Below are 288,358 nucleotides of genomic sequence, written 5' to 3' on the forward strand. Positions count from 1 at the left end.
TATTCAAAGATATATGTTTTATTTCAGTGTAATCTCATTTTACAACCAGGTTGTTGTTTGTTCAAGTCACATAATCATTGAAAGGGGAAACTTATTGTTTGCAACATTTTCCACAGTACAGTTTAGTGACCATTCGATGTTTAAGAATCTTTTATTTCGGGACATATGAACACCATAATTATGACTATTTCAAAGAAAGCTGGAAATTGAATTTGAACCCGTCACAAACAGATGCAAAGGCAAGTCAATTGTTCACCTGAAAAACACGGAAACATTGGTCAAAATAGTCAAAATAGGGAATTACACCGAATTTGTCTACCAAAGCACCGATGTGGTTTTCAAATCTGCTTTATTGGCATTTCCTTTGTCGTATTGCAGAGAAGTCCACAGATCCTTAAAAAAAGTACATATAGTCTTTTTCGAATTATCTCCAATCCTAAAAAAGCTTAGTCTGTCTCTGTTCAGCTCTGTGCCGGTGTATAAAGACACATGATAACAAAAGCAGTCAGCTACCAACTACACTTAATGAAATCAACCCGTGAACATTACGTGTTAGAATTTGTCTTCAACACCCATGCTTGTCGTAAAAGGCCACAAACGAGATCGGGTGGTCAGGCTCGCTGATTCAGTTGATGCTTGTCATTGTATCTTAACTGCGTAGGTCGATGGTCTTGGTGTCAATGACTTCATTGTCGATTATTTACAGACCGCCGCCATATACCTGGAATAGTGCATAGTTCTGCGTTAAACAACAAACAACCAAACAAACTAAATGCGATAAAACATCCGCGATTATCTCCATTAATGTTGTGAAGGACTTTTAAACAATCATTCTTAATACCTAATCCTTCCAGTTATTACTAAATATTCATACATCGATCATTAGCTGTAAAAGACATATTGCAACAGGTATACTAGTGACCTTGGTATGAAGATATATTTTATGAAAATAACACAATTCATCAATTCAGTGCAGACGCAAAGCTTCAAGGTCTTTTATTTGTTTGTTGTAAATAATCGAGTCTGGACCAGACAATCCAGTGATTGATATCATGAGCATCGATCCATGCCTGACCACCCGATCCCGTTAGTCGCCTCTTACGACAACTTTTACGGCAAGCATTGGTAGTTGAGGACATATTATACCCCGAATCTTCACGGGTCCAAGGTCCTATAAGACAATCAGAGACAAAAATGTTCTACCAGACGCTTAACCACGACCTGTTCTGCACAACATCTACGTCCTTCCCGACACACAAACACCACCTCTTCTAAGCACCAAAAAAACAACCATGATCTCGTCTCAACGGCCAGAAAGTTCCACCTGACATTCAACAACAACCTCGTCCACACAACACCTCTCTACAAGACACTAAACCACAACGGTAGTACCTCTTCCGATACGCCGATACAATGTTATTTAATGTCATCACGTTCACAACCACAATCTGACATATCTGTGACTTCCGAAGAGATGAATGTAAAGTGTGTAAACATATCTAGTTCCGTAAATGTAACATATCATGAGGCTTAACCTTTAAGTCAATAAATCACAAAAATATCCGTCATTGGACAGAGTCACTGGCATACTATACAGAAAATACCCATTGCCCTAACCATTTATTGTGTAGTTTGCCAACTTATTGCTGAACCACGCACAAGAGGCCAATGCCTTAAGGGATATTAGTCCTGTTCAATCACGTATTCCCTCTCTGCACCCATGAAAAATAGAAAATAAAACATTTTTTCTCGGGAAAATGGCATTGGTCCAATGCAAGCGGAAAGTTCTCTGAAATATAACGATGCAATTTGGTATTCAAAAGGAAATTGTATTGCAGATAAAAACCATAAGCAAGAATAAATAAGTTGATTTATGTGGGAACATTTACGTCGAACGATAAGAAAACAAAGTTTACATGATACGATCAGTATTTATGATACTGTTTTACGACCATGGCTGTATGATTCAGTGAATTCTACTTTGTTTCCATTACATTTGGATATCAAGTATGTTTCTTAATGCTCAATGTTATACTTCATTAACTTTTACTCAACGTTGTCTATTTCTCTATTACACACTGTCGACTCAAGGGCGACACAATCATTCTTGAAATAGCTACCAGGGCAAATGTAACAATAGAAACAAATGTCTTGTTTTTATGGTGTCATATATATTCCTACGGAATAACGTTTTCCCTGACGTAACTAAAAGCGACAAAACCCTTCCCATATTCATAGGAAATCTCTGCCAAAAGCAGAGTTCGCTGTACGATTTCGACTATATCATAAGCAAATGTTAATGAATTTCTATCAAACAGTGATGACACCAGGTGTTCGCGAAAAGATGAGTGTATCCTGCCCAATCAGTGGCACCCATCACAAACACATGCACAGGCAAGTCAATTGTTCACCTGAAAAAACAACAACAAAAAAAGGTGTATGACACCCTATGCAAGTTTGGTAGAGCATTCTCGATTGTTCCTCAAACGTTGTGAAAAGTTGACACCAAGGGCTAGAGATGCAGGAATATTGCTCGACCCTAAGGGAAAGTTGACTTTTGGAAAGTTGAGGTCATACTGACTTGTGGAGAGCATTTGTTACGCTGAATCTTTATGCACAGATCTCAATATGAAACAGTTGCGGCGGTCTCACTTGTCTCCGTTTTTTTCTAGTTCAGGTGGGTACATCAGTCGAAGTGAAAGTGTAAGGGAACTGTCTATTTGATGGTTACTAGTATTGAACGATATCAGATAATCTATATATTACTCATCGCGATATGGCTGCAATATTGCCGATGCGATGTAAAATCATAACTCACTCACTCACTCACTCACTCACTCACTATATATTAAGTTAAACTTCTTGGCCAATTTACCTTGTTATGACTTTGTCAGGTCGAGCAGAAACAAAGAAGCAAATCAGCAAGAAGGGGGTGAATAATTGGTGCCCATGGGGATGCCTACTTATTTTTGTCTCACTCCACATTTTCCATAGATGTTATCAATGAAGACGTCCAGCATTTCACATACTCTCAGTAAACTTAAAATGGCGTTTGCTCTCATTCTTAACAAATTGACCTGAACAATATTTTGTAACAAAAGCCCTATGGATCAAGGAAGTTGTCATTCGTTAAGTTTGTCACGAGGGACAGCGGTGTACAAAGTTGAAAAATCAAATGTTTTGACAGAATTGAAACTGGTTATTTTCTGAGATTGAGAATCCACATGATATAAATTCTACTTGCCTCAAATACTTCTGTGAATGTAAAGAAAGTCATTCCTTGGTTGTATTACAGATTGTGGTTAATCGTTGAGACAGGGATTTGGTGGTACATTTGCTAGACCCAGCAATATACATGTATCTCTCTTTGTACGGATTTTTATGGAGCTGTGACTAGACATGTCTTCAGGTTTCTGAGTCAAGCCAAAAGCTGATGGTACAGATGCATTGTTTTGGCATATTTCCTCCTCAGTTAACACACTGGCCTTTCATGTAGGGCAGCCAGCTGGGTTTATACCAATTCTGTTCATCTTTGTGAGTTTGTGCATTCTACCAATGACAACATCACACTCTGAATAAATCCACTTTGAAGGACACTCAACAGGTTCATCTTCCATTTTGGCCCATTTATTGGCATATGGTTCGACAGCAACCATAATGATTTTAAAGCTGTAATCCAAATTGGTAGAAGGCTGCTCGCGATAATTTGGTCCATATTTGAATAACTGACCAAGGTTGTTATTGTCAACAATAGAGAATTCACCTGTGATTATATCACCTTCTGGTTGATAGTAGTATGATATGTCTTGATAGCCACAAGTAGTGGAATTTACATCCCGGGCTGCCAAGTCCACGTTCCGCAACAATTTTCTATAACTGAACAACCTGGATAAAATGGTGTTCGTATAGATAAAGGAAATTGTTGGTAGTTCCTGAAATTTGAAATAATATGGCACATTTTGGGAAACTGATTGTTGTCTGAGAATGCTACTTAAACTTAAGGCATCAAATCCTCAAATTTCAAATTCAAAAAGATGCGGTCTTTGTCTGATTAAGTAGTGTCTGTTTCTGGTTTGACCAAACATTTCAAAGCAATACCAAGCACTATACACTCTGGTCGATACTGTGGTCTCTTACTGTATGTAGACCAACCCATCAGCAAAAGTCGTTTTATTTCCTTCAATGACACAGAAAATAGTTTTGTTCTTTGAGCAGTCCCAGTGGTCCCTAAGAAGAGGCAACAGATCTTCCAAATGCATGATATCATGTGGCCTTCGTCCTTTCTGTAATCTTGCATGGCCAATTTGTTCTTTCCTCATGCAATATACATCGCTGACAGTTAATATAAACGCTGCTTTCACTTCCGAGGACCACAAGTTGTTCAAAACTTTGATTACATCATGATTCAGATGTAAACCTTCGGTTACAGGCGAGAAAAACTGATGTAATACAGGAGACTCCATGATGGCAGTTAAGAAATTGAGACATTAATTGTCTGGACAGGAAAACATGCTAACATTGTTCTGAAATGCGATAATACGCCGGGATTAAAAACGGTTCATTTAGTCAACGGAGACATTAAGATTAAGATTTTAGGAAATCCTAGTGTCCGTATATGTGATTAAGTTTTACACAAGGGTCCACGTTGAGAAAGAGAACTGATGTCCGCGAAAGGAAAGATTATTAGTTAAGATAGCCTCTCATAAGCATTAATGAGTAGGGCATGAATATATCAGTGACATTTAGAAAGCTAGTCCTATGATTAATTGCTTCAGGAGTTAAAAATACAGCTTGACCCGTTATTTTGCCTGTACTCGATTACAACTCCAATATATGGGATAGTTGTAAACAGAAAAACTTCATATTGATCCCTTGAGAACAATTTGTGGAGCCACACGTGGTGTGAGCCATACTTAATTATATAAAGAAACTGGTCCTCAGACAAATAAGTGAAATCAAGAAAATATGTTTCTAGTAGAAAATATTGGTCCAGAATATCTTATAATCTCGCTCCGCGTCAGATAGATATAGATAAGCATTGCAGGTTAAAAAATGGACTTCACTTTGCAGTAAGTGATTAGTCCTTTCTTCCTGCTACTACCTGCTTGTATATAAGATAGCTACGCGATAAATCGCAAAGAACAAAGAAACACGAAGCGTGGATTATTTCACGATAAATCATTGTTCTGTCGTGACGTCATTTCTGGAGATTCGAATATGTGCTCGTAACTTGATGACGTCTTAAATTGGACGACGTTTGTTTAGATGAAAGTGTCTAGTAAGTTGTTCCCCATAGGTGTAGCATGGCTACGTAAATAAACACAGTGGCCGAAAGCGCATCCAAAAGTGGGAGAGATATGACAATAGGTAGGTGGTATTAGGAGAGGTACAGATAATCGACTTTAGGATTGTGAGAACATGCGGGAAATACCAAACTGAACCTACCTGTTCGTAAAATGGACTTGTTTATTCAGGGAGTATCATTATTAAAATTTGGTAATTATTCATAAACCTTGTACATTTTATCAACATCCCTAAATGTTGATATCCCATACAAGAAATTAACGACTCGTGGTCGTTGTTTTATTTAAGAATTGACCTTCACGTTGTGTAAGTTCATTGGATTATGAACCTTCATAGAGTGAGGGCCAAACTGTATGAACGTCGGAGCTTGCAAACTGTATGAACGTCGGAGCTTGCGACGACGTTCATACAGTTTGGCCCTCACTCTATGAAGGTTCATAATCCAATGAACTTACACAAAGTGAAAGTCAATTCTTATAATTTTTTATCACAATTTCTTACCTCAAAGGATGTAGGCCAAGATCTAAACACAATTTTATTTAGTACGTGTGACTTCATGTTTACACTGACAGCCAAACAACAACCAGCTATATCGCGGAATAAAATAGTTCCCCAAAAAGAGAGGTGACATGATCGAATGGATGCAGAACTTGCTCTTCAGAAACATCTTACGCAACACATGTGTTCATATAATATCCCCATTAGATGAGAAAAGTCTGTGATGAACTACCTCAGTAAGTCAGTCACAATGACAGCGCGTCGTAATACATTTACATCAAGTACAAGACGTCAAAATGGCCGACACGATAAACGTGACGGGAGGATTTCCGAAGTTGTTAATGAACCTGTGGCGGTTACATGTGTTAGTCATCATTGATCAACTGACCGATTATTAAAAGGTGATTAAAGATGCGTCAAACAGACACCAAGGTATATTCGTAGATTGCTGGAGACGGTCACTGTCAGCCTAGACACAGATCGAGTCGATACTGACGATAGTTTGGATGTGCATTTTTTCGTTTGTTCATTAGGATAGGCCGTAGCGAGGAAATTCGTGAACAATCATGCAGTCAAGCTCTCTTACGTTTCTCAATGTATACTGAATTGCTAAGACCAAGATTAAAGGTTCTAGATGATCAGAAATAATGCTTATGTATGTTTTCGTGCTAGGGAATTCCGAGGGGTTTCCCCAGGAATGTGGAAGTAGTCCGTCAGTGTTTACGTCATTGTAAGAACACGGTCTCGTGAAAAACGTATGAACGTCAAATTGTGTCGTTCATACACTTATGAACGTCAATTTCGCGGTCATCTGACCGACCTCTCGTCCAATGCAAAAGCCGTATATCGTGTAAACGTCAAATTAAAAAATTATTGTACGTTAAAACAACTCCCACTCATATATTTCTTAAATACAGAATTAAATACTGCGATAGTAAAAGCGGTAAGCTCGTCTCTGATATATTATGGCGACTTGTAAATAATCAAGTCTTGACCAGGAAAACCAGTGATTGAGACTCGCATGCCGTCGGGGTATGATGACACGCTATCAACCAAGTCACCACCAGATAAATTTAGTCGCCTCTTACTAAAAGCATTGGTAACAGGAACATCCAGGTGCGGTAATCCAGAATATCATTTGTCAAAATTTGAAAATCACGGAAACAGTTCCTTTCAACAGAGTTCACAGATTGGGACCAAAACGATGTGGTGAGCCTCGCCCTGTAGTCGCCTAATTCATGGACTATAAACCTAGAGAACTGATAAGGGGTGAGTCACGAAATTTGAAAAAAATCCTAAAGATATTGTAGACAAACGGCTAACACTATGACCTTTATACGAAGCAAAGCTAATAGGGACGCAAAGCTAAAGGGACTGCGGGTCTCATCCAGTGGAGACAAACTGTTTGAGAATGATCAGCGGATTCATCCAAATGATGTAGACAACAGACAATTAAACAACTCTGTACTATCAACGTCAGGCGGTAAGCTGCCAGATATCACCACCAACATGCATCAGCTCCGAATAACGCTCAGCGGACACCGTCCTCAGCTCACAACCCCAGTAAGAGACAACGCCCAGAATATTCTCCCCATGAAACAGTCCCACGAGACGACAGAATGGACAGTCAATTCGATCCGAAATAGGGACAACGAAGAGGACACGTCAAACATCTGACCTAAATACCTGACGTCGACGTAAAGTAGGTGCTCCCCATAATGAACGGGGAAGTATGAAGTCGGGAATGCTTACGGGAAATCAAAAGGAAAGTAACAGTAAAATTACGACTGGAAACCACTCTCTGAATGTTTTATCCTTAAACGTATGTAGCCTAAAGAGTAAACTTCTAATTCCAGAATTTATTTCTTCCGTTAACACATCAACAAATCAAGTGGCATTTAAACAGCTGCTAAAGATGATTTACTTTGTAATAAAGTGATTTTTCATAAGAACATTGATTTATATATCGTGGGTGAATCTGCAAGTCAGAGGCGTCCAGAATCCTGTACCTATCGGAGCCGTGTACATCCCCCTGAGGGTTTACCATACTTCGTACTTCATTCGATACATTTGAAACTGTTCAAAGTGATGTTGTTGAACATCAAATATTTTTTAAATGTGAAGTTTACACGAAGTTTATACTGTTTGGCCCTTACTCTATGAAAGTTCATACTCAAATGAACAAAGTTAATGTTCTCTGACATTTACTGTCCGATTGTATTGACCTTGCATAACCTAGGTTTTGTTGATGTAGATGGATTTATTAAAAATGGTTAAAAATGAAACAATAAGGAAATGGAATAATTCCAAATCAACCTTTTATGGAAAACAGTCATGATGTAGAAATAGCGGAAATTGATAATATCATGCAGTCACGATCGAGTAGAATTGATGAGGTTGTAAATAGGAATTGGTGAAGTTTTACATAATTCATCGAAACTTTCGTTCGGAACTCTTAAGCCTAAAAGAAAGCCTGTTTCTAAACAGATAAAGAATTGGCTCGGCTTTGCATGCAAAGTTCAACTTTTATACATAATAATACAATGCAGAACAAGTTAGTAAATGCAAGTATAACATACAAAACAACTGTTTTGAAATATGTTAGACTTCATAACTTTAAAACAGAAATTAACTATCGGAATTACAACAAACAGACGCCAAATCCTATTGGAAATTATTCAATCAAAAGGCACAGAAACAGAAACTATAAATTGCCCCTCAATTGCCAAGTTTTATGAGTTTTTTCGTAATCTCAATTCTTCAGATTAGGAATTTTAGATTACTGAACATTTACTCAATTAATAGAACGATAACAGCATTAACCATATCAATGACCTTATCACGGATGAAGATATAATAACGGCATGTACAAAGTTGATAAATAATAAAACATATGGACGATATTATTTATGGACGATAGTATTTATGAACAGGTCAGGTACTTTCTTCTAAAATATTTAACCTTGTACGTGAACTTGTTCAACTTTGTATTTGACAAAGGTATATTTCCAAAGCCATGGCTTAGTGGAACTATCAAACCTAAATATAAAAACGGTGACCAATGGTTACTCCAAAATTATAGACCAATACCCCTTATCAGTGGTCTTTGTAAATTGCTCAAATCCATATTAAACACAAGACTAACTAAATTCATTGAAGAAACTGAACTTTTATCTGAAACGCAGACTAGATTGAACAACTCAACAACAGATCATATTTTTACACCCTGTAAATATTATTAAACTGCTTAAAAGCACTCAAAAAGAAACCATAAGTGTGTTTGACAGTATATGGAGAGTGGGGTTTTGGAATCAATTAGCTACAATGCATAATGCAAAGTAATTATGAATATGCATAAAGGTTTAAAATCTTGCATAGTAAATAATAATGAATTATCAGAATTCTTTCCCTGTTGTACCGGCTTAAGGCAAGGCGAAAACGTATCGCCCTTGCTATTCTCGTCGTTCCTTAATGATGTGCAAGATGTGCACTGGCGTTATATTTTCTAATTTGGATTGTGTTTTAAATGAGGATGTACGTTTTATAATACTTCTGTATGCAGACGATACTATCCTGATGTCAGTCAATGGTAAAAACCTTCAGTATACCTTGCATATATTTGCAGAGCATTGTAAACAAAACAGATTAGTTAAAACTCGAATAAAAGTTCTTATATTAAACGGCCGAACGAAAGATTACAAGCACGTTTTTAAGCCATGTGATGTTGTTTTACAAAACGTCAATATATACAAATATCTTGGTATACTATTCTCAGAAACATATTCTTTTTTGAAAGCCAAAAATGAACTGGCACAATCTGCAACATTAGAAATCATGAATGGATTAACTTTGTAAAACACAATCTGGATAATTTGAGTTTCAGTAATATATGTCAATCCCAAAATGATTTTACAACCTTTCGCCAATATATCTTATTTTCATAAGATTAATAAATTCATCAATATCTGCAAGTATGGAGAAAACAAATAGACAATACCGCAACATGTTAATTAAATCTGATTTATGTTTTGAACCATATCTTAAAATTTTGGATGATAAATTAGGATATCAATATGTCATTTTCGAACTTCGAATCATCGACTTCCGATTGAAAAAGGCCATTAAAAATAGATTATGTCCATATTGTGATAAGAGACATCGGTGATGTGCTCGTTTTTTCAAAGAACAGAGAAATGTTACTTTGTATCACACTATATTATCGCAACTATTCCGATATTCCGAATTTTGTCCTGTTATTTTCCACACCAAAAATAGGATTGTTAAAAAAATGAATGAACTTTTGTGAAGTTATTATGCCAAGAAATTGATAATAATATTTTTTATATCTTTTATCAACTATTATTTATTATGTTGCAACACTGCCTGTCCTCTGAATGCCACTGCATGTTGTACTTGTACTATACATGTATATGTTCTTCTGATGCCGTGGACCACGACCTGAAAGTAATAAAGATCAGTTCAGTTCAGTATCAGACCTATTCTAATTTTGAATCGCCATTGGGATCGAAGAAGTGCCTCAGTGTGTAAGCTTCATATCGGCACGGAGACATTCTTTCTCGAGAGACGTGAAAGAAAGCACCAAGACTTATCATCAAGAATATTAAATTATTTTGGTCATCTGAACAGTGGGCCTATTATCGCTGCATTGTCACAGCGTGTGCCAGGATGTTGGAAAACGAAATAACCTTACTTTGTCACAATGTAGTCGATTAACAAGGAGTCGTGCTCGAGGACGGAAATATAAGATGCGCTGATGATGGTAATTTTCGTGTAATTGGGCTAGACACGTGAATGTATGACACAATGGTGGTATTATATACATTAAATCGATTCTCCTATATATAAGGCTGAATCGCAACACGTTTCCGATCAGCGACCTGATCTCGCGATGGAGTATCCATTTCATTGATGACAGGGACTGTGTGAAACACCCCTAAATTTGGTTGGAATAGATTTTAACTTAGATTCAAGTTCACTGTGGTATATTTCTTCTTGGTGTACTACAAAACAATCTTTGGTATTAGCGGTTTAATATTTTGGTTTTAACGTTGCAATATTTAGTCTAAATCTTGCAAAGTATCAATATAACAAATATTTCACTTACGTCTTTTTTTCAACACTGTGTAGATTGTTTCAGTATCGTTAGAGGGTAACGTAATGTCCAATTAACAGGGTGTTTGCTTGCGACAAAGACACCTGGGCTTCGACCCTGAAACAGGCAAACCTTTTGAAATTGAACAGCGACGTCCTTGCCAACGTCCACTGATACATGTGCACTCTAACAAGACAAAGGTCACGCAAAACATGAAGACTCAAGCAAACATGTATTTTCATAAATCATTGTCAAAATATCAGTTTTGGAATCCTGCAGTTAAAAATTATGCACTTCCTTATGAGATTATATTAGTGTAACCAGCTTGTTCGGTAACCTTTCGTAGAGAAGGATGTAACGTTAATGACACCTTTGAGGGAGATGTTGGGGATGCTGTGACATCAGTACAACTTTATTCCGAACTGCATTCCACAACACTATAATGCATCATCAATGTTTGTTTGTTTGTTTGTTGTTTAACGCCACACTCGGCAATATACCAGCTGTATGACGGCGGTCTGTAAATAATCAAGTCTGGGCCAGACAATCCAGTGATTGACATCATGAGCATCGATCTACGCAATTTGGATACGATGACACGCATCAACCAAGTCGGCGAGCTTGACCACCCGATCCCGTTAGTCGCCTCTTACGGCATCATCAATGAGTGAAAGTGGCCTTAATCATTTTGTATTGCAATTTTGAATATAAATTTTCCTTCATATATGAAGTTAATTTCGGAGGGGATATTTAATGCCGTCATTGGGAAGTATTTAAATGTCCAAGTGCTGAAATCATATACGCAATAACCAGCTTAAAAGAAACTATTTGGGGGCCGTGGTCTATAAATCTACGGGCCCAGCGCTGCTTGACAAATGTTTTTATTTGTTGATATACAGACTTGGTTGCATAGTCTGTCTACTATATAATCTATCCTGTGATGCTTAGCAACTAGTTACTTCAGGAAACAGCCAGCCGCAACTCAAACATCAATCAAGAGCAAATCAGAATGTGTGGCTATTTCTGTCAATCCTACAAAATAGTCAACATTGCATACATTATTGAGTGTGTTAAAAGGACGTTTCATCATGACATTGTGAATAGTCAAAATAATAATTAATGTCTATAACTTGTTTTTTTATTACTAAGATATTTTTATGACTAACAACAATTTGGCCCTATTCCACACAATAAATACGTGTCAGGGATTAATACTCTCTGTAGACATTTGAAGGCATATTCTATGATGTAACGTATTCTTGGCATAAGTTGTGGACATGGTAATCAAACGGATGAGCAGACAGAAAAAAAACCTCATGGTATTAAAAAGCTCGTGTCGGAAGCGTGCAGGCTGGGCGCCGACCTGATCGTTGAAATTGCGCAGCTCGACAAACACCAGGAAGTCGTTTTAACCCTAGCAGTGGATTTTTTTCATTTTGGTGACGATTTGGCCTGTCATTTTTTTATCACCTTTTTTACGCTAGTTCCGTTTTTTAAAATTTTATTTTGGTCAAGCATTTGTGATTAAGCTTGCCCCGAAGTATTAAAATCTACAAAGTTCAGTAGACTTGTTCTTTAAGCCGCTTTGCTTTTAACACTGCTCAAGCAATCTCACAGCAGGGCTTAAAATATAGCTCATGTGATGAAATCAAACAGGATTCTCGGCGTGTGTAGGTTCAGTTGAAAACCACCTGGTATCCGCTCGTACTAACCACAGGCTTTAGATGTGTGATTGGTTAAATCCTACATCACACAACAGTAATCGTCTCGAAAGATCTTTTCTAAACGAATCATAAATAATGGTATGTTGTAATCACAAACGTTGGTGAATATTAGCCATTATTATCTTGATAACGCTTTGTCTTTCGGGACGACATCGCCCGAGCTCACTCGACGAGGCATACTGCGTATGGGTCTCCCAAAGGCGATTTAGGGACCCAACGTGGTCGAAGGCCTATGACGTTGATTGCACACTTCTCCCTACCATGCCTCAGACGTGTTCAATTGGGGAAAGGTTTGGGCACATTGCTTGTCATGGCATTCTATGGATGTTGTGCTGCTGGAGATGAGCACTGACGATTCGTGAATGCTGAGCATGGGCGTTGTCCTTAAAACGTCGGACCCGTGAAGATTCCGGGGGTAAAATAGGTCTTCAGCAACCCATGCTTGTCGTAAAAGGTGACTAACGGGATCGGGTGGTCAGGCTCACTGACTTGGTTGATGCATGTCATTGATCCCAATTGCGTGAATTGGGATTCGGTCAGTCATGCCACCCGGGAGTCATTTGACACGTGACGAGCTTCGACGTGATCAGATTAACCCAGTTTAGACGTTGTTTACACCTTTGGCGGCTGTTGGGAATATGACGATTTGTAAGGGGCGCCACAACACGTGTTCTTCGAACATGGAGATGAGCGGCACGTAGACGATTTCTAGTCTTGTACTCCAGTAGCATGATCCCTGATTCGTTGTTTGATCGCGAGTTCGTAGAGCCTGGTTTCGGATCAATCGATCCAGTACTCGTGTCGTTGACCTGAAACGCCCTGAAAGCTGTCGATCGTCATCATTTTGGTTTGTTGGTACCTGTTCGCTAGTCTGCAAATCACAGACCGTTAAACATGGAACGCTTTGGCCATTGAACCCAGGTTCCAGCAGGCAAATAACCTGTAGACGCTCCGCACGTTGCAGATGCCGCATCACTAGTTCATACACAAACAATGAATGAAATCAAGTACATCACAACTGTATGATAAGCAGAATCAATACGATTAGCAGAAATAATGGTCCACAGAGATTTATCGACCTTCCATGAAAGTGTTAAAATCAGGAATGACTGAGGCATGTGCAAACTATATAACGTGTTTTGTTGTTACGTTTTACAGACATAAACTTTCTCATTTCGCGAACACCTGGTGTCATCACTGATTTGCAGTGGTCCATTCATATAATTTTCACAGCTATTTTTCCTTTTCGCAAAATGGTATCTGATTCGGTGGAAAATTTATACTGGTATTTCTCTTGCAATTTACATATATTTTATAGGATGTTTGTTGTCAACACTCCATATTTATATCTCATGATCCCCTATGTTTTTAAGAGTATATCAGCGACAAAACCCTTTCAATAATCATAAGACTGTGTTTATGAATCACTGTCGCAGAGTTATTTTACCAGATGTTCGCGTAAAGGTTAGCGTATCTTTCCCCATCGGCGGCACCCGTCACAAACACATGTAAAGGCAAGGAAATTGTTCACCTGAACAAAGACGGAAACGAAGGTAATTGCATCGGACATTATTATGGTCACTGATGCGTCACATTGGAAATGTCACCTAACAGGCTTTAGTTAGGCCTTGAATTCTGTTACCCTGATCAAACATCTTTTAAGCAAGAGTTGTATGACGCAATTCTAGACGCTGGGGTAGAATAGTTGGTACAGCATTCGCGCGTCTTGTTCATCTTTGTTTGTTGTTTAGCGCCGCACTCAGCAATATTCCAGCTATATGACGGCGGTCTGTAAATAATCGAAATCTGGACCAGGCAATCCAGCGATTGACATCATGAGCATCGATCCACACCATCCGATCCCGTTTATCGCCTCTTACCAAAAATGTTATCGCCTTTTATGGCAAGCATGGGTTGCTGAAGATCTATTCTACCCCGGACCTTCACGGGTCTCTTGTTCATGATTTCTGTCCATTGGTACCACGCGTGAAGCACTTCCCTGCTGTTTCCGCCGCGATATGCCTGTAATATACACGTGAATGCACTGGCAAAAAAGGTGAAGCACTGCCTACTATAGATTTTTAAATTAACGTCTAAATATTTTTAGTGTTATTATAAAACACATGTTGTGATCACAAAGCGACATACTCACATTGGTATACAGAAATCGATGTTTTGACTTACTCCAGTGCAGTAGTTATTTCACTACCCTTTGCATTGCTTTATGAATGAACTTCTGTAGTCATATGGTATGACCAAGTAAATGCGACCACCTGGAGGAACGTATCGTGTTATCTTGGACATTTTGATCAGATCAATGTCATGTGTATATATTTCCAAAGACACAATCCATGCTTGTCGCAAAAGGGGACTATGCTTGTCGTAAGAGGCGACTAACGCTTATTCGCTTATTTACAGACCGCTGTTTTACAACTCCAGTATTGCTGAGTGTGCCTTTAAACGACAAACAAACAAACAAACAAACAAATAAAGGATAAAGACAAGGACATTCTGAATACATGAAAATAACGGAGGGGTGATGCTGACTTTCTCCCTGGTATAAATTACATTCGTAAGTGACTCGATTCTTCAGCGATTCTTATTCATTGTTGATATAGTATTGGTGTATTTAGAAGACCAGCATTTGCATGATATGGACCAGATATTGTATCACTGGGCGGTTTAAATGTGCCACGACAACGCAAGGTGTCAAGGTGACGTTCGATGTCAGACTCAAGCAACACTATTGACAAGCACGTACAACACTACAAATGGCAAACCGTTGTCCACTCTCAATAGGATTTTCAGAAACGCTTCCATCACTATCAATTAGTGTTAACGTTCATTCAAAGACACCACTCATAATCATATGCTCGTAAGGAATAAACGCTATTAACATAAGGCGGACATTAAATCGATGTAACAAACAAAGGCAATCCGGCAGAACTCTTCAGCTGTCTTTTGTGAAGTGTAAGTGGGAATACGAAGGAGAGGCAAAAATAATATTGTTCCTTTCTAAAGTTTGAAGATTCTCTTCTTTATCGGTGATGTACTTCAAAAGACTGGATATGTTTACACTCCATCAGTGCGAAGAATCTTTGAACGCTCCAATCATTTATGTGTGATGTTTAGTAAAAAATGTATAGGCAGCTACGGCCTAAGGCATGATTTGGCTTATATACTGAACCGCAAAAGAAACTTCACCCCAAGTAAAATTGCATGAAAAGTTGTCATTTAGATAATAATCTGGTTACTTTTTGTCAACGTTTCTAAAATTTAACATTACCTTGTCCGGAAAAATGAAATTTGATGAAAAAGCAACAAAGTAGATGACAATAAAACCAATCGCCCAAACGCATCCCGGCAACGGCCATGGTAACCCGATGCACGTGAGTTCCGTGCAAGTTCAAATGCACATCCCTTCCCCCATTTCTTGCCCTATAAAAATCAACCCAGATCGGATAAATTCATTCGTTATTGAATTGCTACCACATGCCAACACTGACAAGAAATCAGCGTCACTAAGCCCTTGAACGATTTCAAGCTGGACAAACCATCCGGCAACTAGCCAATGCATTTCAAGTCCACGTAAGGACCATATACAGGCTCCAGCAACGGTACCAGACCACCAACACTACAGATAACCGACCAATTATTGGAAGACCAAGGGTCACCACCCGACGTCAGGATCATGAGATCGTGCGACAGCATCTTCAAGATCACTTTGTTAGTGCTGCGGAAACTGCTCGACAGACCTTGGGGACACACCAGCGACCCATTAGTGCGGGCACCGTGCGTCGACGATTGACGAGCAGACACCTCCACTGTCACAGGCCACACCGAGGACCCATTCTGAGACCACGTCATCGCCGGAACAGTCTTCAGTGGGCAACACAGCACCAGCATTGTCGCCACCAGCAGTGGAGAAGAGTCTTCTCAGACGAGAGCCGTTACTGTATCTCAATCAACAGAGAGAGAGAGAGAGAGAGAGAAAGAGAAAGAGAGAGAGAGAGAGTCTGGCGACGCCGTGGGAGTCGTTATTCGGATGTTTGTGTTGTTGAGAGAGACTCGTGGGGTGGTCCGAGCATCATGGTGTGGGATGAAATTGGTCTTGCACAGATCTAGAGGGTCGGCCCTGTGGTCATCCAGAACATCGGTCCAGGGTGAGGCAAGTATAAAGAATGTTCACAGTGTTTGGACAAATAAGGTTTCTCATACATCTATCCATGGTGACGTTTCTTTTGAGGTTCAGTATGTTTTGTTGTAAACTATGATATTTATGGATTTGAAAAAAAAATGCATTATACAGATGAATTATTACACGAATCTGCAACCAAAGCAATTTTCTATGTTGTAAATCAAAGTAAATATCATTACTGTACTATAGAATGTTCAATTGAAACTCTTCGAATCCACAGAAAAGCCAATTTTGTTACACGGTTGATCAGTTTGGGGTTTTAACAAAATATTGGCTTTAGAAAATGTACAGTCACGTTTTCTAAAAGTTTTATTGTCTGTGAAAAAAGGTACGCCTTTGAAAATGTTATAGGGAGAGTCGAGTTCATCCCCTTTATTTATTGACGTCACAAACTTATTTTATGTTAATGGTCTAAACTATTGGTACAAAGTAAATGTGATAAGTTGGCTTAAATGCTGTTGTCAGATTATGAATCTGAACATTACAAATCATGAATGGATTAACTTTGTAAAACACAATCTGTTCTCAAGCAAACTAAAACACACGCCAAGTTTTATTCTCCAAGTTGGTACGAAGTGTGATGCCGGTACTCGCAGTGATATTGGTCGAATTGGGTTAAAGAGCATTGGTAATTACTACACTCATTTGATTTCTATTCCGATAGTATCACTTTTTTCTGTGTTCATAGTAACTCCTGCATTTTGATTAGCTGAATTATGTCACGCCCACCAAAGCGGACTACCTTTATCACTGCAGAGTGTCGGGGAATTCCCTTTCAGCATATCTGTATCATGATGAAGTTATCAGGCCTGGTAACATGTTAGTGATAGTTTATAAAACAGGAACGCCAAATGCAACAAGTCCTACATCACCTACTGCCTTCGTGCAACATCGGTCCAAGCTGAGTTGTCTTGGTTTCGATATTCGTCACATTATGTTCATGAGTGGACAGAAACGAAAGTTCTGTGCGTAGCTTCAGTTGCAATACGACTTCCGAGAAACATAGAATTAGCTAGACTTTAACAGCCAGTGTCACTCCACAAACCCTGCATCACACCACCATACAGTTAAATACAATTACGGTCGTCTTCCACTCACTGCACAAAAACCGGCATGGCATAGTCTCAGTTCCACAAATTTCATGTGTTCGGATTTCGTTTATAACTCGCCTTTTGCCAATTGTGTCTTCCAGTTCTCAGGAAAGATCGTTACAGTTGTTGTCTTTAACACACAATGCCATTTAGAAAGTCAAATATAACAAATGTTATATTTTGGATAATACTTTCTAAGTAAAGTACAGATTCTCGTACTTTTTTGGGTTGAATACCGTCCTGGATTCGAACCCACACCGTCAGAGTGAGGCACCTTATCACCAGCCCATAAAACCAGCGATTTAAGCCACTCAGCCATCGAGGCTTCCACAAAAAATGAAGGTCCGACAACTGGTGGTATCACGAACGTTGCGTATCCCTCTGACAAGTGTATATTGGCACGTCTCCCATGACCGAAAGCTCTGAACACACAATGTCATTTAGAAAGTGGTCAAATGGAACAAATGTTAAATTTGGGATAAGACTTTCTAAGTAAAGTACAGATTCTCGTACTTTTTGTAGGTTGACTCCCGTCCGGGATTCTCATACCGCCAAAATAAGGCACCTAATCGCCAGCACACAAAGTCAGCAATCTAACCCTCTCAGCCACTCAACCCCCTAAAAGTACGAGAATTCTTCTTCTCGCCTTTTGCATCGATTGACAATTCCTATAAACTTTGATGTTACTCTCCGTTGATTGTCAACTCACTTTCTGGGCGTGTCATTTTATGCGCATAAATTAAACAACTGATTCAAGTCACGCCACGGTATGTATTCGCCTGGAATCTCGACATATTTTTTTCTACTTCGATGTATAGAATTTTTTCATGAAACATTTATAATTGTCGAATTTCAATTTTAAGGGTTTGACAGTGTATTTTTACACTTCATTAAAGCATGAATCGAAAATCTGATGTGCATACTATTGTAGGTTTGCACATTGGTTTTAGATTGATACCTCAATGAACCAAAAATATTTAAACCATACACAGTCAATGCTTGATTATCTTGGGAGTGTATTTTTTTATTGAAAATATTCACAGACGGCTTTTCTGTTTTTGACCTCGGATCCGACGATAGATACATGTAGTTGGTGGCCTTATTTTGGTATGTGTGTGTGTGTACACACAGAATATGAACGGTCCACCTTGGGGCGTCTAAGTTTAGCTCTATATTTTTGTTTTCTATAAATGTGCATTACATGCTACCTGGGTTGTTGTTTTACATCGATATCAGTTTTTCAAATGATCAGAGGTGAAAATATGAGACAGAAAGTTTGTTTATTTGTTTTAGAACGTACTCAGCAATTATCGTGACCACACGATCCGTTTAGTTACCTCTTACAACAACCATGGGCAACTTGTTTAACGACGCACTCAGCAATTACCGTGACCAAACGATCCTTTTAGTTACCTCTTACAACAACCATGGGCAACTTGTTTAACGACGAACTCAGCAATTACCGTGACCAAACGATCCGTTTAGTTACCTCTTACAACAACCATGGGCAACTTGTTTAACGACGCCCTCAGCAATTACCGTGACCAAACGATCCGTTTAGTTACCTCTTACAACAACCATGGGCAACTTGTTTAACGACGCCCTCAGCAATTACCGTGACCAAACGATCCTTTTAGTTACCTCTTACAACAACCATGGACAACTTGTTTAACGACGCTCTCAGCAATTACCGTGACCAAACGATCCTTTTAGTTACCTCTTACAACAACCATGGGCAACTTGTTTAACGACGCTCTCAGCAATTACCGTGCCCACACGATCCTTTTAGTTACCTCTTACAACAACCATGGGCAACTTGTTTAACGACGCTCTCAGCAATTACCGTGCCCACACGATCCTTTTAGTGCATGGGCTACTTGGGGACATATGTTCAATTCTTTATTTCGTACAGATGTAGGCCATATAGCGGAGATGCCAATGGTTACATTCTTTTCTCTAGGACATAGTGATTATCGAGTTTATCGATGACAAAGCAACTGTTCAGCACTTTCAAAGGAAAACAAGGCTCAAACAAAAGTCTTCTCGGGGATGATCTGTTCCGTGTTTCAATCAATACTTTCATTCTGCCGCTAAGCACAGTTAAGAGAAAGACTCGTTGGCAAGAATTTAAGCAAAACACATGCTCAGGTAAATGCAAAACATCAAAGACATTGATGCTATTATATATATGATGGTTAAGTGTTTATAAGCAAATAGTGATGATTTCCAAGTTTGATAGCCGATGTAACCCCCTATTTTGACTTGTACAATATAATCTATGTGTTTTTTACCTTTACATGTGGTTGCCATCGGTGTCGGGATACGCTCATCATTTCGCTAACACCTGGTATCATCACTATTTTGAGAGTTATTCATAAACACGTAGACTCTGATTTTAGTGGATATTTCATATAGTTATGTTTTTTCTACAACTCCACGCTCAATATATATAAACTCATAGTATTCAATATATTCATTGCAATATGTCAAAGCCTATTTGAACTTAATATCATTGCTTTTTACAAACTAACCCCGCACACCTAGATTCCATCGAGGTGATTAACGTTGAAGACCTGCATCACTTGCGGTGCTCCTACACCACTGTCTCAGTGGATACGTGTTTGTTTCTGCCACGGCTCTAAGCTAGAAAAACACACATTGGTTCATAGGTATCGTTTATACATGGATATCGCTACTACGGAGATGGGAGCAGGTATGTTCTTTACATATTGAACCCATGATGAGAATCGAACCCAACTGTTCAGCCATCGCTGTACCTAGAAAACTTCCCCATCGCCAAAACCTAAGGCGACCAAGGTCTCTTGAGGATAGGTCATTCTGGATAGTGCTCTCGCAAATGACACCACGCTCATTTCATATTAATTCTCCATCCTCTCTGGTGTCGAGAAGGTGATAAAGCCAGAAGTTAATGAGTAAACACAAGGTACCTGTTGAGTACAAATAGGTCTGAGGTACAGAGTTCAAGGGACGCTGCTCTGGCAAGTATTTCAGCTTGATCACTGCTTGTCAGCTGAATGTGTAATGGTCGCCCGATCAGACGCGGTTTGTAGACGTTTACCAAAGACAATAACTATAGCGCTGAAACATGAAGGGTAATATCTAAGCGATATCAGATTTAGAACCTACGACCTTCGGAATCTGACTGAGATCATTTCGATACACATCGTGTAAACACTTTTCCTCACTTTTCATTCCGAAAGGAATAATGGCAGGCATCTGATCAAATCGAAAAAAACATCAATATCTTTTTACAAACAGATCAATATGTTTTGGAACACAGATGTTTGACTTTAATAAAAAGTTTCCTTCATATCTTCTGCCTATCTGTCTACCGAGGAAGGTTCAAACAGCCACTAATACCCAGTCAAGTTCTGAAGTACGGCTGCATATTCAGCTCATCACCAGCTATGTGAAAAAGGTGGATTTGATTTATTTGAAAAACAGTTCCCCTTTGATGTCAGGCACCATTTAATTTATTTTAAGTTCTCAAATACACACGACAGTTTTCCTTCCATGACCGTATTGACAGATGTCAAATGCCTCTTGTTCTGAGGCTGTTTGATCAAGGTTGCTCGTACAGCATCCAGATATTCGGAGCTTTGAAATAGTTTTGTCGTAGGCATTCAAATGTAGCAAGCTTTGATATACATTAACATATAAGTAAACTCATGCTGTACATAGTTTCATTGAAAGTGTATTGGCGTCAAGGTTGTACTGTCAGTTCTTTATTCGAGCCAATTATGATCCTTGGCCTGTCAACAGCTTGCCCACTTTATCAAATTTACGGTACAGGAATTCTCGTAACACCCTCATTCGTTTTAGACTTGGCCTGAATGATCTAAAAATTAACACAGGGAGATTTTCATCTATTGAGAAATCGATACGATTATGCCCATTTTGTGACATTGTTGTCGAAGATGAATACCATTTCATGTTTATTTGCCCTATATACGAAAATCTAAGAAACAAGTACTTACCGCAGTGGTTTTTATCTCATTTTAATGCTAAAAGATTGTCTTCATTACTGTCTTGCAAGGATTTTCTAACACAACATCAACTGGCTTTGTACATACATAATGCTTTTTTGTTACGAAGTGAATTGTTACCTTGACTTTGTATTTTATAAAATATGTTATGTAACTCCGTTGTATATGGGGCTGTGGCCTTTCATACAATAAACAATTGAATTGAATTGAATTGATACACAGTAACATATAAGTAAACTCATGCTGTACATACTTTCATTGAAAGTGTATTGGCGTCAAGGTTGAGAATTCACGGTGTCATTTCTACAATTAGCGAGGTTCTTTTAAGATGGCATTTCAATCTTGTTGGCATAAAAGGCTTTGTTTATTACATACGAGTGACCATTGTTAGTGATCAAATCGAAGAACTCAACTCTGCACGTCATATTATGGCGCCTTAAAACCACTATGCTACCCGTACCAGAGATCGCTAATGCCGTTGGCAGTTACGTTACACAAGTAGGTTGCAAAGCTAATGCGTCAGCGCAATGTTTATAGCTCTTCGGGACCGAGCCGTGAAGTTCCTTGGTGGAATAGGTCTTCAGCAACCCATTCTTGATTTTTGATTTTGCCTTAAAAAAGAAATTGTTCACTGGAGATGCTGATTGTCCTGAAAAGAATGTGTTGTTAAAAAACTAAAATCGGTCTGCTCTTGGTTTCAAAGAAAATTTCGTACGTCTTGAAGTAAAATAAACATAAGATTGTTTCGACTGTGTGTAACCATATGCTGACTGCCATAATTGACTGATAGAGAACAATTGTATGGTAACTGATATTCTATTGGCCCAACGTTAATCCGTTACGACCTTGACCACTGATTTTCTTAGCTAGGCCACTGCTAACTCATGGTGGGTCGGACTTTTAGTGTCCACGGAGTACAAGCTGGGATAGGGTTCCCTGTTTGATAGCGTCACGAATGCTGACAAACGAAATTCCGGTTTGCTTGCTTTCTGAGGCTTAAACAGGAACTTCGGCTCGGATGCACTTTCCTCCATGTCACCTTGACGGAGACTACACTACATAATGCAGTGTTTCTAAACACCATTTTCTGAACGATCGGTGTTTAAAAGTACCGCGAAATGTCGCTGGGAAACGAATGCTTTCACAAATGGCCAAACCATTAACCTCAATGATATAAATAGTTGAGATCATGCCAAACGAACTCTAACCAACAATTGATCAAACTATGCCAAAGTAACGGCAAAGAATCCATGGCTTACTGCGAGTCAGTTGAACGGTTAACACTGATCATCATGCATTTTGTTTAAAAAGAATCGAAAATTATCAATCAGAGGACGCTTTCATCATATAACACCTTGTGACTGACCAATCAGAATCGAATATATTCCAGGTCGTTGTTGAATCGATTGCCCGCCCCATGAAGAAAGAAAGACGTATGTCATGAATAACTGTTTGCCTGATGAGAAACCCCAGCTAGGCAGAAAACATACATTTGTCAATGTTAGCAATCCTTATGACAGCGATTTGTTAAAATAAAGAAAAGCAAAAGGTTCTGAGTTAGTTATATTACTGTCAAATATTCAATAAATAATAAATAATTCAATAAAATGATAAATATAGATTCAAACACACTGTATGAAAGAAGTATGATGGATTAGAGAGTAATTGTTTCTTTGTTAATTAACTCATCAATATTCGGGTTATATGACAGCGGCTCTCAATTGGTCGGGTGTGTCCAGGGACAGTTTTTACCAAAGAAGTAAGTCTAACAAAACCTAAGCAACGGGAAAATGTTTTCACCTTTTCTGACTTATTTTTACTTTAGAGTTTACTTAAGTCGCATTCATAAAGCTGAAGTTTGGGCAATTTCTGACATTTCAACTACAGACGTCAGAATTTAGAATATTATAATGACAAGTACATTCGGAGGTTCATATTAGATATATAATATTTGTTTCTGATTATATTGCCCTCGGCGTTCCGCCTCAAACTATACGCAAACTCGCTCTTCATGCCACGATAAAACGATGATAATCTTGCGCTTTCTTGCTGCCGGAAAGTTTCAGTTATGCGAAGAAGCTGCCCATGGAAGGAGTCAATTCAATGTTTCCCGTGGCGTCCATGTCACTGAACAAATTCTGGCATCGAACAGTGTAGTTCAGCGAGTGATTCCTTGTCTGTGGAACACGATGTGCGACGGAATGCGACGGCGTTTCTGAAGTCAACTTAGGAGCGATAGACTGCACTTATGTCCAAACACAAGCCTCGATAGTCGATTGGAATGAATTTGTCAGTAGACATCACTATCATAGAATTAGTACTCCTGCTGCATTCGAGTGTGGGCATCCTTATTATGTTACCTTTCAATCAGTCTTGATTTCAAACAAAGAACGTACAGTGATCTATCAAAAAATAATGCTCGTCCAACACTTGGATCCTCTTTAGGAACCGAGCATTTGGTATAGTATTTTTAAAATTTAAACCTATGAGATTGAATTTAATTTAAGAAAGACACTTTGCAACAATGTAATTATTGTGGCAGGCAATGTCTTCCTTTTTCAAAGATCTGAAGCCAAACTATTATTTTCAAGAATTATCGGGGACAATTTATATTTTTTGATAAAATCCCAGTGATAAAATCAAATGGTCGGTCCTAAACAGATACTCATGGGGACATTGGAAAAAGTTCGACTTATACGGGTTTTAAGACAAACAACAAGGTAAATTTCTGAAGAACAGACACGATAGTGCATGTAACGTTTCGATGTCGATAACCATATTGTACCAAATAATAAAATACATGTATCATGTAATATTGTACGTGTATCATAGATATCACTGTCTGGATCCGCGTTGTTGCTCAAATAATAGATTCACTAACGTAATCTTAATTCGTTTCACTTATATCTTAATTTACACATGTCAACGGCAGGAACGTGATAACACTTGTTGCGCAGTGGAAGACGACGTGTCTACCTTCCGTCTTTCTAACGCCACTCGAAATTATACAATTAATGGGGAACTAAACATGATTCTCTTATGATGACATATGGGGAACTAAACGTGATTCTCTTATTATGACATATTTGGGAAACAAAATGTGATTCTCTTATTGAATATATGATGGCTTTGCTATATGATACTGCGATGTTGTTGTGCTGAATGTAAAAGTAAGAATAATGTAACTGTAGTTATGGAAGATAATCCAGTAATTAAACACTTACAGAACAGTACTTACCTTTAATGTCAATTATACAGTGCATGCTATTTCTCATGACACTATCAATACATTGCTATTTGTATATGTATCATGTTTGGGAGAGGCTTACAGATAAGCCAAATTTGCTTGCTTGCCAATCCCCCCACTTTATGGAAATAAATATGTTTATATCAGAATATAGAAAATAAATCAACTGTGGTAGGTACATGACCACGAATGTAGATAGACAACTAACTATAGTAGCAAGTACACACTTTACATTTGTAAGGACCTAGAATATACCTTAGTTCGTTATTTAAGGATTGAAGTTGCATTTGTTGACGTTCATCAGCTGATGAAGACAGTGCTTCGCGCATCATGGAATTTGCTCACGTGAGGCACGTTCTTCATCAGCTGATGAACGTCAACAAATGCAACTTCACTCCTCATATTGACAGATACATAAACATAACAAAACAATCCATTAAATATCAAACTTTAATTATTGAAAGAAAACTATATCAACGCGGAGAGAGGACACGGGTGGCCCAGTCGTCTAAGGCGCCGCGATTCGCAGTGCAGAGTTGCGTCCCTTGGGTACGCCAGAAACCTTGATTGTGGGTTCGAATCCCGGTTCGCCCCGATTATGTTTCTAGGTTTGTCAGCACCATACCCGTGCTCGTGGGTTTCGCCGAAGTGGTAAACGTCTGAGACCTGCATCACTTCGGGCTTTCCTCCCACATTAAGCTGACACGCCGTGATATAACTGGAATACTTTTAAAAGCGGCGTTAAACCCAACTCACTCACTCACTCAACGCGGAGAGAAGTGACGTCGTGACGTCATCCGTCCCAAACATTCCATTTGGAGTGACATCCCTTGGTTTTACAAACGGCAGAAAATGGCGGCTACCGCAATGTCATTCACTTGAAATACATCGGGAAATGAACGACATTCAGCTTAGTAGTGTTCACCTTGGCGAGGTCACCCGTTACTGTCAATATACATGTAAGCATATGTGTAAAATATATACACAAAATAGACTGGACCAAGAAACAGTAACTGTTCGTTATAAGCGTGTTCGTTATGAACGTAGTTTACTGTATGTTTCTTATTACCTCTCCTCAACAACCACTCAAGTGACTTGCTTGAGCTTGTATATTTAATGTAAGGTGTGCTAGCTAATTAGGCTTTATTGGATATTGGCATGTTGTTAGAAGGTATCAAGCTTTGATGTTATTGCGTCAGTCGCAGTGAAGCCACTTAATTTGAGTGAAGTAATTTGAATGTTGACATTTTGGCCAGACCAGTTTGGGTGTATGGACGTTGTTTTAAACTGTTCGAGTCATCAGGGGAATTGTATGCTAATTTCGATACATGGGACTCCCAAATGAGTTCGAGACAAACGGGAATCCAGTTTGACAGATCCGAATATCATGATGAAAAATATAAAAGGAAGTTTAGGTACCGGAAAGTAAGTTCGAGACAACCGAAAATTCGACACATCCAAATTCGAGTTTCGGTAAATAGACTAGGTCAACAATTCCTGACCTCAATGCCTTTACACATTTGTATATAATGATTGCATGTTATAAAATAAAATTTATATCTGTTAAATTACTGCTTGTCAATGAATGCTTTAAAAATGTCATTGCCTACTCAAATAGATTATTTGAGACAAATCATGATCACATACACGAAATAAAAAAAACTATATGTTGGGAGCCAACCGTTCTTTAGATGTTCACGCTTTTAAATTCAAGTACTTCTTTAGTTCAAGCAAAATTGTCTCTCTCAACAGTGCCCATGCATGCCAGCCTTGACTGAAAGGGGTTGATGGAGTGGCCTGGTGGACATAAAACGTAGATGAGGACGATGTCCATCTGTCATCACAACACTAACACTTCAATGTGTAAACTATGAAAACATTAATTTTCAAGAATTATACTTATTTTATTTATTGTTTTTCTGTTCATACGGTTTAAAAGGTATTTCTCAAAACTAGAGAAGCTTAAGTTATTATGTCATTGAATAACTATAAGAAGCTTCAGGTTTGTTACATAACATTATTACTTAATATTATATCTACCAATTATTAAATAAACTTAAGATTTACTTTACTCAATACACATGATCAGATAACATGTTTGTTTGTTCTGATATGAGAATACCTATGAGCCAGTGATTATCATGTTCCCTTTGTTCATGTAATAATAAATTAGTAATTTAACACAAAAAAACAACCGAAGAAACAAAATATAAGTGATTTATGAAGTGATATTTGGTGTATAAGCATTAAATATACAAAAAGGAGACGGGACATTTGTGCTTGTCAGTTTGTAAGCATATATATGTGGTACTATAATTTATAAGATGGAACAACAGGCAAGAAATATAATGTTATCATTCAATTGTTAGCCTTTCTCTGGGACCCCATTTTTAAACCTGGGATCCCTACAGGTAATTGTGATCCCATAGGCCCTCCAAAATTACCCAGGTAGATCCCCGATCCTTGGAGTACTAGTTTAAGTAAAGGTAATCCAAATTAAGTTATTTAACTATGACAACAATTTGAACGCTTGACAGTCACACTAAACACAGGCAATCATTATTAAGTCTCGTAACATGTGCCCTTTGAATTGACGTTTTCTCGCAATATTCTAGCAATATGACGGCGACTTCTAAACAATCGAGTCTGGACGTGACAATTTCAGGGATCGATATTATGAGCTACGTCCCCCGCCGTCGGGGAACGGTGACACGCGGTCTTCCCAGGAAATCCATGCCAAGTTATCCAATGATGACGATAATTGGCAGAAACACAAAACAACGTCGTCTATGATGCCGTAAGTCGTTGTGCAGAGATGTGTCCCTTGGGTAAGCCTGAACCTTTTGATCTTTGGTTCGATTCTGGTTCGGCCCGATTGCATTTCAAGGTTCATCAGCACCACTCCCGTGTTCGTGGGTTTCACTTGAGACCTGTTTCGAGTTTCCTTCCACATCAAGCTGACACGTCGTGGTATAATTAGTTCACAGCGGCGTTAAATCCAACTCACTCACTCACTCCGCGATATATGTACTCTAGCCATGAATGAAACCTCCGAAAGTAATGTCCCTTGAAAGCCTAATGTAAATGTGTGATAATGGTGCCAGTGATTCATGATGTCTGTGTCTTGGGGTTTTACCAATGCTTAACCGTCTTCAAGGTGATTACTGACAATATATAATCTATCCCTGGTGCCATCATCTGCAGCCAAGGAACGAGAATAATGCTCGCTTTAATTAAAGATATGCACTGAACCGTGCTAAGTGCATTACACGCATCGGGTCATCTTAAATAGTCAATATAATTCCCTGAATATCCAGCTGTTCAATGCTTAGACAACTGATAATTAAGTAAATGTAGCCATAGCATAGTTTTCATACTTTCTGAAGACGCAAGAATTTACACTTGTGTTAAACCTGACAAAACTGGACTTACATCGGGATCTGTGGTCTGAAGACGCTTTTGACAATAGTTCAGTTATTCCATAGGTTTTGTACCAGGGAATAAAAAGTCATAGTGACTTTTGACGGTTACAGCAGACTAAATATATAATTGTACCCATCTGGGTTTTCTCACCCTTCGAATCCCATCGTGCAAGCTAGTGAACACAACTCGAGCTATGCATCTTGGGCTATTAAGGTTCTCTGCCCGAAACGAACGAAACTGTTTGAAAGAAAATATTATGTATTATGAATTTCAGGCTCCCAAAGAAAATGTTGCTTTCTTGTCAGTGAGGGACAATGGATAGCCTAATGGTTGAGCGTTCGCTCGTAACGCCCATTTCCAGAGATCGATTTCAGACACGAGTTCCACATGTAAAACCGATTTCTTGTCCCAGCTTTACGCAATATTACTAAAAGCAGCGCCTGGCATATGCGCTCTTACATGGGTTTAATGTTCAACTCTGAACCATGCGATTCTATAGTAATTCTATCAGGTTTTCTCTGCTTAGAAGAACTAGCCGTCAAAATACCGAGCTGAGTTCAGTTCAAGAATTTGATTTACTGCAAGGTCATTAAGTTGCATATATGTGAAATCACATATTTATGTAACGTTGATGTTCAGTTGAGTCGCCGCCATTCCTTAGTCAGGGGCGGTCAGGTAGCCCAGTTGTTAAAGCGTTCGCTCGTCACGCCCAAGACCCGCGTTCGATTCCCGACATGGGTACAATGTGTGAAGCCCATTTCTGGTATCCCCTGCCGTGATGTTGCTGGAATATTGCGTAAAACCAGACTCACTCACCAGTCAACCGATCAGTTTACATTCGGAGTTTTGCTATTTCCATTAACTGGAATATAATAGAAAAGGCATTTACGTGAGCACCTGTGATATGTGTGATTACATACTGAATCTCATCAAAGGGTCATCTGACACTAGACACTATTCCATTGAAGCGGAAAAAAATGCCAATCCTTTTCGAGGGATTTTGATACTTTAATGGACGAATGTTTGTTATTTCATGTCCAAAATAGGAATTTATGATTAAAGTTATTACCCTATTTCATGTTGAACCATCAGTTAGAAAAAGATGGTTTTAAATTTAAAAGTACGTTTATGCCTGAGATCTTCATAGATAAACAGTTTATCGATGTGCTAACGTTTCGACCTGATTCATCCTAACCTCATCCTCTACGAAATCCTTACGAAATCACAACCAAGACGTTTTGAAACCAAACTCAACCAATTTCCCAATAACTGAGAATACCCTTACTGTTATTGTATTGCGAAAAAAATAGTTTTTACAGTAAATGGCGACACCGCTGATCCTCAAGTCAAGCCTCACTCAAAAGCTAATTTCTACCAAACATTAACTGATCGGCAAAGCGATATCTTCCCTTAGTGATATCGCTTGATCTCACACAAACCTTATCATTTGTGGGATCAAGTATTAGCTAATAACAATTTGTTCGTGTATTTTTAGCTGATTGTACAGGCTGTAAGCGTGACGTTATGTGCCGGCCACGACAGAAAAACGTGATTTCAGCCTATCGAACATTAATTATTGTATGTTAAATAACACATCCCTTATGTTATAAGGTTGAATGATGAAAGTTCAAATTAAGAAGGTTTTGTACGTGCCATTGGACCACGTGGGAATTCAGGGTTAGAATTAGTCCCCAGTAACCTTTGCTCGTCAATTTGAACCGCCAAACGAAGCAATTTTTGACTTTTGTTTGTGTTTTTAAGAGGGTGGGAGAATTATTATTATATACAGATAAAATAAATAAATGCAGCAAAGAGAGTTTGGGTGAACCTGGCACAGTCAAGCTGGTTAGGCTCATCATCAGCTCAGGGCCCTTGCCCCCTCTACACGCTGCTGAGACCGCGAATGGAGCTTCTCCCAGAACTTTTCCGAGAATGTGAAGACTCCCCACCACTGCAGCTTTCTGCAGATTGTCAGAATGGCTATATTCCTGGCAGCAAAGTCCGGTACTCTCCCAATGTCAGTCAACAGATACGGAGGTACCGTAAAAGAACGGTCATAATTGGTCCGCGATCGAACACCTGGTGTCATCACTGATTAACAATGACCTATTGATATAACGTTCATCACTATTTTGCCTTTTGTGTATATCGGCAGATAATCAAGACCGATTATTCTCTGGTGTTGACGATTTGAATTTTGAATTTCCTCTGATATGGCCCTCACTCAGTACCACAGTTCAAAAGTGAAATGCATAGTTTTTAAAATTTACATACATCATGCACTGTAGATGCAGAATTAGGTATCCGACCAAATCATCCATAATGTTAAGACGTTGTTAAGATGATGAAACGTTGGGTTTTTACATGTTGTATATTATGATGGCCCATGATTGCTTAATTCAATGTGTTTTCTCAATGGTTCGGAATGTGGGTGGCTGAGAAAACAAACACAAAAAGTAAGGACATCATGTACAATCATAAATAAAATATATATTTACAGTACATGGCAAGTATTAACGTCTGTTTCATAACAATGAAGGCAGCATGTTCACAAGTACCTCTTATAAACTTCTCAACTCTTTAACTGAAACTGTTATCGTCATTGCAACAGTTGCTGATAATGACATGCAATTTATTTTCAAATGATTCATTCATACTTTTATCGTCCCATTATTTTCAATTGCTTCCTGTTCGAAACATGCGTTGAGTCTGTAATAAGAACATTTATTATATTTTCTCTTTTCAACTATTTCAATAGGTAACACATATGCTTTAACCGTGAAACTTAAAACCAAAAGGTATCATTTTAAAAAATCGCTTTATGGTAATGACGTAATGACCTTTCTTTGATCATGGCGTTTTCAAAGTATGATTGGCAGGTCCATATTTGTAACATTCTATAATTAACTATGCTGGAAATAACAACTTTCAAACAAAGAGGCTCTGTGAACTCCTTTTCACAGAACATTTCAAATTATGATCAAATTACGTTGTCCTCAGAATGACCCCAGAATAACAGGTTAGCTTAACAAAATGACAACGAAAGTTGAACTTCGCGTTTAACAACTCCCAAGCATCCTGTTCGTTGGAACCCATCACAGGTGAAAAATTAAAGTTTATTTATTCTAGCCATCATTCCTGACACAAACATACCACAATTACTACAGTACACAATCAATGAAAGGCAAGCGTTACTTTACTTAGGGCTCTGTCTCAACGAAGCAGCAATATCGTGTCCAGTAAACTGCAATCAAGTGTAAGCACTCCCGGCCTGTTGGCTTCTTGAAGGAGCTATGAAAGCTTAAGTAAATGGATATGGTTAATTACCCAATCTGCGGGGACTTCACATCTAGCTTATTATCTCTGGCCAACACTCGTGTTATTAGTTCCGTGTGGTTTCGGCTGAAGGTGGCGTTCTTGTTGCGGTTGGTGATAACTTACGATACGTTTCATTAGGAGAGTGAAAAGAAGTAGGATGACTGACGAAAATATTTTTTATTGCAACATTATTGCAATAGTTAATACACCAGTGCGATACCATTGCGTGACCCACTGTGTTTTTGAAATATGAAGTGTGTTATTTCTCCATACTATTGGGATACATTCCCTGAACGCATTTGACACTGTACAAGTGTTTCAGAAATGACGCCAGAAGCTCAATATATCTTATCACTGACTTAGTACAGCATGTCTCTCGCCAACTAGTTTCAAACCAACTCCCCAAAATGCATATTCTGTCTTCAGCATGAATCTTCTTTCAAACTCACGGTCTCGTTCTAGCGGGCTATTTATTCTGTCGAATCTGAAGACTGTTGTTGTAAATGTTTGGCTGGAAAATATCTTTTCCTGAGAACTAAGACAAGGGGAGGGAATGTCTTATGCGACAAGACGTTCTAGTAGTAATTGTGTCCTGTACTGATGCTGTCTTCCTTGTTTAAACATTAAGGAACATGGTAATACGATGTATGCTGAATGGAAGAAATGAAACACACAGGAGATCTACTTTTTTAACGACGCGCTATTCCAGCTATAGGATGGGGCATCTGAGAACTGATTATACACTAGATAAACAGGCGATTGATATCACGAGCAACGTCACACATAGACGTGGTACGCTGACACTCTTTTTAACCAAGTCACCCGATCAGCTTAGTCGCCTCGAAGGACCAGCAGAGGCTGGAGGTGACAAGGAATTCACACTTTGAAAACATCCAACAGAAAACAGCAGTATGTCTCTACCAAGTTTCCCTAGCTCGTTACAAAGTTATCGTAAAGCATCGACTCGATGCATATAATCGTACATGTGTCCTGTAGAGAAACACAAACCAAATTAATATTTTCATACAATACTAGTTGCTTCTTGTTTCTCATGAGACATCTTGGTGCTCGAAGAGACCTGTCAGTCTCTGATGCCCAGCTATTATTATTATCTGGGACTGGAAAATAAGTCTTCTGTCCGAAGAACATTTTTAAGACAGGAATTTCCAGACTCTGTATTGTGCTACCATCACACCACAGTAGTTCTATCCCGTTCTAAAAAATACAAGAACGGGCTGTGATCACGTGAGAAGGCGTAGTTTGGCGTAAAATACGATGCTAATTCGTTCATAAACAGTCCTCAATACGTCTACCTCGTTCTTATCTCGTTCACAGCCAGTCTGCAGTCCGTTTGTTTCCAGTTCATAATTGTTATCTGTTCGTTGATAGACCCTCCTCGGAGTTAGATCACCTAGGTGAGATACGTGAAGAGCTTCACACAATGTTTGGCACTAGTGACCTATAGATGTCCAAACGTGGGAAGGCTGCTGATCTTATACCTGCCTGTCACTGAAAAACAGTTTGTTTGTTTGTTTGTTTGTTTGTTGTTTAACGCCGCACTCAGCAATATTCCAGCTATATGACGGCGGTCTGTAAATAAGCGAGTCTGGACCAGACAATCCAGTGATTTACATCATCAGCATCGACCCACGCAATTAGGATACGATGACATGCATCAACCAAGTCAGCAAGATTGACCACCCGATCCATTTAGTCGCCTTTTACGACAAGCATGGGTTGCTGAAGACCTAGTCTACCCCGGATATTCACAGGTCACTATTGGTAACAACACCATCGATTATACCCATCCTTATAAACACCTTGCCTTTAGTTTCACGTAAACTTGGACCTAAATTTCACAGCTAATGATACAGCTGAGTCTGCTAGCCGAGCACTGGGTGTCATTATTTGTAAATTTAAATCCGCCGGCGGTTTGGCTTATGATGTTTACAATACACTTTATGGACATTTAGTTCAGCCAATTCTATCGTGTTGGTTGGCAATTTGGAGAACAAGGCGGTTTAACTGTAATAATTCTGTTCAGATTCGTGCCTGTCGATGTTTTCTTGCCGTAGGCAGTAAGATCCCAAATCTTGCTGTTGGTGGTGACATTGGCTGGAATCTTCCATTAACAGAACAAAGAATTGCAATTTTACGATTTTTGCGCCGGTTGCAAATTTTAGAAAATCTTGGTTTAATTGTGTTGTTTTTAATAACTTCCTGGCAACTGCCCATTGCATTTATTTTCAACATTTCATTAGCTGAATGTTATCACGCTAAAAAGTTGTTTAATATCATTAGATTATCAAGATTGGGTGTACCATGCAGCTGTGGAATGACAAGGGGTAAACAAATGGTAACGAACTCTGCACATATCGCCTGTTCAAGGATATACGTTAACAGTTGAACAATATGTCAGTGTTCCTCTATATAGATAACACCGCAGTGTTCTGAAGAGACCTCGATCAGGCACTCTGCCCTTCCAAATCGTGTTGGGAATGTTTGCACGTCAGTCCCCTTAGAAATAGAATGTTTAATTAATGTCATAGTCATAGCATTGAGAATAGAATTCCATCTTTGACTTGTATTTTTTATTAAGACTTATGGTACGATCTTTGTAACGATGCAACAGGTTGTTTCAATGTTGTTTTCTTTGGGAAGTGTCCATCATTCACATAAGTTTCTATATGTTTGAAGAGTTCATATATCGTCACTGTGTTCACAATAGGTCATGGATCACCGACACTCTTGAAAATGCTATTGCACACACACACAAACGCTAACACACAAACACACACACACACACACGCTAACAGACACACACACTAACACACACTAACACACACACATGTATCTATTATCTAACACTGTGGAGCACTTTTTTTTAACAAACTGTGATGATGAGTCCTGCATAGTCGGCCAACATATAATAGCTTAACCTATCCATAGACCGAGCATCTATGACGGTACTGCTCTTTGGGATCTGATGTGGAAGTTCTGAATAGTTTCAGCAAAGTATCGTTGGAGTTTGTTTTTGGAATTCATATCCTAGGGCTTCAGGTTAGCCTATCGTACACAACAATTACAACCGGGGACCCACCGGTCAAAAGCTTTTGAAACGTCACTCAAAACACAACACAAATTTTCAGTATATTTATTTTTAGCATATTCCAAACAAATATATTATCAATTTCCTTACGAAATCCAACATGGTCTGGCGATAACATGTTATTCATATTCAAATAGCTAGTTAATCTGGTGTTTCAAATGCCAGTATATAGCTTACCAAGACAAATCAGTATTGTAACAGGTTGATAAATAGCAGTGTCTAGCCGATCACCCTTTCACTTGTACATAGGCTTAATGATACCAGTTAACCATGCATTAGGAATAATACGTGTAGTAAACACGAGATTAAATAGCAACGTGTGTGGGGCCCCCAGTAACTCAAATGCGTCAGTTAAAGAGCTATTATCTATCAAATCTAACCCACAGGCTCGTTTCAGAGATATAATTCCCTCTTATATCTCTTCCGATGTAGCTTTATTCAGTACGGGGACACGGGTGGCCCAATCGTCTCAGGCGCCGCGTTGCGTTCCTTGAGCACGCTAGAAACCTATGATTGTGGGTTCGAATCCCGGTTCGCCCCGAATATGTTTCTAGCTAAACTTTGCCGTGCTCGTGGGTTTCACCGAAGTGGTAAACGTCTGAGACCTGCGTCACTTCGGGCTTTCCTCCGTGATATGCCGTGATATAACTGGAATAATGTTAAAAACGGAGTTTAAACCAACTCACTCTTTTTATTCAGTACAGTTGTGTCATAGTTGTCTCGTTCGGTGACGTCTAATAACTCATCATCTACATTGTAGAATTAATGTCTTTGAAAAGTTCACAAAATCTGTCTACATCAGGGATAGAACCAACATCAGTGCTGTCGTCTTTCCCGCTTAATATTTTCTAGAACTCTTTTTGGCATGCCTTTACTTTCCTCCTCATTTTGGTGTCAATTTCGTTTATGTGTTATTAATTTGTCTTGTAATTTGCGACTTGGCGATAATGCAATCTGTTCCTTTCAGTTCCATAATTTCTGAAGAGTTTTCTAGCTTTAGAATAGGTTTCTGGCCTTATTCCAGGTTTATGTACCTTATTACTGTTACATTTCTGTTTTTATGTATGATTAGGGCGCGTACAAGGTTTCTTGTGCTGCACCGACGAGAACGTGGCAGTTACTGGGTCATCATGACCGGCGAGTGCTGATTCAGAGAATTTAGTAATAACGTCAATTTCATCTGTATGGATGTTTCTACAAAATACCCCTGGTTTGTCTGGATCATACTTCTTTGGTTTTGTATATGAATTTGATTATTGTTTTAATTATCTTGGGTATTTAAATCCTCATTTCTATTATCACTTCCTGCACTTGCTAATGTTGGTTGGTCGGTTGGTCTGTTGTCTAACGTCGCACCCAGCAATATTCCAGCTATATGACGGCGGTCTGTAAATAATCGAGTCTGGACCAGACAATCCAGTGATAAATATCATGAGCATCGATCCGCGCATTTGGGATCGATGACATGCATCAATCAAGTCGGCGAGCCTGACCACCCGATCCCGTTAGTCGCCTTTAACGACAAGCATAGTCGCCTTTTACGGCAAGCATGGGTTTCTGGAGACCTATTCTACCCCGGATATTCACGGGTCTGCTAATGTAAAGAGGTTTGGGCAATGAACGTCAGAATATAACGGCGAATACTCACCTATCTCAAAGCCACTAAACAAAGATACACATGAAGAAGATGCAAGTCTGTAGTCAACAACACTCTTACCTGTATGCGTAACAGCTCCGGTAGACTGGTCTTTACCGAGATGGTCGTTATATATAAACAAATTGTTAATACAAAAGTAAATGTCAATAAACATTTTACCATTAATATTAACAGAATAATACTCACTTGTAGGGGATGTTTAAGTCATCAAACAATGATTCAGGCATAAACATATGTCAGATCATCTACAACCAATTCTAATTCTTGGAGCATATGTTTATCAAATATAGTATAATAGCTTAGGTTTCTTGTTCTACCATTAAAATAATCCAGTAATGCGACATATTCAAAAGCAGACAACATTGACAGTTTCAATGTTCTAATTGATAAAACATATCGTCTGAACAGAATTTCGACCCTTCTGGGTACAAATACATCACTCCTAAATACACATCACCGTCAATTCCAAACGTTGATCTTGATAATTGTACCATGTACAGAAATCATGTTTCTCTTCTACTTGAGTGATGTTTTAGAACAATGATCCTTTATCTCAAGGTCAATCCCTCCCGATCCTCTTCCTACACATGCTCTCTGTTGCAGATACAGCTGATAGCCTTCAATTTGTAAAGCATCCAATACATCAGTTTTCGTTCATTGAAAGCCTATCATATCAAGAGAGTGAAGTCTCTTTTTCAAATTCGGGAAATTGAAGACTTTTTCTGAGACCACATACAGACTTGCGAGAAGAACATCAAGTCCATTATCAATACAAGTAATACTGGTAGTACCGGAAATTGCTTCTAAATTGGGGACGAAAGGACGTGGGAGGATATTGAGCAGGTCAGGATTTACACATTTGTGTTTTGGATTGTCATCATAGACTCTGTAATGACGTGGACTTGTCGTCCAAATTTCGATCACTTTTTACATAATTCACATGATCATTAGTATTTACAGTATTGTGGGTATTGATAATACAATCCTCATGACTGATATAAAAAGAATGTGAGAGATTTACATTAACCTCTCTAGAATAACAAGTGGTCAGTAAGTCAGTTAGTGACGGACCCCTAAAGATCCAGGGTAGACTAGGCCTTCAGCGACAAATGCTTGCTGTAAAAGGCGACTAACGGGATTGGATGGCTCGCAGACTTGGTTGATGCATGTCATCCTTTCCAAATTGCGTGGATCGATGCTCATGATATCAATCACTAGATTGTCTAGTCCAGACTCGATTATTTACAGACCGCGGTCATATAGCTGGAATATTATTGCGTGCGGTGTTAAACAAACAAATAAACAAACAAAGAAACAAAGTAAGTGACACCAATGAAACAAGTTGAATAAGTGAGACAAACGTTACGTGGCTTGATTGATAAGGTCTCACATTATTATGTAATAGTGAAAACCTTTTGTTGACATTTGTATCGCAGCGTTACACTTGCTAACATTCCCGTATCTCACATACTGAGATCATATGTAATTCTTTTTTACATTTCTCAAAAGTCCCATTTTAAATGCTTCATTTCTAAATAAGTTCGGATTCGTACTTCTCAACACAAATATTTGTACAAGTATCACTTGTTCCCAACTTGTATTTTCATGTTTTTTTATGATGTGTGTGCTAAAATCGACAACAGATTCGATAGCCTGACATCCTCGAGGGCCCACATACAATAAAAGCGACAAAAACGTTTCATAAAAGTCCATTAGACATGTGTTTATGAATCACTATCAAATAGTGATGACACCAGGTGTTCGCGAAAAGGTGAGCATATCCTGTCCCGCTGGTAGCACCCGTCACAAACACGTGCAAAGGCAAGTCAATTGTCCTCCTAAAATACCCATTGTAAGGTTATTATTTTTGTTAAGGTACACGTCAAATAAAACCTTTGTATGAGTCATTTTGTGACAATAATGCGTCAAATTTGGACGTGTCTGCCTTTTCAATGCTTTGCTGAGGCCTTAAAAGTTGCAACCTTGATCAACAAAATGTGAGTCGAATGATACTCTTTGAAATGTTCCATCGTACCTCAAAAGTTGTGAAGAGTCGACACTAATAGCCCGCAACTGCTGGAATATTGCACAACATAAAGGGAAAATTGACTATTGGAAAGTTGAAGTTTCCCTCTTGTCATACAGTCTTTTGCGTAATCCGCGGATTGGGCGGTCCATTGAATTACGCAAGTACAAAGCTGTACACTGGGTCGCCAATCACTATCCACTCACTAATGTCTTACCCTAACAAAAGTATGAATAAGTAGATCCCAAGGGGCTACCATGCCTTGCTAGCTACACCGATTCGATCGATTGGAAGGAATGTACTCAGGCGTTTTTTGACCGATCGGATCAACGTTATTTTGGGTATTCGAACGGTCAGGATGTAATTGTCCTGATAACACTGCTTAGGCTTTGTCCAGTAAAACGTAAAATTACTGTATGTGGTGTGTTATTAAACAAATGCAGATCACAGATACAGAGGGTGTGTGTTCTAAAGCCATTTCAAGCGAATGATGTTGGTCATCCCAATAGGTGTTTGGACGATGGATCTTAGAGGTAAAGTGGGTGAGTGAGTGAGTTGAGTTTAACGCCGCTTTTAGCAATATTCCAGAAATATCACGGCGGAGGACACCAGAAATGGGCTTCACACATTGTACCCATGTCGGGAATCGAACCCGGGTCTTCGGGTGACGAGCGAACGCTTTAACCACTAGGCTACCCGACCACCCCTGGTGTGTTATTAAACAAATGCAGGTAACAGATACAGAGGGTGTGTGTTCTGAAGCTATTTCAAGAGAATGGTGTTGGTCATCCCAATAGGTGTTTGGGTGGTGGATCTTAGAGGTTAAGCGTTGAATAGGTACTCTATAGGATGCGACGGAATAGCGAATTCAGGACCGTATACTGCCCAGGAAGTTGAGCATGGAAATTAAATTAGATGTAGTTTTTTTCATCATTACATCAGCTGCTGGTTTAAGATTAGATACCAAGGCAGTTGAATGAGACCATGATAACTCTAGTCAACGTTTGTTTGTTGTTTAACGCCGCACTCAGCAATATTCCAGCTATATGACGACGGTCTGTAAATAATCGAGTCTGGACCAGACAATCCAGTGATAGATATCATGAGTACATGCATTAACAAAGTCAGCGATCCTGACCACCCGATCCTGTTAGTCGCCATTTACGACAAGCATAGTCGCCTCTTCGACAAGAGTGGTCTGCTTAGTAGTAGTAGTAGTAGTAGTAGTGGTGGTGGTGGTGGTATTCTTGAAAAAATATTTTGATTTGGTGTCACCATTTTGTGATATGATGACGTTTTCAATAAAATTACTATTTTTAATCACTTGTATTGGGGCCGATTGGCTGTCTTGGCACAATTATTTAAACAGCAGTCGGTAATATGTTAGCTACAACACAGCTACCTGTGAGGCCGCATACCATTTATCAAATGTTTGATTTCTAATTGAAAATATCTTAAGTTAGCGATATTGTATACAAAACTGCACTTAGTGAGCACTTAGAATACTTCTACATGGTTTTATTTTCAAAATATAATTTGATTTATAAAAATACAAACATAGGTATAAAACAAAACTGCTGATAGGTATCTTAGACATTCAATTAATTTGCTTTTTTCTTCACAAATTTAAATTTAAAAACATGGCAGGAGTCACGTATTTTCATTTCATCATTGAACCGACTTATTTTTACAGAACACTACCCAGCCACAGAATACGTTTCACAAACAGTTGCAGGAATGGGTGGTGGTTAAATAGACATAATCAATTTAACAACAGTTCTTTCAATTTCATTTGCATAAAAAAATTGGTGTACTTCATTTTGCCCTTAATTTAGAAACTTTCACAACAACATTGGTGGTTTAATTTTGTGTTCAGTGACAAATAACCCATACATCTTGTTAATTGATGTTTTTGGAAATTATCGTTAGTCTTTAATTTCGTAGTTCTATGTTGCCTACAATTACGGAATGCAAACTGAGTGATACCATTCCCTCGCCCAACCCAGGAAAAATACTGTAACCAGTATATTATTACTACATTTATTCTAACTTGAGCAGACACAGGCGCAGATAGAAGATTCATATTATTCTACCAAATACGTCTTAAGGCATCAGGGCACGGTTTATGATTACTTTTATTTAATACGCTGTAATTTTACGCCAATGAAACTCGTTTCATGTTTGTCAATTTGCAGAGTGAATAAATGTGATATTTTCCCACCGAGACACTTTCTGTTTTAGTGCCGTATAGAGAACTGGTCAAGAGTGATAAAAACATATAACCAGCCACACTGTCGGCCTAGCCGTCTTAATGTTCTTTACACGTCTAGAGTCTAGAATATGCCAAACGTAATTACAGGATCAGTGGATCTATATGAAGATAGCCTATATTGAAGAATATATCTGAAAGGAACCGACCATTTGATTTCTGGGGATGATTCTTTTAATAATAATTTGTTTCAGAAACTGCTGGGAAAAATACGTTTGCTTTCGATAAAATATAAGCGTCAAAACCCTTTTTTATATTAACAAGAAATATCTCAGGCTGCTCAAAGCAGAGTCCATTGTACGATTCCTACTATATCAAGAGCACGTGGTAATGAATCACAATCACAGTGATGATACAGACGTTTGGGAAAAGGTGAGCGTAAAACTATCCTGCCCTGCCTGAGGCATCCGTCACAAACACATGCAAAGGCATGTTCACCCGACGTTGGTCGCGGAAGGTCGATGGGCCTGATTACCGGGGGCAGGGCTTCGATCCTACTCCCACAGTGAAACACATGTTAGATATGGTGTCTCCTTTGGCAACTGACTTTTTAAAAACTATGTCTCTGATCACCTAGCTGCAAATGGGTACCTGATGGGAACGGAGTTTCTTAAAAGGCAGCATGGATTGTATACACCCCAGGTACAAGAGACTACAGTTTGAGTGCACATTTATCCTTTGACGGGGGGTAATAATTGTATAGACACATGAACACGCTGAGTAGTGCAAATTAAATGTGAACGTTATTTTATTATTGACAGATTAAAATATAAACTGCAGCAAAGAGAGTTTGGGTGATCCTGGCACAGTCAGGCTGGTTAGGCTCATCATCAGCTCAGGGCCCTTGTCCCCTCTGCGCGCAGACCTGATAGCGAATGGTACTTCTTCAAGGAAGGACTACCCAGTCGAACCCAACGACAGCTTTTCGGAGAATGTGAAGATCCCCAAAACTGCAGCCTTCTGCATTACCCAGATTATCAGCAGGGTTGTATTCCTGGTTGGAAACCCGGGGACTCTCCCAATGTCAGTCAGCAGTTTAGCAGGTACAATGTACCAAACCAAGGGCACCGAGAACAATTGGGAGTGACAACTTGGTACTTGGGATGCAGGCATGACATTTCGAAAGCGAAGTCTGCATATTTGCCATGTTTTTCCTGAATCTTGTGAATCACATGAGTGTCAAAAGGGACAGAAAATTCAAATATTTAAATGATATCATTTGATTTATAAAAAAGGACAAGATCGGGTTTGTTGCCTGGATATGTCTGAGGTTGTATACGGGTAAATTCCAAATAATTATATATTTATCATTTTCCTTGATGGTCTCTACATATTCCGGGTCGTACCATGGATGGCCCTTTGTGTCAAAACCACATGCATTGCGAAGACGGTAATAAAACTCCATCATGTCGCTTAGGATACTGTGTTTGTTCCAAAGCTGGGCATCCGCGGACAATGTGTTGCACAGTCTCATTAAATTCATTACATTTTGATGCAAAATCTCTCATTGACGGTTTCGAGTGGGAAGTGACTGGTCCTGAGCAGAGAAAACAGAAATCCTTCTGTTTCACTTTTCAGGCCAGCCGACTTTATCCAAGCGAAGGACACTGCAGGGTTGCTGATCTTCTCAACACAGATAGCCTCTCCCTGAAAAACTGAGTATAAATTAGAATAAATGTGTGCAAAAGTGCACAATACAATTCCATCATGAAGAGCCCAAACGTTAATCAAATCACGCTCTCTCATTATGATTGGTTAATATAAGGGATTGAGGGAAGAGCGAGGGTGGTGGGATTTATTATCTGACATGATTTTTCATGTGAGGGTGTCAATACCCTGAATTTCTTGTTTCGTCCAATCAACAACACCAAAAAAATGTGAAAGGACGGGTACAACATAAGTATTTGTGGCTTTTACTTTATTGCGAGCTTTCAGCTCTGAACCCCAAATTTTCTTAAGTCTACGTTTGTTCTCTGCTCGAGTCTTTACTTGATATTGGCATTCTGGAGTTTGTCCCTAATCTGCATCCCCAAGTACGTGTAGGCCTGACCTTCCACAAGATGGTCAATAACTCCTCCTCCAAGTAAACTAACTGATCCTCCCTCTTCTACCTTGCCACGTTTCAAATGAATAATGTTGCATTTGTCGAGTCCAAAGGACATGACGATATCATTAGAAAAGGGCTCGACAAGCAGAATCTGTTTTTTTTTTTAGTGTAGATCCTCAATTAGTAATAAGTTCAAGGTCATCCATGTAAAGGAGGTGAGTAAGGGGTGTTGGGGATCTGTGCTGAGGAGGTCCAGGATGATAACCTTCCTCTTTGCTAAGGAAATATTATTATTATTATTATTATTATTATTATTTCAAGAAGAAACATGTATCATCAAGCATAACTTTGTGTGTACGGAACAACGTGTCCGAGAGGACATAAATGCTGCAAATGGTTCGGTAGAGTTTGCCTGTTCAGGATCCGATGACCATCTCTTCGAATTCGCCCTGTTTATGTTCCTTGGTTCCGTATCTCATGGCAACAAACATGGAATTACAACGTACGTGAGAAATATTACGCTGTTCTGTGTCTATTTCCATCCATTAGTCACAATTGGATTTCTTTTTACAGGTTATTTTTCTCGACCAAATGATCAGAAACGATAAATCTATACCCCAACGTATGGAACTATGTAAATATTGATAAATTTTATTTGGTCTGTCGACGACGTCCCGTAAAAAATGTCACCACCGAGTGAATGAAGATCGTTTTACGACGCTTTCAGCAATATGACAGCATATATCATATGAGTGGACATAACGATCGGGTTTCACACATTATATCCACGAGGAGACCCGAACTGTTGTTTTTGCGTAATGGGCGAATGCTTTAACCACCAGGCTACCTGACCGCCCCTCCGCACATAGTCAAGCCCGAAGTACAGGGGCAGATGCTAACCTCCACTCCCAGCTTATTTTCTGCTTATTGTACGTTTACTAGGACCCGTGAAGATCCGGGAAAGAATTGATCTTCAGTAACCAATGCGTGTCGTAAGACGCTACTAAAGGGATAAGGTGGTCACTGGTCAGGCTCGCTGACTTGGTTGTTGAATGCAATTGTGGAGGTTGTTGCTCATAATGTCCATCACTGGTTTGTCTGGTCCAGAGTCGATTACAAACAGACCGCCGTCATAACGCTGGGATATTGCTGAGTGTGGCGTTAAACAACCTAGTTCTTGACGTTGACTAGAGTTATCATCGACTCATTTACCTGCCTTAAAATGTATTCCTTAAATCAGTATTCACTATCAGCAACAGATGATATAATAATGCAAACGTGTCCATTGTGGCGCACTTTCGCCAGTATGTTCAGCTCTTTTGTCACGCGTTGTCTAACCCCACACATGTTTATATTTATACGTATCTTGAAGACCTCCGCCCATATGTGTCATGTGTTCTTCACTTTAAGAAATTAAACGTTATCTTTAACCGCAACACACAAAGAACGACGAATGACTTACTGACATACAAGGGTAAGTTCTTTTTAGCTTCAGCAACTAAATTGACGGGCAAATAAAAGCGACACAACCCTTCCCATAGCCATCAGAAATCGAGTCGATTGTGCGATTCCGACTATATCATGAGCATGTGTTTGTGAATCACTATCACTATCAAATAGTGATGATATATCAGCTGTTCGGGAAAACGCGTGATAATATGGCACACGTCAAAATGAGGAATTGCATTGAACATATTTCTTTGTCACTTATGCGTCAAATTTGGAAATGTCCTCCACATGTCTACCATAAAACTTTTTGAAAGCTTCACTGAGGCCTTGAATGTTGTAACTTGATCAAACAACATCTGAGCAAGAATCGACGCTCTTTGAAATTTTGATGGAAAAAGTATGCTCGATTGTACCTCAAAAGTTGTGAAATGTAGACAGTGAGAGCCGGAGCTGCAGGAAGACTGCTCGACAAGAAGGGAAACAAGGTAGCAGTGTACACTTTAAAATTTGATTCAAACAATTCCCAACGATATCAGAGCGTTACTAGGCTGTCCATTTGTGAAATATTCATTGAAATGATGTATAATTTATAATATCGTATTTGATACCCGTATCAAATACATCCCCATCGGATAACCATTTCTTCTTTGTTTCATTTTTAACCACCATCAAACATGGGTGGATACTGGAACTTTCTTGTGCCCAGCACGTTATTACTAATCCCAGTTTTGAATAAAACAAATCCTACAATTCAGTTGGTTCGTCTATAAGTCATGGTGGCTGGTATGACCTCATTTATTAGTCATGTCACATCTCTTCTGACCCAATGAGCTTATGGCGTTACCTTCATTATGCATCGGGGCGGTCGGGTAGCCTAGTGGTTAAAGCGTTTGCTCGTCACGCCGAAGACTTGGGTTCGATTCCCGACATGGGTACAATGTGTGAAGCCCATTTCTGGTGTTCCCCGTCGTGATATTGCTGGAATGTTGCTAAAAGCGGCGTAAAGCAATACTCACTCATTATGCAGTGAAGTAGTGACGTCACATGAGTTCACCATATACCGCCTACCGACTAATCCCTCAGCATATAAAGTATATACTTGCAATTGAAAATGACCAAAGAATTACAGTCGCCGAAACACTGAAAAAATTAGGGTCCAAAACACAACTTTGATACCCTAGTCATATACATCACCATCTAATAACTATTTCTTGTTCCTTTCATTCTTAGCCACCATCAGACATGGGTGTATACGTCTTACTTTTGCCCGGCATTTCAGTTCGTATACCTTGAAGGCTAATTTTACAATCAGGTTATTGATGGTAAAAAGAATTTTGGTTTACATTTTGATTTCGAACAACATTTACCTACGGGTCATGACTTTCGACTGACCGTGTTCTGTCACGTGATAATCACGTAAACTAGTGAAACTAATGAATCCAGTCCCGCTAAGATCTCCGAGTAGTGACTGCTTTGTTTCTACTTTAAATATTTGCACACAGGTTTCGTTTTTCCATTCTCGTCCCTTGGGCGGGCCAGAAACCTATGATTGTGGGTTCGAATCACGGTTCGCCCCGATTATGTTTCTAGGTTTGTCAGCACCATACCCGTGCTCGTGGGTTTCACCGAAGTGGTAAACGTCTGAGACCTGCATCACTTCGGGCTTTCCTCCCACATTAAGCTGACACACCGTGATATAACTGGAATACTGTTAAAAGCGGCGTTAAACCCAACTCACTCACTCGTTTTTCCATTCTAATTTACTGCGATGCACGAATCTTCTGAACACTGTCAGACTCTCCCCACAATCCTTTGGCAAAAAAACACACGAATAGTTGTTCATTATCCTTTAGACACTTAAATCTTCTAGCCAGTGTTTCTGCTTAAGGTAAAAACATGGAGATTGTTTATGACCGCGTGTGCCTTGATGGACCATCTTCTCCATGATTCAGTCCAGGAAAGGAATATCCATAAAAAAATATCGACTGTATGTCTTGCCTGATGATATATTTTGCAGCAGCATATTTTTAAACAGTTTTCATCTTGAAATGAGCTATTCAACACCTGTATAATCACTTTCAACACCGTCCGTGCCAACACAACATCGCCATCCCGTCCATCTCATCGTTCGTTTTGACATCGTGCATTCATTTTAATCTGTTTTGGCAGATAATCGAGACTGGTTATTCTCTGGCTATGACGTTTCATATGAAAAGTACATGGAAATTGTCACGGACAAGCGTTAGCATGTTCATGCACAGCGCCTGGTCTGTGTATAGTGTCATGTTAGTATGTTGTGGCATGCACATGGACAGAGTCATGTACTCATAGAATGCCATGTACATGGATTGTGGCATGTACATTTTTAGCGTCACGTCCGTAAATACTGTCATGTACATGGACAGTGTCATGTGCACATAATGAACTGCTACCTTGGCCTAGTGGATGGAGTTTCTGCGCGGAGAGCGGAAGGTCGGTGGTTCGATTTCAAGCCACGTCATACCAAAAGCCGTTAAAAGATGTTCTCGGCATATAACTGAAATACTATTCGTATCTCACTCACATACTTTATGTCCGTTCAACAAAGCACTGTGACTGTCATAAGCTCATGTTAAAGTGCCAAGTACATTTATAATTAGCATAAGTACATCATTCTGCATTTTAGTGTGTATATGCAGGTTGCACAAATTGTGCAATGAAGCCTGTCACCGAGATTCTGCTGCCACTGCCCAGTGCAGGTCAAATGCGTGCAAGTCTTGGAACTGTTTGTGAACACATGATCACATTTTCAGACTAAATAAAACTTCATCGACATTTTCAACACTTTACATCATATAATTCATCTGTAATTACAACAAAACACGCTACACGATATTATAAAACCAATGCTTTTGAGTCCCTTGTAATCCGGGCTATTTCATGAAACTATGGCCATTTCACACAGAGACCATTATCAGAATATTAAAGAAACAAGCTAATCATAATTAATCGGATCTCCTTACCCGGATATTACATTCATCTGCCCACAAAACACTTAAATGGGAAAATTTAAAAGAACACACATGTAAACAAAAAGGATGATTTAAATTTCTTAATATTTAATTTGCCATTATATGATCATGTTCCCGTTTACTCAAATATCTTCAGTCTCTACACAGGGCGCAAGTTCTCACAAATCACTACGTGTTGCAATAACACCAGGCAGACAATGATCTCGCATAACGCTTTCGTCAATCTTTGATCCTTGCCTCTGACTCTGACAGAGTTAATATATAGCTATGATTGAGACGCTCTGCGCTCCACGGTCAGGCAATTCACCAGTCTAAGAAACATGCTTCATTTGACTTTATGTATTATATTTGAACCGCATGGAGATGCTTACAGACTATTTATTTTATGATTTCCCAGTGGATCAGATATACGGTTGCACTACATGTGTGATTTACTGCCTCTTGAAACTGTTTGATTAACTTGGACTGATCTTCTAATGAAATTGGTAGAAATCCATCACTTAATGACATATGTTTGTGCCACCCGCTGTTACGAAGGGAAAACTTGTAAGAGATATTGGAGATTGTAGGCTTTTGAAAACAAGAAAGTCGACCTTAGGGAGAAATATCGTCATGACAACCTCGAATGTTATATGTGGACCCAGGTCAGTTATATCACGGCGTGTCATCACTTAATGTTTGAAGTAAGCCCAAAGTGTTGCAGGTCCTAGACATTTATCACTTTGGTGAAACCCGTGAGTGCGGGTTTGGTGCTGACATACATAGAAATATAATCGGGGCGAACCGGGTTTCAAACCCACGATGACAGCTTTCTGGCACGCCAAAGGGACGCACCTATACACAGCAGATATGACTTCACACTTTATTCCTTAACCTTGTATCGATAAACAGTTTCGTACTGTTAGATTTGTTTATTTGTTTTCAGCAATATTTTGGCTGGTTGTAAGAGCCGAATAAATAGAGGATCGTGTGGTAAGGCTCTGTGATTCGGATTATAGGTGTCATCGTTCACCCGATGGCGTAGATTTTTCTTTCCCTGGTGTATCTGGTCAAGGCTCGATGTATACATAATATGCTAAAATAGCCCTCAAATATAGCTCTGTATCACCAAATATGCACTTAGACATGTTCACTTTCCTGAAAACCATAGATCTGCGGAAAGTATATACCTGTACATACCTACAAGAACCGACATACTCCCGAACTACATGTACGTATACGACATGTTGGCCACAACTCGACTCTGGGGCCTTGGCAGCAAAAACGGGTTCCCAAAGGGCAGATGACCCTTCTTGGCCTCATGTGGAGGGCGTTCAACCAGGTCCGAGGAGGAGTGTTTTAAACTTTTGAAAAAACAGAAAGAGTAGACTGATATTACCTGAAATAACTTTGTTTGTTTCCGAAATTGAGAAGAGTAGGTTCGAACTACAAACTCAATTTCAACATGCCGGACTGGTGGCGAACCAATCTACGTTCAAAGCTGCAACGATGTCAAAGTCAGATTGAATGTTTTCAGTTTGTTTGTTTGTTGTTTAGCGTCGCACTCAGCAATATTCCAGCTATATGACGGCAATTGGGATCGATGACATGCATCAGCCAAGTCAGCGAGCCTGACCACCCGATCCCGTTAGTCGCCTCTTACGACAAGCATAGTCGCCTTTTACGGCAAGCATGGGTTGCTGAAGATCTATTCTACCCGGATCTTTCAGTTTGTAAAAATACAATTTAGTCGTATCAATATTGGTCTTTAAAAAAGGGTAAATAACAACTTATAGTCCCACGATGGAATCTTCGGGAATTGCTTTCGACTATTTAACGATCTTCATAGGTGAATAAATAGAGTACACTTACACCCTTCCCTACCAACGTAGCAACAAACTAATAACGTCACAAACAGAAAATATTTAAGCTTAACAACCTGAAAGGTAAAACTGTTTCGTGGTCATTAAATGAATGAAGACAAACAAAGGTTGTCTGACTATAGCAGTTAACTATGTTTTGGACTTAATCCAATTGATGAAACCCTGTTATCAGCTTACGTGGGACAATCAGAAAACATCGGTGTCTACATTGGCAGCTTTATGTTCCAGATGTTAGGATGAAGCTATTCCGTATAAGATCGACAGATGTTGAGCGAAGCTGCTTTTAAACACAAAGATCTTTTCTTTGATAAGGAAACCCTGGCTGTCATTAACGGCGGTCTTATCATTGTCTTGTCTTTTAGTCGATAACATCCACAAAGGAAATCGCGCACATCTACAAGACTGCGGCTGTTTCCGCTTCATGTTTTTTTATTGTCACAATCCTTGAATAATTCATGGACAAATAATCATGCGCGCAACCTGTTTATTCGGCTGTACGTGTTTATGCACAAGCTAGGAGATTTGAGAATAGAGCGATATTAATACCAGGTTCACACAGATTATAATAAAACGTATTATATTTCAATGATTCAGCAAACATTACATAGTGTAACAGCCTGTGGGGAGAGCAGGTCAGGATAGGTCGCCAGTACCTCATACCTGAGCCAGCTACAATGAGGATCGGGTGGCCCGGAGTGCGAAACTTGAATAATTAACGCATTAAAGAATTAAGAAAAAAAGAAAACTTGTAGATTTAAAATCAAAGAAAACACAAAAGCCAAATATATGTGCGTACAATTTCACGGTTAGGTTTTATTTAAATATAGTTCTTCTATTCGCAGTCAATTTTATTAGATCCCCGCGTGCCCCTGCCGACCATTGAGGATTGGGCGGTTCTAATAAATATGTGACTTGGCTGATCTGGGGTCATTGTTGGGAATCTTAAATCTTTGGAGTCCGATGTTTTGAAATGACTGCTGCAAAGAAATGAAATGGTCTTCAAATGTCCCTCAGAACAGCCCTATCGGTTTATTATTTCAGGTCAAGATTTAAATTTTTTTGTTTAACAAAAAGCCATTTAACTTAAGTGTACATAGGTATGTGTGGGCATTCTTTGTTGCGTGGAAATTACCACATTTAAAAGATTTCTCCTTCTTCTTATTCTTCTTCTTCTTCTTCTTCTTGTGGGACGTTGATACTGCTATTCGATTCGAGACTGTTTACAGGCCGGCATGAAATGGAAATGGCTGGAATATTGTGTGGTGTGTGTGTATCGATGTGTTTGTTTCAAGGAATCTGAAGGACAGTTGGGTAGTCTAGTGGTGAAAGCGTTCGCTCTTCACGCCGAAGACCCGGGTTCGGTTCCTCAGATGGGTACAATGTGTTAAGCTCATTTATTGTGTTCTCCCGCCGTGATGTTGCTGGAATCCTCCCATGTGAAGCTGACAAGCCGTGATATGACTGTAATATTGTTCAAAGCGGCGTTAAACCAAACTCACTCACTCACATATATAAAGATGTATCTTGTAAATTTATCTTTAATAAGTATGTCACTAGGACATCATTCATCTTTGGTTGATCAAATATAACACAGTAAATAATAAAGATCACGAAAACAGGTTATGAAGAAGACATTGATGATTTATAACAAACACATGTACCAAAGGCGACAAGCTCGAATAGTCACAGAACGCCTCCGTGGTCTAGTGGTAGAGCGTCCGTCCGGGTTCGATCCCCGGCCGCGTCATACCAAAAGAAAAAATGGTACTTGTTGTCTGGCGCTCGGCGTTAAGGGGCTATAACAAATGACCGGTCGGCTCGGAGTCAGTACACTGTGTCTGAGTGGGGTATTCATGTTAAACTGTGGCATGGTATCTCAGTGAGCTAGCACTATAAATCGGCATCAGTCCGGACTAGTACAAGCAGCCACACACACACGTGCATGCACGTCGCGATATAATCGCAATAATTGAACCCCATATCACCTCTCCGGATAGTCACATACTCCACCGTAGTCGTCAAAATATTTTCCTATGCTAACAATAACTCTGCGCACTGTAGTACAATGAATTTTTCAAAGAAAAAAAAACACACTTCTAATATCATCCCTATTTGGTGTCACGCCTCAGAGGACTTTGGGCCGATCACAATAATACTTATTTTCGCCACTTTTTTAAAACCATATCTTCAAATATTACGTGCTGTTTGATTATTTTCGGTTTGGATGAACGTCGTTGTGGAGATTCTATAGAAAACCTAAAACAGCGAATCGCAATACACTTTCTGTCACATTAGTTTCTGAAGACAATACAGAACGCCATCAAAGATATAGCCCTTCGGGCGTTGTCATTTAACGCAGGACAGTGATGCATTGATGTCTTTATGGGAAGAGTGGACCCACAAAGGGAGACAATGCGTTGAAAAGGTTGCTCAATAATTACTCTAAATGATTTGATGCTTAAAACAGCCATGCTAATCTTATGTTGAATGTCATTATCTTCTTCTCTTCTTCTCTTTGTGCTTTCGTATACTTGCGTGTTCGTTTATCTACCAGTACGTCATTGTTTGACGTACGTATTGTACGCTATGCTTTTTTCGAGATCGCCGCAATGACATGATTTACATGCCGCTACGACACAATTGAAACGACATTTTACTTAAGTATGTTCCTACTCGAAACTCGGTCTCCTAGATAGGAATATATCACGGGCATTATAGGAAGAACAAATTGAATAATGTATTTGAATATTGCATTTAGAAGCACACAGCAATGACGGCATTAGGTGTTCAACGGATACCGGGATTTAACACCTACCCATTTTAGTCCATGTGTTTATAACGGAGAGTAAAACGTGTTTAGCTTATGAGCTTAAATTGAATTAAAAATTAGACGGCACCCCTGACCGGACATGTGTGGTAGCACGTTAATGGATGTTGAGTTTGAAGCAGTCCAACACTGTGAGTGCTGTTCGGGGCTACCACTTTCACAAGGCGTACTCGTCACTCTATCCAGTCAATATACTGAAGATTCCTCCTTAGACGGGGGAAGACAACCAAACCCATGGGTCCCGTTCCTCAAAGCGATCATATCGGCAAAAGACAGTGTTACGACTGTCATAGCGCTAAGATCGCTTTGAAGAACGAGACCCTGAACCACAAGTTCACATTCATTTATGTCAACTACTAGAACAAGCTGGAGGCATAATAGTGCCATTGTGATAGACAAGGTGTTGTGTTGACTTTGGTCATTCTGGGGCTGCTTTGCCTTTGGAATAATTGAATTTTTTACTAGTTGTTTATTTAAACTAAAAATATCAAATTCTGTGTCATGTGTGTTTAGCATCTCTGAGTTTTCACGTCATTGCTTCAAAACAAACACTTTCTTATTAGGAACAAGGAGCAAATATCTTTCCACAAGACATTTGTAGGAATTTTTGTTTCCAAATTAAGGTATAATCCAGATTTGTTACTCAATAGTGATGTCTGTTTGTTACAGTGCAGTTTTTTTCTATCAGAAACGATGAGCAATGTTTTTCAACAACACATTTTTTAGGAATAACCATTATGTGTGTTTCTGAATTAAGCAGAATCAGTGCTAGGTATAGTCCAGATTTGCCCATTTGTCATGTTTATTTATCACAGTGACAGTGCGCAGTTTTTTGTTACAGTGACAGTGCGCAGTTTTTTGTCACAGTGAAAGTGCGCAGTTTTTTGTTACAGTGACAGTGCGCAGTTTTTTTTATCAGAAATTATTAGCAATGTTTTTCCAACAACACATATTTTAGGAATAACCGTTATGTGTATTTCTGAATTAAGCGGAATCAGTGCTAGGTATACTCCGGATTTGCTAATCAATAGTACCTGTTTCTGTTTGTTACAATGACAGTAAAATTACACATCGGGAACGTCAATCCTTCATATGGGCCCCGTTGGAAGTCAATAAGTCAAATGGATTGAACGCCGCTTTGAACATTATTACAGTTATTTAACGGCGTTTGGGAGGCCTATGTGAAACAGGTCTGAGAATTGACTGCTTTTGTGACTAAACATCGCTGACGAGGGATCACAATCAGAGTACATTTTAGATTTTAAGCCATATCTCATAACGAGATACACTGAACCATATTGAAATTCATTACACGTGTCATTTCGTCGTAAAAGTTCAATAATTCATTTTCTGTACTTATTCAAAGTATTCCGATAATCAAATGTGTGTCACTGGCAGAGCTAGAAACATAATCTTGTTTCCTGAGAGACGCATTTCAGCACAGTGAATTCCGGCGCTTTAAGTTGATTTGGCCTCCTGTGCCCCAAACAACAAAATAACTTTAACCAAACCTAATGTGCGAGAAATTGTTGTAGCATTCAAACACCTTTAGGAAATATCGTTTTGATTCCCGAGGAAGGTATAACGATGTGATGAAACAGGAGATCAAGCATAAACGAGCCACGTTGAGCAGAAACAATATGGGGGCGGTCTGTGGTTCAAGAAATTCCTCGATGAACATGTGACTATTTTCTTATTCTAAACGTCCAAACTGTTGCATGAAGCTAGAACAACCTTGAAGGTGACGAGGTTGTGATTTAGCTAATAGTTGTAACGAGGTGGGCTTGGACGATTTGAGGATGTGACAGCTCCACACAAATAGAAATGTTCCAACGCCAATAAGTCACGTCAGAAGCACACAGCAGCGAATTGGTAAAGCCGTGTCTGATAATCAACTCTGGCATCTCAGTGTTGTGCCCCTGATTCCTTGTCCTCGAGCAAAGCAGTGCAGATAATACACCGTATTATTTTCAGGAAACTAGTCATCTGGGAATACGTGTGATTTGACACTTTTTGCTGAGAAAGATATTTCAGAGGGGTTGGATCCTGCCCCATTCTCAATTATGCAGTGTATTAAATATCAATTCTGTTATGAGGAATATCCTTGACCATTTCGCCACCATAGCTTCGCTTTGGAGTGAGTTCAACTCAACCATGTGTCGTTTCAGAAACTTACGAGTCATTGGATTGGAAATGTTTTTTTTGCGACAATGTATTCGAATCGGGACTAAAACGGGGCGAGTGGGTATTAAAAATAATAGAAAGGAGATGTGTATACCAGATAACCCAGGATGATCCTCTCCGTGGCGTTTTATTTACATATGGAAACAGATCAAAAGGATATTCTGTGTGAAGTAGAAATAGCATACATTAAAGTTAATTTAAAGCGTGATTGTCTCAGTAGTAGTAGCGTTGGTAGTAGTGTTGGTGGTGGTGTGGTGGCGGTGAGGTTAGCAGTAGCAGTCACTGAATCGTCTGGTCTAAACTCGATTATGCGCAGTTCAGTGCGGCGTAGTAGTAGTAGTAGTGGTAGTAGTAGTAGTAGTAGTAGTAGTAGTAGTAGTAGTTGCAGTGATAGACGTTTTGGTAATTGACAACCATGTTAGCGATAGTTTCAATAGTGGAAGCTCCAACAGACGAAAAGTATTTGTAGTAGCAGCGTCTGTTACAGTGTTGATAGTTTGTTGGCTTAATGATGGGGCTTGAAAATACTGTCAGGGCTTGTCTGTAAAGATATTTTGGTAATCTTGAGCCACGTCCTCCCAACGTGTTCATCATTAGTCATCACACACAGTCAAAACATAGTCCAAACCTTTCCGAGACTATTATCCACTATGAACCAATATGGTGCTTTAGCGTGTAAAGAAATGTACATCTTACTGACACCAAACATACCGAATGCACGTTTCTTCACAACGTATGCGTGTCACCACCAACGCGAAGCACCATCCACAGCCTAAAAACTCTTCTGGTTTGCTTGTAGAGATGTCATCAGCCCCTCAGTAATGGTTGGAATCAATGGCGCATTGAGAAGCCCGTGAATGAAACTGACATTGAGAGGCTGCAGCTCTCACCATCCTAATACTGCTGCATGGAAGTAAGCATTGATTCGCCATCTCCAGTGTTTCTTGCATATCTCTCATACATTCCATATGAATAACATTGACTAGTTTTCATTTGAGCGTTTGTGTTTTGGCATCTGTGTTCAATAAAGATTAATCCTGTGTGGCTAGTTCTCGGTATCTTTGAGGGGTTCTCAATATCCCATCAATATGAAAATCGATTTTTTTTTCATTCTTGTCTCTTTTTTCGATTTTGGACATAATTCTATATGTTCAGGTGTGTGCTTGTAACAGGAAAAGGGGGAGAGGAAAATACGTGTTTGCAGATGGAAATACTGACATCTTTGGTCACTAAGTTTAAAACTTGAAATTAAAGAGAAGATGGCGTTTTTTGGAGGTCCAGTGGTTCAATAGTTCACAGATAGATTGTAGAACATACATGTAATACTACGCCAAAAAAGTAGGGGATCGTGGAAATTATCAAGCAATATCTTCTGATATGTATTGCATTGGCATATGGAAATGATATAAGCATATCAACCGGGGAGTGGCGCATTAGATAGTTGAAGAGGTCGGGGTCAAATTCTAAATTACATTTTGCCGCTAACGTCACTGTTATCGGATAAAACCACTTCTTTTGGCCAGACATGCACAAGTTCATCGGGGCATGCATCTAATGTCTGTCAATGACGTCCAAGGCATGTTCAGTGGGGGGAAGGTCAGGACGCAGTGCTGGCCATGGCATGCTATCCATGGACAATATGGAGCGCAGTTCGCAGTCATTGTGATACCACCCCATACCATTATGGATGGACTCAGGCCCAGAACGATCACGCTGTTAGACGTTAACGTCAATAAAATGTTCATTAGAACATCTCTAAACTCGCTCCCTTTGGTCTTGGAAGTCGAGAGTGAACCTCGTTTGGTCAGAAAACATGACATTAACACCCAACATCGATTATCCCTGTGCTGACGTTCCCCACACCACTGACGCCTCTGATTCAAATGACGTTGGTTGTTCGTGGACGTCGTGGACGCAAATGCCACCAGTGCAGACGATTTCGCACCGTCTGGACATGTACTCTTACACCAGTTGCCTGTTGCAACCGGTCCCTTATCAGAGTTGCAGTTTGCAACCAATAGTCGTTTTGACTTATCTGTCTTTAGGCTAAAGTTATTGTCCATGGGCGTCCAGAGCGGCGTCTATCATTGACGTTATGTGTTTGTTGGTGTCGGGCCAACAATCTGCTGATACAGCTTGAGAAACATGCAGCGTTCGGGCAACAATATTCTGACGTGTGTCCACCTGCAACATGCCTATTGCACAGTTTACGTTCAGCAACGTTGGAAACATCGCACGATCAATGCTGTTGCTTCCTTGGCGATTAAATGTGTTCAATAAAGTGTCTTTCAGCGTTTGGTTCCAAGAAAACAATATGCCTCTGCTCACAAATGCTTACCAGGAATCAGTTCTAATTCGCAATTCCCACGGGGCATTGAACTTTTGAAGTATCCGTTAATTGTGACTTGCACAGCAACAATACATTCCAAACATACGTCTCAAGCATCCTTAATTTGTCGACTAAACTGAGCATCGGTAGTCACAAATGTATTGCGTCCCTTATTGCGTATCATCGTACCCTGATTCTTAGATCATTGTTCATGCCTTTGGTCATTGGTTTGTCTGGTCCAGAATGTAGTATTTACATACCGCCGTGAAATAACTGGAATATTGCTCATCGCGGGGTAAAGACCTCAACTAAGCCTACGAGCATCCAAATATGCATTTAATACGTCAGGGTATTAGTGTTCACAGAAGGGTGTCTTGTGGCAATCAATATATGAAACTTAACGAGACATTAGGTATGTTTGCTCTTCGTTTGTTAGGTGTATGTTTATGAGGTATTTTTGGTATGTGTTTGGTGCACGTTTGTTATTGCATGTTTGTTTGTTTCGTATAAATGTTGTTAGTGAGGGTTGGTTTGGTGTGTTTAGTGCACATTTGTTTGGTGTAAGTTTACGAGACATATGACACGATTTGGGTTAATCGTGTTTATTGTTATTCCGAATATGACGAACTTAAAGTGATCTAAACAATTGTACTGTTATTCGAAATTCGATATAAATGCTGAAAGCAACTTTTTGATATTTAGATTTGTCTGTGTCCGAACATATAAGTCCGCTTGGTGCATACTTGGTGAACGTTTGTTTGGTGTATGTCTAGTGTTGGTTTGGGACGGTAAGTGTATCTTTGAGTGTGTTTGGTTATGTTTGGTGTACTTTTTGTTTGATGTATGTTCGTGTACCTTTGTTTGGTTTACGTTTCCTTGGTGCATGTTTGATGTACGGTTGTTTGGTGCATGTTTGATGTACGGTTGTTTGGTGCATGTTTGATGTACGGTTGTTTGGTGCATGTTTGATGTATGGTTGTTTGGTGCATGATTAATGTACGGTTGTTTGGTGCATGTTTGATGTACGGTTGTTTGGTGCATGTTTGATGTACGGTTGTTTGGTGTATGTTTAGTGTACGTTTTCTGTACATTTGTTTGCTGGGTGTTTGGTGTTAGTACCTTTTCTTAATGTTAGGTGCACTTGTGTTTGTCAGTGGATTGTTACCTTGTAATAAAAGCGACAAAATCGTTTCCGAAATTATAAGCGTAAGTGAATTTGAAATATTATGCAATATCTATCTGTCACCCACTTGAGATCTCTTGTGAGAGGTAAAACAATACCTCCGAAGAAATTTTACTTTCCTGATCCCCCAATGGTTGATTGGAACAAGTGTTAGTTTGGCATTTAAATGTTAAAAACCCACAAGTGATTCTATTTTAAAATAGTTTTTATTCACAAACATAATTATCTTTCACTCTATTACGTCAATGCCATGACATTTAAAATAACGATTTCTGATTAGTTGGGATATGCTTGAGTGCACGGCCAATACCTGGACGGGCATCACAGTACGACATGGCATAGTAACGCTACAACATGTTAAGGTTCTGATTTGTCGTCCCGCTGTAGTAAATAGGCTTCAAAGGTTTCAGTCGAATTTCTTTCAAAGTGACGAGACTTTACTAATTTCAAGATGGTCTCAAAGTCAATGTGGTCGTCAAATAAAGATATAATTGTGTTCTTGTCTTCTGGTATGTTTAACGCTGGACTCAGCAATATTCCGGCTATATGACGGAGGTCTGTAAATAATCGAGTCTGGGAAACGATGACATTCATCAACCAAGTCGCCAAGCCTGATCACCCGATCCCATTAGTCACCTCTTACGACAAGTAAGGGTTTCTGAAGATCAATTCTAAACCGGATCTTCACGGGTCGTTTTGTTCTTAATGATTGAGACTGCTATTGGATAATACATATTATCTCACTCTGCTGTCGTTTGAATAGAAGAAGTTAACCTCCCCAGCTATCAGTGTTTTGCTGCTTTAATAGGCTTGTGTTGATATTATTATATCCAAAGATACGACGCCGAAATTGTTTGGTACAGTCTTGAGTAATTAACGGAATTTCAGTTATGTCACTACCTGACAAGTTGAGGTTTGAGCATAGCACAAAGTACAACATGTTGTGGCTGTTCGTCGCCAACATATAAGTGAGGGATATGTGTATGCTATTGATAGACCAAGAGAAAGAATTTAATTCGAATACGTTTACACTGGAAGTGATCCATGGAGATGGGTGGATGGGAAAGTTTTTGTCGTTTTTTAAGCATAATATTATGTTGACGTATAAAAATACCATATAACTTAATCGTAAAAATAACGCTTATTTGACTAATTTGTGGCCAACACACTTAAACTGAATCCTGGATTTTGTGCTTGCATTTTTCTATTTAAAGTGCAAACAACACTCTGTCCGCTAACCTCAATCCCAACCCCAACCCCAACCCCAACACCAACCCCAACCCCAACCCCAACTCCAACCCCCGTCCCTTGTGTTATGCTCGTGTGCATACATGTGTCAACACGTTCAGTTCATGTATGAACACGAAAACGATTGATTCATAATTTGTTGGTTACAGAGTGCAAATCTGTTTCATCACTGTTTAGCAAGGTTATAACATTATATTACACTGTTCAATTTCATTCCCGTCCATACCTTGGGCAGAAATAATCGTTCAAATCCAACTTAAGAGTTTGTTTTGCAAGCATGTGGTGTTTTCTACGGTTAAATGTCATTTGGCTTTTTGTCGTAATTACATTTGAAGCTATTATGTAAACAAATCGATAGTTCCAATCACGGACTCAACTGGCAAGCAAGTTGTTTTAAACTAGATGGTTGCGTAATGGCACGTTCGGAAATATGTTCGTAATAGATTCTTGTGTCAAAAACATTCGTTAGGTTTGAGACTGGGCGTGTACTCATTGGATTACATTTTCACGACACAAATTAATAGACTTAAGAAGATTTGTAATATACTGCTTCTTGTATATATAACTATGTATACTGCCAAATCAATTTACCGCATTAGGGTATGAAGTAGTCTCACATTTTCTTCAAATAACAAACAAAGAAATGTACAATTTATGATTACACATAGAAATGATTTTTTCATGTGTAGTTTTAGTGTTGTTATTAATCGCAATAAAGTTTGAGAAGTTTAAACTAGTTTGTCAAAACGAAGATCAAGAAATTGTAGTGATGTTGATCGGAAGGTCATACCTACAAACGTTAAAAGATGGTATTTGTTGTTACCCTGCCCGGTGCACGGAATTAGGGGTTAAAACGAGTGCTGGTCGGCTCAGAGTTAGGTTATTGTGTCTGAGAGGGGTATTCAAATACCATCGGCATGTTATCTCAGTCGGCTAGCAGTATTCAATCGGCATTAGTCCGTACAAGCAGCCACACACACACACACACACACACACACACACACACACACACACACACACACACACACACACACACGTGCATGCACGTTGCTATATAAGTGCATTAATCTTGGATGCGACGTTTAACCCCATTTCACATCTCCGGATAGTCACATACTCCACCGTAGTCACCTACACTACAGTACCTGTAAATACTGATCAAAGTGGCGTTATACCCATCTCACTCACTTACACGTGCGAGCGATTGCAAAGTATTACTCATTTAGGACCCCCATAAATAGTAAAACAGCCTTGATCCATGCAATGTAAAGATCAACCTACGCTGAAGCTTAACGCACTGGCATCAGCAGCTGTGAAGACACTCCAGAGTAGAAGTACAAACTACAAAGAAATCTGGTTTACTTTTCAAATATTTTCCACAAACATAATCGTAACATTCGCCTCGGGCTCGGCGGTTCTCATTTAGCAACCAACAGTTACTCCTTAACCGAATGAACAATATTTTATAGGTTCCAATCAGTTTGACGGAATTTTGATCGAACGTTCAGCAAATAAAACCATACAGCCACTCCAAAACACTTTTATTGTTTCTAAATGAGTAAAAAGTACACGCCTTCTTTATTAGGTGTTTGTTTTATCCAATAGGTTTGTTTGTTGTTTAATGCCGCACTTAGCAAAATTCCAGGTAAATGACGGCGGACTTATCCATCAAGTAAACTTTAATCGGACCATTTTATCAATGTTGGACGCTGTTCAGCTTTCTCATAACCTGGCATATTTCTTCATGCGTGCCAAATGGGACCTTATTAGCTATGCCTTTCAATAAGATATAAGTGGAATATTGAATACGAAAGAGTAGGAAGAGAGGCGTGTGAGAAAAGATGACAAGGGACGGATAGAAAGGGAGATGTCAGATTATGAGAAAGTGATAAAGACGAAATACCCGTAATGATATTCAGAGTAGTTAGAGTCAGGAAAGAATAAACGAGCGCACAGGTGATTGAATACAAGCGACAAAACCCTTTCCATGTTTATTAGAAATCTCTACCAAATGCAGATTCGATTGTACGATTCCGACTATATCATAAGCATGTGTTTATGAATGAACTATCAAATAGTGATGAGACCAGGTGTTCGTGAAAATGGTGAGCGTATCCATCACAAACACATGCAAAGGAAAGTAAACTTTTTTCAACTGAAAAAACACGAAAACATATGGTACATGTCAAAATTTGGAAATTGCATCAGACATCATTCTTGTCACTTATGCGTCATATTTGTAAAGTCTTCCACATGTCTACCAGAACACTTTTTAGAAGCATTACTGGGGCCCTGAACGTAACATTGATCAAACAGCTTCTGAGCAAGATTCGTTCTTTGAAAGTGTATGTTCGATTGTACCTCAAAAGTGTTAAAATGTAGACATCAAGGTCTTGAACTGCAGGAATATTGCTCAACAAAAAGGGAAAGTTAACTATTGGAAAGTTGAAGTCATCCCTCGCGTCATACAGTCTTGTGAAGTATGTGATGTCACTCTCAATCTTTTTACATAGATCTAAATATAAAACAGATGATGCTTTCTCATTGGTCTCCTTTTGTCTATACTGAGCAACAAAAGTTCCTGTGACATTGAATAAGATTTAATGCAAAGTTATGTTTTTTACCAAATCTGAAACAATTACAGTGTGCAATAGATAAATAAACTCCTGTAAGTGTTCAAATGTTTTGATTGGCCATACTGACTTCAGAAAATGCGCGATTTCATAAAAAAACATGAACATACCAAAGTGTCAATTTACAAATCAATAGCGTGTGTCAACCTCTGGTTGCGATGCAAGTAACACAACTTCGTCTCATGGAATGGACCAGACGCCGCACATCGTGCGGTGGGATATCTGTCCATATCTACCTTTCCTTTCCTTCCCCTCTACCACTATCAAACGGGTCCTCTGTCTTGCTATAATCCCACATCATACCATAACGCTGCCGCCCCCGAACCGGTCTTCTTGCATGTTTCACAATGATTGACGTAACGTTCACCTCGACGTCGGTACACTTGGATCCATCCATAGATGTGGCTGAGGTGAAAACGAGACTCGTCAGTGAAGAGAACTTGTCCCCACTGCATGGCCGTCCAGCGTAAACGCTGCCTGCACCACTGTAGACGTGATTGACGGTGATTTCCTGTAAAAATGGGACGTCTGGCGAGTCTTCTGGCGACAATCCCTGCACACCTGAGGCGGTTTGTGAAGATATTCGTCGAAGGCCAGGGATGCCTCTTGCAGTCACTGTTGCTGGCTGGAATCGATTTCGTAGGTGTGTTGTTCGAATTCAGTTGTCTTCTCGATTACTGGTTACGCGTGGCCTGCCACTCCAAGGATGGTCTCTGACTGCATTCATCTGTTGCCAACGTTGCCATAAACACCAAAAGGTGTTTCTGTGGACGTTAAATTCTCTTGCAACATCACGTTGACTCGATCCTGCTTCAAGCATACCAATCATGGCTCGCAGACGCTCATTTTCGGACAGGCGTGGCATTTCGTAATGTTGAATAATTGCATAATTTTGTTGTTTTTCTGAGTGGTTGTTGTCAGCACAATGCTAAACAATGCATAATCCCGTTAACGCCATTCGTTGGTAGTGCCATGCATGGGGCTTGCATAAAAGTCAACTTTTGCATGGAATGCATGCTTTTCTGTAGCAGTTGCGTTTTTGTGACTTGATTCCATATATGTACTACAATATCAAAAAACAAACTTTACTTGTTTGAAAAATACACTAAAATATTGGTGTCACAGGAACTTTTGTTGTTGAGTATATGTCCGGTGGGTAAGTCAGTGGAAGGGAATTGGTTGTTTGATGGTTATTAAACGATATCAGATCATCGACATACCTGAAGCTCAAGTTAAACTTCTTGGCCAAATTACCGTGTTTTGACTTTGCAAATCTGAACAGAAATTCGGGTTCATATGCAATGAGAAACAGATCAGCAAGAAAGGGAGCACACTTAGTGCCCATGGGGACACCTACATCTTGCCAAAATGGCTTACCCCCAAATTTTACAAAGACATTATCAATGATGTAGTCCAGCATTTCACATATTACTTTCTCAGTAAACTTCAGATGGCATTTGCTTTCATTTTTGACAAATTAACCTGTACCTCTGAAAAGAGATATGTAATTATAAGTATGGTCACTACGTGCACAAACAAAAGCCCTATGGATCAAGGAATGAAGTTTTTCCTGATTCTTTTGAAAGATTGTAAAAACTCAAGCAAATATGTTGAGTTTTTGAGATTCCACGTAGTATTCTGTGAATACAAAGCAAGTCCTTCATTGATTGTATTAAGGATTTTGGTTAACCGTTGAGAAAGGGATTTGGTGGTACATTTGCTGGACCCAGCAACATATCTCTCTTTGTACAGTTTTGTACGGAGCTTTGGATAAAAGAGGAATGGACATGTCTTCAGGTTTTAGAGCCAAGCCAAAAGATGATAGTACTGATGCATGATTTCCTCCAAAGTTATACAAAGTTCTTTGATCAATCAGTTAATGTATTGACGCTCTGGCTTTGTTATTTGAGGCCTTGTCAGTGGGAACAACCACAAACTTTTCATGTAGGTCAGCCAGACTTCGGGTGACAGCTGGCTGGGAAAGAATGTGTTGATTCTGTCTGTTTCCTCTTTTTCTGTTTGTGCATTCTACCAATGACAACATCACGTACTGAAATAACCCACTTTGAAAGACATTCAACAGGTTCCTCTTCTCTATTGGGCCCATTTATTGGCATATGCTTCGACAGCAACCATAATGATTTTGAAGCTGTAATCCAAATTGGTATTAGGATGCTCACGATATTTTGGTCCATATTTGCATAACTGACGAATGTGTTATTGTCAACAATAGATAAGTCATCTGTGATAATATGACCTACTGGTTTGTAGCAGAGTCATGGTAGCCACAAGTAGTGGAATTTTCATCACGAGCTGCCAAGTCCACGTTCTGCAACACTTTCCTAATATTAAACAACCTAGATGAAATGTTATTCGTATATGAAAATGAAATCGCTGGTGATTCCTGAAATTTGAAATATTGTGTCACATTTGGGAAACTGATTGTTGTCTGAGAATGTTACTTAAATTTAAGGTATCACATCCCCTGTTTGCAAATTTCAAATTCTAGAACATGCGGTCTTAATTTGATTTAGTGGAGTCTGTTGCTAGTTTGGCAAATGCGCCTGAATGAAGGAATGCAAAGTACTACCTTATTCTCGTCGCCACTTTAAATAAGTGACTGTAAATAACTATGTAAGACATGGTAGTATGTAGGAGGAAGATACGTGGGTGTATGAATGATCTTTATTGCCTCCATTTATTTCGGAGAGTGATATACATTTGGAATCACGTTGACACAACATATTTACAAGAACATTATGCAGAGAAATTAACAATACTGAATATTTACATGTCTTGATCCTGGTATGAGATATACTGTCTTCAGATAAATCATTGAACGCAGGTTCCAGGAGCTTATGTCTCGTGATAGAGAAGATATGAATTCAGCCCAGTTGTCAAGGCTCATATTTTCTACAATAGAGGATATACCACCTACTATTCTCACAAGTTTTACTTCGTCATCTGCACAGTCCTTAATACACATGTAGTTTTCGAGTTTTAAAGTGTCAAATAGATGCTCATAGAGGGTGTTCCTTGCATCAGCTAAAGCTGTACAACACATCAGTTGGTTCTTTAGTATGTCATCGCACTCGTCATCACACATTCAGTACTGTCCAGGTGTTATTGGTGGTGTTCCCAGCTTCACAAGTTTATACATATGTCTAGTTGGCATATTGTACAAAATACATATATTCCACAGTCCATGTGGTACAAGCTTACTGTGAATTTTACTAAATATGTTTAATACAGGGTGATCTCGCAGACATGTGAGTCAATGAGCAGTTTTATGTTCTTTTATTTTAGTCTGTACGGTTTTGTTCCACACATCCTTGGATGGAAACTGGTTAGTTTTCATAAAGTGAACTATTGTTGTCTATGATTCACACTTCTTTATGTGTTACAGACTTACTTTTGTCACTGACTGTTATATATTTAGCATACTTGAAACAGAACACCTTTTTCAGGGCATATCTGTGGTTGCTTCAGCACAACCTCCCACGGAACATCAGCTTCATTTTGTCAATCACAAATGGGCTGAGATACGTGGAGACAGATACACGGGGGTATGTTGGAGGAAGATACATTGGTGTCTGCAGGAGGAAGATACATTGGTGTATGTATGTGGAAGATACATGGGTGTATGCAGGAGGAAGATACATTGGTGTCTGAAGTAGGAAGATACATTGGTGTATGCAGGTGGAAGATACATAGGTGTATGCAGGAGGAAGATACATTGGTGTCTGCAGGAGGAAGATACATTCGTGTACGCAGGAGGAAGATACATTGGTGTATGAAGGAGACAGATACATGGGTGTGTACAGGAGGAAGATACTTTGGTGTCTGAAGGAGGAGGCTAAGTCGGTGTGTATAAGAGGAAGATACATTGGTGTATATAGGAGGAAGATACATTGGTGTATATAGGAGGGAGATCAATTGGTGTGTGTAGGAGGAAGATACGTGGGTGTATGCAGGAGGAAAATACATTGGTGTATGCAGGAGGAAGATGCACTGGTGTGTGCAGGAGGAAAGTACATTGGTGTATGCAGGAGGAAGATGCATTGGTGTATATAGGAGGAGGCTAAGTCGGTGTGTATAAGAGAAAGATACATTGGTGTATGTAGGAGGAAGATACATTGGTGTATATAGGAGGAAAGTGCATGGGTGTATGTAGGAGGATACCTGGGTGTATGTAGGAGGAGGTTACATTGGTGTATGCAGGAGGAAGATACATTGGTGTATATAGGAGGAAGATACATTGGTGTATATAGGAGGAAGATACATTGGTGTATATAGGAGGAAGATACATTGAAGTATTTAAGAGGAAGATACATTGGTGTATGCAGGAGGAAGATACATTGGTGTATGCAGGAGGAAGATACATTGGTGTATGCAGGAGGAAGATACATTGGTGTCTGCAGGAGGAAGATACATTGGTGTATGTATGTGGAAGATACATGGGTGTATGCAGGAGGAAGATACATTGGTGTCTGCAGGAGGAAGATACATTGGTGTATGTATGTGGAAGATACATGGGTGTATGCAGGAGGAAGATACATTGGTGTCTGAAGTAGGAAGATACATTGGTGTATGCAGGAGGAAGATACATTGGTGTATGTAGGAGGAAGATACATTGGTGTATGTAGGAGGAAGATACATTGGAGTGTATAGATGAACATACATTGGTGTATGAAGGAGGAAGATACATTGGTGTATGAAGGAGGAAGATACATTGGTGTATGCAGGAGGAAGATACATTGGTGTATGCAGGGGGAAGATACATTGGTGTATGCAGGAGGAAGATACATTGGTGTATGTAGGAGGAAGATACACTGGTGTACGCAGGAGGAAGATATATTGGTGTATGCAGGAGGAAGATACATGGGTGTATATAGGAGGAAGATATATTGGTGTATGCAGGAGGAAGATACATTGGTGTATGCAGGAGGAAGATCCAGTTAAGATCCGGCTTAGAATTTATTTAGAAACCTATGCTGGTCGCAAGACGCGGTGAACGGAAACGGTGTACAGGATCACCGACTTGGTTGATGCATGTCATCGTAGCCAAACTGCGTATAGATAGATCAATGCTCACTATGTCAAAACTGGATCGTCTGGTTCAGACTGGATAATTAACAGACCGTAGTCTACCGCCGCCATGTAGCTGGAATATGTTGAGTGCCGTGTTAAACATGTGGGTATATTGAGAAACAACGTGATTGTTTATCTATTTGATTCACATTTTTGCTGCAACTGCCAACTGGCTAGAAACCAGTCTCCCTTTAAGACGCCCCTTACGACCAGCATAAGTTATTCTATTCCAGAACTCACAGGTAGCACTATTTACCATGAAACGTTGATGCATGGAGAAGACACCAAATGTCGAGTTATTTCAAGAAAAGAGCAGGCAGGCATTAAGAAACAGGAAGCACGTATTTCGTTTCCATATTGAACAGCAGTGCTACTGTCTGCTCTCCGACCACAAATCGATCATAGACATATCCACAGTGCTTTTTGATACAACTAAATGCACAAAAACTCTCATTTGGGACGTATCTCCGGACAAGGAATCTGACAGATCAAACAAAAAAGTCACTTACCAGATGTTCTTCTAACGATCCCTTACATTTTTATTTAAATTTTCAAAAGCTGTTATCCGTTATAACCCCAAAAAATTAATTCTATCTTATTCTCGATCAACCCTTTTTGTTCCTTTTTAAATCCATGTCGCCATGGAAACTGAAATGTGATATCTGTTGATCGCTCCGGCCCGAACACGAAAAATAGAAGGCAACCGTACCATTTATTTGGGAAAATAAATATGCAAACAATTATGAAGAAGGGAATGGATGTTGTTTAACGCCAGAGTCAGCAAAAGTGTAGCATATTCAGGGGACGCAGTTATAAAATTAGAGTTTTAACCCGACAACCAAGTTATTGGAACCAAGATCGGAGCCATCCGATCCTGACTATTGTCCGCACCAGGGAAAGCGCGCTGTACTGGGGACCAGTGATCGATAACACGGGCATCGACCCAGAGCGACTGTATATCAAGGCATATCATTAATCTCACGTTGCTTGTGCAGTCACACGATTCACATGTCGGTCTTCTCCCACGACATAATCCTTTCTAGATCTCCGCGGAGTATATTCTATTAGATCAAGGTCTGTCTAAAACAAAAGATCAAGGCATGAAGAAACCCACAGCGTCTCTTCAATTTATTCTGTACTTGTTATCAACTTTATTGAATGTGTCCATATAAATGAAAACTGTTCCTTTTTCTTTCCAGCAACTTTGCGTTTATTTGGGACTTACAGCAACACTACAAGTTGTTTTCTTCTATTTGAACATCAGCAAGTCTTTAGCCAACCTCATTTTTGTGAGATACTGAAAAAAGTACACACATATGGTCTAAAATTTATTTCGGATAAAAGACTTGCTCACAAAAGATGCAAGCGTTCGTCTTTTTTCACTACTCTGATTTAATGTTTACACTAGATCTGGTCAAAAATAAAAGACTATAAACGTAAGAAAAAAAAAAAAAGTCCGTCAATGGCCCTTATGTACCTAGTACTAGTGCCTAGTATTTGGCATCCCATGCTTGCCGTACGAGGCGACTAACGGGATCGGGTGGTCAGGCTCGCTGACTTGGTTAGTGAATGGCATCATATCCCCAAAGCGAACTCCGATGCTCATGATGTCAATCACTTGATTTTCTGGCCCAGACTTGATTAATTAAAGACCACTGTCATATAGTGCGGTGTTTGTTAAACAAACAAACAATCTTTGAACACAAACAATACGTATACAATGGAATCAAGGGACAGTTTCAGGAATTTTAAAAATGCTGCCCCGTGAAGAGAACCCTTTCTTCTAGGTCGTCCTCTTAACGACCCAGTCTTGAGACGTGTGAGCGATGCATCACACCACTGTAGGTGTTAAAAGCCATGTACACTGTCTACTGTAGCGCTTTGAACTGGACAGGTCAATATGTTTCCGCGGACTCCAGGCTTCAGTTATCATTACTCACAATACGGGCACGGTCGTTAATAATACCAGCCCCAATCGAGGTCAACATGTGACGCATAAGGTGCATGGCCATGAATCGCCCTCTGAGGGTCAAAGGGAGGCTAGTCACGTGACTTCCACGTCCGGTCACAGGTGTCAAGCAATTCAAGTCGCGTGTATATGTCATAAACAGATTTAAATCTCACCAGGTAGATTAATTCTTGCCACTTGTCTCTTAGATGGCTATAAAGTCGGATTCTGATTAAAATTCTTGATGAAACGGAATAGAAAATGACATGCGCGTACTGTGATTATTTCAGACATGTTTCAAGCAAAATACTTTTAGCAGATATTACTTATCACTATGGAAATAGTATTACGTCTTATAGCTTCCAATATTCGCTTAGTGTAAATGGCTCTATTTACTTGTTGTTTTTAAAACTGTAGCGTTCTCATTAGTAAGAAAAAGAAATAGATCAGCGGGCATTCACATCAGGCACCTATTTCAGAGATTTTGTTTTAAGGGGATTCATTGAGGAAAAAACACTGCAGTCTTTTCATCTGGTTAGAATAACAGACGGTAAAATGATTAATAAAAGAGAGCGAATTGGTATCTTATATACTCCTGCAGACACAAATTACCAAAACATACAACCATTCAATCCAAATCCTCCCAAATCTGCAACTGAATGCCAATTTATGATATTACGTTGCTGGAGTATAAAAACTTCTTCGTCGTATTCCGATAACAAACGGCCTGTTACGACGTAAATTGTAATAAAAAGGTAAATTGTAATAATTTTGACGTAAATAACACGGCCTAATCTTGCCTCAAGCTTGTATTTACGCGATGGGAAGATTTAACGTGCAATTTTTCATATTTAGAAGTTTCGTAAAGGTAGATAATTCGTTAGCAAGGAGGATTCCCTGTTCGTCTTGTCGTTATAATGCTACGTGGCAAACCCACCCTTCTTGTTGCTAAATCGATACCAAAGAAATCCCTATGTGTTCAACAAGGATACAAAACTGCTACGAAACAGTCATTGCACATAGCTGTTCTCATTTGGGTTGTCATAAATCCCACTCCTTTACTAAAGCGTTGGAGAAGTCACAGAATGCATAGTCCCAATTTGATGAGCTGAGATACTCCGGGAAAGTTAACACAGATTTTCTTAACATACGCTGCGCTCCTCTGCCAGCGAGCACCAGGAAGGCTCCGCGGCGGTGACGTCACAGTCACGTGCTACGAGATATTGATCCGTGAGTGTAATGCTATGGTCGAGGCAGTTTGGCATAGGCCACTCACTGCGGATCATGTGAGGTTAAACTTTAGTGAAGTTATTTCCAGAGTGATTTAAATTTGTCTCTTAATTTTATGTGATCTATGGAACTAGACCAGTTAATGAAAATGTGATATTCTCAACGTGGAGAAAGCACTGTCAAAGTTCGGCAGGAACAGTCACAGGAACGGAGGAGTGTGAGTGTGTACCATATCGAAGGGATTGTGAACTGGAAGAGTCTTCAGAATTTGGAGGTACATGTACTTTAAGACAATTTTGCTTCAATGACTGTTCACCTTAGTTTTCGAAATCCGAAAATCCGATACTTTACCCAAGCGTAGAATAGCCTATTCTGATAATTTTTCGTTCTTCTTATTGCTAATATGGTCACACTAATTTATTGAAAATCTTCTCATACTGGACGAGTAAATGATACTGACATCTTCTAATTAGCTCGTATGCAACCGTTTTTGTTAATTCGTTACGTTAGAGTAAATCGGAAATTTGAATTACCTTCCTGACATTCTAGTCTACAAATTGGATTTCCCCAGAAAAAAAGAAACTTTTTGCTATCCAATTAAGTATTTTTTGTATATTGTAATTATTAATTTATTCGAAGGTCTACTGAAATAATTGTATTCTAACACAAATGTCTGCCCTGGAAATTCTATAAATGTCAGTTTGTAAAAACCAGTGTGGCTTACGTGTTTAACTCAATAGGTATAATCCACGGACATGACTAAACTGGGGTCAGTGTTGTCCTGAGATGAGTTTTCAACCATAAGTCTACAGTCTGAACATTTGACCATCATGAGAGAAGTGTACAGCCAGAAAAGCGTGGAATGACATTACTACGTCAAGCGTAACGTCCCCAATTGTCACTTGTATTCAATGTCTGATGATGATTGATGTGATAGACGAACAAGTGCAAGTTGTAAGTCACAGGAGACGGGTATCTGAAGACAGTGTTTCCAAGTGGTAGGACATTTAACTTTAAATTTGAATATGACGTTTTCAATATCTTTAACGTCTTCGCCATGACCACATAAGAGATCGTGAGCATCCTGGTTTTGTGGTACTTTTAAGCATGTTTTTCGAGATCTAAATCCCTGCTTGAAGGAAACGGTTATCTTAGTGCGATACTATGAGTTTCCTTACCAACACGTCATTCCCTTACACGTTGTATAATCTGACGTTGACGGAGAGGAATATGACGCTTGAAGACGAGGCATATGATGTCCCTCCTGGTCTCATATTCCTCCTGGCTTTCTTATACGGCTCAATATCACTCCTTGCCGTCATCGGCAACGGCCTCGTCATCCTCGTCATTGTCAGGAACCGCCGAATGCACACCGTCACCAACATCTTCATCGCCAATCTCGCCGTAGCCGACGTCATCATTGGGCTGTTCAGCATTCCATTTCAATTTCAAGCGGCGTTGCTACAGCGTTGGGTTTTAGCCAACTTCATGTGCTCCCTTGCTCCGTTCGTGCAGATTATCTCGGTCAACGTCAGTATCATCACGCTCAGCGTCATCGCCGTCGACAGGTACATCGCGGTGCTTCATCCTTTCAAAGCTGGATGTTCCAAACGTTCTGCCGCCATCATTATTACAGCGATATGGTGGTTCGCCATCCTTTCTGGACTGCCTTGTGCATTGTTCTACAAGGTTGATAGGGATATGTGTCAGTTTGATTTCCCGCCACAGCTGAAAAACTTCCCGTTCTACTATAACTTATACATAATTCTTGTACAATACATGATGCCTCTTCTAGTGATTAGTGTTTGCTACTTCCGGATCGGATGTTATATTTGGGGAGCACGAGCGCCCGGAAATACCAACCCTACGGAAGACGTCCGCAGCAGAAACAAGAGAAAGGTAGGTGCACGTTTCTACTTTTACGTACACTTGCATCGAGCATTCTATCTTTCAGGATGTCAAGGTAGAACAAAACGGGTAGACGCCGCGGTTTACTTCAGGTAAAACAAACTATCGTCAATCATCCTATGATTGATAGTGTCCGGCTGCTGAATCAACTGAACTAAATGTTACACAAATATTATTTCCGACAGAATGGTCTCACTGATAGGCCTTCTCGTGCACTGAGGTGCGGGAATCTGCTTGTGTGATGTTCCTCAATCGCAGTAACGCTTTGTAATATATACTGTGAGCAAACGCTGCCGTAAAGTACGAGATGATGTAATGAAACGCGATATAGCTCAGCAAGCTTCCCTCCTTCAGTTTCAAGCCGTACATTCTTCATATTAAAGTTGGAACATATGTTGATGCCGATGAATCTTTGGCAGTACTGTGAGTTTGTTCATCAATGATTCTGTGTACGGAATTACGTTGATCGGAGTTTCTGTAAAGTTCTTACGCCAAATGATATTTAGTTATTAACTGTTTAATTTGTTGAGTACTGCCAAGGCTTGTATCTGATGATTCCCGACATGGGTACAATGTGTGAAGCCCATTTCTGGTGTCCCCCGCCGTGATATTGCTGGAATATTGCTAAAAGCGGCGTAAAACCATACTCACTTCACTTCACTTCTATTTTATGGAAGTGCTCTCGAAATAACTTGAATTCAGATTAACAACCTTAGCTTTACTTCGAGACATGTTTTACCATCGCGACAGACACAGTTCGAGACACACCCTCTGCTTAATGCCGCTTGTTGAACTAATTGGATTACTTAAACAATTGTGTGCGTGTATTACTGGTTAAACAAGCGTCGCCCTGTTCGCGTATATTGTCGTTTGAACTGTTGTATGTAGGGTGTTACCTATGGCCCTCAACGTCCATATGTTCAGTGGGACACTTTGCATTGAACCCTAGATCAGTATCTCGTAGAAAGGCAGAATAATCTCAAGGAAGCATCTGGCGCTGGAGCGTAGGGCACACCTGCAGCCACACACACACACACACACATGTGTGCGTCCGGGTATAAAGTATGTTTGGAATGATGAGGACGTGCATCGATAAATATTAAAATTTTGTACCCAACAAAGGTCAGCGAGTTACACAATGGGGCTTAATGGCGAGGCAACAGCTAATAACTCGTGTCATGTCACGTGTTGTATACGTTACGTCACGTTACGCGTCACGTCAAGGGTGTCTGTGGGTGAGAGAAAGAGAGAGTGACATACACAGAGAGACAAGGAGAGAGTGAAGTTCTGAGAGACTACACCAAAGCCCCTTTATGACAGTAGTTCACGATACTTAATAGTACAATAGATACCTTCTGTTGTCTTCTGTTTGCGATAAGCACAACTCCCAGATAGAGGCACTACCCTACATGTGTTGGCTGTCACCATCCAAAGTCAATTCGAAATTAGCCACATAAAGAAAGTTGTATGATTCTTTTTCAAACTGAAGATAAAAGTTTGTAGATTAACAATATATTGCAGAAACACCCCTGAATTCTTTTTCAAAAAGTGTTGATCTTGTAAACATAAAAACGTAAACGTATGAGAATAACCAGTCTAGATTATCCGCTGAAACAGATTCCATTTGGCTTAAAACGCAGAAGTTCAATGAATGGACCACTGAAAGTCGATAATGACACCAGGTGTTCGCGAAAACACGTTCATTTAACTATCATCCTGTTCCTAACAGCGTTAATAATCCCTAATCATAAATCACGATGTTCCATTTAAACCTATAACGTTATCGAAATGAAACCTTTTAAAAATAGCAAGACTGATCGACTTTCGATTTATCCGTGTACATGGGTCACATGATATACCGTTATATTACAACCAGCTTGACTGAGGACTGTCGTTATATCCTGTCACGGCTGTTAATCAATAAACAGGCATGTCATTTTTGTGCTTTGGTATTGATGTATCAGTTTTGTCGATATAACACACCTTTCGTGATGTTACCCTTTTGTATCAATATTTACATGAGTACATTTAACCTGAAACCGCTGTTGATCACGTTTCCCGTTGTGATTCACCTTTCCTTCATTATTAAAAAAAATCGCTTTTAAAATTCATCACATTGTTTAATAAACTCTCACATAACTCAATGCCGATACAGTTGTCTTAAGTAAAATATGAATTAGACTGATCGATCCAAGACTTTGTGTAATATGCTCTCCGTTTCTGGTGTGCATAAAACTTGACATGAATGTATGTAGATAATAACCCCAGGCCTATTTCTCCTTGCAAATAAACGAGTCATATTGGTAAATGAAATTCGCGATCTTCATCGAACCGTTCAAAGTACAAAGAAGTCTGATACACTTCTAAGAAATCATTTGAAGAGTGAAATGCGTTTATTTCTTATCATTGACATAAGTCCAGAGTTACCAATCTACCAGAGCCATTAACTTTCTTCCTGTATTTATGTTGTAAGAAGGGACGCGTTCCAAGTCGGACTGGATTTCCCGGGCTCCTCAGGGACACGGATAGCAATCAAAGCAGCTTACTGCGAGAACCATAAACGCTGTCTCCGCGGCAGTACTTGCAGAGGCCAGGGTTCCACTGGCGGTCTCCAGTTTCTTTGGTATCATCCTGGTTCTGCCTATGTTCACCACCCCTTGTCCGGGAGTGTTTGCTCTACGTTAGCTTAGTTAATAGGTGCCTCCCGTTGCATGATTTGCAGCATTGAAGTCGATTACAGTTTTGTACGATTTGTATATATACTAGTATATTCATTCCAAATCGTACAAAACTGTAATCAACTTCCATGTTGTAAATCAGTTAAACGCATGAGAGATCTAGACAGAGAACATTGTGACGTCGTTGGACTTCATCCTTTCATCTGACATCCCGAAGGTGAACCGGTAGTCTTGTGGGTAAAGCGTTCGCTCATAACGCCGAAGGTCCGGTTTCGATCCTCCATATTGGTGCCATGTCTTAAGCCCATTTCTCGTGTCCCTTGTCATGATATGGCTGAAATGTCGCTATCGGTGACGTAAAGCCACACTCACCCACTCACTGTTTTACGAACAGCTAGTTTAGGCTGATGGCTACATGCTGATATTGTTCATCGTCGAGTTTAGATGGTAAGTGAGAGTCGTCAGGAGGAAGGGGTGCCAGGAGAAAATTTATATGTTCCCGAATATGATGGACATAATCGCTGTCCTCAGTTAGATTTTTGAACTTTTCAATTAAGATGCTAAATGGTTTTAAGAAATACTATATTGGATTACGAAAAATTCCTTTCACAATTCAGAGAAAGAATTTATTATTAGTGTCTGGGGGGGTGGTGGCTAAAAATACTATATGCCTTCTCAATCAAACCAGACTAATACATGTTCGGTCCCAAATATCGACGAGCGAGCACCTGCACCACTAGACAGTCACACCACCTCTGGTAACACCTGGAAATAGTTGGATTTGACCGATACAAATAGCTCGGCAGAGATCGAGACAGTGTTGTAGAGATCTTGGTGGTTGGAATGTAATTTAGGAACGGATTATTTACCTATGTAGACAGGTTCAAATGTGACCAGATATGTAATACAGACAGGGTGATCGCGAGGCAGAGAGATAGGCGTCATTGTAAGTGTTTAACGCACTGGGTGGGGAAACATTGATACGGACGAGACAGGTAAATAGATTCATCTAGAGAAAGAGGGATGGGGATATATGTATGTTACAGTCAATATCTATAATCAGGCAATAGGTATGTTGACTTACAATTTCAGTCAATTTTTACATTGACTGATTCACTCAGGCTATGTACATATTGACAGACATATTCAGTCATGTATTATACATATTGCCTGAAAAATGCAATAATATAAAAACGTATATATACATAGATGGAAAGATCTCAATAGAGACAGACACAGACACAGACAGACAGACAAATAAAGATAGATAGATAGATAGATAGATAGATAGAGTGATCATGAGTGAGTGAGTTTGGTTTAACGCCGCTTTTAACATTATTCCAGTTATATCGCGGCGTGTCAGCTTAATGTGGGAGGAAAGCCCGAAGTGATGCAGGTTTCAGACGTTTACCACTTCGGTGAAACCCACGAGCACGGGTATGGTGCTGACAAACCTAGAAACATAATCGGGGTGAACCAGGATTCGAACCCACAATCATAGGTTTCTGGCGTGCCCAAGGGACGCAACTCTGCACAGCGAATCGCGGCGCCTTAGATGACTGGGCCACCCGTGCCCCCAGATAGATAGATAGATGCAGGCAGGCCAGCCTAGATAGTTCCCTATGGATAGATGGATGGATGGATGGATGGATGGATGCAGGCAGGCCAGCCTAGAAAGTTCCCTATATAATTTAGATAGATAGATAGATGGATGGATGGATGGATGATGGATGGATGGTTGGATGGATGGATGGATGGATAGATGCAGGCAGGCCAGCCTAGAAAGTTCCCTCTAGAATTTAGATAGATGGATGGATGGATAGGTGCAGGCAGGCCAGCCTAGATAGTTCCCTATGGATAGATGGATGGATGGATGCAGGCAGGCCAGCCTAGAAAGTTCCCTATAGAATTTAGATGGATGGATGGATGGATAGATAGATGCAGGCAGGCCAGCCTAGATAGTTCCCTATGGAATTTAGATGTAAATAGCATCAGATGTATGGCAGAAAGGTGGGGAAACATTAATATCATGAGCTGCGTCTGTATTTAACATTCCGATGCTTACTACAGTGACCCACCAGATCCCCCCGCAAAGCCCCGTTATGTAACCTTTCTTGTGGGTATTTGAGCAATGTGAACTGTTAGATAGCCCCCAACTGTGAGCGGTAACAGAAGTGGCGATCTCTGCTCCTCTGTTCGACCCCCTGCAGCGTTGTCTGGACAAGCCTCCTCACTTCGCCAGCCACTCTCACACCATTCATTCGTCCGTCTTGTTTCGCTTCTTATCTGTTCTCTCAATCAAGTGACCTTTCACTAATTACATGTACGTTGTTACCTATTTCTCCTTTCAGTCGTCCGTCTGTGCTTTGTCGTCCCTTCTCTCTCTACACTTTTGTAAAGCATGTGTCAGACGTTTCTCTCTCTATCTCTCTCTCTCTCTTTCTATCTCTCTCTCACTCTCTCTCTCTCTCTCTGTGATCATCATGTTATTCTGTCTGATCACGTCTTTGATAATTAGTACTGCCCCATGCAAGATTCCGGCAGGGGATATACTCTCTAATGTTTATCAAGAAAACGATAATATTTTGGTTATTGACCAAATGTTCCAGTGGAAGATCATCTCATTATGGGTCCTTGGTACCTCAAGAAGAATCAAGAAGAAAATTATTGCGATTTGCAGGCCGCCGCACAGTGCTGGGATGCTGTAGAGTGAGGCGTTAAACAACAAACAAACAAACAAACAAACATAGGAAATTTCAGTGTCTTGGGTAACCGCAATTTAACGTCCTTCGCAATGTCTCCGCAATTCAAAGCCCAGAGTGTGTTTGGTGCATATGTTGAAGTAATATTATGTATAATTTAATTTAAATCTTGGTAATATCGTGTACATAATCAGCAAATGATAATATTTGAACATCGTTGCACTAGGTAAAAGATCTATCGAATTAGAGTTGATAAATATTGATTATTGAATTACTTGTCGACAACTTACAATAACCACAGACAATATGGACCTAGCATGCATACTACGTCAATATATATATATATATATATATATATATATATATATATATATATATATATATATATATATATATATATATATAAACTTTCACATAATTACATGCTGACCGCAAGACTGTATTATTATTATTATTATTATTATTATTATTATTATAATAATAATAATAATAATAATTCTTATTATAATTCTTATTATTCTTATTATTCTTCTTCTTCTTATTATTATTACGACATTACGGAATTATTCTTTATACACATTAGAAACGTTTGTTTTCAGTGAGCGATGGGGTAGCTTAGTGCCTAAAGCGCTCGCCCGACATTCCTAAGTCCTAGGTTCAACTCCCTACATGTGTACAATGTGCGAAGCCACTCGTGGTGTCCCGTAATTTTGCAGGAATATTGTGCAACCATACCCGCTCACAACAGTTCAACAGATCATCTATGAATTTATTCATCGTGGTCACACTTAAAGTAGTGAATGAGTCAGTGACTTGGGTTTAAAGCAGTATTCCGGTCATATCACGGCGTGTCAGCTTAATGTGGGTGGAAAACCCGAAGTGGTGCAGGTCTCAGACATCTACCACTTCGGTGAAACACTAAGAGTAAGAATAATTAGTAAGTTAAGGGTAAACACACATGAAATAAAACAAACGTTGCCACTTCAAGTAGCTTCAACAAACTTCGTTTTGAAAAAAATACGGAACAAAAAAAATGAAACGGATTTATTTTATGAATGACGTGTAAAGGAAAGCTCCTTAAGCCCTCATCAACACTTACTGTTTGTTTATGACCCGCGTCGTGTTTAAATCATCACAAATACGAACCGTTTACACGGATAAAACCCACCAACGGCCACACAATGCTCTCGCGCATTTTAATACGTTGAGATCTCATTAAGAAACTATTAACTTGAGCGTGTGTGGTGGAAATAAACTCCGTTTCACAATAACTGTTAACAGCCATCACGAGAGCGTACATATCCTTCCGCTCCGTAAAATAGTTTTGTGTTGTTATCGCGAAGTAATTTACAGGTGCTAATGACATTCGTCTAATTTCCTGTTTACGCTCTGTCTCTCATTAAAGGCCCGTAGTAATGAGGTCTTATTGACGTGTTGAAGAAACAGTGTTATCTTTCAATTCAAACGAGCCTGACTTCTCAGGGGCACAAAAGCGGGTGTTAGTTTAAGGAATATGGTTTAATTATCAACTGTCTATGTCAGTTTACACTCAAGGAGGGCGTTGAAATCAGCGGAGTGGTATGTTTAGTTTTTACATACATAATATTAGTTTCCCTATACTATTGTGAAGCGTATTTATTTGCATAGGATGATGAACATTTATTTATGTACATGATTAAGAAATCAATTTCTTTGCCTCATTATTATGGCAATGCTTAGGCGGACACGAAATATTCCAGGCTAATCTTAAAGCGTCAGTTTAGGGATGATTGTTTCCTAGGTCTTTGAAAGGCATTTAGCTACACATAAGGAAGAGAATACAGGGATGTCAACTGCTTTATTATGATGAACACAACGTTTCATACTCCGCAACGTTGAGTTCCTCGTGATAAAGAAGATGACATCCTTATATTCTCTTCCCGATTGTTTCATAGTTTGTTGTTTTACGCCGCAAACAGCAGTTGTTTTCGCCTTTTCACGGCGGCTTACAAATGGAAAACTATTTCTATGAGTGAGTGAGTGAGTGAGTGGGTGAGTGAGTGGGTGAGTGAGTGAGTGGCCAGCGGATGCATGTGAGTTTGAGTCAGTGAACGAATGTCTGTACCAGTCAAACCTGAGGCTAATTGCATGAACATGTTTAATTTTCAATATCACAATGACATACAGTGAAACTCGAACTCTTTAATTCGATATATCGTTTATGATAATGTAACCATTATCCTGACGGAATCCGTGTGGACACAGTGGGCTAACATTAATATCCACATTCGCTTGTGTCAGACTTCGGATAACTCGATATTTCATCGACTTCGATGTAACCAGGTTTTCACTTTATGTCAAACCAACATATACGAAACAAAACAGGTGTTGACAATGACTTTGGGAGTGAAGACGGAGCACACAGCTTCTAAATATACCCCCCCCCCCCCCCCCCCCCCACACCCCCCTTCCCCAATATTCATGACCCCTAACCTTTTTTGTTCAGTATATAACAATCATCATACGATTTAGTGTTTCGAAACCCTATAAAATGACCACAGACATCTTGACCGCCTCTAACAATGTGGTCAAATTCCTCCACAATGCGCATAAACTCTTTCTGTCTGTACCCATTCCTCTAAATCACTCCTGGGATCTTCAACAGCCTATTCACATATATATCTCTGTGTGTGTCTGGTCGGCATGAATAATAGGCTGGAGTATCCAATTTAAACATTAGAGGGTCCTTCTCTTTGAATAGCCCGACTCGTACACTTCTCTGTTCCTCGGCCCAATGAACACTTCAAGAGGGGGAGATTAAATGCTGTAGATAATAGATTAACTTAAGCGTTGCGTACTAGTGTGCGGTAACTGAAGTCCACCGACAGGTGGCGCTGACTGGGGGTCACGCGCTTCTCGTGCGGGGTTAAATCAGCTGATTGAAGTGATTGTTCCTGCGCCTGTTGTCGTTGTGGCGTGTTCTCTGACAAGCTACGAACCAAAATGATCATCATGTTTTTCTGTCTTTGATAATTAGTACTGCCTTATGCAAGATTCCGACAGAGAATATACTGTCTAATTTTTATTAGGAAAACGATAATATTTTGGTTCCGGTACTAATTGATCAAATGTTCCAGTGGAAGATCATCTCATCATCGCTAACTCAAGAAGAATCAAGAATCAAGAAGAATATTATTGTACAAAAACGTAAAATTTACATGGAACAATAATATAGCTCAGTGATAAGATGCATGCCATTGTATCCCAATTGCGTAGGTCGATGCCCATCTTGTCAATCTGGATTGCCTGATCCAGATTCGATCTTCACAGACAGATTGCTGGCAATTCCAGCATATTGCTGGAATATTACAACTCTCCACCAAACAAACACAAACTAAATGTTGTTTAGTGAGTGAGGATTAACGCCGCTTTTTTTCAATATTCCAGCAATATCACGGTGGGGGACACCAGAAATTGGCTTCACAAATTGTACCCATGTCGGGAATCAAACCCGGGTCTTCGGCGTGACGAACGAACGCTTTAACCACAAAGCTACCCGACGGCCTCTTTATGTTGTTTATGAAAATAAACAGACCTGAAGCATTAAGTAGCCTTCAACCAACATCGTTCCGGAAACAAACTTTCGGAACTAAAAGTTGGAATGAATTGACTATACAAGACTGATGTATATGGAAAAGCATGTCATGTCATCCTTTCCCATTGGCCTAGATCGATGCTCGTGAAGTTAAACACTGGATTGGTCCATCCCGATTACATATGTAATATAGTTTTTATATTGCCTGGTGCGACGTTAAAGAACAAACTAATAAACACGTATGCATGGCCTCGATGTTTAGCTCTTAGCTCGCCCCCTTAGCTCATGTAACTCCCATGCTCCAGTGAAGACTTGCTATAGTTATAGTGCTAAGATCGCCTATGGAACGTGGCCCCAGTCACGACTAATTACCATTCCATCAGCTGACTACGACAACAATAACAACCACAACATCTTCCCCTCAGGATCTGTGTTTGTGTAATAATGTCCCTCCACCTGAAACAAAATAGAGTTCAAAGCAAATGTTATTAGTTATTAATATACATATTGACTTTCCCAAACGTAGAACAAATATGTAATACGTTTGCTTAACCATCACGTAGATTTCATCCGAATACTTCAAAGCAGGCGCCGTGAATTCTGTTCATTAAAATTTCCAAGGTGAGGGCTAGGAAGTAAGTTTATCTTCATATTGCGAGCTATCTTTAGTGTTGATGCAATTGCCCATTCCCTTTGATCAGTTTGAAACTGCGGTTAATGGAAGGCTGGAACGGCTTGCCTTTCAAGCGAATTTTTATATGAGATAATGATCATCTTTTAGAAAATAAACATGAATCAACTTATTTGGGCCATAGTATAAAATATTTCATGGTCCTATTTGGCGAAATTTTATGAGGCAAGTTTAATAACTTTAGAAAGATGAATCAAACTTTTGCTTCAGTGTGAGGATGTATCATACATTATGAAATAGTCGTAATCTGCATCTTGCAATGTTATTCCATGGATGTCCGTGTGTATATTTGAAGATATTCAGCTGTTGATATAAAGGTGTTCCTTATGTTCATCAATGTGCCCTTGCTCCTTTAACGTGTTCCTTTATGTTGATATTTGAGATGGTAGTGGGATTCAGACTCAGAAAAGTCTTTTATAGCTTTTTTCGAAGATCAAGTGTTGCTGGCTATATTACGAAGGTCTAGTGCTGCTAGTTATATTGCGAAGGTTTAGTGCTGCTAGTTATATTACGAAGGTTTCGTGCTGCTAGTTATATTACGAAGGTCTAGTGATGCTAGTTATATTACGAAGGTCTAGTGCTGCTAGTTATATTGCGAAGGTCTAGTGCTGCTAGTTATAATACGAAGGTCTAGTGCTGCTAGTTATATTACGAAGGTTTAGTGCTGCTAGTTATATTACGAAGGTTTCGTGTTGCTAGTTATATTACGAAGGTTTAGCGTTGCTAGTTATATTACGAAGGTTTCGTGTTGCTAGTTATATTACGAAGGTTTCGTGTTGCTAGTTAAATTACGAAGGTTTCGTGCTGCTAGTTATATTACGAAGGTCTAGTGCTGCTAGTTATATTGCGAAGGTTTAGTGTTGCTGGTTATATTACGAAGGTTTCGTGTTGCTACTTATATAACGAAGGTTTCGTGTTGCTAGTTATATTACGAAGGTTTCGTGTTGCTAGTTATATTATGAAGGTTTCGTGCTGCTAGTTATATTGCGAAGGTCTAGTGCTGCTAGTTATATTACGAAGGTCTAGTGCTGCTAGTTATATTACGAAGGTTTCGTGTTGCTAGTTATATTGCGAAGGTTTCGTGTTGCTAGTTATGTTATGAAGGTCTAGTGTTGCTAGTTATATTACGAAGGTTTAGTGCTGCTTGTTATATTACGAAGGTTTTGTGTTGCTAGTTATATTACGAAGGTTTCGTGTTGCTATTTATATTACGAAGGTCTAGTGTTGCTATTTATAATACGGAGGTTTCGTGTTGCTAGTTATATCACGAAGGTTTAGTGCTGCTAGTTATATTACGAAGGTTTTGTGTTGCTAGTTATATTACGAAGGTTTCGTGTTGCTATTTATATTACGAAGATCTAGCGCTGCTAGTTATATTACGAAGGTCTAGTGCTGCTACTTATAATACGGAGGTTTCGTGTTGCTAGTTATATCACGAAGGTTTAGTGCTGCTAGTTATATTACGAAGGTTTCGTGTTGCTAGTTATATTGCGAAGGTTTCGTGTTGCTAGTTATAATACGAAGGTCTAGTGCTGCTAGTTATATTACGAAGGTTTCGTGTTGCTAGTTATATTACGAAGGTTTATTGTTGCTAGTTATGTTACGAAGGTTTAGTGTTGCTAGTTATATTACGAAGGTCTAGTGATGCTAGTTATATTACGAAGGTCTAGTGCTGCTAGTTATATTACGAAGGTCTAGTGCTGCTAGTTATAATACGAAGGTCTAGTGCTTCTAGTTATATTGCGAAGGTCTAGTGCTGCTAGTTATATTACGAAGGTTTCGTGTTGCTAGTTATATTACGGAGGTCTAGTGCTGCTAGTTATATTACGAAGGTTTCGTGTTGCTAGTTATATTACGAAGGTCTAGTGCTGCTAGTTATATTACGAATGATTAGTGCTGCTTCTTTGATTGCGAAGATCTAGTACTAGTGCTGCTAGTTATACTACGATGGTCCAATGTTGCTAGTTATTTTAAAAGGTTGAGTGTTTCTCGGTATATTACGATGGCCCAGTGCTGCTAGTTATATCACGGAGGTCACGAATGGCTAGTTATGTTACCTATGTCATGTGCTGCAACCAAATTGTATTGTGTTGCTTCAAGATATTCTCGTGTGCCCTCAAGAAATTCATATTGTTATATTAAAACATGTTTGTGGATATAACAAACATACATTAATGTCGTTGAATTTCAGTTAAATCAGGGAATGAATCCAGAAGTTAGGGACACAATTATGCAAACCAAATGTCAATGACTCTGACTATTGGGCCACCCACGCCCCCTTTAACTTTATGTTTTCTTTATCAAGATGTTCCTGAAAAACGATCAGTGTGTTTCTATGAACCCCACGAGTAGGGTCCGGTTAAGCCATCAAATGTTCTTGCCGTACTATCAAGACGTTCGTTAGTCTCTCATAGAGACCGTAGACATATTCAATAAAACAATCACCCCATTCCATTAACGTCCCCTCTTCAATTCTAGCAGCCCATACTTATCCCCATTTCACTTCTTGTGCTTGTGAGCGAGTATGGTTTTACGCCGCATTTTTTAGCAATATTCAAGCAATATCACGGTGGGGGACACCAGAAATGGGCTCCACAAAGTGTACCCATGTCGGGAATCGAACCCCGGTCTTCGGCGTGACGAGCGAACACCTTTAACCACAAGGCTACCCGACCGCCCCCTTGTGCTCGTAGTTATTAGGCTAGGTCTCATTCACGTAAATATTTGTAATTAACCTTATACATAACTTTATTTCGGGAACTTCATGTTAGTTCGGGTGTTCATGCGTGGCCTAGTTCCTTTGACTAAAGATATCAATGTGTTGCTGTCTTTATTGGAAGAAACAAATGCCTCGCTTATGGTTTTGTTAAGTAGGCACAGGTAATTAAATGTACACCGCTTTGATCAGTTCAACTCAAGGGTAGTATTAGTTAGTTACCTTCATCGAGCTGATGAAGATCGATCACATGAAATGTATCAAACGGTAAGCGTCAGTTCACTCACCTCTTTGAGTTTGTTTGCTGTTTAACGCCGTACTCAGCACTAGCCAAGGTATATGACGGCGGTCTGAAATAATCGAGTTTGGACCTGACAATCCAGTGATTGACCTTATGAGCATCGATCTACGCAACTGGGATACGATGACATGCATTAACCAAGTCTCCGAGCCTGATCACCCGATCCCGTTAGTTGCCTCTTACAAGCATGAGTTGCTGAAGACCAATTCTAAACTTGATCTTCAAAGGGCTTCACTTCTTTGAAGAAACCTTGACCACAACTTCGTCCTGTTCTGGTCGTTATGTTTGTAATGCATATTTAAGTAAAATCAAAGGAAACCATTAATTTCCCATTCTTTCGCATGAATATGTACAAATTCGAGCTTCGTTTAATGTGAGTGAATGAATGTTGTTTTACGTGACAGTATTCCTGATTTGCCACTACAACACTACATAAATAAAAAGTCTGAGCCAGCCAAACCAATCCTTGATGACAAGACCAACGAGCCGTGCCCTCAGAGTGTGCTAGCACACATTCAGTCAGATCAACAACCACCCGGTCATCATTTGTCTTACGACAAACAAGAAGATACTGCAGACCTATTTCCACCATATCGTGTATCGTGTAAGGTAGCTTGACAAACAAACCACACCATGTTGCAGATGGGGCATGTGGTCCTCGCATACAATAGCTACCAGGTGCAAACTATCCCCTCAATTATACCATTACGCCTCGAGTAATACCACTGATACCATGCCAATTAGGGAGGTCGTGTGCATTCCATATGGTTCTCATTGACTGGGAGGTAGTATATGGGATGGCACGTGGGTAGACACGTGTTCCCGACGTTGGAGGAGGGGAGGGGCGGTTCCTGTCGGCACTGATTGCGAGATAGCCAGAAGGGGTTGATCGCAAAGTTATAAATAATCAATGCCTAGGAAGAAATAAACAAGATATCGCTAGATCAAGGCAAAATTATTGAAGGGAATGGTTTCATTTGACGTGTAAATGAATACATGAATGAGTAGACGGTGAATGGAATGCGATAACGTGAAAAGTAAAATTTCGTTGCATGTTGTTCTCTTGTGAAGTACTTGTCTAAATACAATTCAAAGAGTAACAAAATCAGACAGCCATAGGCAGTTGTCTCCCCTCCCTCTCCCTCCCCCCCCCCTCCCCTCTCTCGCACTCTCTCTCGAACTCTTTCTCTCCCTACTCTCTCCCCTCTCTCTCTCGAACTCTTTCTCGAACTCTTTCTCTCTCAATTCTCTCCCCTCTTCCTCCCCCCACCCTCTCTCTCCCGCGATATCCATAAACATGTACATAAATCTTGATTGCAATGCCAGAAAAGACCTGCAGTTACACCGGTAGTAAATTGACACTTTTGTCGCTCAATTAAGATGGATGTGCGGCATTGTGATTAGTTTTCATACTCGGGCTGACACGAAGGTGGTGATCTAGCACCTTGGTAATAGTAAGGTGCTACAAGCATTCTTAACGAGCGAGGACATTTCCATCTTGATGACATGTAATTTAATTAGCATCAAGAAATTATCGATCACGTGTTGTTCTTTCAGGTGATACATAATTTGTTGGAAACATCAATGCATATATATCTCCCGACTCAAGCAGAGTACTTACAACTTTGATCAAACACACAGGGAAAAAAAAAAACATTGAAGGAGTATTTAATATTGAAATTTAATCATTAATTGAAAAATCAGCTTACATGAATTTGATCAGCCATAAAAGACTTGAACTGGGTCTTAGTTTCCGCTGGTGGACAGACGTCGCCAGTTTCCCCAGGTTCATCATAAACTCAGGAGCATTTATCAATTATGATGAGTCAACAACAAAAGGCTTAAACTGGGTTGGCGTTTGTGCTTCTTGACTGAAGTGCCCGAGTTTCATCATATTAATATATTAAATGAGGCGACACAACCCTTTCCATATCTAATAGAAATCTCTGCATAAAGCAGAGTCGATTGTACAATTCCGACTATATCACGAGCATGTGTTTATGAATCACTGTCAAATAGTAATGATACAAGGTGTTTGCGAAAAGGTGAGCGTATCCTGCCCCACCGGTAGCACCATTAACACAAAAACACATACAAAGGCAAGTCAGTTGTTCACCCTAAAAAATATGGGAACATATGGTACAAGTCAAAATAGGGAATTTGCATCGGACATCAAATTTGGAAATGTCCTCCACATGTCTACCATAAAACCTTTCGAAAGCTTTACTGACGCCTTGAATGTTGTAACCTTGATCAGAGAGCTTCTGTGCAAAAGACTAAAATCCAAAGGCTGAAGCTGCTGGAATATTGCTCGACGTGCAGGGAAAGTTAACCATTGGAAAGTTGAAGTCATCCCTCTTATCATACAGTCTTGTGTTGAGTGTTTTCTCACTCTGAATCGTTTTGCATAGATCTAAATATGAAACAGATGAGGCGGTCTCACGGGTCTCCGTTATTTCAAGTTCAGGTCGGTAAATCAGTGGAAGGGAATTGGCTATTTGATTGTCAGTGAACGATATCAGATCATCGATATAACGGAAGCTTATTATACTAAGTTAAACTTCTAGGCAAAATTACCTCGTTTTGACTTTGCCAATCCGAATAGAAAGTCTTATTCATATGCATTAGGAAACAGATCAGCAAGAAGGGGAGGACAAGTGGTGCCCATGGGATGCCTGCTTCTTGCCTAAATGTCTTACCCCCAAATTGTACGCAGATGTTATCAATGAGGAAGTCCAGCATTTTACATATTCTGTTCTCGGTTAACTTCAGATGACATTTGCTTTCATTTTTGACACATTGTCCTGAGCCTCTAAACATAGATACGTATCTGTATCAGGTAACACCACGTTTTGTAACAAAAGCCCCATGGATCAAGGAATGAAGTTTTTCCTTAAGTTTGTCATGTGGGATAGTGGTGTACAAATTTGAAAAATTAAATGTTTTGACAGAATGAAACTTGATTCTTTTCTGAGAATGCAAAATGTCATGCAAATCCTTCGAGTTTTTGAGAATACACATGGTATTAATTCCACTTGTCTCAAATACTTTCTGTGAATATAAAGAAAGTTCTTCCTTTATTGTATTAAGGATTATGGTTAATCGTTGAGAAAGGGGCTTGGTGGTACATTTGCTTGACCCAGCAATATATCCCTCTTTGTACGGATATTTATGGAGCTTTGGAATCCAGTACAAAAGAGGGATGGACATGTCTTCAGGTTAAACTCAAACATATATCAAATACTTTATGCTGAGTCAACTACAACAGGCTTGAACTGGGTCGTCGTTTCTGCTGGTGGGGTGAAGACTCCCGAGTTTAACCATAAGCTCAGTTGCATTTATAAATGATGCTGAGTCAACTACAAAACATTTTAACTGGGTCGACGTTTCTGTTGGTGGACTTACGTTCCCGACTTTTAACATAATTGTACATGATGCACATTGATTGATACGCTTAACGTAAGAGACATGTGAATGAAAACCCCCTTCAACACCATAATCATCCATGAATGTATACCACCATGACAATTAGTACCTTGTTCCACAATAGCCCAGAGTATCAATTTTGGTTTGTGTGCTAGTACTCGTGAGTTCCTCCAAACTGGTTGACTCCAAAGACCTGGATTCAGACTTTTTCCTGACATCAAGGCGACACGTCGCGTCAATGCTGTTCTGAACCCCACTTCACTCACTCATTCACTACTCCAGTGGGTCGAAACTGAAAACTTTGTGCTATTTTAGGACAAACAAGCTTAGTAAACTAAGTTGTTAATTGTGTTAGTCGTTTCTTTGAAGTCCCGGAAGTGTCTGGGACACTCTCGCCGTTAGAGGACCTCATTGGATCGAATAACAATATATTACTATGTTAGCAGCTAATGATTAAGATAACTTATATCGTGTTCTTCTACACATGATTATGATGGATGACAGCATAATCCTGTCTGAGAGAAGTATAATGATCATTCCTAAATAGAAGTTCCGATATGTTTCCAGAATGAGCTATTGGACAGTGCTAAATGTGTGGAAGCTGCAAGATGTGCCTCACGCCCTTTGACGTACTTGACAGCAGGAAATTGAATACAATTATGTATATCCACAAATATAGCGGAGATAAACTTCCGATCAGATCATTTTTCATACACTTTGGGGACTTTTACACATATTGTGATCAGCATTTCTTAAAGTATTGCTTGGTTACTATGTGTCTATCTCTCTTGTCTCTCTCGATACCTCTGTGTGTGTCGCTATCTGTCCCTGACTCTCTTTCTGTCTCTCCTCTGAGATTTCTTTGTCTCTTACCACGTGTGTCTCTCTCTGTCTCTCACCCCGAATCTCTCTCCGTCTGTCTCTGCATCTCTTCCTGTGTGTCTCTCTCTGTCCCTCTCCCTGAATTTACCTCAATGTGAATATATAAAATTTGAACCATCTAAACCGTTCACATAAAAAGTGTACGCACTAACAAGGTCAGGTGAAACTATTACTAAGTAATTAATTTCGGCTTTTCTTATGAGACCTTTTGTTTCTCATAATATCTGTCTCAAATTCGTTTGGCCAAAAAAATTCTTCAATTACGGGCCTTGAAATTTAAGTGCATTAAGTGAATTGAACTTGTCAAGCAGTTAAGCAGGTCAACTATGGACATTATGATTGATTTATTACTGACTGAATGTGAGACCCTTAATGGATGTTCGCATTTTTCTAAAGAGCCAAAGTTTGATAGATTTTTATATCTATCAAACTTTGGTTCTTTAGAATAATTGAATTTAATTGAAATTGAGGCCATTTTACTACGAGATCAAATATGACGCTGTAGTGAAGACAGTGGGTAAAACGTGCAAATGCACGAATAGTACGGATATAGCGACCGATTATAACGAATAGTCCGCTTTGACTAACCTACACCTTACAGTCAGGTGTATAACGGATATAGTGAACAGTCAGTTTTAATGAATAGTCGTCTATGAAGAACCCACATCTTTCACTCAGGTGCATAACGGATATAGCGAACAGTCGGTTATAACGAATAGACGTGTATGAAAAACCTAAATCTTGCACTCAGGTGCATAACGGATATGCCGAACAGTCGGTTATAACGAATAGACGTCTATGAAAAACCCAAATCTTACGCTCAGGTGTATAACAGATATAGCGAACAGTCGGTTATAACGAATAGACGTCTATGAAAAACCAAAATCTTGCACTCAGGTGCATAACGGAAATGGCGAACAATCGGCTATAAAGAAGCCCATTCATTACACCCAGGTGTATAAGGGATATAGCGAACGGATTTTAAGGGGTTGTTTCATGGAATAAATGTACGTAACTATCTTTGGATGCTTTCAATCACCGAATTGCCTGGTCCAGATTCCGTCGTTCTGAGGCCGCTGTGGCATTTAACTGGAAAGTTGTTAGCCCTGACATTGAACAACACTCCCTCACATAAGGTATATGACATCATGATACAACGAGTGACGTCATCTGGCGCGGTGGCAACAAATTGCCTTTGTCGAGAAAGAAACTACACCGAAGTCTATCTGTTAAATATAATCAAGAAAAGTATTCATACGCAGTGAAAAGGTTTCGAGGTAAACAGTCCACAATCAAATTGCAGCATCCGCCTTTTATGCCTACCACTTTACGTTCCTGGGCCCCGTTCCACAAAGCCATCTTAGCGCTAAGGTTATCGTAACTCCCATACTTTAACACTGGCTTACGATAGTCGTAGCGCTAAGATCACTTTGTTGAACGGGACCCTGGGCAATATCCTACCACTGTAATAGCAGCAGCTGTATTGAGTGACGCTATCACCCATACTGATTGATGCAAGCCTTAAAGTAAATTCCTCTCATAATCTAAACAAAAACATCTTGATTCATGTTTTTAACACCAGCGAATCCCGCTTTCAACATTGTGATTAATATGGATAAATGTACCAAAATATGAAACTAATACTATCGGATGGTGTAACCCTCGTAAAGTCTGATTTATTAGGAAATGAATCGAGAAGATAATATGTCGCGATAGATTTTCCCACTGAACGGACAGGCTAATTACCCTTCTATACTCCATTGATCAGTCATTCCGAGAGCCGCGATGACTCCACCACCGAGTTCTACATCACTCATGTACCTATCGTGTGTTAGACCGAGAGACTCAGGACCTCCTTTGATGTGTGTCCAAGCATGATGCAACTTTTGATTGTAATTTGTTGTATCATGATACTATTAATGTTGAGTTAATGTTGGGTGAGTGTTGATTAAGGTGAACATCCGTCCTAACCTTGGACATCAAAGACATCAAATACACATATGATGCTTTTTCTTCTGAAATTGGTGTTTTCGGAAAACGACAGAGAGCTATTTTGAATTCTAAGGAAAATTCGTTATCTTCTGTGAACGCCAGCCAACCTTGGAAAGTGGATGGGAATCAATAATTCTGTTTGTTTAATGAATTTATGTCCTGATGAAAGCACACTTGAGTCTCCGAGTACGTGATTCATAGGTCAAACATTCAATACCATAGATTTATTCAACATTAAATACGCTCCACGTCGCACATATATTTACATCAACATAGCAAAACTGTTTATTATTACGGGTACCTTTATCATCGTAGATATTTAATTTGTAGATGTTGATAAATACATCCCACATCGTAAAAGAGTTTATCATATAATGGGTAGGTTTCTCGGCCGGATAAAGCCAACGGATAAAAACGATATCCGTTGGGGTCATATGCGGATAGAGATGCAAATATCAAAGGTCAAGTAGGACTACTTTCGCTGTTTATAAACAAACATGGTGTCGCCCTCGTCATTCGGCGATCGAGTCAGAATTAACCATCGGGAATCTGGATAAACTACAGGGATAATTGCTATCATTATGAAAAGAACAGTCCAATATACTGAAAATCAGTGTCTAACTGTGACGTAGCTAAGGCATTTTATAAGTTTTGGTAACTTTGGAGATATAAATTTCGAAACAATTTTGCGAGGGCACGAGGCCTAGCCAAGCGGGATGAGTAGCCATATCTGTGCTTGTAGACCTCTGCGGCTTAAAACCTTCTCCACAAATTAAAGTAGTTGGATATTGCCGAAATATGTTTGAATTGTTACCTTGTTTCGTTTAGTCGCTGTGTGTACATCTGACTACACTTCTTAAGGTTATACCAGGACAGACCGACTGTCAACAACGTCTGACCGTGGCCGTGACGTCTCATAGACTAGGGTTAGAGTAGCTTCCCTTTGACAAAGGGCAGTTACTCTACCGGACAGACCGATGAATTGCCGCTAAAGGCAATTAAAAACAACTGTTGTTTTACGTATATGTTGCTTCGCCACTGTATAAGAAACATATTTCAGTTGGAACTATATTGGCTACTGTCACTGTCCGACTGACACATCACTTACCCTGTGACGTAATAAATATTAATGCGCCCATTCCAGGAAAACTCGCAATATTTCGGTAACGTTTGTGAGAGAGGGAAAGCGATTTTAAAGCACAGAATTAAAGAATGACATTATATGATAAAGAGGTTATCACGCTTGTGTGTTTGGAGATGGTACATATCCTGTATTAGGAATAAACACTATGTATTTTGCTCGCCAAGGCTCGCTAAATACAATGTTTATTCCTAATGCAGGATATTTAGCATCCCCAAACACACTCGCGTGATAACCTCTATAAATGTTGTGGATATATTCAACATCATAGATATTGAATTTGTCAATGCTTATAAATATATGCTACATCGTAAAGCATTTCGAAATTGTAACCATATCCACCATCGTAGATACCAGAATTTAATTTGTAAAACAATAAAGTATGCCACGTCCATCATGTGATCACTTGTTTTGTTAAGTAGTGTACACTTACACATGGATAGGTAGTGGTTACAGTAGTGGAAGTTGATAACTGCACGAGAAACGGCATTTGTTTCACGCAGACATGGTATTGGGAATGTCGACATTTTAGAGAAAAATTCATGAAGTTCAAATCCACCTCAGGCGGGGTATTGGGACTGCAATCGAACGAGATCCACGGGTAGCAAACGAGAATTGACTGCTCCCAATGTGTTAAGTTTAGAGGAGCATACAAACTGATGTACAAATGTAATTCATTTTACACTTTTAAACCGAGGAGCTCAGGAAGCTACACCTCTCAGTTGATTTATCATATGTTTGATTTTCAACTGAAAATATACTTGACACTGGTCAGACTCCGTTTACTATTCAGATACCGCCTCCGTTGTCTAGTGGTAGAAGGTCCGCCCGGAGAGCGGAAGGTCCGGGGTTCGATCCCCGGCCGCGTCACACCAAAAGACGTTAAAAGAGGGTACTTGTTGTTACCCTGTCTGGCGCTCGGCATTAAGGGGCTAAAACAAGGACTGGTCGGCTCAGAGTCAGTATACTGTGTCTCAGTGGAGTATTCGTGTTTAACTGCAGCATGGTATCTCAGTGTACTAGCACTATAAATCGGCATCAGTCCGGACTAGTACAAGCAGCCTCACATACAAACACCCGCATGGACGTCGCTATATAAGTGCAATAATCTTGGACGCGACGTTAAACCCCATTTCACCTCACCTACTATTCAGACTGGTCAGAGATTCGTCTGAGACCTGTCAGGTATTGGTCAGGGGTCAGTCTGTACAGAGATACATTGTTATTATTCAGGACATAGAAATGTCGATTGATTTGTCTGCATTTGTGACGGCTGCAATTCCAAATTCCTCATCAGGATACAAAATACCCATACACTGTAAGCCTCACGTTAGATTTTTACACCTACGACGCAAGGGAAGCCTCTTATGCCTTGAGTTAGAATTCCTGGATCCAACATATTTCATATTTGGTGCACATTCGGAGCAAATGATCCTCTGGGATTGTGCGCGTCTGTGTGAATGAGACTCGACTGTGTTATCCTAGCAATTATATAGGGATTTGGGAAGTCAATCCAGCTCAACCTGCGCTACCTCACAGAACAAGTAACCAGGGGCAAGGAATTACGTAACATCTGCACAGTGGGCGAATGGCGTGTGTGTGTTTGTGTTTGTGTTTGTGTGTGTTTGTGTTTGTGTGTGTGTGTGTGTGTGTGTGTGTGTGTGTGTGTGTGTGTTGTTTAACGCCACGCGCAGCGTTATTCCACCTTTATGAGGCTGAAGCCAAATCTGGATCAAGACTGAGTGGTTAATGTCATGAGCATCGATCAACACGATTGAGAACGATGTCAACCACGTCACCGAGCAGCAGCAGCAGCAGCAGCAGTAGTAGTAGTAGTAGTAGTAGTAGTAGTAGTAGTAGTAGTAGTAGTAGTGGTAGAAGTAGTAGTGGTAGTAGTAGCTGCAGTCATAGTAGCAATAGAAGTACAAAGAACGAATTATAATGTACAGAGTAAAAATACGAGTGCACCTAAGCAATAACATAAAAACAGTCTTCCTTCGTATACCCTGTAACGTTCAAGGTGTCATACTGGCGTTGATGTGTCGGGAATGGCGTAATATGGTGACAGAATGATGAGGTTTTAATGCAATATCTTAATGAGGATGCCACACGTTTGTCTGTTGATGGTGTTCTTTCTCAAGGATGCATTGCATACACTGTGTAACAGTGCTTCAGGGATGTCATCTGACACTGGCCAGAGCCTTACACAACTCACTGACAGCCATGATCCTGTGTGTCGTGTTTTCTGATTGAAAACAAGTCCACCCATGGTGCTCATTTCAATCAAGGAAACTCTGAAGGTCTTCGGCTGTGTCGTGGCGAAAGTGTCTTTTTTTTTTTAAAACAAAATAAGTCTAATTGATAGTGGTTGTTGGTGGTGATGGTGAGGGTATTGGTGGTGAAGGTGATGATGTTGACGATTGGTGATGTGTGGTGGAGAAGATGTTGGTGTTGGTGTTGATGGTGTTGGTGTTGATGGAGTTGGTGTTGGTGTTGATGGTGAGAATGTTGATGTGAAGGTGATGGTGTTGACGACTGTCGATATGTGTTTTTGAAGATGGTGTTGGTGTTGGTGGTGTTGGTGAGGGTGTTGGTGGTGAAGGTGATGATGTTGACGATTGCTGATGTGTGTGGTGAAGAATATGTTGGTGTTAGTGTTGATGGTATTGGTGTTGGTGGTGATGGTGAGGATGTTGAAGGTGAAGGTGATGGTGTTGACGATTGTTAATGGTTGTTGTAATGGTTGTTATGATGATGGTGGTGGTGGCTGTTACTTGGATGACTACACTCTTTCTCACTAACTCACTCACTAACATTGTGGGACGTCAACGATACTATCGCAATACCATTGACACGCGAATATAACTATATAGAATCTCAACAGTGTGTGTTCAGTTATACAATGCTATTAGTGACCTATCCTCTGTAACCTCAAAGAAGCCAGACAGGCTGAGTTACAAAATGGTTAGTGAAGACGGTCACTTGTTACATACATGCATATCACGATCCATCCGCAACAGATATCTTATTCATGGATGCCATACGCATATGATAAATAATCATTTTGCCATACGCATATGATACAATAATCAGTTTAATGATACACTGTGATGTCTGTGCTTTATGCAACAATCATTCACCTTGACAATTCTGAAATAAATTATTCCATTAAACTGTCTAGACACAAGGACAAAGAAATCCGAATTATTTTTATCAGCAAATCACAGTTATTGTTACGGCTTTTATTGGAGATTTCCTATTACCATAATTGGATGTGTTTCTTCAAAGTAAAACCATTGATGTAATGTATCATACACTACTAAAACGATGTAGGGATCACCGATTCTTTCTCGTTTCTTGCATGACAGATTAACTACAGTAATATAAACGAATCGGTTCTTTCTTTAATATGTCCAGTAGTCCATGTGGATTATAACTTTGTTATATTACTACTCACATTGACTTCTTTCAAGCTGTGCAGAGTTGCGTCCTTTGGGCACGCCAGAAACCAATGATTGTGGGTTCGAATCCCGGTTCGCCGCAATTATTTTTGCAGGTTTGTCAGCACCATACCCGTGCTCGTGGGTTTCACCGAAGTGGTAAACGTCTGAGACCTGCATCACTTCGGGCTTTCCTCCCACATTAAGCTGACACGCCGTGATATAACTGTTATACTGTTAAAAGCGGCGTTAACTCACTCACTCGTTGGTTCAAATATGACATGGAGTTTCTGATAGTTCTTAATTTCTTCCATGGAATGATCTCGGAGATCTGGATTCATCGGTTCCAAATTGTTGTACGTATCAATGACGCAATCCCTACTATGAATGGTGGGAGAAATGTGGCGGGACGTGTAATGGGGATTAGCGTTGCGTTCAAGATTATTGCGCTTATGCAGGGACGTGCATGAATATGGGGCAAGAAATGTAGAAGCTACTGATTTGTGCCTATGGTGCATTATTTAAGGGGGCGGTTAGTAGTCATGTAGTAGAATGATAAGTTCGGTGAGATTCCGACTGGGTTCGATTCTGCAACACGGTCCCCTCCATTGTGCTTCAGCACAAAATTTTCTGAAGGAATATGCTGTTTTTTAGAGAGTACTATGATATTATGTTTTGATCTGATTTGTGTAGTTTTAATACTTATGATTTGATTTCAAGTAATGTGGTTGGTTCTAATAAATCGATGATGACTCTTTATGTCATACATATTGCAACTACCGCAGCATCCAGGCCTACAACATCGCTCTGTAAACCACACCCAACGTTACGCCATCCTCATCTTATCCGATGAAATTGACGAAAACCGCAAGCGTGCTGTCGATATACTAAATAAAAGCAATTTCGACAGTAAATACAACCGACAAAAAGATTTCTATAATCATGATCCATTTTACCATTCCGATGATATCATAAGCATATGATTACGAATCCCTTTCATATAGCGAGGATAATAGGTGTTTGCTAAAAGTTCAGATTATCTTGCCCAACTTGGTTGCAACCGTCACAAAGTTCACGTTAAAAAAACAACACGGGAACATATGGTACGAGTCAAAATAGGTAATTGCATTCGACATCGTTGTCGTCCTCAACATGTCCGCCATATAACTTTTAAAAAGATTTGCTGAAACCTTAGATGTTGTAACCTTAACCAAACAACTTTTGAGCAAGCGTCGTATGACGTTTTTTGAAATCTTCACAGAAAGAGCATACTCGATTCTACTTTTAAAACTGTTAAATGTAGACACCAAAGGATGGAACTGTTGGACAAATGCTCGATATAAAGGGGAAGTTGAATACTGGAAAATTGTAGACATTCCTATTGTCACACAGTTGTGTGGAGAGTTGTCTGACACTCCAAATCTCTCTGCATAGATCTAAATATGAAACAGATGAGGCTGGTCTCTTTTATGTCTAGTTCAGGTGGGTAAATAAGTGGAACCGTTTGCCTCTAAACATACATCAAGGAACCAGGTTTCACTCCATGTGCATTTGCTTGATCTAAACCATACTTGAAACTGACCGTTATATCCACATTCTCCCAGCAGTGTGTTACAGTAGGACGTGTGCGTGGTAATAGTTTAATTAGGCTGCAGAAGTCTTCAATTTTCTGGACAAGTCTAGACGCGACATAGACCAATCCATAATGCTTGAACCCAGCTTGCCCTTGTCTTCCGGCATAACTGATTCAGTTACATCCAGTATAATCACGAACAGCTTCATTTAAATCAAACTACAGAGAGATACATAATGTAGGATTTGCCGTGCATGACGTCGCTGTGTATGACGGTGATTGAGTCGAGCATGACGTTGACTTGGTTTTAAGACACATATGATAATTTATTTCACTTCATACACAGAGTGATTCATCAAGATATAACAAGTGGTTTGCGTCGACGTGCATGACGTTGACACGGTATTAAGACATGTATATTTGTAAATTTCACGTCACACACAGAGTGATGCATCTACGTGGTATGTAGAGTCGTGCATGACGTTGTTGTGTAAGGTGATGGTGTCACTGGGTGTGTGTTCTATCGTCGTCTTCGACGTATCTGTGTATAGCGGTGATCGTATTGTGCATGACGTCGTTGCGTATCGCGGTGATCGTATCGTGCACGACGCCGTTGTGTATTGCTGTGACACAATCGTATATGGAGTGGCTGCGAAGGGCGGTGATCGTAACGTGTATGACGTCGCTGTGTGTGATGGTACTCTTATCATGCACTACGCATTGTACGGAGGTGATTGTATCGTGCATGACGCAGTTGTGTATGGCGGGGATCGTATTATGCGCCACGCAGTTGTGTGTGGCGGTGATCGTATCGTGTACGACGTCGCTGTGTATGGCGTTGATCGTATCGTGCATGACGCAGTTGTGCATGGCGTTGATCGTATCGTGCACGACGTCGCTGTGTATGCCGGATATTGTATCGTGCCTGACGTCGCTGTGTATGGCGTTGATCGTATTATGCGCAACCAAGTAGTATGTGGCGATGATCGTATCGTGCACGACGTCGCTGTGTATGCCGGAGATTGTATCATGCATGACGTCGCTGTGTATGGTGGTAGTCGTATCATGTACGAAGCTGTTGTGTGTGGCGGTGATTGTTTCATGTACTACGTGCAGGACCGTAACAAATCCTTATTCAACAAAGCGATCTTATCACAAAGACCATCGTACACCTATGTCAGAGTGACAATAACGTAGTACGACGATCGCTTCATGATTAAGGCAATTGTCCTAATGTCTGACAGAAAGTAACTAAACAGTGTTCAAGTTTTATTTTGTTCCAACGTATGGCTTCAGAGCTGCAGATAAGAGAGAGACATGAACTAACAACCGAAGGCATCACGATAAGGGATGATATCTCCACAGCCGTAACATTTCAAAATAGGAGAAAAATTTTAAAAAATCAACGAAACACAGCTGACAGTTATTAGGAAATTCAGCATTTCTTATTCGGAGTAAAATCGAAATGAAATATACATGAAGTTGATACTGACAAGACAATGGAAAGTGACTGACAACTGACGGCTACATGGATCAATCCTTTTCTCTTTTTTAAACTTTCAAGTTTTGAACTCAATGTTTTGTTTGAAAAAAGGTTTTTTTAGAAGTTTTGTTCTAGATCATCAAATTTTGTTTTAAAACTTTCTGAGTTAATAACAGTAGATACATAAGCTACTTATTTTATTTGGGTGGAATGTTTTTTTTTTCTACAACTGTATTACAATTGTGTCATTGCACAATGCAGTTCTTTCGTGACATTAGTTATTGTGACAAAATAATGCCACAAAGGGCCTTCATTCAAAGACTGACATCTACAGAAGAGTCAGACTAGTCATCATATTGCCCTTTTGGTGGTGGAAGGAACAGTTTAAGGCAGCAGGTCATGAAAATATAAAAAAAGGTTTATTTGCGCCTAACAAGCAGTGTTCAGAGGTGAGGTGAGCTGAAAGGGGGATTAACGTCGCGTACGCACCTGTATGTGTGTTTGTGTGTCAGCTTGTTCCAATTAATACCGGTTTAATTGGAACCCACTGAGATACCATGCCGCAGACTAACATGAATACATCACCCAGACACTGTATTCTGACTCCGAGCCGATCAGTCCTTGATTTATGCCGTTAAAGCCGAACGCCAGACAGGGTAGCAACAAGTACAATTTTAACAAAATTTGGTATGACGCCACAGGGGATCGAACCATCGGCCTTTCTCTCTCCGGGCAGACGCTTTATCCACTAGATCACGGCGATGTTCGCAGTGCTCTCACAGGGTTCTTTTCCTTTGCTAGTTGCCCTGTCTGTGCAATGCAAAGTGCGTCAGCTGTACCATGCATTGAGCATGTTTAATCACCACTCAACACCATGACGTTCAACCATTGTCCGAAATAACTGCCTGCCTGCCTGCCCGTGGCTGGTAACTTTTCTGTCGGGCTGCATGAATCTTTCCTCCACCTGCCCGACTTCCTGGCAGATAATGTTAAGACTACTTACGTATTAAGTTTTATCATAACTTATTGTAGATTCCCAAGTGATCGTTTGCATTGATTCAACTGAATCAAGACGCAATTATTCAATATTTATAATGTCTGAATGCGGGCAGGTAACTTTGAAGATGGGCAGGCAACACATATTTGTCATCTGCCCGACTGTCTTGTCGGGTTTTGCTGCGTTCAACAATGTTATACAACTGAACATATAACGGAAAATAGGTAAGGGCAATCATTGAGTCTATGTGGGGACATCGAATACATATACATCAGACACTAAGCCAGGTTTCAGTCCTAAAGTGTCATCAAAACACCAACTGGGCCGGTCTGATCCCTCCCATCCTCGCCCATACGTCTTTCAAAGCTTGGGTGTTGATGATATAACCTTGAACGATGTCATACTGTTTATGACTTGGTCAACACTTTGGTCTTCCTCTCTTCCGTTCACATCACTTACCAGAAAAGGACCAGCGTTCTAACCAAATTAGTAGCATTATTATTGCAGCAGTGTTGTTTTATTACATTGCAAAGACGCGAGTAACGAACGCGCAGGGACACCCCGCAGTGTCTTTGCATCAATCACAGTGAGGTGTTGCAGGAGATGGATTTTGGACGATATTACCGAAACCTTTTAGAGTGAATCCCTTGTGTAGATCATCGAGTCCAGCGAGAACGCTCCCCGGGGGCAGACATACGCGCATCAATTTAGACTTGTGAGTCACTGAGGCCGTTAATTCCTGTTTAGTTGTCAGGGCAGTGTAGGTATTTACTGGGTAATCCTGATAAAACAGAGCAGTGCAATTACTGCAGGTTTGGCAATAAACGATTGATCATGCCAGTTTAGCGTTGCATTAACGTGACAATAAAGCATAACGGAGCGGCTCAGTTAGTTAAATCCCCAGGCAGCTTGTTTCTGGATGGGCGTGATTTGGGATTGGGCGACACTGTAACCTGGGATCTGGATAAGCTTAATAGACACAAAACACTGTCGTGGTGTTAACGAGCGGCGGGGGTTCGTGATGGACAGACATTGGGAGGTCTTCTGTCAGAAAGGTGGTTAGAGTGACACGGGAGAGGCTGATAGGTTTGAATAAAAAGTGAGTAACATCGAGAGAGAATTGGTGGGCAGGTAGGGTGGTTAGGCAGGTAGGGTGGTTAAGCAGGTTGGTAGGAATAGGCAGGTAGATGGGAGTAGGCAGGTAGGGTGGTTAGGCAGGTTGGTAGGAATAGGCAGGTAGATGGGAGTAGGCAGGTTGGTAGGAATAGGCAGGTAGATGGGAGTAGGCAGGTAGGGTGGTTAGGCAGGTTGGTAGGAATAGGCAGGTAGATGGGAGAAGGCAGGTAGGATGGTTAGGCAGGTAGGGTTGTTAGGCAGGTTGTTAGGAGTAGGCAGGTAAATGGTTAGGCAGGTACATGGGAGGAGGCAGGTAGGTCGGTTAGGCAGGTGGATTAGCGTGAGCTGGTAGGTACGAGTAAGCAGGTAAAATGGTTTGCGTGTAGATAAGAGTAGGCAGGATGGGTGTTTAGACGGGCAGCTAGGAGTAGGCAGGTAGAGTGGTTAGTCAGATAGATGAGTAGGCAGGTAGGGTGTTTAGGCAGATAGATAGGAGTGGGCAGGTAGAGTGGTTAGGCAGATAGATATGAGTAGGCAGGTAGAGTGGTTTGACAAGCAGATAGGAGTAGGCAGGTAGGGTGTTTAGGCAGGTAGATGGGAGCTGCAGGTAGATAAAAGTAGGCAGGTAGAGCGGTTAGGCAGATAGATATGAGTGGGCAGGTAGAGTGGTTAGACAGGCAGATAGGGGTAGGCAGGTAGGGTGTTTAAGCAAGCAGATGGGAGCTGCAGGAAGATAAAAGTAGGCAGGTAGAGTGGTAAGGCAGATAGATAGGATTGGGCAGGTAGAGTGGTTAGGCAGATAGATAGGAGTAGGCAGGTAGGGTGTTTAGGCAGGTAGAATGGTTAGACAGGCAGATAGGAGTAGGCAGGTAGGGTGTTCAAGCAGGCAGATGGGAGCTGCAGGTAGATAAAAGTAGGCAGGTAGAGTGGTTAGGCAGATAGATAGGATTGGGCAGGTAGAGTTTTAGACAGGCAGATAGGAGTAGGCAGGTAGAGTGGTTAGGCAGATAGATATGAGTGGTCAGGTAAGGTGTTTAGGAAGGTAGATAGTAAGTAGGTAGATAGGAGTTGGCAGGTAAAATGGTTAAGCAGATAGATAGGAGTAGACAGGTAGTGTGTTTAGGCAGATTGATAAGATTAAGCAGGTAAAATAGTTAGTCAGGCAGATAGGAGTAGACAGGTAGTGTGTTTAGGCAGATTGATAAGATTTAGCAGGTAAAATAGTTAGTCAGGCGGATAGGAGGAGGCAGGTAGATCGGTTAGGCAGGTAGATAAGCGTAAGCAGGTAAAATTGTTTGGCAGATGGATAAGAGTAGACAGCTAAAATGGTTAGGCAGGTATATTGGGGTACACAGGTAGGGTGGTTAGCCAGGTAGATAAGAGTAGGGTAGTAAAGTGTTTAGACGGGTAGATAAGAGTGGGTAGGTGAAGTGGTTAGGCGGGTAGATGGGAGGAGGCAGGTAGAATGGTTAGGCAGATAGATAGGAGTATGTAGGTGAAATGGTTAGGGGTGTAGAAAAGGTTGACAAGTGGCTAGGAGAAGACGGGTAGATTGTACTATGCAGGTAGATTGATAGATAGATAATAGGATTAGAGAAACAGAGGTGGTGAAGCCAAATAAGGTTGAACGTCCCTTTCAGGATTAATGTACTCATAGCGACGTGCTCGTGTGTGTGTGGCTGCTTGAAGTTTCCCGGGATAATACCGGTTTTATAGTGCTAGCCTACCGAGATGCTATGCCACAGGTTAACATGGATACTCCACTCAGACACAGTATACTGACTCCAAGCCGACCAGTCCCTGTTTTACCGAGAGCAAGTACCATCCTTTAACGTCTTTTAATGGGGATCGCTCTCTGGGAAGACGCTCTATCCACTGGACCGCTGAGGTGGTCCAGATAACTATCATAAGCTTCAAATATTGATGCTGAAACAGACCGTCTCAGATAGACAGAGACAATCTCAGATAGACACCGTACTTTCAGGTAGACAGAGGCACTCTCAGATAGAAGTTCTCCGATAGACACAGTCTCCGATAGACACAGTCAGTGCCAGATAGACACAGACACTTTTACGTAGACAGAGGCACTCTCAGATAGTCGCTCTCAGATGGACAAAACCAGTCTCAGATAGACACAATTCACTTTGAGGTAGACAGAGGCACTCTCAAATAGACACAGACAGTCTCAGACATACATTCACCGATATACTCGGACAATCTCAGATACACATAGGCGCTCTCAGATAGACACAGGCACCCTCAGATAGATATACCCTCTCGGACAGACATATACTCTCAGATAGACACAGACACTCTTAGACAGACACTGAACTCTCAGATAGACATATACTCCCAGATATACACAGACATATTCCTGAACAGATTTCCGATCGATGATATGTTCTTCTGCAGTATATCAAATGTCTTGAATAGAGTTCTGCTAAAGATTCGGACTAATGAGCACTGTCGGTTGACAGATGAGACTGAGAGCCGACCCACTATCTAACATGCCTGTCTGGTAACGTTAGGGGTGCAAGATGAACTGATGAGGGTAGAGAGGGATGGTATGTGAACTGATGAGGGTGGAGAGGGGTGTTAGGTTAACTGATGAGGATGGAGAGGGGTGCAAGGGGAACTGATGAGGATGGAGAGGGGTGCAAGGTGAACTGATGAGGGTGGAGAGGCGTGCGAGGGGAACTGATGAGGAAGGTTAGGGGTGCAAGGTGAACTGATGAGGGTGGAGATCAGTGTTAGGTGAACTGATGAGGATGGAGAGGGATGCTAGGTAAACTGATGGGGGTGGAGAGAGTGCAAGGTGAACTGATGAGGGTGGAGATCAGTGTTAGGTGAACTGATGAGGGTGGAGAGGGATGCTAGGTGAACTGATGAGGATGGAGAGGGGTGCAAGGTGAACTGATGAGGGTGGAGAGGGGTGCAAGGTGAACTGATGAGGGTGGAGAGGGGTGTTAGGTGAACTGATGAGGGTGGGGAAGGATGCTAGGTGAACTGATGAGGGTGGAGAGGCGTGCGAGGGGAACTGATGAGGGTGGAGAGGGGTGCAAGGTGAACTGATGAGGGTGGAGATCAGTGTTAGGTGAACTGATGAGGGTGGAGAGGCGTGCGAGGGGAACTGATGAGGATGGAGAGGGGTGCAAGGTGAACTGATGAGGGTGGAGATCAGTGTTAGGTGAACTGATGAGGGTGGAGAGGGATGCTAGGAGAACTGATGAGGATGGAGAGGGGTGCAAGGTGAGCTGATGAGGGTGGAGAGGGGAGCTAGCTGAACTGATGAGGGTGGAGAGGCGTGCGAGGGGAACTGATGAGGATGGAGGGTGCAAGGTGAACTGATGAGGTTGGAGAGGGGTGCAAGGTGAACTGATGAGGGTGGAGAGGGGTGTTAGGTGAACTGATGAGGGTGGGGAAGGATGCTAGGTGAACTGATGAGGGTGGAGAGGCGTGCGAGGGGAACTGATGAGGGTGGAGAGGGGTGCAAGGTGAACTGATGAGGGTGGAGAGGGGTGCAAGGTGAACTGATGAGGGTGGAGATCAGTGTTAGGTGAACTGATGAGGATGGAGAGGGATGCTAGGTAAACTGATGAGGGTGGAGAGAGTGCAAGGTGAACTGATGAGGGTGGAGATCAGTGTTAGGTGAACTGATGAGGGTGGAGAGGGATGCTAGGTGAACTGATGAGGAAGGTTAGGGGTGCAAGGTGAACTGATGAGGGTGGAGATCGGTGTTAGGTGAACTGATGAGGATGGAGAGGGATGCTAGGTAAACTGATGAGGATGGAGATCAGTGTTAGGTGAACTGATGAGGGTGGAGAGGGATGCTAGGTGAACTGATGAGGGTGGAGAGGGGTGCAAGGTGAACTGATGAGGGTGGAGAGGGGTGTTAGGTGAACTGATGAGGGTGGAGAGGGATGCTAGGTGAACTGATGAGGGTGGTGAGGGGTGCAAGGTGAACAGGGTGACAAGGACACAGACAGATAGACATGGACAGACAGATTGACGCGGACACAGACAGGCATGGATACGAACATATTGACACGGACACAGACATACAGATAGACACAAACACGGACATATCACATACAAACTGATACGGGCACATACACACACATACGAACACGGACAGCTTGACGCGAACACGTACACTCTGATTCGTAGCCAGACAACGCTGTACGAGCCCAGCTATACGGACACGGGAAACAAATGACCAGGAATGTCTAGTATTATGAATTCCCTATTGGGAACCTATCAGTAACACTGGAACAATAGCTTCCTTGTGTGGCCACATAGCAGTATCGGGCAGGCAGGAACCGATTAGTTCTTATTGGGAGTCTCGAACACAGCTAGGACATTTAATCATTTGGTTGAAGTGAGAAAGTAGGTATTATTCCATTGCCAAATATTGTGTAATTCAATAAACCGATAGCTTCCATTCAATATCAGATACAAATGAACGTCATTGAAATAGGTCCAGGGTGTGTAATGGCTATACTAATCCATTAATCACAAGATATTTGATGAAGACTTGTTGAAATTGATGCGCTTGCGGGAATATTATGGCCTTCCTTCGACTTTATCGTTTAGTATTCACGCTCTAACGGTTCCTTGTGAAATAGCACAAAACCATAGGTTCCACAAATCATTAAAAGAGTCAGATATTGGTCGTATGATTTAATGGAAGAGAAACCGCTTCTTGGTGCTGAGAGACAGCTTTGAACAAACAACTCCACGGGACACGTCGGATAGTAGGAAGGATGTTATGGACCATCGACGGCACCAGCTTAGAGATGGTCAACATGAAACTCTGGTCGAAGTTTTATAATAATGAGACCATACTTTAATGTTCTCTCGTTTGGGTATTTATTCATGAAGTATCATCGTATGTAGGTCAAAATGATTCATTTTTGTCACATATTAACTCTTTCTGTCATGTGATTAAGAATATATGAGAGAATTGAAAGTACTATTTAATATAATTTCCAGTTTAAGGATACATTGTGCACATTTGTCTCCGAAGAAATGTCAAATAATTTCTGATGTGATGTTGTGTTTGGTAGTCGTAAACGAAGGACACATTCGTAGTGTTACATAAATTCTCAAAAACTTGTTTTTGGTGTGGGTTTATTTCAGAAAAGAAGATAGATAAAATGGGTGGTTGTATCATGATATGGAAATTCCAAATATCAGTAGATCGGGAATGAAGATCATGGCGAAATGCGGATTATTACGTGTCCTTATTGTTTCAAGACACAATGAAAATTTTGATAACTTGAAACATTTGTACAGTTTTACAATACATTGGCACCTTCACTTATCTAGTATCTTGTACTTTCATTCAATTTTTATCATATAAAGATAATCAACTACATACGTTTACAAGCAGCGTTTTAACAACGTTGACTAGTGACCGGAAAGACCATTTCGGTCGTGTCTGCCTTTGGCAGAGATTTCTAATGAATATCTAAAAGCTTGTGTCGCGTTTATTCACCGATGGTCCAAGACGGTACCAGTGAAGTGGGTGACCTTTTAGCAATATTCACGGCTGAGGACACCGGAATTACGCTTCACACATTGTACCCATGTGGTGAATCGATCTCGGGTCGTCGGCGTGAAGAGCGAACGCTTTGACCATTAAGCTACCCCACCGCCCCTAGCCGCAAGTAGAAGTAAATATATTAAGGATCAGTATCAAACGGACGTTACTTTGTTGCCCAGATCCGCTGATCCGTGATTAATCAGCACTTTACAACGAAGGTTTCACCAAAGTGGTGAACGTCTGACTGATCATGATATTGTGTCAGTACGATTTTTCCTCCGAGCAATGACAACAATTATGCAATCCTAGAAGGGACGTTGTTGCGTTGTCGCATTTTGGGGCGTACACAAAACCATAAATTGTCCAAATTAACCAGAGGACGGCAATGCGACATCCCCAATGTCCCTTCCCGAAGTCCATGTAAAATGGCCTTGTAAACTCATTTCTAACAGAAAACTTATGTGTGAAAATTTCGTAAAGTCACCGCCCAGAACAGTATCAATGTACATGACACATAAGGAAGACCTTATCTTGCGTTCAATATATTGCGTCATGATTCCTCTGCGGTTACATCTTCGATGCGTCAAAAGTAGGTGCACCACCTATTTTGAAAGCCTCGGATCGCTTAGCGTGCAAAAGATTCTGTTTCAGAGTGCTTTAGGATGCGTTTTTTACGACGCAACTCGTGACGTGAAGCATAAAACTAAACTATGTGATATCCCAGCCTCATGATTGTTATACTGTTGTAGCGACGTGTATGTGTGCGTGTGCGTGTGCGTGTGCGTGTGCGTGTGTGTGTATGTGTGCGTGTGTGTGTGTGCGTGTGCGTGCGTGTGCGTGTGGGTGTATGTTCGTGTGTGTGTATGAGTGTGTGCGTGTACGTGTGTGTGTGTGCGTCTGTGTATGTGTGCGTGTGCGTGTGTGTGTGCGTGTGTGTATGTGTGCGTGTGTGTATGTGTGCGTGTGTGTGTGTGCTTGCGTGTGTGTGTATGTGTGTGTGTGCGTGCGTGTGTGTGTGTGTGTGTGTGTGTGTGTGTGTGTGTGTGTGTGTGTGTGCGCGCGTGTGTGTCTGTTGGTGTACACAGTATACTTACTCCGACCCGAGCAGTCCTTGTTTTAGCTCCTTAATGTCGAGAGCCAGGCAGGGTAACAACAAATACCATTTTATAACGTATGGTATGACGCGTTTAGGGATCGAACCCCGGACCTTCCTCTTCGAGCAGACGCTTTAGCCACAAGAGCATGGAGGCGAGTCATGGCTGTCTGATTATCCATCCATAGATACAGATTCATCAGACATATCCAAGACGAAAACACATCAGAAATCCTACCATTATTAACTTAAGGACACGATCGACTGCTATCATCACTGATAACCAGTGATCCAATCATATAATTTTCAACGCTCTTTTGCCTTTGACGCCCAGTGGATTTCGACTCGTTAATCGAAACTGGTTATTCTCTAGCGTTAACGTTATATATTTACACAAATTTCCTGCTATCGACTTGAAAATGGCCACAAATTAAGTTTTAAGTATGTATGTCATGTTAAAAAAGTACAACGGAAAGCTGCGTTTAATGAGACCTTAGCTGACGACGTAAATCTATAATGTTTCAGATGATATGTCGAAAATGAAACTGGAATTGTAGAGCTGTGAACCGAAATTACAGTTTCAATATTGACACAATGTCAAAAAGTCAATAATTACACTGTGGCTGTGATGATGCATGCACATTTTCAGTTTCATCAGCTTTGTGATTTCAGCGAAAGCTTCAAACATGTGTTCGACGGATGCAAAACACATCTCTTTGGCGAGGCAAAAGGAAATGGCTGGCACATATGGATCTTACAACAAATTAGTCACAAAGAAATATGTCTTGAGTGTGCAGGCGTGTTAACCTGTGTCAGCCCCTCTATATCGCTTGTTTTTTGCTCTTTTCCTAACTTGAGTGAAGTGTTCCCCCTCCCTAATTACCCACTCTTTAAAATTTAAGTGACAAAACAATAAGTGATGAGGATGCTGAACAATCTAATTTGACTCTAAACTATACAAATACTTGAGTTGTTAACTTTTGTGAACATTTTGTGATATCCGTTTTGATACTTGGGTATTTTAAAGGAGGAATATTTTAGTAAGGTCACACGAGACCTCCTTGATAACTGCTAAACTGAAAACTCCAAAGATTAATCAATCTGTGCAAAGCGGCGTTAAGATACAAAGGCTCACTCACTCACTCACTCACACACTCAAATGGAAACTGTATCGCACCAAACATTTGTCGCTGTTCACATAAATTATTACCTTCATTTAAATTCTTTTTGTGTCAGGTCTTACGATCAAAACACATTTGCGCCAAGTAAAAAACGAGTTTTAAATGCAACACGGTTATCGATAGGGTATTTCAATACATTTACCTACTTTGATTTAGGTTATAAAACTTTTTTGTGTGAGCCTTTTTAAGCGATTTTTTTGTCCTTTTATAACACACCCACTCACTCATTCACTCATATGCGCTCTGATGTACTGTGCAGACTATTTCTCCTGAGCCTTAACGGTAGAAATATGATTAATGATTTCCTTATCAGGCGCACTTGTTCCCCCACGAGGGACGCAACTATGGACAATCTGTCAAACCCTGTCGTACTCTCACCCCCGTCTGTTTATTCCGGCTAAGGACCATGATAGTCAGAGCGTGGCCAGCTAGACCCCGACTGTTTATCTCAACCCGCCTTTCCATCAAGCAACTGGACCGTGAGCGAAGTCTTCACAAATTCAAGCAATATCTGTACTTTAAGTGCTAGAAATGTAAAGATGCCATGTTAAAAGTCATCACTTCACCCTGACCGAGCTGCCCTTAGCGCTCTCAACAATAACACGTCATAAACACTCTTTACCACTTTCCCTATATTGTTTTCTTCGGAGGTCAAACCTCGTGATGAAATAATCTGTCAAGAACGCAAAGTGCCGTTTTGATCAAATGACGTATGTGATCGCGCCATTAACCAATTTTCCATCCTGTTATTATAACATTGATTGTATAGATGCAGTTTGATTTTAACCACGGTTACGGTTAACCCGAACAGTTGGGTCGGTGACATCTGGTTTCCTGGCCAGCGAAATTATTTGTACAACTCAGTTACAGCTTGGGTGAGTATGGTTTTATGCCGCTTTTAGCAATATTCCAACAATATCACGACGGGGGACACCAGAAATGGGCTTCACACATTGTATCCATGTCGAACCGTGTCTTCGGCGTGACGACCGAACGCTGTAGCCACTAGGCTACCCGACCGCCCCACTCCGTTACAAGAGAGGAGCGAGTGAGGCCTGCCTCATTATGACGAGGAGGCACATGAACGCTGGTAAGGGGATGTACGTATTAGTAGTCTGGTTTAACGCCGCTCTGAACTGTATTCCATTTATATCACGAGTCAACTTTATGAATATCATTTTATGTTTTTTGTCCTATATAAGGAAATCAAGAAACAAGTACTTACCGCAGTGGGTGCCGTTGTACAGAGCGATCTTTGCGCTGAGGTGATCGTAACTCCCATACCTTAACATATACTTAGACATTCGTAGCGCTATGGTTGTTTTGAACCTTTATCTCTTTTTAAAGCTATAAGATTGTCTTCATTAGTGTCATTCAAGGACCCTTATACTCCATTAATTAGCTTTGTACATCATGCGATTGTGTTACGAAATGAACTGTCACCTGACTGTATGTTATAAAATGTGTGATGTAACCGTTGTAATGTGGTCGTTCATACCATAAAGAATTGAACTGAATTGTGTACGGAAAGCCTGAAGAGATGTTTTTTCACATCTTCACTGCAATGGCATCCTGGTGAGAAACCAGGGCGAAACTGGGAATCGTACCCACAATCGTAGGTGTCTGGCGTGCATAAAAGATATCCCCAGCTTGAAACCAATGCCAGTGTCTGAGATAAGTCATCGAATGTAGTTCATTTACAGCAGCATATCTTTCTGTCAGAATGAGTGAATTTGGTTTGGTTGAAAAAAACATTATTTTTCAGGGCGAATCTGGAATCGTACCCACAATCGCAGGTTTCTGGTGCTCCTAAAAGATTTTCCCAGCTTGAACAAATGCCAGTGTCCGAGATATATCTTCCAATGAAGTTTGTTTACAGAAGCATATTTTTCTGTCAGAATAAGTGAAATGGGTTCAGCGCCCACTCGAATAGTATTTCATGGCGAGTCTGGGATTCACATCCACAATCGTAGGGTTCCAAAAAGACGCAACTACGCACATCTAAATACGGGGTAATAAAAGCATTGACTGGTAGTCCTTTGCTCTTGGTACTCTTTGGAATGTGCATGTGCACAATCACACATGCAATGACGCATTTACTCACTCATTCAGACATTCAAGCGATCATATGCTCTTTATTATAGTCACTCACTTATGCACATGCGCAGTGTAAGGCGCTGCAATTCGCTGTCCATGGATGTGTCTCTTAGTTGTGCCAGGATCGAAGATTCGAACCCCAGATTCGTTCTGATTTCAATCAAAGAGCGTCGGTACCGTCCTGATTTCAACTTATGAGCGTCCTTACCGTCCTGATTTCGATCTAAGAGCGTCGGTACTGTCCTGATTTCGATCTAAGAGCGTCGGTACCGTCCTGATTTCAATCTAAGTGCGTCGATACCGTCCTGATTTCGATCTTAGAGCGTCGGTACCGTCCTTATTTCAATCAAAGAGCGTCGGTACCGTCCTGATTTCGATCTAAGAGTGTCGGTACTGTCCTGATTTCGATCTAAGAGCGTCGGTACCGTCCTGTTTTCAATCTAAGAGCGTCGGTACCGTCCTGATTCCAATCAAAGAGCGTCGGTACCGTCCTGATTTCGATCTAAGAGCGCCGGCACCATACCTGGGCTCGCGGGTTTCACCAAAGTTATGATTATGTATCACCCTCATGCCCTGTGTCACTTCGGGATTTCCCTCACCATAAAGCCGACACTCCGTGATTTGATGATTTCAATTATTTGTGCAGAATTCCATTCCTAGTTAACCGTGCCAGGATCCGTTCGTCGGACTGTATGCACCTTATACGAACCTGAATTCACCATGGTCTAAAGCCACAAATGTCTAAAGCCTGCGTCATACTGGGCCTCCTTCTACATGCTGCGCTATAACTTCAATGCTCACTTGTATAAATGAAGTTAAAGATCGTTATGACAACAGCTCACACGCTTCACACTAATAACCATGAAAATATTCTAAATAAAGTTTGGGCTTTACTGACTCACTTTTAAAGCACTAAACAAGTTCCTCTGATGTTTAACGGAAATGTTTTCTACTGATTTAATAGCTAAGAGGCTTCTTGAAATCTCCGAATAGTCTCAAACCTTTGTAGCAGAAAGATTTAAAGAAATTCGGTAGCTCTATCGTCCTCGAAAAGTGTCTAATAAAATGGGTTATGTAGTTTTAATCTTCAAAGAGTTTTCTACCAATTTAAAAGTTTTGTTAGAATTGGCATTCCCTATTTAAAAGAAACTGAATCGTCTAAATCCACGTAAAGTCTTCATTTTAAGATCTCACTTGCCAGTGCTGCTTTCCTTTTGCAACTTCAAACCCCCATCAATTTGCCACATCCATGCTTCGATTTATGAAATTTCCCCGTGTCAATTTTTCAAAGCGTATAAAGAATACCTTAAAGGGGACCATGCAATTAAGGTAGAATTATTTTTCAAAGGCCCTCTCATCTTAGACTCAGCTACACTGCGGGTTATCATCAACCCATTGCACGATTAGGAAAGAGACGAAATAGAAATATCCGATGGATGAAAAATGGATACCTGTTTCCTTTTAATAATTACAATAAACATTTGACTCGTGATGTCAATGTGTCGCTAACATTAATTTGATTTAAAGAGTGTTTGAACCTGATTTTGCCAGCATGAAACAAATGTCGGTCTCTGAGATATATATATATATATATGTATATAACAGGTTATGTATATATATGCACCAATCCACTCCTGCCTCAAATACTCACATATTAAAGTTTTAATACCTCCCTCTTACTCCACCCCCACCGTTAGATTCTACACATGTATCACATAATTAGAAACCGGAAACAACCCTGATCCTCTTAAACCGAAATTCTTTCTTCTAGAAGTACCTTGAGCTCTCTGCAACCTTCAAAGCTAACATATTCATTTTTAAAATGTATTGGATTCTCAATGAGAAGTGAAGACCGAAGAGCGGAAATCTTTGAGAGGGGAAATATACTCCTTTATCTCTTGCCATGACTGCGTAGCTGAAGAGGTCACGACCTTCAAAACCCGTGTGTATCAGCATTCTCCTTAATTAGTTTTAATGAATGCATGTTTACAGTTTTAACAGATCTGCCCTGTGAGTGTCAGCCCTGAAATCGATTTCGCGTTAAAGGTCTGCCCCCCTGGCCCGTGGGTCGGGGAACATTGGGGGGGACATAGGCCATGCAATAAGCCGCACGTGCACAATGTGTTATTGCAATCAATGTAGCGGTCAGCAGCCGAGTGGTGGAAAACTGACCGTGTATTCGTAGAGTATGGGTCACTTGGATAGGTAAATAAGCACAATTAGTTGTGAAAACATTGCTCGTTGAATCTAAGCCTTGACCTATTGGCTCTGAGGTGAACTTTGTTGTGAAGAATGGATCTGCAGGACAGATTCCATTTTTTTCTGACAAGAAAACAGTTGCGAGCGGGATGTGTACCGCGTTACCTTTGTGAGAACACCAATTGCTAGTGGCAAACGTTTAATGGTATTAAAATACCAAGTTCTTTGGGAATGGGCTGAGAGGCTAATGGCAGGTTCTAAAAAGGGGTTCTATTCTCATGTCTAACAATTACCACAGCTTGCAGGTTTTACATTTTTCTATAAAATTCTACACCCAAGACCCGGTGGTTGAGAACATGCCATTGTACATGTATCTGCTAAAACTTGTCGATGCGATATATTCAATGAAGTATTGATTCATCTTCCAACAGATTCAGGTATTGTAATATTTCCAAAAATGCCCTATTGTTCTGCCAGTTTCAAAATGCAATCCACAGTTTTCCATGATAAAAAAATCACAACTCATCACCTAATGATTAAGTCGATTAAATATCGTAAAGTTTTTCGAACTGGACCGGCGAAATTGATCGTTTTCGTGTTAATACAAGTAGTTTCCATTCTGGAGCCCGACGAAATAAACTCAAACTTAAGTTTCACGTTTACCAAATAATATTTCATTTGCAAGGAATTCACATGATTCATACTTCTATGAATACACTTTCCGAATATGAACGAACAAGGCCGAAGAATGAAAGAATCTGATGTGCGACAGTGTGTTGGGAGAGCACAGAGTGTATTAACTGATGTATTATTGGATAGAATGTTCAGGGATCCCGCTACCCCGGGCTGTAGCCAGGCATTGTTGACATTTCTGAAATATCTTCTTTTTCCCGGTATAATTATTGCCATTTTTTTCAGATTTTCTATCTCTAATTACCACCGATTCCCCCTGAAGCGACAACATCCATTGTCCCCTGTTGTGTTTGACTCCATCCATTGTAAGATTCAAGAAACATCCGAGGAAACGTATATCCGACAAGACTGATACCAGTATCTTAGTCTGTCATACAGACCCTGAAACAAATATATCCCTTACAACCCATGCAAGTCTATAAAAGCGGGCAAGTCTAGATTGCTACAGTATCAGGAAGAGAGTCTCTGTGCTCATTTTTATCATATTTCATGACTATAATTCAACAACTTTTTTTATCTGTAAAAAATGTTCATGTCAGAGACTAGATGTTAGTCTATTGACATCTCTATGTACTCTGCCACCGAATACGATACATTTCGGAAATCCTGATATCTTACTCATGAACCCTTATTGTTTAGTAGTTTTAGTAGATGATGTTGATGATGATGCGGTTGCTGATGTTGCTGATGTTTATGGTGTTGGTGATGATGATGATGATGATGATAATGATGATGATGCGGTTAGAGATCGATATTGTTTGATGGGGATGGAAGACATTGGGGAATCCAGAAACTAGCAGTCTCTCGGGCAAATGGTCTGTGACCAATGATTAAACTGTAGATATAAGATCTTGTCTCAGTGGTCGGATACATCTACACGCAGCAGCAGCAAGAGTGATGATCTCGGCTGTATATCAGTCCCTGACCGCCAAAAGTAACTTCCATCCACACAGAACACAGATATTCAATACACGTTCAAGCGGGGTAGTGCTCCACAGTCTGATGCCCATGTGGTCCAGACATTGTAATTAATATCATATGTGAATCAAAGACCTAGTCTCCGTGAAATGACGGTTATCATTAACTGCAAATTTGGTAAACATTGTAAACTTTGAACTAACACACAAAGAAACCTTTTGAGGATATGAATCAAATTTGCCTGGAATGGCAATTTGCCGAACCTTTAATACTTGAGCCACATCAAGCCTTGTGGCACTGTCAGAAACCGTGGAAATGTACCCTTCAGCGTTCTATATATGTATAGTTGTGTTATAATCGTTCATGGTAGACATATACACACTTGTCCGTAAGGTTCCAATTTGTAAAAAAAGTATATTATTAATAAATATAACATCCGCGATGTGTAATTCATTCCGTATATTAACTTGGAGCAATATAGTTCCAAGATGAATAGATTGTGTGAGAGGTCATCCATTTATCATAATATTACTCCGCTGGGGAAAACGAGCCCCACAGAATATCGAGATTAATAATACATAACGCAATAGACGCCAGTGAATGATACATTTAGTGAAAAGCGTGGGGATAATTGGTTGCCACGCACTCAATCAAATGTGCATTTAAATACAAGTTCAATTCAATCAGTGTTTTCTCTTCAGCACTGAAGCGAAATAAATTACTTTATGTGTTATGAGGTTCCATGTCTTTTAAGTGCAGGGATGATTATTGTTTATACAAGCGCAGCACGAGCTTATTCTAACCGCTTTTTGACATTTATTCTTAACCTTAATTACTTTTTCTTGATGTTTGAAACCTCGAGCATTCAAATGTAAAGAACTTTTATTTCCGATGTGTTTTTTAAAACCCTTTAATGCACAGTGTCACGCAATTTCTCCAGCTGAAAGGGATGTTTGAATTACACATTTCAACACTGTGCTCACTGTTCTGCACTGTTGTAATCGTGACCGGTTATACAATGGCCTTGACGTTTTATATTTTATTAAACACAAGCTTATACTCGAGTGAATGAGTGATTGAACTGTATTTTTGTTGTATCGTTGCGTGACAGCTTGATGTGGGAGGAAAGCCCGAAGTGATGAAGGTATTTGGTACTTTGGAAAACCTACGAGCAAGCGTATGGTGCCGACAAACCTAGAAACATAATCGGCGCGAATGGTGGGTCTGCACATAGAATTACGTCAATCCAGACAACTGGACCACCAATCTGTCACATTTCTTTTCCCCTTTATGTCAAATGGAATCTATTTCAGCAGATAATCTACACCGGTTAATCACTTGCATTGAGCATGTATATTATACTGAAAGCAGGCAGTCATGTTTCCGTGAGTCCCAAACATGCGTGCAACAGTTCTGTTGTTGTTATCACATGACGATGTGGCCGTGTGGGTATTTCACGGGATATCCGTTGTGTAGTATCGAGACTACCTTCATGAGTTTAGGTTTCAATGCTATTTGGAACGGTGACCCATCTGAAACTCCGAATTTATATCTGGCTGATTACGTGTCTCTCTTCCAACGGCGCAAGTCAATGCTCATAGCATATGTCTGGTCAAGATGCGATGTTTTCTGCATTCAGATGAATGTGTGTCATAAATGGCGTTCCCAAGGTTCACGATCGTCCATTCAATCTGTCATCAACGGAGTTCTCAAGGTCCAAGGCCGTCCATTCATTGTCATCAACGGAGTTCTCAAGGTCCAAGGCCGTCCATTCATTGTCATCAACGGCACTCTCAACGTCCAAGGACGGCCATTGGTTCTGTCATCAACGGTGTTCTCTACGACCAATGTCTCCCATACATTTTGTCATCAATGGTGTTGTCTCCCATTTATGCTGTCATCAACTTCGTTCTTAACGACCAAGATCTTCCATTCTTTATTCATTAACGGCGTTTCTCAACAACCTATACAACTCGCACAGGAAGGACGCCATCAACGACCGTTGAATCACCATTGTTGACAGAAACGACGTCCATTTGGTGTTCCACTTACGTCGACACTCGTCGTCTCCTTACAACGCCTGCGAAATTATAAAACTACATCGACGACCCCCAAGACAGTGCGTTGCCGTTCTACGCCCCTTGACTGACTCGCGGTATTTACCTACATGCTTCAGAAAACTGTGTAGGGCAAAGATCGTGTTTAGCTCTCAAACAGTAACGCCGAATGTCGATAGCGTCCACTTTCATACTGCAGGCACTTGTTGGCATAGAGTGGGTCTCTGTGAACAAGGCTGTGGACAGCTGAATGGGTTATAGACTATGCTTATATGGAACGCGTCGATAAGGACTACAGAACACGTTCTGGTTCGTGATGATGGTTCACGCAAACAGAGTATAAAGAGAATATTAAGCAGCGTTTTACACTTTTAACGAATATCAATGGGAAAAACGGAAACGGGTGTTCAAGTGCTTTTTAGTATGTAGCACAATGGTTTTGAAGCCAACCTGTCACAAATACTCAGTTGGGTCTGACTGTTCTGGTGATAAATTTGACCCTGATTATTAATGATCACACTATCGACCACTTATTTACACTTTACAAAGACTCCTACTGAGAGTGATACAAGTAAAGCATGAAAGCGTTTACTTCACTCCCTTGAGGTGTATTAAATTTATCATCACCAGCATCAGAATCAGCAAATCATCACCATCCCTGACAGGGAATTGGACTTCTCCCAGGAATCGCTGCCTTGTCGAATCCAACAAGAACGTTTCGATGAATGTGAAGACTGCAGCCTCCTTTATTACCAAAATAGTGAGAAGGGCTGTATTCCTGACTGCAAACCCGGGTACTCTCCCAATTTGAGAAAACAGATTGCGAGTCACCAATTTGGTACTTGGAACAGAAAATTCAATAATATGAATGATTTCACTGGATTAATGAAAAAGGACAAGATCAGGTTTGTTAGCCTGGATAGATCTGAGGCTGTATACGGACCTATTCCAAATAATCTTCTATTTATGATTTTCCATGACCTCCTCTACATATTCAGGTGTCAACACCACAAGTAGGGCGAAAATGGCAATAAAAGGATCGCGCCACTCCATCATATTGTTAAGATAAAAGCCAAAGTCTCACTAAATTCATTGCTAAATCTACATTTCAAATTTATATTTTGATGCAAAATCACGAATTGACGGATTCTGAGCAGCAAACAGAAAGCCTAATGTTTCACTTTTTCAGGCAAGCCGACATAAACGAAGCGAAGGATCCTTGTCTGCAGGGTTGCTGCTATTCTCAACACACTGTTGAGATAGCCTCTCCTAGAGTCCGGGCCGAATTGATATGGCACTTCGCTTGGTTGACACTCATTTCTGTACCGTCCAGCAGTACGGAAGCATCAACAAAATCAACAGTGACATTAAGATTATGTCCCACATCCTTGACTCGTTTAAGAAACCTGTGGAACGCCTTGTTTTCATCATGAGTCTTGACATGCTTCACATGGGCGTCAGCAGACAAATAAATGTGTGCGAAAGTACACAATACAATTTTTATGAAGAGCCACCACGTTAATCAAACCACAGCCTCCCATTATAAATACAAGCGGTTGAGGGAAGAACAAGTTTGATGGGATCTAATGTCTGACATGATTCTTCCTGTGAGTTTGTCAATACCCTGAATTTCTTGTTTTGTCCAAGCAACAACACCAAAAGAATACGAAAGGACTTTGACCTTATGGCGAGCCTTCAGCTCTGAACGCCATATTGTCTTGTCTACTTTATTATTATTATTATTATTATTATTATTATTATTATTATTATTATTATTATTATCATTATCATTATCATTATTATCATTATTATCATTATTATTATTATTTACAGATTAAAATATAAAATGCAGCAAAGAGGGTTTGGGTGATCCTGGCAGTCAGGCCGGTTAGGCTCGTCATCAGCTCAGGGCCTTTGCCCCCTCTAACACGCAGCACAGACAGCGAATGGGACTTCTCCCCGGAAGCGCTGCCTAGTCAAATCCACCCAGAACCATTTCGGAGAATGTGAAGACTCCCCAAAACTGCTGCCTTCTGCATAACCCAGATTGTCAGAAGGGTTGTATTCCTGGTAGCAAACCCGGTCAACAGATTGGGAGGTACCAAACCTAAGGCACCAAGAACAATGGGGAGTCGGACAACTTGGTACTCGGGATGCAAGCGTGACATCTTGTAAGCGAGGGCCGCATATTTTTCATTTTCCATGACGCCCTCTACATATTCCAGGTCGTACCATGGGTGGACCTCTGTGTCAAAACCACAAGCATGGCGAAGACGGTAATAAAATAATCGGGCTACACCATCATGTCATTTAAGATAAATTAATGTGTTTGTGCCAAAGCCGGGCATCCAGAAGTGACTGGTCCTGAGCAGTAAACAGAAAGCCTTCTGTTTCACTTTTCAGGCCAGACGACTACATCCAAGCGAAGGACTCTGCAGAATTGCTGATCTTCTCAACACACTGCGAATGGATGCAGTGGGCGTTCAGATAGCCTCGCCTTTAAAAACTGAGTCTGGGCCGAGTTGATATGGCACTTCGCTTGGTTGACACTCATTTCTGTACCGTCCAGCAGTGCAGAACCATCAACAAAATCAACAAATTATTATTGTTGTTGTTGTTGTTACTACAGACTTACATGGTTTGATTACATCTGATCCTGGTATCTGTCGTTTATAACATGTATGTAGAATGCAGTGATACCGCTTCTTTTAGTCAATGCAACGTCAATTTCAATGTTGTTTCTTTTGCAACCGTTTCTCAAGAGGTTCTCTTCCCTTCAGTTCAAAAATGTTTGTTTTTAATCCAAGAACACTTCAAAGTTAAAACAGGAAGAACGGATAGTTTTTATAACAATCAAATACAGTTCTTTTTCATTACATCACAAGAATCTCTGTCATTCGCTGTCTTGGTGTTTTTACTGAACAAGTCCGTCACAAGGTTACTTTTCTCTTGTGGTAGATCGATCCATGAGCTCAAGCTTCCACTCACTCTTTGCTTTGCTAGGATGAGATCGTTCGTTCCACTCAACTAAACTAACATTTTTCTTATAATACAATATACCAGTTTGGGATGGGAAGTGTTTGAGTGGCTGCAATTTATTCAAGATTGGCCACAAATGACATTTTACTTTTGAATAAATATTCAAGCGTAAAGCCTGCCCAGTAGGGCTCACACTTATGTTTTCAAGTGTCTTTCTTTTAAGGTAAATATTGTTTTAATGTAATTTCAGACTGCTTTGTGTACAAGCTTCCTGTGCACTCTCTTCCGCTCGCAGGTTCATGTTTTGTGAACGTGCTAGAATGACAATGTGTGGACATTTGAGGTATTTGTATTTTTAGTGCATTTCGAAATCACATATACGTGCTTAAAGGGAAGACGGGTGGAAGAGGAGGATGGGGAGAGAGAGAAGGTAGGGAGGGACAGGAGATGTGTGTATGAGTATATGTATGTGTAATCGATGCTGGACAGTGGGGTAATGAGGGGCACGGGGGAGGGTGCGGAGGGGAATGCTGGGGGCGATGAAAAGCCAACCAAGGACCCGTCGGCTCGGGAGTCAGTATACGTGTCTGAGTGGTGTATTCATGTTAAACTGCGGCATGTTATCTCAGTGAGCTAGCACACACATACACACACGCGCGCGCGCACACACGCGCGCACGCACGCACGCACGCACACACACACACACACACACACACTCATTAGAGTTAAATGACACCACTTCGGTTTACCAATTTCCAAGGCAGGAAAGGAAGGGGCTGGTACAGTAGGACAAGGAGGTAATTGGACAAAGTGGTTCAGTTAAAATGTCCATGTGTGTGCTGTGAACGTTGAAGAGGTTCAGTCAGCTGACCGATATCTTCCTAAGACAGTTTACCGATATCTTCCTATGACAGCTTATCGATATCTTCCTATGACAGTTTACCGATATCTTTCTATGACAGTTTACCGGTATCTTCCTATGACAGTTTACCGATGTCTTCCTATGACAGTTTACCGATATCTTCCTATGACAGCCTACCGCTATCTTCATGTGACAGTTTACCGATATCTTCCTATGTCATTTTACTGATATCTTCGTATGACAGTTTACCGATATCTTCGTATGACAATTTACCGATATCTTCCTATGACAGCTTGCCGATATCTTCCTATGACAGCTTGCCGATATCTTCCTATGACAGTTTACCGATATCTTCCTATGACAGCTTGCCGATATCTTCCTATGACAGAATACCGGTATATTCCTATGACAGCTTATCGATATCTTCCTATGACAGTTTACCGATATCTTTCTATGTCATTTTACTGATATCTTCCTATGCCAGTTTATCGATATCTTCCTATGACAGTTTACCGATATCTTCCTATGACAGCTTGCCGATATCTTCCTATGACAGCTTATCGATATCTTCCTATGACAGTTTACCGATATCTTTCTATGTCATTTTACTGATATCTTCCTATGACAGTTTATCGATATCTTCCTATGACAGTTTACCGATATCTTCCTATGACAGCTTGCCGATATCTTCCTATGACAGAATACCGATATCTTCCTATGACAGTTTACCGATATCTTCCTATGACAGTTTACCGATATCTTCCTATGACAGCTCACCGATATTTTCCTATGACAGTTTACCGATATCTTCCTATGCTAGTTTACCGATATCTTCCTATGACAGCTTATCGATATCTTCCTGTGACAGTTTACCGATATCTTCCTATGACAGCTTATCGATATCTTCCTATGACAGTTTACCGATATCTTCCTTTGACAGCTTATCGATATCTTCCTATGCTAGTTTAACGATATCTTCCTATGATAGCTTATCGATATCTTCCTATGACAACTTACCGATATCTTCCTATGACAGCTTATCGATATCTTCCTGTGACAGTTTACCGATATCTTCCTATGACAGCTTATCGATATCTTCCTATGACAGTTTACCGATATCTTCCTTTGACAGCTTATCGGTATCTTCCTATGCTAGTTTACCGATATCTTCCTATGACAGCTTATCGATATCTTCCTATGACAGCTTACCGATATCTTCCTATGACAGCTTACCGATGTCTTCCTATGACAGTTTACCGATATCTTCCTGTGACAGTTTACCGATAACTTCCTATGACAGCTCACCGATATTTTCCTATGACAGTTTACCGATATCTTCCTATGTCATTTTACTAATATTTTCCTATGACAGCTTACTGATATCGTTCTATGACAGTTTACCGATATCTTCCTGTGACAGTTTACCGATAACTTCCTATGACAGCTCACCGATATTTTCCTATGACAGTTTACCGATATCTTCCTATGTCATTTTACTGATATCTTCCTATGACAGATTACCGATATCTTCCTATGACAGCATGACAGTTTACCAATGTTTTTATATGTCAGTAACAAACCCATCGGATGACTTGATATAGATATATATACATGTGTGCGGCCATTTTGAAATACGTCCTGAACAGAGAAGACCAAACCAGACAGACCCGCAACGTCCATGATAACAGTCTATTCAGGAAGCCTTTAAGATTTAAGAAAGTGTTCAAATTAATCGACACGACCTACTACTTCAACCTTATTTGATCTTATTCCGTACTGTACGCAGCAATTTAAGAAAATGTCTTGCCGGTTCGGCCTAATTGAGCGAGTATTCCCTGATGCGCTTTTATCCACTTCTACCCTCCTAACCGAAGGAGTTAATAGACCGACCTTGACAGATTTAATGGACCTCACATGCAGGGGTTCACTAAAGTGCTGTTGGTCGTCATTGCTCGAGTCTTGGTTACTAATGGTTGCAACCGTAACATAAATGAAGGAATGAATGTTGTTTAACGCCGCCGACACTAATATTGCAGCAGTAAACCGGCGGTCTGGAAGCAAGCGAATCTAGTCCAGGAGCAACCAGTGGTTGAAAGCATGAGCAACAATCCACGCCATCGGGGCGTGATGATACGCGTTGAGCTAGGTCATCGAGTCTGAACTTTAGATACGTTTTAGTCAACAAATGAGTGAGTGAGTATGGTTTTACGCCGCTTTTAGCAATATTCCAGCAATATCATGGCGTTGACGCAAGAAATGGGCTTCACACATTGTACCCAATGTGGGGAATCGAACCCAGTTCTTCGGCGTGACAAGCGAACGCTTTAACCACAAGGCTACCCCCACCGCCCCTAGTCAACAAGCTTAGACTTTTGGTAACACATTCGACCAACTCCCTATTGAAGACCTTGTAGAATCTGAAAACTAAACAACGTCCCACAATCAGCTACAACGATTGGTTGCTTGTTGATAGAAAGAAGTCGCATTCTGAAATGTAATGGTTTGTAATGTCGATTACATAGGGTAAGGTGAGTTCGAGGTGTGAATGCGACCGAAATGGGGCTTGTGAATGTCCCTCATTGCTGGAGGTGATGAGGTGAAGTGGGGTTTAACGTCGCGTCCAAGATTATTGCACTTATACAGCGACGTGCATGTACGTTTGTGTGTTTGTTTGGCTGCTTGTACTAGTCCGGACTGATGCCGATTTATAGTGCTAGCCCACTGAGATACCATGCCGCAGTTTAACATGAATACCCCACTCAGACACAGTATACTGACTCCGAGCCGACCAGTCCTTGTTTTAGTCCCTTAATGCCGAGCGCGAGACAACAAGTACAATCTTTTAACGTCTTTTGGTATGACGCGGTCGGGGATTGAACCCAGGATCTTCCACTCTCCGGGCGGACGCTCTACCACTAGACCACGGAGGCGTTCTTCATTGCTGGAAACGCCTGGCATGTATGTATGCTATTACAATACCCGTGTGTGTCACCAGTTGGATTCGAACCTACGAGTCCGTACCACAGACATGTGCAGACATCTGACCACGTGCGCGACATCGTGAGGAGTTTACCAGCAAATATTTTGCAAACATCAAGACTACAATTTAATAATTCGTGTGTGAATGTGGATGTGTGTATTTCATTTTGTATGCTATTCTCTCCGTGAAGATCCGGGGTAGAATAGGTCTTCAGCAACCCATGCTTGCCGTAAAAGGCGACTATGCTTGTCGTATGAGGCGACTAACGGGATCGGGATGTCAGGCTAGCTGACTTGGTTCATGCATGTCATCGATCCCAATTGTGTGGATCGATGCTCATGTTGTCAATCACTGGATTGTCTGGTCCAGACTCGATTATTTACAGACCGCCGTCATATAGCTGGAATATTGTGGCGTTAAACAACAAACAAACAAACAAACAAATCTAGACATTGAACGTACGTGTAATTGTATAACCGCTTTGTGAAAGAAACGAAAAAATACTCATGGCGAAGGACTGACTTGGTGTTCTAAGAACATCTTGTTCCTGTATATTTGTTTGAGATGTACAGATTTAAAAAGAATAACTTATGTTTATCTACAATTAGTATATATAGATACATCAATGTGGTATTTTTGACAACCTCCTCGAGTCCCTGGGAACATATTTATGGTCACTTACGTTCGGGTAGCCTTGTGGTTAAAGCGTTTGCCCGTCACGCCGAAGACCCGGGTTCGATTCCCGACATGGGTACAATGTGTGAAGCCCCCCCCCCCCCCCCCCCCCCCCCCCCCCCCCCCGGTTTACGTCATTTTCTTGTGTTATTTTATCAATATTCTGTAATAGTCAGCATTGGCATTGCTCTGAAAACACGAAATCCTAGCGTCTACATGACACGGATTTTTGGTGCTCTTACGGGGCTCGTGATCGGATTGGGTAATGGCGTCGCTTTGACCATTATACTGACTTCAACCGTAGCAGTGATGAAAATGTGACAGGTTAAAGCAAAATTGGATTGAGGTGTCATAAACTCGAAACAAAAATTGAATTTTATCAATTAATCTTTTTTAAACTTTCAAATCGTTGGCGTCAAGCTTGTACTTCGGGTCTTGGTTGGTGTTAGAAGGCTTTCCGAAATGTGATTATCTTTGACAGGTTAAAAGCGTCTGAGATAGTTACTTGTTGTGCAGGTACGGTTACATGAAATCACACCACGCGGACAAAGGAAGGCATTCTGAGCAATCGTTTTTTTAATCATGGTTCAATATTGATATGTTATTTATATAACCCAGTTTTAATCATGTTCTGAGTTCGACGTCCGTTTTATAGTACTTGTGATGATTATTTAATTTAGTTCTTAAATTAGGATGAGTGTTATCCTATCAAAGAAGAAACCACCAAAAGAAATCAGAGCGAGGTTTTGTTTGTTTGTTGTTTACCGCCGCACACAGCCATATTCCAGGTATATAACAGCGGTCTGTAAATAATCGAATCAGGAATGACGTGACCAGTGATTGACGTCATAAGCATCGATCTATGAATTGGGATACGGTGACGCAGCGAGCCTGACCACCCGATCCGGCTAGTCGCCTCTTACTTAAGCGTGAGTTGCTAAAGATCAATTTTAACCCGGATCTTCACGAGTGAGTGAGTGAGTGAGTGAGTGCGTGCGTGCGTGCGTGCGTGGTGCGTGCGTGCGTGCGTGCGTGCGTGCGTGCGTGCGTGAGTGAGTGAGTGAGTGAGTGAGTGAGTGGAGGCAGGCAGTGTTACGCCTGTTTCAACATTTTAACATAATATTCAGCTCATGTCAGCCTAACGTGGAATTATAAAAGGCCAAAGTGACACATGTACATGTACAGGATAATCTATACATCATGTGCCACTAACAATAGAACAAGCAAAGAACGTCCGTTGACAATATGAGATCAGGAATGTTGAGAAATCCACATTGAGTACCTGACTGTCGATTCTACTTGATGATGACATATTTTGTATTGATGTTATGCTCAGTGGTTGCGTCCGCAAAGATAACCACGGTGTTCGCTAGCGTATGATCGATGCATATGTTATCTTATATTTTACCACATTGCTGTAAAAAATGACAGAGAAATGTGCTTCTGTCAGATTTGATTTGCAGCTGTTTTTTATACTCTCTCGACCAAGTGCCATTTCTCTTTCTCTCTCTCTGTGTTTCTTCCCATATATGTAAGCTTAAGGTTTTTTGTTTTTTTACAAATACTCGATTTCAATAAGATTTTGAATTTATGCATTTTGAGGCAATCTTTATATTTTCCTATTTTACGGAATTTCTTGAGAAATTTGTAAAGACTCAGGAGATAATACATAAAAAGATAAAAATGACAAGACTTTCAGGTAACGAGAGTTAATACTTCAAGTAGAATTATATTTTACGTTTTCGTGAGACGAGATTTCTCCTCTTTTATCACATATTTTTACTGGTATGAAAATTGGGAACGGCTAAAATCCGCTCCCGTTGTTTTTCACTCTCCCGTTCATGCAATATCGTCAGTCGTTCAACTGTGTCGCTTCTGAAAAGTAAGCTATGCAAACATACAACGAATCAAAGTGATCACGTCCTAATCTCCGCGTTCTTTACTGCTCTTCAAATGTTATTTCCCCAGACATCTATACGTCAACAAATTTACAGCTACATAAAATGGCTATGTTTGAGTAGGCTAGTCGGCTGGTAAACCACTCCTGACGAGCTAGCTTTAATCAATAATACCACGAATGGCATTCGTGAACAATGCATTACATCAAACCTCATGCGCAAATGGCGGTCATAAGTTCTGTCGTGTTATTCGCTCTTGGTAAATCAGGCAGTGACGCAGTGATTTAACTATTAATGAATTAAATTTAAGCGTCAAACTTTTAAATAGACAACCCGACCCATCGAACAACAAAAATGACCTTCCATCTTTCTTGCGGTGTCTACTGGGTAAATTGAGCTACGGAGCCTGGTTAATATCCAAGACAGATTATGACGCATTGGGACGTATTTTGTCTCATTTAGGTCGGTAATGATCTGAACTGGAACACTGTTTGACAGTAATTATGAAAGGTGATCGATGTAAACAGCTCAGTACTGTCACAGCAGACCGATCTCGAGCAGTCGGCAAGTTTGGATGGCAGCGAATGTGTCTTCAGTCACGGAGGTTGACCGACACTGACAGCAATCGGAATGCCTTCCTCTGATGTCGGCACGAGGTGTTCCTTCTGCCATCGTGACCGCGAGTACTTCTGGTGCTGGGGCCACGGTAGGCCCAGTCGTCTAAGGCGCCGCGATTCTCTGTGCAGAGTTGCGTCCCTTGGGCATGCCAGACACCTATGATTGTGGGTTCGAATCCCGGTACGCACCGATTATGTTTCTAGGTTTGTCAGCACCATACCCGTGCTCGTGGGTTTCACCGATGTGGTAAACGTCTGATACCTGCATCACTTCTGGCTTTCCTCCCACATTAAGCTGACACCCCGTTATATAACTGGAATACTGTTAAAAGCGGCGTTAAACCCAACTCACTCACTCACTCACACTTCTGGTGCTACATTAGTCTCCCAGACCTTAGAGAATAAATTGCAAAAGGAGTCCAACTCACGTCTAGAATGATTTTGCAAAAAATGTTAAGGATTGTTCTAGGCTCATATTGGATATTTTTTTTATTTTGTATATAATCTTCGGATCAGCATTATGACATTATTCCCTTCAAAGGTCTTTTATAACACAGAATCGCTTATCATGACGGTGCGTGTTTCGTGTTGACGGTAGTTACTGAACGGTCAGTTCACAAACCGTAGACCTTGTGTAACAAAAACACAAGACGCTGTACAATTAAATTAATTCACTGTACTGAATTTATTATTCGATTTTCGTGAATAGTTTAATTACGACGTTGTGTTGCTGACTCCCAGCCTTTTTGTATGATTGGATGAGTGCCTTTACTAGAACAAGTTTGTGGCTTAGCAATTGCTTAAGATGAGGCCACCCAAAATGTATGTTTTTTGTTTCGTCTTTCGGGTCAGGGTAGGGTTGACTTGAGTTTCTATTTGGTATAAATGTTGATAACCAGATCAGTTTTGTGACGACAGCCATCCAAATATTGAAATAACCGTACTGATGAAGATGGAATGAAATTATGTTGTAGTAGTAGTAGTTGTTGTTGTTGTTGTTGTAGATGTAGTAGAAGCAGCACCAGTAGCACAAGGATTCGTATGGGTACCAATAGTAGTAATGTAGAAGTAACAATGGTGGCAGTAGTAGTAGTAGTAGTAGTAGCAGCAGTAGTGATCGTAGTAGTAGTAGTAGTAGAAGTGGTGGTAGCAGTAGCAGTAGTAGTAGTAGTAGTAGCAGCAGTTGTAGTAGCAGTAGCAGTAGTAGTAGCAGTAGTAGTAGTAGAAACAGCAGCAGTAGTAGTAGTAATAGGAGTAACAGTGGTAGTAGTTGTAGTAATAATAGGAGTAACAGTGGCAGTGGTGGTAGTAGTAGTAGTAGCAGTAGTAGTAGTAGTAGTAGTAGCAGTAGCAGCAGCAGTAGCAACAGGGGAGTAGTAGCAGTAGTAGTAGTAGCAGCAGCAGTAGTAGTAGCAGCCGCATCACAAGTAGAAGCAGAAGTAGTAGTAGCAGCAGTAGTAGTAGTAGCAGTAGCAGAAGCAGTAGCAGCAGCAGCAGTAGTAGTAGTAGAAGTAACAATAGTAGTAGTAGTAGTAGTAGCCGTAGCAGCAGCAGCAGTAGTAGTAGAAGTAACAGTGGTAGTAGTAGTAGCAGTAGCAGCAGTAGTAGTAGAAGAACTAACAGTGGTGGTTGTAGTAGTAGTAGTAGCAACAGCAGTGGTAGCAGTAGTAGTAGCAGTAGCAGCAGTAATAGTAGCAATGCTAGTAGTATAGCAGCAGTAGTAGTAGTAGCAGTAGCAGTAGCAGCAGGAGTAGTCGCATTCTGAAAAGGTTTGTAATGTCGATTACATAGGGTAAGATGAGTTCGAGGTGTGAATGCGACCGAAATGGGGCTTGTGAATGTCCCTCATTGTTGGAGGTGATGAGGTGAAGTGGGGTTTAACGTCGCGTCCAAGATTATTGCACTTATACAGCGACGTGCATGTACGTTTGTGTGTTTGTTTGGCTGCTTGTTCTAGTCCGGACTGATGCCGATTTATAGTGCTAGCCCACTGAGATACCATGCCGCAGTTTAACATGAATACCCCACTCAGACACAGTATACTGACTCCTAACCGACCAGTCCTTGTTTTAGTCCCTTAATGCCGAGCGCGAGACAACAAGTACAATCTTTTAACGTCTTTTGGTATGACGCGGTCGGGGATTGAACCCCGGATCTTCCACTCTCCGGGCGGACGCTCTACCACTAGACCACGGAGGCGTTCTTCATTGCTGGAAACGCCTGGCATGTATGTATGATATTACAATACCCGTGTGTGTCGCCAGTCGGATTCGAACCTACGAGTCCGTACCACAGACATGTGCAGACATCTGACCACGTGCGCGACATCGTGAGGAGTTTACCAGCAAATATTTTGCAAACATCAAGACTACAATTTAATAATTCGTGTGTGAATGTGGACATGTGTATTTCATTTTGTATGCTATTCTCTCCGTGAAGATCCGGGGTAGAATAGGTCTTCAGCAACCCATGCTTGCCGTAAAAGGCGACTATGCTTGTCGTATGAGGCGACTAACGGGATCGGGATGTCAGGCTAGCTGACTTGGTTCATGCATGTCATCGATTCCAATTGTGTGGATCGATGCTAATGTTGTCAATCACTGGATTGTCTGGTCCAGACTCGATTATTTACAGACCGCCGTCATATAGCTGGAATATTGCGGCGTTAAACAACAAACAAACAAACAAACAAATCTAGACATTGAACGTACGTGTAATTGTATAACCGCTTTGTGAAAGAAACGAAAAAATACTCATGGCGAAGGACTGACTTGGTGTTCTAAGAACATCTTGTTCCTGTATATTTGTTTGAGATGTACAGATTTAAAAAGAATAACTTATGTTTATCTACAATTAGTATATATAGATACATCAATGTGGTTTTTTTGACAACCTCCTCGAGTCCCTGGGAACATATCTATGGTCACTTACGTTCGGGGGTAGCCTAGTGGTTAAAGCGTTTGCCCGTCACGCCGAAGACCCGGGTTCGATTCCCGACATGGGTACAATGTGTGAAGCCCCCCCCCCCCCCCCCCCCGGTTTACGTCATTTTCTTGTGTTATTTTATCAATATTCCGTAATAGTCAGCACTGGCATTGCTCTGAAAACGCGAAATCGTAGCGTCTACATGACACGGATTTTTGGTGCTCTTACGGGGCTCGTGATCGGATTGGGTAATGGCGTCGCTTTGACCATTATACTGACTTCAACCGTAGCAGTGATGAAAATGTGACAGGTTAAAGCAAAATTGGATTGAGGTGTCATAAACTCGAAACAAAAATTGAATTTTATCAATTAATCTTTTTTAAACTTTCAAATCGTTGGCGTCAAGCTTGTACTTCGGGTCTTGGTTGGTGTTAGAAGGCTTTCCGAAATGTGATTATCTTTGACAGGTTAAAAGCGTCTGAGATAGTTACTTGTTGTGCAGGTACGGTTACATGAAATCACACCACGCGGACAAAGGAAGGCATTCTGGGCAATCGTTTTTTTAATCATGGTTCAATATTGATATGTTATTTATATAACCCAGTTTTAATCATGTTCTGAGTTCGACGTCCGTTTTATAGTACTTGTGATGATTATTTAATTTAGTTCTTAAATTAGGATGAGTGTTATCCTATCAAAGAAGAAACCACCAAAAGAAATCAGAGCGAGGTTTTGTTTGTTTGTTGTTTACCGCTGCACACGGCAATATTCCAGGTATATAACAGCGGTCTGTAAATAATCGAATCAGGAATGACGTGACCAGTGATTGACGTCATAAGCATCGATCTATGAATTGGGATACGGTGACGCAGCGAGCCTGACCACCCGATCCGGCTAGTCGCCTCTTACTTAAGCGTGAGTTGCTGAAGATCAATTCTAACCCGGATCTTCACGAGTGAGTGAGTGAGTGAGTGAGTGCGTGCGTGCGTGCGTGCGTGCGTGCGTGCGTGCGTGCGTGCGTGCGTGAGTGAGTGAGTGAGTGAGTGAGTAAGTGCAGGCAGGCAGTTTTACGCCTGTTTCAACATTTTAACATAATATTCAGCTCATGTCAGCCTAACGTGAAATTATAAAAGGCCAAAGTGACACATGTACATGTACACGATAACCTATACATCATGTGCCACTAACAATAGAACAAGCAAAGAACGTCCGTTGACAATATGAGATCAGGAATGTTGAGAAATCCACATTGAGTACCTGACTGTCGATTCTACTTGATGATGACATATTTTGTATTGATGTTATGCTCAGTGGTTGCGTCCGCAAAGATAACCACGGTGTTCGCTAGCGTATGATCGATGCATATGTTATCTTATATTTTACCACATTGCTGTAAAGAATGACAGGGAAATGTGCTTCTGTCAGATTTGATTTGTAGCTGTTTTTTATACTCTCTCGACCAAGTGCCATTTCTCTTTCTCTCTGTGTGTTTCTTCCCATATATGTAAGCTTAAGGTTTTTTGTTTTTTTACAAATACTCGATTTCAATAAGATTTTGAATTTATGCATTTTGAGGCAATCTTTATATTTTCCTATTTTACGGAATTTCTTGAGAAATTTGTAAAGACTCAGGATATAATACATAAAAAGATAAAAATGACAAGACTTTCAGGTAACGAGAGTTAATACTTCAAGTAGAATTATATTTTACGTTTTCGTGAGACGAGATTTCTCCTCTTTTATCACATATTTTTACTGGTATGAAAATTGGGAACGGCTAAAATCCGCTCCCGTTGTTTTTCACTCTCCCGTTCATGCAATATCGTCAGTCGTTCAACTGTGTCGCTTCTGAAAAGTAAGCTATGCAAACATACAACGAATCAAAGTGATCACCTCCTAATCTCCGCGTTCTTTACTGCTCTTCAAATGTTATTTCCCCAGACATCTATACGTCAACAAATTTACAGCTACATAAAATGGCTATGTTTGAGTAGGCTAGTCGGCTGGTAAACCACTCCTGACGAGCTAGCTTTAATCAATAATACCACGAATGGCATTCGTGAACAATGCATTACATCAAACCTCATGCGCAAATGGCGGTCATAAGTTCTGTCGTGTTATTCGTTCTTGGTAAATCAGGCAGTGACGCAGTGATTTAACTATTATTGAATTAAATTTAAGCGTCAAACTTTTAAATAGACAACCCGACCCATCGAACAACAAAAATGACCTTCCATCTTTCTTGCGGTGTCTACTGGGTAAATTGAGCTACGGAGCCTGGTTAATATCCAAGACAGATTATGACGCATTGGGACGTATTTTGTCTCATTTAGGTCGGTAATGATCTGAACTGGAACACTGTTTGACAGTAATTATGAAAGGTGATCGATGTAAACAGCTCAGTACTGTCACAGCAGACCGATCTCGAGCAGTCGGCAAGTTTGGATGGCAGCGAATGTGTCTTCAGTCACGGAGGTTGACCGACACTGACAGCAATCGGAATGCCTTCCTCTGATGTCGGCACGAGGTGTTCCTTCTGCCATCGTGACCGCGAGTACTTCTGGTGCTGGGGCCACGGTAGGCCCAGTCGTCAAAGGCGCCGCGATTCTCTGTGCAGAGTTGCGTCCCTTGGGCATGCCAGACACCTATGATTGTGGGTTCGAATCCCGGTACGCACCGATTATGTTTCTAGGTTTGTCAGCACCATACCCGTGCTCGTGGGTTTCACCGATGTGGTAAACGTCTGATACCTGCATCACTTCTGGCTTTCCTCCCACATTAAGCTGACACCCCCGTTATATAACTGGAATACTGTTAAAAGCGGCGTTAAACCCAACTCACTCACTCACTCACTCACACTTCTGGTGCTACATTAGTCTCCCAGACCTTAGAGAATAAATTGCAAAAGGAGTCCAACTCACGTCTAGAATGATTTTGCAAAAAATGTTAAGGATTGTTCTAGGCTCATATTGGATATTTTTTTTATTTTGTATATAATCTTCGGATCAGCAGTATGACATTATTCCCTTCAAAGGTCTTTTATAACACAGAATCGCTTATCATGACGGTGCGTGTTTCGTGTTGACGGTAGTTACTGAACGGTCAGTTCACAAACCGTAGACCTTGTGTAACAAAAACACAAGACGCTGTACAATTAAATTAATTCACTGTACTGAATTTATTATTCGATTTTCGTGAATAGTTTAATTACGACGTTGTGTTGCTGACTCCCAGCCTTTTTGTATGATTGGATGAGTGCCTTTACTAGAACAAGTTTGTGGCTTAGCAATTGCTTAAGATGAGGCCACCCAAAATGTATGTTTTTTGTTTCGTCTTTCGGGTCAGGGTAGGGTTGACTTGAGTTTCTATTTGGTATAAATGTTGATAACCAGATCAGTTTTGTGACGACAGCCATCCAAATATTGAAATAACCGTACTGATGAAGATGGAATGAAATTATTTTGTAGTAGTAGTTGTTGTTGTTGTTGTTGTTGTAGATGTAGTAGAAGCAGCACCAGTAGCACAAGGATTCGTATGGGTACCAATAGTAGTAATGTAGAAGTAACAATGGTGGCAGTAGTAGTAGTAGTAGTAGTAGTAGTAGCAGCAGTAGTGATCGTAGTAGTAGTAGTAGTAGTAGAAGTGGTGGTAGCAGTAGCAGTAGTAGTAGTAGTAGTAGCAGCAGTTGTAGTAGCAGTAGCAGTAGTAGTAGCAGTAGTAGTAGTAGAAACAGCAGCAGTAGTAGTAGTAATAGGAGTAACAGTGGTAGTAGTTGTAGTAATAATAGGAGTAACAGTGGCAGTGGTGGTAGTAGTAGTAGTAGCAGTAGTAGTAGTAGTAGCAGTAGCAGCAGCAGTAGCAACAGGGGAGTAGTAGCAGTAGTAGTAGTAGCAGCAGCAGTAGTAGTAGCAGCCGCATCACAAGTAGAAGCAGAAGTAGTAGTAGCAGCAGTAGTAGTAGTAGCAGTAGCAGAAGCAGTAGCAGCAGCAGCAGTAGTAGTAGTAGAAGTAACAATAGTAGTAGTAGTAGTAGTAGCCGTAGCAGCAGCAGCAGTAGTAGTAGAAGTAACAGTGGTAGTAGTAGTAGCAGTAGCAGCAGTAGTAGTAGAAGAACTAACAGTGGTGGTTGTAGTAGTAGTAGTAGCAACAGCAGTGGTAGCAGTAGTAGTAGCAGTAGCAGCAGTAATAGTAGCAATGCTAGTAGTATAGCAGCAGTAGTAGTAGTAGCAGTAGCAGTAGCAGCAGGAGTAGTAGCAGTAGTAGAAATAGCAGCAGCAGCAGCAGCAGCAGTAGCAGTAGTAGTAGTAGCAGTACTAGTAGTAATATCATAATAAATAGTATAATGTATGTGTTGCACTTACTATGTGTAATCAGATGCTGTCAAGCAAGAGCATATATCCATGACATGAGTTGACGATTAATTAGATTTATAATACGGACACTCTAAGCCATCAGTGGTGTACCATCTCAACTGACTGTACTGGGAACAATGTGACGCCCTTCAACGAACAACCGTGATCATAAACATTTCAAACTTTGCCAGAGACAGTTCATCTGGAGTACTAGAAGGGTTTCACAGCAAGCTAATTGCAGTTTAGAGAATCCATACACTTTAAAAATTCGATATCCAATTCGTCACCCGTCGTTATTGTCACTGCATCTCCGTTATATGTTTCCTGACGAACTGCATCAATCTGTTGAAATAGCTGTACTTGACGGGAGACATCGAACCTGACCTGACCCATATACATTTCAGTCCAAGGTGCGTAACCTTGTATCTATATTCACAGGAGTCATAGGGATTTGGCTGTGCTTGAACGGCATTATTCACAGGTTGCACAGAATCTCCGACACAATTTTGTTCTCTAACTTTGTTTTGTGGTAACCTTTCCGTGGTCTAGTGGATGGAGCGTCTGCCCAGAAAGTGGAAGGTCAGCTTCATCCTCTGGAAGCGTCATACCAAGAGATGTTAGCAGATGGCACTTGATTTTACCCTGCCTGGTGGTCGGCATTAATGGGATAAATGGGTATTCATGTTAAATTGTGGCAAGGTTTCTCAGTAGTCTGGTACTACAAACCGGCATAAGTCCAGACTAGTACAGTCTCTGTCTCTCTCTCTCTCTCTCTCTCTCTCTCTCTCTCTCTCTCTCTCTCTCTCCCTCTCTTTCACTCTCTCTCTCTCTCACACACACACACACACAAACAAGCAGCACGTGGCTATGGGAGTGCAATAATCCTTGAAGGTGACATTAACCCCACATTTCATCTCACCCTAAACAGGGGGCACGGGTGACCCAGTCGTCTAAGGCGCCGCGATTCGCTGAGCAGAGTTGCGTCCCTTGGGCATGCCAGAAACATATGATTGTGGGTTCGAATCCCGGTTCGCCCCGATTATGTTTCTAGGTTTGTCAGGACCATACCCGTGCTCGTGGGTTTCACCGAAGTGGTAAACGTCTGAGACCTGCATCACTTTCCTCCCACATTAAGCTGACACGCCGCGATATAACTGGAATAGTGTTAAAAGCGGCGTAATACCCAACTAACTCACTCACCCACTCACCCTAAACATATATTAGTTGCGGATGAACGGGATTGGAGTACAAGTTACGAAAGTTTAGAACACCATCTCACGAATTTTCAGTGGCATGGGTGGCCGGTTGGTCTAAGAGATGGACGCCCTGATTGAGGGCTAATGTTTATGTGTTTATCAATCCCTTTTCTCGAGCTCAAGGATTTCACCAAAAAGGTAAACGTCTTATTTCTGCATTACTCCGGCCTTTCTCCACACAGTTGCCTCGCCGTGATATATAACTGCAATAATATTCAAACCGGCGTCAAACCAAATTCACTCACTCTCTCACTTAATGTTTCAGTTTCAGTCGTTCAGATGGTGTTTAGAATGACGCGTTCAGAATAACCTAGGTACCATATGCATATATGTAATGTGTGGTGTAACAATAAAATCAAAGACATCGTCGATGAGTGATGAGGTTGGAGGGTTGTTACTGCTGCTGGAGATTCAGACGCTCCGTCCACTGAGCATGCGGTGACGAAGGCAAGTCAGGCATTGTCTTCCAAGATTGGATCAGAGACCTGATCTCGCAAACCAACACGCACTTTCTCGTCTTGAGGCCCTGTAAAATTTAACATTAAAAGTCCTTGTCTCGTTCAGTATTTACGTCCAATGATGACGGGGGCCCCGCGCTCACTGCGGTAGCTGTTGTTGCTGGGGTTAGCATCACAGACTCCGCGAGACCTTGTAAATAGCAACCGACCGAATTCATCAATACCACCGTTGCAGTGATTACACAACATAAACTGCGGGTCAAAAGTATACAGCCATGTTTGGTGGTTGTTATGGTGAAACAAACAAGAAATAGTTATTTGATGGGGACATTTAAAGTTATGTTTTGGACCTCAACTTGGCAGTGTTTCGGCGATAATTTTAAGCCTAGTAACGTTGTAATAACGTTTGTAATTGTTTTGTCAAATCCAACTTCCATATGTATAATTTCTTTCAGTATATAATAACGACTGGTAAAGGGCGCGCCTAAGGATGATAGCTTGTCTGTATTTGGAAATATTCAAAGAAAGGATTTTGTTTAAAACGTAATTCAATTTACTTTACCTGTAAAAGGAAGAGGGCCGCGGCTCTTGTGGGCTCACCTTTTACCTGTCGGTCGAAATTCACCCGTTTTGTATAAATATATCACAGAGAATAGAACTGAACTTGTGTTAAATGTCAACCACATACAAATGCAATGTTTATCTTTAAGAGAACATGATACTTTCTATATATCAGTGGGAACATATTTTAGTAAAGGATAAAAACGTTTGTCAACTCCTGTTTTCAAGTGTATATTTTCTTTTGCACGGCAGGTTTAATTTGGGTTGTGTCCCCAGGTTGGTTTACTTGTTGTTTAACGCTGCACTCAGCAATATTCCAGCTATATGACGGCAATCTGTAAATAATCGAGTCTGGACCAGACAATGATTGACATTATGAGCATCGATCCACGCAATTGGGATACGATGACATGCATCAACCAAGTCAGCGAGCCTGACCACCCAATCCCGTTAGTCGCCTCATACGACAAGCATAGTCGCCTTTTACGGCAAGCATGGGTTGCTGAAGACCTGTTCTACCCCGGATCTTCACGGGTCGTCTCCCCAGGTGTTGCTACTACTACTACTACTACTACTACTACTACTACTACTACTACTACTACTACTACTACTATTCTTATGTATAGTACATCACTACTACATCTACTACATCACTACTACTGCTGCTACTTCGTTACTGCTGGTACTACTACAGTTACTACTACTCCTACTACGACTACTGCTACTGCTACTACTACTACTACTACTACTGATGCTGCTGTTACTGCTGCTGTTGCTACTACTGCTGCAACTGCTGTTGCTCTACTACTACTACTACTATTCTTATATATAGTACATCACTACTACATCTACTACATCACTACTACTACTACTGTTACTTCGTTACTGCTGGTACTACTACAGTTAATACTACTCCTACTACTCCTCCTACTGCTACTACTACTACAACTACTTTTGCGTGTATGTTTAAAATACGAATGGTGTCCCAGGTTGTAAAACGGTAGTTCCCTATTTTCAAACTGCAAATTACATTTATTTTTACAAATAAACCCCTGATGAGTAAAAGGATGTCGGGACTATAGACCCATAGTTTAGGTCGGAATATTGGTGGGTAGGTCAACACGGTTGCCTAATGAAGCGTCTTCTGTTACGCCCATCATCTATCAGGTTGATAGTGTCTGCCGCGTATCTATTCACTTCATCGGATAATGGTATGGTAACACCGTCGTAATATACGCAAGGTGATTTGGGGCTATCAACATTTGGATGGCTGTAGAGCGGGATGGTGAGTATTCTGCAGTACCACTGTCTGTACTTTCGGAGATTTTGAGATTTCTGTTGTTTGGTGACTAATTATTGGGATAGTGAGATCTCATCTGTCTCATGTCTGATCATATCTGATGTAACACCATGCGAACCAACTGTATAGCATCTTTTATGTTACTGTATTTTTATCGCCATCTTTGGTGTCAGAAGGGCCGGGGAAAATAATAAAAGTGAAAAAAGGTTTCAAAAGGTTAACCGATGGTTAACAGCTTAAACTGTGATGTCAATACTTCTTATATGGTTATGAATTTTGTAGTTTTCCTTAAGAACATGACTGTGTTTATTAACTCTTGGCATCGTGATTATGGTGTGATTACAGCGGAGTGGAGAAGCCTGTTAGGTACACAAGGCGGGTGAAAAAAGTAGAAAATCCTTACAGGTGAAGCTAGTAATATCAACAAAGGGATCATGGCTGATTGGAATCTTTCATGAGTTGATGGGAAGCAGGATCGGTGTTGCTGTATAGGTGTTAAAATGAGTTGACGAGAGGGCGCTACAGGCTGCGATACAAATGTACTTCCCTTCTTCAAAAATCCTTCCGAAACTGACCGCCTCCGTGGTCTAGTGGTAGAGCGTCCGCCCGGAGAGCGGAAGGTCCGGGGTTCGATCCCCGACCGCGTCATACCAAAAGACGTTAAAAGACGGTACTTGTTGTTACCCTGTCTGGCGCTCGGCATTAAGGGACTAAAACAAGGACTGGTCGGCTCGGTGTCAGTATACTGTGTTTGAGTGGGGTATTCATATTAAACTGCGGCATGGTATCTCAGTGAGCTGGCACTATAAATCGGCATCAGTCCGGACTAGTACAAGCAGCCACACAAACACACACACGTACACGCACGTGGCTATATAAGTGCAATAATCTTGGACGCGACGTTAAACCCCATTTCACCTCACCTCACCTTCCGAAACAACACAGAGGCTTTGTATAAAACGGCAAATTATTTTCCTCTTTTTCGGTGCGGTATTTTCTTATATTTCATAATTTGAGTGAGAGATATCATTAGTTTGAGGGGGCGGTTATTTAGGGCCGGTGATGTGCAATACATAAACAAATTGGACGCATGAATGTTGTGTGTTTTAAAATCGTATACAACAAATCGAACCGTGTAAACAGGACTTCAGCTTCCCCTCCTTGCAACATATGCGTGAACACGGTGAGTGTTATTTGCTCAACTGACAAAACCTCCTCCGTCAGGCCGAAATGCACTCTCCAGTCAGGATAAGGTTAATATTATTAAAGCAATTTACCTGCAAAACTGGCATCTCCGGTTGCACTGTCAGTTAATGAAATTTACACTTAAGAGCAGTTTACAAAAAACTTCATTGAATTGACCCACCATTATAGAAGTTGAAGAACGAGGCTTAAAACAGGACACGGCTTGGTAATAAGTATGTCAATATGTTAACGTGGCCGAAGTAATGAGTAGAAAGTGATGGACTGATTCAAGCACCATTATCAGGACAAAACAGAATCATAATCTGGAACGAACTGGGATTCGAACCCACAACTGCGGATCTTGTTTGCTTAGGAGTTTGACTATATCTGGCCATCCTTCACACGAGGATCAAACAGGCCAAGAATCGTTGTCAGGATAAATGCAGGACTCGAACCCTAAACAGCGGATCTTGTTTGGTTAAGAGTTGGAGTGTATCTGAGCCACCTTCACGACAGGATCAAACAGACAAAGTGAATTAGTATGGTTTTACGCTGCTTTTAGCAATATTCCAGCAATATCACGGCCGGGGACACCAGAAATGGGCTTCACACATTGTACCCATGTTGGTAATCGAACCCGGGTCTTCGGCGTGACGAGCGAACGCTTTAACCACAAGGCTACCCGACTGCCCCTTAAACAGACAAAGAACCGTTGTCAGGACTAATCCGAGATTCGAATCCACAACAGCGGATCCTGCATAAGCGTTGGTCCTCAACCCACCTTCACCTCATTCTTACATCAAGTACGATGGTATGCCTAGATGTTTGAATAATTACCCAACCGCGGCTGCCCTAACACAGATGACAATGTGTCATCATTCAAAAGGAAATAGAACTATATTAACGAACAGATGGGAGGTTCTCGGTAATCCAAAACACGACACAGTAACATTTCTCCTGACATAGCTACCCATATTGTACAACATGTTTCAATATCCTTTGCAGAATAGGTTTCCAGAACCGCATACCGTATTCAACGTAATAAGCGCCCTGCTCTAATAAGCGCCCACGGCGATATTTGTTACTATATTGGCTAGTGAACAATCTCAATTAGCACCCCTTCCAATTGATTTATGTACACAAGACTTATTTATTTGAGTATAATACGCACTCGTATGTTATATGCACCCTTAATTAAGGGCAATTAAATTCTGGAAAATTATATCTGTCGTATATAAACATTTCAAGCTGACAGCATAAACCACGAAATGTACGATCTTTCAACTCAAAATTATATTCCAATAAGAGCCCCCTATTTCTAATGTTGAGAGCGCCCTGGGCGCTTATTACGTCGAATACGGTATGTGTAAGAGAAGATTAAATGAGGATCGGGTGTCTAGGTTGAATACCCCATGTGATTGTGTGCCATAGCTATCGATCAATAGTTTGACTGGTGTCGACATATCATACTGCGAGCTAACCAAACCTACTTTTAGCCCCTTAATGCCAAGCGCCAGACAGGGTAACAACAAGTACCATCTTTGCGTGATCGAACCACCGACCTTCCGCTCTTCGGGCAGAGGCTCTATTTACCAGATGACCGAAAGGTCTCATGCTTATAGTACATAAACTGCCGAGAAGATAAAGTATACATTGGAGGTTGGATTTGTAAAAAACAATAATAATAATCATCATCATCATATAAAACAGTCGCCGAAATACTCCAAACTTTACGTCCCAAACAAAACTAACATAACCATAGAATAACCATTTCTTGTCATTTTAGCCACCATGAAACATGGCAATATTCTTTCACAATGTCACAAAACAACCCAATGGCTCTATCCATAACATCTTCCCACGACACCAACTTAATTAGCATCTACGCCTATGATCGTATTAAAAGGCTAAAAATAAGTTAATAGCTCTGCCTTTACGTTATTTCAAGCTAATCCAAAAAACAAATCCACTCATATGCTTTGATGTAAAGTCCCTAATCCCACAGGGGCACGTTTGTGTAAAACCTTAATCTGCTGGATAAGCCTGGGATTTCATTTTACGTTCCCCATTTTATCCCGCCATTTCAGGGTCGTAACTCTGTCAAACCTTCACACATGAAAGAACAATTATGCTCGTGTTACCTCACCCGGGTGTAGAATTAACGGCAAACCTCCACTTGAAGAGCACTTAAACACTACTGCATTAAAGTTTTATGTTCTGTTCCTTGAAGTCTCGGTATTTCCTGTTATGGTGTGGCCAAATCTATTTGGTTTTTTTTGTGCAGAAACATATTTAGTGTTATGTTCTATCGAGCTCCCATCCCCCTGGTCTTGTGTAAAAACACTTAAAGGTTGATGTATAAGGCTTGTGATGTAAAAAGGATTAATAAGCTGTTAACGTTTGAAAATTTACAAGGATTATCATAAACCCCGATGCATCGTAAGTTCCGGGTTTGACACACAATGATGTTACTCTTTCTTGTAACATGATGTTTATTTTAAGCTGTTTAATCCTAAGCCATGTCTGAGGATTTTTTTAAAAATATTTTCTCCACAAGCTTATGCAAGTCCGGATCAAACTAAATCAAATCCATTTGAAAACAGCAGAGGAGAAAGGTTTTTGAGAAAACAAAATACAATTTTTTCAAAGAAATGTTTTACAGACAAAGTGTTAGTCTACAAGTGGTTACAAGTCGGCACCTGTTCTTGGGTCATCAATGTAATGTTACCCCCTATCAACGATAGTTTTAGGTGATGCAATGATTCTTACTGATTCAGTGATGGCAGGGTAACGTGTGGATTTCAACGTCGGGATGAAAAACTAAAGACGCGCTGAAAATCTATAAATGGACCCTGTCTTCAGATTTTTTTTATCACTTTGGGTTGTGTTTATTGGTTTGTAAAATCTCTCGTGTTTGACAGGGGATTTCTGACACAAAGCGCAGTTTCAGACGAAACTGATTATATCCATTTTGAGATTTAGAATAAATGGGTAGATATGTAACATTTCATTTAGGAACTATTTTTTTTAGTGGTCCGATTAACAGATACTTCCCGCTTTACCAAATACTTGAATGTCCAATGGCAACACGAAGCATATTTCGGTGACCACTGCAGACGTTTTGGAACGAACGACCGAGACAATTGAGAAATTGGAAGCTGAGAAATCTATGAATGTCAGACGATGTGGGGACCAAGTTTTGTTTTACAATACCAATTTCAAAACGCGATTCCTCATAATTCGTTGTTTTGAAGATTTTAAGATATATTTTAACATTTTCGTATTTCTTGCAAGCAAAACACAAAACAAATAACATTCCTTTTCTTTTTTTAAATTTACTTTCACATATCAATTTCTTAGCGCCAGCGGATTCGTAAACCACGTTTTTAAAATCAACCTGGTTTAAAGGGATTCGTCTTTAATAACAAGTACTCAAGTCGCCGCGATTCAATGGGGACACGTTTTTCTACGTTTGAAATCATTCCCAACGCCGGATAAAGTTAATTCCCAAATTAATGTAAATTTAGTTGAAGTGTTTGCCCAAAATCATGAAAGCATGAAAACTGAGATTCAACTGGTCAGTCGTGAAAAATAAAATAGATAGTTTAAACAATAGATTGACTTCACAGATGTGGTTGAACTCGAGAGAAAAAACAATTCTTGTTCGAGGTTATTGAAGTTGCAAATTAAAGAGGCTAAAACGTAAACGGACACATAAAACGCATGCCGCAAACATTCAGTTTCAAATGTGACAGTTGATCCAAACAGAGCTTAAATATTTATAACCTAAAGAAATTATGGATAATTATAAAGATCTTTGTTAAATCATATGTAGTGACTTGTCCCATGTAGTTTGCATTCATAACATTCCCCGTTTACCCTTGACGACGAAATGAAAACAATGATATTCAAATGACTAGATAGTGCACTGTGTGGCACTGTATGTGCTTTATTTTCACTCGTTAACGCCAACGTCCTGATATCCTTGGGCTGCTCAACAATGAGGTCGATTGTTCCAAGGAAAATAGGACATATAAATGTTCAGTATGGAGAGTGGTGGCATGGGGTCTCCCCAGTTTGTCCTGCCTCACTCGCGGAACAGGGGCCAGGGATTGCCCATTTGTCTCGTAACACAAATCATTGGTTTGTCTGACCGAGCCTCGATTAATTACAGACCGCCGTCAGATAGTTGGAATAATGTTTGAGTTGTGTATGTATGTATTTATGTGCACCTAGAAATTATTATACAGGGTTGTGAAACAGAAGGGGTAGACTTAAGGATCATGAAGGAAAGATGATGGAGATGATGGTGATGATGGTGATGATTGTGATGATGATGGTGATGATGATGATGATGATGATGATTATGATGATGATGATGATGATGGTGGTGGTGGTAGCGATGATGGTGATGATGACAGTGGTAGTTGTAGTTGTAGTAGCAGTAGTGGTGGTGATGGTAGTAGTAGTAGTAGTAGTAGTAGTATCATTGCAATTGTTTCAAAAATGATCGTTATTATCATAATTGGTATAAATATATTGTGATAACTGTTAAACTACTGCTATTTTGTCTTTGACCAGGCATTAACTAACTGCATTATTGAATTAACATTTAATTGGCAATGAAGGAATTTCGTTTCTACCATTGCCTTCTATCATATCTATCATGTGACCCCGCGGTAAGACCGAAATACGTCTTGGGTACAAGATGACGATGAAAGATAACAATAAGCAACTGACATTAAATAGCCAAAGAGTTATCCCAGTGGTTCTGCTGTGTGTAATCTCAGGGTGGTAATTACGTCAATCCACCTCCCTCAGACCGAATGCTCCAGCTGCTTGTGACGAGACCAGTCTGCCAACGGTATATATAGACACAGACAGATTTGAACGTGTTTAATTGGCAATCGTCTGTTTCCCCAGTGGTGGGATAGAAAGCTGCACACTTGTTGTCAACTGGGCGACTGTCTTGGTGAACTATAGGTCGCAATTATTTTCCACTCAAACTGAGCGTATCACCGTCTAACCCTTCTCAACACCCGGGCTCTCCCGGAATGCGAGGCTGTCAGTTGGTTGGACGAAGTTAAATCATTGTTCCTGGCACGTGTAGCCGACATGTGTTAGGAATGGGTGATGATTGGTTTGTTGCAGAATGATTATTACTTAAATGAGTATACTTTGGAATGAGGTTGAATGATGGTACTGTCGAATAATTCGTACCCGTTAGTTCATAAATCTGATCATCATCATCCTCATCCTCCTCCTCCTCATCATCATCAAATATCCATCATCATCACCATCATCACCATCATCACCATCATCATCATCATCATCATCGCACTAAACAACACCAACAGGTTACCAATTACTGTCACTGTTTAATCATCATCACCATCATCATCATCATCATCATCATCATCATCATCACCATAACACTAAAAAACACCAACAGGTGACCATTTACTGTTATTGTTTAATCCAGATACGTTTTAATCCGAACATCTGTACGGAGAACGGTCTGATCCGTAACAAGGATTTGATACGCAGACAGTGTACTGTTGAACCTCGTTAATCTATGTTCTTTACTGAGGGTACTAAGTGTGAAATGTTTGTCTGGATGTTGTTCTTAGCATGAGTCATGCTATATGGCGGCGGCCTGTAAAAAATCGAGTCTGGACCAGACAATCAAGTGATCGAGGCATCAACCAAGTCAATGAGCCTGTCCACCGGATCCATTTGGCCACCTCGCACGACCAGCATAGATTGCCGGGGACCCATTCTAACGTGGAATCACCTTGGGGGATCACTCACTCGATTGGGAACTATCGCTCATACTCTCAACATGTGTCGCTCTTCACATAAATTATTTTCGTCATTTCAATTCTTTTTTTTTATCAGGTCATACGGTCTAAACACATTTGCATCAGGAAAAAAAGATTATCCATGGGGTATTTCAGAAGATTTATTTACTCTGGGTTTATACACTTTTTGTGTAAGCCTTTTTATGCGATTTCTTGGTCCTTTTTTCCGCATATGGTTTGAAAGATACAGAGGTGCGGATAAGTTCTTTGAAGAACATCTCTTTCCAACGCTGATAATGGTAAGGGTGCTTCGTTCCCACGCAAGACGTCGACAGAAAAAAATATATGTTTTTCACCAACAACAAGCGATAGTTAACAAAACTAATGCAATTGAAAATCCATCGATCCAAGGCTTAATTGTGTTTAATGTTCCTGATGTAGCGACAACAAGATCTCATTTTGTATTCCTCCGCCGAATGGCGCAAAGCTACGGGGGAAATGAGGGCTTAAGCGGGTCGCACCGTGCCTGCCCTGGCATGCGACATTTTTCAAGGGATAACTCCAATTTCCAAGAACAAGTTTTTCTCAATTCTAGTTAGCCTCATTCTTTTAGTTTTTGTAGTTTTTCTTTCCTAGAATAGGAACAAAGTAATGACGCGATGCGTTATTTTCTTGCGATGGATGCTATTTACAAGGTCGAACTATACAACCGCGAGGAGGGGATTGTACGTCACGTTCAAGGACTTCGCGGAAGGTCATAAGTGGTCAGTTGTTTTGTATGGTCGATTGAACTCGGGTTCAGAAGTATGTGCGCCTGAATGAGTACTACAGTTGGTCCGCTTTAGAGTGATTCGGTATTTGTGAAGGAGTTCATCAACAAATACAGACACTGAAGCGAATTATTAACTAGAAAAGAGTGCCTTGCGTCGATATCTCTGTCTTTAGGATTGCTACGGGATTAAGCATTGCCATTTCATGCATATTATTTGAATGGCGGGTGCTACTGGTATGTCAGGACAGGCTTACCCTTTTCGCGAATATCTGGTGTCATCACTGATTTTCATGGATCCATTCATAGAATTTTCACTGTTTTGCATTTTGTGGAATCTGTGTGATCGGATAATCGAGAGTGACTGTTCTCTGACGTAGACGTTCTATATTTTGTGGATATATATAAAATGATGACTTTGTTCATAAGTGGATTAAATTATTAGTATTTTGAAAGATTTGGAATCAATTTGATGTCCTCAGTCTGATGATCTAAAATATGTATAATAGCTTAAAGTATTTTACTATATAATTTTTATAGTTGATGCGACGTGGTGATATATTTCAAGACAGCAAAGGGAACAAGGTATTGTGCTATGTACAGAACGATGGATTCCGGGATAGAATCTTGGAAATTCACGGGTGATTCCGGAATAATTTCCGAGCAAATCTGGGAGTGTATGAATAAGTGGATGGTTGGAAGGTTGAGGGAGCTTTATGCGACATACATCAATATTCACGTGGCAGTATACTATGTACAGAACGATGGATTCCGGGATAGAATCTTGGAAATTCCGAGGTAATTCAGCGATGATTTCCGCGAAAATTTGGGAGTGTATAAGTGCATGGCTGAGTGAGCTTTACGCGACATACATCAATATTCAAGTGGTATTAAACTATATACAGAATGGTGGATTCCGGGATAAAATTTTGGAAATTCCGGGGTAATTCCGCGATGATTTCCGAGAAATTTTGGGAGTGTATGAATCAGTGGATGATTGGATGCTTGAGTGAATTTTACGCGAATACAGCAATATTCCAGTAGTATCCTGACATAGGCTTCTTAAAATAGATCGAAGTGGGGTAATCGAACGTTATTTTGTGTGACGAACTAACGCTTTAACACCAACGTTACACGTCGACGGGGGTCCTCTTCAGATTCAAGCCAAGTCCCGTTAATCCGACATGGTTAGTTGCATATGAGTATGTCGGATTAACGAGTATGTCGGTTAAACGAAATTAGGTAGTATCAACGTTCGTGATCGACAATCGGACAACTACACGATAGATAACAATAAAAACACGTTGTAATACAAAGGAAAAAGGAAATATTCATATTGTTATGTTTCATTGTCAGCGGAATATGTTTTCTAATCATGCAACCTCTAAAGTTTAACACATAACTACTGTTACGGACTGTATGACTGATCAAAGATACTTTTTAAAGTCTGGAACGGAAGTCGCCAATGCCCAAGAAAGCGGCTTTCTTAGTGGCTAATGTCGACTTCCTGTTAGTCATTTCATTGGTCGGCCAAAGTTCGCGAAAGGGCGTTCTGACGTGACCTGTAATGGGATGTCCTCAGCGGTAGCGAGAACTCGTATCCGATTTTAATGAGACGGAGGTAATCTAAGCATGTGATAAATCATGTTTTGTTCATTTAAAACAGTAATTGTTTATTGTTAAGCAAGTTTATCTCACCAGCCATTGTAATATGCAGCTACCAGCCGACTCATCTCGCATTTAAAAAACGGGCTTTGTACTCACTGGCAGATGACCACGGAGTACGCTGATCACTGTGTCGGATTAACGAGACTGAATGATAAGTGATTTCAGCAATTCGTTGCATATTAGGTGTGTCGGAGTCGGAGTGCGAGACTGTCGAATAAACGGGTCTAAATAGCACTCATTTAATCAGTTCCCATCATTGGTGTCAGATAAAGCCGATTGTCGGATTAACGAGTGTCGGATTTAACTAATTTCTGTGGTATATAAATATAGTGAAAATTAAACTGTCGAAATAGAACCAGCGGGATTTATTGGGTATGTTATTGTGCTAGGTGACAAATGTTAGTTTGCCATTATTTCGCAAATTTATATAGCGCATAGCAAATTTATAAAGCGCGCATGTACGTATTTCGCTCAAATTCTAACGTGCAGGGACATTCCATTGCACGCCATACAGTGCTATTTGCACACCTGGTGTCATCACTGATTTTGTGTTTGATCTATTCATATCATTTTCATCACTATTTTGCCATTTTCGCCAAATAGTAACGGTTTCGTGAGGTGATCGAGATCGATTGTTCTCATTGACGTTTCATGTATAAAACGAAATGAGGTCATAGTTTAATGAACGATTCGATACCGTTCCCATCCTCCTTTGCCGTAAGCAGTACGTTACATGTAAACAGGTACTGATTCCTTTCATATCTGATCTAACGGGGGCATGGGTGGCCCAGTCGTCTAAGGCGCCGCGATTCGCTGTGCAGAGTTGCGTCCCTTGGGCACGTTCGAAACCTATGATTGTGGGTTCGAATCCCGGTTTGCCCCGATTATGTTTCTAGGTTTGGCACCATATCCGTGCTCGTGGGTTACACCGAAGCGGTAAACGTCTAACACCTGCGGGCGTTCCTCCAACATTAAGCTGACACGCCGCGATATAACTGGAATACTATTAAAAGTGGCGTTAAACCAAACTCACCCACTCACTGATCTAACGCCGTATCTATGACGATTTGACTCTCACCTTCACCACTTTTGGTAGGCGATAGATGACTTACATTGTGTAACTCCCCAAATCACTATAGTTCAAATTGCACATTGATAACAACATCCTTCAGCATACCTCGGTAATACCGGATCCAATTTTCTTCCCTTTTCCGTGATGATACTTTCTAACTCCCACACACAAAGAGCACTGGTTGTAGCTTCAATAACGACCTTTATTGCCACAAGTCGTGTAGGAGTACATAATGCTATTAACTTCAGTGGTACAATGGATTCCTGATCTACTTATCTGAAAGTAGTCATACGGCTCCGTAATGACATTGTCGATATGTAGAGCAACGTTAGATGTCGTAAAATCCCGAAGCGACTCCTTACAACATCCTTTCTATTGGCCGGACGCCGTGTGTCATTGCATATCTGTGTATGGTCAGCCCTCAAACACATCTCATGAGCATAACGTAATTAAGATCAGGTTTTTAATGCAGAAGTCGCCCACTTAGCGTATCAACTCCACGAAATTAAGAGTATTGACCAAATACTATCAGTCCGATTACGGCTCTTGAATGTGATTTAGGCAGAGTATACAATAATCAACGTTGTGCTGTTGACGATATCGGGATCCTTTTGAAGAGGGGATCAACGCCAGATAGTCGACTACTAAAAATCTTACATGCATAATATAACACCATTTCCATTCTGTTTCGCCACAAATAATCCTCGATTTGGCCAGTGGTCAAAGGCGCCACTATTCTCTGAGTAAAACCAGTATCTTGGTTGCGAATCCCAGATTTGTACTGATTTTGATCCTTGGTTTCTTTGCACCATACCCTTTCTAGTTGAAGACACATGCGTCACCTTGGATTTCAGACCGCCTCCGTGGTCCAGTGGTAGAGCGTCCGCCCGGAGAGCGGAGGGTCCGGGGTTCGATCCCCGGCCTCGTCATACCAAAAGACGTTAAAAGATGGTACTTGTTGTTACCCTGTAAAAACAAAGACTGGTCGGCTCGGACCCGACGTTAAGTCCAATTTCACCTCACCTCACCTTGGATTTCCCTCCCACATTAAACTGACACGCTGTGATATAACGTGATGTATAAACCAAAATCAAGAACACTTGTCAAAGACATATTCATAAAAATAATAGGAATCAGTGACAAAACTGTTGACGATAACAACAGTTGACAGATTTGATGGGTAATTGCACATCAAAACACTAGATTCATTATTTGTGCGGGTGACCTTTGGAAGACTTAAAAACTAATACATTTCGCGGACTTATATTATCAAAGCACGAACATAAAATTTACATTAGTGTAAAATTCAATAGTCACACGAAACGTGTATTAAACTGACTTTGAAGACAGATCGGGAAACGTGGATGAATACTTCTATTTAAATCGGTGATTTGTCCATCTGATCTTCCCATGTTCGACTGAAAGCGAAAACTTAGTGAGGGCCTCTTTTTGTGCGCAAATATTACTGGCAACTGATCCCAATCAGCGATCCGTCAAGTGCTAATTTCTAATCAATTTCATTGCATGATATCTACGCTTAATCCTGGGAGAAAGATTTAACGAACCGCTCCTCAAATATGTTCCAGGTGAAGAATTAAAAGTAGATAGGTCACTGTTCGCAGAGTAGTACATTTGAGAACGTGACCGAAGCTCATTCATCATTTAGTAACCTTCCGTGCTCATTTCTCCGCATCCTTTGTGTCTGTTCCGTGACAGTGTATGTTTCAAACGAATGTTGCGTATCACTCAGCCCAGCACCTGGGACGGCAGCGTCGCCACCTACAAAGCAATTCCGTTATAGAATTCACTGAGAGTGATGGGATGATTTCGTGTTGTTCAATACGCCGGCGTCGAATTCACGGCGTTATGTATTACGTTCGGTACATGTACCTGCTAGTCTAGTTCTATTTTATGTTATTGTGCTGCTACAGCAATCTGCATTTAGAGACGTATTTTCCGGATTCTATTATAAACCATTGGCAGGTTTGATTTGGACAGTACTCCAAATGTCAGTTCAGACGTTGTAATTATTTTTTATGCGTAGTGTAAAGCCACTTTGACACTGACAACTGAAGTTTGCAAACCAAAGTTGGCAACTTTAGAAAGTGTTCAGGACAAATATGAACAGTCGTCTCAAGTGCTGCAATTTGTTGTGCAGAGATTCGCCCTCTTATGCATGCAATGAACCGATGATCATTAATCAATCCCGATTCGCAATGATTATGTCTTGGTTGGAATTGAACTCCAGCTTGTGCGGTGAAATGGGGTTTAACGTCCCGTCCAAGATTATTGCACTTATATAGCGACGTGAATGCACGTGTGTGTTTGTGTGTGTGTGTGTGTGTGTGTGTGTGTGTGGAGGGGCGGGGGGGGGGGGGGGGGGGGGGCTGCTTGTACTAGTCCGGACTCAGACACAGTATACTGACTCCAAGCTGACCAGTCCTTGTTTAAGCCCCTTAATGCCGAGCACCAGACAGGGTAACAACAAGTACCATCTTTTAACGTCTTTTGGTATGACGCGGTCGGGGATCCAACCCCGGACCTTCCGCTCTCCGGGCGGACGCTCTACCACAAGACCACGGAGGCGGTCTCCAGCTTGTGAAGGTAACACGAGAGAGCATAGCAGTCACAGATGCAAGTATCAATATACCTGACTCTGTCAAAGATCTTAGTGTCGATATTGATGCTAGCTTATCCATGGAGACTCAAGTGAATCGTCTATGTCAAACCTGCCACTTCCACATCCGTACTTTCCGTAAAATCCGTCAGTATCTTACAACCAAATCCACACATGAACGTGTTACATCCAGACTCGATTATTGCAACCGTATCTAGGCTCAGTCTTGGCCTCATTGACTCGCTTCAGAAAGTACATTAAACAGCTGCACGCATCGTCAGCAGGTCATCAAGACCTGAGCATATAACACCTGGGCTTAGGGCCCTCCACAGGCTGCCTGTCAGGGCCTGGACAGACTTTAAGATTATAGATGTAAATCTCTTCATGGACTGACACCCTCTTACATGCGTCTGTCTAAACCTATCATCCCCTGAGGAAATAACGTGACCAAATCATCAACATCACTTGACCGACAACCTTAGAAACTGAAGTCCTCTGGATTACGATCATTGTCCATTAAAGCTCCTGCGTAATGGAATGATCTTCCATACAGCACTGACATAAGGACACACAAATCCATGCTTCAAACACATCTATATTCTCTGTATTACTTCCCGTAAATACTATTGTTGCCCAGTTTGTCCTGACTTGTGTATATCAAGTAAAACTATGTATTTTTACGTGTGTTCACACTGTTTGCCTTGAACAGGTCCCAGGGCGTGGAGGTAGAGCATCCGCCCGGAGAGCGGAAGGTCCGGGGTTCGATCCCCGCCCGCGTCATACCAAAAGACGTTTAAAGATGGTACTTGTTGTTACCCTGTCTGGCGCTCGGCAATAAGGGGCTAAAACAAGGACTGGTCGGCTCGGAGTCAGTATACTGTGTTTGAGTGGGGTATTCATGTTAAACTGCGGTATGGTATCTCAGTGAGCTAGCACTATAAATCGGCATCAGTCCGGACTAGTACAAGCAGCCACACAAACACACACACGTACATGCACGTCGCTATATAAGTGCAATAATATTGGACGCGACGTTAAACCCAATCTCACCTCACCTTACCCAGGGCGTGGAATGGCGCACATATTTAATTGATAGTTTTATATCGTCACTTAATGAGGAAAAGATTTCTGATTTCTTCCCGGATTTCAATATTTGTTTCACACTTGTTCATGCATCAACTATTAGTCGGTAACATGAAAATAGTGGTAAAAGTATTGGGCGCGTGTAGAGGCTGGTTATACGTGTGTTCAACTCCAACTAACTTCACAAACGTGTTTGACAACCTTGCTTGTCACGCTCACACACGTAACCACTGAGTTATAAGTGAGGTGATGTGAAATTGGGTTTAAAGTCGCGTCTAAGATTATTGCACTTATATAGCGACGTGCATGCACGTGTGTGTGTGTGGCTGTTTGTACTAGTCCGGACTGATACCGATTTATAGTGCTAGCTCACCGAGATACCATGCCTCAGTTTAACACGAATACCCTAGCCAGACAGGGTAACAACAAGTACCATCTTTTAACGCCTTTGGTATGACGCGGGCGTGGGTCGAACCCCAGACCTTCCGCTCTCCGGGCGGACGCTCTACCATTAGACCACGAAGCGTGAATGTGTGTGCAAAGTAGTATTGTTTTATGAGACAGACAGACAGACAGTTTATTAATGTGTCGTACAAGTATGTTAAACAAATACCTAGTGGAGCACATTTACAAAAATCATTAACCCGGGTTTTAACACAGTACAGACCAGTCACATATGATTACTATGACCAGCGAAACTTATAAAAGGGCGCATGATCTCATATAGAAATAATATTAAAACTATTTTTCATATCTCTACGAGTCACTAATAGACGTAAATTCTTTGAAACTTGAACGGTAGTGACTAACGGAACTGGAGTTGCACTGTAAGAGGTGGCCAGCGGGGTCTGTTTCCTGCTGCTATAGTATGGCGAGAATTCAAAACGCTGCTGCTTTTCTGTTGCAATATGTTACACATTGCGATATTACCATGAACACCTTATTTTTAACATGATGTAATCTTTTAAGTATTATCCGTCGATATTTACACGCGGCGTTGTGAAATTTTGGCGTTAACACATATTGTGTGTGTTATTTTAGACACTCAATGTGTGTTAACGCATAATCTAAATGGCCACGCACGTGCTCAACGAATGGAAAAGTTAATCATTGATATACGAAGTAGTTTCAGTTTATAATGTCCACATAAACTATTGATAGTGTAGCGTGGCATCAATATTAGTTATTGATATTTTAATGTTCAATTGTCAATTGCCATCGAGCCAAGGAGAATAGTGACGCGGTGCTATCAATCCATCCATCAATCGTCACATCCCTATTCACTGTGTATCGGAATGTTGACCATGTACTAGTTATGTCAATAGCCAGGTTGGTGATGAAGTTCTTCCATACTTCGGATATGTTGATAGACATAGACCTGGGCCCTGTTCCAGAAAGCAATCTTAACGATAAGATGATCCTAACTCCTTTACTCTCTAACATTACGACAGGCGAAGTGTTCAGATCGCTTTTTGGAACGGGGCCCCTAAAGAAAGTTGACGAATAAATACAGCACAGTAGATTTTCCATTCTGGACGATATATATATATATTAAAACAGTGGAAGAGGAAAGGTTCTTTCGAAGCAAAAAAAAATAGTTAAAGAAATGTTTTCATTGACAAAGCCTTGTCTAGATACACCGGTGTCTTAGTACCTATGCACGGAGAAAGAAAAAAACAGTGACGCCTAAAGATAACACGATATTGTAAACCCGTTTGAGGATTACACAGGGCTTGTGATGAGTGCTCGATGACTATCTTTTAATACATGTGCCAATTGACATTCCTAGCTAGCATGATTAAGTAGTTTATACTTGCTATTTTCTTTTGCCAATTCCGTGTTGTGTTGTAATTTAATATTGCAGTAAAGGAGTTAGCTAAATAAAGAGAAACAATGTCTCAGTTTACAACAATGAGATCTGGACAGGATATTGGTTATAGACCAGGAACCAAATGTAATCCCCTAAATTGAGAAAATTAGTGAGTATGATTTTACGCCGCTTTTAGCAATATTCAGCAACATCACGAAGGGGGACACCATGTATGAGCTTAAAACATTGTAACCATGTGGGGAATCACATTGTAACGATGTGGGAATCACATTGTAACCATGTCGGGAATCACATTGTAACTATGTGGGGAATCACATTATAACCATGTGGGGAATCACATTATAACCATGTGTGAATCACATTGTAACCATGTGTGAATCACATTATAACCATGTGTGAATCACATTGTAACCATGTGGGGAATCACATTGTAACCATGTGGGGAATCACATTGTAACCATGTGGGAATCACATTGTAACCATGTGGGGAATCACATTGTAACCATGTGGGAATCACATTGTAACCATGTGGGGAATCACATTGTAACCATGTGGGGAATCACATTGTAACCATGTGGGAATCACATTGTAACCATGTGGGGAATCACATTGTAACCATGTGGGAATCACATTGTAACCATGTGGGAATCACATTGTAACCATGTGGGACTCACATTGTAACCATGTGGGGATAACGCTTCAATCACTAGGCTATTCCGCCACCCTATTCTTTCTTTAACGCTATCATATGACAGCCACAGGATTATCGTATCGACAAATGCCACTCTTAACACTTCTTTGTACAGACCGGCCACGAATATTGCCCACGGCAAGAAACAGAGTGCATCTCCTTCCACCGTCACTCCCTTCCCGACATCAGTGTATATTTCTACGACTTCATCCTTAACGACACCGTACCTCATCCACTAACATCGTCAACGTACTTAATCATCATTCAACCCGCGAGACACATCAGCACCATCATATCCTATTTCTGTCCCGTGCATACATTGTGTATGCGTGTTTGTTTGTTGATTAAAGCCGCATTCTGCAATATTTCAACTATATGAGGGCGGTCTGTAAATAATCGTGTCTGGACCATACAACCCAGTGATTGATATCATGAGCATCAATCCACGCAATTGGGATAAGATGACATCAACCAAGTCAGCGAGCCTTACCTCCCGATTCCGTTTGTCGCCTCTTACGACAAAGACAGTCGCCTCTCAAGACAAGCATGTGTTGCTGAAGACCAATTCTAACCCGAATCTTCAAGGGTGTATACATTGTTTATGCCTGTTTGAAGAAGATTTTGTTTACAACCATCTTTTACTCTCTCTCTCTCTCTCCCAAATGCCCATATAAGTGAAAAACTTCGGGCAAAATACAAATGTAAACTTTTAGTGATTTGGCGTTCAGAGCATAGACGTGGGAGGGCGTGGTTGAGTTAACACTGAACCTCTTCATGACCGAAGTTTATTGTGTATTTTTGCACATGTTTATTTGTCTGATGATCCTCTTGTAAAGCTCGTGAAGGATCATGAAGATCAAGGCATTCTGCAGTTTTCTTAAACGAGCCAAGGATTTAGGACATATATAATCTCAATGTAAATGTTGATTTTGTTGATTATGTACTGCTGGACGGTACAGAAATGAGTGCCAACCAAGCGAAGTGCCATATCAAATCGGATCAGGCTTGGTCTTTAGAGGCTCTCTGAACGACCACTGCACTGTGTTGAGAACAATAACCCTGCAAAGCCTTCACTAGCATTGCACGCTGGATTGAAAAGTGAACAGAATGCTTTCTGTTTGCTGCTCAGGACCAGTCACTGTCCACTCGAAACCGTTAGTGTGTCGTTTTGCATCAATATGTAAACATGAAATGTAGATGAATGTAATGAATAAAATGAGACTGTCCAACCCATTGTCAGTGGATGTCCAGCTTTGGCACAAACATAGTATCTTAAGGGAGATGATAGCTTGGGTCGATCCTTTTATTACCGTCTTCGCCGTGCTTGTACATGTGGTTTTGAGGTCCATTCATGGTACGACCCAGAATATGTAGCGGATGACTCTGCACACCGACTTCCGGTACCACAACAGAGATACTATACACCTTATCGGAGGTAATATGCGCCTTATCAGAGATACCATGCGCCTTATCAGAGATACCATGCGCCTTATCTGAGATATCATGCGCCTTATCAGAGAAACCATGCGCCTTATCAGAGATATCATGCGCCTTGTGAGAGATATTATACGCCTTATCAGAGATATTATACGCCTTATCAGATACCATGCGCCTTATCAGAGATATTATACGCCTTATCAGAGATACCATGCGCCTTATCAGAGATATTATACACCTTATCAAAGATACCATGCGCCATATAAGGGATATTATACGCCTTATCGGAGATACTTTGCACCTTATCGGAGATGATATGCGCCTTTTATAGTTACAGCGTTCAAGGCTTCACTAAAGCTTACAAAACGTTTTATGGTAGACATATGTTCCCGTGGTTTTTTTTAGATGAACTATTCACTTGCCTTTGCATGTGTTTGTGACGGGTGTCACGGGTGGGCAGGATCGCTCAGCTTTCGCGAACACCTGGTAACATCAATATTTGATATTGATTCATAAACACATGCTCATGGTATACTCGGGATCATACATTCGAATCTGCTTTCAGCTGAGATTTCTTATGAATATGGAAGGGTTTTGTCACTGTAATTGTTAGTGATATCATGCGCATTATCAGATACATTATGTCGCAGTGAATAGTATCCAACAGTGCATGGGTGCAATGATTAATATTTCCCGATTCCAGACAATTCGACACCAGTGTTTTGTAGTAATCCAGAAGACAGTTAAACACGTATAAGAAATGCTACGCAAAAGGACATTAATGTCTGTGAAGCCATGGTTATGCTACTCTGTTTAATTCGGCTGGCGTCGCCGTCAGTCCACAGACAGAGCTAGGTATCATTATGTTATATTTGTTGTCAATGGAAGAATGTCTGCCAGATTCCTGGCAATAATCATGCACTCATGTTTGATCTAGGCGACAAAGCACCGGGAGCAAAATGCCAGGAATTATGCAAATACTACACCAAAAAACCAATACTGTATCTTTAAACAATAAAAAAACGTATCAAAAGTACATTCTTTTGGAATACGGATTCCTATTTTTTAAACTGTTTTTTAAACAGTTTTCAAGTTCATTTTCAATGTCTATAATTGTCTGCATAGTATGTAAAACTATTTCATATCAAACTCAATATTGTGTTCGCTTGTGTATGATTTAAGTTTTTATTGATATTTTGTATGATAATAACATACAATCACGCCTGCTTAACTCTTCATTGCGTCCGGCTATGGTAATTTGCCGGTTCCATAGTCTGGCCTCCTGTCTGAGGTGCGTAATCGTGTATGTATTCATCAAACCCTTTGAGGTCGTATGTTGGTATCGTCAATTATGGTTGCTGGAAACAACTGACTTTTTTTCATAAGCAGTGATGAATTACTTTATATATTTACGGTATGAAATATTTACGTATGGAAGGGTTGAGGATTACAGTATTGATTTTCTGACGATATTTATCCGTGAAGACTTGTGTGTTTTTTTAATCCATAGGGATTGTTGACATGATACATTATTTTTTACCACCTCCATTGAAACCCCGTTAATCCGTACTGCCCTGTTGTAAGACAATTCATCCGAAAACTCACAGTTCACAAGTTTATCTTTTGAAAATATGTAGAGGTTCCTCAAAGCAATCGTCCGACATGTGGGGTTTCCAGACTAACGACGGCTTACTGTAACGAAATATGCAAACGAATGTATTCCGGCGAATCTATTCGCGCAAAGTTTGTATTGAGGATCGTGGATTAAATACCCTGCCCCGAACCAACTTGACAAGGTCCGGACCTACAGGCGAGGGTACAACGTTCTTACTGCCGTGAACCCCTCTCCTTTAACAGAAGCTGATATATTTCTTTTATTGGTTCCGATGTTGAAGGAAATCAGTCTGGGAATGGTGAATCGATAATATTCAAAGCTTAGAATTTATCCTTTTACCGTTAAATATTTCAAATTAAATACATACGCTCCAGGAAGGAAGCGGCCGAGCTGACGACGCAGTCTATTGATGCAAGGCCGTTCACTCACGGTACCAAGTTGACTCGGTCCGCGATTACGTTTCACGTGACCGCCGGCTTATCCCGACACCCGTATGGCAGTGAGCTTGCCCTTTCAGGGACAGCCAAATGTTTTCTCGTTGACTTTTTTGAAACGTAATACAAATTTAAATAACTACGTAGTCACCTGCCCTTTCATGTACACGAGTGCTTAGCCCGGCCTTGTAACTGCTATAAAGTCACAAAATATGGCTTGCTTCCTCAGACCGATTCCGATCGCAGTTCTGCACTAAATGGCACTTACTTGAAAACATCTATGAACGCAGTCATCTTAATAGTCCTGCACCATGACCGTGGAATATATTTATTTTATGAAAAAAACATAATCTAGAAATGCATACAAAAGCAAGTCTGACCAGCTCTAGCTAGCTCTATTCCCCATATGAAATCAGCATAGGGATTTTTTTTTTTTAGAGTCAAGAAGGATCTTGTGTAATATAAGATTTCAGAGACTAAATGTTAGTCTATCATCTTAAGTGATGATGGTAAAACGACAATGGATTAAAGATTGATAGCCATGGTCAGTTTTAATTATTGGTTGGATATAAATTTAGAAAACATCCAGATCTTTCAAGGATTATCATCCAATCAGAGCTGCCAGCGTTATCGCTGCACACACCACCTGGTTGTGCTGCCGCATAGCTGCTTCTGGTTTCTTTAGTGGAACCCTGTGGTAATAGCGTTATCTCGTCCCGTCTAATTCTCGTGTTCGATATCTTGCAGTGGTCTTATGTATAAATCCCATTTCTGATGTCTCCCGGCTTGATATTACTCTGATATTGCTAATTTCCACGAATCGCCCACTCCATCGCCTTAACACTCACTCCTGACGTCCGGTATCGTTGCCTTGCTTTTACCAAGATTCTGCCTAGGACACGTGTTGGAAATACGTACACGTATCCTAAATAACCATTAATTAATTAGTTAACTGTCCACAATAATTTATTCGACGTATGTAGTGTGTGTGTGTGTGGGCAATATAACAAATATGACAATCATAGCATAAAAACAAACACCCACACACAATTGTATACGAGAAATGCAAGTATTGACGCGTTCAAGCGACTTGGAAACACACATCTTATCTAAAGCAGCAAAACTCTTCAACGGTATTTGCTACTTTCATGAATATTCATTGACCCAAACCGTCAGTATCGAGTCGATAAATCCTCCTTTTCCTGTTTCCTCAGCTCCGTTGTTTGATCTTTGCCCGTCTCCGTATAAGTTAAACGGATGCATAGGTGCTGTTGAAAGCGCGAGATCTATAAGTGATTTCAAATATCGTTTTCGTGTGTTGTCTTAATCTCTGGTATTGACTGATATTGGCTGGGGTTATTCATCTGCATCTTCCCGCCTCCTGAGGACCTGTCACATCCCCAGGCATCTGGACACAGACCTTCTTGCAAGTGTTGACTGTGTTATCTGGGATTTTCGTCAGCTGTTAAAGTTTCGTAATTCTAAGTTGGGCTCCGATTGAGATGACCTGTTGAAAGTTTCTGAAGAATGCATAGATTAAATTCCTTGATACGGTTGGCACGCGAGAAAGCAATGTTGATATAATTCATACATGTTCTTGTACAAATGGCGATATAGATAGCGATACTGATATCAATACCAGCACCCACTGCCACAGAGATACCAATATTAATACCAGTCCCCACTGCCACAGAGATACCAATATTAATACCAGTCCCCACTGCCACAGAGATACCAATATTAATACCAGTACCCATAGCCACAGAGATATCGATTCTGATACAAATACCAGTACCCATAGCCACAGAGATATCGATTCTGATACAAATACACTGTACCAGTATCCATAGCCACAGAGATATCGATTCTGATACAAATACACTGTACCAGTACCCATAGCCACAGAGATATCGATTCTGATACAAATACACTGTACCAGTACCCATAGCCACAGAGATATCGATTCTGATACAAATACACTGTACCAGTATCCATAGCCACAGAGATATCGATTCTGATATTAATACCAGTACCCACTGCGATACAGATACGTATACGGACATTAATACAAGTAACCACGGCGATATGGATACAAAGTCTGAAATGAATACCAGTACCCACGACGATCTCTATAACGATGTCACTATATGTAACGAATGTTATATCGATATCGATATCTATACCGAAACTGGCGGCATTACTGTATCACTGTATATAAATTCAAAACTTCATCGCCAGAGAAAAGTCAGTGTCCAAAACTCGTAAGAGGCGATATCGTGATTGAAATGATACAAATGATTCCCTGAAAGTCCGCGATGACACCACAAAAGGAGCTACGCATGTCCCGCTCTTCCTATAATACGTGTCAAGATCCGGGGTAGAACAGGTCTTCAGCAAACCATGCTTGCCGTAAAATTCGACTATGCTTGTCGTAAGAGGCGACTAACGGGATCGGGTGGTCAGGCTCGCTAACTTGGTTGATACATGTCATCGTATACCAATTGCGTGGATCGATACTCATGATGTCAATCACTAGATTGTCTGATCCAGACTCCAGATTATTTACAGACCGCCATCATATAGCTGGAATATTGCCGATTGAGGCCTTAAACAACAAACAAACAAACAAATTATATTACCCGCCACTCACTCAGTATTCATAAGAAAGAGCTAGTCAGTAAGGGATCGACCGGATTTTTTGTTTGAAAAAAGATTTTCTTTCAGTCATCGGTCACAAAGAATTATTTTCTCTGACAAGATGAGCTTAATACCAATCAGTTGATGTCCATACTGATATTGTGCTGAAACGTGTATATTAGACTCTCCAACATGACTTATCATGAGTTACCGTATGTGTAGTGTCGGTGTGGTTATCCAACGCATCAACCAACCCTTCTCAACATGATCCTATGCTTTGTGTCCTTAACACTGATAATACGGAGGTGATTTACGGGCAGGAAATACTTGCCACAAAGTCAATTCGAAAGGGGATCGAGTGGATTTTGATGACCCTGCTAATTGTAGGTCATTGTAGTTCTTGACCCAAATTCAATTTGCTCGTGGCCGCAATGTATTGCAGGACTATTTCCCACTGCGTTTACTCCCCGTGAAGATTCCGGGATAGAATAGGTCTTCAGCAAACCATGCTTGCCGTAAAAGGTGACTATGCTTGTCGTAAAAGGCGACTAACGGAATCGGGTGGTCAGGCTCGCTGACTTGGTTGATGCATTGTCATCGATCCCAATTGCGTGGATCGATGCTCATGATATCAATCACTGGATTGTCTGGACCAGACTCAATTATTTACAAGCCGCCGTCATATAGCTGAGATATTGCTGAGTGCGGCGTTAAACAACAAACCAACCAACCCACTGCGTTTACCTTGTATCACTCCCACGCTGTTAGAAAAAGAATGATAATGAACGACGCATTTACTAGATACAAGATATAAATAATACGTGTTGTACTGCTTATGATAGTTCTCAATTTATAAGCTCTATTGCCACCGAGGGATACTCCGAGCACGCTACATTTCCAGCTGAAATTATCTGTCGGCGGTTAATGAATGTGGATAATTACAGGAAACTAGAGTAATCCTTTTTCGATATCTTTTCCCACTTGGCCAATAAACACTAACTCACAAGGGAACTGCTTCAATACAATATTTACTGCACGTTTTATTCGCTGATAATGGGACTCAAGTCATTATTAGGAGACTGACACTGCAATGTTGTGAGCGCATTCAGAAATGGTAATGTAATTAGTATTTCGGTCAACGGTATCTCTGCCGTTCAGCGTAGAACCTGAAACTCTCTAACATTAGCATTGATACTTGTTTGAATGAGTGAGTGAGTGAGTGAGTGAGTGAGTGAGTGATCGGCTGAGATGTTATGCCGCTTTGAACAATATTTCAGTTAACTGAAAAAGAAAAGCCAAAATACCGAGGTCTTGGGACCGCCTCCGTGATCTAGAGGTAGAGCGTCTGCCCGGAGACAGGAAGGTAGGGGTTCGATCCCCAGCCGCGTCATTCCAAAAAGACGTTAAACGATGGTACTATTGTAACCCTGCCTGGCGCATTAAGGAGATAAAACAAGGACTGGTCGGCTGGGTGTCAGTATACTGTGTCTGAGTGGGGTATTCATGTTAAACTGCGGCATGGTATCTCAGTGGGCTAGCACTATAAATTCGGCATTAGTCCAGACTAGTACAAGCAGCCACACACACACGCGCATGCACGTCGCTATATAAGTGCAATAATCTTGGACGCGACGTTAAACACCATTTCACCTCACTTCAGGTCCTAGGCGTATAACCGCAAGCTCGGGTCTTTATTTGTTCGTTCATTATTGTGTTGTTGTTTTACGCCGCACTCACAATATCCCAGCTTTATGGCACCGGCCTGTAAATAATCGAGCCTGGACCAAACAATCCAGTGATTGACATCATCGTAAATTACAACTGCGATACAGTGAATAGCAGTGATCTTCAAGGCGTATACGTAACCAATGACTACGATTACGTAACAGGACTTCACTGGGAATGGTACCCTTCGGTACAGTGTTTCGCTTAACATGCCTTTCGACTCTCTGTTAGTTTATTCCTTCAGGAAATCATTCCAATATTCTGATTTCTTTTTATAAAAAAACAGTCCCTGAATTGGAATACTCATTAATTTTAATGACATTCTTATACATATGAAACCGTTTGAGATAACCAATGACTTTGAAATTCATTTATCACTTGAACGTCAATAAATATTGCAACAAAAAACAGATACTGCATGTTGAGACCCAACATGACTTCAAATTCCTTCTAAATTATAGTCCGGGGGTTATTCTCCAATATCGCATGTAATATAATAAAATTCAAATAAGCTGATGCATCGGAATTTATGTTCAACGTACCAACATGTTTTTTACTTGCAGGGGAACAGCTCGTATTATTCTATCTATTTGTTAATCTATTCCTTCTCGTGCTTATTGAATCGTAGTCACGTGCATACATTCTTAGGATGTTTTTTTTAATGTTTTAATTGCAGTTTCACTTATAGACATAAACATCCTCCACTCTACAGCATTTCATTTCCAATACATTAAGCTAGATTAGCGGCCTGCTCCCAACGCGCCTCGTACATCGATGTTTGCACCAGATCTGTGGATGAAAGCTAATGTAATCTCAGCTCAGAGCAGCCAGCTATTTCAACATGTTATGACAAGCAAACGCGATAATGCATTTTAATGAAGAAAGTTCCAAAGTTAGCACACAATCCGAATATTTCATTTTGTCAGGGAATCTTCTAATTCATTCAAATGAGTTACATGACAAGCTAAATGGCAATACTCCGTTTGGTGACATCAAAGTCGTTTCAAATGTTCTTATTCATGCAAAAACGTGGTGGATTTGAGAAACCCAAATGAAAGCTTTTTTTCAATCCTATGTTCTTAGCTGTTGCCGGTAAAATGAAATATTTCTTTTAATCTTGCTTTGTGTGTCGGCATGTGTTTAGGATTGCCATAGGTCCGTAAGATGTCTATTGGTGTTGGGTACGTTGTAGGCATTCATCTAGCTCGATTTGATCTTCAGAGGAAAAGGAGGCGGGGTGGGGTGGGGAGGGGTTGGATGGGGGTGGTTGTTATGTTTGTTAGAGACACGATATTTTGTCACTGCTGCAAAACACGCAATTTTGTTCTGCGGGGAGTAGGATTCGAAATTGTCTTTATTTTTTTTTTCATGTTTCTTCGAGTAGCCTTAAGTTTGGTATGCGGACGTGCTATCTCAGCTTTCCATCCCTGAAACAACCCCACATCGAGGCGGTCGTCATGTTATGTTGTGAGGCAGCTGACAGCAGAACAGCCCCAATGGCGGCGATATATGGGGAGATGAAGTACGTGCCCACTGTAACAGGATGCGGGGAGACGATGAGGATCTCAAACAGCATGCCCTGTTGCCTCTCGTCAACATGGGTTAATGAAACAAACACCGACTTCCTGCGTTACGAGTAGGTCATATTGATGTGAGTTCTAAGGAGTTATACAAAATAGACTGGGGTCTCCCGAATGACAAACTATTTATTAAGATATAATGTTGCAGTTATATAATCAATAATGAGGAAATACGTTAATGCACATTTTAAAAGCTATCAAAACCGGAATGGACGTGTAAAGCTTGGGTACGATTACGGTAGAGAAATGTCTCTAGAATGTTGTATGTACGTGGTATGGTTACTCCTTGCCAAATTATCATTAACGTGATTGTCATTAATTTTTTTAAAACCTGTCAAATGGTCAATCCCTAAGTCTGCCTAAGTTATTCATTACAATGAATCAGAGAGCGAGTGAAGTTAATAAAACCTGGGCCATCAGAACTGGAGGCTGATATCGGGGCCATCGGGTACTTTGACACGCAGTCAGTCGGATCACACATTGTACCCACCCTATTCTCATTTTATTTGGTTCTTGCGACAACCATAACGTAATGGCCCAGTCTGCCCCGAAGTCTCCACGGACAATCAGGGCACAACTTGAGAATGTTGAATCTGTTCTGGCCCAGGTCAGAGAGACAAGGATGATGCACGCGAGAACGAATGTCACATATGTCCTGAAGACCTGCCCTGAATGTTGTCCACGAAACCATGTGAGGTATAAGTTACTTGTTTTAATTATTAAGTCTGGGTTCGAGGATGTTCTATAATTACGAGTGAGTGAGTGAATTGGGTTTAACGCCGCTTTTAACAGTATTCCAGTTATATCGCGGCGTGTCAACTTAATGTGGGAGGAAAGCCTGAAGTGACACTCTGAAATTACGAGAAAAATGGAGGTTCGTTCGAAGTCAGCGGGAGGCTGAAGGGATACGATGGAATAGATTGCTTACATCCCAAATGACCTTAGCGAATATAATTCTGATGTCCCCGTAAAGTTAATTAATTTGCTGAAACTATGAGCGTCCTCGTGTCGTACTTAACATTGGTATCAGGTGTGTCTCTTCATCACATGTGTCTATTCATTGCTTCACCTCCTGTTGGAATTGGCCTTAAACAACCCATGCTTGTCGTAAGAAGATTCGCTGATTGGTTGATGCATGTCATCCTATCCCAATTGCATAGATTAATGCTGATGGTCACCAGCTTATTTAGAGACCACCGTCATATAGCTGGCGGCGTTAAGCAAAAACAAACAAAATATTGTTTCACTTGCTACTTCTTACTGTTAATATTGTCAGGAACGTCTTTATAGTTAAAGGCGCACTACAGCTTAGCAATGATTCGTTAATCCGGACCATTTCACTGAGGTATGAGTAATGTGCGAATATCCTATATTTTAATAAAATAATGTCAGTGGTACTTGGTCATCCTATGAGAACATAAGATATATCGTTCACTAATCACACCAATCCTCTAATTCCCCATTTCCCCTTTTATCATCCACATGATCTGGGATCATTCTACCGCCAAGACTATTAAAATATATAGCTTTAGATATAGTCTCTATTCAAATCTATCTCTCATCTAAGTCTTACCTTATGCACTGCCCTAAGATGTCGAGATCTCATTACACGCTTAATCAATGTTGACGTGTCAAGATAGTGTTATCAATACTGCAATGAATAGAAGCAAGTTCTATCACATAACACACCAAGAATCAGACTTTACTATCTGGTCAACGTCATCAATGGCAATAAATGCACCAACAGTGCGAGCAACGTCTTCCACATGAGCGTAATATCGCTCAATATCATAATGTCCATCATCTCACCACGCGATCTCCTTGATGACAAAATGCACTGCATCACCACACAGCAATTTGCCATACACTATTCAGTCATTCACAACCACACGTCCTACACTGAATCATATTTCGTTTCAAGAAACATTTTCATGACTACTTTGCAGATATTTGGAAAATGATTGACATTGTGATTGTGTTTTTTCGAAATAAATGTTCGGTCTGGTGCACATCAAAGCTACCCGCGTCTATTGATGACAAGGCTTGAGGTTGCAGAGGCTGCCTCTCATCCTTTCGTTGAGATAGCCATCATCAGCACTGTATTGTGAAAGAAAACTCATTCTTTGCAACCACAACCTAACCGCTACAATTTCGCCAAAGGCATATCGCTTTTCCCATCAAACTCGTCAAAATATTCGTTCTGAACTGTGATTCTTCTTTTATCAAGAGTGAGTTTTACTGGAGGGCCCGCTAAACTTACACTCTTCCTATTATAGAGCTGATATTCAGCTGTAACTCTCTATCCTTGTTTTCTGTTTTCTCATTTCGATGTATTTCTATTTGAATTGAACATTTAGGCTTGGTTAAAGATGTTAGAACTAATGTAAACATTTGAATATGTTCGTGTCATGTGACAAAGATCCTTGTACAGATGTCCCTAAGCTGCATCATTGTATTAGATACACTTATGGTTGAAGCATTAGCGGTGTCACGCTATTCGGTTGATTCTGTTGGTTACAAATACCCCGGACAGCTATGGAGTAGAGATTTTGCTTGATTTCACTATAAACTGTGTAATGACAACTCCCGCGGCTTAAACGTTGTATGACAAGACGGTCGTGTTTTTAAGACGGGTCATCTTATGTTTAACAGATTCAATCTCACATTTGATGGGCTCAAGAATACAGGTATCCTTCATTTGGCGGTCAAAATACGATCAGGATTCACAAGACGCGTATTTCTATGGGGGTGTCATTTTAATGAGATTAAACAGACATTGGGAAAGCGTGTTGATTATTAGACCAAATAAACGGAAACAATTTGATCACAAGTTATAGAGAGAGATTACGTTCTGTTAGTGAACACACAAACTACACCCATTTCAGTCCTGATTCATTTCACTATAATCTTTAGGGTTCATTACTCTCGCCAGGTTTTGAACCCAAGCGGATTCCGTAAAGAATGTAGGTCCCTACCAACTCTTGCTTGTTGTAAGAGGCGACTAAAATTATCTACAGACCTCCGTCATATAGGTAGTGTTGAGTACGGCGTTATACATCAAAATACGCACATGCACACGTTGTGCGCTATACGAGAAGGCTAGAGCGCGAGAATGCCTTGTATAAGAATTCCATACGTCGGGGATAGTCAATGTCAAAGTTCCAATGTAGCTTCCAGTCAGTGCTGGCTGAGATCCTGTTGAACTGAGAGGTGCCGAATAGTTATCACACGTCTAAAGAGAATCTAAACTCGGATGACTCTACCAAAAGTAAACATCATTTTACCCCTTACTGCGTGAAGGCAAGATCATGCGAAGATAAAATAAAAACCACAAAGCACACGCAATAATGGCATCAAGATGTACCAAATGACCATGTCCTTTGAAAATACGAAACTATCAAAGGTGCAGGCATATATGGCACATCCGGGTTCCTAGTCACCGGATCTGATTTCCACACATGGCCTTCGGAGTCAAGATGCTGTGAGTTGCTTCATTTACCCCTGTTGTTTGTGTACCAAAGGAAAGGACGAGGCGTAGCGCTGCCGGAATATCCGAGAGTGCATCACGTCGTGACCTCTATGAAGGTAATAGTATAGCTCCACTTGACACCTGCTGACTTCCAATCTGATTACTTATAGAGAGCCTCGTGGCACAAGTGGCGTGATTGGTAACACCTACTGTCATCATGTACCTCTATTTACGCCAACGAAAGTGTTGCCAGTTGGCGAGGAATGCACGACGTTATGCCAGATGCTGAGGGTGCTTGTTCACCGAGTTTTCCTGCTCAGAAGTGTACCCTTTCTTTGTCCTTCTACTGCCAATTGTAAAACGAAGTGCTCGCAGCCTTGCCAAGGTGAGGTGAGGTGAAATTGGGTTTAACGTCGCGTCCAAGATTATTGCACTTATATAGCGACGTGCATGCGCGTGTATGTGTGTGTGTGGCTGCTTGTACTAGTCCGGACTGATGCCGATTTATAGTGCTAGCTCACTGAGATACCATGCCGCAGTTTAACACGAATACCCCACTCAGACACAGTATACTGACTCCGAGCCGACCAGTCCTTGTTTTAGCCCCTTAATGCCGAGCGCCAGACAGGGTAACAACAAGTACAATCTTTTAACGTCTTTTTGTATGACGCGGCCTGGGATCGAACCCTGGACCTTCCGCTCTCCGGGCGGACGCCCTTGCCAAGTAGACGCTGATTGGCTATGAAGTTAGGGGACATGTTATTATTAGTGAGTAAGTGGTTTTCTGCCGTTTAACGCCGAAATCAGCAATATTACAGGTGCATGACGATAATCTGTAAATGTACGAGTCTAGGCCAGAAAATCCTATGCTTGACACCATGAGAATCGTTCCCCTCAATTGGTATACGATAATATCCATCAAGCAAGGCAGACAGCCTGACCATATCATCTGATCACTTTACCACCTCTTACGATAACTCTGAGTTGCAGAAGCCGGTGTATGCCTCTTTGAACAATATTCTATTTATATCACTGCGTGTCAGCTGGATACCTAAGTGATGCTGTGTTATACATTTTCGACGATCACAGGTTTGGTGTTGAGTAACCAAGGATCATAATCAAGGCAAATTTGGAATTTGAACCCACTATCTTCGGATCCGCACGCATAAGGGACGCAACTCGACACAGCGAACTGCAATGAGTAAAGTAGGGAGTACCGTAAATTAAGTTTGAATGCGTGTGTTGGAGCGAAAAACGGCGCCTTAGACGACTGGACTACCTGTACCCCATGCATAATAAAAATTATACATGGTTCGGGAAAACCCGTAACTTAACACCGCCAATTTATGCTAAGTTGTTTTCAATACTATTGTCTCAGACAACGTACAAGCATGAAGCCATTCATGGCCATTAGCAATATAAGCCTTTTCACATGCAAACACAGATATGCAATTGGAAAGGAACTAGAAACTGAAAGTATCAACAAAATGCAGCTGTTCCTTGTCATATCATGTAATATCCTTTTCAAAATACATGTGCAAACATGTATCAACCTATGACGGTATCTGTCAAACATTTTCTGAATATCCAAATAATCATGCATCTACTATCATATTTATCAAAAATTCAATTATAGTGATATGATTCAGGACTCAAATGAAATGGGTGTAGTTTGTGTGTTCACTAACAGAACGTAATCTCTCTCTAATTCCCAGCCATTACCATAACACCCGCCATTAACTATCAGCCAAAGGACAATATTGTATTAGATATTAGGTATTAGTGTAGTTTATTTTTTATCAGAGCAAGCTGAACATGAAGGGCAATAATTTGGTGTAATTTACCATTTCTTGACGAGTGCCACCGGTGGGGCAGGATATGCTCACATTTTCGCAAACACCTGTATCACCATTATTCAAAAGCGAATCATTCATAGACACATTCATATGGTTTATTTGGAATCGTTGAGTGGAATCTGCTTTTGGTAGAGAGTTCATATAATTATGGAAAGGGTTTTTTTGGGCATAAGTATTTAAAAAAGATATAGGGATGGATAGTATGTTCAGTTCCTAAGGGTTTTTCTTATTTCACAAAAGTTACATATATGCACAAAGTAAAATTATTTTTCATCTTCTCCATTCTTCAAAGAACAAAGAGATGTTAGTCGTTCTATGACATGAACCGTTATGTCACTTTGAGCGGTGGGGTAGACTGGTGGTTAAAGCGCTCTCTCGCCACGCATAAATCCTGGGTTCGAATCCCCACATGGGTAAAATGTGGGCAGCCCATTTCTGGTGTCCCCCGCCATGATATTGCTGATATATTGCTAAAAGCGGCGTAAAGCCATACTTACTCACGAAGTTAGGTCACAGTATCCTGATCGAAACTGTCATTATTTCAACAATAACACAAAATTGAAAAATACTGTCTGTTACTATGCACAAGACGTATAACGAACGTGAATCGATCCGTGAAGATCCGGGTAGAATAGGTCTTCAGCAACACATGCTTGTCGTAAAAGGCGACTAACGGGATCGGGTGGTCAGGCTCGCAGACTTCGTTGGTGCATATCATCGATCCCAATTGCGTGAATCGATGCTCGTGATATTAATCACTGGATTGTGTGGTCCAGACTCGATTATTTACAGACCGCCGTCATATAGCTGGAATATTGCTGAGTGCGGCGTAAAACAAACACACAGCCAAACGAACGTGAATCTTTTAAAAGTTGTTGACATACTTAGTCTATCGAAAGTAATCCAGATACAGTTCGATAAACATCAACAACCTTTTCTGAATATGATTATTATCATTACTCTGTTCCTTCAAAAGACATAAAGCACGCCTGACTTCAGTCTCCGTTGTGCTCTTGAAGTAGGATTATATAAATACGACGATGCCATTGTGAACCTTCACGATCGACATATTCGCACAAAATGTCAATTTCTTATAGGGTGCAAATAATAAAATGCGTCAGTTCAATGATTCTATTTTTGCAACATACACGCATTCTCACTCAGGACTATAGGATTCCCTCGTTCGCATCAACAAAGCATTGGTGGTCGATTTTCTCAAAACGCTTTAGCACAAACAATGTTGTAGTCACGTGCCTGCTGCCTAAGACAAACCACAACATCTTGAAACAGTAACTGTATGCATTCCTGTGTATTTAACAGCTTTAGTGGGTGTTCCGCAATCAATGAATCAACGGTGTGGCAGGTTGATGGCCTATGTACATACAACACCTTCAGGTGCGCGTAAAAGAGGCATGAAAAACACCCATAACTATTTCCGTTTCCGGTTGCACTCTATGACCTTGATCATGGCACTAGTGCACATGTCTGTTCTGGTTCTGCTTGCCTATGGGCCGAATGACAGAGCACGTTAGAATTTACATGAAATTCGCCATGGAAAAATTGTCCAGATATAAAGACAATCATTTGCTCGCCTATGAGCCCAAACGATAGAGTACGTTACAATTTACATGACATTGGCCATGGAAAATGTCCAGATATAAAGACAATCATTTGCTCGCCTATGAACCCAAACGATAGAGTACGTTACAATTTACATGACATTGGCCATGGAAAATGTCCAGATATAAAGACAATCATTTGCTCGCCTATGAGCCCAAACGATAGAGTACGTTACAATTTACATGACATTGGCCATGGAAAATGTCCAGATATAAAGACAATCATTTGCTCGCCTATGAACCCAAACGATAGAGTACGTTACAATTTACATGACATTGGCCATGGAAAATGTCCAGATATAAAGACAATCATTTGCTCGCCTATGAACCCAAACGATAGAGTACGTTACAATTTACATGAAATTGACCATGGAAAATGTCCAGATATAAAGACAATCATTTGCTCGCCTATGAGCCCAAACGCTAGAGTACGTTACAATTTACATGACATTGGCCTTGGAAAATGTCCAGATATAAAGACAATATCTGAAAAACTCAAATCAATTTGTAAGTTTCAACACAGCTGGCGCACTTTCAATGTGCCATCAATCATTGTTGTGTTCTTTGAAAGAGTTCATTTGCTAGAATAGTTACTTTTAGAAACTATGTACGTCTATAACAGACTATAACAGACAGCGATGTGAGTTTCTCACGGTCACATTGCTGATTACTTGTTGTGTTTGAAGTTCTGGTAAACATCTTTCCTTTGAAAATGTGATTTGTCATACAGTTTAATACAGGGATTGTGTATGGAGATTAGATATTTGTTCAGCTGCAGCTGCAAAGCCAGAGAGTTTTATTAATTAGAATTGTGATCCAAAATATATCTCTTTAGAAAAACACCTTGCAGCCATATAATTTTTTTGTCAGATAATTTCCTTTTTTTGAGCAGTCTGAAGTACAATTATTTAAAACAAGTTTTAGAAACATGTGATCTACGTTACCGTTAACAGTATCTAGTTTACCACATTTATTTAAGTAGTTAAGCTCACGTTTTATTCCAGAGTATTGTTGTTGGCATGTCAATGTATTTAATGACAGTAGAGGTTCAATATGAAAATATTTGTCATGTTGACGTCACACGACGACTCGAGTTCGATTTCCACATTGATACATTGTATCTCATCATTGGCGTTCCCGTTTTGATATTTCTGAAGAGTCGTAAAACAATACTCCTAATCCCCTTTGCATTGACTTAAGTCTGCCTATCAGTGTATTAATATCTGCTCGACATGTGATCATGATTTTCCCCAGACAAACCAACCACACACACAAGTGATGTCCAATCCTTACATATAAACCGTTAAGCCTCGCCAATCTGATTGGGTATGCTATTAGTGGGAATAAATTCGTGCTTAGCGTAGAGCCTTGTCAGGTTGATGTCCCTCAGCTCATTGTATATATCTAGCGCTACAATAATCAACATCAGACAGCAAGACAACCCTGAGCCCCGTTCTTTTTATCATGGATCACATTTCAACCATGCGCCGAAACATAGTAGACCTACTGACAAGAATTCCTTTCACGACCGTCTGGTGAACTTGCCAGAGCAACATCGATGCAATCGTCTTATTCGTGTTCATGATGGTCAAGCTGTTGCAGTAATCTGGCCATTGTGTGTCATTGTGGCAATTGGGGCTATATTTAGCGGTCATCCTAACAGACCACAGATTATATTTGTTCAAAATCTCAGAGGATGCCACTTTTGCAAAGAAAGTCCCGAGCAATTGGCTCGGCGGTGTCCAGATCGCTGGCCTTGTTTGTATAGCGGCCCGATAGCCACCATGGAACATACCTAATTAGACCTGGTTTTAGATGTAAATGATGAACCTTGACCGACTCGTGATTTCTACGCGATTGCGCCAGTTACGAACAGATCGCAAAGCTTTCAGCGGCCAGGACAACCCGTAACTGAATTACACGGGTCCAGGGGTTTCGTGCTCTACTTTTATTTAACGATTATTGTCGCCGAGCTTTGTTCAGCGAGTTCTGCATGACTCCATTGATGGCATTACAGGCTAAAATAACCGTATGGAATTCAATCAAGGGCTCATGATTTTTCTAAGCAAATACGTTCTTAATTATTCGACTTAGGCTTGCTTTGAAGTCCACTGGCACAGAAGACCACCCTTTCTATCGAAGCTGTATTGTCTTTGCCTTTCACTGTAGCAGCAGATATATGTTGGTCATTGATATTCGTCCCATGGATTCTCAGCGGCAAGCGTCTCATGCCTTAAAACGTTTAGAAGCGGCCAATAATTGCTTTTCATTTCGCAGAATTATGTTGCTAGAGCATGCGACAGAGCAATCGGCTGGGGTAACTCAGAGGAAATTGTATGTCTTAAGCCTGCGTTCTTCTGTTAGATTTTTAACAATGGTACATGGTCTTGTGAATGTTCCGCATTTCATACACAGGTGATTTTTCAGTTGTTTGGGGTAATACGTTATACGCATTGTGTGTAATATGCATCCTGCGTGTGTGCTGAGTTAAATGCATACAATAAGCAGTATTAAACATTACGTTATTCTGTTCTGAGTTGTCATTACGCTTGAAAAGAGTTTTGTGCAGGCGTGTGTCATGCACACGATGTCCCTTTCGTTCAGATACTGTGGATGATGGTACCCGTCGTCTTAGGCGTTGCAATTGTCTGTACAGAGATGGGTCGTTTAGGCGTGCCAGAAACATATGATCGTGGGTTCGAATCCCAGATTCACACTGATGATGATTCCTCCCAGATTAAACTGACTTTTAATATAATTAAAATACTGTTCGAAGCGGTGTCATGGCCATTTCGTTTAGATACTGATGGCGGAGAATAACAAGTTGGTGCTTTGAGTGTGCACGTTTTGTAAATTTTCGTCATGTTTAGCTCACGTGGGATATGTTTTATGTGAATCTTGACATCATGTACGGGGTGGGCAGAAAGGTTGCGATATCTTTACTTTCTTACTCTACACCAACCCCTACAGGGCCCCATCCAGATCAAGCCTACATTATCTGAACGTGTACTCTCACAGACACAACTGACATTTCATTCGCCCACCAACGCGCTGAAGCACATCCACATCCACGCAGCATCAGTATCAGCTATTCACTTCCACATCCATATTCGAACATCCACATTATCACATGTACAACCACAACCACGTCACATCCTCATTCACACCAACATGCAAAACCACATCGCATCCACATTCACACCAACATCCAAAACCACGTCACATCCACATTCACACCAACATCCACAACCACGTCACATCCACATTCACACCAACATCCAAAACCACGTCACATCCACATTCACACCAACATCCACAACCACATCACATCCACATTCACACCAACATCCACAACCACGTCACATCCACATTCACACCAACATCATCAACCACATCGCATGCTCATTCACACCAACATCCACAACCACATCACATCCACATTCACACCAACATCCAAAACCACATCACATCCACATTCACACCAACATCCAAAACCACGTCACATCCACATTCACACCAACATCCACAACCACATCACATCCACATTCACACCAACATCCACAATCACGTCACATCCACATTCACACCAACATCATCAACCACATCGCATGCTCATTCACACCAACATCCACAACCACATCACATCCACATTCACACCAACATCAACAACCATATCACATCCTCATTCACACCCACATTAACAACCACATCGCATCCTCATTCTCATCAACATCCACAGCCACAGCCACATCACATCCACATTCACACCTACATCCACAACCACATCACATCCTCATTCACACCAACATTAACAACCTCATCATATCCACATTCACACCAACATCCACAACCACATCACATCCACACCAACATCAACAACCACATCACATCCTCATTCACACCAACATCCACAACCACATCACATCCTCATTCTCACAAACATCCACAACCACATCACATCCACATTCTCACCAATCAGTTCCACAACCAGGTCCACACCTACATCCACAAACACGCCAACAACCACGTCCAAACCACATCCACAACCACGCCCACAAATTAGTTCACAACCACATCCAAAACCACTTCCACAACCACGTCCATACCCACGTCCATAATCACGTCCATACCCACGTCCATAACCACGTCCACGCCCACTTCCACAACCACGCCCACAAATAAGTCCACAACCACGTCTACAGCCACGCCCATACCCACGTCCATAATCACGTCCATAATCACGTCCATACCCACGTCCACGCCCACTTCCATACCCACGTCCACGCCCAATTCCATAACCACGTACACGCCCACTTCCATAGCCACGTCCATACCCACGTCCATACACACGTCCATTCCCCCGTTCATAACCACGTCCACGCCCACGTCCATACCAACGCCCATAACCAAGTCCATAACCACATCCATGCCCACTTCCATAACCACGTCCATGACACGGCCCACGCCCATGTCAATAGCCACGTCCATAACCAATTCCACGTCCACGTCCATACCCACGTCCATAACCACGTCAATACCCACGTCAATTACCACGTCCATACCACGCCCATACCCACGCCCATAACCAAGTCCATAACCACATCCATGCCCACTTCCATAACCACGTCCATGACACGGTCCACGCCCATGTCAATAGCCACGTCCATAACCAATTCCACGTCCACGTCCATACCCACGTCCACACCCACGTCCATACCCACGTCCATAACCACGTCCATACCCACGTCCATAACACGTCCACGCCAACGTCCATACCAACGCCCATAACCAAGTCCATACCCACGTCCATACCCACGTCCATAACCACGTCCATGCCCACGCCCATAACCACGTCCATAACCACGTCCATAACCACGTTCATACCCGCGTCCATACCCACGTCCATTACCACGTCCATAACCACGTTCATACCCACGTCCATACCCACGTCCATTACCACGTCCATAACCACGTTCATACCAACTTCCATACCCACGTCCATACCCAGGTACATAACCACGTCCATAACCACGTTCATACCCACGTCCATTACCCCGTCCATGCCCACGTCCATAACCACGTCGATAACCACGTTCATACCCACGTCCATACCCACGTCCATTACCACATCCATAACCACGTCGATAACCACGTTCATACCCACGTCCATACCCACGTCCATTACCACATCCATAACCACGTCCATAACCACGTTCAAACCAACGTCCATACCCAGGTACATAACCACGTTCAAACCCACGTCCATACCCAGGTACATAACCACGTTCAAACCAACGTCCATACCCAGGTACATAACCACGTTCATACCCACGTCCATACCCAGGTACATACCCACGTCCATACCCAGGTACATACCCACGTCCATACCCAGGTACATAACCACGTCCATACCCACGTCCATACCCAAGTACATAACCACGTTCATACCCACGTCCATACCCACGTCCATAACCACGTTCATACCCACGTCCATACCCACGTCCATACCCAGGTCCATACCCACTTCCATACATATGTTCCACATCCACATCTTCCAGCGTACGTTCTCATCCAGCATCTCACACAACAGTAACCAAAACGAATACCACAACCCAACATCCAGCCATACCGCATTCAATTTGCTATCTCATACCTTATTCTTAAATACAACTTCAAAGATGGATCGCGCTTGTCACAAATTACTGACAACTTCAGACTTGGCGAAACTCTTTTCAGACACACACTCGTTACTAAATTGCCATCCGAAGCTAAGACGGTCTGAAGTTCACTGACTAATTCCGCCGTTATTCATCTTTGGTATCAACTCAGACCCTTTGGTATTTCACTTTTTTTTCTCAATACTCCCCGTTCTATATCATACAAAACAAGTTATCCGTCCTGCCCTTTCGCGTACGTCCGCCTATGATGGATTGTCCTGCAAACCTGCGCATGCATGAGGTCAATACTGATTTATCCGACAAAAGAACATGTTGTTTTGAACTATTAACATTTTTCAAGAATCGATTGTGCTTTTTGATGCTGTTTGTTGAACAAAGATATGTGTTGGAAAGGGCGCTATTTCACTGTCCCCTTGCTCCCATCTAAAATGAAGGCAATTTGTCTGGGGAATCAAAGAAAGGGAAATGGGGAAGAATGTTCTGAAGAATCCGTTCTGGGAGTTTCATCTTCCCGAGGCAAGAGAGTTAACTGACTATAAAAGTCCAGTTTCCACCCTTGCCGAACTAGGCTGGTATTATGGAGTTAGAATTTGGCTGGACTAACGAGTCTATGCGCAATGATTGCAGGATTTGCAAAGCATGTGCACCTCCAACTCGTTGTCAACCGATATATTCCAAATCTTTTCATGTTTTTATCAAGGTGCTCAAGTGGTTTGATGCACTTCGCGAAAGACCCGTTTGATCACAATATAGATATTGATTATCGATCAGATCGTCTTGACTGGGCGCCGCCATTTTGTTTGAAGCAAATGCAAGTGACACTGAGAGATGGAATCTTATTGGTCCATAGGAGAGGCATAGAAGGGACATACCTCGTTAAAACCACGGATGGCGCTACGATCGAGCCCAGGAATTCCAGTCTAGTTCGGAAGGGGGGAAACTGGACTTGTAAAGTCAGTTAAATCTCTTGTGTCAGGAAGATGGGGAGTTTTGGAACGAGGTCTCACAATATCAATTTTTATTTATTTTTAAAATTAATGTCGGTGACAGTATTAGTGACAGTGTTGGTGACAGTATTAGTGACAGTGTCGGTGACAGTGTCCGTTAAAACGTATCGGGGATAGTATTAGTGACAGTATCAGTGACAGTATTAGTGACAGTATCAGTGACAGTATTAGTGACAGTATCAGTGACAGTTTTAGTGACAATGTCGGTGACAATATTGATGACAGTGTCGGTGACAGTTTTAGAAACAGTGTCCGTGACAATATCAGTGACAGTATTAGTGACAGTGTTATTAACGGTCACGGTGACAGTATCAGTGACAGTATTAGTGACAATGTCGGTGACAGTATTAGTGACAGTGTCGGAGACAATATTAGTGACAGTATTAGTGACAGTGTCGGTGACAGTATTAGTGACAGTATCAGTGACAGTTTTAGTGACAGTGTCGGTGACAATATTGATGACAGTGTCGGTGACAGTTTTAGAAACAGTGTCCGTGACAATATCAGTGACAGTATTAGTGACAGTGTTAGTAACGGTCACGGTGACAGTATCAGTGACAGTAATAGTGACAGTGTCGGTGACAGTATTAGTGACAGTGTCGGAGACAATATTAGTGACAGTATTAGTGACAGTGTCGGTGACAGTATTAGTGTCAGTATAAGTGACAGTGTCCGTGACAGTGTTGGTAAGAGTGTCGGTGACAAGTGTCGGTGATAGTGTTAGTGACAATATGAAGTACATTATACCGGTGTTAGTCACAGTGGTAGAGTTAGTCATATGACAATATCATTGTCAAGTCGTTTAGCTTCTGCAATAGTGAAAAATGAAGTGGGTTATCGGCTTGTTGTTCACAGGTATCAGTATTTTCAGTCATACCCAATCTGATCTGTACAGGGCTGGACTGGAAATAATATGATCTTGGACTTAATCAAAATACACTTTGATTGTTGTTGTTTTTGTGGACGTCAATGTTTGTTTGACTTAATAGAATACTGTAGAGTTATTGAATCTGTCCAAAGTGTCTTTTAACAAGCATTTATATTGCTTTTTATACCATCTAGTTTTGATTTTTGTCAAAAAGAAAACCATTTGAAAACTATTTTGGCTTGTTGACAGACTCACGACATATTGATCTCGACAGCAGCAATCTGAAATATATACTTTGAACCCGACTGTGATGTCATTCTTTTATTCTCGGATGTTGACTGGTTGATGAAACATGGAAGGTAGTTCTTTGATGTTGAGTTTGTGGAGTACTTTTGCCATCTGTAATCTCTCTGACATCTCACCGGCTGTAACTAATAGATTAGCCTAAACAACGTCTGCAACAGGGGGCACGGGTGGCCCAGCGGTCTAAGGCGCCGCGATTCGCTGTGCAGAGTCGCGTCCCTTGGGCACGCCAGAAACCTACGATTGTGGGTTCGAATCCCGGTTCGCCCCGATTATGTTTGCAGGTTTGTCAGCACCATACCCGTGCTCGTGGGTTTCACCGAAGTGGTAAACGTCTGACACCTGCATCACTTCGGACTTTCTTCCCACATTAAGCTGACACGCCGCGATATAACTGGAATACTGTTAAAAGCGGTGTTAAACCCAATTCACTCACTCACTCCTTATTCCGGAAGTACTGATCTGGTGAAATTCTCCAGGTTCAGGTTTTCTCGAACCAGTCATAGGTCAGTTCTCGCTACTGCTACACAAAGATCTGAGGACATCCTATTACGGGTCACGACATAGCGACCTTTCGCGAACTTCGGCCGACCAATGAAATGACTAACAAGAAGTCGACATTAGCCAATCAGAAAGCAGCTTTCTCGAGCTTTGTTTCCAACTGGCGACTTCCCATTTCAGACTACGCTTGAAAAATATGTTGACAAAGTTCTCGGGTTTAAATGATAACCCCAATCTGTCAAACTCACTCTTTGTGTCACCCCTGCCTTCCTAGTCCTGGAATAGCTATACCCAATACCCCCTATAGCACACATAGTCGTGTCAATCCCTTTTTACATTTCTACCCCTGGGTTGGCATAGGTTCGAGGCATGTACTATTGACCTGCTTCTGGTAAATGAATTCCCTTCATAGTCAATATCTAGTCTGAGAAGAGTTTTCACATTAAACATCAGCGTAATTTCATTTTGCAGATGGACTGTCAGAATATTATGTATTCGCAATATTTCTTTTTCAGCAATCTGTTCCTGCTATGACCAAGCTTCGCCGCAATGTTTTTTCTTATCCAAACCGCTGCATCTGGAAATAAAGAAAACTCGCGCTGCTTACAAAACAATATTCTGAAGAATTCTTTTTTGAGCTGACAGGATGTCGTTTCCAATATGATAGTTTTAAGAACGTTAATATTTTTTCAGTTTTTGTAAAAAACAATATGTGCCAAATTTTCAATGTTCCACCAACTTTATACAGTCAGAATTATTAAAAGCAAACCACCCTGTCAAACGGTTCATCAATATCTGTGGCAATTTGTAATAAAAAATCTTAAATCGTTCCAATCACTATGTACATAACGAAGAATCCACAAACTCCAGAGGCTCCAGACTGTTAATAATCTTTTCAAGTATTAAACTTGTCCACAGTGACCCGGATGTCAGAGGGAATAGAAGTCACTATCAAGTTATTTTCTCTGTTGAGTATAACCCAGCGAGACTGCCTGACTACATCGGGGTTGTTTAAGTGTCCCCGAGACCGATCTGAGACCGATATTGCCCCCTGTTAGGCAATACTTAAATAAATGTAAATTAATTTTACAACCTCCATGAACTCACTCGGGGAATATCTTGTTAAATACGTTTCTTTACTTGTAAGCTGTCTAATTTAATTCCATTTGTGTTTTGGCAAGATCCCAGATGTCTTGATGTTAACACAAGTCAGTATTTACAGACCTTCTCTGTCGAGAGGGGCGGGCGGGAAGCCTTGTGGTTAAAGCATTTGCTTGTCACCAAACACGGAAAACATTCATTACATCCGAAAAAAGCCTTATTTAACCCCCAACACCCGGTGTGATCGTCACTGATTTTTAGTAGTCCATTTATAAAATTGTTTTGTCTTTTACGCCCATTTGAATCGTTTTGGGCGGATAATCGAGGCTGATCATTCTCTGGGCTTTGACGTTTTGCAGGCGCGTTTTACATTATACCCTTGTTTTAGGATCGAATTTCCGTTCGTTGCAATTTCATGTTCGGGGACTGAACTACAGTACATTCCTTCTGCAGAAAACACGTAATGTCCAGCCTTGATTAACCTCAATTATATAAATGCATAATGTTTATATAACAAATCATTATGTTATATTTGAGATAACACTTCCTTAGTAAAGGCGATTAATCTGGAGAGGCACATAATCGCCAGCACAAAAAGTCAGCTATCTAACCCTCTCAGCCACCGGTGTCTTCCACAAAATGAAAGTCCCGACAACTGGTAGTCTAGATCTCGTACTTTGTGTATCCCTCTGACAAGTGTCAATTGGAACGGCTCCCGTGGCCGAAAGCTATGAAAGCATCTATTGAAGCCTCGGTGGCTGAGTGGGTTAGATCGCTGACTTTGTGTGCTGCCGATTAGGTGCCTCACTCTGGCAGTGTGGGTCGGAATCCCGGAAACTCCAAAACTATTCTAGAATCTCTACTTTACTAAGAAAGCGTTATCCCAAATATAACATTTGTTACATATGACCACTTTCTAAATGGCATTGTATATTCATATTTTTTATGTATGCGACACATTGTCATACATTTTAAAAATATGAATTGTTTGATTCTGTTAATAATCATTGTTGTCTTCATCTCACAATATTCTTTTTAGATAAAATATGTAACTTACCAATAGGAGTTATATCCCTTTGAGTCTGACAGTTGTCTCCCTTTGTTGCAGGTGGTGAAGATGCTGATCATTGTGGTGTGCCTGTTTGTGTTATGCTGGCTTCCTCTTCAAACCTATAATCTCCTAGCAATCACATATCCCCATGTCAATGAGTGAGTATATACACATGTTTACTGTTATTGCATTCATTTTATGATGATTTATCGTTTTATGAAGATGTTATTTTAGATGAAGAACGTTTTAATTGTCAACACACCAAGAAATGTGACTGGGGTCAACCTTCTGTTCTTATGACGTAACGGTTCAACGGCTGTGACGTCATGAACCACCGATGACGGGGCGAAGATTGGGCAGAGACCTGTAACTTATTATCATATACCATAGATCCACCAATTTTGTGTAACATTTTTCGCTGCTCCCCTCCTCCCAATAATAAATGACCAGTCCATAAATAAGGTTTAAATTCATTACTTATATTTGAACCTCTTCCCCTAGCCACCTCGCCACCTCCCCCTTTCCCTATAACGAATCACAGCTACCTGTAATGCCCTGGGGTCGGGGTCGGTATTTACGGGGTCCGGAATAACGGGGTTCCACTGTGTGTGATTTTGAAGTTACATAAAGTGTGATCGTGGGACTCATAACATTTCATTTCCAATAACTTTGCTTGACACCACAGCCGCGTCAGCAAACGATGCATACTGAAACAAAAGCAAGACAAATACTTTACTCTGGGCTGTTTTAATCAAGGCGCCACTTTCTTATTATCAATATAATTTTAATTTACAGATGAAGTCCTCAGAATGATCATTGATTCAGCCATATTATGAAGGACGTGAACTTTGAATTACAACACGCATTGTTCATCGTGTTTCCATACACTTACTGTATTTCCCAGTTTTTTGTAACGTGGAAAGGATTCAGAGATTAGACAGCAGTCATTACAATGCAGGACACGTGGAGGCCCGTGTGTTGTCCTTGTCTTGAGAAACACGACACTCGCTATGGATCAATAATGATTCTAAACCGTTAAAACCTATTTCAATTTTCAACCTCTAAAAATTACGACAGGCCGTTGATTTTCTTGTCTAAATTTGCATTTGCCCGGCGGGGCCACTTTCATGTTGAGATTAAAAAAAGCAGTATTGCGGTCCAGCCTTAGGAGATGTGTTTCCGTACGCCTGTAGTTGCAGAAAACGTCATCCGGGACATTGATTTGTCATTGTCTGGGTCACGTGACAGTGAGAACGGCGCTTGATGGAGGAAATCATAAAAGAGTTATCCGTGTGTTAAATGCTCGACTCCAGTAAATTACCATTCCCATAGCCTGATACCGGATTTTGACACAGCCAAATGAATTCTGTTATAGACTAAGAAATGCCTGTTGATTGAAAACTTTAAGAAGAAAATCGTATTTTTTGTAATTATGGAATGGACGTGAATCCGACAGATCAGAGTCAACGCTTGGGCCTAGGCTCCGGAAAACATTCACAATAGATTACATGCGCACTGGCATTTCCGGTTACGGGTCCGCAGCTGAAAAATCCCAGCATGTGGTGACGATGCCATTTTCTTAACACCGACACACATTTCGATAACATATGCACCTTACAACGAACATTTTGTAGAGTTGATCCATGGCCACTACAGCTACATCTATATAAGGCAGTTGATGCTTTGTTCATGTATACCAATACCGTAAATCGTCTGATAAATTTGTCTGTTAAGATTCGCTGGTCTTGGGTTCGTGTCGCACGTAACATCTGGTTATTTAACATTGGCCTGTTCTCAGCATTCTACTGTTTATCGTACGGCGACTATATTGGAGCGGGGTAAGGCACGGTGACTGCGTGATATCGTAGCCAGATGGTATGAATTGCCTGTTCTTTTAACTACTGGATTCCATTATTTACAGACACATATTTGTTAAAATTGAAATATTTGTAAAATATAAAGACATTGGTTGGGTAAGTTTCCCGAAAGACCTGCGTTAAAAAAACGTGTTTGTGTCAATGGCTTGTCTAGTCCATCGATAACTTGATTACCATCGGCGCATGACAGGAGTCCTGCTGTGCTGCGTCAGGCACCAAACATCTACGTTTTTTTGCAAGTTGTGTGAGTGGCTGTGCAGCCGGTGGAGTGAGACGTGCTTACCCTTTTGTTCTTACATATTTTATCATCCCACAGGAGATATCACTTGGGTGAGATCAACCGATATCTACAATGTATATATCGCTACAATGAAATTGCATCACAATGCTTTGCAGACCATTGTGACGCAATTGGTTTGCATGACGTCACAATCAAATGACATCACTAATGGATCTGCTACTGAAGCTATTAGCAGTACTTTTTACACTTAAGACACTGCTTATTACTGTCGACAAACTGAAAAAGTTGGAAAAATGATGTTGGATGATAAATAAAATCTCACCCTCGTGTCTTTTGATATAAAATATATCAACACTCGTTGATAAAAGTGGAAAAAAATCCTCGGCAGGCCTCGGAGTTCTCCCACTTTTATCAACTCGTGTTGATATATTTGATATCAAAAGACACTCTGGTGAGATTCTCTATTTCATTAATCCGTTCACATAATTTTCACCGCTCTTTTGCCCTTTGCGCCAAATGGAATGAATATGTTTTGGTGGATTGTTGAAACTGGTTATTCTCTGGCGTTGACGTTTTATATTTAGGTTCTGTATTTTTTCTACATATAAAGCCCACAAACATTAATGAAACTAACCAAGGCGATAGTGTCCACTAGCATATAGCAAAGCCTAGTTTCCACGCGAAAGTAGGGATATGTTTGGAAGATAGATTAAACCAAATTCACACAGTGACATATGACTATCTTTGCTTCTTCTAAGATCTCTGCTATTTGTACGTTAAAAACAGGTGCATCACTTGCTTATGTGATTTGGAACCTCTGATTGATCAAGTAAGGATAAGAATTTATGGATGAACAACTTGTGGGCTTCTTCCCATTACTTAGTACTTCAACTCCTAAATGCATATCAAAGAAGTTATTCTGATAGATCAATCACTTCTGATCAGCTCGTTTTAAAATGAACGTTTCACTCTTGTTTACACGTAACACAGAAACGAAATTAACCTGACGTCTAATTTGTATTTATATTTATTAGGTTTAACCCTTGATAGTCACGATATGGCTGGAATATTGCCGATGTGACTTAACTTAACTCATTCACTACTTCAAATGTGAGTAAAGAATGAAATACTTTCATATGAGAATAAGTAAAAATATTTCCATTGTATCTTGCGTCAAAGGACAAATATCGTTGAACGTCACAACATACGTTATCAGAAACTAATATTTATGTATTGCATTAAACCTGATGGATTAACCCATTACATGTCAGGTACAAATATATACAGCCAATATAATGTTTAATCAGTTTCTAATTATACAAAAGCGTGTACTTAGAACAAATTTTCAAATCTCAAGTGGCGAAGCCAGTTCCAAATCAGACCCTTTTAAAGTATTCCCTGTTTGCTATCAGACCATTTAATTCCATTTGCGAACGTAAGAAGTCTATTACTTAACCCCTTCGGAAGCGTCCAACCGTTCGGCCCCGTATTACAGCAAGTGTATGGAAACTGGTTCGTGCCACTGCGTAATAACAATCAGACAGAATTGCATTTTTTGAAGGTAAAACTTCATATCCTGTTTCGACTCAAAAGGAATATCGTGTTTGGGACTTTATACTGTCGTACTGACGTGATATATTATGGTCGAGGTAAAAAAATCCGTCCCTAACTGAAAACGTGATGATCCCGCAAAACGATTACCCCAACTGTTACTGCCGTTATTGAAAAACCTTGCTCAATAAAACAAAACTCTGGTTGTTATTGCCGAGACATATCTTCAAAAGGCCAAAAATCGATGAAACAGCTAAGGTCAAAGAGCCCTAACTTCTATCAAGAGTTAGTTAAAGTGGACTAAAGGATTACCTCTGTGGCAGGGTTGGGCGAGCATGCTGAGATACTGAGATTGCAGACACTCGAGAAAGGCTGCTGATGGCGGACTGAGAGCTTTGATGAAGTAGCTGCAAATGCTGGTCTCGCACTCGTAATACAAGGTCTGCTGTTGTCCGTGATGGTTAATTAGTAAAATGTAGACTGTTGTTGTCCAAGATGGTCAGTTGCTAACACGCTGACTGCTCATGTCCAAGATGGTCAGTTGTAACACGTGGTCTGCTGTTGTCCAAGATGGTCAGTTGTAACACGTGGTCTGCTGTTGTCCAAGATGGTCAGTTGTAACACGTGGTCTGCTGCCGTTGTCCGTGATGATCAGTGGGTAACACGTAATCTGATAGTGTCCATGATAGTAAGCTGATGACGTAATCTGATATTGTCCTATCAACTAGAAAAAACGCGGACACATGCCGTCTTAGTCTCTATGTATAGTGCAAGATGACCTTTTTTTGCCTAGGCTTTGATACAAACAAACGAAGATAATGCTGAGCTGGGATATCTAAGAAAACCATCCTGCGGATCCGGGAGCGACTAAGGGTCGTGACTCCGCCAAGTAATTGTCGTGTTACCCAATTAAATTCCATTTTTGCATGTGAAAACCCAAATGAAATTGCTGGGGGGGGGGGGGGTGAAACACTAATACGCCCAAGACAGATACTGGGGCCATTCAGTAAAGACATATGTCAACTTAATATAGTCTAATTGCTTGCTTGGTAGACGACACGAGGACAATTGACAAAGAGAGAGTCAAGAGCATGGTATTTGGCGCTTATCTATATCCTGACGTCACAATAGCGAATTGTAAGAACTGACTACAAATATATGCGAATCAGTTAAGAATTTCACGAACTGATTACGATTCAACTACGAATCATAAAATTTATCAATTTGTGGGATTCGTGGTCTGTGTGGAATAGTAGCATAAGGAAACACGCTCCTCGTCCGCTCTGATACTCTCGTTAAAACAGACCTGGGATTAATCGGCATCCCCAGATCAATCCCCAGCTTCAATAAAGCAATCTCGTGGCTGCAAAAATATGTTTTGATTGGAAACAGTTTGCAAATATGCGCTAAACACTAAGCTATCTCCCAAAAGCCGGTGCCAATACATGTATTTTCTTTTAATCAGAGAAGTATTTTCTGTTCTGTTTAGGTAATAATTCTTTCTGTTTCACAGCATGAGATTGCTGTAGTGTTATTGTATGACTTGACTGGCGACCTCCTTTCCCAGTGTCTGTGTCTTAGGCTGAGTAATAGCCGTGATTGTTCAGAATGGTCGTCCACTGCTTCTGAATAATAGATAAAAGAGAAATAGACCAGTTCCATAATCATTAGAAATCTCTACTAAAAGAAGAGCCCATCATTCTCCTGTTTATCGTAAGGAGGCTATATTGAAGTGAGGTACGGCTCGGTGACTGCGTGGTCTGTAGCCTGACGGTATGGAGCGTTGCTTATATTTTAACTACCGGTTTGTCTGTCCGGACTCGTCAAATATTATGGCGTAAATAACAAACAAGTAAAAAATCTTTGCTTTGGTGAGTTTTTTTGTTGTTGTTTTTTGTCGGTTAGCAATATTCCAGCTATATGAGGGCGGTCTGTAAATAATCAAGTCGGGACCAAACAATTCAGTGGTTGACATCATGAGCATCGATCCACGCAAATGGGATCGATGACTCGCATCAACCAAGTCAGCGAGCCTTACAACCCGATCCCGTTAGTCGCCTCTTACGACAAGCATAGTCGCCTTTTACGGCAAGTATGGTTGCTGAAGACCTATTCTACCCCGGAGCTTCACGGGTCTGCCGAAATATGAAAATAGAAGCGACAGAAATCTTTTCCATAATCATAAGAAAGCAAGAGTCCACTGTTCGAATCTGAATATGTCATGAACATGTGTTTATTAATCACTATCAAATAGTGATGATACCAGGTGTTCTCCATGGTTTGAGAGTATCCTGCCCACCGGTGGCACCTGCCCCAAAGTCAAGTCAATAGATCATCTAAAACAGCACACGCTACCAAATACTTTCGTGAAAGATTTACCGAGGCATTGAATGTTGTAACCCTGATGAAATAGCTTTTGAGCAAGAATCCCATGGCGTTCATGAAATCTTCCTAGAAAGAGCAGACCAGGGGATATCTTTGCATTACGGGGATATCTTTGTAGAGTGTATCTTAGCATGACTGAATTTTGCAGCCTCATGTGTAATATGTGTGACATAGAGTGTGAACTTATTCTTAGCGACGTTTACCACGTTGGTCAAACCGGAATGTGGCATTCGTGAGCGCGTGTGTCTGGGGACACCATAATGGTTTCGCACAATGTACCCATGTACCCATGTACCCATGTAGTCTTTGGCATGCCTAGTCATTTTAACCTCTGGGCCATCCAACACCAAATATCCAACATATGAGAAGAAAGTCTTGATTCATAACTATATAGGTTTCTGTATATGTGTTTCTGGTTCAAAGTGGAGTTTAATACTGTGTTCAAAACTGAAGTTAACACTTTATGTTCGTCAACTATGGATCTAACAGAAAGAAAATGAAACTTCCTTAACTCGAAGTGATGGGGAAAATCGAAAATATATCGAGTTATCACTACTTCGAGGCAAACGGAGTGTAGACAGGGACTATAATTCCGATACGGGTTCCACACTGACAAACATTCCTCGCCTCCATCCCATAACCTTTATGAGATGAAAAGGCAACTCGGATGCTTTAGTGATGGCGAAAGTGAGAAATAACGGTAATGACAGGGCCGTTTAAGCTTAACGTAAAAATCATTTCTAACTTAACCTTTTTTTTCCAGATGATACATGATTATTCTTTTCCCGATGCCAAACATGTACTTTTGTGCTAAATTTGTCATTTCCTTCCGATAAATTTGATTGAGATTTTATGGATTTTTACATAATTACATTTCATAACATGGTCTGGATTTCAATTTTATTTCCTATCAAATCAGTGATCGAAGTGGACGTAACGAAGCGTTCACTAGGGAGCACCGGGAGGGCAGGATACGCTCACGTTTTCGCAAACACCTGGTATCATCACAGTTTGACAGTGATTGATGGACACATGCTCATGACTCAATCGATTTTGGTGGTTATTTCTTGAAAGTATTGAAAGGGTTTTGTCGCTTTTCAAATGTTGGGAAACATAAAGTATGTTATGGTGACTCTGTTGTATCGAAATCACCGCTGTATCAAACATCATACGAACAGAGCATTTCAAATGCAGACCCATCGATTGACTTCAAGAAACATCAATAGTTGTCCAGTCCGCCCAGTCTTATTTGAACGACCACACACCGTCCTAATTGACCGTTCATCATTCTCAAGAAAAGTATTTTTATCTACATATATTCATATCAAATGGTCTCGCCGTCCGTTTCTCAGACCGTCGCATGTTTTAAATGAAACCAGTCAAACGCGCATCTGTCATATTCAGTATGGCTGCTGGCGAACGACTGCTGTTTTGAGCAGTGCCAACGGCCCCTCCTTGTGCGCTCCCTTTCTAGCCTCGCGGGTGTTGTCAAGTCACACGGAAACCATATACGTGCTTAGTGGGTGTCTATAGAGCAGAGCGCGCCCGGAACATCCCCAGGGCAAGGATCTACGTATCCTAACGTATTTATTTGTATTGCGCTATAGCCTTTAGATCGCCAGTTTGAGCGCTGGAGCACGTATACCGGTCGGCCATAGTAGCTTTTGTCAGTGTGAAATATCTGTTCTTCAGGAAGAAGGTTGCAGGGAACGCTGGCCTCGGCAGATTCAGAATCTTACTGAGTTTAAAGGGTATATTACTTCTAAGTTTGGTCTGAGATTGGGATTTGGGCACAGCCTGTGTTGTAGGCGTTCACTTTGTGTGTTTCTTTTTGACTGATTGAATAATTGTACTTTACAAATTTCTTTATATAGATGCTAATTGTAGCATTGCAGTCACGTGGTCATGATTAACCCCCTTTGAAAAAGAACGCCAATGCGAATGTATGATTTCCCTCGTGGCACACCAGTTTGTCTATAAATGACCTTGACATTGAGGCGAATGTCCCTATGAGGTCATTTCGAGGTCACTCGGAGGTTCCTCTGATTATTGTTCCAGACGGCTGTTTTCGATTGGAATACAATCTGACGATATCCTATCGATTTGTAAGAAAACAAATGTCTGATGAGCGACCCCCTGATTATGACTTTGAACCACAAACAGCCGGACGTACTGATCAATACCTATCGACAAATACATGTATGCCTGTCTTGTCGAACTTGAATAGGATATTACAAAACTCGACCTGATATTCAACCAATTAGTATAGCATGACTTGAATGGTAAAAACAAGGTTTTCGTGAGGTAAAGGGGCACGAGTTACCAGAGCAGAAGTCAATGCAGCTGAAATTCGCAGTGCAGAGTTGCGTCTCATACCTGTGTCAGGATCCTACGACCGGGTTCAAATCAAACATTTTCCCTGATTGTGTTTCTTAGTGTCTCAACAACATACCAATGTATGTTTCATCAAAGTGGTATACCTATCAACCATGTACCATGTCGACTGTCCTCCAACATCAAGCACATGTTTTTTTGTGATAAGAGCTATTTGATGACTTGTTAACCTTTGAAAGGGGACACAGTAGGCCAAGTCGTCAAAGGCTCCGCAATTTGCTGTGCAGAGTTGCGTACCTTGGGCACGCCAGAAACCGACTATTTGGGTTCGAATTCCGCTTCTTCCCGAATATGTTTCTAGGTTCGTCAACATAATATAACCCTTGCTCGTGCATTTCACTAAAGTGGTAAACGTTAAGCTGACACGCCGTGATATAACTGGAATACTTTTCAAAGAGGCGTTAAACCGAACTCACTCACTCACTGACCTGTGTATGTTGATTTTTGCTCATATTGATCGACTCGACTTATTTCTATAATTAGTCAGAACCTAGCGGTCACAACACAGAAAATACTGGTTCCATTATCTACAAGGGTAAAATGCAACTATGCCACTGGTACACTAGTACTCATAATCACACTGATACCCAACATACCCAACATACCAACATACCAACATACCAAAATACCCATGTGCCAACATACAGAACTGGACGTCAAAGACTGACAGGTCAGCCTCAGTGATCTGAAAACCTACGTGTTCGATTCATCAAGAAAAAAACTAAATTGTTCTAGAAGCCCACACATTGTTCAGCCAAACCATCTTCCTGTGAAAATCAGAGGATTGGTCTTGAAGTTACAAGTAAGAATGTTTCCAAGTGGAAAAAAAATGTGACAAAAATGAAAGCAGACTTCTAGGTACAGGTCGACTGCCACTGGATGTCAGATATCTCCTTTCATTCTCAGAGCAAAGCAACGCTCTGCCCGCGGCTGCCACTCCAATGCATCAACCCCACCTTGAGCACAATTGACGCACTAATAGCCTTCTCAATTTAAGACGCATGTCGATGCTTCCGAGAAATACCTCGATTGCTCCTCAGTCAGAGGAAGATGTCTGACAACATGCTTGTAATTGTAGCAATATGGTTCCTGTTAAAAGCCCGGGGCAATCTCTAACTTGGATGTCTCTGCAATGCGTTTCGCCCCAGTACAGCTTGTAATACTCATCATACAGAGTGGAAAAGATCTCAGATTTGCAAATTAGCAGTCGGTGTCAATCTTGAAGAAAGTTGTCTAATTAGTAGTTGTAAGGTCATGTAACGTTTCTCCTCAAGCTCATCATTACAAACGTTTAAAACGATCATTTTTCATGCGGATCAATAATTTGGGATTTTGTCCGGTATAAAATACGGAAGTTGTTAATGAAATGATTGTCCGGTTTCTAAAGGAAGCATTATGTTTACTTGTCTGAACTATGAACTTCCGTGGTTGGCTTAACTTAATCCCAAAGGTCCTGTTGCTAACGGAAGAACCAGAGTGGACCTGAATGTAGTTGATTTGATGATTGCCAAAGGAAGAGTTATCGTTCTTTGTCTAGCACTGCCTCCATGGTTTGTGAGTTTGGATTACTGCTTTAAGATATAAAGAAAAAGGTCTGCTGGTGCTCTGGTCATTTTGAATAAAAACTTCTGATGAGCTACATTTCTATTGCCTAAGAGTGAATACTACAGGTCAATGTTGGATATGATCCTTCTGTGGTCGACATTTTGATTTATCCATGGTTTGACCGATGTACTCGCGCGATCGTATCTGACATCATCAACTTTTGTTAAATGAAAGTTTTTGATCATATTTTGTAAGAAACACGTTTGAAAATGGGTACGGAAGATTTATAAACGTCATTAAGTCCTCTGCAATCGATTCCGTGTTGCTTGAGTGTGAGTGAGTGAGTGAGTTATGTTTAACGCCGTTTTAAACAGTATTCCAGTTATATCGCGGCGTGTCGACTTAATGTGGGAGGAAAGTCCGAAGTGATGCAGGTCTCAGACGTTTACCACTTCTGTGAAACCCACGAGCACGGGTATGGTGCTGACAAACCTAGAAACATAATCGGGGCGAACCGGGATTCGAACCCACAATCATAGGTTTCTGGCATGCCCAAGGGACGCAACTCTGCACAGCGAATCGCGGCGCCTTAGACGACTGGGCCACCCGTGCCCCCTGTTGCTTGAGAAAACAAGCAAGAGAACTTTACACAGAATATTGCTTTTTTAGGTTTTCCTACAACGATGTTAACTGTGGTTGTAGATGTACGACAGTAATTTTAGGTTCATTCTGAAGTGGTGCTGTACACATTTTGGTAACGCAGACGTAAAAGAACAGTTTGGATGCGGTGAGTGTGAAGGATTTGAATATCTATGTCATGGAACAATTTATGTTCAACAAATACAGGAATGTTTTCTACCTAGTTTGAGAAGTCTGAAGAAGAGTCACCACTCGCTTCAAATGCGGAGCCAGGATTTTCAGACGGGTTGGTAAATTGTTATGCAAATAATAAACATAGGTTCAAAACGGCAAAAAAAACATATTTTGTTTTCTAAACAAATCGGATGTCAGCCGTGATCAGGAACAAATCAAAATACACGCTAAGTCAGCTAGTAATATTATAAGGATTCGCAATTATATTTTGTACACACATACAAAACGACTTTGTACCAGACTAAGACGATAAGATTTAATTTGCCAACTCGAAATGAACATGCCACATTTATTCTTCGTCGAATCAAGCACTCATCTGAACAGCGTCTTGGGGAAACAAAGGTTTCTTGAAGCGCTCCAAATGGCTCGCCATCATGCGGCAGAGACTTAATCTAGTATAGTGAAGAAATCAGATTTTCTTCAAAGCAACCCGAGACATGTAATATAAAAATCTGTCATGTTGAAAGAAACTTGCAAAGTGTTTGTGACCTCTCATGACCTTTGGCGAGTACGTCAGAATCAATGAAAGCCCTTGTAACGATACATGCTAAATGAGCGAAAAGAGTAGTTCCACTTCAGAACGACGACAGGAACCAGTGTGTGGGGTCAGACGGAAATCTTCGATGTTGAGATGCTTTAATTGACCAACTTAAAGTACTGTACAGGCCATATGTTGAAGAAAACGACACACTACACTGTTAAAACCGACGTTGTTTATTCATATGACAGAAGTACAAGTAGAATATTGAGATTTGAAACAACCTTTTATTGATCATCCAGATGTGAGTATTCTCATGTTACAGTAGAGTTTGAAAGATTTGTCATCTAGCTGATGATGAATTGATGACAATGTTCGTAGGTGGTATCTGGGGTCAATAATATGTGTTCCAGGGTCTATTGTTTTGACATTACTTTCGTTATATATTTGTTATTGATGTTCCTGCCCGTGTAATGACATGGCAAAGAGATTTTAAATTACTTTTAAATTGTTCAATATGTTAAGGGATTTATTAGAAGTATCCGCGAGCAGTAACAACTATGATTTCATCAATTCCAATTAATCAAAAATAAATTAAAACAATAAATGCCATTTAACATCATGTGACTCCAGGCGATTCAGATCGCCAACCTATCACTCAATCTGTATATTTTTGAGTGATTATCATCTTTCACTGTCCTTAATTAGCGCCCCGCAGGAAATTTAAGTTTTATATATTGCTCCATTCGCCCAATCGAACATACATTCAGTTTTTTCATGTAATTGAAAGATGAAAGAACTATTGATAAATTTGAGTATGTCTTTTTAACCATCACTCATACATGCAAACGTTTGTAAAACATAAACATTTTTGCCTGGGTAATTTTGTGTAAAAAAAAGAAGCTGGTTCTTTAAAGAGATGAATTTGCAACCACATGTTTAAAATGTAAATGTGTGCAAATTTGTTGATTTTAAAAAATAAGATTCTAAAAATTTAAATGCTTTTAAAGTTTAAAATACAAAACACGCTGTATTCTGTTGAAAGCATAATTGAAGAATGCAGACAGTTCTGGTTGTGTAATTGCACAACACTAATTTCGACACTAAAACCGTGTGTACACCCGACCCCAGCATACACAGACTACTCAAACTTAAAATATATAAGAACAATTTCTGAAGTAACTGTTTTCATGTTGCTGTCGGATCGGGAAATGTCTGAACAGGTTTGAACTCTCAGACCGATGATTCAGACACAGGAGTTCTCTCCTCGAAGTCAATGTAATTACGACCCGATCATATTGAGATGCGTATGTCAGCATTAAGTACTTACACTGGCGTGGTTAAGTGCAGTGATAAGCGTTAACGCTGACAATAAGTAGCTCTCTGGCGCGTTGTCTGGACTGTGTGAACGCAGGTTTCCCAAGAGGTGGAACGTTAGAGCGAGACATTCACACAATAAAAGCTTAATAATAGAAACCAGAGAGCAGATGTAAACAGCTTGTGTTAAGTATTTCATGTTTTGTATGAGTGAATAGATTAACATCATATCTGTAACGATCAGCCTCAAGTTCAAGACTGTCTCATGATTTAAGCGGCGGATAGGAACTTTATCCAGAATACCGTATGGATTTAAACTTATCAGAAATAAATGTACGTGGTACGTCTTGAGAGGAGTGAGTGAGTGAGTTTGATTTTACGCCGCTTTTAGCAATATTCCGGCAAAATCACGGCTGGGGACACCAGAAATGGGCTTCACACATTGTACCCCAGTCGGGAATCGAATCCGAGTCTTCGGCGTGACAAGCGAACGCTTTAACCACTAGGCTACCCGACCGCCGCTCTTGAGAGGAATTACATTCATGATAGAATTATCGAACTTAAGCTTTATCTCAGTCTTCTATATCGAACCCATTGCCATGCGTATTGCCATGCGTATCTCGAAGTGATTCCTGCTATCAACACAACACTAAACACACGACACAGGACTTCGAGACAACCCACGCATGTCAGGGTACACGTGACGTGAATACGCTTGTGTCCTCGACGTACACGAATGTTTGTGAATGGTTTAGCAATGCAATGACAAAAATTGAAATGTCCTATGTTATCAGTTTATTACATATAACTGATGCATGCAACCATATCCCAATTACGAAGATCGATTTTCACGATGTCAATTACTGGATTGTCTGGTCCAAACTAGATTATTTACAGACCACGGTCATATAACTGGGATATTGCAGAGTGCGGCGTTAATCAACAACAAATAAGTAACACATATTAACCCAGTTTCCATACTTACAAATATCTGTGTAAATACCTAGTAATAAACAGATGGGTAGGTACATGTAGCTCCCTTTTCATAGATGTTTATTCATCCCGACCATTAAATGATTGGGAACATTTCTGGATGACCAGATAGGCAGCAGACAGATGAGGTGGGCGTACATATATTAATTAAAGTTTTGTTTTATTCGGAGCTGTTGGGTAATTTGACGAAAAAATAAAATTAATTGTGAACTATGTTCTTCAAAGTTTTGCATACCAATGTTTAAGGTGTTATATCTTTGTTAGAGCCTATACACTTTGATTTTCCAGGGTGATAACCGTCCATTTTGAATGATATATTGTGTCTGAACAGTCGGTAAGGCCCATTGGGTATTTGATGTCAGTGACCCGATTCATCAGCAATAATGATTGCGTGAAGTCTGTGAACATGCTAGATTTGATGCTATTTATTTCATGTAATCATATCATTCACACGGAGGACTCTTCCTATACGTGTGGCTTTGTCTCCTGGGTTTCGATTTAATCCTGCAACTATTGTTGACCAACTCGTACGTCCCTCCAGACGGTGCATTAACACGAGGTCCGAACGCTTTTCATTCTATCCCCTTGAGGGTTTAACACAACGAGCAAACCCTTCTCCCCGTCTAAGTGCTTCTGTCTTATTCGGCTGCGAAAACACATACCGGAAGCGGTTCTAAAAACACAGAGTTGTCTGGGATTTGCTTGACCTCCGATACGAGGTCAAAGATGCTACAAACCGGAAGTCCACGGAACATTCGGAAATGCTCGGCGCCCGCCATCCTGCTTAAAGTGTTAGTGAGTGTAGCGGCCGGTTCATTTGTTATGTAGAGGGCTAAAGTTAAAACCCATTGATCCCTCTTGGTCCGCATTTAGACTTACTTTGCTGCCCCCTTATTGAATTCGTTGTGCGTCTCAATGCCCCCGGCGTGTTTATTATATCAATACTAGTCTTTGACTTGAAAATACTTAAATCTCGGGAAGTAACAGAGACTGTTCCCTGGTCCCTTGGAACAAGTCAATCATTCAAGGAGTAACTTCAAAGTGGGACTTTACAAGACTTTTCTGGCCTTTCCATGCTTGCGTTGGGTCAGGGTAAACACGAACTACAATTTCAATCTATCGGTTTTTACTAATATGTCGCCAACGGCGACTAAAATCTTATGAACCCCAGATACCCAATACAGCCTAGCGACATCACATACGTTGCCAAGATCGGCGGTGCTTGCTGTTTCTTTGAATGGTGTCAAGGGTGGTCTATGTCGTTTCTCTGTCCTTTCATCACTACATGAAATGTGAAAAGTTATTCTGTGTTCTACGTTTTCAAGCAAGATAGTTGCTTCATTTCTTTTTTCCCCGTCGCTTGCTTCAACGTTTTGATGATGTCAAATTGATATGTTAGAGCTATTCCTGAAACACAAAAAAAATATGCTTTGCGACAATGAAGAAACTTCAGATGAAGCAAAACGCCAATCGTATGGCAATTTATTTCATAAAATAAGATACAAGAAAGGAATAGGATATTGGTAAACTTGACTCTGGTCGTTTCCACTATCATAGCAGGATAAATATGACTAAAATGGTTTTAGGTTACACTTTCTCAAAACCTATTAATGCATTTATCTTAACCTTAGTCTAAACCTTCTTCAGCATAGGATCTGATCATGAAAGGATCTGGCCAAAGACCAAGCTCAACGTTTCTGAAGGATAGACAGCTCTACAGCCATGAAACTTGATATTTCTTTGTATCTTTACAAATCCTACCACATAAAACGTTGGGGCATGTATATGGAAGGTCAAGGTCCCTGTGGGGCTATTGGGAAAGATAGTTGCATCATTCACGTTTGTACAATCCTGACCCTTGGGTAATTGTTGGATCTTGTCTTGATTAAGGGCAAGACAGGAAAGTAAATATATACGTACTGGAAGAACATACCAAATTAAAAGTTAAGAAGGTTTGATCGTCTAACCCGTGATTAGCTTTTATAAGCTTTAAGGAGTCCGGCAGGGATTTTGTATTGAGACCAGATATTTTTTCAGCTAAAGTTGCAAAACCAGATATTCTTTTCAATTAAAACTATAAGCCAAATTATTTTTTTGGTAAAAAACACACTTCAATCGTGTAACTTTTGTGTTATTTGTTCCCCACAACATTTTAAAAAAACACTTTCGGAGACTTTTTATTGTTTTCGATAAAATCCCAGGTCCCAACCAGGATATCAAATGGTCGGCCCCTTTACTTCAAAATCGAGGCGTACCTGTGATTCAAACCGACAAACTTTGGATTCTTGGACAGAAAAGGAGAGCAAATCTTCCCATCGAACTGTCGAATCTTGGACCTCTTGGCAATCCCTTTCTCCTCTGACTTTCGAATGAGTTCAACAGCACAATACCAAGAAGTCTATGGAGAAAATGGACTGAGAGAAACATATATTTAGCCTCCTATAAGTGTATAAGAACGGAAGCATCGAGCAAGGCCTACTTTTGTAACATCGAGCTTGATCAACGCAAACTAACCAAGTTAAATCACATTTGTTCTCCATCTTGCTGCACTGTGGACGCATAACCTCATACATTTAGCTGAGAGTCAGTCGTCTACGCACTCAGTACGTCACATGTGACCTTTTCTCTAGCTATGTTCACAATTGACGTTTTCATTGCATCACTGCCTTGCTGACTTAATTATGAAATAGAAAGAAAAAAATGATAAATTACCTGATAGAGATTTCATTTTCAAATCTAATCGCATCATATATGATGCAAGACGAGGATTTGCTTTAGGTCAGTGAACCCGCCTATCAGTAAGTAGGTCAGATGAGATGGTTGAGTCCCTTAGGGGCAACTGACTATCACCGCGGTCCATTAATGCTTGATTTGATAATGACCAATCTTGTTTAATAAACGACTGACGCACACTTCTATATACCTTGTACACTTCTTTCTGTCTCTGAAATTGATCTTGGCACTATTACAACCGAAACTGATATGACGTTCGACAATCATAACTCGCACAGCTTACGACAATTGTAACTCGCATAACTTACGAAATCGTAACCCTAATAACTTACGACAATCGTAAGTATCATAACTTACGACAATCGTAACTCTCATATCTTACGACAATCGTAACTTTCACAACTTCAGACAACCGTTATTATCATGACTTCCGACAATCGTAGCTCTCATAAGTAACGACAATCGTAATCCCTGACCATCGTAACGCTATGATGAATCAGATTCTATTCATAGTTTCGTCTTACCTTAAAAAAACCCAAACAAATATTACCAGTCTAAACTTAACTAGTTTCTCGTCGATTCAGATACACTACTGTTCCAAAGAAACCCCCTTCTATCTCCATAGTACGTTGTCCATAAGACGATGGAAGAAAGTAACATATCCTCAATCCATCGAGGGATTATTTGTCATGAAAAGTAGTGTATTTTATACCAATAACCTTGAATTCTTTTACTGCAGTTATAAAAAAAATATGTATCAAGCTGTCATTGTTTCACTGCGGAATCTATCACGCCTCTAGATATCCCAAACTAGTGGTTATGGTTAATTTGAAAACAAACAATTTTACAAACTAAATTACAGGATGGGTGGTCTCTTTCCGTCCATTTTGGAGTGAACATTTTAACACTTGAATCATATCCTCAAGTCCAACCTATTTCAGTAAGACTTTAATGGGATACACCCCCCGCCTCAATCCTGGTAATTTATCAACGTTCCGCAATCAGTTTAATGAACGTTTAACATCCCACTCCAAGTCCAGGAGATTTCAAATAAAGTAATTACCTAAATGGGCTTTTCAGTATGGCATCATTAATCTCAACCGAGATTCCATTTCTATACAAGACAAATGAGGACCACATCCACAGTAATTACGTCACTCAATCCTAATCCGGAATGATATGATGCGGATCAGTGTGACTGATACTTTTTCAAAGAAATTGAGGTTGTGCAGCATCAGCTAGAATTAAGTAATCAAGTGATTTCGTTGTCGAAAGAGTAGAGATTATAGATTCGGCTGTTTATGTTTGATGCTGTCTGTTTTCAAACGATGACTGAAACGTTTACTTCCGTATCAAACGTTGTTTGCAATTACTCCAAATACATTTCCCAGGCTTTCAGATGTATTTTCCTCGAGTTCAAGTACGTTTCTGTTCAAATGAGACACTGAGATCATTGATGAACATTTTGTGTTTCTGGTGCCGGATTTTTCTTCGATAAATGGGGCTGTGGGATAGCCTGGTGGTTAAAGCGTTCAATTTTCACGTCGAACATACGGATTCGATTACCCACAGGGTATGGAAAGGTTATTCGAGTGTCCCCCGCAGTGATAGTGCTGGATTATTGCTAAAAGCGGCGAAAAACCAAACTCACTCACTCATTCAACAAATTGAAAAATACAAACTTTGATCACGACCTGACATCACATGACTGCCGTGAAGTGATGTAACATGGGGTTAATTGCCGTTGTGTGACATGAATCGACTACGGGTACCGTGACGTGACATGACGTGACGCAAGAGGTTTAAATTGTGACAAGATATAACATGTTGTTCCGATTACATTTCAGAACCACAGGATGTTTGACACTGAGCGTTATGTAAATCTAAACACTTCTTTTTAAAGTGTGCGTGTGTGAGTGTGGCGGAACCACAGGATGTTTGACGCTGAGCGTTATGTAAATCTAAACACTTCTTTTTAAAGTGTGCGTGTGTGAGTGTGGCGGAACCACAGGATGTTTGACGCTGAGCGTTATGTAAATCTAAACACTTCTTTTTAAAGTGTGCGTGTGTGAGTGTGGCGGGACAAAATATGTCGATTCTTATCGCCAACAATGACGGGATTGAACATACTTTCTAACTGAACTTTCTCCCACATATTCAAACCTATATAACAGAAGTACGAAACGTAATAAGCATTGGCGTTGAGGGTGGTTTTGATTAAGCCGCGTTTAGCAAATAATATTCAAGTCATATCACGGCTGTGGACTCCGAGGAACCGAACCCGGGTCAATATGAGCAAAATATAAAAAAATATAAATTATAAAGTAATAAAGTTACTCTAATGCCCCGAAATTGATATCAGTTAAAGGTGGTAAAAATATTTTCCATAATCACAAGAAATCTCACAAATAGATTCCGATAATATCTAATATTACTACCAAATAGTGATGATATGAAGTGTTCCACGAAAAGGTGAGCGTATCCTGCCCCACCTGTGGCACCCGTCACAAACACGTGTAACGTTACTATTCACCCAAGAACCGCGGGAACAAATGGTACACGTCAAAATAGGGAATTCCTTCGGGCCTGACTTGACTACAATGAGCCTGATTGAAAAAACGTTTAAGCAAGAGTCGTATGATGCTCTTTGAAATCTTCAGGGAAAGAGCGTGCTGGACTCAAAAGTTGTTGGAACCAAGGGCAGAAGATGCTGAAATATCGCTCGACATAAAGGGAAAGTTCACTATTGGAGACTTGAAGCTATTCATAGATCTAAATATAAAACAAATCATGTTCACTGGTCCGTTTTATTTCTTGTTCAGATGGGTACATCAGTTGAAGGGAATTGGCTATTTGACCAATATTGAACTATATCAGATCAATGATGTACCTGAAGCTTACGTTAAAGGCCTTGGCCAAATTACCTTTTTTTGACGTTGCCAATCCGAGCAGAAATCCCGATTCGTACGCATACAGAAACAGATCAGGAAGGAGGAGAACACAATAAGTGCCTATGGGGATGTCACCTTTTACTTAATTGTCTTATTCCCATATATCAAATTGATGCCATCTCATCAGTCACATATTGTTTTCTCATTAAACTTCAAGATGACATTTGCTTTCATTATTGACAATTGTCCTCAACTTCTGAAAATAGATATGTGACTATATCTAGTATGGTCATCACGTTTCGTAACAAATGCCCAAGATCAAGGTATAAACTATTTCCTTAAGTTTGGCAAATGGAATAGTAGTGTGCATAGTTGAAAAATCAAATGTTTGGGTAGAATTGAACGTGGTTCCTTTCTGAAATTGCACATATTTAAGGAAATCATTTCAGCTTTTGAGAATCCCAATGGTATTAATTCACCTTGTCTCAAGTGCTTTCTGTGAATGAAAGTCTTTCCTTGATAGAATTAATGATTAATCTTTGAGACAGGAATTGGGTGATACATTTACTGGACCCTGCAAAATAGCTCTTTTTGTATGTTTTTTTTATGGAGCTACAAAAAACAATGGATATTTCATGTATTACAGTCAGGTTATAAACTGTTAGTACTGTTGCGTGTTTTTGTTTGCAGATTTCTTCCTCAGTCAACCTACTGACCTTTTATCTGACATTATTTGATATGTCACTTATTGCGAGTGTTTAAACAAATAATTGATGTAGTGATACTTACATATAATGGTTAAGTTATTTGAGATCATGTAAGTGAGAACAAAGAACGTGGGGAACATTTTTACATGTTGGGCAGCCACACTTTGGGTGGGACAGAATGGGTTCATTTTGTTTCCTTTGTTTTCAGTTTGTGCTTTCTATACCAATGACAACATTACGCACTGGCCTAATTTTGAAAGACATTCAACAGGTTCATTTTTTTGACAACATCCATAATGATTTTAAAGTTGTGATCCCGATTGGTAGGAATCTGCCATACCTTTAAAGATATTCATGAAGTTCGACTTCACTGATGATCCATTGTTATGCACACTTGGACAGAATTCATAAGGGGAGGGCGATTTGATATTTATGATGTGGTAGGGGTATAAAATGGATGAGAATAAATCGCCCAAACATAACCAAAATAATTGCTGAGTAATGCACGTGCTACCATTGTGATTAATAATCACAACTAATATCGATAATAGATTCCGACCCTATTACTACCAAATAATGATGATATGAGGTGTAAAAGGTCAGCGTACCATGCCCCAACGGTGGCACCAGTGCAACGTGCAACGTTATTATTAACCAGAAAAAAAGCGGTAAGAATGATACAAGTCACAATAGGGAATTGAATCAGGGACATTTTTATCACTGATTCTTCAAACTTGTCCTCCACATAAAACCGTTTGAAACATTGACAGCTGTGTCCCTAATCATATATCAAATTGATGCCATCATATCAGTCACATATTGTTTTCCCATCATCTTCAGATGATATTTGCTTTTATTATTGACAGATTGACCTGAACAAAATGGTCCGGATACAAAATGTCGGTGAATTAATCGCCGAAACACAGCCAAAACAATTTACATGAATAAATGATACTATATGAGGAACGATATTATCACTGTGACATTGGCTAAGGCAGTCATCCTGACACTCGCTGGAGCTTGCAGACCACTGCGAGATGTAACGCTGACGCTGCAATGCTGGTAGAACAGAAATTGAAAAGCCAAGTCAGAGTAATATCATTAGTCCCGGAATGCAGCATCTGTAGCCATCTGTTGTACTACCGTTCTTGGAACAGAACGTTTCAACATGATAACACAAGACTTAATATGTCTTGTCTTGGACAGCACAATAACGAGACTAACCACCTTTGGAGTGAGTGAGTGAGTTGGGTTTAACGCTGCTTTTAACATTATTCCAGTTATATCACGGCGTGTCAGCTTAATGTGAGAGGAAAGCCCGAAGTGATGCAGGTCTCAGACGTTTACCATTTATGTGAAACCCACGATCACGGGTATGGTGCTGACAAACCTAGAAACATAATCGGGGCGAACCGGGATTCGAACCCACAACCATAGGTTTCTGTCGTGCCGAAGGGACGTAACTCTGCACAGCGAATTGCGGCGCCTTAAACGACTGGGCCACCCTTGCCCCCTATCACCTTTGAGATTTGAAACAGTCCCGAGATTTGGAAATGTTGTGGGATCACCTTGACCGTCAAATTAGAACACGACCAGGTCGCCCTTATAACAAAAATCATTTAGAACAGGCCCTCTGAGAAGAATGGTGTTGAATCCCATTTTTGTGATCAGACGTATCACATCCTCTTCTCATCATCGAAGTTCTGGCGCACGTTGATTACACAATACTGACTGACAATGGTGACATTCTGAAGGATTAAAGGGAGTTCATGTGCTGATTTCAGTCTTGATGGTTGATCGAATACTGAACAACTGACTCCATTCTCCAAACTGGACACAATGCTTTCTTTGTTGTTGTTGTTGGCATGACTTGTAATGATGTTGATATATAACTTATGTTCTTTGACAATACAAGTATGTTTCAGTCATATCACAAGAAGAATCAATAACCTTGTCCAAGGATATAACACAGTGACTTGCATGATATGGCGTCTTGAAATGATGGATTTGAATAGATTACTAATAGATAAGTGTTACAGGCATACTGTTTGTCACGCCCATGTATCGATGTAATAAAATATGGCTTTGCTCACGAAATATTCTGTATTGATGAGTGAGTGAGTGAGTATGGTTTTACGTCGCTTTTAGCAATATTCCAGCAATATCACGGCGGGGGACACCACAAATGGGCTTCACACATTGTACCCATGTTGGGAATCGAACCCGGGTCTTCGGCGTGACGAGCGAACGCTTTAACCACTAGGCTACCCGGCCGCCCCTCTGTATTGATGAGGATGACCATATCATGGTCGAGACTTATTTTGGAGGGTTAGATTGTGTTTTTCAAGCAGATGGAGGCTGAATGTTTTATTTACACAGAATTATAAGCTGCGTCCGACCCTTTATATTTATGTTTGCGATTGGTAGGAAGCTGTCTTGCTTTGAAAGACACTCATGATCAACGGGTAATTTTGTAACAATGATTTAAGAGTTGTGATCCTTATCGATAGGAAGCTGTCATATGAATATTTCTGAATGTATGTTCTGTATTTTCAGATACCGTTACATCAACATAATCTGGTTCTGCTCCAACTGGTTCGCTATGAGCAACTCCTGCTACAACCCCTTCATCTACGGCCTTCTCAACGTCAGTACCACGATAATAACATCACTTTTCATATCAATAACGAGAGTAGGGGGTTCATATCAATAACGGGAAGGGGGAGGTACGGTGACACACTCCCTTTAAACAGTTGCTTCCATTAGTCATGTCAGCTTGCCATGGGCATGATCCCTTGTGTGACAGCGCCCTACACGTCCACTAACTGCGACACTTTGATGTGGGGGTTGGGTGTGGTGTGGTGTGGTGTGGTGTCGTCACTTCCTTGTGTATTTAGTTAAGACTAGGGATGCCCCCCCCCCCCCCCCCCCCCATCTTTAATTGTTACGTCTATAAATGATTAAAGTGACAACCTGCTAAATTGTTGATCCGGACCCTCCGTACCGACTAATGAGGTTTCGTAATACGTGTGTCGTAGGATATGTCAGCAGAGTTTGGTAGAAAACAAATAGCACGTCAGTGATGTGGATTCTAGAACATTTTAACAAAACTTAGTTGACTACCACAGAACTTAATTTTCGCTATATATATTCCAATATGCATTGCCAAAACAAAGTCATTGAATCTATTTCTTTTAACAAATGTCTTCAAGTGATGTCGGAAATAGAATTTTCCTTTTGAACAAGTACAGATTAGTATTTCAACACAAATCCGTAATACCTATGTATTCCTTGATGCCGGACCGCGTGGTTCTAATTTGTACTTTTCTGACGATATATTTGCATCATTGCACACTCGACCTGGGAATGGAGTACAAAAACTGCTGTAAAATGTCTTTAACCCTTGGGGTGTTAACTGTCACGATTCTGAAGATGGCACTTACCCGAAATCTTTTGTCAAAGGTGAATCAATAAAAAAAACGTACATACCAAGGTGGGTGTTTTTTTTAATCCGAGCTTTCCGCTCTTACTGTAAAGCACTTAACTTACATTTTTTTTCTAAATAAAAGCGACAAAAACTTTCCATAGCGACAAGATCGATTTACATTTCTGACTGTGTCATGAGCAGGTGTTTGTAAATCACTATGAGATACACGTTTATAACCATTCAGTATGTTCATTTTATAAGGTTCTGTTCATTATAGGCGCGAACATATTTGAATCATTATACTTGCAAACATTAATTTCTTTATTTTTAACACAATGTAGAAATAAGTGCCTTAGCCATGTAAGGATCAGCTGATCGAAGGTTCGAGTCCCACATTTGCCCCCTTTATGATCATTGGTCTGTGGGTATTTTCATATCATTAAGTTGTTATATAAGGGGATTAAATCTAACTCAATCACTCACTTAGATCAATGTAAGTTTTATCTTCGCAGAATGCCCATTCGACTTTTTCAATAAAGCTGCCATATGAATTCAAAAAAGTTTGTATTACATTCCCATAGCACTCTCTTTCTACGCATACTCTGGAAATACTATGACTTCATGATTTAATGGCTGACGTCATATTCTTTCATGACACCAACAGAACCCGCCAGATTAAGAAAATGATCCGAAACCTCAACTACATCAACTTTGTGTGATAGATGTTATTAAATCCAAAAATGCTTCTCAAAAGAAATTAAAGAACGCCTCATTCGTTCACATTACTATACTTAATATGTCATGCCATAACAGATTAACTGTAGTAATATGAAAGAATCAGTTATTCTTCACCTTCTTCAAAGTAGTATATATAATGGATGCGATACTCATACTGAATAGGACCGCCTCCGTGGTCTAGTGGTAGAGCGTCCGCCCGGAGAGCGGAAGGTCCGGGGTTCGATCCCCGGCCGCGTCATACCAAAAGACGTTAAAAGATTGTACTTGTTGTTACCCTGTCTGGCGGCTCGGAGTCAGTATACTGTGTCTGAGTGGGGTATTCATGTTAAACTGCGGCATGGTATCTCAGTGAGCAAGCACTAAAAATCGGCATCAGTCCGGACTAGTACAAGCAGCCACACAAACACACACACGTACATATACGTCGCTCTATAAGTGCAATAATCTTGGACGCGACGTTAAACCACCTCATACTGAATAGAATTTGTTTTCAAATTTGGGACATGATACTTACTTAAGTAAGACTTCTAATCCCTTTCAAAATGTTTGTCAACCACTCCGATTTCGGTGCATTTTAAATAACATCGACTCGTGAAGATCCGGGGTGTAATAGGTCTTCACCATCCTATGCTTGTCATAAAAGGCAACTATGCTTGTTGTAAGAGGCGACTAACGGGATTGGGTGGTCAGTCTCGCTGACTGGTTGATGCATGTCATCGTATCCAAATTGAGTGGATCGATGCTCATGATGTCAATCACTGGACTATCTGGTCCAGACTCGATTTTTTACAGACCGCCGTCATTTAGCTGGACTATTGCTGGGCGCGGCGTTAAACAACAAATAAACAAACAAAAAATAACATCACTTGAAAACTCTGAACAAATAAATATGGTCTTTCTCTTTTTTCCACCAGGAGAAGTTTAAGCGCGAGTTCCGAATCCTCTTCTCCATGTGCCCATGCCAGTGTGCTCAGAAAGAATACAAGAAGGAGTATACGGACTACTACAGTGAGGACGGCAACCAGACGTTCCGACGATGCAGCATGATGAGGAACCCGGCGGTGAGGTACAACTTCAACAGGGACGAGCACAAGCGACTGTCCCGAAGGTCCACGGAAATGACAGAGACATCGCAAATCTGACTAGCACGGGACCGGCGCCATCGAGATATGGCCAAAGCTCTCAATATGTCCAGCGTTTGACATCCAATGTCTATGCTGATTGTGAAGCTTAATGTTCAAGCGTTGTGAATCCGCATAGCCGATGGACACAGATGTTTGGGACAGTGTACAAACATGTGACATCACAGGCGAATTAATGAACATGCTGATATCAAGGCGCTTGTCCCTGCTAGAGATGCTGAGGAATAAGCACACACTGTTGTTATTCCTGTTTTGTTTAGACTTCAAAATATTAATGTTAAAGGTGTGAGACTATTTCTTCATAACGTAGAAATGAAAGAGAAAAACACTCACAGTTGTAGAGGACGACATGTGGTCATGTAATTTGAGGTCAGGGACCGTCAAATATCTAGGTAACAAGACGCGAAAGTTAGGAGCTAATATACCATAGACGCTGACTCTGACACTGACTGTGACTCTGATCTGCATCCGACAACCGATTTCAAAAGGAAGTCTAAAGAATTCATGCTGCAGACGTCGGTGCTTGCCATTTAATGCCTATCCCTGGTCAAACTTCTGAGGTTCTCAGATGAGAATTGTGTATTCCCATAATCAAACATTCTCTGATGGTTCATGGGGATGCCTGAAGTCATTGTCTCGTAGGACCACAGCCAGGTCACCAACACATCCTTTGGCTCAACTTTGGAGGGATGAGTTCTTAACGGTCCAGTAACGTATGCATGGTGAGATTGGTGGTATAGTCATGGACAATGCTTTGAAGTGAGTCAAAAGTTGCCTTGATCAAACTCTTTTTCTGATCCAAGTGACAATCAATTACTGGCAAAACTGTGAAAGGATCAAATGTGCGGTACGTTGGAATGGGGAGTCTGATTCAAATCCAAAGGACAAACATAATATGGATGTGTGTAAAAGTTGAACGATCTACCATACTTGTACAGAGAAGTAGGGTACTCAGAGAACATGTTGATAGCTTTTACTTGACCTGAATATCGACCACATCATGTGAACCACTTGGGTTGAATACACGTCAATAATGGTGTTTGCTGCTCAACAACAAAAATCGTGTCAGTGTTAAACACTTAGGCTTTGGGTTGCTATACAAGCATACTAATGGCATTTCCAGTGTTCTAAGGTCCAAATAATGATTGCCTGTAATTATGTGACTCCTCGAACCACATGGTTATTTGGCCTAAAATCTCTGCATGATATGCCTCAGGGTGGGATCGATACCAAAGTGTTTTCTTGTGGACAAGTCGTAAAGCTAGAACTCTTAATCTGTGGCTGATGGTCAAAGATCGCTCATTAGGATTTGGCTGGAAGGGTCTCTGTCGTTTGTGTTTGTGTGTTCCAAGGCATGACTTGTGAATGGAGAGTGCGTTTCTCCAATCAGCTGTGAATTTCGTGGACCGATACTCGAGAACGTTTCGTTAGTAATGATTGAACAAGACAGGGCTACGTAACTGGAACATTTCGTCAGGGTGTAACTATGAATTTGATCAATCGAAGAACGCAGTGGATATAAGACACAACAATCATGATTTTACGGTGTATTGTTGTATGATGGAATAAGTCGTATGTGAAATACTTAACCGATGGGTTAGCTTGATATGGTGGATTGGTTGCAAAATATACAAATATCAGAATCAATGACCGGTTTCATTTTGTGATTACCAAAGAGGAGCAAAGGTCAAATTTGAGGGCCAGTGGGCGAAGGTCATGGTGTGTGAAATGGGGTTGAGGTTGTCCCATGGGGTCGGGGCAACTTCTCTATCCATATCATGTCAGATGGACAAGAAATTTAACTTAAACAAAAAATATTAATTTTAAGATTTTCTAATTTTCCGACACATTTGTATGCTTTCATTTTCAAGAAGGAACCTCAAACCTATGCTCCTCTAAAGTCAAACACACATGTTTATTACGCGGCAAGTTTGAAAGAATTGTTAAAGGACATATAACAAACAGTTCACAGAATGATATCACACATTCATATCGACACCATGTACATGTAGGAACATCCCAGATCGACGTTGGAGGCGCATTGGTGAATATCAAAGCTCAACGAGAGATATGAACCCTTCTCAGGGGAAGTATCTCGGTCTCGGATACAAGACTTACGAAGTTCTCATATGACACCTGTTGAAATATGACATGTAAAGTTTCATGCAAGATTACATACTTTAAAATTGGGCTGCATGAAGGCTCGAGATGGGACTTTCCTCATCGTATTGTGAATATCATATGTAATGAGCCTTTAAAACAAATGACTGTATAATATTATGGCTGATGTAATCTTTCCTATAAACATTACATATTCACACATATTTCTATCAGAAATGTAATTTGTATTAGTGATTAGAAACTATCAATATTCTGTGTTTAACTCATGTATGTTTTGCTCGGTTTTCATTGTTATAACCTTGTGTGTATGCTACATATTTGTATGTTGGGATCAATATATATGACGTCACTTTCATTTCATGGGTTGTGCTGGCATGTGAATTATTTGCATTATTAGATTAAAGCAGTCATGTATTTACTCACTATGATTATGTTGGTATGTAATAATACATAAATGTTTAATTCAATAATAAAGATAAATGATTGATGTCCAATCAGCGGAACATGTGATGTATATGATTACTGAATAAGATAATAAATAATTTCAAATTATTGTTAAGTATGTGGAATGGAATGTCTGGTCATACATTTTTGTCTGGATTCATCCTAAACACCATGCTGTGGTGACACGGTCACAAATTGGTTAAATAATTGCGACAAAACCTTTCCATAAAATAAACACTTTTCTGCTAAATGTGTCATGTGTACGATCCAGGCTAGATCAAGAACATGTGTTGATGAATACTATCAAATAGTGACGTAAGCAGGTGTTCGTGAAAGGGTGATGGTTTCCTGCCCCACCGATGGCATCCGTCCGGATACATGCAAAAGCAAGTCAGTTGTTCACATGAGAAAATACGTGAACATATGGTACAAGTCAAAAAAGAGCATTACAGCAGACATAATTTCTGTCACTAATGCCTCAAATATGGAAATGACAAACACATGTCTGCCATAAAACCTTTTGCAAGGCTTTGAAGGATGTGACCATGATCAACCCTAAGGTATCGTAAGGTGGATGGGTGACTGTTTTCGCTAGCTTGACACCTGAATGCAACCAGGGATTCGAGCCTGCCACACGCAGAAACACACGATAGATGTGACGTCTCCTTTGGCAAATGGCTCCATTCGAAATATCCCTCTGTTCACTGGGGGTAAGAATAAGACAGTGATGAGACTGTTAACCTTTCAGCGCCTCATTTAGCTTGGGTTGTATACTCCTAAGGGAGCTGACATATTATTATTATTGACCACGCCAGTCGCGACGCACTGTGACAAACCTCGCCTCATTTAAATCGTTCATTTTGACAAGCCTTGGTGCTGAGGCCCACTCTAACTCACCGTGATTTATCAACTATGTCTGAGATTCTTTTATGGCCCAACAGAGCGTTCGACATCCTTTGTTAAATTTTGACAGAAAACCTTCAAATGTTCAACAAAATATACTCATCGAGTGATATTTAAATCTTATTTTCAGTCGCAAAATATGAACCTTCAGACAGCACGATATGAAATTTCCATCATAGTTCACAAAGTACACGAACTAGTCTATCTGGTATTAAGTGACAAAACGAGTTCAAACGTCATAGTACCAGGTGTTCGCGAAAAGCTGAAAGTATCCTGCCCCGCAGGTGAGACCCATTACAAACACATGCAAAGGTAAGTGAATTGTTCACCTGACAAATTACGAAAACATACGGAACAATGTAAATATATATTGTCAATGCAAGAGAGTGAGTGAGTGAGTTTGCCTTAACGCCGCTTTTAACAGTATTCCAGTCATATCGCGGCGTGTCAGCTTAATGTGGGAGGAAAGCCCGGAGTGATGCAGGTTTTTAGACGTTTACCACTTCGGTGAAACCCACGAGCACGGGTATGGTGCTGACAAACCTAGAAACATAATTGGGGCGAACCGGGATTCGAACCCACAACCATAGGTTTCTGGCATGCCCAAGGGACGCAACTCCGCACAGCGAATGGCGGCGGCTTAGACGACTGGGCCACCCGTGTTCCCTCAATGCAAGAGAAAGCCAGTCTAGAATAACCACCGAAACAGATTCCTTTTGGCGTAAAGGACAAAACAGCTGTGAAAATTATACATATGGACCACTGAAAATCAATTATGAAAACAGGTGTTCGCGAAAAGGGTAAACATATCCTGCCCTACCGGTAGCACCTGTCACTAACACAAGTCAAATTAGGGAATTGCATCGGACATTATTTTGGTCATTGATGCGTCAAATTTGGAAATGTTCTCTACATGTCACCAGAAAAAACTTGAAAGCTGCGAAATGTTGATCACCAAAGGCTGGAGCTGCTGCAGCATTGCTCGACATTTAGCGAAAGTTGACTGTTTGGAACTTGATGTTATCCCACTTGTCACACAATTATATGGAGTGAGATTTTACGTGACTGAAACTTTATGAACAGATCTAAACATGAGACAGACGAGGGGGTCTCACTGGTTATCTTTATTTCTAGTTCTGGTGGGTACATCAGTGGAATGGAATTGTCTATTTGGCGTTTTTTAAACGAAAAGAAACTTTAAGGATCTTCAGAAAATATGTCTTAAGACGTTTTTGACACGTTAGGATTATGTTACTATATGTGAAACAAGTGCAGGATAATAATACCATATGTAAAACAAAATATATGTGAAACAAGTGCAAGATAATAATGCTATTTGTGAAACAATATGATAGTGCTATATGTAAAACAAGTGCAAGATAATAATGCTATTTGTGAAACAATATGATAATGCTATGTGTGAAATAAGTGCAAGATAATAATGCTATATGTGAAACAAGTGCAAGATTATAATGCTATATGTGAGACAAGTACAAGATAATAATGCTATATTTTAGTTTTCAGTCGTATAAATAAAAGCGACAAAATCGTTTCAACAATCATAAGAAATCTCTTAGTCTATTGTACGATTCCGACCACGTCACAAATGTTATATATGGGATTACACTTTCTTAGTAAAGTACAAATTCTAGTACTTTTGGGGGTTGCATCTCGTCTGAGATTCGAACCCACACTCCCAGAGTGAGGCACCTAATCGTCAGCACACAAAGTCTAACGAACGATCTAACGCACTCAGCCACAGAGACTTCCACAAAAGTCCGACAACTGGTAGTCAAGATCACACATTGGGCCTCACTGATAAGTATCGCTGAACGTTCACAACACAACATGGTTCCCTTTATATCACAATCTGTTAGTTTCAGTGGCCCGAACTTGGTCAATATTTCTCATCCTTAGTAATAGTAAAGGGTGTTTTAAAATAAATGTTTGGATGTTACGTAAAATATGAAACACTTTCAGTTAGAAGAAACCAAGTCGAACGTAAGCATACAATCCCTCATCCACATTTATAAAACATCTTACAAATATTACTCTTGCGCTTCCCAGATGGATAATTCTATACTTTTTATTAATTTTATGTATACACTGAAAGACAAAGAAAGTCGTAGCCGGATTGTGGAAGGGATACTGTTTAGAGCACTGTCAATATATTTATTAACATCAGAAAACAAAGCTTTGCGAATACAATTTATTTGTTGTACACAACAATTTTTCACTCAGCAATGTTCTAGCAATAAGACGGCGGTCTGTAAATAATCGAGTCTGGACTAGACAATCCAGTGATTGATATCATAAGCATAGACCCGCGCAATTGGGATACGACGGCATGCATCAACCAAGTCAGCAAGCCTGACAATCCGATCCCGTTACGCACCTCTTACGAGAAGCATGGGTTGCTGACCTATTCTAATCCGGATCTTCAAGGGTGTTCAACAATACAAAGAGACAAGACAGTGAAATAAAGTTAAAGGGTTGCTTCAGGAAAGCACAGGAATCAAAAGATTTCTCAATAGGAATGACAATAGGTCCTACCACCTGTAAGTACCAGCGCACAGTCCCCTCACACACTAGTCACTGGTGTTAGCGGGTAGAATAGGTCTTCAGCAAACCAAGCTTGCCGTAAAAGGCGACTATGTTTGTCGTAAAAGGCAACGAACGGGATCGGGTGGTCAGGCTCGCTGACTTGGTTGATGCATGTCATCGATCCCAATGTCATCGAGACTGACCTCTAAGTGTGATAGCACCGCGCATTCAAAAACACGCTCAATCATAAATGACTATAAATATCTTAAACATGGATAATACGCTTTTTTATCATGCGATAGGAAAAGGCCAAGTATGTGGAACAAACATGAAATTACTTCCTTAATGAGATGAGTTATATACTGCATCACAAACTATTAGAACAGATAATATGTTTTTGTAATCTACCTACCTCCTCGTCAAGACGTCGTATTCCTCTTGTGTTACTGTTTGCAGTTATGTTTGGCCCTGTGTGACCGATTCGTCTCTCAACTACCCAGACATGAGTACAGGTCAATCGGTTCATTTCACACCAAGAGGACCCAGGACAGAACTTGGGGGAATCCATATTAGTAGAACAGTGACATAGCTGAGCCATCGTACAAGTTTTGGCTACTTTGGAGATATAAATTGCGAAACAATTTAGCGAGGACAAAAGCGGCATAAGTTTTCATATCTTCCCCTGTAGACCTAGGAGTATTGGCGTTTTGGTGAACGTATGACAGGATAGCAGGGTACTGCATTGTAGTAAGAGAACACACAAGTCAATATATGTTTGTAATTAACCTGCAAGAAGCTACAAATACCATATACATCTATTTATGTGTAGTACACATATCCTGGATAAGCAAATATACATGTATTTCTTATTCATTGGGTTTGGTTTGGTTTGTTTGTTGTTTAACGCCGCACTCAGCAATATTCCAGCTATATGAAGGCGGTCTGTAAATAATCGAATCTGGACGGGACAATCCAGTGATTGACGTTATGAGCATCGATCCACGCAATTGGGATGCGATGACATGCATCAACCAAGTCAGCGAGCCTGACCACCCAATCCCGTTATCTATTGGGATATATTTAGTGATATTTTATGTGTATCATAATGTGGTAAAATCATCGTGCACGTGACAATCACATGGCACAACTGAACGTAAATGTTATATGATTGTTCAATCCGTTTGCTTTTGTGTTCAAGTAAGAATTGATGTTGTATTTGTTGATGTTCATCAGCTGATGAAGACAATGCCTCACGTGGGCAAATTCCGTGATGCGCCAAGAAATTTGCTCATGTTAGGCACAGTCTTCATCAGCTGATGAACATCAACATCAACAGATACATCTTGAATCCTTATATTAACTGATGCCTAAGTCATAACAAAACAGTCCATTTAAACACCCAAATTTAATATACACATGCACAAAAGTTAAGCGCCACCATATTCATAGTCTCTTGATGTCACGTGTGGGAATCAGAAATACGAACTATGATGATGCATGACTGAATTAGGCTTCCATAGTTTCATGAAGCCAAATTTGGCCAGATTACCACAAGTAAAGCGTGCTTTACGCGTTGCTGCAGTTCCCCTACCCTATAAATAGTGAAATTCAAGTTTCAAGCACGTGGTTGCATTTTGCTCCTGTGTGAGATTCCCCTTCCAATAGAGGTTGAAAATCATCCATGGTGAGGAGAAAGTTAACGAACGCTGAAAGATGGCAAGTGATAGGCATGAAAAATGCTGGCATGTCATGCAGGGCCATTGCAAGACTAATTGGTCGTCATCACAGTGTTATCACTCGTTTGATTGTCAAACCTGGTCAAACCAATGATGTCAATGACAGGCATAGGTCTGGTAGGCCAAGAAAGACCTCTCACAGAGAGGATAGACGTCTTTTCAGGATAGTCAGACGAAATCCATTTGCCACTTCAACAGATTTAAGACTGCAGTGGATTACCCATTAGAGACTCTCGACGATGACCGTAAGGTGTCGCCTCAGCTGGGCTGGTTATAACGCCAGAAGGCCAGTAAAACGTCCTCAGCTGACTGGGAGGCACATGCGGAATCGTCTGATATGGTGTCGTGCCCGTAGTCAATGGAACTTGGCCAACTGGAGAAGGATCCATTGGTCTGACGAGTGTCGAATGCTGCTACGGGGGTGGGTGGGGTGGGGGGGGGGGGGGGGGGGGGTGGGGGTGGGGGGGGGGGGGGTGGGGGGGTGGTCTGTAAACTTGCGCTGGTGACAATTCGTGGAAACCTGAATGGCCAACAATACCAATGGTAGTCACTCATTTTGACAACCATCCTCTTCAGACAAGACCCGTTTACATGGACAACAATGCTAGACCACACAGATCTCAGGCAGTTTTGGCTTATTTGCGTCAAGAAGCTATTGCCACTCTTCCTTGGCCGGCCTGTAGTCCAGATCATAATCCGATTGAGCATCTCTGGGACATTCTTGGCCGGAAAAACAGACATCGTGATCCCCCAGTTCAAAATCTCGCTGGACTTGAAGCCGCAATGTCCGTGGATCATACACACGTTACTGACGTTTCTGTCTTGCAATAGACTCTGCACTCCCTAGGGTGTGTATGTTACACCTGATATGGTCTGCTGATATCATGACAGTTACATGACAGAAAAGGTTGTTCAATGTTTTCTAATCCTTCAATTTCTGGTCTTCGGTAAAATTACATTCTGCTCATATTCTTTTGGAACACAAGATAAACTTGCTTTGGGACAACTTTTGCATCACATGAGGTTTACATATACGGCTTATAACAATCGTACATCTCGTTATAATAGTCATCATTAAGTGCCAAAAGTAACAGCTCATCAATATGGTGGGTGGCACTTAACTTTTGTGCATGTGTATATATTGAAAGCGAACTATATTAAAGAAGGAAGATGCTTTTGTCGTGACGTCATCCGTCCCAAACATTCCATTGGGAGTTACGTCCCTTGGTTTTACAAAAGTCATACAATGGCGGCTACGGTAATGTTATTCACTTGAAATAAAAGTTGTCCCCAATACAGTTTGAACTAAAAACAACTTCAGACCCGACTTATACTGAACATAGATTAATATGAATGTTATATGAACGTTATGAGACAAACTAAGGATAGATGAGCTGCTGATGACGGAGATTTCCCGATGCAATATAGACAGTATGGGGCTTTTGTGAATTCACTTAGCGAGTTGGGCATTCTCTGTAATTTCGAATGGACGCTTTCTTTCGGTGACCCGATAATACATGATATGTCTGTATTCAAAGCCCTTTTGACTTTATTTTTAAACTTTGAGGAATTCCCCAAAAAGTAGTCCTGTATCTCTTCTCTCGACTGATAGCGTGATCACGCGACATACTGACGTTCATCGGGACAGTTGGGATGGTAGTGTTCATTGAGGCGAGGTGTACCTCCACTCTCAATATTTTAAAATTCATACCTACTTTTTGTTGTGCACGGAATATTGTGTCTTTAAACACGGTCGTCGTTATATTTTTGTCCCCGAGTCATATCACTAACCTTCTTATGAATATGGAAAGGGTTTTTTTGTCGCTTTTATTTACATGAACCAAGTCGATTTGTCTGCTGGTGGACATTTCGTCCCTGAGATACATCATTAACTTGGCAGCATTTAACAAAAAACAAATGTTGAACGAACACAATAGCAGATATTTCTTTATGAATATGGAAAGGTTGTGCCGCTTTTATTTCCTATACTCTGTGGGAGTTGGCGTTTGAAGGTTCTGGTATTCATGCAATGTTACGTACCCATTGCTGCCCGATGTAATATACTGTTATGGGAATAACACGAGCTGGGTACAGAGGCAAAGTAAACTGCCTTTCGGCCCACTCGGCTTCCATTAGCCACACAATACCTCGGACTGCAATGTAGTCGTCATGCAGTGTGCATGAATCCATTGAAAACATTTTTAACTTAAAGACTTTTATGAATAAAAGAAATTAGGTATATAACGTTCGTGGGCCTCGGGTGGCTCAATTGTCTCAGGTGCCGCAATTCGCTTGTCAGAGTTACGTCCCTGGAGCACATCAGAAACAAATGATCGTGGGTTCGAATCCCTGTTCGCCATTATTATGTTTCTAGGTTTGACAGCACCAAACCCGTGCTCAGGGGTTTCACCAAAATGGTAAACATTTCCGAACCTGCATCCTGCGTTCTTCCCATATTAAGATGACAAGACCTGATATAATTGAATAATATTATCAGCGTCGTTAAACCCAACTCAATCACTCATTTAACGTTCAAGACTGCTGTCAGATCGTGTTGTGTAATGTGATTGTCACGGGAACCAGTGAAACTAGTGGATCAAATATCAATGTGGATTCTGTCAATGCTGGCCGTGTTTTTTGTCGCATTTTTTCTCAAATAAACCGTCCGACCCAACATCACTCCAAATACAGAAGCATATTTAGATACACATATCTATTTTATATTTATTTCAACCTACCACAAAAGAAAAAAAAATTAAGTCCAAACAATGTGTATTGAGTAATGTTTGTATTTGTAAAAACCCAGACTGACAAACGCCAATGTTGTTGCAGTGTGTGTATTAATAAATAATCCAGAGTCAAAGGGTTTGGTGATTCATTTGCCCTGTCGGATATACCGTGTATATCTAACCGGATATACCGTGTATATCAACTGGATATACCATGTATATCAAACTGGATATACCGTGTCAGGGTACTCGCACATTTTATCAACTTCGTATCCCGATCCCAGACTGGATTGAATCAAGTCGAGTTAGTGTAAAACCAGATTGTGATTGGAAATCCATTCATACCGCCGATACCATAGGGGACGCAAGCGTGAAAACGTAAACATGGGATGACTGAGAGCTGACGTGGAACTAGACATCAAAGGTTTCGAAACTAAAAGTCTTCCTCACATTTAAAACTCTACCATACTACATAAACTCGTAAAGTGACCTTATTACCCCTGACCCTTTAAATTGTGGTTCATCTGTATGAGGCTAGCCTAGTGGTTAAAGCGTTCGCTCGTCACGCCGAAGACCTTGGTTCGATTCCCGACATGGGTACAATGTGTGAAGCCCATTTGTGTTGTACCCGCCGTGATATTGCTGGAATATTGCTAAAAGCGGCGTAAAACCATACTCACACACTCATCTGTATGATCTCTATTCGAACTATGACAGACGCATTCTACCACGTCCGATAATGTCCGAAAGTATAAAAGCTATCTATCAATATTGGTGGGACATATTTTTCATTATTTCACAATCTTTGTTGCCACGTCAAAAATGAAATTTATACCTTAGTTTTCAAAGAAGTAAAAGTTTATAACGATTGGGGATGATAAATCACACATGTTTGATAAACAAAATCGCCATAAGAACGTTATGTTTGAAGAATTGCGTTTACAATACTAAACCGATCTTGATATTTTCCGTTTTTGTCACATAAGGGTTTCCTGTTTCATACATCGATCCCAATTGCGTGGATCGATGTTCATGATATCAATCACTGGATTGTCTAGACTCGATAATTTACAGACCACCATCATATAGCTGGAATATTGCTGAGTGTGGCGTCAAACAACAAAACAATCCTGTTTCTTTTTTCACCACCTCACCTCGGTCTATCTTTTCTACCCATCTTCCCTCGGTCTATCTTTTGAACCCACCTCCCCTCGGTCTATCTTTTGTACCCACCTACCATGGTTCTATCATTTCTACCCATCTTCCCTCGGTCTATCTTTTCTACCCACCACAACTTGGTCTATCCTTTCTACCCACCTAACCTGGGTCTATCTTTTCTCCCCACCTCACCTTGGTCTATCGTTTCTCCCCACCCCCCTCGGTCTATATTTTCTCCCCACCTCACCTCGGTCTATCTTTTCTCACCATCCTCACCTTGGTCCATCTCTTCTCCCCACCTCCCCTCGGTCTTTCCTTTCTACCCATCTTCCCTCTGTCTATCTTTTGTACCCATCTACCTTGGTTCTATCATTTCCACCCATCTTCCCTCGGTCTATCCTTTCTACCCACACCTTGGTCTATCCTTTCTACCCACCTCACCTCGGTCTATCCTTTCTCCCCACCTCACCTTGGTCTATCCTTTCTACCCACCTCACCTTGGTCTTTTTTTCTCCCCACCTCACCTTGGTCTATCTTTTCTCCCACCTCACCTTGGTCCATCTCTTCTCCCCACCTCACCTTGGTCTATCCTTCCTACCCACATCACCTTGGTCTATCCTTTCTCCCCACCTCACCTTGGTCTATCTTTTCTCCCCACCCCCCTCGGTCTATATTTTCTCCCCACCCCCCTCGGTCTATATTTTCTCCCCACCTCACCTCGGTCTATCTTTTCTCACCACCTCACCTTGGCACAGCAAAAAAAGTGTAGGTTTCCGTCTTCCGGAAACCTTCCGGAAACCTTCCGGATACCTTCCCATTTTGGATCCGGCCCGGATACCTTCCGGAAACCTTCCAAAAAAAATGTCAAAATTTGGGGGGTGCATTTTGTTCACTTAAGTGTGAAACACATAAAAAAATTAACTTGAAAATACCAAGCAATTTGAAGGTTGTTGAAGGCATCTGGAAGGTTTCCGGAAGGTTTCCGGAAGGTATCCGGATGCAAATTTTCTTCATGACTTGCTTCTGGTAAATAATGTTAGCCTGTGCATTACAGATACCTGTTGTAATATTCTGTGTTATTTTAATGGTAAATATCCTCCTAAAACATTTTTGGAGAAGAAAATTGTTCAATTTCATATTTTGTCCTTTTCGGATGTTAATGGTATTTAATGAACAAACATCAGTTCTTGTATAATGATATCCTTAAATTTCATGTCCAGACTTCCAGTTTGTACCGAGAAAAAGAAAAAGTTACAGGTACCTGTTGTAATATTCTGTGTTATTTTAATGGTAAATAGCCTCCTCAAACTGAGATATGTGGGCATGCATTGTTCACAAGTTGTTTTGCGACATGGGTCCAATGTGTGAAGCTTATTGCTGGTGTCCGCCACCATGATATTGTTGCAATATTGCTAAAAGTGGCAAAACAGCATTCTCACTCAGAAAAAAATGGAAAGTCATTGGCTATGTGCTTTGGCATTTGGCCCTGGTGAGATTAACAGATTAGTTTGGAACGGTATCAGTACTTGTTATATCGGGACAGTGTAGTTTCATGGGAATATAAAACAGAATACAATTGTCCCAAATTGGTGCATAAGACTAATGGCATCCATAGAAAACACCTAAATAAAGTACAGAAAAAATATCAATGTCATTTGTCTACTATGGTGGAACTACAACTTTTGTTAAGTATTTATAGTAGGAAAACATTCAGGGCATTAGTACATTTCATATTTGTTCAGCACCTATGTTATGGCTGATCAGTATTATATATCTTTATGCTAATGAAGCAAAACAAATCATGTTTTTGGAAAAAAATCTTATTTATTGATTATATGGCATTTCATTGGTACATATCACAAATTGAAATTTGCTCAATCAAGAAGAGGAACTAGCATAAAGTAACCAGTGGTGTTTGCAAGGCCTTACAGAACAGACGCTTCAATGCCATTTTCTAAATAAACAAATTAGTCAAATCTCAGAAGAATTTTATTGAAGAAGAATATCTAAAGTCAATTATGTTTCTGCAGTAAACCACAAAAGTCATTCAGATTTGTATGGTCAGCATCGGTGTACACAACCTGGACATAGTCACAGTGCTTTGGCATAAATTCATTCAGACTTCATTAGTGTCATAATAAAACCACCTACAGTCACATTAGTGGCATTATTCATTCAGAATCATCACTTTCTGAGGTGAATCTGTTGTTTGTTATCAGGAGTACTGTTCATCTTCCGGCGAGTCCCTTGTCTGAATTGTGTGAGCAAGATCTTCTTAAATGTAGCTGGTGTCAGATTGTGAAATCCAGGTACCTGAAACATTTCATAACATCTTTAGAAACTTGTTAGTCAAAAGTTATGAAACACACACATATTTACAAATGTTTAAAGTTGTTTTCTCAAACAGTGAGGTATTGACAATTTATCTTGCAACTGATATTTAACCAATCTTTGAACATGTAAATAAGCCATTGCAAACAGAAAAGTGTTCAGAAAATACAAAAATGTATGCGGTCTTCGAAAACAGTACCACAAGGTTCACCTGAATTTTGCTTGAGTGTTTGCATTACATCAAAATGTAAGGAAGGGTAAACAAGACTATGCAAAACTAAGTTACATAGGTTCTTATACATAAATACATAAATGCAACTATTCATCATTATCAAAACACATGTCATGTAAGTGATCTCAAAATACAACATAATGAGCGAGTGAGTTGGTATAGTTTCATGCAGCTTGTTAGCAATATTCCAGCTATGGGCTTCACACATTGTACCCATGTGGTGAATTGAACCTGAGTTTCAGAGACTGTTTCACTCACTAGGCTACCCTTGCACACCAAATACAAAAGAAAGTATATTAGGAATTCAGACAATAGATATTCTCACCAAATTCATTAATTCATTAATGGAAGCTATATTGAAATTCAAATTTTGACAAATTAGGATGAGACTGTAGAAGCATTTATCTAAGTTATTATGGATATTAAATATCTACCGTTAATTGGTAGTCCATCATAGACAGTGATAAGAAATTCAACTGAAAAGTACAACCGGAACCATCAACTAAAAACTATGTATATTACATTAAAGGGGCCGGTCATGTATTACCGGTATGTTCTCATTCATTTTTGACACAACCCTCACTGCAAGAAAATGCAAAGCACTTTATATTTTATTGTCCATTTTGTCAAAAGTCTCCCCTAGAGACTCTCACATTTTGGGGTGACCCTCCCTGTTTGTTCTGATCTGAATTCAAATATTCATGACTCATTATCATATTTTATCATCATTCATCCTATCTTTTTTGAAAATTAACTATATGAAGATTAACAATAACATGCAAATCTGCCAAAATATTGGCCTGGCAAAGTTTAAATTAATCATAATTACTGTTATAAAGTTTTGGATCCATCGTCTGTTTCTAAATACAGTGAAACCCAACTTTGACTTGTGTGGCATTGTTGAATCATCTACCCAATGTTCTTTATGCATTGATATGCATCTGCACAGAGTGGTCAAAGTCTGTGTCTGACACATAGTGTGCTACAAGGGAGACATCAGTTTGTGTCTAGCCAAACTGTCTGATAATCTCAAGGGCTGCCTTGGTAGCATCAAGGGATGTAGCTAATCCTAAATAAACATAAAACAAGTGACATCATCTCTTCTACAGAACACATGATCAAAGCCTGCCCCACCTTTGATGTTTATTACCTTGCTACTCTAAAAACAGCTAATTAGCAAAATGAACTCAATGTCAACTCATTGTGGACTAGGGATTAACAGGGCAATTAGTGTCGGGTGGGTATTAGTACTTGCAATTGTCTGTTAATTACTTAATTGAGTAGTGACGGCTTAGTCAGTTGTGCCTTTACAACTGCTATTCAACTTATCGAGTCAGTTTACTATGTAACATGCTTCTTGGGACCAAGGTTGCAGTTTGTACTCCAAGCAAGCAACACCTCTCCAAGCCTCCAGAGCCTCCTCAAGCCCACGCACAGCACCGCTGATAGCAAGCCCAGGGAGAACTTCAAAGGTAATTATATAACCACTCACCAATCCATTCACAACAACCTACACCTCCTAATCAACGCTCACACCCAAGCCCAAACCTAAAACTACACTCACAAAGCCCACCTAAACAAACTCAAACACTTCAAATTAAAACACAAGCCCTCCAATTAATCTCTTAAAGCTTTATACAACTCACAAACCCAAAACAACCAAAACACCGCAAACACTACTCACCCCTTCCAAAACACTCCATCCACAACCCCTCACCTCAAACACCAAAACTCACACACACATCCTATACACCCAATCCCAGCATGACAGACCAAAGACAAATCGAGATATGCGAAATATCTGGCATTACATCCCCTACACCTGCGGAGGCGCACAACACCTCCGACAGGGCAACACCCTCACTCATTCCCGCAGGCTACGGCGATGAAGACCCTCAAGCCTCCTACATGGAAACCCAACCCAGCACCCCACCTCCCCAAGCATGCGTATCAAAAAAACGCAAACTAGACGCATCGGCATCACCTACCTCACACACCCTCTCACCCGCAGCCCTCATCACCACATGGGCCCTCTACTTTTTTTCGGCCACCCCCTCAGTACAACTAGCTCCAACACTGACCATAAATAAAATAGGCATGTGGCTAAGGCAACAAAAAATCAATTACCTAAACATCAAACGTAGTTTCAAAGGATATCAGATAATCTTCCCAAATCAAGAATCCTACATAGCAGCAACTAAAATTAAACAGATATTCCAATTCACCGTAAATAGCTCTAAACCTAACTGGCAAATATACACTAGGGGAGTTATTCGAGTGCACCCAAGGGAAACCGACGAGGACCTCGACATATACGCCAAAGAAGCTAACACTATCCAAACCCAACCACAAATAACTAGCCTCCGCAGGATTAAATCAAACAGAAACGGGAAAACCACCCCCACACCTATTGTAATAATAAACTTCAAAAAAACAGCTAAACACCCTGAAGCCCCCAAACATATCACTTTCGGCGCTAACCATAACTTAGAGGTCAAACCATACATCAAGCAAGTAAAGCAATGTTCTAATTGCCTACAATATAATCACACCGCTAACCAATGTACTTTCAAAAAAACTAAATGCAAAAACTGTGCTCAAACGGACTGCCCAGGCATATGCACACCCTGGTGCATCCACTGCAAATCCATAAAACACTCATCACTCTCGAACCAATGCCCCCACAGACTATCACTCACCCAACAGGCCAACAGACATATAGACATAAACACGGCCAAAATCCAAACCAAAAAACCCACACCGCAAGCATACAAACCACTACTACCAACACCACCCTCAAACAACAACACTCACGCACGCAAAACAGTATACCCAGTCTCCGTATGGGACCCAAATCAGCGAGACGCATACACCGCAAATGAAACAAACACCCCACACATCCCACAAACTCACACTCTCACCCTCCCCGCCTCTCACCCTACAATTACCACATCTACACCCGCAAGCAAAACCCAACGCACAACGACCACCACACAACCAGCACCAACACAAGCCATCACAGCCACAAGGGCAACAACACTCCCAAACCTACAGGCAACCCCCGAACACCCAGTCAACAGGGAAACTACAGAAACCACTCAGACTCTCGCACCCAAACCCAGCATGCAACCCACCACCGAACAGATTGACCAAACTAAAGACAACTTAACCGAAGAGGACGAGTACACATCCTCAGAGGAAATAAACGAGCTTACCTTGTCAGCCCCAAAAACCAAAAGCTATAGAAAAAAACTCACCCAAAACATAGCAAGCAAAAATCTAAACAACTTGGTCCTCCTACTAGCTTACGTGTTAAAGCAGTCTAATCCAGAAGCCAGCTCCAAAGCCTTCTTTGGTGTAGCACATAAACTAAAACTCGTCACCACCTCTTTCGAACGTTTCAGCAGCAACCTTAATAACCTACTAAAGTAAATACCTAAACCAAGCCTAAACCAAACATAAATCCACCCAGTTTCCCAATGGAAGGCCTAAACATTTTTCAATGGAATGCCAATGGCCTCGCCGGCCATGGTTCTGAACTCAAAGCTAAATTCAAAATAGATAAAGGTCCCCATGTAGCTTGTATTCAAGAAACCAAATTCTCACATAAAACTAAATTCAACCTACCAAATTATAACGCAGTGAGAACCGACAGGTCCAAAACCATGCCAGGCAGAACAGGAGGAGGTCTAATCATCTACGTTAGAGAGGATATTAACTACGAGGAAGTTAAAGTAAACACTCCTAATCTAGAAGCTAATGGAATCCAAGTCACCATCAATAACCAAAAAATAAAAATCATAAACATCTATCACTCAACACTAAAACAAATTAAAGATACAGACCTAGATGTCCTTTACCAATTAGGAAATAAATCAACCATCTTCCTAGGAGACTTCAATGCCCATCATCCTACCTGGGGCATTGCAGATAAACTAGACAACCATGGACAACTAATATCAGAGTGGATCGAAAAAAATGACCTAATACTATTAAACAATAACCAACCAACTAGGTACGACAAAACCCACCACACCATGTCGGCTATCGACTTAACAATATGTACGCCAGACTTAGCACAAAGTCTGATGTGGGACGTCCACCCAGTACCTCTAGGCAGCGACCACTTTCCCATAAATATAACCCTAGGAAATATAAAAATACCAAATCAAATCCCTAAACAGGAACCTAAATTTCAGTACAAAAACGCCAACTGGGACCAATTCCAAGAATTATGCAACGAAGCTAATCTAAACGATTTAGAAACAACAGACCCCGAAACATTCTGTCAAAACCTAACTAACTTCATAATCAACGCAGCCAAATCCGCAATCCCCTTCAAATCATCCAACCCAGGAAAACCCACTGTCCCTTGGTGGAATGAGGAAATAGAGCTAACTAGACTAAAACGCAAATCAGCTTTCAACAGAGCTAAACGAGACCCCTCTCATCTCAAAACAGCTCATGAACTTAACCACCAAGTGCAAAACCTAGTTAAAACTGCTAAAACCAAAAACTGGAAAAAATTCTGTGAGGAGCTAAATCACCACACCGATGCTAGGAAGGTGTGGCGCAAAATTCACGCCATACGAGGCATCAAACGGCACAAAAAAAGCCCCAATATAAACAACTCAACTAACCCCACCCAAAAGGCCAACAACCTAGCCAAACACTTCTCTAAAGTTAGCAGCAACAGTAACTTCAGTAAGAAATTCCAAGATAAACTAAATAAAGAAACCAAATTCTCCAAAGAAAACAGACAAGACAACCTAGAAATAAATCAACCTTACACCATAGAAGAACTAAATCACGTACTAAACAATAGAAAAAAAGGAACAGCCCCTGGCCTAGACCTCACCTCTTACCAAATAATCAAACACTTACCTACCAAACTACTCCAAACTTTACTTAAACTATACAACCTAGTCTACCTAAACGGACAGGTCCCATCCTCATGGAAGGAAGCTCTAGTAATCCCAATACCTAAACCAAATAAACCAGCAGATCAGGCAAACTCCTATAGGCCCATCTCCTTAACCTCAAATCTCTGCAAAATAATGGAACTTATGACTAAAAATAGGCTACAGCACTACCTAGACCAAAACAACATCATAAACCCTGACCAAAGCGGCTTCACTCCTGGCCGATCAACTCTCGATAACCTTGCCCGACTAGAACAGGATATAAAAACAGGACAGCTAAACAAGCAATACACCATAGGCATATTCCTCGACTTCTCTAAAGCTTTCGATATGGTATGGCACCACGGGCTAATACAAAAACTAAAAAAAATAGGACTAAAAGGTCAAATAATAAACTTCATCCAAGATTTCCTAAACAATCGCAAAATTACCGTGGGTATAGACCATACACTATCGGACCAGTGTCCCCTAGAAAATGGCACTCCCCAGGGCAGCATCCTCAGCCCAACCCTCTTCAATATAATGATAAATGATCTATTCGAGGGCTTATCCCCTAAACTAAACACTTCAAAATTCGCGGATGACGGAGCCCTATGGATCCGCACTAAAAGCATTAAAATGGCAGAAAACTTAATCCAAAAATCTCTAAATAAAATACAACAATGGGCAGACAAATGGGGCTTCTCCCTTAACTCAGATAAAACAACAGGAATAGTATTCAAACATAAAAACATGAAACCTGCCTACCCAATCCTCCAGCTAAACAACCAAACAATCAAATTCCAAAAACAAACAAAATTCTTAGGACTTATTTTCGATCAACACCTCACCTGGGAGGCTCACGTCCAAAACCTAAAAACTAGATGCAGCAAAGACCTTAACACATTAAGATGTCTCACCGGCTCTAACTGGGGAGCCTCCAAAGATACCCTCCTCTCACTATATACAACACTAATTAGATCAAAACTAGACTACGGCTGTGCCATATACAATACCCTAAACAACTCTCTTTCTAAAAAACTTGACTCAATACAATATCAGGCTCTCAAACTAATTACACGCACCCAACATGGCACCTCCTACACCTCACTTCAGGCCCTTACAGGAGAAATGCCACTAAATCTACGCAGGGAACATCTAAGCCTTAATTTCTGGGCCGCGTCCCAAACAAACCCTCTCATCCAAAACCTAATTAACCAAAACATTAGCCCAAGAAACCAAGCTCTAGCTCGCAAAAACCCCTTACTCACACCAATATCCCAAAGAATAACTAACTACCTCAATGAACACCAAACTCAAAATCTTAAACAAAACTGCAAAAAATCAAATATCTTCACCCCTAAACTCAAAATACCCCAAATAGACACAACGCTAGCTAACCAAATAAATAAACAAACCGACCCAAACATAGCTAAAACCACCACACTTGCATACATACACGAAAATTGGCCAAATTGGTGTCACATATACACTGACGGATCTTCAGACCCGATCTCCAACCACACAGGCTTCGGAGTCCATACCACACAACCAGTTATATCCACACAATCTTACCGACTCCCTAACAACCAATCTATATTCACGGCCGAACTTATGGGCATGGCCTCAGCCCTGCATAACCAACAATCTAAAAACAACAAAAAAATCCTAATTCTCACTGACTCCCTTAGTGGACTACAAGCCCTCCAAAACAAAAATACCAAAAAACGACCTAAATTAATAAACCAAATACTTAAAAGCTCCAACGACCTAACAAAAGCAGGCAAACAAATAACCTTCTTGTGGATCCCCGCCCACGTAGGAATTTACGGCAATGAAAGCGCCGATAAAGCAGCTAAATTATCTCTCAAAATACCAGAAATAAGCCTAAACCTACCCATCTCAAAATCAGAAATTAAAAGTGTAAACAAACAAAAAATAACCAAAAAATGGCATAATCAATATCAAAACTCAAATAGCCAAATAAAAAAAGTGCTCAGAAAACCACTAACCAAACCTAAAATCCTACACCCCTCTAAACAAATTGACAGATTAATTACAAAACTCCAAACAGGACACACCAACCTAAATAACCACCTAAAACAACTTAAAAGACACACCACAGGCAACTGCCCCCACTGCAAACAACCCGAAACCACAGAACACGTACTCATTCACTGCACCCACTATCAAACACACAGAACCACACTACAAACCGCCCTCAATCTAAATAAGGTTCCTACTCTAGATGAAATACTAAACCCTCAAAATAAACTAGAAAATTTCAAGGCCCTAGGCGTATTCCTAATCAAAACAGACCTAATTAAGCGCATCTAAAAATTAATTAATCTACCAATCCAAAATCCAATAAACATACAAACACCCACCTCACCCGGCTCCCTTAGTTCCCTCCTCCACCCACCTCGGCATTTATTCCAAATTTCAAAATTTCAAAAAATCAATATAAGCAACCCCTAAAAGCCCCCTCTTGGGTTGCACACACCACTTTCACCCTTCTCGGAATACACTAAATGGTCCGGCCAGGCCCGTGTGCGAAATACGCTGTAGTCGGAAAGCGCACGTTAAATCTTTTATATCAGTCAGTCAGACCAAGGAAATGTATCTTGCTGGATAACAGTTTTTTTCTAATTTATCAAAAATCAGAAATAATAATAATGACGTTTTTGATGTGCATTTCTTTGTTGTGTTCACTAGGATGATGGTGATGGTGTTTGAATTATTAGACACTATTTATTCCAAAAGAGGAATAGGGTTGGTGAAGAGGCAAAGCTTATTTGAACCAAATATATATTGAATAAACAGAAACTGTACAAAAAACAGATTAACTGTATCTACAGTTGAAACTATCATGATGCAAATTTTCACTGAATCAAAGTCATATCTTTTCAAGACTCAGATCAGGTTGTAGTGATTGAAGGTCACATTAAACTTGCTAATTTCAAATCATTCATCCCACACTTATGATTTGGTTTGCTGTTTTATGCCGCACTCAAGCAATATTCCGGCTATATGTAAATAATCGAGTCTGGACCAGACAGTCCAGTGATTGACATCATGAGCATCGACCCACACAATTGGGATCAATGACATGCATCAACCAAGTCACCGAGCCTGATCGCCACCTGATGGCGTTAGTCAACTCTTTAGACGAGCATTGTCGCCCGTTACGGAAAGTATTGGGTTACAAATATCCCTTGTAAAACCTTTCAACATGTTCAAATGACACATCGAAAGGCCATTGTGAAAAATTGCACCATGTTAGGATTCTTAAATACAGTTTCAGCTTGACATTGAGTACTTTAAACTTTAAAGTGAAAAATACATTCACAACAAGTGACTGTATCTGCCAATCAGAGTCGGTGAGTAAATTGGAGTAAGGGACTAATTTCGAAGGTAAACTTGTTTCAACGTTTAACAACTACATGCATTTGTGTTTGTATGAGACGATGTGTGTTTAATTCCATATATTTTACTTCAAAGCATGTTATCACAATAAATTGAGTCGGGTATAGGATAAGTTGGAGTAGAGGCTAATTTCTATTGTAAACTTGTTTTAACATTTCACAATTATTGGTCTTTGCAAGTTATCAATCCTAGTTTAATTTCATTTATTTTACCAAGGTAAAAAAAAAAATAAGGTGTCATTTTCGTCAAGTAATAATCGCCGTTTTCGCTTTCGGCGAGTATTTCGCCAGTCAGTGCTGTTTTGCTAAGGTGTCGTTTCAGATATAACCCGCTTATTGCACATTATTAGTTTCAATTTATATTTATAATCATTTTAACCACTGTAATAAGTAAAAAATGAAATAAAAGTATATAGAAAATAAACAAGCACTTGTTATAAAATGTGCATCCGCAGGCAATATTTATAAGATAATCCTGCATGTAGCTGTGGCCATCACACTGAAGATGCACTTCACTTCTTTCTCATGTGTCCAAATTACAATGATTTAAGACAGAATATGTACTATTATGTTAAGGGATATGATCTAAATTCAATTCTATTAGGTAATCCTGAAAGGTCGTCAAAAATAAACTTACAAATTCTTAAATCAGTAGAAGACTACATTCAGCTATCCAATAGGTTTTGTGATTGTACATAGCATCTTGCCGTATATTGCAGTACACTAATACTACTAAAAATGCGACCTGACAGCGCCGACAACGTAGTTTCTATAATAAGAACATGTATATAATTGTATTCCGTGACTGTACTTTTGTCATATCATATTGTATTCTAATTCTGGAGCGGTATTCAAATAAGTTTTTGCTTGTTTACCCATCCAGTTCACATATAAATGTTTAAAACAATATTTAGTAAACAAATAATTTAAACTCATGCAACAACATAGTGTGTGGAGACGATAGACCACTGAAAAGAGCATATATATGCACATTCAATGACCCCTGACATCACAATGCATTGTTTTGCCAGTGTGCCAGGCAACAGAATACTACGAATTACATCACAGGATACTGTGACCTGTTTGAAAAGTTAGGTACTGTATTCTAAAGGTAGGCCCAAAATTCTAGACAATCCAGTGATTGATATTGTGAACATCAATCCACACTGTTAGATGGTCACAGTCAGATGCCATGAACCAGGTCACTGAGCCTGATCACCTGATCTATTAGGTTATCTCTTATGGGTGAGGCTAAAACGGCACCTCAGCAAAATGTCACTGATTTCTCCAACGAAAACAGCACCTTGTTTTGGCAAAAAAGGCTACTAATTGTTGTCTGTTATCTGGAGAGACATGTTGAATCCTGGCCGAAATATATATAAATGACATTTCTATAAAATTACTATTTATTTCCTACTTACTAAAATAAATATGACATATATAGTATACCTGTTGTCCAGTTTCTTGACATTTTCGCCAGACTCAGGTTCAGCTTGACATTGAGCTAATCTGAGTAAAGCTACTTAAAACTTCAAAGCATGTGATCTTTCAATGATAAGTTTAGTTGCACCTCCCAATCAGAATCATGAGTAAATTTGAGCAGAGGCTAATTTCTAATGTAAACTATTTTTAGGTGACTAACATTTAACAATTATTTGTGTTTGCAAGTTTAATTGCATTTATTTTACTTCAAAGAAATCAAAGCATATTATATTTTCACAATAAGTTTAGTTGCATCTCCAAATCAGAGTCGGCAAGTAGATGCTAGTTTTTAATGTAAACCTTTTTGAACATTTCTCAGTTATTTGTGTTTACAAGTGACCATGCAAGTTTAATTTCATGTATTCGGGCATATTCAGACCCAAGGTAAAAAAAATAACAAGGTGCTGTTTTCACCAGGCAATAGTAGGCGAGGTACTATTTCCCTTTATAGTATAACCCTCTCTTACAACTAGCATAGGTTGATGGGGACCAATTCCAACCCGGAATCCCCAAATGAGTGGGTATGGTTTTACGCTGTTTTTAGCAATACCACAGCAAGGGACACCTGACATAGACTTCACACATTGTACCCATGACAAGAATCGAACCTTGGTCTTCATCACTTCAACCACTAGGCTACCCCACCGCCAAAATTCCCAACATGATAAAGTTGTCATCACAGTATTCTTCAACAAGTTCAAGTGAAAATATCCATACCTTTCAAATGTCTTATCTTCCACTTCACAATGTTCACTGTTGCAAAACTCCTGTCATTTAATTTGTTCTTGATTATTCACACCTGCAAAAGTAAGTTTAGTCGGTACGGTATGAACTAAAAAAATGAGTCACTATAGAGTATCTAGATAAAGGAATATAAATAAGCAAACATATTTCTACATCATATACATTAGCAAGGATTAACATAAGTTAGGTAGATTGCTTATCCTACAAAAATTAAATCACACATTTACTAACATATATAAAACAGAATAAGTGGCTTACAGAAGATAAATAACTTTAATACGTGATCAATATTATTAACATATTCCTTACCTGAATCAGAGACCATATAACAGTCTATGTATTATGGTCTCTGTCTGAATATGTCACATCTTCAGCTCCCTGCAATCGAGGTTGTGAAACATTTCTGCTGTAGGAATATTACATCCGCTGGGATATCCCTTGTCACACTGCCTGGCATGGTAGGCAAACGCATATTCCATACACCACATAGGTATACTTCCTAATACACACTGTCGAAATCCCCGCGGCTCCCAATTTGGCCTGTGTGAACTGTAATCGGCCAACCTCGTCTCTTTCCGTAACTGCTGCAGAAATGACCGCTCGTCATTCGTGACCAACTCGTGTTATTCCGGGACAAGCAAGTCTACCCATAATTCCCTGTATGGCCGAGGGCGCCATTTTGGAACACAAATGTAAACAAACACTCAAACCTCGTGTAATCGATGTACACCGTGATGCTTGATTGCGATATGCTTACCTCGTGTATCGATACATTGTTCTCAATCACCTCTAACTCGGAAATCCCGGTCGAAATACACCTGAGCCATCCACAACGAGGACCTCAAGTATTTCGAAAACTCGATTGACAGCCGAAGGAAGGAAGAGCAGCTTGCAGATGCCAGGTACGTAGCAGGGCTTCGAGACATAATGTTCCATGATTTCTATACAGAGATCTTATGGAATGGATTGATTTAGATATTTTCCTGATCTCCATGTTACTACTGTAAACGTCAAGGGCCCTTTTAGTTTTGTTGTTTTCGGAAACCCTTTGTTATTATTATGATCAAGTGTTTGTTGTGACATGGTATTTCTATTTGGGATTGCATAAGAGCTACAGGTGCAGGACTTTTAAGGGTCGTGTCCTTATTCTCAACATAACGCTGGGATTTGATGATGAGGGTTAGTTACCAAGGGTATAAATCTGGCAAAGTGCATGTCAAACAAAACGTTGCATTCAATTCCAATCATGTGTTGCCACCTGAACCACCTGAAAGTGAGATATGGATTACAATGAATAATGACAGCTTATCAATCTTTAACAAATTCACACTGAAACATTGAAAGGATAAAGACAAGTTGTTGTTTTCTGTTTCAGCATGTTCAGGGTTTGTGGGCAGGTTCACAGACATCCTCAGGGAAGATACCAAGTATTGAGTGAGTATTTTTGTTTGTGATAAATACAAACTACATGTATTCATCATGGTATATTTCAATGTAATGTGAAACATCACACTCACAATAGTCCAGCTCTGTGATGGCAGCCTGTAAATAATTGAACATGGACCAGGCAATCTAGTGATTGTTATTTTCAGCAAAGATCCATGCCCTAGTCTGACCACTCAATTCATTAGTTGATTAGTGTTTGCAGCGGTAGAAACTAACACTTTCAGTCCACTAGTCCTAAAATGATAGCATATAGCAAAACCTTTAAAATGTCAAAATGACTAGTGCCAATTTCTAACCCTGGTGTTTGGATGTTGTGTTTGTGTGTGTATGTATGAGTGTATTTAGGTTGGTTTGTTGTTTAACGCCGCACTCAGCTATATGACGGCGGTCTGTAAATAATCAAGTCTGGACCAGACAACCCAGTGATTCATATCATGAGCATCGAGCCACAGAATTTAGATCAATGACATGCATCAACCAAGTCAGAGAGTCTGACCACCCGATCGTTTTAGTCGCCTTTTACGACAAGCATAATGGCCTTTTACGGCAAGCATAATGGCCTTTTACGGCAAGCATGGGTTGCTGAAGACCTAGTCTACCCCGGAATCTTCACGGGTCGAGTGTATTTAACTTAAATCATGAATCTTATACTTGTTTCTCTGTGCTTTTACTATGTAACCCAAATTTTCTCTGGAATAATAAAGTCTTCTCTTATTTATATCATTTCTGAACAAAGTGTCATATCAAGGTTAGATCTCTGTCAAAACAGTGCCATGGAAAAGCCAAACAAATAGCCTAGAAATAAAAGTAAATACTGCATTGCATTAATCTGCATTTCAAGAAAATGTGGCAATAATTCATGGAATGATATTCACCTCGGTGAGGATCTCTCTGCATTGTCGAACAAGTTATTTCCTATGTAATGTATGTGTTGAATGACCCTGACTTTGTTGTCAAAATATTGTTTTAACATTTGTTAAATATGGGGATAAATGTCATCTCTGAATGTTTGACATGAATTATTATGATTAGGGTAGTTCTAAGTCGGAATCACAACCAGGGTCTTTTCATTTGAATCAAATGTACAACATGTACAGTTTGGACATTTCTGTGATGTGAATGCTACTTATGTTTGTAGAATGTCCGGATGAATAAAAGAGACAGTCATCCGTGCAGCATCAATGCAAAGAAAGACCATAGAAGAGCAACAGTGATTGGTAAATATTTTGAAATTATTCTGTTTGGTTCATATGGTTATTTTGCAAATATGTCTTCAGTTTGTTCCTTATCGCTGTAGGCACGGATGTCCTATTATCTAAGGCACTACAATTTTCTGTGCAGAGTTGCATCTCTTGGGCTTAGCAGAAACCTATAGTCATGGGTTCAAATCCTGGTTCTCCCCGATTATGTTGCTAGGTTTGTCAGCATTATACACATACTCGTGGGATTCATCAAAGACCTGCATCACTTAGGACTTTCTTCCCACATCAAACTAACATGCGGTGATATATCTGGAATACTGTTCAAAGCAGTGTTAAAGCCAAATCATTTATTTAACACTGCATCCAGCAATAGTTTGGCTATATGACAAGGATTGTGAATATATATTTTTCCATGTTGATGAGTTGAAACAATCACTAAATGACATCTCTTAAAAAGATTCCCAGCATTCCAAGCCTAATTAATAGATAAGGTTGTGATTGAGTAGGCTCATTGATCACATGTAATCATACCACAGTGATGTGGGATATTGTCCATAATAGTTATCATCGGTTTGTCTGGACCGAGTTCATAACATTAGTCACTGGTTTGTCTGGTTGAGATTTGAGATGTGATTATCTTAAATGTTTAGCATATAGACTCACATATGACAACTTAAGTGATTTTGCTGCCTTCTATCTGTAAGTACATGTGGCAACAATTCTTTTTGATTGCTAAAATCTTTTTACATAATGCTGCAGAAACTGAAGTCCTGCGTGAGATCCCTGGATGAGTACTCCAGGTTGACAGTCTGGAAGGACCAGACAAGGGAGTCCTAAACAGAGGCTGCACCCCTTCAGATATCAGAGGTGATTTGCAGACAGCGACGATGAGGGTCCTGTTATTTCAATGGAGGCCGACCGAGAAATAGTATGCCAAATGGTACTGGGACACACAAAGGCTGGTCTGGCTAATGTGAGAAGACCAACCAATGCCAAGCTGGAGTGGAATTCTTCCAGGACATTCAGGAAATTCTTGTAAACACTTGAAAGGAATGATAAATGGGACTTATTGTCTTTAAATGTGGACCCAAACACCAAATGGAAAGTTCACAATTCTACTAACACAATGCAGCAGAGATAGAGTCTAACTGGTATCCCCTCATCCTGGTTCCTGTTCATCCATGGCAATATAGAAAGAAAAGGAGGATTGAGGGAAAGTAAGTCATCTGAACTGGTGAACATAATCCGTAGGTACTGTCAAGCGAACAGTTATCACACTCTGTTATGAGTATTGAAGAATAGGATGAAATTGCATACTGCATCAGGAACCATCATGTGAACACTGTTCAATGTGCGATAAACTATAGGCATATGAATAAAAGAAATTGATAATTTGATTGTTGCTTATGTTTCATTTGCCAGCTGTGTAAATGGGGATGTTTCATGATTTTGCCTCAGTTTAATAGCCACACTTATCTTATGAAACCATGCATTGCTTGGGCATCTCAAGATAAATAACACATGTTTCCTTTGCTCTGAAAATGTCTGATGACACATTGATCTGTTATGTCAAAGGTTAAAGTCACAACCAGACAAAAAGTTTGTTTGTGGTCTAACTCTTCCTTTGGGCAGGGGTCGAAGTTGGAAAAAGGTCGTGTGTGATCTATATATACTACATTTTCCCTTAAATTGCCTTTTCTACAGAAGTCTTAGTAACTCTTATACATATACTGGTTACATTACTTCCATATTTTGGTCAATGATATGTTGAATTCTACCAAAGGACTGCATATTTGGTTTATGTGCTGGATAGCTCTTTGAAATGTTTTTGAAATATTTATCACTGATATTGAAGGTCAAATTCACACTCAGAAGTGATAACTCATGAGGGGTTGAAGTGTAAGATCAAGGAAACAGTGAAGGGGTCATTCATAAAGTATTTCTGCAATTATAACTAAAATGCCTATTTCTGGAGATATTTGTGAAGTATTAAGCACATCGTTGTTATATTATTTGAATACACATATATGTGCAGTGGTTACAACTCCAGTGTCAAATTAACTGTCAATCCCTTTTAATAAAATAATTCACAGTAACTGAGGAAGAGCTTACTGTAGTACCATAAAACTAGGGTGAGGCAAATGTCAATGAAGTTAGTATTTTGGATATAACAAGTACATGTACCGTTACAAATAGTCTTATTATCATCTCACTAGGACCAAAGGCCCAAGTGAGCACATTGTCAATGACTTTTTCTTTTTCTCAGTACAAACTGGAAGTCTGGACATGAAATTTAAGGATATCATTATACAAGAACTGATGTTTGTTCATTAAATACCATTAACATCCGAAAAGGACAAAATATGAAATTGAACAATTTTCTTCTCCAAAAATGTTTTAGGAGGATATTTACCATTAAAATAACACAGAATATTACAACAGGTACCTGTAATGCACAGGCTAACATTATTTACCAGAAGCAAGTCATGAAGAAAATTTGCATCCGGATACCTTCCGGATACCTTCCGGAAACCTTCCGGAAACCTTCCAGATGCCTTCAACAACCTTCAAATTGCTTGGTATTTTCAAGTTAATTTTTTTATGTGTTTCACACTTAAGTGAACAAAATGCACCCCCCAAATTTTGACATTTTTTTTGGAAGGTTTCCGGAAGGTTTCCGGAAGGTATCCGGGCCGGATCCAAAATGGGAAGGTATCCGGAAGGTTTCCGGAAGGTTTCCGGAAGACGGAAACCTACACTTTTTTTGCTGTGTGGTCCATCTCTTCTCCCCACCTCCCCTCGGTATATCCTTTCTACCCATCTTCCCTCGGTCTATCTTTTGTACCCATCTACCTTGGTTCTATCATTTCCATTTCCACCCATCTTCCCTCGGTCTATCCTTTCTACCAACCTCACCTTGGTCTATCCTTTCTACCCTCCTCACCTTGGTCTTTTTTTCTCCCCACCTCACCTTGGTCTATCTTTTCTCCCACCTCACCTTGGTCCATCTCTTCTCCCCACCTCACCTTGGTCTATCCTTCCTACCCACCTCACCTTGGTCTATCCTTTTCACCCACCTCACCTCAGTCTATCTTTTCTCCCCACCTCACCTTGGTCTATCTTTCCTCCCACCTCACCTTGGTCTGTTTTTTCTACCAATCTGCCCTCGGTCTATCATTTGTACCCACCTCCCTGTGTCTATCTTTTCTCCCCATCTTCTCTCGACTTGTCCTCATTACCAATATTCCTTCGGCCTCTCTTTTCTTTCCATCTTCACTCGGTCTCTCTTTCCTACCAATTTCCCATCCCTCTACCCAACTTCCAATCGTTCTGTCTTTTGTACCTATTCTGTCCCTCGTTCTGTCTTTCTGACCATCTCCCCTCTTGGTCTGTCTTTTCTACCCCTATTCCCCCTCTGTCTATCTTATCTACCCATATCCCAACGGGACTATCTCGCCCACTCATCTCGCCCTCCGAGACATATGTTCTTATATTGTAACCACGCATTTCGTGCATTGAGATGACCCTTCCATAATCTTCAGTCAAGCAATACGAATGTTGAAATATACGTGTTCTTCAATCTCTTAACGGCTAAAGAAATTCCAAAATCCGAGCACACTGTTAATTTCATTTCTATTTTTATTAAGCGTCGAAAGATGTTTTCATCTTTCAAATAATGATTTTACGTTGATGAAGCCAGGACACCAAGGGGTGCCCGTATCAGAGCCTCCCATCCTTCCACATGACAGACACCAACATTTTAGTTGAGGTATTTGCTGCTTTCAGAAGCACGCTCACCGCCACTGGCACCGGTTTGTGCATCAGCGCGTATGGGTATATTACCTTAAGGAATCTCATGTGCATGACGTGAGCTCATCTGCTACTGGTGGCGCTTTGGACTTATTGCATGAAGCCAACTTTGAGAATATCATTTCATCAATTTAACATTTTGATGAAGGCATATTGATGCGAGGTGGGCGGGGAGATAGGATGGATATTTATCAAATATTTAGCCTCACTGAGATCGCCGCGAATAGCTACAAGTTTGTTGATGCGGCGTTAAACAGTAATCACTCACTCACGCTGTCATCGAAATTATTACTGTGTTGGCAGACTAACTGGGGCTCGTATTGGACGCATTCAAAAGCACATCAGTTCAACGTAAGAATCGTTGCCATTTCACGGGTCTATTCACGGACACATTTATATTGATACACACATGTGGACTAAGGCCAGGTTCACACACCGCTACGACACGAGAAGTGAAAACGTCAGATTACTATCCTCAATTATCTGGAATATCCTATCATTGTTTGAACGCAGTCGTATACGTTCGTAACAGTCCTGCGGATCGGGAAAGGTCCAGAGAGGTCTGCCAATCACTCCCCACAGTATGGTGCGTCCCGTAACATTGTCTAGTCGGATTACAATCGTGACTATGGCCTGACAGATTCTGGTGTATCGGATGTCCTGTGTTGTCTGGACGGTGTCCTCTGGATCGGGACGCCGTCGTGATGGAACGGGCATAAATTGTTCATTGCCGTTTCTTTTTGATTGAGTCCAGATTGCTCCCAGATCTTGCCGAATGCGAGCCGTCTTTGTCGGTTCACTGTCCGGCCACTGTGATCTCTGTCGGATCGCATTCGGGAGAATCAGGACTCTGTCGGGACATATTCGGTCGTTTTTTACCATGCGGAAGATACAAATCGGATCAAATTCGGATTGAGAACTGGAGAATCGGAACGAATGCGGCTGGAAACGGCTGAATCGGGACGCTTCTTGAACAATATCTGATTGCTTGTGAATTTCCCGCCACGAATCGCAGGATTTTGATCATACTTTTGACAAATTTTAATCGGGAATGGTTCTATCAAGACGGCAGTAAAAATCCTGAATGTGTGACTGAGCCCTAAAGGAGGGTCGCTCCTTTGCAAATACCTATTTTGACTTGTACCATACATACCCGTTTTTTTTCAAGTTAACGCTTCACTTGACTTTGCATGTGTTTGTGACGTATATTGGCGATGGGCCAAGATACGCTCGCCTGGTTTCATCCTTTTGTAATAGTGGTTCATAAACAGGTGCTCATGACATAGATAGCCTGAATCGTACAATGGAACCTACTTTCAGAATGTTCTTTGTCGCTTTATTACCGAAAATGTAAATTGTGTGTGGTGTACCATTGTTGATAGCTGCGTTTACAGCATGCCTTCGTGCTTTCATCATTTATCATCAGCTCGTTTTATTTATCACTCCTGGGCGCAGCGGATGGACCTGTTAAAAAGTCTGCCAATTTCCGCTTTACCGCACTTCTATATCTCCGAGCGGCTACAAATCATACACTATTTTCAATTCAATTCAAGGCAATTGGTCCACATTCAGTGACATGTTAATGACTTTGACAACAGAGCTACTTAAAACAGTGTCATCAGACATATCGATATTATTATCGATCACATATTATTATCGATCACTGATATTAAGTGACGTATTTGCCCAAATAATACAGCATCTCGCAAAATTAAAATATATAACCTCCAAATGTATGTACTGTATTCCTTTAAAAGTGAACTTTGTGTAAATGTTCCACATCGAAGACGAAACCTGCACAGATGGAGCCGCCTCAAAACCGTAATAGGTTTTCTTTTTCGATATTTTTTAATCCAAACAAAGGCTTATCATTCTTTGGAGCAGTGAAATAGTTCAATAAGTAAAGCGTTTGCTCTTCACGACGAAGACTCGTCTTCTATTCTGGGAAGAGGAACAATGTGTGAAAACCATTTATGTGTCCCCGCTGTGATATTGTTAAAACATATTACTGAAAGCGGAGTAAAAAACATTCACTCATCCAATCCATGGAGGACACAAATGACCTTGTTACGACTTCACTTGTTATTAACAATCCTTGATCTTAGTCAATTCGGGAATTATGATGTATAACAGTCCTACAAGCCATTACCGAAACTATGAATGGACAAAGCTATTGCCCTCGCTCATCTGTGAGAAGCAACCAGGTCACGACCCTCTGACGGGTTATTGACAATGACAACCAAAGCGCGCACATAAGGGAACCAGGCTAAATGCTGAATTGAGTCAATCAGCAATCACCTGTACTGTGGAAAGCTGTGTTTGCTTTGAGCACATCCTCAACTTGATGCCTTAATACTTCTACAATAAGTCATTAGTGACACATTCTTGGACAAATGTATTGTCTGTAATACATGTAGCTTCAGCTCTCAGTCTGTAATTTGCATGAATCTTAAGAGCAGCTGCTTTTAAACATAGAAGAATACTAAGAGAACATATTATTGTACCAGTTGTCTTTCCTCGGATAAAGTTGTCAGTTTTGAAATTGGGCCAATCTCAAATATCGTTTGACATTTAAGTATTTTGCTTTTTGGCTGTCTAATGACTCATCGGTGTTTTTCATATCATTTGTATTATTCCTTAGGCTCTTCAACACTCACTAGGAATGTGAATACGGTGCTATATCGATTCTTTCTTTCATAAGATTTTTTTCCCAAAATAAATATTTCATCACTTAAATGAACAAATATTATTAAGAATGCCATTCGTAGTTTTGTTGTATGAGTGAGTGAGTTTAACTCCACGCAGCTTTAAACAGTACAGTCATGTCCCGTAAATCCGACATGGTTGGTGGCATATGATAATGTCGGATTAACGAGTATGTCGGATAAACGAAATTAAGTTGTATCAGCGTAGGTGATCGAAAATCGGACAACTTTACGATGGATAACGATACAAACACGTTGTGATAAAAACATGAAAAATAAACTATTCATATTGTTATGTTACATTGTTTGCGGAATCTGTTTTCTAATCACGCAAACTCTAATGCCGATGACAGAACTACGGTTACTAGCTGTATGATTGATTCAAAATATTTTAAAAAGCATAGTCTGGAATGGATGTCGCCAGTTGGAAACTGGTGCCGCAAGGCGCAAGAAAGCTGCTTTCTTGGTGGCTAATGTCGACTTCCTGTTAGTCATTTCATTGGTCAGTCATGGGTCATAAGGGAGAATCAGCTACAAAGAGGAGGAACGCCTGAATATAAAGATGTTGGTCACAGACTAAAATCCTAAAACTCCCTTAAATCCTTCAGAATGTCACAATTGTCAGTCAGTATTGTGTATGCCCAACACGGGAATCAATGCATGGCCAACTCGACGATGAGAAGAAGATGTGATATGTCTGATCACAAGAAATGGGATTCGACACCATTCTTCTCAGTGGGCCTGTGATAACTGCTCCTTGTTATAGGGGCGACCTAGTCGTGCTCTAGCTTAATGGTCAAGGTGATCAGTTCAGTAGGTGATATGTCAGTGTAACGCTGTCCAGTGATGTTTCTTCCAAAAATCACCAGATCTCACCAGAGGCTGAATTGACAGGACTGTTGATGCGGTATTGCAGAACTAATGATGCCGCATTGACAGGGCAATCTTGAATGTAACAGCGGTCTGCTTGTCGGAGGTTGACACAAATTCTTACACCTGCCAGGAAAAGCTTAAATCTGCGTTCTCTTGTAAACATGACTCTTTGCCAGTTTCTGTTCTACCAGCGTTGTAGTGTCAATGTTACACCGAGGCCTGTAAGCTCTGATATTGTACCGACGCAGTCCTCTGGACACTGTCCAGCGACTGACAGGATGATTGTGCGCTCGGCTTATGCAGCCACAGTGATAATGCCATGCCTCAGATGGACGATACGCATGAAGCGTTTCCTGGGTGGTGGTGACAGAAGGTTTGCCACTCCTCGGTCTGTCTCTCTACTGCCTAGTCTGCCTGAATCAAGCCATGTGCCTGGTGACTATCATTCGTCTTCAGCCAAAACTCCTTGGCACTAACAACACATGGAATTCATTTTCCTGCAAGTTTAAGCAATGGGGATTTGTTGAATTTTGGCATCCAATATTGTAAATAATGCATCAACATGTATTGTTATATAGCTCCACATAAATTTCGCGATACTGTTGATATAAAGCATTCTAAGCTTGTCTACATAAGACATCACATGCGCTTGTAACTTTGTTTCAAGGGGAAAATGTAATTTCCCGCAGGTATTTTTGATAAGACACAACTTCTATTTTTTTATTTTCATGAAACCATTTCTCGAATTGCCACCATTTTTGTCAACTATAACTTTTTTTATCAATATTATCAATATTTCTAGATAGTCACTATTTTGTTCAATATATTTTCTAAAATATCATTTTATTCATGAAAATTGATAACATTTATTTATCTGGCGAGATCGTCACACAATAAAAGAAAGGAAAAAGCATTTTAACTTGTTCGGCTTCATCAATAGAAGCTCCACAATAGTCGTTCTTTACAACGTAAACGAAATTTACAAGTTCATCTGTGTATAATATAAACGGTTTGGGAGACAAAATACATCCTTGTCGAACTCCAGGACAAAATAGCTCGGACATGGCATGTTTGCTACATATTAGCTTCTTTTACGTTTTTAAACATTAATTTCATTTAAAGGGGTCAATCAATTTTACCATGTATGCCATCAGTATGAAAAATATATAATACCTTATTTCTAAACTGAAATTTGATTTGCATTTGGAAATATCGTAAGTTGTAAAAAGAAATTAAACATCATAATACACAATTGCTAATGGGTATCGTAGACATCTTATCTTTAAAAATCAATAAACTTGCTTTTTTTCGGCACAAATTTACATTTTAAAAAATATTAGGGTCATGTGGTTGCAAATTCATCTCTTACCCCAATTTGTTTTACACAATATCACCCAGCCATAGATTATTGTTCACAAACTGTTACAAGAATGGGTGATGGTTAAATAGACATGATACAATTTAACAACAGTTCTTTCAATGTTTAATTACATAGAAGACAAACTCCGTATGCTTTCATTCGTCCCAAGGATTATCTACCGTGTCCAATCGACGATTATGCAGTTAAATTAACTTTTTTTTCTTTCTGATATACTTTTGTGAATATATTTTATTTGTATTGTAGTCGTCTCTAAAACATACGTGTGATTCGGACAGTAAATGCCGTGTCGTAACCTAAAATGTTATGCTTGTTTCTATCATGGTTGTAAATATGTTACTATGTATATCAAGCAAAAAAATACCCATAACCTATTGGTATCAACTGAAATAATCAACTCTCCGCATCATCCAGCGTCTCTTTGCTTCACACCGTCTCCGTGGTCTAGTGGGAGAGCGTCTGCCTGATCAGCGGATGGTCCTGGGTTCGATGCCCGGCCGTGTCATACCAAAAGACGTTGAAATATGGTAACTACCTGTTACCCTGCCTGGCGCTCGCAGTTTAGTGGCTGAAACAAGAACTGGCCGGCACGGGGTCAGTATATTGTGTCTGAGTGGGTTACATGTATTTATATTAAACTGCGGCTTGGTGCCGGACTAGTACAAGAAGCCATACACACACGCAAACGCAATAACACACACACACATACGCACGCACACGCGCACACACACGTGCATGCACGTCGCTAGTGTAATAATCTTGAACGCGACGTTTAACCCCATTTCACCTTACCACACACACACCACGTCACCTCTGTGCTTCAAGAGAAATTGCTTCCTTGTAAACAAACTCAGAAGGAACACCGTAAATCACATAAAGTCGTCTCCCTTCCTGTACAACTATTGATTATTATGTGGGGAATCTTGTGTAGTTATTAAGGTGGTATGAATATGAACAAAACATATCTTGATGTAAAACAGATAGAGTTGGATGTGTCAAACGATAGAAAAGATGATCAGAACCTTATTTTCATGTCAGAAAAATGTAAAAGCTAATTTCAAACATAAGAAAGCTCCACATTTATCTACGAGACTTTTCGATTTTCTTTTTGAAAGTATTTGTTTTAAAATATTACAAAGTTACATGTCTTGTTCTGATATCTGTTGTATGTTACGACTACGATTTCTTTCAAGGTTTAAAAATATGTTTTCAATCGATAAAACAGTTACTCATATCCATTTGTGGATGTCGGATTGGAAAATAAAAAGGATAAATTGAATTACATAAGTTCTTGCAATGATAAATACCACCTGTAAGTTGTCTAAGTTGTTAATTTCCTTCAGAGCAGATAAAGTCGACTTCTGATTTAAACAAAATTATGTTTTAACAATACAAAGGCGTTTCCATTTCGCCATTTTCCGCTACATAGTTGGACAAACAAACATTACATTTCTGACAAACAAACAATCAAAACTTACAACAAGTATCAGTGGATAAACCTGGTCGGATGAAGCGTTCGCTCGCCACATCGAAGACGGGGATTAAGATTCCCGAAATGGGTTCAAAATTCGTGGTGTCGCCAATCGATGTATTGGTTGAACAGTGTTAAAATCGGCGTAAAATGACACATTCTCATTTCACGTGAATTTCTCTTTTCCATTTGAAATCACTTCAATCTTTGCATCCTGACATCCATGAATTGCTGCGTCTGAATCATAAACAGACAACATAAATCATGTGTTTTCATATTGTAGATTGAAATGATACTGCCAAAGATTAAATGTTTCTATTGATTCCTGGATTAAATTCGCTCTTAATGCGCTATAAAAAATCTTCGATAACGATGTGATTGGAACACAAAACCAGTTATGTTCAATGTTGAATGAATGAGTTTGATAGGGCGTTGTAATGTTCATTTGTCTAACAGGATCAGAACTAATATCTAGATGCAGCTTTGATTTGTTAGAATAACACATCCACCACGTCAAAACTTTTTTCCCTTTACAAAATAAAAATAATATTTCCACACATCATCCTAAAGCTAAATTGGCATTAAACTTTGATTTTTTTCTGTATTAAACGTCATTGGCAAAACCGTTCTCTAATCTTTATAAACTCATTCAGAAGATAGGGGTATCTCCAACTTGTCAGTTGCTTTACGAACAAATATTAATCAGGCAATCTATATTCTGAATGATTTCAAGCATACAAAATGCAATGGTTCAGTCAAAAGTACATTTAAGGAAATATCTTTACGGATTTTGACGACTCTCCTAATTAACTTGATAAACAAAATGCAAGTGCATTTTCTTAAAGCTACACGTCCCAACACCCACACGGCGGTTTAGTCAGAAATATATATATAACAGACTACGAAGACGCGTCAGTGATTGACCACGAAGTTTAGTCCGAGGCCGTTAGGCCGCTTGTCTGAAAATGGATTCATTGACCGGGATAATTATTGTATAGCGTCTGAGGAATGTGGTGCCCAAATGTTTTCTTTTTCATACAAATTGTGTGAATGGCGGGCGCTACCGTTAGAGCAGGACATGCTTACCCTTTTTGCGAACACGTGTTGACATCACTGATTTTCAGTGGTCCATTCATATAATTTTCACGGCTGTTTTACCCCGACGGTTTGCGATATTGATCATGATATTGATCACTGGTCGAGATTCGAATATTTACAGGCCGCCGAGATAAAGCGGCATTAAACCAAACTCACTCACTTACTCACTCACTTTGAGCTTGCGAGAATTACACATTCATACGGAATGAGTAGTAAACAGTATCTCGTTTCTTCACTGATCTCCCCAAACCCTATATGGCTGAAGTTGTTTTGCAGTGGCGAATAGCTTAATGATCTTGTTTATCCTGTAACCAGCTTAATCAGCATAACCAGTTGGACACAAGTCAAGATGGCCACGTCCCCCAGTCGTGAGATAACCTAACAGTCATTACCAATGATCTCAACAACATAACGACACGACAGATGCATGCCTACCTAAGCGCTTAAACTACCATCTTCAAACCTGGAAGAACTGCCATGCTCACATTCATTGCATGACTTTACGACCTGAACGGAGATCCCGCTGACCTTCACAACCGACTTTTTACGATCTGCATTCCAATCTAACAAATAGCTTAAATTCTTTTCCAGAAACGTCCTTCATGACCAGAGGCAATGTCTACTATGTCTATTACCTGTGTGACATTAATGTCCATTACGCAGGTACGTCACACTGCCACTATTACAGATACAATTCACAGTCGAACACCGTTTTTACACAGGCAAGACATAATACTCAATTCTCAACCTTGATAGCTTCCATTAATGGGAACATTTATCAGTCTGAATGGCATCATTGAAGACATCCCTGGATTCTTGCAGTATAATGAAGGTATTTTTCCGCAATCATGTAACATGCAATTTTTATGAATGCAGTCGCAAGTCCGTGTAGGTAACTAGGCTCAACTAAAGACATGAATAAATTGCACCTAAGCTGCCAGGCAGAAAAAAAACATACACCCGTGTTTGATTGTGACTGAATGAAACAAACAAGACTGGTTATTCGATGGTGTTGTATAGTTTTGGACCTTAGGTTTGCTGTGTTTCTGCGACTGTTTTCAGCCATGTAACGTTTCCACTGCTTTGATCACATCAAATGTCAAGTGTGTACTCACGTTTTTCCTTGGACAAGCTGCGTCTCTCGAAAACCTACATCAAGACATCTGTGGTAGGTAAGAGGGCTGTGTCGTGCTATAGTCAGAAATACTAATTACCCGTGACGATCTGGTTTAGAATAGGTCTTCAGCAACCCATGCTTGACGTACCGGCCACAATGCTTGTTGTGTAAGAGGCGACTAACGGGATAGGCTGGTCAGGCTCGCTGACTTGGTTCATGCATGTCATCATAATCCAAATTGCGTAGTTCGATGCTGGATGTCAGTCACTGGATTATCAGGTCCAGATTCGATTTTGTACAGGCCGCTGACATATAGCTGGATTATTGCTAAATGCGGCGTAGATGAGAGTGAGTGGATTGCTTTTACGCCGCTTGTAGCAAAATTCAAACAAGATCACAGTTGGGAAACAGTATGAGCTTTATACATAATGCACTATTTTGGAAATCGAACACGGATCTTCAGTGTGACAAGTGATAGCTTTAACCACTAGGCTACCCCTGCTACGTTGCCTGAACTTTGCCAGGCGCTGCAAGGGGCGTGGGACAGACTCCCTCAAATCGTCATTTGAATATTCAGACGCAGTATGCCTCGTCGAGTGAATGAATGTTTGACAAAGCGTGGTAGTATTTCGAACTAATGATCAAAAACGTAATCTTTGAAATTTCCCATCTTCTCCTTAACGTCCTTCAAGATCGTTGGCGGTCATTACCTCTACTGTTATACTTCACAACCGGCTGTAATGTGTTCCCATTTCGTTCATAATTATTATACAACTGTTAACTAGAAACTATTATCTCTCACAATTGTGTAAACTTCAAGTTATTTCCGAGTATCCCCTACTTTGTTTAAGAGTATATATATACATCTATATGCTGATACGTTTACTGAAGGTTGGATTAACAAAAGTAACAATATAATGACCAGACAGACCATGACATTTTCAGACAACAAACCAACATTCTCCATACTTTTATTAAATGGGATACATTTCCGTCTACCAACTTCAATGGGCATATAGTGATTTCCGCGTCCAGATTTTAGAGGTGACATTCTATAAAAAATGTTAGATATCATTCAGAATTCAAATTGCAGGACAAGCATCCAGCACTTCCAGTAAAGACTTTTACACCTTCTTGGCTTATCCCTGAACCAATGCTCACAACGATCGCGAGAATTAGGAATATATCTTATGCTGACCAGTTATATGGCAATGTAATTAATTGTGAAACAATGTTGAAATAGTTATAATATTACATTGTTTCTGCTAAGATTCAGTGGAAGTTCATAATATTGAGTTTCAACAATAAATAGTTGTCAGGAATGTATTACTATATAATGTAAGCCATGATGTGAAAGTTACTATATTTAAATGCTTTTGGCGTCAAGTGTAATCTGGAATCTATATAACTATGACCTCTGTTCTGTTCTGGTCCGTTCCTACGCGGTTTTTGATTACGTGTTTGTGAAAGATACCAGTGTATGTACGGACATTACCGCTGTGTGTGTGTGTGTGTGTGTGTGTGTGTGTGTGTGTGTGTGTGTGTGTTGTTGTTGTTGTTTTGGTTTTATTTGGGTCTTTTGGAGGGGGAGGGGGAGGGTCGGAAATGCTGAAGTATGAAACATTTTCTTCAGTGCGTTTTTAATGCTTTTTTAATTTTCCATTTTGTACCGACCGCCACGTGGTCTAGTGGTAGAGCGTCCGCAAGGAGAGCGGAAGTTCCGGGGTTCGATCCCCGTCCGCGTCATACCAAAAGACGTTGAAATATGTTAACTTCCTGTTACCCTGCCTGGCGCTCGGAGTTAAATACCTGAAACAAGAACTGGCCGGCACGGGGTCAGTATATTGTGTCTGAGTGGGTTACTTATGTTAAACTGCGCCATGGTAGGGCACGATAAAATCGGCACTAGTCCAGAGTAGAACAATCAGCCATTCACGCACGCACACACACACACGTACTCAAGCACACACACGTGCATGCAAGTCGCTAAATAAGTTCAATAATCTTGGACGCGACGTTAAACCCAATTTCACCTCACCTCACCTCACCTCACCTCACCTCACCTCACCTCACCTCACCTCCATTTTGAATCAGGGGTACAGGCATGACATGGTCATGGTGGGCATAGATGAGGTCATAGTAAGGTATAGACTGGTTGGGAAGCGTATTCATAGTTGACCAGAAAGAGTAGAAATTGTCAGGTTTGCACAAGGAGAAATATAAACATTTTGTACTATTATTATTCTTGACGATTTCGTTATTTGTTCAAAGAAGGGCAAGACTACATAATTTGTTTAACTAGTAAAATTATAGTATTAACATTGTTTACCCTTTATTTCCAATATGATGTTCTTTTAACGGGTCAAAGATCTTAATATCCAGTTTTCAATGTATTTCAAAATAGTATTGCTGACATCACAATCCCCGTTGTGACCGTTTACAGAAACTACAAATAGATGAGTCAATATATCATTGTAACGAAACTTTCTTTTGAAATGAGAAGAATTTTGTAATACTTACCGGTACCCTTTTTCTCAAAATAGATAGGTTATAGGGAAGTATAGGATAGGAAAGTGTACCCATGCCACATGAGAGTCTTTTTAGAAAGCATTTATAACAGCCCACTTTTGATAATGAAATGTTAACCTATTAATCCATCTAACGTTTAGGGCAGAAATATTTTCTTTAATTTTTGGAATCTTGATTCTCTCAATGTTTTGGAATACCGATCAGAATATCTCGTTTTAATTTTCTGATAATTTTAAGCAAATTTCAACGCATAATGTGAAAATATACGGTGAAAAGAGATCTTCTTGGTGACAGCCGTAAGTTACCTTAAACAATGGGGAGGCAAAGCCATGTAGTTTACTCAATTTCTACATAAAAAGTTCGAATCTTTGTATAATAATTGGACCGAAACTGGAAAAAGTGAGCACATTTAAAACGTATTTCTGTTCACTGAACTATTGCCTTTTTCAAAGTCTAGTAATAATTAAATTAATGGTGACATTGCAAATCCAATAATTACCTTGGAATCTCCCTTCTAAATATAATGGGTAAAGTGTTCACGTCTTTTGTAGAATTGAGATTAAGGATTTGGTTAGATACAAACTTTATTAATCACATGTCACAGGCTGCATTTAGAATAATAACTCCACTCCATTTAGTCAAAATATTATAAATTTTTCGTAAGTTAATGCTTGTATTTGTATGAATAAGTTGAAATCAGAAACATTTACCACATCTTGTGGTGTCCGTCAAGGTTGCATGTTAAGCCCAGTTCTTGTTACTTTCTTCATAAATGAATTAGCTTTAGAGTTTAGAAATAGTAATTTACGAGGAGTCTTTGTCACAGAGGAAATTGAAGATGTTCTTTTACTGTTCGCGGATGGTGAAGTGTTAGTGGATGACTCAGTTATTGGTTTACTGAAAAAGTTATATTTTTATATGATTATTGTTAAAGTGGGATTTTCGGGTAAATGTAAATAAATCCAATACAATAGTCTTTCGAAACGGTGGATATTTAAGAGGTCTGGAAAATGGTTCTATTCAAGTAAAGAAGTTAAATTTGTCACAAATTATAAGTATCTTGGTGTTATTTCCATCGAGGTTTGTCTTGTCCCAGGCGTTTGGATCTCTCTCACTTCAAGCTAAGAAGGCTCTGATCTGATCCCAGTTTAGAAATTACTGAAAGGTTACACTGAAAATATTGTTGAATAATATTGCTGTGCCACGGGCATAATTTGTACACGATGACTGATCAATAATGGGTCGTGCCCCACACTTGGTCAAATATTCGTGGCTTGGTCCAAATCAATCTCATGAATGTCTTGTCCATTCTTTATGCAGCGTCTGGCCCAGTTCGGCTAAAGTATCAGGTGGCCTTTGGCGTCGGTGTACACGTCTCCCGATCATGTCCTAAACCAGCTTATGGACTCATGGCTGGCCATTGTATTATGGTGATGTTATCATTGTTGCTGGAGGTAGTCAGTTACGATACGTACACGGTGAGTTCGAGTGTTACCGTCCTGAAAGACAAAACGTGGACCAGTATGGCGCGCAAACGGCACAACTATTGGTGCAGAGCCACCACAAATAGGTCATGTTGTCTTACGTTGACGTTCCATGACGTTCGTCCAAGCCTATCCTGGAAAGCCAGAGTGAATCTGGACTCATCTGAAAATATTACACGAGACTATCAGCGATTTCCCAGTTTCAACGCTCTAAACACCATAAGTGTCTGGCTAGAATGGGGCCGATCATTAACATTTTGTGTCTGCAAAAACCTGATCCAAAGTTTGCAAATTCACAAGAAACATTGACCTTATTGGCTACTTCTCGCTTATTTATATCAATTTGAAGCATGCCAATAGCCATTAGGCGTTTATCACGTTGTAGACAACGCATTCCCTTAAAAATATAAATTATCCCCGAAATCTTAAAATCTTTATGCTTCAGACTGCTGATAGAAAAGAAATAGCCTGCCACACAAAATACATTGTTGCAAAGGCGTTTTTCTTTTTTTTTAAATGCTGGCTCTGAATATCTGGTATGGTCGCTGTAGCTGACAAATATCTAAGCTCGCTCAAACTCACCGCCCCCCATTCCCCATTTGCCGACCTTCATGCCACCAGACCGCCTCCGCCCGGAGAGCGGAAGGTCCGGGGTTGGATCCCCGGCCGCGACATACCAATGACGTTAAAAGATGGTACTTGTTGTTACCCCGTCTGGCGCTCGGCATAAAGGGGCTAAAACAAGGATTGGTCGGCTCGGGGTCAGTGTCTGAGTGGGGTATTCATGTTAAACTGCGGCATGGTATCTCAGTGAGCTAGCACTATAATAAATCGGCAGGGATTACTGCATGATATACAATGATATGTATGGTTGAATAATGCCAGTTTTATAGCGCTGACCCGCTGAGATATCATGTCGCAGTTTAACATGGGTACCCCACTCAGACACAGTGTACTGATTCCGAGCCGACCAGTCCTTGTTGTATCGCCGAGCGCCAGGCATGGAAACGTACCATCTTTCTGCGTCTTTTGCTATGATACAGTCGGGGAAAGAACCATCGACCTTCCACTCTCCGTGCAGACGCTCTATCAACTACACCACGGAGGCGTAATGAGAATTCAGAATACGCGGATTACAGTGAAATGATATCGATATTACGGTTGTATGGAGTCTTGTGGATACGAGCATCTTCGACCATAAGGAACAAGGAGAAAAGCAGGTAGATTCGGTTTTCTTTAGACAACAATGATCATAATTACTTCAACAGTAAAATCAGGAATACTATCACGAAAAGCAATAAATATTTCTAAAACCAATTTAAAACAAACAGAAGTTCAAGAAGAAATCAATCCAAAACATTGTTTAAGGTTTTTATGCATTCCGAACAAACGAGACGATTGTTTTTTTAAATTCATATTGGAAACTGAGACTGCTTGAAGTCTACACGGTAGGTAAATATGTTCAATAGGCGCGTCTACTTTGGCCATCTTTTTGCAGTTGCGTGAGTTGAACCAAGGCTTATGTTAAGATGGGGAGAGGAGGTCTAACACCACGAAGGTGTATGTTAACATGGGAGGGGAGGTCTAACACCACGAAGGTGTATGTTAACATGGGGAGTGAAGTTCTTACACCACGTAGGCGTATGTTAACATGGGAGGGGAGGTCTAACACCATGGTATGTTAACATGGGGGCGGGGGGGGCTAACACCACGTAGGCGTATGTTAACATGGGAGGGGAGGTCTAACACCACGTAGGCGTATGTTAACATGGGAGGGGAGGTCTAACACCACGAAGGTGTAGGTCAAGAAATACAGTACTGGAATTTGAACTTCTAAACATACATCTTACACTATAAAAGGCAAATTTCCACCGTTACATCATGCAATCGCTGAAATCTGCACAGCATTCTCCACATTGTTTATGAACCGGATGTCGATTTTGTTACGCGATTTTAATTGGACTAATGATAATCTCGTTAGTCCGACCAAATTATAACTCCACAATTCCAACCTAATTCGTCAAGGGTAGAACATCTGCTATCCATTGGAAGCTCATTCTTTAGAGCAGCGCCAGTTCTTCTGAAGGTTCTGTTGTTGTCCAGGCTGGTGGCCCCGCTGTCTGCTGTTGGCATGCAGATCGTAATGCCCGTTCAGGTTGGTAAAACCTTGCAAGTTCTTGTAGGTACATGGGAGCCAGACCATGAAGTGATTTGTAGACATATGTCAGCGGTATTTAACATGATTATCTGTCTCACAGGTAGCCAGTACAGTTCCTTGAGGACAGGTATCATGTGGGCGCGCATTCATTCATCATCTGATGAGCCTGACACGGCCTGTTTTCTGTGAACAATTCAGGAGCTAGACTCTTGCAATAGTCTAACCTCTAAGTGACAAATGCATGGACAAAGCATTTGACAAAGTCGATGGCGCAAGCGGCAGGACGCAAAAATACTTCAGTCCACACATCACCCGTCTCCATAGTCATTTGACACAGCCGAATGGTTCAGTTGGTTGCATTATTTTTAAGATCGGCGTATTTAACAATATTTCGCAATTTGAACACAAAAAGTTAAACATTGATTTCGGCGACGTGTTGAAGACTCGCGTGAAAGTTTTCTTGTATACATCTGTCACGGCATTTTTATTCACAATACAAAAGTAAACCCGTCTTTAGATCGAGCATATCTTTACAGAAATCTGTCCATCACGGAAAAAACCCATTTAATTCTGGTAGCCATCTGCGCCCGACTTCTGCAGTGAGGGCCACAAACACAGGCCCAGTTGTCAGTAGCAACATGCCAGGTATAAGAATGGGCTGTAGAGGCTGTCTAGTGTCTCCTTGCCGGTGTGGCATCTATAGCCTTAAAGAAGCCTCTTGAGCCGCCGTGCTGACACATGTTATATACCACTTCATTGCTGTTTGTAGTGTTTCAGCATTGGCGACTCCGTAGAAGAGATCCTTCCTCCTATGCTGGTCGGAAGACGCGACTAAATGGATCGGGTGGTCAGGCTCGGTGACTGGGTATCTGGCATCGTTCCCCGATGGTGGGTATCGTTTGCTCACAATATCAGTTACTGGATTGTCTGGTCCAGATTCGAATATTACCAGACCACCGTCATATAGTTGGACTATTGCCGAGTGCGTTGAAACAACAAACAAACTATATTGGGGGTTCTTTAAAAGGTAACTATATCGCTATTATCTCCTCGTGAACGATGAAGCGTTTTAGGCGTCTTATCTGTACTGTGGTCTTAATTCGGCATTTCAATTTGCCATCGATGTATTGTAACATCCAATTACAAGCATTGAAAGTCGATTAATCTCGCTCCTAAACATGGTTGGTAATGCCTTCAAGTAACATGGTGTAACTGATAGTTCTTCCCCCTGTTTTATTATTGTATTAAAGCGTAGTCATAACACATTATCTAGATTTAGTAGGTTTTCATTAACTCAGGTTTCACTCGGGAGTTGTTTGGCTTCCACAAAGTGCCATAAGCCTTAAAACACAATGGCTTCAGCGAATTATACCACTACTCATATGAACGGTATTATCGAATATCGAGAAATGTTCAGTTACGGTAAAGACCCCGTGTGAGCCGAAATCAAGGAAAATATAATTATGTTGTGAGCAATGTTATTCCACAGTGAGTGACTAAGGAAATGTCATTTCGCGCCGAAATAAGAAATATCCAAGCCTAATTACTATGGTCTGTAAATAATCAAAGCTGGACCATACAATCCAGTGACCAAAAGCATGCGCATCGACTAAGGCCATTGGGGACAATTTCATAATCAGCCCGGTCAGAAAATCTGACCACCTGATCCCAGAAAATATACACCTCACAAAGACCCGGATATTAATTTTAGATGCCACCCCTAATACAGTGGTATAGGAAGCCAAGTTCCTGGGTATTATTGTCAATCAACGGTTGACCTTTCTGCCCCATATAAAATATATAAAGAATAAATGCCTGAAGATACAACGATGTTTCAAGTTCAAAGGGGGAGGGGTCATAAAAACCCTCCTCCAACTTGCTTATGGCTCGATTGCCAAAGGTGGAGCTTTTAAAAGTAATCATCAAGGCCTGACACTTTGATTTCGAGTCATCTTATCCTCACCGATTGGCAGTCTTGTGGAGGCTGGTGAGCCTTCAAACAACGTTGAATTAAATTATCTTTGCAGTATATTTCTAAATTGCATTCTACTAAATCCAATCCGGCGCATGAATATGTTTTTATCTCTATGATGATCTGTATAATAAACAAATCATCTCATATTCCACCCCTTTGAATAAGAATATAATCTGGTATTTCTGCTGCTAAAATAAATCTTGAAAATATAGCCCCTTCTCAGTCTTTGTCTTCTCCAACCTGGCAGTCACTCAAGCCAGAGGTGGACCTAACATTTACTAAACTAAAGAAATCTGACACAAATCATCTACATTATCAACAAGATCATAATCAGTTAAAAAACTTTAACAATACATACAAACTCTATACAGATGGATCCAAGGATGGTGGCGCGGTTGCCAGCGCCACTGCCACTTGATCCAGGACTCGATCATCCAGATTACCTGACAACCGTTCCCTTTTCACAATACGAAAGTATTATACGCTGCCAAAAAACAACAACAAAACGAAAAGATACATTTAGATGTATCTTTTATACAGCATAAAAATATTCAACAGATGGTAATAGATTGTTTTAAATTGGAACACATCATTGCCTTGGTACACACATCTTCCCGAGGCAAGAGAGTTAACTGACTTTATAAGTCCAGTTTCCACCCTTGCCGAACTAGGCTGGTATTATGGAGTTACATTTTGGCTGGGCTAACGAGTCCATGCATAGTCCAATCAAAATCGCACACCGAAATCGAAATCCAGTTCGTAAACTGTCGTGCAGATTTCGGTCGATTGCAGGATTTGCAAAGTATGTGCACCGCCAACTCGTTGTCAGCAGATATTTTCCAAATCTTTTCATGTTTTTAATCAAGGTGTTCACGTGATTTGATGCATTTCGCGATGTAAGACCCGTTTTACACAATAAAGATCTTTATTATCGATCAGATCGTCCTGACTGGGCGCCACCATTTTGTGTGAAACAAACACAAGTGATACGAGAAGTGGAATCTGATTGGTCCATAGGCTTAGAAGGGACATAACTGCTAATAGCCACTGGTGGCGCTACAATCGAGCCCAGTAATTCCAGCTTAGTTCGGCAAGGGTGTAAACTGGACTTTTAAAGTCAGTTAACTCTCTTGCCTCGGGAAGATGTGGTACACACGGAACTGTAGATTGTCAAGGTGTAAGTCATCTGTCCTCAATATCTTGTATGGCCACCATTAGTGTCCAAAACTGACTGGTATCGTCGTCCCAAGGAAGCATTTGGAACCCGAACTGTGGCTTGTGGAATGTTCTCCCACTCTACCTTGCAGTCTTTGTTCCAACTGTCGGAGGTACCACCCACATCATCACACTACCACCACCAGATCAGTCCGAGTTTCAATTCGCTCGCCTCAAATGCATTGATTGAAGTAAACAGATGGTAAAAGGCGAAAGAAACACACAACTCACAACACACAACCCTCCAACCCCGTCAGGATGGCACATGGCGATAGAACTGTAATATTGTTAAACTCCGCGTTTAATTTAACTCGCTTCCTTACTCACTCCTTATATAACCTTTCGGGTTGTGCCCTTAAAGCCTTTCGGGTTGTGCCCTTGTACTGCCAGAAACACAACTGACACAGTTTACCTAAAGTAGTTTATGTCAAACAACTTTTATAACAGGCTGTGCAGTTTAACCACAAAGTCGCATAACCACGAACAACCTGAATAACTATACAACTATTCAGGATGCTGTAGAATTAATATGATATCTCTGACAATCTGTGGTGATGGGTTTCACCTGTTTGTGGCTTTTCTGATTCCCAAGATTAAATTCCAATAACAATTTCTCTTTTCTATGAATTGATCTCTCATGCGGATTACAGGAATCTCGGTGAAGTAGTTACGACATTCGTGGCCCTTCATTATTAGCCACTGAAAGAAAACAAATGAAAAAGATTTCTTAAAAACAAAGTTAAATTCGATTTCTTAATATCCAATTCTGTTCTTGACAGTCCATTCAAAAGTGTATCAATCTGTAATTAATGTTGCGATATTTTGCCCTAGGGATGATTGTGGCTTTTTCTATAGATGTCCCACATGTTTCCACTCAACAATCAGAGTAGAAATAGGTCTGTGTGTTTATTATTTACTGATAAAATAATGTATACAGTGTTTTTGGATGTTGCATGTCAGATAGGGACGTTTATTCAAACATAATATGTGATTGAAGGAAGACTATATTCTAAACACATGTTTTCATGATGAACATATGAAATCAGCTATTGAAACTTTGAAGCAGACAATCGAAAATATCACATATAAAGATAAACTCTGCAATAAACATAATAATAAATTAGTAATTTTTAAAAACAATTTCATCAATTATGATAAGAACCTGTTCTTGTTGATTTGTATGGGCAACATATGTAGTAAACAGGAGATGGAAATATAAATATGAAGAAGATATATTCGGAATATAGTATACATTTGTTCAGAGTCAGACCACTAAACGGGAAATATAACAAAAATAACAGGCTTGAGTGATTTTTAGATGTGTTTTTTATAGAGCATATAAATAATCAACAGATGGGGATGCCTCGGGAAGATGTGTCACACATGGAACAGTAGATTTTCAAGGCAAAGGTCATCTGTCCTCAATATCTTGTACGGCCACAATTAGAGTCCAAAACCGACTGGCATCGTCGTCCCAAGGAAGCAATCAGATCCCGATTTGTGGCCTGGGGAATGTTCACCCACTCTGTCTGCAGTGCTTGGGCCAACTGTCGGAGGTTCCATGTTTGCTGCTGACGTGCTCGCAGTCTTTGATCCAGTGCATCCCATAAATGTTCGATTGTGTTTAAATCTGGATATCTAGATGGCCATGGCAAGACCTGTATGTTGTGATTCCTGAAAAAGGCTTTTGTCAGTCTTGCCGTGTGAGGTCGGGCGATGTCCTTTTTGATAATGACGTTCGCTTGTTGCATACTGGGAAGGACGTGTGGCCGAAGAATCTCATCCGTGTAACGTTGTGCGGTTAATTTCCCCAGAACTTGCACCAAGTCTGTTCTACCAGTGTAGGAGATGGCTGTCCACATAATCACACAACCACCACCAAATCCGTCCACTTCCCATATGCAGTTTCGTGCATTACGTTCCCCGCGACGACTGTAATCGTCCACCATCTGCACGGCGAAGCATAAAACTTGACTAGCCACTAAACAAAACTTGCTCCATCGCAGTTGTGGACATACTCTATGACCTTGACACCATTGACGTCGCAGCCGACGATGCAGGTCCGTCAAAATGACACCTCGAACTGGTCGTCCAGCGCGAATACCTTCAGCGCGTAAGCGGGTGCTCACTGTCTGGACGGATTCCCTACGTTGTCCTGATATTGCCGTAGTTGTAGATGCGGCCGTGGTGGTTCTTTCACGAAAGGTACGTAGCTGGATTAAACTGTTCCGCGCCTCTCGAACAATGCTGTTTGTGCCGGAAGAGGATAACTGTAAACAAGTCTGTAAACCAAGCTCTTCACACCGGAGCTCGCTATACATGGACGGTAGACCAGGTGTCAAGCGCTGTGGTGGAATCTGGACTATAAACAACCACACGGTCAAGGTCATTGCCAAAGCTCAAATATTGTATGAGCGCCTCAATCAAATTGTTGCCACTTACAATCGACTCTACTGAAAATAACAAAACTACTGCCACATGACACCTGACACCTAGATTAGATTCCCCTCTTTGGAAATGAAGCCATGAAAATGCGGGAACCGAACCCAGATCTTCGGCTTGAAAGCGATTTTGATCAGAGATTTCATGTATTTGCTGTGTCTACTGAAGTCAGGGTAACCCTCTCAAATCGCCTTGTCAACATCTTCGCTCTAAATGTATCAATTTGCGAAAATTCCTCCTCATAAAAATTCGTTAGCCTTGAATGACAAGTTCCAACCTGCCAAATCGTGTCCCATTTGCCATTCAAATGGAAACGTCTATAAAAGTGAATGTACCACACGATCTCGCGGGCATTCGCGTGATAAAGCTAGATTAAAGGGCGTGAGGTTTTTTATTCGTTTATCGGACTTGATTTACTGAAGGCTTCGGAAGAAGAAATATGTCAAAAGACAGAATTTAGCTAATCAGTAATCACGGTCAATAGATTAGAAGCTCATTAAATTTAACTGTCGTTCAAATTAACGACATAATCTATCAGCAGAACTTTATTTTAGATTTTTCGTGACATTAAATGTGAAATGAAGAAATCTCGTTCGTAATTGAATCGATCCAGACATATGTTTGTTACGTCAGCTAAAAACATTACTCCTGTCTTCACAGTGATAATATAATTTATATTTTAGTCCATCTTTGTAAAATTGGTAGCTAACTTTCAGAGCCATAGGTTTGTGCAACCAGAATCTGTATCACATAAACATAAAAAACATAAACACCCATCACACATTTTAAACTTGCAACGGTGCGAAGAGATGGATTTGAATACGCTTAGCATGTCCTACCCAACTGGTAGTTCCCAGCTTGAGTGTAGCATTACAGCAATATATGGTCATCTTAGTCTCTTTAGTGTGTGTGTGTGTGTGTGTGTGTGTGTGTGTGTGTGTGTGTGTGTGTGTGTGTGTGTGTGTGTGTGTGTGTGTGTGTGTGTGTGTGAAATAGGGGCGGTCTGGCGTGTAATTCGTTGTGCAGAAGTACGTTCCTGGATAACCTATGCTGCCCCCGTAATCCGAAAACACAATTTCTTAAATATTGCTTTTGTGACTTAAATTCACGCATAATCACCATACACACACACACACACACATACAGATATATGGAAGCTTACAATGTTAATATATAACCTTGAACACTGAATTACTCAAGCTGATGTTAATACAGAAACTTTAGCATTGCTTACACAAGAATAAAGTTAATCACTAGTCAGATGGAAATGAATACCTTTCTCCCTTTACTTCAGATATAATTATGAGATAAACAGACTGCGCTTGCAATGTAGAGCCAGTTCATCTACTGCTAAGCCAGGATAAGTTGAAAGACCTGACGATTAACCCCTTATGACGATGTATGAGGTCCGCCCACTGGCGAGTACCATTGTCAAGAAAGGGGTAGCGGGTGGTCCGCGACAAGTAGTACGATAGATGTGCGCGCGCCCTGTCTCGGCTTTTGACACTGCTTCAGATATATTTTTACATTCTTTGTCCAATTAATTTATGACATTATAGGTCAATTCTTGAGCCGGTGAATGTATGATTTGGCCATGCTTACCTGGCTTTGACATGCTTATTTGTTTGTAATTAAATTCTATCAAATGACTTTTTGAGAATTCTAGTATCGACTTGTCACACCGACCTTTTCGTAGTCTTAGGAGCAACACGTGTGTCCACGTGAGCGTAGTCAATTTCATGGTCACGTGCACATGGCGTACACCTTCTCTACGTGTACCTGTGACAAACCAAATATGTTTGCCCACATTTTGTGCACCGCCTACTTGTCTCGAACACTTAGTAGTATTTACATTTGTTAAAATACAGGATGTTTATCTCCATTCTACCATGACAAAATAAAACGCGAACACGATATTGAGTTAAGCTGATGTGTGCCTGCCATGGATTAAATGCACAGAGGGCAACAACCTTATCTATCAATGACTGGATCATTGAGGCTACACCGGATATCAGGAATCATATCTTCGAAAACACAATTCTGTCTAGAATGTCTGACAGTCAATAATGCCTTGACATACATATACGTCAAGCTTAACCTACAACAGAATGTCTTCAGCAATTAGGATGCTTCAGTAACAGGATATAGCGTAATTCGACTATGTTCGTAACATGTGCCCTTTTCAGTGGATTAGTTTGTGTCTCAAGCAGCTCGTCAAGAGTCTAATGTGAAGTATGTGGTTATAACCACGCGTCATTTTCCTGAGTTTTATTGCAGCCTTATTTGTAATTTGGTTTGAGGTTTCTTTACAAAAATATGTTCGAAATGGAAATATGAAATTACAATTTTAGTACAGTAAACTAAGTTTATAACGAACACGCTTATAACGAACTGATCTATACAACGAACTTATTTTTTAGTCCCGGACATTTGTTGTAATGATGTTGTGGATATGCTTATAACGAAATAGGGTTATTACAAACTAAAATTCGTGGTCACTTTGAGTTTATTATAACCGTTGTTTACTGAAACCTGTTATATATGTCATTTCACTTCCCTTATTGACCTACTTTGAACTTATTTAGTAGTGTTTTTAGGGAAAGGAGAAGATTATTTTTTAAGCGTGTGCAATATCCGGACATTAAGACTTACGAGGCACTTGAGATTATATGTGCACGATATCAAATAAATTGCGTAAAACATATTTTTTAAAATAAATTGATAAAATACGTAATACAAATACGACCACAGAGCTAACCACTTGGAGGGAAACACTGTTCTCAAAACATAAGTTTAAGGCAGCATTTGAGAATTTTTTATTGAAGATCCGTTAACCAAAACGGAAAAAACCTTATTACTGTGTTCATGGTAGTTTCTTCTTGGCGTCCTCATAGACGCCAGGTAAGATTTAAAATGTATCTGTAATACGTAGTCAAAGACTCCATATCCAATTATGACAGACGTTTCTATAATGGATATGGCTTACTGAGTATTAAACTTTAATATTCGATAAGGTTTAGAGTGATTCGCCCACAAAATTAATATAGTTTTTTGTCAAAACTATCAACTATCAACAAGTGAATGTGTAAGTGCATCATGACATGGCTTCAGCTTGTTTCAAATAGTGTTTTCGTGGGTTTTACGAAGCCTGTTTTATGTCAAAGCGGTAATGAGTTTTGAGTAAGGATTGGTTCTCTCTAGGCTTCTGGGTAGCCAAACACACATTACACGTGTGCGTCGTCGTGCTAAAGGTCCGTTTCTGCTCTCGGATATTGATACAACCTGATAATGTAATGTCAGCTCAAGGGTAAAATAACATTCTTGCTTCTAATTTAAACGGAGATGTTTGTCACAAAACTAAAACCTTTTTATCGCTATAATCTCCTTGTGGGCGTAAGACGGACAAAGTGTTCCTGCTTTTCAATTTTAGCTGCGTCGATTTACAAGTCACGAAGCATTCTCGATGTTGAGAGCATGAGTAGAATATCAAAATTACCATAAGTCTGTGTACGGTCCTCCTGTCCTTGTGTCCTGTGAGTGAGTTCCTTATTTTCTCTTTCACAAGAGGGGCGGTCGGGTAGCCTAGTGGTTAAAGCGTTCGCTCGTCACGCCGAAGACCCGGGTTCGATTCCCGACATGGGTACAATGTGTGAAGCCCATTTCTGGTGTCCCCTGCCTGGACATTGCGGGAATATTGCTAAAAGCTTCGTAAAACCAAACTCACCCATATACCTACCTCAATAAGAAATTGGTATTTGTTTCAATGGACTTACATTTAAATGCCTTAAAAGAGCGTTTGATAGGGTGAAAGGATCCATACAAAATCTGAGATCGTACCACGCTTGCTCTGCAAAAGGTAAGCTATGATTTAAACGCTATTGTACCAAGATAAGGTGACACAGTGGTATTGGGCCCTGCAACGTGAATGAACGCTAGTGGTGGTGGCCATCATTACCGCACACAATCATGTAGAAATATGGAAGCCTATGTAAATACATAACGTTTAACATTGCTTACACAAGAATAAAGTTAATCTCCAGTCACTTGGAAATAGATACCTTGCTCACCGTTCTCACAGATAATGGATCTTAAATACCTATTTTGGCTTTGCAAATGTCTTTCGGGCCGATCTGATTTTGTGTCTTTCATGATGTTAAAAAACAACCTGCTCCTCCATCAACGACTGAATAAATGAGGCTACATTTCTAAAACACCAGTTATCAGACATCATGAAATAACATGACATAATTCGACTGTTTGTAAAGTTTGCCTTTTTTAGGGATCAGTTTGTCGATGAATAATCTATTTCAGTATTCTAATTTTATCGTTGTGGTTTTAACCGCGTTTAATATTCTAATATTGTCTTTCGGATCGTTTGTATTTTTGGGTATATCTATTACTCGTTTCAGCATTTATAAACAACACACTAAGTTCGGCTGTGAAATTAAGACTGTAAAGTTATAAGAATGAAAAGTTTAAATTTGTTTGATCATTTTCTTATACAATGGAAGTATTGTCATTCGAGTGAAAGAAAGAAAAATGGAAATAAAGTAAATTAAGTTCAGTGAAATACAGCTGAAGTGTCTTCGTACAAATCTCGATTTGCGTCCCTTACCTGCGTCCGGATTTGCTCATAGCGGGTTCGAATCCAACATTCGCCCCACTCTTAGCGTAAGCGGGCACCAGTATAGTGTCAGATCCGTGTACATTTTACATGTATATTTTCATGATACCACAGTTGCTATATATATTGAAAAATATGTATGTGTTCTGACAACAATCCTCTGTAACAATATGGGAACACAACATCTCTGATTCCACAGTCATTATTAAAGGGGCACTACCGGTATAATATAGCTGGAGGATTTCCGAGCATGGCGTTATAAAACAAACAAACAAAGGTTTTGCATGCGCATGCGTCAGTTTGAGCCAATCAGAAGGCCGGGCGCGCTTTGCGGATTTGTCAGACTTACTTCCGGGGTCAAACGTTACCCGACAAGCGACTTGGCTACGGTTTGTGCTATTTCCCTCGCGATATTCATTACGTATCGCTGGGATTAGATGTATACCTTTACCTAAACCCACAGGGTCGGGAGAAAAATGTTTGAGGCTGATCAAGATGTGCGGTAGGCCTCACCATCAGTTAAATGTCGCCACCATCTTCCACGGGACCCACGTCTGCTAGAAGGTGAGAATTTGCACGAATTTTCGCACTTTTGCACATATGCATACTCAATACGGGTAAATGACAACACGTAGCAAGTTATGATTTTACGCATGTTTTAAACAAGGATAATGCTTGTAACTACAAAATCATTTTTGAATTATGCATTTTGGCAACATCGGGCATTGAGTAAGCAGGTCATATTGCTGAAATGTGACACGCTAGAGGACCGTGACACACTGTAAACAAATATGACAGTGATCTGATTTCGGTTAGTGCAGAACGAAATCTACTATTATTTACATTGAAGTACAATCAAGTGGAAATTGTATTCCTCTATCTTAGATATGATTTATTTTGTTACAGATTTTTAGATATGATTTAGTTTCAAAATCACAAAAATCACAATAAGCCTATCTATTAATATTGCAAATTACTCGAGCATAATATTGCAAATTACTCTAGCAGTAATAAATCTATCGACATAGAAATATAATCTTTGCCAATGGTTTTCGTTCCACAAAATCTTTCAATTTAATTCATATAAGGTCCCTATTAAATATTGCTTTGCCTATTTCAGCTTTTCTATGAAGAGAAAAGCCCATGCAGTAATGAATTACCTGATCCTATTCTTGTGAAACCGAATCATCCCTTCAAGGTTAGAAAGAAGAGGAAAATTTCGTGAGGAATAATTTGACAGATTGAAAAAAAGATAATCTTAGTTGATACTTTGATAATACTTATTTCAAGATACAAAGAATTTGTAAAAACAAAGGCAGTATCTCTTTGTCACACCCTGATCAGGCATTATCCAGAGTGCCTGATCAATTCTGATACAGAATAAATTATATAATTCGTAATACATTTCATATATAACTGTGAATTTGAAATGTATTTAACCCAAAATGTAATTCTTTTCCTTGATCTTAGGAAATTGTCAATCTTTGATAATTGAGCAAGAGCTAGTGTTTGTTAATGATGTTGGTTTTTTTACATATTGTTCAAGTTTTGGTTATGATTATGTTGAGAATGAGCTTTATATTTACTTCACAGTGATTTTGCTGGCTTCGGGACATTTTCAAGTGAGGTTTTTATTTATTGATATGACTTTACAAAATTTTAGAACAACTTTAAGACATTATGGATGACAATCAGTCAGTATACTGGAAAGGGAACTGGTCTGAATCCCCGTTTGTGTGTATTTTTATTATTTAAGCAAATGTCATGTTCAGATCAGAATTTGTGAAGCATACTTAGGATGTATGTTTAAATATCTAATGAACTCCAGGTGTCCAGCTGTCTGATATTTGCATTTAAATGTATGTTGTTTCATGCATAAGTAATACTTGTCACTTCACATGTGATTTGTAAAATGAAATATATATTAGTGTTACGTCCTATAAGCATGTGGTTTCTGGTGCAATAAAACAATTATTTCTTCTTAATCAGTAACAGTCATGATGTCAACAGGTAATGTTGTTGATTAAAGCTTTGAACTTATGACATATTTAAGTCTTTGGATGGCATTTAGAAGTGATTTAAGGATGATGGTGTTCAACATAATTAAGAAGTTGACATCCATGAATTATCTTCCTTATGAGATATTTGTTGTACTTAATTTACATGTTTAGTTGTAATTCTTGGATTCATGACAAGTCTTTTGAATAAAATATCATTAATGAATTTTGATTTGTGTTGTATATTTTATCAATGCAAGTTAATTGATGGGAAGTACTGCAGACCCTATCTCCAGATACTTTTACCATCGCAGGTTTTCCTTTTCAGGAACATAGATCCGATTGATTTGCCATAACCATGGTAGTTTCGGGTGCTCATTTTATCTTGGATCCTCTCAATGTTTTCAACTGTTCTCACATCCACGTACCTAAATACTGGCAGTTTATTAAGTCCAATATTCTGGAAGTGTTACCAGGGATTTTTATCTAAATTTAGATTTCTAAACTAAGTGCCCTTGGCAAACAGATTAGGGGGAAAACTAATAACATAATTTCGTTACATTCTGCATTATTTTAGGATGGCATAGATATGTTAAAACTTTTAAAGAGGGACAGTTTACTGACATCTGTTACAGATTTTGGGGCTGAATATCAGCTACTGAGCAGGTCTAGATTTATCCCTGGTGCCAACCCCATGGTCCCAACCCCTATTCCAGACGCCCAAATAAAATATATGTTATGATTCATTTATTATATAATAAAAACCAATGTAGCAGTGAGGGGAAATAATGTACTGCTTTGATTTTATCAACTATTCTTTTATGTTGATTCATTAAAAAGACCCACTTACTCTATGCCTTTCAGTTATATTATATCTATATTGGTTTTACTTAGAGCACCAGACAAAAAACGTGGGCAATGTAACTGTTGACAATCTATTTATAGATATCCACATGATTTGTAACTTGTGCTCGTGTTTACGGTTTCCAGTACTTTCCATATACTTAGATAACAATGGAAAGTCAAACTAAATTTAGTTACCCCGCCCTTGGATGAATAATATATTATTGACATGCTGTAAATTGACATTATATTATGCTCTGCGTGTAAGTGTTTCGAAGTAAACTTTCAGCCATGGTGACTTCCTCATTGACCGATACACCATTACATCGGACATATGACTCATTCTCACTCCCCATTTCAATTTGACAACTAAAATAGAACCTCAAACAGATCATTTATAACTCTCTTTAGATATTTTTGACACACGTCTGGTAACAAAGCATTCTAAGCCAAATTCATCGCCTGCGCATTCAAGTTTCGCCGGCTGTGACGCCATTGCGAATAACCAGTGGTTGTCCCCCTAACGCCTAAAACGAGGACGGCAGCTTGTGGGCGGGGCTTATCGGTCGGGACTGAATCGGTCTATTGACATATCATCCATGCTCCAATGGTATTAACGCGGTTTCACTGTCTGAAACTCGTCAGGTGTCTTCATTGTCGATACAGTATTTTGAAATTCTAATTCAATAGTTTCAATTGTGCATTTGTTAAACTGTGAAATACCTTGGGCCCATGTGCAATATGTAGATTTATCCACATTTCGAGACGAACGATTTCGAGTTGGATGTGTGTGAGAGTGAGAAGGATTAGTTCCGCTCTGTACATCTTGATTAAGAAGTCTGTTGAGAACTCTTATGAGACGGTGTGGCCAGAGGTCGCCATTGGTAACACCTGCAGTGTCACCTTATGCATGCTGTTCTTTAGATATCAACTGGCTGGTTTTTTCATTTCAATTCATAAAATTCCATTTTCCATTACACACATATTAAAAGGATCAATAGTGACTGACAGTTACTTGCTAAAATTTGACACTCCAAATCATCCGGAGACAGACTGTCTTACATTATTCACTTGCAAGCCTCAGTCCCGTTGGCCGATGAGATCGAGGCTAAGATACGCCAATCAAAATAGCTTTCGTACTTAAATAGGATGAAATGTAATCAAATATACTAGTCTCACTCAGTAGACTTGACAGAAACGTGTTCATGGAGGAGACAGTTCTACATAGTTTTGATATTTAAGAAATGAGAAACATGTTCGCTGACAAAAATCTGCCAATATATGTTATCCGTAGTGTAGATTTTATAAATGATGAGATTGGGGCTATTGGTTTTTGACAAGGAGGTTATTTTGAGTAAAACAGAAGCCTCTTCAAACTAGCATTTAAACAGATTAAGATCTGCATTAGATTTCTCTTTGCTCTAGCTTTCTCCAGCTTTCCTTGACATGACACAACTATTGAATATGCTGCTGGAAAACAGACCAATCAAATGTACGCATTGACTACCAGTTGTCGGACTTTCATTTTGTGGCAGCCTCGGTGACTGAGTGGGATAGATTGCTGACTTTATGTGTGCAGGCGATTAGAAACCTCACTCTGAGAGTGTGCGTCCGAATCCTATATGGGACTTAACCCAAAACAGAACAACAAATTGTACTTTGCAAAGAAGTTAATCCCAAATATAACATTTGTTGGGAGAATCTAGTATTTTAACCAAAGCTTCTGATTCGGCCATCATTGTACACATGACATTCCATGAACTTGTTTATCAATACTGATTTTTTAGGGATATATATTTTGGAACTGTGAATAATCTACTTTCGGCATATTGCTAAATTTGGTCTGCCAACGACAGATACAGTTTTCATAGGACTTTAAGGGGCAAAATAGGGATAAATAATATGAATGGATCACTGAAAATCAGTGCTGACACAAGGTGCTCACACGATGGTTTAGCATGACCTGCACTTCCGGTAGCGCCCGCCACTCACGCGACTTTCATTAAAAAAATACTTTATATTTGTATTGTATTTAACTCGGATTTATTTTGAAAAAAATACTTTTAACGGGTTTGACATTGTCAGCAACTGTGTTTTTAACGACCATGGAATATCAATGAATCTCCTCCTCCGGATCTAAATATGTAATTAAGTAATTATTTTGAAGACTGTTCTAAAACATTGAGACTCACAATCAAGGCTGATGCATTAGGAGTCATGATATTTGCAGAAAAAGTTGCAATTAAAACACATCTTCGTATTACGCCCGAGTCCTTCAGGGTATTATGGAATATGTATGTATTGTGTCGTCTTTATTATTCCAGAGAGGGTTTGTCAGACAAAAAGGCCATGTACGTCGTCTCTAGAATATGCTTGCCAGATATTCTAGTTTACTGCAAGCTAAACTTATTTAATCAGATTGTACAACAAATCTTGCTGTATAGATCTTGTCCAGATAACTTTGCTGAATGCCATGCTGGAGCAAGACTGTTGCAATAGTCCAACTTTTAAGAGATAAATGCATGGAGTCTGCATTTGACAGAAATTTTTATCAAATGCAATGGCGTAGTAATATTTCAGTCCACACATTACCCAGCTTGCACAGTCTTTTGGTGCACTTTTACACCAGTTTCTCGCTCGGCGTGTTTAAGAAAATGCTTCAATTTGAACACAAAAAAGTCAACATTGATTTCGGCGCCGTGTTGATGATTTGCGTGAAAGTTTTCTTGTATACATCTGTCACGGTAATTTTTATTCCCAATACAGAAGTAACCCGTCTTCAGATGAACATATCTTTACAGCGAGGTCTGACAGAAATCTCTCCATCATGAAAAAAATGTTTAATTAGTAGATTCCGGCCTCAATAGTGAGAGCCACAAACACAGGCCAAGTTGTCATTAGCCGCATGTCAAGTTTAAGGAAACGGGCTGTAGAGGCTGTCTGGTGTCTCCTTGTCGACGTGGCTTCTATGGACTTAATGAAGCCTCTTGAGCCGCCGTGCTGACACATGTTATATACCACTTCATTGCTGTTTGTAGTGTTCAGCATTGGGACCCCGCAGAAGAGATCCTTCCTTCTATGCTGGTCGGAAGACGCGACTAAATGGATCGGGTGGTCAGGCTCGGTGACTTGATCGAGTGCCTGGCATCGTTCCCCGATGGCAGGTATCGTTTGCTCTCAATATCAATCACAGGATTGTCTGGTCCAGACTCGAATATTACCAGGGTAGATCCGGGGTAGAATAGGTCTTCAGCAATCCATGCTTGCTGTAAAAAGAGACTATGCTTGTAAGAGGCGACTAACGGATCGGGTGGTCAGGCTCGGTGACTTGGTTGAGTGCCTGCCGTCGCTCCCTATCGTTGCTCACAATATCCAAAACTGGATTGTCTGGTCCAGTCTACATTATTTACAGACTGCAGTCATGTAGCTGGTATATTGCTGTGTTTGATGTTGAACAATAAACAAACAAACAATATTGGGGTTTTCTTTAAAGGTTCACAGTAAAACCACATCCACATTATCTCCTTACTGTCGATAAAGCGTCTTATCGGTACTGTGGTCTTTAATCAGCATTTCAATTTGCCATCGACAGATTGCAATAGCCAATTTCATGAATCGAAAGTTGATTAACCTCGACTCTAAACATGGTCGATAATGCTCCCAATTATCATGATGTAACTGATAGTGTTTTCCCACTGTTTTCAGGGTTGTATTCAAGGAAAGTCATTATACATTATCTTAGATTTCGTTGGTTTTTCATTAACCAATGTTTTCGTCAGGAATTGGTTGGCTTCCACAAAACGCCATAAGCCTTGAAACACAATTATTTCAACGAATAATACTTCTACTCATATGGTTGGTAAGATCAGATATCTGTAAAGATTCTCTTAAGCAGGACATGTTGTAAGTCTTTTTGTTCCACTCTGAGTGACAAAGAAATGTTATTTAACCCCAACATTAGAAATATCCAAGCTTAATTACTGCAGTGACTTAGACTGGACCAAGCAATCAAGTGACCGAAGGAATGTGCATCGACTCAGGTCACCGGAGGACAATGACACACAATCAGCCCAGTCAGAAAGCCTGATCATCCGATCCCAAATCCTTTACTCCTTTATGAATGCATGTCTCTCCCCAAGAACATGGTAAGGAATCACTTATCAGGGCATTGTACTGTCCGGATTGGCGGGGTTTCACTGTATCCAATCTCACATTGTGAAGACACATGGACAAAGTGTATACCACATTTCAATGTGAAAGCACAGACGCATCCTTTCATGATTGGGCACAAAAAACAGATCTCCATGTGAAAACACATACACCAAATGTAGTCTTCAATACAATGATACAAAGAGAAGCAAAACCAATTACCGTATTCGACGTAATAAGCGCCCAGGGCGCTCTCAAAATTAGAAATAGGGAGCTCTTATTAGAATATTATTTTGGTGGGGAAAAACAGAGTGGAAAGATAAATTTCGTGGTTTATGCTGACGTCCTGAACTGTTTATATACTGTTTAATTGCCCATAATTAAGGGTGCATATAACACATGAGTGCGTATTTTACACGAATAAGTCTTGTGTACATTGATCAATCGGAAGGGGTGCTAATTGGGATTGTTCACTTGCCAATATATTAGCAAATATCGCCGTGGGCGCTTATTAGAGCGGGGCGCTTATTACGTCGAATACGGTAGCTCAGAGATAACGATGTTCCTATTTATATTATTTCCACCGATATTTTGCCTCTTACGCCCAATGGAATCTGTTTGGGAGAATAATCGTGACTGGTTATTTTTTGGCGTTGAATCTATTAAATATGTGCCTGTTTACCAGTAGAATAATATTCAATAATGTTTCCAGTTGCAATGTAATAAAGCGTCTTGCTTATCTCACGTGTCCGAGATTCGGTACGTCAGCCTCTAATGCAATGATGTGAAATAAACTGATACCCTTCAACACGTGAATAAAAGGCAGGAAAACGTCAGCATTTATCAACCCTTACATACGCTTTAAGGTTTGTGTTTGATGTCTGACAGATAATTAATGAATTGAAATGGATGCATGTCAGTCACCGACCCCACTCGTTATACTGACAACACATGTCAGATCTTATATGACGACCTGTGCTTACTTACAATTATATGGTGCACTTTCTTATCAAAGGGTTAGAATCCCACATTTGGTCCATTTATTCATTCGAACATCAAATCAATATACCCGTGCTTGTTGCTTTAACCAAAGTTGAAAACATCTTAATTGAATGAGTTGATATTGAGCTTTGCATAGACAAGGTCGAAGCGGGAAAACATCTTCGAGTGAATAAGTTAATATTGAATGTCGCATCATCAACGTCGCAACGGAAAAAACGCCTACGAAATGAATTAGTTTCATGTTATATGGCAGTCTAAGTTATTGTTAAAAAATGTTGTGATTGTATTACATTATGTCTGTTCAGATTCAGTTCAAGTTCATAACATTGTGTTCTAATAGTAATTAGTTGTCAGGAATGTATTACCATCTTATGTAAGCAGAGGTGTAGAGAAACTATATTTTGATACGTTTTAAGTAAGGTGTAGTCTGGAATCTCTTTCAGCACAGCAATTGACCAATCCAGCATGGTACAGAGCTTTCTAGGAAGTATTTGGACTATATACGTGTGCAAGCGCATGACTCTCTCATCACACATAACATCACGACCAGCAGTTGTGTGAAAATCCCAAGCAAACTCTACAAAAGTAGAAAAATCCTTTTGCTTAGTAGATCTAACGTTTGTCTCTAAGCTTTAGTAACCAATTAATAAGCCTTCAAAATTCCAGCCTCAACAAAATGATAGTCAGAACTCCTATCAATAAGTAAGGCAGAATAAACTTACTGAGTTTTACCCCTAAAAACAACATGGTCGAATAATTCTAAGGCCAGTTTAAACTGCTAGCCAGCTTTTCAAAATGTAAGAAAAACGTTTCAACATCATGTTCAGAGAAGGGCGGAACAAGTCTAATCAGCTTGGAAAGATCTATTACCTGTTGCGGTACAGAGAGAGATTCTGTAAATCAATTTGTTTCATGTAAATTTCTTTATCAGCTTGAATTCTAATTACTTAATCCGAAATTCTCTCTCTTCTTTTTCTTTCTCATCTTCAAATTTCAATTTTTCATTTTCGTTCTCAGCTTGAATTTCTAATTGCATAATCCGAAATTCTCTCTCTTCTTTTTCATGCTTGACAATGACATTATTGAACCAAGTCATAGTGACTTGAGTTCACCTTACCTTCTTGTGTCGAAGCCTGACGGTATTTACAGACGCTGTACAGGCTGACTCTTACCCAATACCAAGAACCAATAACTGCATCCACAGAATAAGTCAAAACAAATACGTCAACAAACTTGTTGACCTACTTGGCTTGATCGATTAAGCCTCTTCGCAGTTCCCATGGACTGAGCATGCCAAGAGGGTCCTAGCTTTTGTGATTCCAGATGGTCTTTTTTCAACAACAAAATATGCTGTTTGGGTTCAAGAATGTTCCAGCCACATTCCAGAATCCCATCAATGACATTACAGACAATCGTGAGAATTCCAAATCCTATATCGACGATGTTATCACTTATCCTATGAAGTGGGATGAACACCTGAAGAGGATCTGTGCCTTCTTCGTGACACTCACTGAAGCCAAGGTGACTAAATTTCAAGAAAGGTGAATTTGCACATGTCACGGGCCAAGGCCAGGTTCTGCCCGTTCAAGCAAAGGCAGAAACCATTTCAAAATTCCAAGTTCCCCCCGCCCAAAATTATCATGAATTTTCTGGGCATGCCTGACTACTTTCTCACGTGCGTAGCCCTTCTCACCAATTTGCTGGGCAATCGAGTGAAAGAAATTATTACACCAATTGTCTGTTTGCTTTGGATAAAATTAAAGCCATGTTCATGAATTCTCCTGTCCTTCAAGCGCCATAATTTGCAACGCCTTTTAGATTGGCAGTAAGTGCTGGTGACATTTGGTGCTGGAGCTGTCCTGTTACAAGAAGATGCATCAGGCTTTGATCATCCTGTTTGTCATAATTCACGACATTTAACAAACATCAGGTATATCATCCCCAAATTGAAAAAGAAACTCTATTGTTGGCTTTGCAACAATATGAATTGTATTTGGGTACTACTTTGTTTCCGATTCAAGTGTACACTATCACAATCCACTGACGTTTTGTCATAAAATGAAGAACTTAAACCAATGCGCTGGAGCTTGTCTTTGCAGGAATTTGATTAAGACATCAAAGACAAAGACAACAAATTATCACGTATAATGTTTACTATCATTTACTTAGCAGCTTTTGTACTTTAATTTGCAAAGAAAGTTCTGACTTTGTTCAAACTTTCATTCTCCGAAAGCAGCGAGTATTATATGACAGTGTAATTCATTGTTAATCAATGTAGTAATTGTATCACATTGTTTTTGTTCAGTAGACGTTGATAACATTGTGTTTCAACAAATTATTAGTTGTCAGAAATGTTTGTTTGTTTGTTTTTAACGCCGCACTCACCAATATCCCAGCTACATGACGGCGGTCTGTAAATAGTCGAGTCTGGGCCAGACAGTCCAGTGATTGATATCATGAGCATCGATCCACGCAATTGGGATCGATGACATGCATCAACCAAGTCAGCGAGCCTGACCAGCCGATCCCGTGAGTCACCTCTTACGACAAGCATGGTCACCTTTACAGCAAGCATGGGTTGCTGAAGTCCTGTTCTACCCCGGATCTACACGGGTCTGTCAGGAATGTATTACTATCTAATGTAAGCAGTAGTGTCAAACTTACTATATTTTGATACTTTTAGAGACAAGTGTAATCGGGAATCTTCTAGAACAGCCATAGACTAGTCCAGCGTGGTATATAACTTTCTAGAAGATATTTAGACTATATAAGTGTGCAAACGCTCTCTCATCTAACATTACATCAAGGCCAGCGGTTTTGTAAAGATCCGATTTTCACCCTATGTCCAGCCTAAGCCCATTTTGGAAGTATGACCACTGTTACTGTCAGGGGAATTTTATTGTCACTGACTTTATTGCTGTAACCACTGCCATTGTAATTGCCATTGTTATTTTGTACTGCCACTCTAATCTGTATTGCTAGTGTAATTACTTTGCAGTAAGTTGTATTGATTTGAAAACCCGGTTAATTTAATACCACAATTGTTATGCCCGATTTTTTCTCTCATGGGAGAATAATATAAGCCTATCCCGTGCCCACCAAGCGGAGGGGTGACTGCAAAGAGATAGATAGATAGAGATCTCTGCTTTGGCCATGTCGCTGTGTACCGTTTGTCATCGAATGGCAGTCCTTATGTAAATTCAATGGAGTAAAGAAATGATAAACATTCTGCAGGAAATGTTCCTAACGCTTGTTGAAAAAAAATTTCAAATAATTGTTTCTTGTCAATGAGTACAAAATATTTTCACCACACTGTGGCCATAAACTGTGTGTTTGTTGTTGTTTTTTATTTAATACTACATCACAATTCAAATATTTGAATTTTGAATTTATTTACCTTCTGTTAAATTCTTCACGATTCTTACTACCTTATTATCTATTTTGCATGTACAGTGAATACTAAGGCGAGACAACATAAGAGTACTGAAATAATACTTAAAATACTTTTTTTTATAGAAATGAACAACATAGATCAAAATGTGTACTAATTTTCAATCATTCAATCTTTCCAAAGAATAATGTTTTATACATTCTCCCACTGATATCCGACATACTCCTCCTTGTCATTCTTAGGCATCCTTGTTTTCTGAATAACACAGTTGGGCATGATGTCCCCCCGATGCCAGCTGTAGCATGTTATCCGTCTGTCTTGTCTCAGAACTGAACATTGTCTGGATATAGGTCGTGGATCACTTGGATATTTAATTACTATTTTAAAGTATTTTCTCAGAATAAACATGTGTTTTGTCTCTTCACCGACATTTCTTTCATTAATAATTATCCACATATACTTAAACACCTATGATGACAGCGGCAATGGTCCCAGATAACCATCTGTCTACATTCCCTCCCCACCCCCCCTCCTTGGCTACACCATTATCCCCCTCGCAACCTTCACAGATGTACTCGTCAAACGTCAGAAGTTTTGAATTTCTAAAGAAATTCTTTTCAGAATATCGATTCATGACTGTCACTTGAAAATTGTATTCATGGGCTGATTGACTGTTTGATATCCCGGGAATAAATGGAGTGAAAATTGCGTATAGATATGCCTTTGAACTATTAATATTTTCCATAGCTCAGTCCGCGTGCTGTGCCATTTCCACAGGTTGTCATTTTTGGGAGAGGTCTTCTATTGACAGGGGACTTAGGCCTTTAATTGTATAGCATTTCTTTGTTATTTGTTTGTTTGACACTTAGTTCTTTTGCTTATAGATTTCAGGGTTAACTTATTGTTTTAATTTGGAAGTCGACACATGACAAAATTGAACGTCGCAAACGGAAAACGTCTAAGATTAATACCCCAAACCCTCAACCCCAAAACGGATGGCAATGTAACAGAAATATGGTTAAAGTCAGCATTTCTGTTTACTCGCTAACTAACTCGCTTGAACCCTTGTACTATCATGAACACAACTGATACAGCAGTTTGTGTCAAATGTCAAACAAATAGTTGCATAACCAAGACGAAATAATAAATAAATAATCAGGAAGCTGTAGAATATAATACGATATCTTTGACAATCTGTAACGATGGGAGTTTCAGCTGTTTGTGGCTTTTCTGATCCCAAGATTACAATGACAGTTTCGCATTTTCTAAGAATTGATCTCTCCTGTGGATTACAAGAATCCTGTTGAATTAGTCACGCCATTTGGGTCCCTTCATTATTAGCCATGGAACGAAAATAACTACAAAGATTTGTTAAAAACTAAGTTCATTCCAATTTCTTCATATCCAATTCTATTTCTTAACAGTTCGTTCAAAAATGGAGATCCGTAATTAATGTTGCGCTATTTTGCCCCAGGGCTGACTGTGTCCTTTTCTATACACGTCCCGCATGCTGCTTCACAACTGTGTGAAAAGTAGGGCTGTGTGTTTATCTTTTACGGATAAAATAATATTAAAAGCTATGCTGGATGATGCACTTAAGATGGGTTTGTTGGTTCTTACATAATGTGTGATTTAAGGGAGACCATCGTCTCTACAGCTAGTTTATGATAAATATAGCTGTCAGCGGATGAGTATTAGTGTAAACCATGTCATTTTATAGAGTAACCGATGATATATTTTTCTCTCCTTTGAGTAGCACTTAGAGGTATGTGTGAAGAACACGGACAAGTTCTCATTGGTGAATAGAAGTGACGAAACACATTCCCATAGTCAAAGAAACGCTCTGCCAAAAGGTGTGATACCAGGTGTTCGCGAAAGGTGTGAGCATCCTGCCCCGCCGGCACCCGTCAAACAAAACATGCAAAAACAAGTCAATTTCTCACCTAAAAGAAAACACGGGAAATATGGTACGAGTCAAATTTAGGAATTGCATCAGACACCATTGTTGTCACTAATGCCTCAAATTTGGAAATGTTTTCTACATGTCTACCATAAACCTTTTAGAAGCCTTTGCTGAGGCCTTGAATGTTCAACAACACTTTTATCATCAGTTACAGCATCACTGTTTGATAAGGTGTTAGAATCTACACTGAGACGTCGCCTCAATTGTAATAAAAAAGTTGTTTACCCATAACAATTTGGCCTAGTTGATTTATGTGTTCGTTAAAAACAATCGATGTGTTGAAAACGTATGTCGGGAAACAGGAGATAGAGTTTATATATGAAGGAAAAATATTTGGAATATTTTTCATATAAGTTCTGATTTAGCTCACTACAAGGGAAATATATAGCATGCCACAAATGCTCGTTCAATTTTGTTATGTCTCTTATTTCTGTCATTATTTCCTTAAATTGAATATATCATGTATCACTGTAACTAGATGAATAAAACGTAACGTATGACATCTGTAAGCAAAACCTATTTTAGAAGTCACAAATGCCGAAACGTGTCAGTGTAACCGTGTTAAAAAATGATACAAATCTTTTAACCATTCGAAGATCCTGAGGCCATGCCATGATCATTTGAGTAATGACCGTAGGCGAGCAATTGGTGCTTTCGAATGTCAAAGGTGATGACTGGCACAAGATGAATGTCATGAATGTCCCAAGAAGCGATACTAGGCCGCGCATAAAGCGGGGAGACCTCGGTTCCAACTATTTAGGGCGGTGGCAAAGTCTTGGCGTCAAACAGTTCTCTTGTTACGCCCGAGACTGAGGTTCGATTCCCCAATCGAACAATGAAATCGAACCCGGACGTTTCAGCGTGAAAGTGAGTTAATCAGAAATTGCATGTATTTGTTGTGAGGTATCGTGACTGATCGAGCTATAGTGACCTCTTTAATCACCTAAACACCCTCGCTCGGAATGTATCAATTTAGGGAAATGCATTTTCATAATTATTCGTTGTCCTTCAATGACAAATTCCAAGGTTCCAAAGGGAAGCGTCTATTAAAGTGAATGTACCACACGATCTCGCGAGAATTCACGTGATAAAGTTAGATGAAAGGGTGTGTCGTTTTGTATTAGTTAGTTTTGTATTACAGATTGAAGCCAATCAGTAATCAGGGCGAAAAGACTAGAAGCTCATTACATTTAGGTGTCATTCAATTTAAGACCATAATCTATCTATTGAACTTCATTTTAGATTTTTAATGACTCTCAATGTAAAATGAGGGAATCGTGTTGGTAATTGTATCGATCCAGACATTTGTTTGTTGGGTCATCTAAAACAATTCACCTGTTTTCACATGTAAAGCGCTTATAGATGCACGACCGTGACGGCGTGACGAGCGAACGCTTTAACCAGTAGGCCGCCCCAATTAAATTTAGAAGCGAAGGCGAAGCGTTGTTGAAACAAAGTATGTTTATCTCCGTTCTACAATGACATTAATAAAACGAGAACACTATATTGTTTGTTGTTTAACGCCGCAATCAGCAATATTCCAGCTATATGACGGCGGTCTGTAAATAATCGAATCTGGATAAGACAATCCAGTGATTGCATCATCAGCATCGATCCATGCAGTTGGGATCGATGATATGTACCAACTAAGTCAGCGAGCCTGACCACCCGATCCCGTTAGTCGCCTCTTACGACAAGCATCTAGTCGCCTTTTACGAACACTGTATTGAATGAAGCGGGTGGCAAAGATTGTAAGGTTTTGTGCCTGTCATGATGTTAAATGCGCCGAGAACAACAATTTTATCCATCAACGACTTGATAATAAGTGATGCTACGTTTCTGAAAATACCCGATATCAGGAATCGTATCTTTGTAAACACTTTAACCATTCTGTCTGGAATGTCTGAGAGTTCATGATCTTGATACACACTCGTGTCAAGATTAACCTACAACAGAAGGCTTTCGGCAATTAAGATTCTTTTGTAACAGGCCATGGCATAATTCCACTAGATTCGTAACGTGTGGCTACTTAAGGGGATTAGTCTTCAGAAGTTCTTCAACAGTCTAATGTAATGTTTGTAGTTATAAACAAGCACCATTTACTTTAGTTTGGGATTCTTTTCTTGCCAGGCTTGTTAATTACGTGGTTTGAGGTTTTTTAAGAACAATCTCTATTTACTTGGAAATAGATACCTTGCTCACCTTTACTCACAGATAATGGATCTTAATACCTGTTTAGACTTTGTAAGTGTTTTAGCGCCGATCGTTTCTCGTCAGTCGGCCGATTACAGAGACCTGGTTTAGTGCCCTTCACGATGGTAAAGAACAACAGCGTGCTTCTCCATTAACGACTGATTAAATGAGGCTACAATTCTGAAAACACCAGCTATCAGGCATCACAGTTTAATGGTTCTGTTTGGAATGTCTGTCCATTATATTTGTTTGTTTGTTTGTTGTTTAACGCCACACTCAGCAATATGACGGCGGTCTGTAAATAATCGAGTCTGGACCAGACAATCCAGTGATTGATATCACGAGCATCGATCCACGCAATTGGTTGGTTGGTTGGTTGGTTGTTTTACGCCGCACTCAGCAATATTCCAGCTATATGACGGCGGTCCGTAAATAATCGAGTCTGGACCAGACAACCCAGTGATTGATATCACGAGCATCGATCCACGCAATTGGTTGGTTGGTTGGTTTGTTGTTTTACGCTGCACTCAGCAATATTCCAGCTATATGACAGCGGTCTGTAAATAATCGAGTCTGGACCAGACAATCCAGTGATTGATATCATGAGCATCAACCCACGCAATTGGGATCGATGACATGCATCAACAAAGTCAGCGAGCCTGACCACTCGATCCCGTTAGTCGTCTTTTGCGACAAGCATAGTCACCTTTAACGGCAAGCATGAGTTGGTGAAGATCTATTCTACGACGGTTCTTCACGGGTCGTCCATTATGTCGTGAAATAGAGATTGATTCTGGAATCAAATAGCATGGCATAATGCTGCTGTTTGTAACGTTCGTCTTCTTTGGGGATCAGTTTGTCGATCCATCAATTTAAGGTTGTGATTATAACCGCGTTCAATGCTCTAATATAGACTTTTTCGGACTGTTGGAATTATTGGGTATTTTTATGACTTGATTTTTACATTCATGAAAATGAATGTTCGGTTATAAAATTATAACAATACAAAGTATAATTTTTGTAAGTATTCTCCTATACATATTACCCCAATAGTATCGTCATTCGAGTGAAATAAAGAAGAACTGTAATAAGATTAAGGTATTTTAAGTTCGAATTCAATCGATTCGGATTTTGTATAAAACCAGATATTTGTGCAGCTTCAGCTGCAAAACAAGGTATTTCTTAAATTAAAACCTATGAGCCAAAATACCTCTTTTTCTAAAATTCACATTGCAACAATGCAATTTTTGAGGCAGACAATTTCTTTTTTTTCCACCAATATGAAGCATACTTATTGTTTTCAACTTATTGTTTTCGATAAAATCCCAGTTTCACAGTACAGCCTACATTAGCTCTATTTCCTTACTATCGAGAAAGCGTTTTTATTCGACGTTTTATGGACGCTAGGATGTTAATGCCTTTGTGTAGAACTACAGGTTAGTCGATGTATATTCGACGGTCCCAGTTCGGCGTAAAAACAACTAACAAACCAACACACAAATCGGTACTACGCTCTGGCAAATCAGTAGTCCCAATAAGTTCATTGAAGCCATTCAAACCCCGCATACTTTGCAAACTCATATATTCTTATGTAGAGCAAAATAACAGCGAATAAATGACACCAGAACGATTAATACAATATAAACATAAAACGTCATCGCCAGAGAATAACCAGTTTCGGTACCAGATTCCATATGGAATATATTCATTTTTATGAATGGATCACTGAAAGTCGCTGATGACACCAGATGTTCGCGAAAAGGGTAAGTCTTCCCTACCGGTAACACCCGTCACTCACATTTTGAATACAAAGTAACAGGTAGCAAGTCTAACAACGAACAAGCCGCTTTGAGGGAAATGTCATTGGCAAACCATACCATCCAAACATACTGTCACAGCCCAAGGTTGATTTGTTTTTAGCCACGATGCATGTGACCTTTATTCCTCGTCATCTTTTCGGAAGAACATCTCTTTGATCACGAGTCACGTCAAAGGTCACAGAGCCATATTTTTGTTAGGAATTAATTATCAGCAGTTGTCGTGTTTTAATCATGTTTCGAACCAACAGCAACACGGGGAATCGGGTGAAGGTTGGTTGTTGATTAATTTCAAAAGACGGTGAAAGGGACAACATGTTATTGGAACGATATGCGGAGAAACATTTTGATATACAACGTCGACGCCAGAGACCAGTCTTGATTATCCGCTGAAACAGATTCTTTTGGGCGTAAAAGGCGAAATAGCGGTGAAATTTATAGGAATGGATCACTGACAATCGGTTCGCGAAAACAATGTTTCACAAATGTTGAAATTGTTCATTTCACTACGAACAGTAACATTATCGGCCTATCCTAAATCTTCATCTAATCTGATGCCACCTGCAATGCCACGTTAAGCATGCAGTTCTTTAGATATCAGCTGGCTGGTTTTTTTCATCTCTATTCATAAAATTCCATTTCTCCATTACACACATATTTAAGGGATCAATAATGACAGACAGTTACTTGCTAAAATGTGACACTCCAAATCATCCGGAGACAGACTGTCTTACATTATTCACTTGCAAGCCTCAGTCCCGTTGGCCGATGAGATCGAGGCTAAGACACGCCAATCAAAATAGCTTTGGTACTTAAATAGGATGAAATGTAATCAAATAATACTAGTCTCACCCAACAGACTTGACAGGAACGTGTTCATGGACGAGATAGTTCTACATAGTTTTGATATTTAAGGAATGAGAAACATGTTCTCTGACAAAAATCTGCCAATATATTTTATCATGAGTGTAGTTTTATAAATGATGAGATTGGGGTCTATAGTATTTCGACGAGAAGGTTATTTGGAGTAAAACAGAAGCCTTTCAAACTAGTATTTAAACAGATTAGACCTGCTTGAGATTGTTCTTTGGGACTGGGGGGGGGGGGGGGGGGGGGGGCGCTATTTTTGGTTGGTTGGTTGGTTTGTTGTTTAACGCCGCACTCAGCAATATTCCAGCTATATGACGGCGGTCTGTTAATAATCGAGTCTGGACCAGACAATCCAGTGATTGATATAATGAGCATTGATCCACGCAATTGGAATCGATGACATGCATCAACCAAGTCAGCGAGCCTGACCACTCGATAATGTCAGTCGCCTTTTACGACAAGCATAGTCGCCTTTTACGGCAAGCACGGGTTGCTGAAGACCTATTCTATCCCGGAATCTTCACGAGTCAGTAAAGGATGAACAAGGGAGAGACGGTTCCTCAATGTAAATTTCTAACCATATACGGGCTATAATACCGACTAGCCTACTGATTCAGCAGTTAGAATATACGACCATTTTCTAAGCAGCTCGGGGCTATAAGGTTTGGACCCCCGTCATCTATTAAAAAACGTTAATGTTAAAAAATTATGTCTCTGTTACATGCACAGTATGTGCTCCTGACAAAGCCCAGAGGCAGAGTGTGGGCGACCGACTGTATTGATCAACGTCCGTTGTGTAATATTATCTTCTTTGCTTACAGAATACAGCGGTAATCGAAATGATGGTGGGACTGTCTCAAAATACATAGTGAGGCAGCTTCTTGGAACCTGGATTTGTCTGGTGTGTGAGCCATCATGTGCAGGAGATAGTTGGTAGGTTTGGATTTGTAAGATGTGGAAAATGCAGATCTGTTTGTAAAGGATTTGAACATTCAGATACACATATATGTATCACAACAATGATATATTGAGTGAGTGAGCTGGGTTTAACCTTCAATGTAGGTGAGCGAGTGAATTAGGTTTCACTCTTTTAACAGTATTCCAGTTATATCACGGCTTGTCAGCTTAATGAGGAAGGAAAGCCCGAAGTGATGCAGGTCTCAGACGTTTACCACTTCGGTGAAACCCACGACCACGGGGATTCGAAACCACTATCATAGGTTTCTGGCGTGCCCAAGGGAGGCAACTCTGCAGAGCGAATCGTGGCGCCTTAAACAACTAGGCCACCCGTGCACCCAGTAGTAGTAGTAGTAGGAGGAGTAGTAGTAGCATGTTTGTCTGACAACGTCATACAATTGGACTATTGTTGAGGGCGGCTTTAATTACCAAAGTCGCCCTCAAGAAAATATTACAGCTGTATGACAGCGGTCTATAAATAAACTATAAACTCTGCCAGGTATCAGATTGAACACCTTCATACTCAGAATCATGCAATTATTCCATTGCTGCCTGAGGCATTATTTAGGTAACGGAGTGACCCGAGTGGACCCGAGTGACCCGAATGCTCCGGGGCGAGCAACGTGCAAATCGCCGGGAATTGGCCAGAGAAAAGGCCTATACATAGGAAATGAAGCAATATGTTTTAATCAAGGGAGTATAAACTCGACGAACTGGTGTAGAACAAGGTGTGTGTGTGTGTGTGTGTGTGTGTGTGGTGGGGGGGGGGGGGAGGCTAATGCAGTGATCGAGTCAAGTTAAACCAGTGTTCTTGATGGACAAGCTTGACTCCTTCGACCACATCTCTACGTCAATAAGTAGAATCTGGTCTTCAATCCGCCATAGTAGCTGTTAGTGCCCCTATCATACAGTTTCTCCCCGTCGATGTCGAAGTGCAAAGATGAATCTTTGATTTGTGGGATGACAAACCAGGAAAGGTCAAGGTCGCGACTACGAACATTTCATCCAGGGATTGAACGACAAGAATATGTTCCCTTCAACTTGATTCATATACACGTGAACTGTTTCTGATATACATACGGGAGATTGGTTTACGTTATTGAATTAAAAGTTGATGAAGGACTATCATGTCAAATGTCAACTGACGTGCCCGTGGGCAACATCGGTTGTCAATATTGTTCACATTTATATACCTTGTTCATTGAAGAGCCACTTTATCAGCACGGCGTCTGGAGTTATCTCCCTTCTAGCCAGTGATTGTTTCTATTAGATTTGTACGAAGCTCGATTCTTTTAATAAAACAAATTGGTTTATCTTGTCAAAAAATCAGTAATATAAAGGGATTGTTCGTTAGGGACCTTGTCGGTTTGTCTGGGGCCTATTGACTACAGTATATATCAAACAGCGGAGCCAATAGTTTACGTATCTAAAATAGCCTTCAGCTCGCTATTGATATTCAATTGTTTATTCAAGCTTCAGGGTAAGTAAAGCACGCTCCTCTTGTACGACGGTTATTGAATCCATATAGTCAACATTTCAGCTTTTTCTGCGTGCTGTGATTCTACACTGGTAAGTATCTCCGAGTCGAATTTCACATTGTGTGTGTGGAAAGTTCAATAATGTCTAGAAAGCTTGAGAAATAGACACAATTTATACAAACGTTTAGCTGAGCCAATTTCAGTCGAGGAAATCAAAGTAATTGCCACATACATTTGTTCAGTGCTGGTTCCTGTCGTGGAGTTTTTGCACAGATTCAACAGCTCTGACGTCTGTAAACTTTTGTAACAAATGTACGGTTTTAGAAACCGTTTTCCAATTTCATTTACAATCTACTTGACAATACCTTTGTAAAGTTGAAGGTGTAAAGTTCGGTATATGCGTCCTTCCGCGTGGGCCTGACACATTTGTGCTGACAACGGAGAGAAACATTTTTCGCTCCTTTGAGGATTATAAAAGAAAATCCACTGATTATCTTTGGCCTGTCAGATCCTTCACATCTTCTTCAAACACGTTCTTTATTTGTACAGGCAGCATGTACTTTGGGTGAAATGTTGCTAATCCTAATGACCTTCCTACGCAGCTACAAAGAGAAACTGATTGTTTTATGTGTTTTAATAGGAATCAGAAGTTCAGTCATTATACCCTGGCTTCTCCGTGTCGCTGCACTGATGGCCTGAGGTTAGGACTAAACATGTTTACTTGCCATATGTCCTGTTGATGTCATGGTAATATCCATACTGTTATACGGGCCCGAGGTGTGAGGTTGGGAGCACCTTGATATAATAGAACGGGTCAACTTAAAATTTATTAAATTTGCAGCAGGATCAAAGCCGCCCACTCCTAATCACTGGATTGTTTGGTCTAAACCTGATTATTTAATAAAACATATAGTTGGAATATTGCTGAGTGCGGCTTTAAACAACAATCGCCTTTAAACGACAATCCTTTCTAAAATAAAACGCCAACGTCAGAAAATAACAGATTTCATGCAGCGTAAAAGGGAAAATAGCTGTGAGAATGATATGAATGGACCACTGATAATCAATGATGACACCAGGTGTTCGCGAAAAGGGTAAGCATGTCACGTCCTACCGCCAGCACCACTTACACAGAAATTGCACAAAAAAAGTTAATCTTTGTTGCCTGGTATCGCACAGTCGTACTTCTGCCATGCGACGGCGGGCTGTAATCAAATTTCTTTAAAAAGAAAAGACAGACCAAAATGATCTTGATTATGAAGGAGGACCTTCTTCGCCCTCAAAAGTTACGCAGGACTCATTGTCAGAACAGAGTCAACTCATTGGCATTAGTATGGTGTTTGTCATGTATATTTTTTATGGTTTGGAACGTGGTTTTGCTCGGTCACCACTTTGGATAATTTCCATCGTAATTCTCCTTTGATTAAGTTATTCAAACGTCTTTCCAAAATAACGCCTCAGGACTGTGTTCAGCTAAAAATATTTGTTCTGGCAATGAGTCTTGTATAACTGTCGGATAATCAACACCATTCTTCATTCTGTATCGCACTATCATTCTATCGCCTAGTTGTTACTGGCAAAACTTTCATAAAGTTTTTTGGTAAACAGGTGGGAGACATTTTCAAATATGACAAAAATGATGATTTCTTTTAGGTGAAGACTTGGCCTGCCTTTGCGTGTGTTCATGGCGGGTGCCACCAGTGTGGTAGGATACTCATGGTATCATCACCATGTCATCACCAGATTCATAAGACTCGTGAAGATCTGGGGAGGAATAGGTCTTCAGCAACCCATGCTTGCCGTCAAAGGTGACTATGCTTGTCGTAAGAGGCGACTGAAAGGATCGGGTGGTCAGGCTAGTTGACTTGGTTGGTGCATGTCAACGTATCCCAATTGCGCGGATCCATGCTCATGATATCAGTCACTGGATTGTCTGGTCCAGAGACGATTATTTTTCAGACCGCCGTCATATAGCTGGAGTATTGCTGTGTGCGGCGTTAAACAACAAACAAACAAACAAAATGATTCATAAACACTTGCTTACTATATAGTCAGAATCGTACAATGGATCACTTTTGATTGTGGACATGGTTTTATTTGTTTAATTGACCACTGAGTCACGTGTAAAGACCGTGTAACGTAATCTCCTGATCACGCCGTTGTCGGTGTGAATGGTTTTGATACAATCTTCAATGCAACTGTCAGGGGTAATTACAAAGAAAACGTTTTATCGACTATGGTCTAGGCCTAAATTGCCAGAGTTGGTCGCTGACATGTTTTATTGCAACATTGACGAACTGTATTCTCCCAGTTACCACCCTGTAAAACACATGGCCGAGGTATTAGCAGCCTGAGACACTTTTACAGCCCGTGGTTAATCACTGGAGTCGTCCAATCTAGATCTTTGTGAGATGCATTGTAGTTATTTTTATGTAAGTCCAAAAAACGTCATGGATCAAATGAGGACGATGCATATTTTGACCTCGATTCGGAATGAATACACAAAGAATTAGTTGTAGCAATTTGGACAATCGAAACCAGGACTTCTGAGTGATTGTCAAGATCACTGGCCGTTGGCATATTCCTGCACTCGATTATTAGAGTGGTGAGAGAATGTTGTTTAGCGCCGCAGTCAAACGAGTGACCGAACGCAGGAGCAAATATCCTCGCCATCGGGTCATGACAAGACACCAAGCTGGTCGGCTGAGGTTAATTGTTAGCCAATTTTAGCCAAACTCTATACAATATCCTGAAATAGCTTACCATGCGAATGTATCATCCTTAACTGAAAAATGTAAATATATATGGGGACATATCTATACCTCGAAAGTTGGCTTGGGAGATAAGAATTGCATAAAACTTTTCACAATAAAACTAGGCTCTGTTGATGTTACGTTTGGCGAGCGTAATTTTACTTATGAAACACTTTATGTCAGGAAGACAATGTATGGATGTCAACTTCTTTAATATGAGGAACGGCCCGTGAAGATCCGGGGTAGAATAGGTCTTCAGCAACCCATGCTTGCCGTAAAAGGCGACTATGCTTGTTGTAAGAGGCGACTAACGGGATCGGATTGTCAGGCTCGCTGACTTGGTTGATGCATGTCATCGATCCCATTTGCGTGGATCGATGTTCGAGACTCGATTATTTACAGACCGCCGTCATATGGCTGGAATATTGCTGAGTGCGGCGTTAAACAACAAACAAACAAACAAATATATAATATGAGGAACACAGCGTTTCCGAGTGTATACTTACTGCTTTATCATGTGAAAACAGGCTCATGTCACCAGGGCCCACTTGCACAAAGTGATCTTAGGGCTAAGATGATCGTAACTCCCATACTTTAACATAGGCTTACAATAGTCGTAGCGCTAAGATCGCTTTGTGCAAGTGGGCCCTGATAAAGAAGTAAGCATATACTCCGAAACGTTGCATTCCTCATTGTAAAGTTGACATCCATAAATTCTCTTCCTTATGCGCATCACTTCTAAATGCTATTCAAAGACTTGATGATTCATATATTGCGTATATTCAAGAGAGTGGTGTGTGTGGGAGGGAGGCGAGCGGGTCGAGGAGTGTGTGTGTGTGTTTGGGGGAGGGGGGGGGGGGGGTATAGAGCGAGACACGGATAATCAAGTCAAAGGCGGTGTCATTCGCTGTGTAGAGTTACGCCCCAAGGGTATGTCAGAAACCTGAGATTGTAAATTCGGACCCCAGACTCGTCCTAATTATGTTATGACGTCGATAATCGAGTTTAAAACAGGCAAGCAGGTCCTCCCACGCCGTCGGGTCACGGTGATCAACATCAGCGAGCCTGATCACCCGATCCATTTCGTCGTCTCGTACTACAGGCATAAGTGGCTGGTACCTATTCTTACCCGGAATCCCCACGGGAACAAAGTATACCGAAAAGTTAGTCATACCAGGTACATGTCGTCTTTTGAAAAGGTCACCGGTAATAGGGTCTGTATCCCGTCTATCATCAAATATATTCTTACAAAAACAAGAAATTATTCCAAAGGGAAATGTACACGTGACCAGAATGTGTTACGTGAGTGAGTGAGTGATACCGGGTTGGTGGTTGAGTGGGTGGGTTTAAGTGAGTGAGTGAGTGAGCGGATGAGTGAGACCGGGTTGGTGGTTGAGTGGGTAGGTTTAAGTGAGTGAGTGAGACCAGATTGGTTGGTGAGTGAGTGAGTGAGTGAGTGAGTGAGTGAGTGAGTGAGTGAGACCGGGTTGAATGACTGAGTGAGGGAGTGCGAGAGACCGGGTTGAATGAGTGAGTGAGGGAGTGAGTGAGACCGCGTTGGTGGTTGAGTGAGTGAATGAGTGAGTGAGACCGGGTTGGTGAGTGACTGAGACCTAGATCTTGAGTATCGATCAGATCGTCTTGACTGGGCGCCGCCATTTTGTTTGAAGCCAATGCAAGTTATATGGTAGGTGGACTCTGATTGGTCAATTGGAGGGACATTCCTCTAAATACCCAAATGTAGCGCTACGATCGAGTCACGAAATTCCAGCCAAGTTCGGCAGGGGAAGAAACTGGACTTTTAAAGTCAGTTAACTCCCTGCCTCCCAAAGATGTCTTTTTCCTGGGAGTTGAGAAGAATGCTTCTGATGCGCCTTCGAACTTGGTGAACACCATTCCACATTCCTTTTAATTGTGATTGATAATACCTTATGTTACTTGATGAATCATACTTCGCATAAGGCCCGTTCATATGTTCATCATTGCACCATTTTATTTGTGCAAAAGTGCATCTATAACTGGTTTCATGTAATACACATTGGCACAAGTATTGTTAAAAATATGATCTCTAAGTCGCTCTCTAGGCATCAGGAGCTTATTTTCACCGTGCCATTACGAATTGAACCATTAACACACTAATACGGGGAATTGTGAATCCCGGAGAGACATATTATATGGCTTTTCTTGATTCGTAGAGTCGCCATGGTCGGATTAAACGGCAGAATCTGGCGATACCACACATTACCAGGCTTTCAAATGCATGTGACAAAAAATGAGTCTGGCAGAGCGTATGACTACTCTTGATTGCGTTGCTCGGTGTGTTAAAGAAAGGGGCGGTCTGGTAGCTTAGTGGTTTAAGCGTTCGCTCGTCACACCGAAGACCTGAGTTCGAATCCCCACCTGATTTCAATGTGTGTAGCCCATTTCTGGTGTCCACCGCCGTGACATTGCTGGACTATTGCTGAAAGCGGCGTAAAACCATACTTA

The 288,358-nt window shown here is 40.3% G+C and overlaps 1 protein-coding gene and 2 long non-coding RNA genes across 4 annotated transcripts; 2 read left to right on the top strand and 1 right to left on the bottom strand.

Moving 5' to 3' along the window:
• The first annotated feature begins 70,069 nt into the window (after positions 1–70,069).
• On the top strand, positions 70,070–206,755 carry LOC139458949 (tachykinin-like peptides receptor 99D). 2 transcript variants are annotated; one of them, XM_071240386.1, is made up of 4 exons: positions 70,070–71,925; positions 180,947–181,047; positions 203,431–203,521; positions 205,954–206,755. In XM_071240386.1, the coding sequence occupies exons 1-4, from the start codon at positions 71,191–71,193 to the stop codon at positions 206,179–206,181; spliced, it is 1,155 nt and encodes a 384-aa protein (XP_071096487.1). In that variant the 5' UTR covers positions 70,070–71,190; the 3' UTR covers positions 206,182–206,755. The 2 variants fall into 2 exon arrangements, with proteins under 2 accessions (XP_071096487.1, XP_071096488.1); XM_071240387.1 differs by having other exon boundaries at positions 205,957–206,755.
• A 12,968-nt stretch (positions 206,756–219,723) lies between these two features.
• On the bottom strand, positions 219,724–231,364 carry LOC139458950 (uncharacterized). Its single transcript, XR_011652675.1, has 3 exons — positions 231,241–231,364; positions 230,905–230,986; positions 219,724–220,129 (listed from the first exon to the last, which is right to left on the bottom strand). It is a non-coding gene; the product is annotated as an uncharacterized lncRNA (long non-coding RNA).
• Positions 231,365–231,622: 258 nt separating this feature from the next.
• Positions 231,623–234,928, top strand: LOC139458951 (uncharacterized). The gene is made up of 4 exons (XR_011652676.1): positions 231,623–231,833; positions 232,307–232,365; positions 233,516–233,587; positions 234,339–234,928. It is a non-coding gene; the product is annotated as an uncharacterized lncRNA (long non-coding RNA).
• Positions 234,929–288,358: the final 53,430 nt, after the last annotated feature.

This window comes from Haliotis cracherodii, unplaced genomic scaffold (genome assembly GCF_022045235.1).
Source record: "Haliotis cracherodii isolate W230 unplaced genomic scaffold, xgHalCrac1.p SCAF_13, whole genome shotgun sequence".
Taxonomy (NCBI): Eukaryota; Metazoa; Mollusca; class Gastropoda; order Lepetellida; family Haliotidae; genus Haliotis; species Haliotis cracherodii.

Excerpts from the sequence above, each read along its gene's own strand:
- LOC139458949 (XM_071240386.1), top strand. The coding sequence starts at position 71,191 with ATGAGTTTCCTTACCAACACGTCATTCCCTTACACGTTGTATAATCTG. Across the intron at positions 181,048-203,430 it reads ACATATCCCCATGTCAATGA|ATACCGTTACATCAACATAA; the intron begins GTGAGTATATAC and ends CTGTATTTTCAG. Across the intron at positions 203,522-205,953 it reads TCATCTACGGCCTTCTCAAC|GAGAAGTTTAAGCGCGAGTT; the intron begins GTCAGTACCACG and ends TTTTTCCACCAG.